This window comes from Dipodomys merriami, unplaced genomic scaffold (genome assembly GCF_024711535.1).
Source record: "Dipodomys merriami isolate MVZ:Mamm:240054 unplaced genomic scaffold, mDipMer1.0.p SCAF_90, whole genome shotgun sequence".
In the NCBI taxonomy this organism is placed as follows: domain Eukaryota; kingdom Metazoa; phylum Chordata; class Mammalia; order Rodentia; family Heteromyidae; genus Dipodomys; species Dipodomys merriami.
In genome coordinates, this window is record NW_027206513.1 from 73,872 (window position 1) to 325,483 (window position 251,612).

The 251,612-nt window shown below is 45.1% G+C and overlaps 6 protein-coding genes and 1 pseudogene across 19 annotated transcripts in view; 3 read left to right on the forward strand and 4 right to left on the reverse strand.

Annotated features, from left to right (window-relative positions):
* LOC138821225 (metal transporter CNNM4) overlaps nucleotides 1–4,612 on the reverse strand; it is a 47,057-nt gene extending 42,445 nt beyond the window's left edge. The window contains exon 1 of the mRNA XM_070013354.1: nucleotides 3,211–4,612. Coding sequence (XP_069869455.1) covers nucleotides 3,211–4,612 — 1,402 coding nt within the window. The remainder of the gene's footprint in view (nucleotides 1–3,210) is intronic.
* A 3,865-nt stretch (nucleotides 4,613–8,477) lies between these two features.
* LOC138821229 (small ribosomal subunit protein uS14) lies at nucleotides 8,478–8,766 on the forward strand. Its single transcript, XM_070013362.1, has one exon. It carries the CDS (start codon nucleotides 8,504–8,506, stop codon nucleotides 8,672–8,674), a length of 171 nt encoding a protein of 56 aa, XP_069869463.1. The 5' UTR covers nucleotides 8,478–8,503; the 3' UTR covers nucleotides 8,675–8,766.
* Nucleotides 8,767–41,381: 32,615 nt separating this feature from the next.
* On the forward strand, nucleotides 41,382–71,579 carry Lman2l (lectin, mannose binding 2 like). Of its 5 annotated transcripts, none has more exons than XM_070013349.1 (9): nucleotides 41,382–41,601; nucleotides 43,118–43,236; nucleotides 47,380–47,497; nucleotides 48,285–48,367; nucleotides 61,268–61,300; nucleotides 62,332–62,493; nucleotides 62,586–62,700; nucleotides 69,786–69,905; nucleotides 70,222–71,579. In XM_070013349.1, exons 1-9 carry the CDS (start codon nucleotides 41,418–41,420, stop codon nucleotides 70,362–70,364), a joined length of 1,077 nt encoding a protein of 358 aa, XP_069869450.1. In that variant the 5' UTR covers nucleotides 41,382–41,417; the 3' UTR covers nucleotides 70,365–71,579. The 5 variants fall into 5 exon arrangements, with proteins under 5 accessions (XP_069869450.1, XP_069869451.1, XP_069869454.1 ...); XM_070013351.1 differs by having other exon boundaries at nucleotides 41,436–41,510; XM_070013350.1 differs by lacking the exon at nucleotides 61,268–61,300.
* Nucleotides 71,580–73,558: 1,979 nt separating this feature from the next.
* Nucleotides 73,559–134,471, reverse strand: Fer1l5 (fer-1 like family member 5). The gene is made up of 53 exons (XM_070013260.1): nucleotides 134,334–134,471; nucleotides 129,776–129,828; nucleotides 129,130–129,221; nucleotides 128,555–128,663; nucleotides 127,035–127,089; nucleotides 126,269–126,378; nucleotides 124,726–124,854; nucleotides 122,647–122,709; nucleotides 121,870–121,920; nucleotides 118,619–118,649; nucleotides 117,072–117,187; nucleotides 116,725–116,845; nucleotides 116,260–116,312; nucleotides 114,678–114,746; nucleotides 111,783–111,826; nucleotides 111,609–111,691; nucleotides 111,435–111,529; nucleotides 108,999–109,127; nucleotides 107,409–107,586; nucleotides 93,824–93,948; nucleotides 92,745–92,845; nucleotides 91,368–91,545; nucleotides 91,133–91,288; nucleotides 89,944–90,075; nucleotides 88,759–88,922; nucleotides 88,392–88,506; nucleotides 87,548–87,650; nucleotides 86,493–86,656; nucleotides 86,226–86,396; nucleotides 85,914–86,031; nucleotides 85,719–85,796; nucleotides 84,716–84,897; nucleotides 84,363–84,524; nucleotides 83,995–84,099; nucleotides 82,395–82,541; nucleotides 82,153–82,315; nucleotides 81,993–82,018; nucleotides 80,622–80,672; nucleotides 80,429–80,533; nucleotides 79,807–79,926; nucleotides 79,204–79,365; nucleotides 78,905–78,996; nucleotides 77,984–78,154; nucleotides 77,637–77,785; nucleotides 77,253–77,392; nucleotides 75,846–75,934; nucleotides 75,523–75,618; nucleotides 75,249–75,390; nucleotides 74,931–75,030; nucleotides 74,665–74,855; nucleotides 74,418–74,527; nucleotides 74,007–74,154; nucleotides 73,559–73,923 (listed from the first exon to the last, which is right to left on the reverse strand). Exons 1-53 carry the CDS (start codon nucleotides 134,416–134,418, stop codon nucleotides 73,690–73,692), a joined length of 6,156 nt encoding a protein of 2,051 aa, XP_069869361.1. The 5' UTR covers nucleotides 134,419–134,471; the 3' UTR covers nucleotides 73,559–73,689.
* A 1,622-nt stretch (nucleotides 134,472–136,093) lies between these two features.
* Kansl3 (KAT8 regulatory NSL complex subunit 3) lies at nucleotides 136,094–181,211 on the forward strand. 8 transcript variants are annotated; one of them, XM_070013322.1, is made up of 22 exons: nucleotides 136,094–136,163; nucleotides 137,869–138,133; nucleotides 140,816–140,986; nucleotides 152,619–152,709; nucleotides 152,829–153,014; nucleotides 159,007–159,138; nucleotides 159,337–159,453; nucleotides 159,876–159,977; nucleotides 160,064–160,135; nucleotides 161,832–161,906; nucleotides 162,100–162,257; nucleotides 165,484–165,547; nucleotides 165,964–166,164; nucleotides 166,314–166,470; nucleotides 167,793–167,870; nucleotides 169,638–169,829; nucleotides 170,504–170,588; nucleotides 170,935–171,062; nucleotides 172,481–172,590; nucleotides 172,972–173,194; nucleotides 173,451–173,584; nucleotides 179,200–181,211. In XM_070013322.1, the coding sequence occupies exons 2-22, from the start codon at nucleotides 137,919–137,921 to the stop codon at nucleotides 179,218–179,220; spliced, it is 2,712 nt and encodes a 903-aa protein (XP_069869423.1). In that variant the 5' UTR covers nucleotides 136,094–136,163; nucleotides 137,869–137,918; the 3' UTR covers nucleotides 179,221–181,211. The 8 variants fall into 8 exon arrangements, with proteins under 8 accessions (XP_069869423.1, XP_069869425.1, XP_069869424.1 ...); XM_070013327.1 differs by lacking the exon at nucleotides 136,094–136,163 and adding an exon at nucleotides 139,825–139,913 and having other exon boundaries at nucleotides 138,055–138,133; XM_070013328.1 differs by lacking the exon at nucleotides 136,094–136,163 and adding an exon at nucleotides 139,825–139,913 and having other exon boundaries at nucleotides 138,055–138,133; nucleotides 140,824–140,986.
* Nucleotides 181,212–190,617: 9,406 nt separating this feature from the next.
* LOC138821187 (protein FAM136A pseudogene) lies at nucleotides 190,618–191,045 on the reverse strand (annotated as a pseudogene).
* Nucleotides 191,046–203,141: 12,096 nt separating this feature from the next.
* Nucleotides 203,142–217,360, reverse strand: Arid5a (AT-rich interaction domain 5A). 3 transcript variants are annotated; one of them, XM_070013373.1, is made up of 8 exons: nucleotides 217,270–217,356; nucleotides 211,518–211,635; nucleotides 208,766–208,881; nucleotides 207,757–207,877; nucleotides 207,405–207,457; nucleotides 206,913–207,010; nucleotides 206,497–206,656; nucleotides 203,142–206,171 (listed from the first exon to the last, which is right to left on the reverse strand). In XM_070013373.1, exons 2-8 carry the CDS (start codon nucleotides 211,537–211,539, stop codon nucleotides 204,966–204,968), a joined length of 1,776 nt encoding a protein of 591 aa, XP_069869474.1. In that variant the 5' UTR covers nucleotides 211,540–211,635; nucleotides 217,270–217,356; the 3' UTR covers nucleotides 203,142–204,965. The 3 variants fall into 3 exon arrangements, with proteins under 3 accessions (XP_069869474.1, XP_069869475.1, XP_069869476.1); XM_070013374.1 differs by lacking the exon at nucleotides 211,518–211,635 and having other exon boundaries at nucleotides 217,270–217,360; XM_070013375.1 differs by lacking the exons at nucleotides 207,757–207,877; nucleotides 211,518–211,635; nucleotides 217,270–217,356 and having other exon boundaries at nucleotides 208,766–208,796.
* Nucleotides 217,361–251,612: the final 34,252 nt, after the last annotated feature.

Genomic DNA, 251,612 nt, shown 5'->3' on the forward strand with positions numbered 1-251,612 from the left:
CTCCAGGAGGCAGCTGGAGAGGTCAAGCCCCTGATATAACATCACATCCATTTTACTATATCCTACATCAGCCCCTAGAAATCCCAACAATTCTGGGATGAGAGTCATTCTCTCCCAAACCTGACAGGTCATTGGTTCATTCATTTATTCACTCATTTATTCACTGAGGCCTTACATTCTAGGGACAAAAGATACATCAGTGACCTTTTGATGAGCTCTGCTCTTTCTTATATTGTAGTAGGAGGGGACAAACAATACAACAAGTCAATAAGCTACGCAGACGTTGGAGAATGAGATGTGCTATGAGAACAAGAAAAATTAGCCCAGGGTAGGGGAGATTGTAGGGCAGGAGAGATTGGGAAGGTCAAAAGGAATGGGAGAGGATTATAGGCTCCAACAGGTTGATGACCAAAAGGCTTCAATAAGGTGATGCTAGAGTGACTTGAAGGAGAGAAGAATAAGCCAGCATTACATCTGGGAAAGAACATTCTCATCTGAGAGAGCAGCCAAGGCAAAAGCCCTAATGTGGGAAAGACCTAATATGTTCAAGGAACAGAAACCAGTCTTCTCAGACAGTCACCCATTCATTTGTTCATTTGCTCACCTGTTCAACAAACATGCACTGAAGATCATGTCTTAGCTAAGAACTGAGTACTGAAAAAAGCAGCTTACCCACCACCAGGTACAGAAGGGTTCTGCACCCAAATTTTGGGTGTAGGGCAAAAACCCTCTGAATCATGCCAGCTCTAATTTTGGTGCTGCTACAGTATTGTGCTGAACTTGTTTACTTTTCTTCCCCCCAAAAAAAGCGTTCTTCAGGACTGGAAGTGTGGCTAAAGTAGCAGAGTGCTTGTCTAGCAAATGCAAGGCCAGGAGTTCAAATCCTAATACCACAGATACAGCCTTCAAACATTAAACTTATAAAGAAAACTTTTTAAGTTACAGCCATAAGCTAGGTGTTTTCTATGTCCTGGGTAGCTTCAGAATAAAGATGCCAGATGGAAAGATTTGGGAGAGGCCACACGGAAGGAAGCTGGTGTGATTATTTATGAGCACTAGCGCTATGTCTTCCAAAACCTCTGGAACCAGGAAGGGATAGCATAAGACTACCCCATTAAATTCACATCTCCAGGGCGACCTACTATACTTGGTAGATTGGGTTTACTTTTCCAGGAATTGCTAGTACTCCTGCAAGGCTCAGGCTACCGGCCTCTGTCAAAGAGAATTTGGTGAACCAAACTGGATCTGAAGAATTCAGCTTAGCAGAGTTCTAGCCTAAGAGATACCAGCTCCATTTCCCAGCTTAATAAAAAGACACTTCTTCACAAGATAGGGTCCAAAGATGGTCCTGCCAAGACCTGGAAGCTCCCACACATGAGAGTTCTGCCCTGCCTTCAAGGGCTGGAAGCCAAGCTAGGTCAATCAATACAGGCTGGATCCAGATCCTGCTGAACTGATGGGGAAGTCTTTAGGGTGTGTCACCAGTAACAATCATAAAGACCACAGAAGTAGGTGAGGAGGAGGCCATCCCATGAATTCTCCTCAGGTTCTTGACAAAGCCACAGGGGAGGAGGTCTTCAGGATCCTAGCTGCCTGGTGGAAGTGGGGCACACCAGTAGGCTTGCACCACAAAATCATCTCCCAGACTCTGTCATCACCACCAGGAATCTATGTCCCTCTAGTATGAGTGACACTGTCACCTGGGCTGTCTCCATTCTAGTTTAAATTCTCAAGTCATTCTCAGATATGATCCTGAGAGTTTATCTGGCAAAGTTAAAAGGGGATAGTCACAACTTGCCACCCTGACCTCAACAATGACCAGGGTATCTTTTCAGACAAAACCTGGCAAGGCCAGCTTCTCCTTCCCTATCCTGCGCCCAGGCTATCATCCACTCTCTGATCCAGAAATGACCGTAGGCTTGCTCGTAGCTAGAGTTCAGTAGTAGCCTCAGCCAGTAGTATCTCTGAAAAGAAGGTTAAGGTGGTGTCTAAGAAGCAATTGTCTTAAGTTTAGAAGAAGCTTGTCTCATCCCCAATTCCTTTTCAAAGAGCTTTCCTCTGCCTTCACATTTCCTTCTGCCTAGGAGGGTTTGGCTCCATAATTGACTTGTTTACTGACACTCTGAGGGCTTCTGGGTGGCAGAGGTGGGAGGCAAGTTTTGTTGGAAACAAGGACAGGGGTGTGTTCCCTGAGCTTTGAGGCTGGGGAGTCAACTCTTCAAGTGTCTAACTACCTGAGATCAGGCCAAAAAAAGCCCTGAAGATTGAAGATTCCCAACAGACCAGAGAAGACAAGCTTGTTCAGTGTGTGGGAAAGACAGAACAATAACTGAAACTTAATCTGCTTGCTTCTGCTGAATAGTAGAAAGTGTTAACGACATTGTCTTAAAGGAGAGCCAACTAGAGACCTCTCAATTCTGCTGTGAGTTTTGGAGTGCCAATGATGCCACTCTCAGCTCAAAAGCCTTCCAGGGTTCCAAACTCAGAATTGAACTTACTATATACTTCAGGCTCCAATTACTCTACTCTAGCCTTTTCTGTCATTGACCACTGATCTGCAAGGGCCATTATGTTAGCTAAACAGGAGTACCTGCTGAGTCACAAACACTTCTTTGGCTTCACCAAAGGGTTCTGGCCCTAGTACCAAGCCACTCCATTTTTTTATTTTTTTATTTTTTTTTGTGGGTCATGGGGCTTGAACTCTGGGCCTGGGCGCTGTCCCTCAGCTCTTCAGCTCAAGGCGAGCACTCTACCACTTGAGCTACAGCGCCACTTCCGGTTTTCTGGTGGTTTATTGGAGATAGGAGTCTCACAGTCTTTCCTGCCCGGGCTGGCTTTGAACCGTGATCCTCAGATCTCAGCCTCCTGAGTAGCTAGGATTACAGGCTTGAGCCACCAGCGCCCGGCTAGCCACTCCATTTTTTAAGGCTTTACTCTGTCCTGCCCCCAATGGTCTATTCCTACAGATTTGCAACTGTGCCTTTCCAGCTTTGATTCAGCTGAAGCACAAAGCACAGTACCTGGTGAATGATAAATGCTTAAGAACAGTTTCCACTATGCCCAACAGCACTGAGACATAGGAAGTGATAGGCAAAGGGACACAGAGTCACATGAGTAGAACGCTAAAATCAGCAGACCCAAAACACTCAAGAGGTTAGGAGGAGTTACAAAAATATATGTTTTTAACTGGGCTACTGCATCAGTCCTTACCCTTCTTGAACTCCTCCAGCATTGCATCCAATTTGGTGTCATGGAAAACAAAGTGCACAGGGTGGTTGTAGAAGCGGGTGATGGTCTTGAGGGGGGTGCAGTCATCTGGATCCACAAAAGCCAAGTCTTTGACATAAAGAATATCTACAATATTAGACTGCTCATCTTCAAACACAGGAATGCGAGTATAACCACTTTCCATAATCTCTGACATAGTGTTGAAGTCCAGAATAGCATCACTTCGAATCATGAAACAGTTCTGGAGCTGGGTCATGATATCCTCTACAGTTTTGGTCCTCAGCTCCAGGGCACCCTGGATCATATTTAACTCCTCTTTCACGAGGTCATTATAGGGTTCTGTCACCTTCAACATCTCCATCAGCTTCTCCCGATTGTAAACTGTGCGAATCTCCTGACCCAAAAAAAAGTCCAAGAGCTTGCTAATAGGGAAACTGAGGGGGAAGGTGAGCAGCATAAAGAATTTGGTAAGAACGATGGTGTTGGCACCCACTGCCAACCCATGTCGGGAGCACAGGGCCTGAGGTAAGATCTCGCCAAAGATGACAATGCCAATGGTGGAGGAGGCCACGGCCATAAGGCCAGACCCAATGAGGTTGTCCAGGAGGATGGTAAGGGAGGTGTTGACCAGCACATTCCCCAGGAGTAGAGAGCAGAGCAGGTAATTGCCCTTGCGTCTGATTGGCTCGATCTTGCGGGCATATCGCCTCTCTTTCTCAGTGCCACAGTTCTGCACGATGCGCAGCTCCATGGGATCCAGGGCCATCAGCCCCAGGTTGAGGCCAGAAAAGATGCCCGACAACACGAGAAGCACCAAAACCAGGAGAATGTGCATCCAAAGTGGCAAGATCCTCCCGGGTTCCTCCACCATGAAGAGCAGTGAGTCCTTGTCTGTCCATTTGAGCCAAGGCCCGTCAGCCTGTGCCCGGGTGCACAGAGCGTACAGCTTCATGTTCTCGCTCCTCCGGAGGAACTTGGTGAGCACCACCAGCATCCCGGACGTGTTCCCGCGGCTCACGTTGACCAGCTGCTGGACGACCAGGTCCTTGGTGAGCTCCAGGCAGTTGGTGGAGTTGTGGGCGGTCTCCGCGTTGTCCACCTCGGTGAAAGAGATCAGATTGCTGGAGACATCGCCCAGACTCTGGCCGTACAGCCTCAGGTTCACCGTGCTGCCCTCCGACACGAAGATGATGCCATCCGGGTTCATCCCACATGACTTGTTGCAGCTCGCCAGCCTCATGCCCACTATCGCACCCCGATGGGGGCTGCCCTCGCCCCCGGCCCCCCGCGCCCACAGCAGCACAAGCAGCACCAGCGCCGCCGGGAGGAGGCGCCCTCGGGCCGGCCCGCCGCCCGGGCGCCCGCCCCCGCCCACCGGCGCCATGTTGCTCCGGCTCGCCGCCGCTGCTCCCCGCGCCCCGCCGCGCGGCCCCACTCGGCGCCGACACTCCTACCCCTGCGCCGCCGCCGAGCCAACTGCCCGGGCCGCGGGCCTGACGTCAGATCAGCGCTCGGCCGCCCCGCCCCGAAGCCCCACGCCCCTTATTTGCATGCGAGGCCCCGCCCCGAGCGTGCCTCTCCCGCTCCCGCCCTTAAGGGGGTCCGGGAGCTTAAGGTGGAGCCGCGCAGGGGCGCTGGAGGACGAGGTCGAGCGCCCTGGCTTTCGCCTCCTGCCCCACCCGGCTTTCGCCTCCTTTCCCAGCGCTCGGCCCGCGCAGGGGCTCGCTGTGTTCCGCTGGAGTCGAGCCTTGCAGCCGGCCACGCGGTTCCTGTTCCTCTGCTCCTCGGCCTAAAGTGCTACTTTTCCCCCCCTAGCTCTCCAGCAGCTCTGCCCAGGGCTGTCTGCAGGCGCTGTAAGAAAAATGCATTTCCTGGTTTAGAAAAAGAAAAGGGGAACTAAAAGCTTTAGGTTTGGCATGGCAGCATGCCCCTTGGAGACTTCTCTAGCCTTCTCGCTCCTGGTTTTTATTTTTTTTTCTTTCTGTTTTTGTCCCAAGGCCAGAAATAGGTCGTCATATCTCCCAGCCGAATACGTTAAGCAGCATGGAAAGCAAATCTGGGAGACAAAGGTTATAGAAGAACCAGATGCTGTCTTAGGCTCAAGTCCTGTCATTTCCATGTAGGCACAAGTATTTGTTTATCGAACATCTCCTACATGCCAGACACTTCATGCTTCCACAATGTCACAGTCAACAAGCTAAAGTTTCCGCGTGCTTAGAGCAGAAAACGCTGTACGCCCGTAGACACCCATTTCACAAATGGAGAAACGGAACCTGATCGCAACTCATAGTGCTGCCAGATGGCTATCGCTAGCCCATTTGTTCCTCTGTAAATGAGAGCTAGAATGCTCATACACCATCACTTGGCTAAGCTTGTGGGAGCAGTTCACTTAGACATGACAGGACAGCTCTTTGTGAAGTCTTTGGCTATGTAGTAATAGTAGTTGCTGCTTCTGCCTGCCCTCCCAGAACCAAACCCCTAACCCCAAATTGTGGTGACTGGACAGCTGGGGCAGCTGCATGTGGAAATAAGCAGAGAGGTGCGGCTGTTGGTTTAGCCCTGACTTCCTGGACAGCTCTACCTCAATGTCATTCATGAGCTATGATGGAGAGCCAAGCACCAGGTTGTGTGGGGATGACCACAGATGCCAGCCCTGTGAGGGGAAGGAGACAGAGAGACAAACATCTTTATAATAATTGCAGAGGTGCACTGAGATGACCACAGTCTAGATTGGCCACTGAGTCTTGGAGCGAGTCTTTTACCAGCCCTGGATACAAAGAGCACTTTACTGACTCCTGGCACCAATACTTAGCTTATTTTTATTTTGGCATACAGTTTGCCAATAAAAGCAACAATCAATACCAGCTGCAAAAAAGCCTAAGCAGACACTGGCGCCTGTGGCTGACACCTATAATCCAAGCTACTCAGAAGGCTGAAATCTGAGGATCACAGTTTAAAGTCAGCCCAATCAGGAAAGTCTGTGAATTTTGTTTTTTGGTTGGTCTTTGTTGGTTATGGGCTTAAGCTCAGGGCCTGGGCACTGTACCTGAGCTTTTGTGCTCAAGGCTAGTGCTCTACCACTTTGAGCCACAGAGCCCACTTCTGGTTTTCTTGTGGTTAATTAGAGGTAAGTGTCTCAAGGACTGTCCTCCTCAAGCTGGCTTTGAACCATAGTCCTCAGATCTCAGCCTCCAGAGTAGGCAAGGTGACATGCCTGGTTTAAGTCTGTAAGATTTTATATATATATATATATATATATTTTTTTTTTTTTTTGCCAGCCCTGGGGCCTGAGCATTGTCCTTAAACTTCTTTTGCTCAAGGCTAGTACTCTACTATTTGAGTTACAACACCACTTCTGGCTTTTTCTGTTTATATGGTACTGAGGAATAGAATCCAGAGCTTCATGCATGCTAGGCAAGCACGCTACCACTAAGCCACATTCCCAGCCTGTGAGAGTCTTATCTCCAATTAATCCCTAAAAAACTGGACATAGTTGGGCTGAGATCTGAGTATTGTGGTTGGAAGCCAGCCTGGGCAGAAAAGTCCCCCTGAGACTCACTTCCAATTAACCACTCAAAACCAGAAGTGCACTTTGGCTTAAGTGGTAGCCTTGAGCACAAAGAGGCTCAGGGATAGTGAGTGCATAGGCCCTGAGTTCAAGCCCCACAACCAGAAAAAAGAAAAAAACCTGGAGGTAGAGATGTAGTTCAAGTGGCAGAGCACCCTCCTTAAACAAAAAAACTAAAGAGACAGGGTTCAGGCTCTGAGTTCAAGCCCCAATACTGGTATACATGAGCACACACATGTAGCCTAATCAGAGAGGAACAATAGAATTATACAGAGTTGTGGAGGAGGAAAAGGAGGCATAGTGGTAGAAGCCTGATTTAAGCAAGCTCTATTGGGGCAGATAATTCTGTAGACAGACAGCCTGAGGAAAATCCTGGCAAGTTGGTATCTTACTGCATATCCATACTGTATCCAGCAGGCCAGATTTTTAGAGAACAGGAGCCTCACAATGGGCACTGACCAAGACATGACAAAAGCTCACTGCCCTTTCCATATCTCCAGTAACCATTTGCATTGCCTCAAAGCAAGCCAAGCTTTCAGGAAGGTTTCTGCCCAGCCCTCCTCATCTCTTCCAGCTGGCCTCAGCCCGAATTATCCTCCCACTGTGTCCTCAGATATTCTCCCATTCTGTTATCGACCAATTGGCTATTTTTATTTTGCCCTTCTCAAACTGTCTACAGATGGAAGCTCTGTAAGTATACACTGAATCTAATGACAGAAACCAATGAAAGAAAGGAAAAATACATTTGGGGACTACTTGAGTTAAAAGTAGGAGCTGCCCGTCTCAGGTGGTTTGTACCTGTAATCCTAGCTACTCAGGAGGCTGAGATCTGAGGATCACAGTTTGAAGCCAGCGAGAGCAGGAAAGTTCATGAGATTCTTATTCCAATTAACCAGCAAAAAGCCAGAAGTAGAGCTGTGGCTCAAGTGATAGAACACTAGCCTTGCATACGGCATAGGCCTTGAGTTCAAGCTCCAGGGCTTGCAGGGAAGAAGGAGAGGTGGGAGCAAATAGAAGAAAAAGGTGGAATCAGTGGTCAGCTAGGGAGAAAATCAGACTGTTAAACTCCAGTTAATTATATGCCCTATGATTATATTCACATCATGATTAGAATAACAGAAGATTCAACAAAAATAGAAATGAAATTCAGGGGCTGGTAGTTCAGAATTAGAGACTTGCCTAGTATGCACAAGGCAATGGATTCCATCTCTAGCACTGCAAAGAAAGAAAGGAAGAGAATGGAAGGGAAGGAAAAGGAAGGGAAATTTCTCCTCACCCTCCTAGGACCTTTCTTTGAACTGTGGAGACAAGGCTTGCACTGTTTAAAATAAATATAAGAGGGCTGGGAAGGTGGCTCAGTGGTAGGGCGCTTGCCTTGCATGCATGAGGCCCTGGATTCGATTCCTCAGCACCACATAAGCAAAAAGAAAAAAGCCGGAAGTAGCGCTGTGGCTCAGGTGGTAGAGAGCTAGCCTTGAGCTGAAGATCTGAGTGACAGCACACAGACCCAGAGTTTAGGCTCCACAACTGGACCCTCCCTCCCCCCACAAAAAAAGAAGCCAAGCATGGTGACTCATGTCTATAATCCCAGCTACTTAGGAATTAGAGGCCAGAGGATCTCAAGTTGCCTGCCCTGGCAAAGGTAGCAGCAAAACTCTCAAAAAATAAAACAAAACCCTTTTTCCTCGTTGGACCTGTGGAAGCAAGATGGGTCACCAGCAGCTGTACTGGAGTCACCCCCGAAAATTCGGCCAGGGATCTCGCTCTTGCCGCGTGTGCTCTAATCGCCACGGTCTGATCCGGAAGTACGGGCTCAACATGTGCCGGCAGTGTTTCCGCCAGTATGCGAAGGACATCGGCTTCATTAAGTTGGACTAAGTGAATGGACTATCCAAGACTTCACGCCCAATGAAAGACCATATTTGTATATAAAATAAAAATTCAAGAAGCCTTCAAAAAAAAAAAATAAAACAAAAGGGCTGGCCTAGCCAGGTGGCAGTGACTCACGCCTGTAATCCTAAGTACTCAGGAGGCTGAGATCTAGGATCCCTGTTCAAAGCCAGCCAGGGCAGGAAAGTCCGTGAGACTCCTATCTCCAATAAACCACCAGAAAACTGGAAGTGGCGCTGTGGTTCAAGTGGTAGAGTGCTCGCCTTGAGCTGAAGAGCTGAGGGACAGCGCCCAGGCCAGAGTTCAAGCCCCACGACCCACAAAAAAAAAAAAAAAAAAAAGTCTGGCCTTCTAGCTCAAGTGTTAGTAAGCCCTGAGTTCAAGTTCAATCCCCAGCACTACAAAATAAATATAAGTGCATGTGTGTGCACGTGCGCATGTACACACACACACACACACACACACACACACACGAGAGGGAAGCCTATCATTTAACATCAGAATCTGGATCCCGATGGCTCATGCCTATAATCCTTGCTACTTAGGAGGCTGAGATCTGAGGATCATAGTTCAGAGCCAGCCCTGAAAGGAAAAGTCTGTGAGACACTGATCTCCAATAAACCACCAGAAAACTGGAAGTAGCACTGTGGCTCAAGGGGTAAGCGCTAGCCTTGAGCTGAATTGCTGAGGGACAGCGCCCAAGCACAGAGGCAAGCCCCATGACAAAAAACAAACACAAAAAACAGGGAAACTCAAAACCCCTCCACTATGATTTTCTTATGCCCATACCCTGTGTGGAGCCCAAACTTCTGGAGTAGTCTGGAGCGCAGTCCAATCCCTAGGACTCACTCTACTCTCCTTTGTGCTTTCCTCTATCTCCTGTGCATTCTAACAGCTTCTGTCCCCCAAATTTTATTTTCCTGGTCCTGGGCTTGAACTCAAGGCCTGGGTTCTGTCCCTGAGCTTTTTCAGCTCAAGGCTAGTGCTCTACCACTTGAGACACAGCTCTATTTCCAGCGCGCATGCGTGTGTGTGTGTGTGTGTGTGTGTGTGTGTGTGTGTGATTAATTAGAGATAAGGATCTCAAATACTTTCCTGCCTGGATTGGCTTTGAACCATGAACCTCAGATTTTAGCCTCCTAAGTAGCTAGGATTACAAGTGTGAACCACCAGCACCTAGCTCCCAGTAAGATTTTACTTATGCCTCTGAAAACAGGAAAAAGACATCTCCGTACTCCCTACCTACCCCTTCCCCACTTCCCCACACCCACCCCAGCAGTGCTGGGATCAAACCCAAGGCCTTTTACTTGATAAGCACACACTGCTAAGTCCCCAGCCTCTAGATCTTTTTACGGTTTAAGGTATTAACTATTAATCACTGCAGAAAACTAAGGAAGAACAAAATAACAAACACTGAGGCTTACGAACAAAGAGTTTGGATTCATTGCCCATGTCTGACCATTTTTTCTGACTTTGAACCTGATGAATGGGTAAGCTCACTCCTAGTGCTCTCAAGTCTGTTTTTCACTGTTTCTGTTTTACCTCATTTCCCTATGCCTCACTCCCCAAATACTTAACTAATTAAGTCACCCTTGCCTGAAATGAAGAATAAATAAAAGCAATTAAAAAGAACCCAGTCACATGACCTCCTAATCAGTGCTCTTTCTTTAGGTTTACAGGAACCAAGAATGTCTGAACCACCTGGTGACAGGTGATAGATCATAAACACATCAAAAGGCTGGCAGGAGTCTGGAACCAGTGACAGTGGTTCGTGCTTGGAATCCTAGCTACTCAGGAGGCTCAGATCCTGAGGATCACAGTTCAAGGCCAGCTGGGTAGACAGGTCTATAACACTCCAATATTTAAACTAGATAGCAAAAAAACCACCCTAGGTTGCAAGTGTGGCTCAAGTACTAGAACATTAGCTGAGCAAGCACAACCATGAATTCAAAACAAAACAAAAAGGAGGACTGGGGCTGTAACTGGGGTTGTGGGGCTTGAACTCTGGTCTTGGGCGCTGTTCCCTGCGCTCTTCAGCTCAAGGCAAGCGCTCTACCCCTGGAGCCACAGCCCCACTTCCAGTTTTCTAGTGCTTTATTGGAGATAAGAATCTCAAGGCCTTTCCTGCTCAGGCTGGCTTTGAACTGCAATCTTCAGATCTCAGCCTCCTGAGTAGCTAGGATTACAGGCATGAGCCACCGGCGCCAGGCTCATCACAAAAAAATTTTTTTTAATTTTAAGCCAAAGATCGGTGGGCACTAGTGGCTTACACCTATAATCCTAGCTACTCAGGAGGCTCAGATGTGAGAATCAAGGTTGGAAGTCAGTCCAGGCAGACAAATCTTCTAGAATCTTTTTTTTTGGGGTTCGGTCGTGGGGCCTGAACTCTGGGCTTGGGTGCTGTCCCTCAGCTCTTCAGCTCAAGGCCAGCGCTCTACCACTTGAGCCACAGTGCCACTTCCGGCTTTTTTCTTTTTGCTTATGTGGTGCTGAGGAATCGAACCCAGGGCCTCAGGCATGCAAGGCAAGCGCTCTACCACTGAGCCACCTTCCCTGCCCTCTTCTAGAATCTTATTTCCAATTAAACAGCAAAAAAAGACAAGTTAGAGTTCAAGGCCCACAGTTCAATCCCTAGTCCCAGTACAAAGCAAATAAACATAACTACAAGAATTAATGACTAGCCCGACACTGGTGGCTCACGCCTGTAATCCTAGCTACTCAGGAGGCTGAGATCTGAGGATCCCAGTTCAAAGCCAGCCTGGGCAGGAGAGACTGTGAGACTCCTATCTCCAATAAACCACCAGAAAACCGGAAGTGGCGCTGTAGCTCAAGTGGTAGAGCGCTAGCCTTGAGCTGAAGAGCTGAGGGATGGCGCCCAGGCCCAGAGTTCAAGCCCCACGACCGACCAAAAAAAAAAAAAAAAAAAAGAATTAATGACTAGGGCTGGGAAGGTGGCTCAGTGGTAGAGCGCTTGCCTTGCATGCATGAGGCCCTGGGTTCGATTCCTCAGCACCACATAAGCAAAAAGAAAAAAGCCAGAAGTGGCGCTGTGGCTCAAGTGGTAAAGTGCTAGCCTTGAGCTGAAGAGCTGAGGGACAGCGCCCAGGCCCAGAGTTCAGGCCCCACGACCGGACCCCCCCCCAAAAAAAAAAAAAAAAGAATTAATGACTAGTTCAGTGGCCACCTGTGGCTAATATTAGACTTCCCAGAAACTTGATAAAAGCTGTTGTATTTTGACTCTAGCAGGACATAATTTGGACAAAAACCTAGTACTACCATCTTCCAACTTCTGGTATATTGCCTATATTGCCAATAAACTCTAAATCTCAGCTGTTGGCTTAGTGACTCTTTGTGGTTATACTAGCAGTGGAAAAAGACTACAGCTGCAGGGTTTTGAGGTGTGGTTCAGTAGGTAGAGCACTAGCCAATGAGCTAAAGCATCAAGTACGAAGTTTGAGACCCAGTCTCAGAGCTAAAAAAAAAAAGACTAGCACCTTACTGGCTAGTGAACTCGTAGTCCTCTGATTCCTTCAGTGAGTTGTGATCAAAAGATCCTTCTGAATTCATGGAAAAGATTAAATGAAATCACTCCTCTGTAAATATTCATTTTTTCCCTTCCCTCAGGACAGGACTTTGACATTACATTTCATCTATTTACTCATATTTGTATTTTTTAATTGGGCTTCTAAAATTTCAAAAGTTATATTCAATAGCACAGAGGTTGAAAGAAAATGTACTCAGGTACTGGTGGCTCAAACCTGTAATCTAGCTATTTAGGAGACTGAGATCTGAGGATCAAGGTTTGAAGCCAGACCAGGAAATGAAAGCCCAGGAGGTTGATCTTCAATTAACCACCAAAGAGCCAGAAGTGGGGCTGTGGCTATGGCTCAAGTGGAAGAGTTGCTAACCTTGAGTAAAAAAGCTAAGGGACAGTGCCCAGGCCCTGAGTATAGCACAGGTCCAGTTCCAGCCCAAAGCTAGCTAGCTAGATAATTACAACTCCATTTCCTGAAACTATATTATTTCACCCATTGGCCTTTTTTTAATATTATTATTATTATTATTATTATTATTATTATTATTATTATTATTATTATTATTATTTTGCACTAGTTTCCCCCTCCCCTCAGTCATGGGGCTTGAACTCTGGGCCTGGGCACTGTCCCTGAGCCCTTTTACTCAAGGCTAATGTTCCACCATGTTGAGCCACAGCACCACTTCTGGTTTTCTGGTAGTTAGTTGGAGATAAGAGTCTCACGGACTTTTCTGCTAGAGCTGGCTTTGAACCGCAATCCACAGATAACAGCCTCTGGATTAGCTAGAATTAAAGGCATGAGCAGCCAGTGATTTATTTGTGATTTTTTGGTGCTGATACTGGGGCTTGAATTCAGAGATTCATGCTCCCACTTGGCTTTACCACTTGAGCCACAGTCTACTTCTGTTTTTTTGCTGGTTAATTGGAGGTAAGGGTCTCATGGATTTTCCTACCCTGGCTGGCTTCAAACCACCATCCTCAGATCTCAGCCTCCTGAGTAGCTAGAATTACAGGTATGAGCCATTGGTACCCAGGCCTACTAGTTGTTGTTGTTTTCTAATTGTGGAGTAGTCAAGTAAGCAATCTGGGACCTGAGGGCTGGTAGTCATTCTATTGGAATTTTGGAGGAATCACCTCTGACATAGTAATGAGACAACTTCTAATTCCCTAATCTAATTGTGGCACATCCCCATCCAGAAATCAAGACCCCCTTTGAGGTGTTCATTCTCAGGTATCCAAATTTCTTCCTTTTGTCCTAAGCAACTGCCAATGCAACAACCCCTTGTAGAGTCTTTTGCAACTGGCTCATCATGTAAAAGGCCCTGAGGGGGCTTTTACCTAAAGGGACTGAATTAGATACACCAGTTCTACCCCAATTTAAATTCTTTCTGTGTAATTCTTTCTGAGAGCTATGGTTTAGGTGTGTCCCTTGAATTTGTGTGTTGAAAATTTAATCTTAGAAGTCATATGTTTGATGATATTTGGAAGTGGAGCTTTTGGAAAGCAATTAAAAATAGGGCCATAAGAATGATGGTGAGGAAGTGGCACTGTGGCTCAAGTGGTAGAGCGCTTGCCTTGAGCTGAAGAGCTGAGGGACAACACCTAGGCCCAGAATTCAAGCCCACAATTGATAAAAAAAAAAAAGGGGGGGGGGGGAAGAATTATGGTGAGTTTACTGAGCAACAGGAACCAGGATATAAGGACACATGCACCTCCATGTTCAATGCTGCACTGTTCACAATAGCCAAGATATGGAAACAACCTAGATGCCCCACTACAGATGAATAGATCCAAAAATTGTGGTACCTATATTACAATGGAATATTATGTAGCCATTAGAAAGGACAAAATAGGCCTGGGAAGGTGGCTCAGTGGTAGAGCATTTGCCTTGCATGCATGAGGCCCTGGGTTCGATTCCTCAGCACCACATAAGCAAAAAAGAAAAAAGCCGGAAGTGGCACTGTAGCTCAAGAGTGGTAAAGTGCTAGCCTTGAGCTGAAGAGCTGAGGGACAGCGCCCAGGCCCAGAGTTCAGGCCCCATGACCAGACCCTCCCCCCCCCAAAAAAAAAAAAAAAAAGAAAAAAAAAGGACAAAATAATGGCATTCACAGGGAAATGGATGGAACTAGAACAAATCATTTGAGCAAGGTAGGCCAAGATCAAAGAGACAAATGGCAAAATGGCACATGGTCTTCCAGATATGTGGATGTTAAATCCAAAATGCAAGAAGATATGACAAAGTAAACAGGACTCAAGAAACAAAGGACATCTATTTATTATAACTTCTAAATGACTCCATGTTCTTGACCTCATATATAATATATATAGATGCACATCTGAGGGAAGCTAGGAGGAGGGCACAGAATCAGAGGGAAACAAGTGGAAAAATACAGAGGGGCCCATCAGCTACACTGGACACGGATGAAAATAAACTAAGCAACTCAAGGGCAGCAATGGGAGGGAGGGAATGAGAGGGAAAGAGGGAACAGCTTACACTAAGCAAAAGGAAAGAAATCTACATATCACCCAATGTGGAAGAAATAATTGTATTGTCAAAGCTTATAGGATTCACAAACTTTATAGACCATGATAATGACAATTTGACTTGTGAAGGTTGAAATGTGTATGTGATTTTATCACTACCCACAATACAGTGAAATCTGTGAAATTTATGTAATCACTTAATCTCAATAGAAGTTATTTTTTAAAAAGAATGATGATGAGTTTATAACAACAGGTAGATTTGAGCTTCCATACTTTCTCCGTCTTTCTGCCATACAAAATTGAAGATCATTACTGCCAGATGGTGAGCAGATACTGATACTGATACTAACACTACCCAGCCTCCAGAACTACCAGCTAAATAAATTCTATTCGTGTGTGTGTGTGTGTGTGTGTGTGTGTGTGTGTGTGTGTGTGTGTGTGTGAGCTTTTTTATTCAAGGTTAGCACTCTACCACTTGAGCCACATCTCCAACTTGTGGGATTTGTTGGTAATTAATTGGAGATAAGAGTCTCACAGTTTCCTGCCCTGGCTGGTTTTGAACTGCGATTCCAGATCTCAGCCTATTGAGTAGTTAGGATTACGGGTGCAAGCCCCCAGCACCTGACTGAGTAGTTAGGATTATGGGTGCAAGCCCCCAGCACCTGACTTTATAAATTACCTAGTATCAGGCATTTTGTAATAGCAACAAAGTGGATTAAGAACTTAATCAGCAAAAGAAAGAAGTACAACTAGCTATTCTAAGGAAAATGCAAGACCAGATACAGAGAGCATGGATTTTATTGTCTTGTCCAGCTTCTGCAAATGGAAAAAAGGGGGACAGAAGGAGGATAGGACAATCTCCCCTTCCTCCTCCATTTGCAATGGATTCTAGTGGACCATGACCAGGCAAGGACAATCAGTATACTCCTGGCCGGCCATAACAATTCAGCTAGGGTGAGCTGGAGTCCAAGAAAATCAGTGCAGAATCATAAACTGGGGTCTTAGGGAGGAGGATCCTTCAATGGGATTACAGAAACTGGGAACTGTCTGCCACTAAATTCCCTCTCTGATAAATACACATACTCAGCTTCGCCTTAGCCCATAAGGAATGGTGTGGGGATAGGGCTATAGTTCAGAAGGATCATATCTGGGTAGGTTGCCCCTCAATATGGCAGTGTTAAGAGATGCTGGAACCTTTAAAAGGTGGAGCCTAGCAGGAGGTCCACTAGGCTCACCCCTCTCTCTGGCTTCCCTTCAAGCTACCTGGTAGCTCTCCCAGGCTTGTATCCACCAGAGGCTGAACAGATGGGCTATCTAATCTTGGTTTCAGCCTCCAAAACAGTGAGCTAAGTAAAGCCTTTCTGCTTTATATATTAACCAGCTTCAGTTATATTTTTACGGCAGCGAGAAACTAAGTAAAACAATTGCTCTTATTAGTATGATTTTCCCATGGAGATTTGGAGAGCTTATGGGATCTGCTCAGGATTACATAGAAATGTTCAAATCTCTTAACTCCAAACATTCAAAACCCCTGCAGTGCACTGCCCTCTAAGAACTTGGGTTAAAAAATGGCAGCATGGGGGCTGGGAAGGTGGCTCAGTGGTAGAGCGCTTGCCTTGCATGCCTAAGGCCCTGAGTTCGATTCCTCAGCACCACATAAGCAAAAAGAAAAAAGCCGGAAGTGGCGCTGTGGCTCAAGAGAGGTAGAACACTAGCCTTGAGCTGAAGAGCTGAGGGACAGCGCCCAGGCCCAGAGTTCAGGCCCCAGGACCGGACCCAAAAAAATAATAAATAAAAAAATGGCAGCCTGAGGAATCTCAACTCAGTAAGACCTTGACACAACACCATTTCATTTCTCTCTCCTTCCTTCCTTCCCTCCTTCCTTCCTTCCTTTTTCTCTCTTTCTTTCTCTCTCTCTTTGTTTCCTTCTTTCTTTCTTCATTCTGGTACTGGGGCTTGAATTCAGTCCTGCACTTCTACTTGGCTTTTTTGCTCACAGTTGGTGCTTTACCACTTGAGTCATGCCTTCAGTTCCAGCTTTTTGCTGGTTAATTGGAGATAGATATCGCTCAGATTTTTGTCTGCCCAGATTTCCACTAACAAGATCCTCAGATCTCAGCCTCCTGAGTAGCTAGGATTATAGATATGAGCCACTAGCACACAGCTTGGGTTTTATTTTTTTCCCACACAAATGTTTAAGTGATTTATGTCAAATTTCCTATTCTCCTCTCTTCTTGTGATGTGAAAGAATCACATAGCTTTAGTATAACTTTCGGTTATTAAAGCTAGATGCCCGTGGCTCATCCTAGCTACTCAAGAGGCTAAGATCTAAGCATCATGGTTCAAAGCCAGCCTAGGCAGGTAAGTCTGTGAGACTGTTATCTCCAATGAACCACCAAAAAGCCAGAAATGGTTCAAGTGGTAGAATGCTAGCCTTGAGCAAAAAGCAAAACAAAAACAACCTATCCATGCCCTGGCTCTGAGTTCAAGCCCCAGTATGACACACGCATGCGCACGCGCACAGACACACATACACAGAAAAACCCATCACCTTATTTTTGTTTTTGTTTTTTTTTGGGTCCAGTCGTGGGGCCTGAACTCTGGGCTTGGGCGCTGTGCCTCAGCTCTTCAGCTCAAGGCTAGCGCTCTACCACTTTGAGCCACAGCGCCACTTCCAGCTTTTTTCTTTTTGCTTATGTGGTGCTGAGGAATCGAACCCAGGGCCTCAGGCATGCAAGGCAAGCGCTCTACCACTGAGCCACCTTCCCAGCCCTTATTTTTGTTTTTATATCATGTGTGTTCTCTTCCTATCAAGTAAGGTGCTAGGGGGCAAGGGGTGTTACTCCGTTGGTAAAGTGTCTGCCTGGCAGGTGCAAAGTCCCAAGTTTGAACCCCAGTCCTATCACCACCAAAAAAGGTGAAAAAAGGTGCAGGAGATGGAACCCATGGCTATGCTAGGCATATCCTCTGAGCTACACCTCTAGCCCTAGGGATCAGTATTTGCTGTAAGAGACTAGAAGGTACATAAAGGAGAGTCTTTCATTCCTCCAATTGTATCAGTTAATTTGAGGGAGAGGTGTATTTGAATGACTTCTATTTACTTTTTGGAGGTACTGAGTTTGAACTCAGGACTTGGAGGTTGCTAGATTAACACTTGATTCTTAGATTTTTATTTTATTTTATTTTATTTTTTTTTGCAGGTGGTGGTGGTGGTGGTAGTGAGGCTTGAATCCTGGGCCTGAGCGCTGTCCCACAGCTCTTCAGCTCAAGGCAAGCGCTCTTAAGCAACAGTGCCACTTCCAGTTTTCTGGTGGTTTATTGGAGGTAAGAGTCTCACGGACTCTTAAAGCCAGCTGGGCTGGCTTTAAACATGGATCCTCAGATCTCAGCCTCCTGAGTAGCTAGGATTACAGATGTGAGTCACAGGTGCCTAGCTTGATTCTTAGACCTTTAGTGATAAGATCCTTAGGTCTTAAGCCACACTTCCAGCCCAGCTTTAGGCTGGTTACTTTGTAGATAGAGTCTAGTTAACTTTTCTGCCCAGTCTAACCTAGAAACAGGTATGGGTCACCATTCTTTATTTTTGAAAGTGAATACATGTGTTTGGTGTTGTAAGTCATTGTTAGTTCTGCTATATTTCTCCTTTCCTTCATAGTATCGAATGTTCTCCAGTTTTGGAGCCTGGTATAGGTGAAAGGTGAAGACTTCTGCATTTTCTCTAAAGCTTCAATTGTTTAAACTCCCTTCCCTCTATAGCTTTATTACTTCATTGTGACTTGTGTTCAGATTTTGGTTTCTTTTTCTTTTTTTTTTTGTCGGTCGTGGGGCTTGAACTCTGGGCTTGGGTGCTGTCCCTGCGCTCTTCAGCTCAAGGCGAGAGCTCTACCGCTTGAGCCACAGCACCACTTCCGGTTTTCTAGTGGTTAATTGGAAATAAGAGTCTCACGGACTTTTCTGCCCAGGCTGGCTTTGAACCCTGATCCTCAGATCTCAGTCTCCTCAGTAGCTAGGATTACGGGTTTGAGCCACTGGCGCCCAGCTTTCAGATTTTGGTTTCTTGCAATGGAAAGTCTACCTTCGTTTCTGTTGTGATGCCCTGCTATAATTCTTCACTGTTCTATCACCCTTTGTCCCATTTTTTAAATGTCACAGCACCTCTTAACACTGCAGACAGCTGTCTTGATTGAGTACAACCATGGTCACAGTATAGACCACTCTTTGACTTTCTGCTTCAATCTCTCTCCTTTTCTTCTCCCTCTGATCTGGAAATCATAAGGACAGAATAGCAAGTCTGTTGCCTGGGCAGAAATTTGATTGGGACAGGAAGTAATAGTGTCTCTCTCTTTTTTTTGTCAGTTGTGGGGCTTGAACTCTGGGCCTAGGGCACTGTCCCTCAGCTCAAGGCAAGCACTCAGCCACAGTGCCACTTCCAGTTTTCGAGTGGTTTATTGGAGATCAGAGTCTCATGGATTTTCCTGCTGGGGCCGGCTTTGAAACACAATCCTCAGATCTCAGCCTCCTGAAGAGCTAGGATTATAGGCCTGAGCCACCAGCGCCCAGCGTCTCTTTTCTTTTCTTTCTTTCTTTTTCCCTTTTTCTTTTTTGTCGTCCTGGGGCTTTAACTCGGCCTGGGCACTGTCCCTGAGTTTCTTTTTGCTTAAGACTAGCAGTCTACCACTTGATACACAGCTCCACTTCCAGCTTTTTCTGTTTATGTAGTACTAAGAAATCTAACCCAGAGCTTCCTGAATGCTAGGCAAGTACTCAACCACTAAGCCACATTCCCAGCCTAGTCTCTTTTCTTTCCGGAGCTTCCCAAATTTTCTTAGGTCACCCCTTCAATTGACTTGAAAAGCTTTGTTATTTATTGCTGCAAAACAAATTACTCCCCAAACTCAGTAGCTCAAAATAGTAACCATTTATTACATCATAATTTCTGTGGCTGAGGACTTAGGAAGTAGTATATCTGGATGGTTATGGCTCAGAGTTTCTCTCAAGTTGCAGTCAATTTTATTTTCTGGGTTTTGTTTGTTTGTTTGTTTTTTGTTGGTCATGGGGCTTGAACTCTGGGCCTAAGTGCTGTCCCTCAGCTCTACCATTTGAACCACAATGCCACTTCTGGTTCTCTGGTGGTTAATTGGAGATAAGTCTCATGGAGCCAGGTGTCAGTGGCTCATGCCTGTAATCCTAGTTACTCAGGAGGCTGAAATGTGAGGACTGCAGTTCAAAGCCAGCCTAGGCAGAAAAGGCTGTGAAACTCTTATCTCCAATAAACCACCAGAAAACCGGAAGCGTTACTGTGGCTCAAGTGGTATAGTGCTCGCCTTGAGCTGAAGAGCTGAGGGATAGTGCCCAGGCCCAGAGTTCAAGTCCCACGACCAAAAAAAAAAAAAAAAAAAAAAAAGAAGAGTCTCATAGACTTTCCTGCCTGGGTTGGCTTTGAACCACAATGCTCAGATCTCAGCCTCCTGAGTAGCTAGGATTACAGGAGTGAGCCACCAGCACCCGGCTTGCAGTCAATGTTGACTGAGGCCCACAATCAACTGATTGTGTGTGTGTGTGTGTGTGTGTGTGTGTGTGTGTACGTGCACGTGCACGTGCACATGTGCGATGCATACAGTGTATTTGAACTCAGCTCAGCTCTCCCTTAGCTTTTTACCACCTGAGCCTCACCTCCTCTTCTGGCTTTGTGCTTGTTAATTGGAAATGAATCTCTCATATTTGTCTACCCCAGCTAGCTTTGAACCTCAATCCTCAGATTCCAACCTTCAGAGTAGCTGGGATTACAGGCTTGAGCTACTAGTATCTGGCCAACTGGTTGTTTCGATTTTTGTTGTTGTTGCTATTGTTTTTCTTTAAAATATCCTTCCCTGCCCTCATTTCTGACAGGACTAATGAGAATATTTCCCTTTCTGAAAGTTTGTTGGAATGAAATAACAATAAACAAGATTAGGAGAAAAATGAGAAACATTTATTAGCATGGAGGGGACAGGAGAACCACAGAGTGTAATTATCCATGAACCCAGTGAAGTTCAAATGCTTACTTAGTCTTTTTCATGGGGTTGAGGGTAATGAAATCCAGGTAGTTTTAAGGGTTATAAATGATGATTAGGAAGAATGGACCAAGAGGACAGACAATCATTTGTCAATGATTCTCTTTGGATGAACTTGAAAGTCAGAAAAGGGGTTAGAGGTGGTAGGATGCCTGCTAATGAGCATAAAGCATCAGATACCAAGTTTGAGTCTTGGTCTCCTCCAAAAAATAAAATAGGGTCAGAAGACATCTTGTGAAAGATATGTCCAGGTATTTTCTGTGATGGTTATGGTCTCTTTAGCAAGTCTAGTCTTCACACACACCACACACACACACACACACACACACACACACACACACACACACACACACACACACACACACACACACACACACACACACAACTGAGGTTTGAACTCAGGGCCTTATGCTTGTTAGATAGGATCTCTACTGCTGAGCCACACCTCCAGGCCCTGGCAGATCCAGTTTTGTTTTGTTATGTCCGTTGTGGGGCTTGAACTCTGGGCCTAGGCGCTGTCTCTGAGCACTTCAGCTCAAGGCAAATGCTCTACCACTTGAGCCAGAGCGCCACTTCAGGCTTTCTGGTGGTTAATTGGAGATAGGAGTTTCATGAGGGCTGGGAAGGTGGCTCAGTGGTAGAGTGCTTGTCTCTCATGCATGAGACCCTGGGTTTGATTCCTTAGTACCACATAAATAGAAAAAGCCAGCAGTGGCTCAATTGTTAGAGCTCTTGCCTTGAGAAGAAGAGCTCAGGGACAGTGCCCAGGCCCAAAGTTCAAGCCCCACAACCCACCAAAAAAAAAAAAAAAAGAGGTTCATAAACTTTCCTGCCCAGGCTGGCTTTGAACCACAATCCCCAGATCTCAATCTCCTGTGTAGCTAGGATTACTGGTGCATGAGCCACCGGCACCCAGTAAACTCTTGATTTTAAGACTGCTTTTGCAGCTCAGCATATCAAAGTGCCAAAATTGGGGGTATTGTTTCCCTTTTTTCTTTCCTTTTTTTCTTCTTGTTTTAATACTGGGGCTTGAACTCAGGGCCTTGAACTCTCACTTGGCTTTTCTTCTCAAGGCTGGTCTTTGCCACTTGAGCCACACTTCCACTTGTGGCTTTTTGTGGGTTAATTGGAGATAAGAATCTCATAGACTTTTCTGCCCCATCTGGCTTCAAACTGTAATCCTCAGAGCTCAGCCTTCTTAGTAGCTGAGGTATTGTTTTCTTAGTCTTATAACTGTTTACAGAAATTCCACAATCTTTTCAGGAATACCAGATCAAAGCAACTGTTCTGGGTTGAACTGTGCTCCTATAATTTCATATAATTTCGTATATCACTAGGTCCTTCAAATTCGATTATATTTGGAGATAGGACTTTTAGAAGTACTATTTTTTGAACACAGGGTTTGTGCCTCCTAGGCAAGCACTTTACAACCTTAGCTATGTATCCAGCTAGCTTGTTTTCTTTCTTTCTTTCTTTCTTTCTTTCTTTCTTTCTTTCTTTCTTTCTTTCTTTCTCTCTCTCTCTCTCTCTCTCTCTCTCTCTCTCTCTCTCTCTCTCTCTCTCTCTCTCTCTCTCTCTCTCTCTCTTTCTCTCTTTCTTTCTTTTTTGTTTGGTTATGGGACTTGAACTCTGGGCCTGGGTGCTGTCCCTCAGCTCTTCAGTCAAGGCTAGTGCTCTATCACTTGAGCCATAGCGCCACTTTCAGCTTTTTAGTGGTTTATTGGAGCTAAGAGTCTCATGGACTTTCCTACCCTGGTTGGCTTAGAACCAAGATCCTCAGAACTCAGCCTTCTGAGTAACTAGGATCACAGGTATGAGCCACCATACTTGGCCCTGCTCTGTTTTCTTTAGTTTATGTTTTTTGTTTTTGTTTTTTTGTTTTCTGGCCAGTTCTGAGGCTTAAACTCATGTCCTGGGTGCTCTCCCTAAGCTTTTTTGCTCAATACCAGTGCTTTACCACTTCCAGCTTTTTGGTGGTTAATTGGAGATAAGAGCATCATGGACTTTCCTGTGTGGTCTCGCTTCGAACTGTAGTCCTTAGATCTCGGTCTCCTGAGTAGCTAGGATTACAAGCATAAGCCCCTGGTGCCTGTCTCATTTTTTTTCTTTTTTCTTTTTTTCTTTTGTGGGTAATGGGGCTTGAACTCTGACCTGGGTGCTGTCCCTGAGCTCTTCAGCTCAAGGTGAGTATTCTACCATTTGAGCCACAGCACCACTTCTGGTTTTCTGGTAGTTAATTGGAGATCAGAGTCTCATGGACTTTCCTGCCTGAGCTGGTTTTGAACTGTGATTTTCAGATCTCAGTCTCTTGAATAGCTAAAAATTACAGGCGTGAAACACTGGCACCCAGCTTTTTAAATTTTTTTTAAGATTTTTTGGTATATATTAATTGTATAAGGGAGTTTTATTGTGACATTCACATACATACATATATACAGCCATACATACAGCCATACATACAATACACCCTAAACAAAGTGAATCTCTCATCTCCCTCCCTCCTTCTCTCCTCTCTCTCTCTCTCTTTCTCTCTCTCATCTCCTCACCCCTTTTCTTGAACCAATTTAAAGCTGAGCTAGGTGATAGATACTATATATAGTCATAGCTACTTAGGAGGTAGAAAGCTGGGGACTGCAATTGGAGAGACCATCCTGGGCATAAAAACATGAAGTCCAACTGAACCAATGGCTAGATGTTCTGGGGAATGTCTGTTATCTCAGATATAAGGAAAGTACAAAGGCTAGGCCCAGGGCTAAGCTCCTGTCAAGTCCACTAATATGGGGAAGCAAAAGTAGGATTGAAGCCCATACTGGCCTGAGCATAGAAAGGATATCATATTCCAAAATGATGGGCTGGCAGCATGGCTCAAGTGGTAGAGCACCTATCTAGCAGGTACAAGGCCCTGAGTTCAATCCCCAGTACTGCCAAAAACGGGTGAGGGAGAGATAATTTCAATAGATTTTTATCATTCTAGTTTCACATATGCATAGAAAGTTCTTCAATCATATTCTCCCTCATTTGCCCTCTTCATTGACCCTCCCTTCTCCTGCTGATACCCCTTCTCCATCCTAGCCTATTTTTTTTCCTATTTTTTTTTCTTTTCCAGTGGTACATTTTTTTTGGGGGGGGGTCCAGTTGTGGGGCCTGAACTCTGGGCCTGGGTGCTGTCCCTCAGCTCTTCAGTTCAAGGCTAGCGCTCTATCACTTGAGCCACAGCACCACTTCCAGCTTTTTTCTTTTTGCTTATGTGGTGCTGGGGAATGGAACCTAGGGCCTCAGGCATGCAAGGCAAGCACTCTACCACTGAGCCACCTTCCCAGCCTGCCATTAGTGCATTTTTATGTGCTAATTGTACAAGGGTTTTTGCCATGATAATTTACAGTGCACATATTATGATTTAGCTGAATTAACTTTATCTGTTGTTTTCTTTTTCCCTGTCCCTCCTACCCCCATCCCACCCCAGCTTTAGTGAATTTCTTTATGCTATCTTCATATATTGATCATCTGAATGTTTGGTTGGGCCTGGGACACCCACTTTCCAAGCTCATGTCCAGGACTGCTTACAATATGCCAAATTGGTTTTTCCCTAGAATATGTGATTGAAGAACAAGAAAAAAAAAAGATAGAAGATAGTGGCTTTTGTGATCTAGCCTCAGAAGAAGCATCACTACTTCTTTCTTACCTGTTTTTTTTTCCCCTGTGCTGGTCCTGGGGCTTAAACCCAGGGCCTGCATGCTGTCCCTTAACTTTTTCACTCATTTAAGCCATAACTCTATTTCCAGCTTTTTTTTTTTGGTGGTTAATTGGAAATAAAAGTCTCACATACTTTCCTGCTCTGGCTGGATTTGAACTTTTTTTTTTTTTGTCGGTCATGGGGCTTGAACTCTGGGCTCGGGCGCTGTCCCTGCACTCTTCAGCTCAAGGTGAGCTCTCTACCACTTGAGCCACACTGCCACTTTCAGTTTTCTAGTGGTTTATTGGAGATAAGAGTTTCATGGACTTTCCTGCCCAGGCTGGCTTTGAACTGTGATCCTCAGATCTCAGCCTCCTGAGTAGCTAGGATTAGGATTACAGGCGTGAGCCACTGGCACCCAGCTATGAACTTTTTTTTTTTTTTTTTTTTTTTTTGCCAGTCCTGGGGCCTGAACTCTGGGCCTGGGCGCTGTCCCTCAGCTCTTCAGCTCAAGGCTAGGGCTCTACCACTTGAGCCACAGTGCCACTTCTGGCTTTTTCTGCTTATGTGGTGCTGAGGAATCGAACACAGGGCCTCATGCATGCAAGGCAAGCACTCTACCACTGAGCTACCTTCCCAGCCCTCAGTTTTTAGTCTTTTGAGGAAATTCCACACTAATTTCCATAGTGCTTGCTCTAGTTTATTTTTATTATTTATTTATTTATTTATTTATTTATTTATTTGCCGGTCATGGGGCCTGAACTCTGGGCCTGGGTGCTGTCCCTCAGCTCTTCAGCTCAAGCCTAGAGCCCTACCACTTGAGCCACAGCACCACTTCTGGCTTTTTCTGCTTATGTGGTGCTGAGGAATCGAACCCAGGGCCTCATGTATGCAAGGCAAGCACTCTACCACTGAGCCACCTTCCCAGCCCTGCTTGCTCTAGTTTATATTTCCACCAACAATGTATTATTCACTTCTCTCTTTCTTATACCTCTATTTGTCCAAACAACATATCCTGTTGGTTGTACATGGAAAATACAGTAACACTGGTGTTCTGGAGTGAGGGGTTGGGTCTAGGATCACTGTACCATATCAAAATCTACATATGCTCGTCTCTTATACAAAATGATGTAATTTTAACATTTAAAGTAGGCATGTTCTCCTATACATTTTCATGGGCCTGACTTTTTTGGAATGCTGAGGATTAAACCCAGAGCCTCATGCATATTAGACACGTACTCTACCATTGAGCTATAGTTCCAACCGCTATCTCATATACTTACAGTCAACTCTGGATTGCTTGATATATAGCATAAGGTAATATAATAATATATATAACATAACTGTAATATATATAACTGTAATATAATAATATATGATATAAAGAGTTGTTATACTGTATCATTTAGGTTTTTGTTTTGTTTTGTTTTGTTTTGTTTTGTTTTGTGAGTCCTGGGGCTTGAAATCAGGGCCTGGGCTCTGTCCCTGAGCCTCTCTGTGCTCAAAATCAACACTCTACCACTTGAGCCATAGCACCACTTCTGGCTTTTTTTTTTTTTTTTTTTTTTTTTGCTGGTCGTGAGTGCTAAACTCTGGGCCTGGGCGCTGTCCCTCAGCTCTTCAACTCAAGGCTGGTGCTCTACTACTAGAGCCACAGTGCCACTTCCGGCTTTTTCTGCTTATGTGGTGCTGAGGAATTGAACACAGGGCTTCATGCATGCGAGGCAAGCACTCTACCACTGAGCCACCTTCCCAGCCCTTCTGGCTTTTTCTGTTTATGTGGTATTGAGGAATTGAACCTAGAACTTCATGCATGCTAGGCAAGAACTCTACCTCTAAGCCACATTCCCAGCCCAAACCTTTAACCCTTTTTTTTTTTTTTTTGCTTTTTTGTTTGTTTGTGGGGCTTGAACTAAGGGCCTAGGTGCTGTCTCAGAACTTTTTTTTTTTTGGTCCGGTTGTGGGGCCTGAACTCGGCCTGAGTGCTGTCCCTCAGCTCTTCAGCTCAAGGCTAGTACCCTACCACTTGAGCCACAGTGCCACTTCCAGCTTTTTTCTTTTTGCTTATGTGGTGCTGAGGAGTTGAACCAGGGCCTCAGGCATGCAAGGCAAGCGCTCTACCACTGAGCCAACTTCCCAGTCCCTTGTCTCAGAACTTTTGTACTCAAGGCTAGTGCTCTACCATTTTGAGCCACCTTGCCACTTCCTCATTTAGGTAATAGTGACAAAAGTCTGCACATTTTTAGTACAGATACAATTTGGGGAAGGGTTGTACTGAGTTTGAACTCTGGCTTTGCTAGCTAGGGCTCTACCATTTGAGCCACATTCTCAGTCCCAAGATATGTGTGTGTGTGTGTGTGTGTGTGAGAGAGAGAGAGAGAGAGAGAGAGAGAGAGAGAGAGAGAGAGAGAGAGAGAGACGTGCACACACGCCAGTCCTGGGGCTTGAACTCAGACCTCAGTGCTGCTGTCCCTGACATTATTATTATTTTTTTTGCTCAAGGCTAGCCCTCTACCACTTGAGCTGCAACTTCACTTCTAGCATTTTTTGGTGGTTAATCAGAGATGAGTTGCTTGGACTTTGCTGTCAGGGCTGGCTTTGAATTTCAATCCTCAGTTCTCAGCCTCTTGAGTAGCTAAGATTACAGCAGTGAGCTCCACTGGTAGCTAGCCTCCAAAATATAATTCAAAAATATTTTTTTTTTCCAGTCATGGAGCCTGAACTCTGGGCCTGGGCACTGTCCCTCAGCTCTTCAGCTCAAGGCTAGTGCTCTACCACTGGAGCCAAGCACCACTTCCAGCTTTTTCTGCTTATGTGGTGCTGAGGAATCGAACCCAGGGCCTCATGCATGCAAGGCAAGCACTCTACCACTGAGCCACCTTCCCAGCCCTTTTTTTTTGATGTGTTCTTTTTTTTTTTTTTTTTGGGTCCGGTTGTGGGGCCTGAACTCTGGGCCTGAGTGCTGTCCCTCAGCTCTTCAGCTCAAGGCTAACACTCTACCACTTGAGCCACAGCGCCACTTCCGGCTTTTTTCTTTTTGTTTATGTGGTGCTGAGGAATGGAACCCAGGGCCTCAGGCATGCAAGGCAAGCGCTCTACCACTGAGCCAACTTCCCAGCCCCTTCAAAAATATTTTTTAATCTGGCCTGGTAGTCCTGATACAGACAGCCATCCATGTTTCTTCCTGCATGCAGTCTACCGCTCCCAGCACTTTATTTATTTGTTTACTTATTTATTTATTTATTATTTGAAGCTGGAGATTGAACCCTGGGCTTCATCATTGCTAAGCAAGTACTTTGGCAATTGAGTCTAGCCCTTTGGTTTTGTTTTTGTTTTTGAGATAAGGTCTCATTGATTTTTTTCCCTTAGGTTTACCTCCAATACCCAATTCTCCTGCTTCTATCTTCCAACTAGCTAGAATTTCAAACATGGGCCCCCACAGCTTGTTTCTCTATTTCTTACTTTTTTTCTTTTTTTTTTTCTGTGCTGTCCTTCAGCTCTTCAGCTCTTCAGCTCAAGGTGAGCATTCTACCACTCGGTCAGCAGTACCACTTCCAGTTTTCTGATTAATTGGAGATAAGAGTCTCACAGACTTTCCTGTCCAGACTATCTTTGAAAAGCCCTCCTCAGATCTCAGCCTCTTTTGTGGCTATGAACTACCAGTGCCTGGCTCTATTTCTTTTAAAGTAAGAACCAGAGCACTGATATGGACATACAAAGGTTTGGTCTTAATCTATTTAGGAAGGAACATTGGTTCTTAATTAGAAGCAATTTGATGGAAACAAAAACTTGGGAAGGTTAATTGTCGTTATATTTTTAGATATATAGGGTAGGGGGAAGTCCAGCTAAGATGCTATCATTGGAGTCCAGTTGTGAAGACATAAATAATTACTAATAAAACCAGTAGTTCCCACTAATGACTGCTACATATTGGGAACTGCACTTTCCATTTCTTACCTCATTTTCATCTTCACAGAAATTCTGGGGTGTCTCCCCCACAGTATAACCCCTGCTTTCACTATATTTGATGTTGGTATAATTTGTGAAGGAGATGGGGGAAAAACAAGTCGTTTAAGGATACAGGTGGACCCGTTGCAACAATGAGAAGTACAAGTTGTCATTTCGAAAACTTACTTTACAACTTTGGTGGGAGGGGAGGTGGGGGGAGGCTGGGAAGGGATGTGAAGGGTAAACAAAGGAGGAGGCTGCAATGCTTGATAAGAAATGTACTCATTATCTTGCCCATGTAATTGTAACCCCTCTGTACAGTATGTTCACACACAAAAAAAATAAATTTATATAACTCAAAAAAAAATTCTGGGGTGTAGTTATTAGTATTATCCCATTTTACAGATAGAAAAACTGAGTCCTAAACAAAGAACTTTCTAAAAAAGGTATCATTTCATCCAGAAGTTTTGAAACAAAGAGACATTGTAAAAATGTCCATGTCAGAAGATAGAAATCTTTTTTTTTTCTTTCTTTTTTTCTTTTTTCTTTTTTGTTGGTTGTGGGTCTTGAACTCTGAGCCTAGGCACTATCCTGTACTCTTCAGCTCCAGGCTAGTGCTCTTCCACTTGAGCCACAGCATTACTTCCAAATCTGTTTTGTTGTTTTTTTTTAAATAAAAACAGCCAAAGGAGGAAGCAACAATGGTTGATAGGAAATGTACTCATTACCTTGCTCGCTCATGTAACTGTAACCCCTCTGTACAGTATTTTTACAATTAAAAAAAACATACAGGGGCTGGGAAGGTGGCTCAGTGGTAGAGCTTTTGCCTTGCATGCATGAGGCCCTGGGTTCAATTCCCCAGCACCACATAAGCAAAAAGAAAAAATGCCGGAAGTGGCGCTGTGGCTCAAGTGGTAGAGTGCTAGCCTTGAGCTTAAGATCTGAGGGACAGCGCCCAGGCCCAGAGTTCAGGCCCCACGACCAGACCCCCCCCCAAAAAAAAAAAAGTACAAAAAAACCCAAAATAAATAAAAACAGCCAGAGGCTGGAGGCATGACTCAGTGTTGGTCTTAGCACAAGTAATGAGAAGCCCATAACTATAACAACAAGATTGGCCAAGCATTGGTGGCTCACGCCTGTAATCCTAGCTACTCAGGAGGCTGAGATCTGAGAATCGTAGTTCAAAGCCAGCTGAGGCAATAAGGTCTGTGAGACTCTGATCTCCAATTAACCACTCAGAAAACAGGAAGTGGTGCTGTGGCTCAAGTGGTAGAGCACTAGCCTTGAGCTGAAGAGCTGAGGGATGGCATTCAGGCCCAGAGTTGAAACCCCACAACCAAAAACAAACGAAACAAAATAAAAACAAAAAAGCAACAAGATTGGCTGGGCACTGATGACTCACGCCTGTAATCATAGCTACTCAGGAGGCTGAGATCTGAGAATCATAGTTCAAAGGCAGCTAGTGCAATAAAGTCTTTGAGACTTTTATCTCCAATTAACTATCAGAAAACCAGAAGTGACATTGTGGCTCAAAGTGGTAGAGCACAGCCTTGAACTGAATCGCCAGGGACAACACCCATACCCAGAGTTTAAGACCCAAGACCGACAAAAAAAAAAAAGAAGATTGGAGGTGTGGTTCAAGTGACAGAGCACCTGCCAAGCAAGTATGAGATGCTGAATTCAGGCCCCAGTACACCAAAACACAACAGAAAAACAAAAACAAAAACAAAAACCCCACAAAAACAAAAAACCCAACCATGTGTGTATCTACTTGTTTAAAAGAAATGCTGAGAGGGGCTGGGAAGCGACTTAGTGGTAAAGTGCTTGCACAAAGTCCTAGTAGGTTTGACTCTTCAGTACCACATAAACAGAAGTAGCGCTGTGGCTCAAGTGGTAGAGAGCTAGCCTTGAGCAAAAGAAGCTCAGGAACAGTACTCAGACCCTGAGTTCAAGCCCCAGGACTGGCAAAAAAAAGAAAAGAAAAAAGAAAAAAAGAAAGAAAAAAGAGAAAAGAAAAAGAAATACTGAGTAAAATCCAACTTACTGATAGGCAACCATGCTAGATGCTGGTGGCTCACACCTATAATTCTAACTACAGATCTCAGGATTGTGATTTGAAGGCAGCCCTGTCAGGAAAGTCTACGTGACTCTTATCTCCAATGAGCCACCAAAAAGCTGGAAATGGACCCGTGGCTCAAGTGGTAGAGCACTAGCCTTGAGCAAAAAAAGCTCAGAGATAACTCTTGGGCCTAAGTTCATGCCCCAGGACTAGTGTGAGCATGCATGCATGCATGCGCGCATGCGCACACTCACACAAAGATATGCAACTATGTTTCTGCAATTGTGGTCCTTACACATTACTCTCATTTTCATCCATAAATTTACAAACTTTGACTTCCTGGCTTTCCCCTGGAGCCAATAACCCTTGATTGGACTTCTGGAAATAGCCATCATTCAACTGATTGGGACTTTGAGTCAGACTAATCTCAAAAGTCACAGGCTCAAGTTGGGCACTGGTGTCTCATACCTATAATCCTAGCTCCTGCAGAAACTAAGATCTAAGGATCATAGTTTGAAGTCAGCCCAGACAGGAGACTCATATCTCCAATTAACTACCAAAAATCAAGAAATGGAGCTATAGCACAAGTGGTAGAGTGCTAACCTTGAGCAAAAAGCTAAGGGACACCACCCAAGCCCTAGTAACAGCACACACATATACACACAAAGTTGCCAGCTGGGTGCTTATTGCTCACATCTTAGCTACTCAGGAGGTTGAGATCTGAGGATCAAAGTTTGAAGCTAGCATAGACAGACAAATCAGAGATTCTCATCTCCAATTGACCAGCAAAAAGCCAAGTGGAGGTGTGACTCAAGTAGCAGTGTACCAGCCATGAGTTGAAAATGCCATGTAAGAGCATAAGGGCTTGAGTTCAAACTCCAATATTTGCACAAGAAAGAAAGAAAAGAAAGAAAGAAAAGAAAGAAAGTTAGGAAGAGAGAAAAGAAAAGAACTCTCTCTCTTTCTTTCTCTCTTTGAGAGCACCCACACTCTAATTTTAGAGTATATTCCTGCCTTTCTGCATCTGATGTCTGCTTTTCATCTGCTTATCTGCTTGCCTGCTTGCTTACTTACTCAATAAAGTGCTTCCAAATTTGTTTTCCTTTTTGCCAATCCTGGGGCTTGAACTCAGGGCCTGGGCACTGTCCCTGAGCTTCTTTTGGTCAAGGCTAGCACTCTACCACTTGAGCCACAGCACCACCTCTGGCTTTTTCTGTTTATGTGGTACCGAGGGATTGAACCCAGGGCTTCATGCCTCCTAGGCAAGCACTCTACCACTAAGCCACATTTGATATGACATGACAGCCCCAGTGCTGTCAAGTTTCTTACCATAAAAAGAAAAGAAAAGAAAATAGAGAGGTGCTGGTAGTTCATACCTGTAATCCTAGGTACTCTGGAGGCTGAGATCTAAGGATTATAATTGAAGCCAACCCAGGCAGAAAAGTCTGTGAACCCTTATCTCCAATCAACCACCAAAAAGCCAGAAGTGGAGCTGTGGCTCAAATAGTAGAATGCCAGCCTTGAGTGAAAAAGCTAAGGGACACAGTCATGAGCCACTAGCTTTGATCCCTGGATCACATTTCAGAATGCAACTAGGGAAACTATAACCAAACTTTGTGATCAACAATAAGGTGAATGCTCTTTAGTGTGTGTTTATGTATCCTTTATATAATCTTTCATTCGATTTTTTTGTTGTTTGTTTTTTGGTCTGTCGTGGGGCTTGAACTCTGGGCCTGGGCGCGGCCCTAAGCTCTTCAGCTCAAGGCTACCACTTGAACCATAGTATCACTTCTGGCTTTTTCAGGTTATGTGGTGCTAAGGAATCGAACCCAGGGCCTCATGTATGTGAGGCAAGCACTCTATCACTGAGCCAATTTCTCAGCCCTAATCTTTCATTCTTTTTTTAAATATATATTTTTTATTGTAAAGATACTGTACAGAAGGGTTACAGTTACATGAGTAAGGTAATGAGTATATTTCCTATGGAGCATTGTTACCCCCTCTTTTGTTTTTCCCCTACCATCCCTTCCCTCCTCCCTCCCCCACCAATCTTTCATTCTTTAAGTAGTCCAGTATGATAGACTTCATAACATCTATTTTTTTTTTTCTTTTTTGGGGCCGGTCGTGGGGCCTGAACTCTGAGCCCGGGCACTGTCCCTCAGCTCTTTAGCTCAAGGATAGCACTCTACCACTTGAGCCACAGTGCCACTTCTGGCTTTTTTCTTTTTGCTTATGTGGTGCTGAGGAATCGAACCCAGGGCCTCATGCATGCAAGGCAAGCACTCTACCACTGAGCCACCTTCCCAGCCCCACATCTATTTTATAGACAAAGAATTTGACGTTCAGAGGGATTAAGCAATTTGCAGGGTAGAGCTAGCTCTCAAAAAGGCTCATGCTTCATTCCAACTTAAATATGTCAGAGTTCTCCTCCCTCCTGCAGCCCCATTCTGCAATGCTTGGTGACTCATAGGTCCTAACTCTGTGGCCAGCAGGCATCTCCATCCCTGGAGGCAGATCCTAATTCAGGCAAGCTCCCACTCTTTCTGAAGCCAACACAGATCTGAGATCTAATCTGTAGGACTTGGATCGTTATTATTATTTTTTATCAATCACAGTGGAGAAACAGATTAGGCAAGATAAGTAATCCAGACTAAACTAACAGGTACGTAAATGATAAACCCAAATACTAGTTTCTTTTTTTTAGTTCAGAGATGCAATTATATTTCACATTGTTGAACTTCAACCCCAATATTAACTCTTGTGTGTGTGTGTGTGTGTGTGTGTGTGTGTGTGTGTGTGTGTGTGTGTGTGTGGGTATGTGGGTATCTGTGTATGTGTATTTATGTTTACTCAGCTAATGTTCTACCACTTGAGCCATGCCTCCAGCCTGGCTTTTTGCTGGTTAATTTGGAGATGGAGACTAGCTGACTTTTCTGCCTTGAATCCTTCAGATTTCAGTCTCCTGAGTGGCTAGGATCTATAATTGTTTCTATAGCATGAGTCACCAGTGCCCAGCCTGACTTTTTTATTCATACTGAAAACCAAACTGCTAAAACGTCTAGAATATTAGAGAGCTTTACAAATGTGTTGGAAGAATAGGCTTCATTTGAGTAAAGTTAAAAAGGAAGCCCAAATAAGATACTTAGAAACATTTTCTCCATGGCTGGAATTGATCCAATGCTGACATACAATCAGCAACTTGACTGTTCTATTTCTAGATGGCAGACTCTTCCCCCTCTTTAGCTATGATATTACATTGGTCACAATAAACTTTACTACTAGACTGTAGTTAATTACAGTTTTCATCTCTGGAGGAAATTCAGAAAATACACAAATGCATGTTTCCTAATCATTTCCAGGGAAGATTTTAAAAAGCTTTCTTTTCTTTTCCTTTTCCTTTTTCCTCTCCTCACATTTTTTTTTAAGTGCTGGTAGTGGGGCTTGAACTCAAAGCCTTAAGTGCTATCCCTTAGCTTCTTTTTTTAAATTTTATTTTTATTTTTATTTTTTTGTCGGTTGTGGAGCCTGAACTCTGGGCCTGGGTGCTGTCCCTCAGCTCTTCAGCTCAAGGCTAGTGCTCTACCACTTGAGCCACAGTGCCACTTCTGGCTTTTTCTGCTTATGTGGTGCTGAGGAATCGAACCCAGGGCCTCATGCATGCAAGACAAGCACTCTAGCACTGAGCTACCTTCCCAGCCCCTTTATTTTATTTTATTTTATTTTTGTGCTCAAGGCCAGTGCACTGCCACTTGAGGCACATCTCTACTTTTTCTGGTTAATTGGAGATAAGAATCTCTTGGACTTTTCTGCCAGGGATAATTTTTCACCTTGATCCTCAGATCTCAGTCTTCTGAGTAGCTAGGGTTACAATAGCTAGCACCACCAGCATCTGACCATGCTTTTCAAGATGGCAGTACTCATATGCATAAAAATAGAAGGAAATCTTGGACTTACTCAGCTTTAACAGTTATCAGTATCTTGCTAGTTTTTTTTTGGGGGGGGGGGAGGGGGTCCGGTCATGGACCTGAACTCTGGGCCTGGGAGCTGTCCCTCAGCTCTTCAGCTCAAGGTAGCGCTCTACCACTTGAGCCACCAGCACCACTTCTGGCTTCTTTTTTTCTGTTTATGTGGTGCTGAGGAATCAAACCCAGGGCCTCACGCATGCAAGGAAAGCGCTCTACCACTGAGCCACCTTCCCAGCCCTCTTGCTAGTTTTTACTCTACCCTACCTTCTTCTTCATTTCCCCACTCCTCACAACTTCCCCCTAGTGTCTATATCTTATCACTAAGTCTAGGTGTTATCATCTGTTTGGAAGTACTTGATATACTAGACACAAATATACTAATCTTTAAGTTCAGGTACTCAGTCTTTGTAAGGCCAAAATGTGATACTGGATGTCAATGGGCTGTACTTCCAGAACGCGGGCTCTGTATTAAATTCTCCATGGGAAAATTTTCCAGACTAAATTTCTGAATCCTATCCCAGGTCTATTGACCCAAGAATCTCAGGGTGAGGCCCTTGGCATCCGTGTATTTCATTTATTTATTTTTTTTGGGGGGGGGTTCCGGTCATGGGGCCTGAACTCTGGGCCTGGGCGCTGTCCCTCAGCTCTTCAGCTCAAGGCTAGCACTCTACCACTTGAGCCACAGCGCCACTTCTGGCTTTTTTCTTTTTTTGCTTATGTGGTACTGAGGAATCGAACCCAGGGCCTCAGGCATGCAAGGCAAGCCACCTTCCCAGCCCGCATCCGTGTATTTCAAAGAAACGAGGATATTGGCTTGTTAGGAGACCAGTATTGAGAAGTTGCCACTGAGTAGTTAGCTACGTAGTGTTAGCACCGTTCTTTTCTAGGCAGTCTAGGATCTTCTCAGAGCAGTAGAGGTACAGGAGGTTAGGACCCAATTAGCTATGACAGGAGCCTAAAGATGGGCCTGATCCTTGGGCCCCAGTAATCTCCTGAGAAGTGACTTGAGGAAGGTTCATGCTAGCCCTCCTTAGAGTCCTGGATGTCTGCGTGTGGATCTGAATGGAATGGCAAAGCTTAGAAATGAAGGGAAGGAAGCCAGGTGCAAGAGGCTCACACTTGTAATCCTAACTACTTAAAAAGTCTGAGATCTAAATATTAAGGATAGAAATTATCCCTGGTAGAAAAGTCCAAGAGACTCTTATTTCCAACTAGTCAGCACAAATGCTGAATTGGAGCTGTGACTCAAGTGGTCGAGGGCCAGGCATGTAGAAGGAAGCTGAGTGAGAACACAAGGCAGCCCCCAGTACAAGCCCCCAATATGAGCCTCTCCTCAACAAACAAATAAACAAACAAATAAATGGAGGGAGGGAGGGGGAGAGAGAGGATGAGTCTTTTTTTTTTTTTTTTTTTTTTTGAGGATGAGTCTTTAAAAATGTTTTTATTGGGCTGGGAAGGTGGCTCAGTGGTAGAGTGCTTGCCTTGCATGCATGAGGCCCTGGGTTCGATTCCTCAGCACCACATAAGCAAAAAGAAAAAAGCCGGAAGTGGCGCTGTGGCTCAAGCGGTAGAGCGCTAGCCTTGAGCTGAAGAGCTGAGGGACAGCGCCCAGGCCCAGAGTTCAGGCCCCACGACCAGACCCAAAAAAAAAAATGTTTTTATTTTATTTTATTTTATTTTATGCCTGATGCCAATGGTTCACGCCTGTAATCCTAGCTACTCAGGAGGATTAGATCTGAGGAACGTGGTTCAAAGCCAGCCTGTGCAGGAAAAGTCCATAAGACTCTTATCTCCAATAAACCACCAGAAAATTAGGAAGTGGTACTGTAGCTCAAGTGATAGAGTACTTGCCTTGAGCTGAAGAGCTGAAGGACAGAGCCCAGGACCAAAGTTCAAGCCCAACAACTGACCCCCTGTAAGGTCTGTTCCTGGATGGCCAGCAGACTCCACCCTCCTCGCAGCAAAGTCTCCACCCAGTACCTGCGTTAACTAGGCAACTGGAACACCTGGAAAAGGTCACATCTGCATGCGCTGAGGTCACATCTGAATTTGCTGTGGCCACACTTTTCTCCGCCCATACCTTACATAAGGCCTAGCCCAGGCCCAGATGCTCCCTTTCTCAGCTCTTTCCCAGGTCTCTCTCTCTCTTTCCCAGCTCACTTTCCTTCCCAGCTCTCTTTCCCAGATCTTTCCCAGCTCTCTCCTTCAGCTCTCTTTTCCCAGCTCTTTCCCAGTCTCTTGGAGGGCCAATGTGGCCTGGTGCCAGCCAGAACGATGAATAAACCTCCCCCTTACCTGAATACCATGTGCATGGTGCTGTTCTTACTCAGCTACCTCTTTTTAAAACCCCAACACCCCCCAAAAATGTTTTTATGAGATGAGGAACATCAGATTTTAAGGCAAATTTGACTGAAGAAGCTTCTATTTGTCTTTGAAGATATCAAAATAAAGGTATGACTTCTACAATATAGAATTGACTTGGAGTTGGTGGACAATCCATAGAGGAAATAAAAGGAATATTTGGTAGCTGAAACAATGGTAGGCCAAAACCTGACCCAGCTTTCAGAAGATACTCTAAGTAGGGTGGTATTGAGACGAGTATGACTCCTTTTACTCTTTCCCTTCACAGCTACTCAATACTTCTATACATATCTGAGCCCCGTGCTTCTGGAAAACAGCTTTGTAAAGAAATCCCCCACTCCATCCTGCATCTGCTTCATTTTACTTTTTTTTTTTTTTTGTGCCAATACTGTGCTTGACTCAGGGCTTCATGCTCTCATTTGTCTTTTTCTACTCAAGTCTGGCTCTCTCTCACTTGAGCCACACTTCCACTTCCAGTTTTTTGCTTGATGAATTACAGACACCTCTACCCAAGCTTGCTTTTTTTGTTTTTGGTCATGGGGTTTGAACTCAGGTTTGAGCACTGTCCCTGAGCTTTTTCTCTCAAGGCTAGGGTTCTACTACTTTGAATCACAGATCCACTTTGAGTTTTCTGGTGGTTAATTGGAAATAAGAATCTTATAGACTTGCCTAGTCTGGCTTTGAACCATAATCCTCAGATCTCAGCTCCCTGAGTAGTTAGAATTATAGGCATGAGTCCAGCCCAGCCCAGCCCAGGCTTGCTTTGAATTATGATTCTCAGATCTCAGCCACTAATTTTAAATTACTGTTCTCCTTTAGAATATTTTAAGTAAATTGGACATGAGGTTTCACACCTGTAATCCTAACATTCTAGAAGCTAAGGCAGGAGGATCATCAATTCATGGCTAATGAATATACCAAGACTTCCTTCTCAAAACAACAACTGCTGAGCACAGGCTCACTCCAGTAATCCTAGCTATCCCTGAGGCTGAGATCTGAGGATTGTGCTTTGAAGCTAGTCTGGGTGGGAAAGTCTTTGAGACTCTTATCTCCAAATAAGCACCAAAAAAAAAAAAAAAGCTGGGAGTGGGGCTGTGGCTCAAGTGGTAGAGTATTAGCCTAGAGCACAAGAGCTCAGGGGCAATTTCGAGGACCTGAGTTCAAGCCTCAAGACCACAGCAAAACAACAACCCAATAAAGAATATTCCAAGATAAGATAGCATTTCTACTCTTCCCCCAGTAATTCAGATAAGACCAACTCTCTCCAGCCTCCATCCTTCCTCTTGATTGACTTATTTATCTGCCTTTCTAAAACCTCAGGCTTCATTCCTTTTCTTTGGTATGTTCTTTATTAATGAGTATTCTCACTATTTAAAGTCTGAGCTAAACTATCTGGTGTACCGTTTAGTCAGTACACTCATCATCCACACTCATTTGTTTTATTCTCCTTTTCTTTATCATAAGGATTTTTTGTTATTATAGAGGAGAAGTCATAAGGACTTTTTTTTTTTACAATGACAGATCTGCTGGTGACAATCTGTCAGAAATCCATATACAAGTGCCCAACATGCAAATGTACTTAACTCTGAGCGGTATATGTACTTATAAATGGGGTGCTGGGGCATAGCTCAGTGGTAGATGATTTGCCTAGTATGCATAAAGGTCTGGGTTTGGTTTCCAGCATTGAAAAAAATTAGTACATTTTTTTTTTTTTTTTTTTTTTTGCCGGTCATGGGGCCTGAACTCTGGGGCGCAGGCGCTGTTCCTCAGCTCTTCAGCTCAGGGCTAGCGCTCTACCACTGGAGCCACAGCGCCACTTCCGGCTTTTTCTGTTTATGTGGTGCTGAGGAATCGAACCAAGGGCCTCATGCTTGCAAGGCATTCACTCTACCGCTAAGCCACCTTCCCAGCCCCACATTTTATTTTTTTAAAGCACAATAAAAATGTTGTTGATAGAGACATACAGTGGCAATAATTTTTTTTTAAAACATAAGGAGCTGGAGGAGCTCAGTTGGTGCAGTACCATCCAATGAGTGAAAATGTCAGGTACTGAGTTCAATCAAGTCTTGTTCTTGGACCAAAAAAGAAAAGAAAACAGTTAGAACCCAGACAGTGCCATGATGATGGGTTGGGGTGAGAGTAGTAGGGAAATAGGTAGAGCCTATAAAAATGAGTAAAATCTGCTTCCTGCGGTCTAGAAGCTCCCAGCCTCCTGGGAAGACAGATGTATACACCTCTAATGGAGTAATGTAATTACAGTGTCACACATTATAATAAACATATGTACAGCCTGATCTGAGTCAGGTTTTGAGGGCATTCAATTGTACACTAAAGAGATTGTGGCAATTGGGGGTAATGAATAGTTTAAAAACCATGAATAGATTAACTGCAGTTTCTAATGTCTTATCACTATACAAGAATATGTGAAAAATCAATGACTTCAACTTTTTTATTTATTTTTATTTTTTTATTTTTTATTTTTGTCAGTCGTGGGGCTTGAACTCTGGGCCTGGGCACTGTCCCTCAGCTCTTCAGCTCAAGGCAAGCGCTCTACCACTTGAGCTACAGCGCCACTTCTGGTTTTCTGGTGGTTTATTGGAGATAGGAGTCTCACGGTCTCTCCTGCCTGGGCTGACTTTGAACCGATATCCTCAGATCTCAGCCTCCTGAGTAGCTAGGATTACAGGCGTGAGCCACCAGCGCCTGGCGACTTCGACTTTTTTAAAAAGTTGATTCCAAGCTGGGTTCTGGTAGCTCAAGCCACTAGGAGGCTGAGCTCTGAGGACCAGGTTCAAAACCAGCCTGGTCAGGCAAGTCCATGAGACTCATATCCCCAATTAACCAGCAAAAAACCCGAAGTAGAGCTGTGGCTCAAAGCTGGTAGAGTACTAGCCTTGAGGGAAAAAGCTAAAGAACAACAATCAGGCCCTGAGTTTAAGCCCCAGTACTGTAGTGCTTGCATTTGTACACGTGTGAGTGACACACACAGAGAAATTAACCTCCTCTAAAGCAGGTACCTATCATGTTTTTCCTAGTCAGTAGATGCTCAGGAAGAAGTTAGCTTTGATTAAGCAATAGTGCAGATGTAGGTTTAGGTGTGGCAAGTATTCTGTAGATGTGCTTGGAGAGAGAGGCTTGTGCTTTGGCCTCAGGGAATTGTGAAAGGCCTCCAGGAGGAAGTTGGTAGAGGGAAGAGGGTTACTGATAGGAGGGGGAAAGGGAGGAAGCTAGAAGGAGCAGTTGGAGAAATGGAGCTTTGGGCAATAATTGGGGGGGGGGGAGGGGCAGGAAGGGGATGGCAGAGAGCTTTGTGTGCCAAGTGGAGGGACTTAAATCTCCTCCCAAAAGATGACAGACTATCAAGAGCCCTATTAATAACAATGATGATGAAATAGTGCTTACTACATGCCATAGACTATACTAAGAGGTTTACCATACCATCTCATTTAACACTGACACTAATAATGGTTAGATGTTTAGGTCACTTTGATGGCTATGAGGAGTTTGGGGTTTCAGAAGACCAATGTGGGCACTGCTTGTTGTAGCTCAAGAAAAAGATGAAAAGAAATGATGGAGCTGGGTGCCAGTGGCTCATGCCTCTTAACTTCTTAGGAGGCTGAGATCTGAGTGAAGTTCAAAGCAAATTTAGGCAGAAAAGTCCAATCAACCAGCAAAGATTTGGAAGTGGAGCTGTAGCTCAAATGAAGCTGAGGAACAGTGCCCAAGTCCTGAGTTTAATCCTCCCACCCCCCAAAACACACACAAAGGAAGTGACGTATTAAGAATGAATTGATTTTTGCATTTCTTTCACATTCATGTTTCATGGGCCTAAAAAACTTGGCAAACTTTAGCAAAAGAAGAGGATGTGTGTTTTGCCGTTGTGGGGTATATACATAAATATTATCAGGTAAAGTTGATAGTGCTATTCAAGGCTTTTATAAGTTTGATGATTTTCTTTCTTTTCTTCTCCTCCTTCTCCTCCTCCTCTTCTTCCTCCTTCTCCCTTTTTTTTTTTGGCTGGTCGTGGGGCTTGAACTCTGGGCCTGGGCACTATCCCTCAGCTCTTCAGCTCAAGGCTAGCCCTCTACCACTTGAGCCACAGCTCTAATTTCGGGTTTCCGGTGGTTAATTGGAGATAAGAATCTCACGGACTTTCCTGCCCGGGCTGGCTTTGAACCGAGATCCTAGATCTCAGCCTCCTGAGTAGCTGGGATTACAGGCGTGAGCCATCGGCGCCCGGAGAAATTTGATAATTTTCTAGTTACTGTAGTGTTTTCCCTTCATTTCTGTGTAGCTCTGCACAGTCAAGTAAGTACTACAGCATAGACGATAGAACATTTGCTTGGGGGTCGGAAGAAAAGTTTTATCCCTTTAAATTTACTATAGAACGCCGAAACAAAACGGAAATTAACATGTAGCTCCGCAGGCCCACACAAGCGCAGGACAAATGCAAATAAAGGAGTCCGGACATTCGGCCCCACCCCTTGCCTTGGTTGGCAAGGCAACTGATTCCCAAAATAGCCAATCGGTAAGGGGCTCACCTGTGGGGGCGGGGATCTGACGAGAGCCAATCAAACGCGAGGCAGATGGTTCTACGGGCCAATGGGTTGGTCAACAGGGCGGGCTTCTGATGAAGGGACAGCTGTAGGAAAGATGGCGGCTATTCTGGGACTCTCTTGGTTGCAGCGGTGGCGGCGGCGTTTGTTGGCTCGAGACGTGTCCAAGATCTTGCTTCTTCTTCTTTTGGTGGGGTCTGGGCAGGGGCCACGACAAGTTGGGGCGGGTCAAACGTTCGAGTACTTGAAACGGGAGCACTCGCTGTCGAAGCCCTACCAGGGTGAGGCGCCCAGGGCGAGGTGGTCTTCCGTGAGGGCGCGGGAGGCTGAGGGACTGGAACTCGTCTGTAGAGATAGGGTCGGGGGGCAGAGGGCTTTGTGGCCTGGAATATACAGCCGACGGTGGGGGGCCCATGGGGACCCTGCCGCGTTCGAGATCCGTGGGTAGTCCGCCCCCCTCTCCCCTTGCATGGGCTGGAATCTCAGGTGCAATCAGTGCTAGGCCTGCAGGAAGGGAGGAAGGGAGAAAGGACGGGAGGGCGGGAGAAGGATCGAGGACAGGGTCGGGAATGGAGCTGTGGGTGTGCTAGAAATACAGCTGGAGGAAGGACTCGGGTAGAACTTGCTCAGAATGAGAAAGAAGATAAAAAGAACGCTGCTCCTTTTCGGGCCAGGATCCCTTAGGATAAAGAGGCTCTTTAGGTTTGTTTTAGTTAGGGTTCATAGGTTCACAGTGTTATAAGTTATTACAATAAGCCCCTAAGCACAGCTTATAGACCAGAAAATTGATACGGTTATTATTGATACGGTTGCAGATAGGTAAACACATGAGTTACCACAACGAGGAAGCAAAAATCCTTATGTGTAAAAGAGTACACACTACTACTAAGGTATCATTTATTCATTTGGATGCACTGAGTACCTCCTTTGCTAATGCTGTGGGTGATACAGCAGCAAATTTCACTCAAGGCATTTAGTGTGAGGGACTAGCTTCAAACCTAAGGATTATTATTATTTAAAAGAACATGTTTACGCCCACAGGCCTGAAGTTAAAGCTAAGGGCATTTTGTTTCATGGTGCTAAAGCTCACTCATGTATAAAATAGGAAGAATGGATCTAGGTTATAGTTAACTGTGGTGTGCATAAAGTGATAAATCTTGAGATCTCCATTTGAGAAGGGACTTACAAAAGGAAGCTTTAACTATGATATGGATTTAAGATTTATAAAGAGCCTGGTGGTAGTGGTAGTGGTAGTGGTAGTGGTCTATAAGCTGTGTCTCTAATGCCAGCTACTAAGAAGGCTGAGGCAAAGGATTGTTTAAGCTCAGGAGTTCTAGACCAGCTTTTCAATAAGAAGAAAGAAAAGGAAGAAGAAAAAGATGGACCAGGTGTGGTGATGCATTGCTATAATTACAGCTACTCAGGAGGCATAGATCAGGATGATATGGTTCCAGTCCAGTAGAGGCAAATAGTAATACCCCCATCTCAACAAGCTGGGTATAGTTGTGCACTTCTGTAATCGAAGCTGCAAGGGAGGCATACATAGGATGTTTGAGGTCCTAGGCCAGCTTTGGCAAAAATGCCAGAGACTATGTGAAAAATAAGCGAAAAAGGGCTACAACTCATAGTCCTGAATTCAGTCCCCAATACTCATACACACAAAAAGCAAAAGATTTATAACAGAGGGTGGACATTTGGGGGAAAAAAAGATCATCGTTCTACCTTTCAGAAGCTCTCTGGTGGACTTTTGAATAGGTTGGTGTTTAAAAGGATAACTGATGTATTTCCTTCTCATAGGTGTGGGCACAAGCAGTTCCTCACTGTGGAATCTCATGGGCAATGCCATGGTAATGACCCAGTATATACGTCTTACTCCAGATATGCAAAGTAAACAGGGTGCCTTGTGGAACCGAGTGGTAAGAATCTTTTCCTTCCTCTGTTAGTGACTCAGAATGTCCTAGAAAGTTCAGCAGGGACATATTGATTTTATTTCATTTAACTGCTATTCCCAGTGTTCTATTTTTCCATAGGTAGACAAAATCTTTATTTCAGAGATTATGGTAACTTTCATAATAAATTAGATATTAGGGATTTTTTTTGTTGCCCTAATTATAGCTAATAGTTAACTTTGAATCTATTTTCAGAAATGTCTTCATTGACCTAATACTAATTCTTGAGGTTTAATAACTTAAGTCTTATTTAATCACTTTGCTTTGTAAAGTAGAGGCTACTCTTGTAAATGTAGATCTGGATGTGGTGGAGTGTACCTGTAGTCCCCGCTGTTTGGGAGGTTAAGGCAAGAGATTTACTGAAACCCAGAAGTTCCAGGTTAGCCTAGACAACATAGTAAGATCCAGTCTCTAAATAACTAACTAAATAAATCCCAGTCTTCATCTTAATAGCCTTCCCTTGTTTTTTAAATTAATTAATTAATTAAATTAATTAATTAAGTGCTCTACCATCTGAGCCACAGCACCACTTCTGGTTTTCTGGTGATTTATTGGAGATAAGTCTCATAGACTTTCCTGCGGGGGCTGGCTTTGAACCATGATCCTCAGATCTCAGCCTCCTGAGTAGCTAGGATTATAGGCATGAGCCACCAGTGCCCAGCATCCCTTGTTACTTTAGTTTGAAGAGTTAAGTTTTTATTTTCATATTGAAGTCTTTCTGAGTCATTAGTTTTTTTGTTTGTTTGTCCTTCTCTGGACTTTTTCTAGCTACCTTGACTTCCTTGGGGTTTGGTGGCAAGAAGTGAATATATTCCTGGTGGCTGCACTGTGATTTTGTAGAACTGTAAGATGATATTTTATTCTTGCTTTCTCAGCCCTTTCTAAGTCTTCTATACCTGTAACTTTTGGGAAAGACTTTGGCATCCTTTGATATTTTCTCTAGGGCTCCCTTAAGTGAAGAAGAAAAAATAATCTTTCTTTTGCATATATATTTTTTTATGAGCTGTAGATTAGTGAGACCCAGATAAGAGAACTCTTTCTTTTCCCCATTCAGCTACATTTCCTGTAGTCTAAAGTTGCAAAGGATGGGGCTGGGAAGGTGGCTCAGTGGTAGAGCGCTTGCCTTGCATGCCTGAGGCCTTGGGTTCGATTCCTCAGCACCACATAAGCAAAAAGAAAAAAGCCGGAAGTGGCGCTGTGGCTCAGGTGGTAGGGCACTAGCCTTGAGCTGAAGAGCTGAGGGACAGTGCCCAGGCCCAGAGTTCAGACCCCACAACCGGACCAAAAAAAAAAAAAAATAAATAAAAATAAAGTTGCAAAGGAGTTATGGCATGAGAGAAGCTTATCCATGACCTAGCTATCTGTGTGAAGTTGGTATTCTAACCAAGATTGCTGGGCATATTTTTTGAACACTGTGCAGAGCACAGTAGAAGATACAAGAGCAGTTGAAAGGCAGATTCTAAATTCAATTCTGTCACACACCACAAACCCTCAGCAGCTTCTTTAACCTCTAGATTTTCAGTGTCTCCATCCTTCAGGTGAGCTTTATAATACCTATTTTACTGGCAGTCTTGGGTTGCAGGGAATAAAATAAGACAAGTAGACATGAAGAGACTGTGAAGTTAAAATGGCTACAGGTGCTGTTATTATATTTGCTGTATGTTCCATTAATGGGGTGTTATGGGTTAGTAAATGATTAGTTCAAGGCCGTCTTGAGCCATCTTGCTTAGCTCTCTGTCTCTACCTGACTTGTTTAGCAGCAGTTCTATTCTAGGAACTAGTTCTCCTGCTTTTGTTCAGATTCTCTGATACTATTCTCTGTTAACAGGCCATCAGAATGAATTGAAGAATTGTTTCTGAATTTAGTAAGATACATTTGCTTGAGGTGTGGTTCTCAAATTTAGCTGTCATTAAGTTAATGCCTGGCACCCACCTCCAAAGATTCTGAATTGAAATAGAGTACAGCTTAGGCACTGGGTTTTTTTTTTTTTTTTTTTTTAATTCCCTAATGTAAACTAGGAGAGTGTGACAGAAGGGGTTATTATATCATCTAACAAGAAATGTATTCTTTGCCTGACTTATGTAACTGTAACCTTTATAATACATTACCTTTATAATAACAATTTTTTTTAACTTCCTAGTGGAATCCAGTGTGCAACAAAATTTCAGAATTTTTTTTTTTTTTTTTGGTTGGTCATGGGGCGTGAATTCTGGGCCTGGGTGTTGTCCCTCAGCTCTTCAGCTCATGGCTAGCACTCTACCACTTGAGCCACCACACCACTTCCAGCTTTTTCTGTTTATGTGGTACTGAGGAATCGAACTTAGTGCCTCATGCATGCCAGGCAAGTACTCTAACACCGAGCCACCTTCCCAGCCCAAGTGCCAGAATTTCTGTAAGACCTAGCTCTGGATAAAACTATATAACATTGTACTTGTACAGGATGAGAATCAGTGGTAGACACCTTGACTCATTGTGAATTTCTGGGGTTGTGCATAGTACCTACCTATATCACCATTGCCCTGAATTCTAATTGAACCTTCAGAGAGATAATCCAAAATGACAAGACAGAGAGCTGGGCTCATCAGAGTAGGGCAGGCTATTGGGGATTTCAAGGTTCCTTGCTAATTGCAGAAGTACCCACCCCCTTTTCATTTTGACTTTGTACTCCTGATACTAGTGCTTTTGGAGACTATTTTAGAAATTGAAAATGATCAAGCAATATGTTTCTCAAGAGCCAGAACAATCAAATTTGGATAGTCTTTGGTTGAACTCTGTTAGTCTGCCTTTCTTCCCTTCTTTTCTTCACAGCAGACTTAAACCAGATGTTTCCCTAAATCAAATGCTGTCCCCACAGTTTCTTCTTGAAACTGTTCAGCTATTTAGAGCACTAAACCATTTACTTGTCATCTCTGTATTTACAAGATTTTTTTTATTTTGGATTTGAACTCACAGCCTCTCACTTGCTGGGCAGGCAATCTACCACTTGAGCTATGCCCTCAACTTTTTTTTTTCACAGCGCCACTTCCGGCTTTTTTTTTTTTTCTTACGTGGTGCTGAGGAATCGAACCCAGAGCCTCATGCATACAAGACAAGCGCTCTACCACTGAGCCATCTTCCCAGCCCCTCAACTTTTTTTTTTAAATAAGGTTTTGATACACAACTAAAAAAAAGAAAACTAGGAATCTGATTGAAAAGCATCTCCTTAATGTTTTCTCACCAGAGGCTGACCCATGATGGGGATGTCATTCAACTCTGGATATTTATACTGCTTGGCCATGGGCGTGAAGGTTTGGGGGACAGTAACTTGCCCTTCTCGTGGGAACTCAGGCTTGCCCCTCAGCTTGGCAGAAGGCCAAGACTAGCTAATTAGAGTTGTTTATAGTATCTGCTAATTATTCCTGGGAATCTTTGTGTAATGACTTAACTGTCATATTCTTTTTTGTTGTTGTTGGTTATGGGGTTTGCACTCTGGGCTTGGGTGCTATCCCTCAGCTCTTTAGCTCAAGGCGAGTGCTCTACCACTTGAGTATAGCACCACTTCTGGTTTTCTGGTGGTTTTTGGAGATGAGAGTCTCACAGACTTTCCCGTCCCAGCTGGCTTTGAACCTGGATCCTCAGATCTCAGCCTCCTGAGTAGCTAGGATTACAGGCGTGAGCCACCGGTGCCTGGCCTGTCATATTCTTTCATAATGAATGAGATTTTGACCTTTCTTTAAATCCCAGCTTTTTAGAGTCTCTGTCAGGAATGATCATAAGTTGCAATCATCTCAGCTTATTGAGTCATCTATACTCAACAGGCTAGGATACTTTGCTGGGCAAATACAGTATCATGGTAGCCTAACTTGCCTTTTCCAGCTTTTGAGTACTAGCCTGTGTCTATTGGGAGATATGGAAGATACTTGGGTTATTCATTCTCTTTACCTACTGGGATCTTAAACAACTGAATGACTCGATCTGCTCAATTTTATAATATGAACATTTCATAGATTTCAGTTGTAACCCTTAGCTTTTCTATCTACATTTATGTTTTCTATGTCTGTAGACTGCTGCTCTGGGCTTAAGAGTTCCCCATTTCTTGCTCATTGATCCCACTGTGTTTTTCTCTTTAGCCATGCTTTTTGAGAGACTGGGAGTTGCAGGTGCATTTCAAGATCCATGGACAAGGGAAGAAGAATCTTCATGGGGACGGCTTGGCAATATGGTACACAAAGGATCGAATGCAGCCAGGTATTGGGGTCCCTGGGTTGCTCTTGTGTTGGTGGGGCAGGCCTGCTTTTTTTTTTTCCCCCTCTTTTTGAGAAGGGTCCTTCCCTGCAGTTTTCCCTCTTCCTTGATGTCTCTGAATGAGCACTGATCTGTCCAGTCTTTAGAATGGGATCTGAATCCTAGTAAGCTTCTGAACTTGACTTAATCCTGAGGCGATTCCTTTCTTGTTAGTTCTTTCTGATTTCCCTGTGAAGCCTGGCCTTTTGGCTGTGTGAAAGCACTGCCTCTCGTGAAAACCGGTGAGCTGATTTCTTCTGGGCATGGGTAGTGAATGATCTCAGCACTTCTCTGTCACGAGAAGAGTTTACCTATTTCCCTTGCTGTGCTACAGCCATTGTTCCATGTAGATGGCAGGCACAACCTGATTTGACCTGATCTCTTTTGCAACAAGAAGTAGAACTTGGGAATTCAGTTCTCTCTTGGGGTATAATCTTCACCAAGTGTTTGTGAAGGACAAATCTGTAGGGGCACCTTAGCAACTAGTTTGAATCAGGAAGCTTCCATAGTGCTAAACAAGGTTACAGTGGCTTTCTCTCTTTTCCTGCCTTCAACACAAACAACTACAAATATTTACTGGGCCCTTCTTGCAGGCCATGCACTTTGCTGGGTGCTTTTATGTGTTTTCTCATCTGAAGAAAGGGCCCGGGAGGCATTGGAATTTCACCTTATCCTCCATCATAGTGCAATATTATTCCTTTATCAACTCTTGGGTTTATTTCATTGTTCATCATCTGTTCTCTCTCTCTAGGGCCTGTGTTTGGAAACATGGACAAATTTGTGGGGCTGGGAGTATTTATAGACACCTACCCCAATGAGGAGAAGCAGCAAGAGGTAATGGCAAGTGTCAGAGCTTAGGTCAGCCGCACTGATGTCACAGTTCTTTCCCTCAGGAGTGGTGTGCAGGAGGAAACAGAAGGGAGAGACAGTGAGGAACTCTTCATCTATTGGCCTTCAAAAGTTAATGTCCTTGTCATTATTTTTTCTAGGGAGAACTGTTTACGATTGCATAGTCCCTTGGGAACAGGTATTATAAATGGGTGCTTTTTCTGTAGTGTTGTATCCTCTCTTAGGTAGACACTGAATTTAAGCACAATTGGCTGGATGGTGATTTGGCTGCTAGACCAACATTAGAGCAAGCAGAGTTTATGTAATAGCTCCCCTAACCTAATCACCACTGCTGTGCTTTCTTCTGAACCTTATTCCTCTTTCTAGCATCTTTTCTTCCTCTTCTCAGACTTGAACAGCAAGTATCCTCATTTGTAGAAAAGAGTATAAGTAAAAGGAAACTGATGAATTCCAAGCATCTTTTTCTTTTTCTTTCTTTTGAAATTAGTCTGTCTAGGTAACTCAAGCTGGTCTTTAATTTATGATCATTCTGCCTCAGCCTCCTGAGTTCTGGGATTACAGGTATACATCACATTGTGCTGTTTGTTTTTGGTTTTACTTTTTTTTTTTTTGAGACAGAGTCTTATTGCATATTCCAGGCTTGCCTGGAACTCGGGCATGCGAAACCACACCTGGCTAACATCTTAGGATTTTGATGGAACATCCTTTCTGACCTTTGGCAGAACTTCTTGTTTTTTTACTAGCTGACCTGGATGGTTTGTTAGTCTCTTTCATATACTGGCAGTGTTCTCTCTGTCCTATGGCACTATCAACAGTGAGGAAATTATTAAGATAAATTGTCACTGGGTATCCTGTAGCTAAGTAATATTTTCTAGGAAAGCAGGCTTAGGAATAGTGGCAGAGTCAGATTATTTTCCTCCAACAGTTTATTATGAGAAATTAAAAACTTAAAGAACAATCATCATGTATCTCACACCCAGATTCAACAGTTAACATTTCCCGCAGTGCTGACTTAAGGGGAAGTAGAAAGTAAAACCTGAGTAAAGAAAACAACCTTTGTTGTGAGTCCATGTTCTTTATGGACCTCTTCATTCCATGTGCATCAAACCTGTGCTAGGGTGCCTGGCCCTGGGAATTAGTGAGCAAGCCCAGTGTAGCTCCTGCACTCTAGCATGGAATGGAATGGTGGGAACTTAAACTCCATGGGAGCATCCAGTAAGATCATCTAACCTTGAGTTGGGCAATGGGTGGTGGTAGCTGCAGGAGGTTTCCTCAAGGCAGTAACAATTACGTTGAGGTCTGTGCAGGATAGGGCTCAATATTACTTGCAGAAGGAAAAGCATGTGCAATGGGAAAGATGAGAGAGGATGAGTATGAGGAAGTAAAGAAGCATGGACTAGTGGTGAGTCCTGAATGAAAAGTAAGGTGAGCAATCTTGCTCTGCTGTACAGTGCCACTGGTCACATTGCATTCTTTGGTATTCATTCTCTTTCCTCTTGTGCACATTAGCCTGCCACTGAGCCTGAGGAGTATGAGCTTGAGTGGTTGGTGGTTTGACTGTTTAGACCAGCACTAGAGTAGTCTGAGTGTAACTCATCTTCACCAGGCAGGGACCAGTTTCTGAAGTGTGTGTATCTGTTGAGGGGTCTGAATGTGATTGTAAGAGTCTAAGTTTGAATGGACAGAGTCATTACTAGATTTTTAGTCATATGGAGGAGCTAGTAGTAGTCAGAGTGGTAGTCAGAAATGTGCTTCATTGTGAGTTGTAGGGTTTGGAGCTTGATGGAAGTTTTAAACCTGGTTTTATGTTTTTTTCTAGAAACAAGTTGTTCAATCTTATCTTGAGATAGTAATTCTGACTGGAGAGGCAAGAGTAAATGTCAGGCTGGGAATGTGGCTTAGTGGTAGAGTGCTTGTCTAGCATGCATGAAGCCTTGAGTTCGATTCCTCAGTACCACATAAACAGAGAAAGCTGGAAGTAGTACTGTGGCTCAAGTGGTAGAGTGCTGGCCTTGAGCAAAAAGAGTTCAGGGACAGGGCCAGTTCAAGCCACATTACTGGTTAAGAAAAAAAAAAAAAAAAAGATAGTAAGTGTTTATAAAAAAAGTTTCAGAAAGAAAAAATTTATGACTTCTTTCAAGCTGTTGTGATTCTTACCTCAACATCACAATTACCTGGAGAGTTGATTGTGTGTGTGTATGTGTGCGTGCACACACACACACATGTATGTTTGTGTATACTAATTAAGCATGTACTCTACCACTAAGATATAATCCTCAACCACCTGGAGAGCTTTTAAAATACTAGTGTTGGACTGGGAATATAGCTTAGAGGTTGAGTTCTTGCCTAGCATATATAAAGTCCTGGGTTCAACCCTTAGCATCCCTAGCATGATTGTTTTTTTATGTTTTGTTTTGTTCTGGTACTGGGGCTTGAACTCAGGGCCTGAGTACTGTCCCTTAGGTTTTTTCCCTCAGGAGTGGTGCTCTACCACTTGAACCACACCTCCATTTCTGGCTGTTTTGCTGGTTAATGGAGATAAAAACCTCACAGGTTTTTCAGAGTTGGCTTTGAATCATGATTCTCAGTTCAGCTTCCTGTAGTCCTGCCAGGACTCCTGGCCTGTTTTAGTTTATTTGGTTTGGTTTTACAAAATGAAACTAAAGTCTGTGGATGGACCTAGAATAAATCAAATGAGGTAAGCCAAGCTCAGAGACAAATGGCACATGTTTTTTCTCCCATGTGGAACCTAGATCTAAAATATAACTGGACATGATAACCCATAAGAGGACTCTAGACATTCATACACAGACCAAAGGAGAATGGATATGCTTAGGGGAGGAACCCAAAGGAACTCCTCTGAACATTAAAAATACTATTTATTGAAAAAAGCCTGAATTTTCAAAAATAATAAAGAACCTGGGGATATAGTTAGCTTTGTGGTAGAGTACTTACCTAGCATGCACAAGACCCTGAGTTCAATCCCTAGCACTGGGGGAAACACACACGCACGCACCTGCACACACACACACAAAACAGCAAAACAAAAGAAAACACAAAAACCCTCAAAAACTAATAAAAGCAGTTACTATGTATTATGTGGCTGATATGTGCCTAATACTTTGCAAATACTGCCTTTTTTTTCTTTTTTGGTTGTGGGGCTTGAACTCTGGGCCTGGGCGCTGTCCCTGAGCTCTTCAGCTTAAACTTGAGCCACAGCACCACTTCCAGTTTTCTAGTGATTTATTGGAAATAAGAGTCTCAGGGCCTTTCCTGCCCGCACTGGCTTTGAACCGTGATCCTCAGATCTCAGCCTCCTGAGTAGCTAGGATTACAGGCATGAGCCATTGGCTCCCAGTGCACATTAGGTATTTTCATATGACCTGTGCAATTTCAGTTCTTAGAGTTTATATTCAGACTAGTAAGTATAGAAAGTATCTTCCTTTTGCAGGGTGCTGGTGGCATACACTTCAAATAATATTACTCAGGAGGCTGAGATTTGAGAGACCATGGTCCAAAGCCAACCTTGCAGAAAACTTTGCTACAATAAAGAACTTTCAAAAATAACCAGCAAACAATAGAGTTCTGCTTAAGTGGTAGAGTGCTAGCAGTCTTTCTTTCTATATCCTAACAATTTGGTACTCACTTGGAGGATAAAGTCAAATGGTTTGTCAGTGTATGGTTTACTTTTATATCAAACATAAAGGTGCCATGCATTGTTCAAGCACTTCTACATATGTTATTTATTATTATTTTTTTGTCAGTTGTGGAGCATGAACTCTAGGACTGGGCATTGCTCTCAGCTCTTCAGCTCAAGGCCAGTGCTCTAATACTTGATCCACTTCTGATTTTCTGGTGGTTTATTGGAGTTAAGAGTCTCACAGACTTTCCTGCCCAGGCTGGCTTTGAACCAAATCCTCAGATATCATCCTTCTGAGTAGCTAGGCTTATGGGTGTGAGCCACTGGTGCCCAACTTTGTTATTTACTTTATAATAACCCTTTGGGAGTAAGTTTGAGCTCTATTTTATGGATAAGAAACAAGTACTTCAAGAAAGCTTGTAAAACTTATTGGTGTCCTGCAGACGGTGGATCTGACTCTTAAAAACTCCAGTTTTATTCATTATTGCAAGCACAGCAGAAGAGAGTGACTATTAGTGGGTCTTTTGTCACTGTAAAAAAAATTTAAGAAACCCAACTTAGAGCAAAGATTTATTTGGAAACTTCTCTGAGGTTTCAATCTATGGTTGAATGGCTGGCTCCATTGCTTTTAGGCTTGAGGCAGCTAGTGACAGAGGGAATCTGTTTAACTGATTACAGCAGGAAGTAAAGAGACAAAGAAGGGTCTAGAAGGCAAGATAGATGACCCAGCAATTCCATTTATGGACTTAAAGCCAAGAGTAATGAAAACAGACAGCTGGGTGCCAGTGGCTCACGCCTATAATCTTAGTTACTCAGGAGGCTGAGATCTGAGGATCAGGGTTCAAAGCCAGCCCAGGAAAGAAAATCTATGACACTCTTATCTCCAGTTAACCAACATACTCTGTGGCTCAAGTGATGGAGTGCTGTCCTTGAGCTGAATTGCTCAGGGACAGTGCCTAGGTTCAGAGTTCAAACCCCATGACCGACAGAAAAAAAAAAAGATAGCATACACAAAGGCTTTCATATAAATGTTCATAGTAGCCAGGTACTGGTGGCTCATTCCTGTAATCCTAGTTAACTCAGGCAGCTGAGATCTGAGGATTGTAGTTCAAAGCCAGCCCGAGAAGGAAAGTCTGTGAGTCTCTTATTTCCAATTAACTACCAGAAAACTGGAAGTGGTGCTATGACTCAAGTGGTAGAGTGCTTGCCTTGAGCTGAAGAGTTCAGGGACAGGGCTTGGGTCCAGAGTTCAAGCCCTACAACCAACAAAAAACAAAAAAATCATAACAGCTAGGTGCTGGTGATTTATAACTGTAACATCTTAGCTACTTGGGAAGCTAAGATCCAATGATTATGGTTGGAAGCCAGCCAAGGCAGAAAAGTCCTTGAAACTTTATCTCCAATTACCTAGCAAAATGCCATACTAGTTGTATGTCTCATGGTGGTAGAGTGCCAGCCATGAGTATAAGATGCTGAGCAAGAGCTCAAAGCCCTAAATTAAAACCCTGTACTACCACAAAAAGTAAAATTCATAGCAGCCAAAAGAATTAGAAAGACCTCAAGTGTCCACCAGTGGATAAACAGCATGATGTAGTCTTGTAATGGGGTATCATAAAACAATAAAAAGATACTGATAGATGCTTTTGTGTGGATGACCCTTAAATATAATTTGCTAAGTGAAAAGCCAGTCATAAAAGAGCTACTTAATTAATGCATGTTCCCATGCATATGAAAGGTCCATAATAGTAAGATCTCTATATAGAGAAAAGTGGGTTAGTGCTTGTGTAGGGCTGGGGCACTGTGGGGAAAGAAAGGGAAGATATTACTGGGCACAGAATATTTTTATGGAATGATAAAAACATTCTGGAATTTATTGTGATAATCATAATCTTAACTCTGTGTATGACAAAGCCATTGAATTATATACGCTAGATGAATTGTGGGTTATGTGAATTATATCTCATTATTACTGTTATTTTTACAATATTGATTAAAATATGACCAGCTCATCTTTTCTTGGCATCATGAATTCATCTGTATTGGAAATGGATCTTCCAGTTCTCAGCCTCCTGAGTAGCTAGGATTATAGATGGCAGCCACTGATGCCTACTTTCCTCATCCCTACTATCCCTTATGACTTAGCAGTTTCCAGCTACTACATTTTCTTAATCTTCATTCATAGATGCAATGTATTTTGATCATTCTTCTTTTACCCCCCATGTATTCTTAAATTCTCTTGTTACCATTTAATTGAAATGTGTGTTTGTTTTCAGCCTTAGATGGGTTCACATTTTCCAGAGGAGACTCTTGTCTAGTACTGTGGAGCGCATATATTCAGGCTTTCCTAAGAGTGAGACTAAGCTTGACTGAGAACTGGCTTTGGAAGGAAGTATGGAAGTATTATGGCTTTTTGCTAGTACATAGTAAAGACAACGAGATGTTTCTTGTCTGAGACATTGAAAGAAGAAAGAGAAAGCAAGAGCTAGCAGTCTTTATGAACTTCAGTGTATGAACCTTAAATTTAAAGTTTGTTGATTTGGGATATTTTATTAGGTCCTGTAGTTATTTGGTCTTGTGTCACAACTAAGATAAATGAGGCTAAAATCTTTTGATGAGTTTCTTAGATCATAATGATATTCAGTGTATGAATAGATGTGTCACTTTTCCATGTCTTCCGGTTGAGGAGTTAGGTGACCTGAGGTCAAGTATAGGTTAATGTTAGTTTGGAGGCTAATGGCAGGAGCCTTCTCATGCTGCTTAGTAATAATATGTGAGCATCACAGAGTCTTGTGGTTTTGCCTGGGGACAGCCTTAGACCATAATCTTCCTACCTCTACCTCCTGAGTAGCTGGGATTATAGGCCTGTGCCACCATACCCAGACTTAGTATATGGTTTTGAAAGTTGAAAAGAAGTGACAGGTCTGTCTGGAAATAGCATCAAAAGTTGTTCTAATGATCCGAGGGAAGGTGAAGTAAGTAGGCAGGTCCGGGAGATGTTTTGCATCTAGTCATATAACAGAAGAGACATTTGTTAGTGCTTTGCGGGGTGGAGGAGCCCTGGTACCAGGGCTTGAACTCAGGTCCTTGCCCTCTCACCTCAGCATATTTTTTTGCTCATGGCAAAATGTGTCAATGCCATTGCATATATGTCTATTTTTTTCTCAACCAGCTAAGAGTAAATAACCTCAATGATGCCTCCTTAATCTTAAATACTTAGTATATTTTACCTTAAAACAAGAAATTCTCCTACATAGTCCAGTGGTCAAAATTAGTAATAAAATGATAGCAAGGGGCTGGGAAGGTGGCTCAGTGGTAGAGCGCTTGCCTTGCATGACTGAGGCCCTGGGTTCAATTCCTCAGCACCACATAAGCAAAAAGAAAAAAGCCGGAAGTGGTGCTGTGGCTCAAGTGGTAGAGCGCTAGCCTTGAGCTGAAGAGCTGAGGGACAGTGCCCAGGCCCAGAGTTCAGGCCCCATGACTGGACCCTCCCCCCCAAAAAAATGATAGCAAGATTATTATCTATCTTCAGGCCTTACTCAGATTTTACCAATTGTTGTTTATAGCAAAAGGAAGTCCTAGGTCTTACATTACATTCTATTGTAACCCCTCATCTGTTTTTTAATTTGGAACCACTTTGCAGTATTTTTTTTGTGTGTGTTTTAAGGTACATACTGGAAGTTCCAACTTTTTTTTTTTTCCAGTCCTGGAGCTTGAACTCAGGACCTGGGCACTGTCCCTGAGCTTCTTTTGCTCAAGGCTAGTACTCTACCACTTGAACCACAGAGCCACTTCTGGCTTTTTCTGTTTATGTGGTACTGAGGAATGGGAGCCAGGGCTTCATACGTGCTGGGCAAGCACTCTACCACTAAGCCACATTCCCAGCCCCGACTTATTTTTTAAAAATAGTACACGTGAAACATTTTTGGTGTATGCATGTATATGCTTGTACTGGAGCTTGAACTCAGTACCTCATGTTGTCATTGAGCTTTTTTTATGGCTGGTGCTATGCCATTTAAGCTAAACTACTAGTTCTTGAAGCACTTTTTATATTGAGATTTTTTTTTTTTCGGTTGTGGGGCTTGAACTCTGGGCCTGGGCACTGTCCCTGAGCTCTTCAGCTCAAGGAGAGCGCTCTACTGCTTGAGCCAAAGTGTCACTTCCAGTTTTCTGGTGGTGAATTGGAGACAAGAGTCTCATGGACTGGGCTGGGAAGGTGGCTCATGGAAAGAGTCTCATGGACTTTCCTTGCTAGGGCTGACTTTGAATAGTAATCCTCAGATCTCAGCCTCCTGAGTAGCTAGGATTACAGGCATGAGCCACTGGTGCCCAGCTATTGAGAGATATTGAAAACAATGTTTTTTTTTTTTTTTTTTTTTGTCAGTCATGGGCCTGAACTCTGGGCCTGGGCGCTATCCCTCAGCTCTTCAGCTCAAGGCTAGTGCTCTACCACTTGAGCCACAGTGCCACTTCTGGCTTTTTCTGCTTATGTGGTACTGAGGAATTGGTTTGTTTTGGGGGTCCGGTCATGGGGCCTGAACTCTGGGCTTGGGCGCTGTCCCTCAGCTCTTCAGCTCAAGGCTACCGCTGTACCACTTGAGCCACAGCACCACTTCCGGCTTTTTTCTTTTTGCTTATGTGGTGCTGAGGAATCGAACCCAGGGCCTCAGTCATGCAAGGCAAGCGCTCTACCACTGAGCCACCTTCCCAGCCCCTTGAAAACAATGTAAATTCATCATTGAGTCAGGGCTTTGGAACCAGAGTGCTTGGTTTCAGACTTTGATTATTTTGCTAGTGAATACCTGGATTCTCTTGGACAAGCTTTCTTACCTGTGAGATGGAAACACTATTACTAACTATGGGGTTGTGAGAATTAAGGTTGAATGTATGTTCATTAGTACAGTGCCTGGCACAGAGGAAGCTCTCACTAATGGTAGCATTCTGTTCAAGGAGTAATTAAGAGTCATTTACAAGCATCTTGGCAGTATCTGTTGTATTGCCATTTTCTTTTCCTCTGCTCTTTCACATCTAGGTTCCAGAGAATGAGCCACAGCTTAGCAAAGAAGTATGGCTAGGGTTGGGAAATACTGACCTAAAACAAAAGTGTATGTAGGCTAGTTCATGAACTTGGCTTGTTGTGACAGTTTTCCCCCAGCCAAGAATCAGAACAGGCAAGGTGCCTGTGGCTCATGCTTATAATGCTAGCTACTTATGAGCCTGAGATCTGAGGATCGCCATTCAAAGCCAGCCCAGGCAGAACTTATGTGAGACACCAGAAAACTGGAAGTGGCGCTGTGTCCAAGTGGTAAAGCATTTGCTTTATGCTGAAGAGCTCAGGAACAGTGCCCAGGGCCAGAGTTCAAGACCCACAACCAAAAAAAAAAAAAAGGAATCAAAATAGTGAAGTGATTTTTTCATAAGTGCTAAATGTGTTCACTTCCTATTTTATGAAATGATGAGTTCATTCTTTTTTAGGAGAAGTTTAAATATGCTTTGTAAAATGATTGCTTTATTATAGATGATTGTTTTATCATTATTGTATTTTAACATACTTAATATGAATAATTTTAAAAAAGAAACTTAGGGCTGGGGATATAATAGCTCAGTGGTAGAACACTTGTTCAGTATGCATTAATTTAGCTTTTAGTTGAATATTTATTGATCTTTTTAATGTTAGACACCATACTAAAAGCTCTATACATGCCAGTTCATCCTCCTGATTAACCCTGGGGGCTCAGTGTATGACTTTCCTTGTTTCTAGTGAGGAAGTTGAATCTCAGAGAGGTGATACAGGCCACATAAAGACTGCAGTTCTGAATGGTGTGATGCAGTTAGAACCTAACTCTCCTTTTGGCCTTTTCTTATTAGGGGTTCACAGCTTGTGTGCTTTGGACCTATAAAGTTTTTAATACAGACTCCATAAGTCTACAAGCTTTGGATGGGTACATCTTCAATCAAGATGTGCTGGAAGTAAGATTAGTCTGTTAAGGGCTAGAGATAGAGCAAACACAGTGGCCGAACATACACAAGGCTCTGGGTACTATCCCTAGCAGCACCAAAATAACTTTAAAAAAAAAATTATATTTGGGGGCTGGGAATGTGGCTTTGTGGTAGAGTGCTTGCCTAGCATGCATAAAGCCCTGGAAGTAGAAGTAGAAGCCCTGGAAGCTGGAAGTGGCACTATGGCTCAAGTGCTAGCTTTGAGCAAAAGAAGCTCAGGGACAGCATCAGGACCCTGAGTTCAAGCCCCATAACTGGCAAGAAAGAAAGAAAGAGGGCTGGGAAGTTGGCTCAGTGGTAGAGCGCTTGCCTTGCATGCATGAGGCCCTGGGTTCGATTCCTCAGCACCACATAAGCAAAAAGGAAAAAAGCCGGAAGTGGCGCTGTGGCTCAAGTGGTAGAGCGCTAGCCTTGAGCTGAAGAGCTGAGAGACAGCGCCCAGGCCCAGAGTTCAGGCACCACGACCAGACCTAAAAAAACAAAATAAGAAAGACAGAAAGAAAGACAGAAAGAAAGACAGAAAGAAAGACAGAAAGAAAGAAAGAAAGAAGAAAGAAAGAAAGAAAGAAAGAAAGAAAGAAAGAAAAGAAAGAAAGAGAAAGAAGGAAATTTGGTGGTTCACACCTTTAATTTTATCTACTCAGAAAGCTGAAATCTGAGGATTGTGGTCCAAAGCCAGTCTGGACAGAAAAATCTGATATTCTCATCTTCAGTTAACCACCAAAAAGCCAGAAGTGGAGCTGTGGCTCAAGTGATAAAAGTGCCAGCCTTGCATGAAAATGCCAAGTAAGAACATGAAGCCCACAAAAAGAACTGATGTACAAAATGTTGGAAACATTTCTTGGTGCTACGAACAAAGGAGTTTCTTATTTCTGGTAATTCTTAAATTGGGAGTAAAATTGCCATGTTGCCAGAATCATTGTAATTCTTCAACTGTTGGTACCAGTCTATTTTTTTAGAGAGGGAGAAAATCTGACATGTGAAATTAGTGGCTACCCAAAAAGTGTTTGAAGAACTCCTGAGTAAGAATGGAATATAAGCTGGCATTTAACATCTTGTTACTAATGTGAGGTTAAAAGTTGAGGGCCAAGTCATGAGTTGCTGAAGCAGACAAATTGCAGTGGGCTGTCTAATGCAGCGTTGCACACATACGTACATATGTACATACACACACACACACACGCACACACACACACACACACACACCAGCAACAACTTTAAAAAATACATTCCTTTATAGATTTTGAGGCACCCACATGTATATGTAAATGAAAAGCTCACACATACATGTGCACACACTCACACACATACACCATCAACAACTACTTTAGAATATATATATAGAGAGAGTTTGGGGTACTCACATATATATGTAAATGAAAACTCCCCAGGGAGATTTTTTTGTGTGCATATGTGGACTAATACTGGGGCTTGAACTCACAACTTAGGTACTTATAGCTCTTTTGCTCAAGGCTAGTGCTCTACCACTTGAGCCACATCTCCACTTTCCACTTTTTGCTAGTTACTCAGAGATAAGAATCTCTGGAACTTTCCTGACTGGGATGACTTTAAACTTTGATCCTGAGGTCCCAGTCGCCTGATTAGCTAGGATTATTTATGTGGCCACTGGTGTCAGACCCCAGATCTTTCTGAGGCCCGGTTTCTATCTAGCTGTTGAGGCCCGGCTTATACCTAGCTGGATAGTTGGATGCCACTGTAGCCTTAGAAAGATTAAGGTACCCTTAGACTAAGGATTTCTGTCCTGGGTACTTTAGAAAGTTGCAGCTCACACTTTTTATCAAGGGTATTGTGTAACAAATGAAACAAGCCTTGGGGTCATCACAGCTCTTAGGTTTCCCTCCCTCCCTCCTCTTCTAGGGCTGAGGATTGAACCCAGGTCTTCCCATGTCCTAGATAAGCACTCTACCACTGACCAACATTTTCGCGCGCGCATGTGAGCACGCGCACGTGTGTGTGTGTGTGTATGTGTGTGTGTGTGTGTGTGTGTGTGTGTGTGTGTGTGTGTGTGTGTGTGTGTGTGTTGTGTACATATGTACTTGGGCTGGTGCTCTGCTCTTTTTTTGTTGTTGTTGATCTGAACTCTGGGCCTGGGCGTTATCCCTCAGCTCTTCAGCTCAAGGCTAGCGCTCTACCACTTGAGCCATAGCGCCACTTCCAGCTTTTTCTGCTTATGTGGTACTGAGGAATCGAACCCAGGACTTCATGCATGCTAGGCAAGCACTCTCCCACAAAGCCACCTACCTAGCCCCTTTGCCTGTTATTTTCATCATTGCCTTTATCACAATCAGAAATTATTTTATTTACCTATTTAGTTTGTGTCTTCCGCTTGAAAGCAGCTACCTGGCTCATTTCCCATTGTTCCCCCAGCATCTGGAACAGCTTGCAGTGGGTTCTCACTAAGGATTAGAAGAGTGAAGGCTTTGGGCTCCACGCCTCACCTGTCCATCCCATGGATAAGGCTTAGTTGAACTTGGGCAGCTTTCTCTTGATGCTGGTAGCTTAGAGCTGTGGTAGCTTTCTGGAGCACAGCTAAATGTCCTTGAGCCTGGTGATTTCTGTAAATCTTTTTATGCTTTGACGCTCCCATGGAGCTTCTCCCTTCCCCTTGTGTTGTATGTTAGAATGACAACAGTTATTTAGAAGTATATGTCCATAAAGCTCAATTAGAGGGTAAATGATCTCTGGATTAGGGTTAATTTCATAGTCTCTCAAAACAGTGGGATTTTTGTCTGCTGGGCAAGAGCTATATCCTGAGGCCCTGGGAAGTAAAAGACATTTCAAACTTAGAGAAATTTAGTCTCTCCCATCCTTCCACTTACTACAGAACTACAGTAACCTGAGTACAGATAGACTTGTTTGTGGCTCTTGATTTCCAGAAACACAAGTGGCCAGTGTTAATACTGTGTGTTCTAAAGCTTCTACTAACTTCAGGAACCCTCCATGGGGGAGAGAAGTCTTCCCAGGGAACTCCTTTGAGAATTGATGACAGTAGCAGACCTTCTCAAAAAGATGTACAAGCAATTGTGCATATTGTTTTGCATATGATTTTGAGGGGTTCTAGGACCTGCTGAATGCTCCTCATGGACCCTGAAATTCTGTGGGGATTTAGATGATTTGTTCATCTATCACAGCAGAGTCATAGCTCTTCTATGGCTATTTCTTTCTGACTTGGTCTCCTGTCTTCTGTGCCCTCTTGTTTTTTATAATAACCTGCTGGACCCTCTCAGGCCCAGAAGAGGCGATATTCTCCAGGAGTCCAGGTACTGGGTTCTTGACCCATCATGTCCATCCTTATTCTTATGTGTCCACAAAGCATTTGTTGCTGCTTAGAGTCCATGTGGCTGTTGTTTCTGGAGTCTACAGTCTCTGGTCTCCACTGCATCTCTACCTTGCATGTTGACCCTCTAGGACAAAGGGGAGCTCACCCATGGAGCAGCATGCCACGTGTCACTTTCCCCTTCCTTCAGCCTGCCTCTCAGGGCACTGGGCTCACTCTGGAATGGTTAGTTTATCAATTTTAAGGAAGAACGTTCTCCTACCACGCTGTTGGAGAAAGAGGACTTTAAAGTAGGAAACTGAGCAGGGTATAGGGAGGCTTTCCATTTTTTTCTGGAGGGGATTTGGAGTGAGGAAACTTGCCCTCTTATTATTACCATTATTAGAAGTTATCTGTGATGGGCTGGAAAGTTTTGACTTAAAATAGTCATTGTAGTTGGATAAGCCCATCTGGCAGCCCTTTGCAGAGGTGCCTTCTTAGTCCTAATCATTCAGCATCATATACAGGTAGGATTTTAGAGTCTGAAAGAGCTATCTTGAATGGAAAGATTTCCCTGCCTGGTCAGTTTCATGCTTTGCGTTGGCAAAAAGGATAAGGCTGAAATAGAGACCTAGAAGAAAGCATTATAAATAATTTATTTCTCCAAGAAGCAGTTGGGGTTGATAGTTGTATACTCATGAAAAGGAAACCCTTAGTATTGGGCAGTATATAATTAGCAAATGAGGGGAGGAGGACTCAATGTTGACTCCAGAGACTGCCAGGGGCCATTTCAGGCCTACTTCAGATCTGAAGCAAGGTGGGTAAAGATGAATATGGGGTTCATTGGGTTCCTGGGCCCATATCCCTGGAATGACCATCTGTATGTGGATGTTTGGGGGTTTGCTAATGAGGAGGCAGAGTGGTCCTCTGGTCTGCTGGAAAGCGCTCCGCTTATGATATGCAAAACCCTTGTTTGTGCAGACATTCCTAAAAGCTCTTCCTCACTGTCTTTGCACTTTCTTTTCTGTGTCCCAGCGGGTATTCCCTTACATCTCCACTATGGTGAATAACGGCTCCCTCAGCTATGATCATGAGCGGGATGGACGGCCCACAGAGCTGGGGGGCTGCACTGCCATTGTTCGCAATCTCCACTATGACACCTTCCTGGTGATTCGCTACGTCAAGAGGCATCTGACCGTGAGTTTCTCAATGAGGTCAGTTGGCAATGTGAGTTGTAACTCTTGTTCCTGTGGCCCACTCTTGATCTCTCTCTCTTTTTTTAATTCTAGGTAATGATGGATATTGATGGCAAGCATGAGTGGAGGGACTGCATTGAGGTGCCTGGGGTCCGTCTGCCCCGGGGATACTACTTTGGCACTTCCTCCATCACTGGGGATCTCTCAGGTACTGCTGTGTATACTGTTACTTGCCCTGACTGAGAAAGGCCCCCTCGAGGGGAGAACAAGATAAGCAGAGTTATGGGAAGTAAATGTCCTGAGAATGCTCTGTGTGTGTGTGTGTGTGTGTGTGTGTGTGTGTGTGTGTGTGTGTGTGTGTGTGTGTGTGTGTGTGTGTGTGTGTGTGTGTGTGTGTGTGTGTGTGTGTGTGTGTGTGTGTGTGTGTGTGTGTGTGTGTTGTCCTGAGAATGCTCTGTGTGTGTGTGTGTGTGGTGTGTCATGGGAATGTCCTGAGAATGCTGTGTTATGGGAAGTAAATGTCCTGAGAATGCTGTGTGTGTGTGTGTATGTGTGTGTGTGTGTGTGTGTGTTATGGGAAGTAAATGTCCTGATGAATGCTGTGTGTGTGTGTGTGTGTGTGTGTGTGTGTGTGTGTGTGTGTGTGTGTGTGTGGTGTGTTATGGGAATGTCCTGAGAATGCTGTGTGTGTGTGTGGTGTGTTATGGGAAGTAAATGTCCTGAGAATGCTGTGTGTGTGTGTGTGTGTGTTATGGGAAGTAAATGTCCTGATGAATGCTGTGTGTGTGTGTGTGTGTGTGTGTGTGTGTGGTGTGTGTGGTGTGTTATGGGAATGTCCTGAGAATGCTGTGTGTGTGTGTGGTGTGTTATGGGAAGTAAATGTCCTGAGAATGCTGTGTGTGTGTGTGTGTGTGTGTGTGTGTGTGTGTGTGTGTGTGTGTGTGTGTGTGTGTGTGTGTGTGTGTGTGTGTGTCCTGAGAATGCTGTGTGTGTGTGTGTGTGTGTGTGTGTGTGTGTGTGTGTTATGGGAAGTAAATGTCCTGATGAATGCTGTGTGTGTGTGTGTGTGTGTGTGTGTGTGTGTGTTTGTATGTTTTGGGGGAATACCATAAATGCCCTAAAGCCCAGTTGTGCTTGGAGCTAGCAAAACAGTTTGCTTCTTTATACAGGCAGCTCTTCCAGCCTGTGTTTTGAGTTCCTGACTTTCTTATCTCTGTTGTCCTTTTCTCTTATCAATCTTGTTTTTTTTCTATCTGCCAATATACCCAGCCTAGTCTCCTCCCCACCCCAACTTGGGGTGTTTGTGTGTGTCTATTTTTTTTTGACGATCATGGGGCTTGAACTCTGGGCCTGGGCGCTGTCCCTCAGCTCTTCAGCTCAAGGCTAGCACTCTACCACTTGAGCTACAGCACCACTTCCGGTTTTCTGGTGGTTTATTGGAAATAAGAGTCTCATGGACTTTCCTGCCTGGGTTGGCTTTGAACGGTGATCCTCAGATCTCAGCCTCCTGAGTAGCTAGGATTACGGGTGTGAGCCACTGGTGCCCAGCTCTGTGTCTATGTTTTACTAGGTTGTTAACTACCACTTGAGCCTTACCTACAGCCCTACTTTTTGCTGGTTATTATGGAGATGGAGTCTAGTGGACTTTTCTGCTTATATTGGTGTCTGTTATCATCTAGATCTCAACCTCCTGAATAGCTAGAATTACAGATGTGTGCTGTGCCTGGCTTCCCTCTCTCTTAATAAAGCTGCTTTTCAACTCTGCCATCTCTCTTCTAACTAATCCTCCTTTTTTGCATAGACTTGAATGTGTTATATATACAGTTGCTTTTGTTTCCTAGGCATTTTCCTTTTCACACATCATACTGGACCTATATCTTTACCTTGCTAGTAACACTGAAAAAACTAATTTCTGTTCTGTCACTGTGCACCATGCTCTGTTAATGGCCTCTCTCCTCCTCAGCTAATTTAATCAGTCACTGAAACTGTTGCCTTCCTTGACTTCTGTGTTATCACTACTTGGCTCTTCTACTTTTCTGTCTCTTCTGCTTTCTCTTTCTGCTTATGCCCAATTCATAGCTTCCTTGATATGTTCATTGGGTCCCTTAGCTTTAGCCCCAGTCATAATGCCTTTGGTAAAGAGATAAGGAATAAACTTAGTTCTCTTGATACTTAATTTACTTTGAATAAATCTTGGTTTTGGAATAGATCATTCTTGTGGCACAGTGGAAAAACAAGGACCCACCTGGAACTAGCAGTAGCTACTGAGCTCAGTCATCATTGCTAAGAGGAAATGTAGGTCCAATAATAACAGATTTTTCAGATAGTCTTGTTTTCAAGACAGACTGGAAATATGTATTTTTTTTTTTTTTCTGCTGGTCATGGGGCTTGAACTCCTGGGGGCTGGGCACCGTCCCTCAGCATTTCAGCTCAAGGTGAGTGCTCTACCACCACAGCGCCACTTCTGATTTTCTGGTGGTTAATTGGAGATAAGAGTCTCATGGGGACTTTCCTGCCAGGGCTGGCTTTGAACCACAATCCTCAGATCTTAGCCTCTTGAGTAGCTAGGATTATAGACATGAGCCACCTGCTCCTGGCTAAATTTTTTTTTTTTTGGGGGGGGGTCATTCTTGGGTCTTGAACTCTGGACTTCAGTGTTGTCCCTGTACTCTTCAGCTTAAGGTGAGCGCTCTATCACTTGAGCCACAGCACTACTTCTGGTTTTCTAGGGGTTTATTGGAGATAAAGAGTCTCATGGACTTTCCTGCCTGCACTGGCTTTGAACCCTGATCCTTAGGTCTCAGCCTCTTGAGTAGCTAGGATTAAAGGTGTGAGCCACTGGTGCCCAGCTTGGCTAGATTTTTAAAAATGAAATTTTATGGGCTTTTTTTTGGGTGTGGGGTGTGTATGTGTGTATGCACGTGCATGCATACATGTGCATGTGTGTGTGCATGCGTGAGTGCTGGTGCTTGAACTCAGGGCCTGGATGCTGTCCCCGAGCTTCTCTGCTCAAGCCTAGCTCTCAAGTAGTTGAACCACAGCTTCACTTTGGCATTTTTGGTATATAATTGGAGGCAAGAGTCTCATGGCCTTTCCTGCTCTGGCTGGTTTCAAATCAGGATCCTCACATCTCAGCCGCCTCAGTAGGAAGAGCACCTGGCTTATGTTTTTGTAATTTTTTTTCTTTTGAATCCTACTCCTTAACAGCTAAATTTTTAAAATCAAATTTATCATATATATATATATATTTTTTTTTTTGTCAGTTCTGGGACTTGACTCTGGGCCTGGGCACTCAGCTCTTCAGCTCAAGGCCTAATAGTGTTCTACCACTTAAGCCACAGCACCACTGCCAGTTTTCTAGTGGTTAATTGGTGATAAAAGTCTCCTGGACTTTCCTGCCTGGACTGACTTTGAACTAGGATCCTTAGATCTCAGCCTCCTGAGTAGCTAGGATTACAGGTGTGAGCCACTGGCCCCTGGCTTAAGATATTTTTTGAGAGGATCAGTGCTTGAACTCAGAGCCTTGAACTTACTTGGCTGGCATTCTACCACTTGAATCAAACTCTAGCCCAACATTGCTATGAGACTCCAGATCTCAGCCTTCTGATTAGCTAGGATTATATACTTAAGACATTGTCTTGTCAGTTTGAAGGGTTGGACAAATATTTACATCATTACAGTTTACATCTGTGTAAACCTCACACAAAAAATCCAGAATATTTTTATCACTTGCCGGAAGTTGCCCTGCCCTTTGCCAGATCCCTCCCTTGCCCTGGACCCAAGCAGCTATGCATTAGCCTTTTGATACTTACAGAGATTTGTTTTGGTATATAAGAGTCTGATTCCTGTGCAGATCTAGCTTTAGCATAGGGACACAAGACAAAAGCTTGAGATCTTTGCCTCATATTCTTGTTAGGTCACATATTTTCCTTTGAGCTTACAGATTTCTAGGTTAACCTCCTTATATAATTTCCTTCCCTCCCTCTCCAAGTTCCCTCCCTCCCTCTCTCCTTCTTTCCCTCCCTTTTTCCATGCTTTTTTTTGAGACAAGATCTCTTTATTAGCTGTTTTTAGAAACTTGCTGAATAGCCAAGGATGACCTTGAACTCATAATTCTTTTATCTTAGCCTCCCAAGGGCTGAGATTACAGGCATGTTACCATGTCTGGCTCTAATTTTCAATTGAAGTCGTTCTGAACTAAAAATGACAAGTGATGATTTTTTTTTGTTTGTTTAATCCCAAGGAGTCTTTTTAGTGATAGTGCCTAAGTCTATGCTCTCTGTCCATACAATACCTTAAATGCAAATTATGTTTTCCTGCGATTTTTGCCAGTCCTGGGGCTCGAACTCAGGACCTGGGCACTATCCCTGAGCTTCTTTTGCTCAAGGCTAGCACTCTGCCAGTTGAGCCACAGCACCACTTCTGGTTTTTTCTGTATATGGTGCTGAGGAATCGGACCCAGGGCTTCATGCATTCTAGGCAAGCACTCTACCACTAAGCCACATTCCCAGCCCCTCCTACCCTATTTGTGTGTGTGTGTGTGTGTGTGTGTGTGTGGTTTTAAGACAGGGTTTGACCTCATGATCCTCCTGCTTGGCCTTCTGAGTGCTGGGATTACAGGCATACACCACCAACCTCTTACTTTTTGTAGAATGACTTGTTGAAAACTGAGGCATTTAGAACATTTCCAGCTTGTCCCAAGCTTTGATTCTCCTACACTGTGAGGACTATTGCTCTAGCTTGTTATCCTGTCCCATGTTTAAATTCAGCTCTGACATCTACATTATTTTCCCAATTGAAGACAAGACCAGTCTGAGGATTTGCTAAAAATTCTAGCAATCAAAGCAGCTAGAAATGACTAGAAATCCAAGCCCCAATCAGTAACTAACCTTGCAATGAGCACCCCTTGTACTTATATTTGTGTCCTTTTACCAATTCCCACTGAAAGGAAGAGAGCTTTCTTAATAAATGTCTGTGGCAGTAAATGTACAAGCCTGGAATTTCCCAGAAAATCAAGGAAGATAGCAAAAACATATAAAAGGACTTAGTCACCAACTTGAATAGGCTCCCACTAACAAAGATGGGCTGAGTTAGTGCCAGTAGGAAGCTGAAAACAGGAGGATTGTAGTTTAAGACTAGCTTGGGCAGAAACGTTCTTAAGACTTCTTCTCAACTTGTAGCTGGTCACAGTGATTTACACCTGTCATCTGAGTTATGTGGGAAGCTGAAATTAGGAGGATTGTGGTTCCAGCTCAGCCTAAGCAGGAAAGTCTGAGAGATTCATTTCAATCAATGGAAAGAAGCTGGGCATGGTGATATATGCTGTCTTTCCAAGTATGACAGGAAGTCTAAAATAGGTAGATTGACATCTAAATGGGGAAGGGGAATGTTGGTGGCCAGGAAATCCAGACCCTACCTCAAAAACAGTATAAAAAAGGGCTGGAAGCATGGCTTAGTGGTAGAGTATTGGACAAGCAAGCACTGATTTTAAACTTGGTGCTGGCAAAAAAGAAAAAATATGGATTGAGTTAAATATAAAATAATATGGAGCTGGGGGGCTGGGAAGGTGGCTCAGTGGTAGAGTGCTTGCCTTGCATGCATGAGGCCCTGGGTTCGATTCCTCAGCACCACATAAGCAAAAAGAAAAAAGCCGGAAGTGGCACTAGGGCTCAAGTGGTAGAGCGCTAGCCTTGAGCTGAAGAGCTGAGGGACAGTGCCCAGGCCCAGAGTTCAGGCCCCACAACCGGACCCAAAAAAAAAGAAAAAAAAAAAAAAAAAATAATATGGAGCTGGGAAGGTGGCTCAATGGTAGAGTGCTTGCCTTGCATGCATGAGGCCCTGGGTTCAATTCCTCAGCACCACATAAGCAAAAAGAAAAAAGCTGGAAGTGGTGTTGTGGCTCAAGTGGTAGAGTGCTAGCCTTGAGCTGAAGAGCTGAGGGATAGCACCCAGGCCCAGAGTTCAGGCCCCACGACCGGACCCCCCCCCCCCCCCAAAAAAAAATATGACTGCACTGAAACACAGGAGATAAGCTTAAAGCTCTGAGTTTATAATGATTGGGATTTTTTGTTGTTGTTGTTGTTCTTTGTCGGTCGTGGGACCTGAACTCTGGGCTTGGGCGCTGTCCTTCAGCTCTTCAGCTCAAGGCTAGTGCTCTACCACTTGAGCCACAGAGGCACTTCTGGCTTTTTCTGCTTATGTGGTGTTGAGGAATGGAACCTAGGGCCTCAAGCATTCAAGACAAGCACTCTACCACTGAGCCACTTCCCAGCCCCTATAATGATTGTTTTAAGAGAGAAAAGTCAGCTGTGGTTGTATATACCTGTAAGCTTAGCACACTGAAGGCTGAAGCAGAAGGATCATAGGTTCAAGTCCAACCTAGGCTATGTAACAAGACCTTGTCTAACTAGATACATACATACATATACATGTATATATCTAATTTGTGTGTGTGTGTGTGCGTGCTGGTCCTGGAGTTTGAACTCAAGGCCTGGGCACTGTCCCTGAGCTTCTTTTGGTCAAGGCTAGCATTCTATTGATTAAGCCACAGCTCTACTTTCAGCTTTTTGGTGGTTAATTGGTGATAAGAATCTTATAGACTTTCCTGCCTAGGCTGGCTTTGAACCATATTCCTCAGATTTCAGCTTCCTGAGTAGCTAGGATTACAGCCATGAGCCAACAGCACCCAGCTTGTTTGATCTTTTATCTGGCAATATTAGGAAGATTCAGTATCACAGTTCCAGATGCCACAAAGAAATAGCCAGTATCCAGAAGGTGATTATCTCCCAAGGCAGTAACAGTTCCCTACCTATGACTCAAACAGATTCAAGAGATCTTTTCCTATCTGTGCACGTGTGTGTGTGTGTGTGTGTGTGTGTGTGTGATCTTCATGAGGGAAAAAGAAGCTGTATGTGTCTTCTATGTGTCTACTATGTGTCTTCTCACTCCTAGAAGGGTTTATATATCCTCTTCACTATTGTCCCTACAGCTTTTTAAATTAGATAATGCATTGTTTGTCAGTAAAAACTTAAGTGAAGAATATAGAATATGATCCCATTCTTTATTTTTAGATGAGAAAATGGCTTTATCTCCAATTAACCACTAGAAAACCGGAAGTGGTGCTATGGCTCAAGTGGTAGAGTGCTAGTCTTGAGCTGAAGAGCTGAGAGACAGCACCCAAGCCCAGAGTTCTAGTCCCATGACCAACAACAACAACAAAAACTTGAACAAAATACTAACCCCAAAACTTTTTGAGGTGACTGGAGTAATTATTCTTCTTGCTTTCGTCTCTAGATAATCATGATGTCATTTCCCTGAAGTTATTTGAGCTGACAGTGGAGAGAACTCCAGAAGAAGAGAAACTGCATCGAGATGTGTTCCTACCCTCAGTGGACAATATGAAGCTGCCTGAGAGTGAGTATGGGATCCTGGGAAATGCTCCCATGGTTACAATATTGATGAAATCTAGGTGACTTGCACTCGCAGCTTTCAGGGTGGATTCCTTTCTCTGTGGAATATTTGTATCACTTCCCACTTGTCCTTCCATTACAGATATTTAGCAGGTGGGCTGATTCACTTTTAGATGGAACTACCTGGAAAGGGGAAGTCTAAGCTCTTATTCCAGAAGGGGTCATCAAAAACTGGGGTCTAGGCAGCTTAAGATCCTTCCCTTCTTGGTGGGCTTCATGTTTCTGATTTGTTTTTGTTTTTGTTTTCTTTGCTTCCTTAGTGACAGCTCCACTGCCTCCCTTGAGTGGCCTGGCTCTCTTTCTCATCGTTTTTTTCTCCTTGGTGTTTTCTGTATTTGCCATTGTTATTGGCATCATACTCTACAACAAATGGCAAGAACAGAGCCGAAAGCGGTTTTACTGAACTCTGCTGTTGGTACCCTGTCTGTGACTATCACCCATGAAGTGTGGGAATAGCAGGTACTGGCCTGAGCACACAGCCTGGCAGATCTACTTCAGACCGCAGCAACTTGTCAGGAACTGTGTCCATCACTGGAGTTTGAATGCAAGCATCCTTTATCCCCAGGGACATCTAACTGGTCCAGGAAGTCACCCATCTAGGGCAGTGCTGCTGTGATGTGCCTTTCCCTGAAGTCCTCTTCCACTTGGAAATTTAGAGTTGTGAAGAGAATACATACATATTCTGATGCCAAAATCGCAGAACAGAATTGGATAGTCTGGGCATGGACTAGACTCAGCAGGCCTTTCTACTCTTTTTAAGTCAACAAATAGAAAACCAGAACTCATACTTCTGGATATCCATTTATTGGTTTTTGCTTTTTGCACATGCTTCTTTTTGAGATTTCCTTGGAGATCTGAATGGAAACATCTTCTTGCCTCCCTTTCTGCCTCCATTCATTGTCTTCTCAATGTGCATCCTGAGACAAATACCCAAAATACATTTGGGTATTTTTTTTGTTGGGTTCTGGAGCTCTAGAACAAACTTAGGTTTCACCGATCCTCATTAGGTGGACCTAGGGCTCTTCGCTTTTTAGCCTGTTGCTCCAGCCTCTCTTTTCTAGCCAGGTTCTTGAGTCTTGTTGTGTCTGCGGCCTTCCTATCCGATCCCTCAGGCCCTTGGTGAAGACTGAAGTCCTTGTGCAAGTTAAGAGAAGCTTGGGAGACTTCATAGGTGCCATGAGATTAACTGTGAAACTGATGAGTTCTAGGTTTGACTCAGAGTGAACATTTGTCATTTGCTCTAATCAGGTGGAGGTATTTCTGGACTTAGTGTATCCACTTAAACTGCATGTTTTTTGTTTATCATGGTTTTTGGAATCTCACTTTGAACATTGGAAGTATAAAGAAGCTCTTATTATTACTTGATTTTGGACACTCCCCCAAGAAGAAATTTGGCTCCTTTGTCCTAATGGAGAAGAAACAGCTGCTGTTTTATGTTGCAAGAATGGGAGCAAATGGCCTTTATCCTGTGCCTGGAAGAGTTTGTGGTAATTGAGCAGAACAGCCTGAGTACTGTTTTTGTGTCAGCCCTTATTTCAATGCCTTATCTGAAAGGAGTCACACGCTGCTCACCTGTCTGCCCTGTGATTAAATGGTTAGAAGCTAGTGTTTCCCTAGAGGACATGAAACTGAACTTTCTTCTGGGCCTGTGTAGCCTAAGAAAATTCTTAAAGTGGCTGATATAACCAATCATGAGCCTTTGACTCAGTGTCTTCCTTTCTAGGGTGTATTTTAGGGGAGGTCTAAGCTTTTTTTTTTTTTGTCGGTCATGGGGCTTGAACTCTGGGCTTGGGCGCTGTCCCTTAGCTCTTCAGCTCAAGGCAAGAGCTCTACTTGAGCCATAGCACCACTTCCGGTTTTCTGGTGGTTTATTGGAGATAAGAGTCTCTGGGACTTTCCTGCCCGGGTTGGCTTTGAACTTCAATCCTCAGATCTCAGCCTCCTGAGTAGCTAGGATTACAGGTGTAAGCCACCAGTGCCCGGCCTAAGCCTTTTCTTGAGTTTCAAGTACATCAACTCTTTGGGATTGACCAAGCCCTCAGTTTATACCAGAAGGAAGGGGTCACCTTGGCTGTGGATAGGTATTCCTTTTCTTCAGCCCTCTTTCTTTGTGCTTGATTAATATAGCACAAATGTAACTAAACTTTAAGTGCAGCACAGAATATCTTGCCCTCCTTCAGGTGAGATAAAAGTAGGTGCAGATGGATGGTCTCCTAATATCTTTCCCACAAAGCAGAATATCAAGGGAGCCAGATGACAAATTGTGACCTAGAACTTGGTCTTAGGACCAGGAAAACTGAAAAAGCAAATGACTGTTTTGCCTATTTTTGACTTGACGGGCAAGCTGAATTGGCCTGTGTGGCTGGATTGGCTTGTGTGAAGAGATTGAATTGGCTGGAGACTAGGTGGAGCTCTTGAAGTGCCAGGGTAGTTGTATAGAAGGGAGGGTCTAGTCATAGGAAGGAGATTGCGGGGGAGGGGAGAAGAGAGAGAGAACCAGTGGGTTTGTATAACTTCAGCTCATGAGCACTTTGAAACTTTTTTTTTTTTTGGGGTCCGGTCATTGGGCCTGGGTGCGGTCCCTCAGCTCTTCAGCTCAAGGCTAGCACTCTACCACTTGAGCCTCAGCGCCACTTCTGGCTTTTTTCTTTTTGCTTATGTGGTGCTGAGGAATCGAACCCAGGGCCTCAGGCATGCAAGGCAAGCGCTCTACCACTGAGCCACCTTCCCAGCCCCTGAAACTTTTTTTTTTTTTGGCTAGTACAGGGACTTGAATTCTGAGCCTCATGCCCTTGGCTTTCTTGCTCACAACTGGCACTCTGCCACGTGAGCCACACCTCCACTTCTTGCTTTTTGCTGGATAATTGGAATTAAGAGTCTCAAAGATATGTCTGCTGAGCTGTGTCAGAACTGCAATCCTCAGATTTCAGCCTCCTGGGTATATGGGATTACAGATAATAAGCCACTGGTGCCTGCACCTTGAGGCTTTTTAAGGAGGGCCAGGAAGATGTGACATATAGTCCCCACCCAACCTAGGGATTAGGCTTCTGTCCTTTGAGAAACACGTTGCACAAGAAAACCATTCAACCTAGGGCTGGGGATGTAGTTGAGGTAGTACAAGGTTCTGGGTTCAATCCCTAATCCTAAAAGAAAACAAAACCCACCCATCCTAGCCTTGTATGTCCTGCTCTGGCTCCTGCTTTTTGTTATAGACACAAATTTTTCCATGGTGAGTGAGACCAGATATTTTTCTAGGTATTATAACCCTAATGTGCTATAACCTGGTTAGTGGCATAGTGCTTGTGCTCATGTGCCTAGTGTAAGAGCAGTGGCCTTAGTATGCTGCTCACTCATTAGCATCACTTTCCTACAGTCATTCTTTCCTTCCTTTCCTCTGATGTCAGAGGCTTTTAGTGATAAGAGGGCTAGAAGTGCACAAAGGTGACTGATGGTGTTCCTTGACTGAAGAGCTGATGATTTCAGCCTTACCTATTGTCTTCAACCTTTCCAACCCCAAGTTACAAGGTGACTTTATTTATAAAACTTGTGTATTTCAGTGGCTGGAAAAAATTACAGGTTGCTCTTTTTATTGTAAATTCTTTCCAAAAAATAGAATATGTACAAGCCCCTTGTATATGTCTTAGAAGACAGAAACAGGAAACTGGTAGGAAGGCCAGAGGGCTGGTGGTAAGCAGGAGATAAGCCAGCCCAACATGGACAAATTAGTCTTATGGAGCTACAAGTTCTAGGAAGTCTGGGAAGATAAGACTTTGGTAATTCTTGGAATTACCTCCTTCCTGGAGGAGTGTTGTTGTTGTTTGGTCTCCTGTAGTCTGTAAGTTTGGATGTTGGAGGTCAGAGAAGTTGTCCCTGGTGGTGTTTTGGGAATTGATGAGGTTGATTATTTTAATGGGAGGATACATCCGAAGTTCAGGTTTGATTAAGCTCATGGCCAAATAGTTCTAGAAGAGACCACAGAGTTAACCCAAAATCATCATCCCCAAAGCCACCAGTACCTTTGTCTGTCCCCAGGATTCTCACTCACCGGAGTTGCGTAGATAAAGTTGAACAGTACAAACACTCCAACCAATATGATGAAGGCCACTAGGATTTTGAAGCGGTAGCGTTTGCAGGAAGCGAGGCACACATTTTTAATAGGTGACCGCAACCACATGAAAGCGGTGTCACTGCGTCTGTCCATGGTAGGAGATGCCAGAGAATGAAGGGCAGAAAGAACCTTCGGATCTATGATCCAAAGCAGAAGAGCTTTCTTTCTTTTGGGGTGGGGAAGGGTCACTTGCTCCCCCCCTAACTTCTCAAGTCTGCTGTCTTCTATTATAACTGAGCTATCTGGCAGGAAGTAATTACCCATATCCACTTGGCCCACTGATCACCATCCCATACAAATTGAAACAAAAAAAAGGTATTTTATGCCTCTGACTAATAGAGCCCTTACAAGGGAGGATGAAGAGTAGGGTATTGGTTGGGTTCCGATTGACCTCGTCCAGCTGGCCTGATTAAGGCATCTTTCTCTGTCAGGATCTCCAGAGACATCTTCACTTTACCCTAGAGATAGCACAGGTGGTAGGCTAGGTCAGACGTAAGGGCATGCTGGACTACTCCCTAGCATCCAGAAAGGAAAAGGACCCCAGCAGTTACGTTGACAGCCGTTCTAGTCAGTAGACATCCTCCCCAGTTCCTACCGACAAGCGCCATTTGTTCCCATCTTGGACCTGGCAAGGCCACCATCCAGTTACAGTCATCTTCTTAAAGAGAGAGAAGCGCTTGTGTTGGCGGTAGGGCCACTTGGGATTAGTATCCATCATCCTGAGGGAACATTGCTTGGAGGTACGGGCCGGAAAGGGCATATCTGATAAATCCAGCTCCAGGACCCCTGAGCCCAGAAAAATGCCATTAGTAAGAAGCAGCTCCCTGTCCTGTGGTCACAAGCCCTATGCTAGTATCTTACCTATGAAGTCATCACTGGAGAAGAAGTCATTGTCCCAGATCTGAATGATGAGCCGGGCTGGAAACTTCATTGATGTGGGGTCCAGGCTCCATATATAATCCTGGAGGACAGCAGAAGGGCATGTCACTGGTCTGTTTCCTTGACATTTCCCTTGGACACCTACCCAGCAGTGATGGACTTATCACCATCAAAGAAGAGTACTTCTGCCTAAGGACACATTCCTAATGTTCTGTTACAACTTGTATTCTCTGGAAGGAGCTGGGAAGGAGGAAATTCAAGACCCTAGGCTCCGCCCCTTCACCCCACCACACCTATTACCTTCTGGCTCTGGACACACATGCACTCTGCCGCCAGGTAGTCCATGGTGAAGATGAACCTCCAGTTGAAGTTGCCTTCCCCAGTCATGGAGTGGTAGTGGACATCTGTCTTCTGCATGTCCTTCTCTATCCCAAATAACCACCTAGGGACAGAGTCCTTTCACCTGGCATTCATGAGTATGCCCTCCCCCCTGCTTCCTGCCAGCCACAGGTAGTAGTGGAGAGAAATCTTCCCCTTGGGATTAGGAGGATGGCTGAAGTAGGGCTCTTCTCACCCTTTGACGTAGATGTCGCTCATCTTGTCTCTACTTAAAGTCTCATGCACCAGGTCCACGTGGTTAGTTTGCCAGATAATGCAGCGCAGCTCATACCTGCAGCCACTGTGCTCTGAGGCTTTGCTGAGGGTTATCTCCCCAGCTGCAGCCTTAGTGAAGGAGGCTAAGGCCTGAAAGCTGCCTTCTGTGCTTTTGCTGAATTTGGGAAACTTAGAAAGCTCTTAGTAGAGCTTCATAAACTGTTTCCAGGAATAAATTATGGCCACTCAAGGGTGTGAGGGCTGAACTGAGATGCAGCCAATGAGAATAGGGTCATTACTTACCGTTTAGGTTTTCTGGGGCTGATGTTGACTGGGGGGCCAGGAGGCCCCAGCTTCTTGGGAAAAATGTCCACCCACAGTTGTACCTTTCCCTAGAGTAGAGAAATATTCACTAGTCTGGGGGTTGCTGGGATCCCTGTTCTCAGCAGGATGGTCTGGGAGTTTGTTTTTCCAGTTTCTGAGGCCTCATGAGGCTGTAAACTCACACTACCCAGGAATGGGGCATAGAGGTTTCTGAGAGGCAGCAGGTAATCAATCACCTGCTAGCTTCCTCTTCGTTTTTGACTGGAATAGTAGTAAAATGTGGGTGGTGTATGATGGCTCCAAAGCCAATGGTTTGGTACTGAGATTTCACTTATAACTGGTCAGGGGAGTGGCTGATGCCACTTATTGAGTAGGTCATGCTTAGATGGCCTCTAATGGGGATCCCAAGTAGGGTTGGGCTTTTCTTTATTAAGCAGTGTGAAAGCCTTGAGTAAGAGGAACTTGGGTAGCCAGTCAGATGATCCAATCAGGTACTGGACCTTGAACTTGGGGTCTTATTCCCAAGCACTCCACCACTGAGCTACATCCTGAGCCCTTAGCTCATTTTGTATACTATAAGAATAGTAAACTAGCCGTAAAGTACAGAGGCCTGAGAAAGAACATAAAAGCTGAAAGCAGTAAAGAAAGGAGGAAGTAAAAGGGCAGCACTACCAACCTTGGAAAATAAATATGTTGTCTTTCAAATTACCAGACCTACTTTCATTCTTCTGAAGTTGACCCATTTGAGAAAACAGGTTTTATGAGAATAGCTAGCTAGATAGATGGATAGATAGATAGATAGATAGATAGATAGATAGATAGATAGATAGATAGATTTAGATATCTATATATGGAGAGAGAGAATGAATGAATAATGCTCAGCAGAGGACTTTAAAATGTGGCATGAGCTTAAGAGATTTGGAGAATGAAAATGAGTGATTTTAGTAGCTGGAGGGAAAAGGATAATTAGGGTGCTCTTGGCTATATCTTTGTTCCTTTGTTTAAGGCTCCTTGCCATGGGGAAAGCAGCCTGCAATTAACAGCCAGAACCAGGGTTGTAATGTCTGCACTGTCTGAGCTGCGGTGCCACCTCCCCGCCACTCCTGAGAGATGAAGGCAGTGCAGGTATTGGCTGGTAGGGCTCACTTGTGCTTCCTGCACCTGGCGCACAGCCTCCATTTCCTGTCCAGCTCTGAAGTTCTGTATTCTAAGCGACATGGCTGGAATTTCTTGCTTATTAACATGCAAAATATGCTTGTCTTCTGGTGTACATATTATCAGAGTGATTGGCCTTGTCTTCCCTCTCATTCTGGGCTATGGCCTGAACCCTGTTTCCTGGTCCAGCCTGTTTCATACGAGACAGGAACAGCCCCACCAGTCCTATACCTGGTCGATGCCTGGTTGGCTGTCACTGTATAGTGTGCGGGTCTCCACATGCTCAGGTACAAGCCCCTGGGTGTGCAGGATATACAGTGCTAGGCGTTCTTTCTTGGGTCCCAAACCATAAACATCAGGAGGTTTGGGCTCTGGATTGGAAGGAGGGAATCATGAGGTTATTAACTTTCCCATCTCCTAGACACTTTCCCAGCCTCAAGTGGGTGGTGGCCAAGGTTGCCTTCTGTGAGAAGAAAGGGGAAAGGAGTGGGGGTGGGGGTGCCTACTGGCCCAGAAGCAATTTCTCCCTGTCCTCTCTCCCCCCTCCATTTGTATGCAGCTCTTCCATTCTGGAGCCACCTCAGCTGCATTTTCTGTACCTGCGCTGGGGCTTACCGAAGTTTTTCAAGTTGAATATCTTCCCATTATAAAAAACAGAGTCATCCTTAGGGTCGAACATGGGTGGGGGCAACCCTTTCCGTTTGGCATAGCGTTCCAGAAGGTAACTTGGGAGCATCTGATCCCTCCATCTAAAGGGTCCTGAGCTGTGGGGTAGGGAAGAGGGGAAAGAGGTTCTGGAGAATGTGCTGCTCTGAGCAGGATACTAGGAAGTGGGGACTGGATAAATGGAACTCTGGTTCCCAGCCCAGATATTCTTAGCCTCTCCCTAAGGGAGCAATGAGATCTCATCCTCCCTTCTCCCCTCCCCATCAGCCTCAATTGCCAGACAGGTCCAGTCTCACTGGCAGTAGGATTTGGAAAGCCCACATCGGGCTCCGAAGCCAGACAGGAGTCGGTTTTCAAGGTCAATGACTGTGGTTCCGATCTTATCATCAGGGGAAAATAGGTCAAAGTCATAGAGCTGGATCTGTAGGTCCTTCTCAAGAGGAATGTTACAGGTGAGTTCAAACATCCTAGAAGTCAAGTGTTGGAAATGGCAGAGGCTGTGAGCCAGCCTCTCCATGTTAGCATCTTCCCCAAAAGCCCCCTTTCTTCACTTATGGCAGACATGGAGAATAAAAACTTGGGGTAGTTTGCTGTCCACCAATAGCCATTCCTTGTATGTGGCTGAAAAAACCTTTATTGTTTGCTTGCTTGCTTGCTTGTTTGCAAGGGATCAAACCCAGAGCTTTGTGCATGCTAGGCAAGCACTCTACCACTGAACTACATCCCCAGCTCCAAAAATAACTTCTGATGGCCTGGTCAGTGAAGTGTGAGCTCCATTTCCAGACAGAGTGTGTATGAGAGAAATAAATCCACTTATCTTCCACCTGTTGGGCATCGAGGGCGTGTGAGACACTTTTCAGAAGGAACTCAGGGTCTGGGAGAGAATCTAACGCACTGCTGGGGCTGACTCCCAGCTGAGTAGGAAGGGGATAGAAAAGCAGGATAGGGGCTGGGCACCAGTGGCTCATGCCTGTAATCCTAGCTACTCAGGAGCCTGAGATCTGAGGATCATGGTTCAAAGCCAGCCTGGGCAGGAATGTCCATGAGACTCTTATCTCCAGTTAACCACCAGAAAACTGGAAATGGTGCTGTGGCTCAAGGGGTAGAGTGCTCGCCTTGAGCTGAAGAGCTGAGGGACAGCGCCTAGGCCCAGAGTTCAAGTCCCACAACCGACAAAAGAAGAAAAAAGTAGGACAGGGTGAATGAGGGCCACTTACATGCCAAAGATGGGGTCCAGAGTGTTGGGCTGGTATGAGTCCCGGTTGCCAAGCTTCGTCTGTCCCAGTTGCAGGGTCACATAAGGGTCACACTGGGGGTTATATATAAGCCAGGTAAGTGGGGAGTCAGTCCAGGTTGCTCAGGGAGGGAGGGAGTAGGGCAGAAATGAGCCGTGTGAACCCTGTGAACCCTGTAAGGAGTTAGTGGTCAGATTGTCAGAGCCTGAGGATCTCTGGGAGGTTAAGGTTTGGGCAGGGGGCAGAAGTAGCTGTGCTAATGGTTTCTGGGGGCTGTTTACCAGACCATTGAAGTCCTGTGGCTGCAGATTGATGCCTCGAATCACATACACCCTCACCAAGCACAATTGAGGGAAGTCTTCTGTGTCAGACCAAGTCATGAACTGGCGAGGGGGCTTGGGTTCTGCAGGGTTCTCAGGAAAGGGGTAGATGCAAAAGAGACCCTGGGGGTGGAGGAGGTGTTGGTAGCCCAGCCTGGCAGTACTGTACCAGCTCTACAAGGCTCTCCTATGGGGTACTTCTAGCTCCACTGCATCAGGAGACGGTGGGGTTGACGTGGCAGTGACAAGGCCGGGGGATAGTAGAGACAGTGACCTCTATTGAGGAGGTATCAAGCAGAGCACCTGAGGTCAGTGAGTGACCCCATTCTGCAGTTGTGAATTCTAACTACATCCATCCCTGCAGGTCTGAACTTGTTCTGAGACTAGCACAGGCCAGATCTGGGAATGAGAAGACCCTCCTCAGCTTTCCTGGTCCCAGCTCCTCCACTTCCCAAATTATTTTCAAGCCTTCACTGCCTCATTCTCCCAATGAACATGTAGAGCCAGGGCTTTCATTAGTCTCTGAAGTGATGGGTGATGAAACTGGGGTGGATAGACATATACCTTGAACTCCCCTACTACAGGACTGTCTGCCTTGGGCTGCTCCTGGTAGAGTCTGAAGGTCTGGCAGAAGTCCTGCAGGCCTTGGAAGGCTGGCACAGCTTCCAGCTCACAGTCATACACCTGTAGGGCAGGGAATCTGTGAGGTCCAGGTTGCAGGGGAGACTGTGTGCCTGGTATTAGGAGATGAAGGGCCTTTTACAAAGCATCTGTTCAGTCACAGCCCTCCTGCCTGCTTCAGACTGGCGGACTGATAGAGGAGACTGAGTCTTGAGGGACAATGCAGAAACTCTCCCACTTGCTGGTTCCTGGAGGAATCAAGGCTAGATCTGTGGCCCCTCCCCATATATTTTGTTTTGTTTTGTTTTTGGTTGTGAGGCTTGAACTCAGGGCCTGAGGCTGTCCCTGATCTCCTTTTGCTCAAGGCTAGCACTCTTATCACTTTGAGCCTCACGACCATGTCTGGTTTATTGGAGATAGTCTCACAGACCTTCTTGCCCAGGCTTGGCTTTGAACCCTGACCCTCAGATATCAATCTCCTGAATATCTAGGATTACAGGCATGGGCCACCAGTGCTCAACTCCTGTGGGGTTTTGTTCTACCTTCGCTCCCAGGATCCCCAAACCTTTAGGGTGTGGTAATCTTTGTGCTTATACGTCAGTGACTTGTGGTCATCTTCTGTGGCCCAAAATAGCTTGCTCCACCAGTCCACCTCATGTTCATATTCATCCTGGCAGGGAAGAGGGTCAGGCTGGAACCCCTACCTCCCTGAACTGTCTAGGTTTGTTCCTAATTCCCCTAGACTGGGCTTACTTTACCTCAGCCTTGCTGGACTTGAACCAGAACTTCCCATAGAGGTTCCCAAAGAACTGAAAAGTGAAATGGTAAGAGAAAGAGAAGATGTAAAGGCTGGGGCTAACTTCTCTGCTTTTTTTTCCCTATAGGCCTTTGAGTTCAGACAGGATTGGGGGACATGAAGGAAGGGAAGCATATTTCTTAGTATGTATTGCCCACATTATACTCCAATGGGCTCAGAAATGCAGAATCTCACACCCTACCCCAGCCTTCCGAGTCAGAATCTTTTCCCTCCCTCCCTCCCTCCCTCCCTCCCTTCCTTCCTTCCTTCCTTCCTTTCTTCCTCCCCCCCTCCTCCCCTCTCTCCTCCCTCCCTTCCTTCCTTCCTTTCTTTTTTCTTTTTTTGGTCATCATGAGGCGTGAACTCTGGACCTGGGCACTGTTCCTCAGCTCTTCAGCTCAAGGCAAGCACTCTACCACTTGAGCCACAGCACCACTTCCGGTTTTCTGATAGTTTATTGGAGATAAGAGTTTCCTGGACTTTCCTGCCCAGGCTGGCTTTGAACCTCAATCCTCAGATCACAGCCTCCTGAGTAGCTAGGATTACAGGTGTGAGCCACTAGCGCCCCGCTTGTTTTGTTTTTATTTTGATGCCACTACTGGGGCTTAAACTCAGGGCCTAGACACCCTCCCGAGCTTTGGTGCTCAAAGCCAGTGCTCTACCTCTTGAGTCATAGCTCCACTTTCAGCTTTTTCATGGTTAATTACAGATTGCAGCATGACAGGCTGGCCTCAAACCCTAATCCACAGATCTTAGCCTCCTGAGTAGCTAGGATTACAGGCATAAGCCACTGGCACCCAACCTTTTTTTATTTTCCCCTTCTTTTCTTCCTCCCTCCTTCCCTCCTTCTCTTCCCCAGGGTCTCACTTTGTAGCTTAGGCTAGCATGGAACTCACAATCTTCCTGCCTCAGCCTCCTGAGTGCTGGAATTACAGGCATACACTACCATGCCCAGCAAATCTGCTTTTGATGAAGATGTCTAGGACTCTTGTGCATTCAAGTATGATAATGCAGTAGCTCTGGACCTTGAATACAGAGTGGTATCATCTGGTGGGGCGCAAGAGGACTTGGAACAGAATTCTGATGCATAGGCCTATCTCCCAGCAACTTTGGTGGGATCTCTCTGTGGCCCAAGTTTAAGGAGTTCACAAGCTCTCAGGTACAGTCTTGAGTTGAAGACCCTTTAAAATTAAAGACCCTTAAAGACCTTCATGTACAGTTAGGCCTGCTCACACTGGGGCACAGACCCTAGGGCTATTTAACTGACATTCTTCCTCTGGGTTGGGGTTATTCCCATAAATAATGGAGAAGGTGGCCTCAGGCCATTACTCACAGGATGATGTTTCTTCAGAGAGAGCACTGTGTGGAGAGAGTACAGTCCTGAGCTTCAGGCCAGGAGGGACACCAACCCAGGGGAAGCCAGGGCCCTGCTTCTACTTCCAGCAGGGATTTGTAGGTAAGGCCTAGGAAAGGGTCAGCAGATAGAGACATACCTGGAAGCTTTGGAGGTATGTAATTCAGATTCCAGGGATCACAGAAATAGGGTTGGAGGAAGTCAACGCTGGCTTGACCCACTGTGATTTGCTGGCCATACTGCTGTGTGTCCACCACCTTCACCACAAGGGGCAGCGCATAGGTCTCCTCTGTAGGCATGAACTGCAGTCCAAGAAATGGTAGACAGTGTGAGGCCTCTCAAAAGGAGAGGGCTGCTCAGCCCTGCCTCAAGCCCTCTTACCACTGTGAGGAAAAGGACGGAATCAGGAAAGTTGGGGTTGGTCTCAAAGTCCTGGATGGCTTTAGTTCCCACAGACTGTTCCCCAAATTCCACCAGGAGCTGGGGGTAGCGCACTTCCTTCATGTTCCGAAGGCCCAAAGCCAGGACCTGCCAGAACAAGAGCGGGGAGATGGGGGAAATGGCCTTTGAAATGGGTCTAGGTCAGAGGGGGCTTGGCTTTCTTTGGGAACAACAGTGCATTGGAGAGTGTGTAGGGCTAAGGAATGAGTCAGAGTAGGAAGGAAGAGTCTGAAGGCTCCCTTGAGGTCTCCCTGTGAAAGATCTTGCTAGTCCTTTCAAGACAAGGCTACATGGGAGATACCATGTAGTTGCTAATTACTTCCTCATTGCTACTTTTCTGGGCTCAGACCAGAGGCTGGTTGCTGTAGAGTTCACAGAAGTAAGTGGGACCTAGATTTCTGGGCCATCTAGCTTATTGCTGACCTGTGTCTCAGAGAACTTCATAACTAGGCCATCTCAGGAGACATCCACAACCTTCTTCATGGGGGCTTCCTTAAGCCCAGAGCAGGCACCAGCCAGGTTGCTTGATCTTAGGGAAGCCCCTAGTCACTAGAAGACTTGATCCTACTTTTATAATAGGTTTCAATATGGGGAATCTCCATTTAGAGTCAGGTAGGTCTGAGCACAATATTGTCTCTTCTGCACAGGGTCAGTTCAGGGCTCAAATGCTACAACAGCTATAGTCCTAGGTCTAATGCCCACTATAAATACTTATAACAAAATTATTTATAATGTTTGGGGGCATAGGAATGGAGGGAAGATGGATGAACAAATGCACTCATAGTATTCAATATAAGCTATTTAAAAAATGAACTAAGCAACTTATGGATGGGGACTGGAAGGTCGGGGCGTGGGAAATGGGGGAAAGCAAAGGTTAACATTGTCCAAGAAGGATTGTACTCATTACAGTTATGGAATTGTAACTCTTATACAGCTCCTTAATATTATTTAGTTAGTAAGTTATTTGCCAGTCCTGGAGCTTGAACTCAGTGCCTGAGTGCTGTCACTGAGCTTTTTGCTCAAGGCTAACACTCTACCACTTGAGCCACAGCACCACTTCATGAATGCTATGCAATCACTATACTGTTCAGCTGCATTCTCAACCCCTTGATAGTTTTTTTTTTTTTTTTTGGTCCGGTCATGGGGCCTGAACTCTGGGCCTGGGCGCTGTCCCTCAGCTCTTCAGCTCAAGGCTAGCACTCTACCACTTGAGCCACAGCGCCACTTCCGGCTTTTTTCTTTTTGCTTATGTGGTGCTGAGGAATCGAACCCAGAGCCTCTGGCATGCAAGGCATGCGCTCTACCACTGAGCCACCTTCCCAGTCCCTGATAGTATTTTTTTTTAAAGGCTGGGCCAAAAAAATAGTTATAATGCTCTATTTGAGCCTTTGCTCTGTTTCTCTGTCTCTCTCCATTCTCCAGATTGTTGCTTTAGGGTCTAAACTTTGGGTCAGTTAATAAGGCCAACCAGAAAGTTCTAGGACATTCCAGGCTGTTCTGGGTGGTGCTTGGCCTCTGCCTGCCCCTCCCCACTATGCACCTCAATGGCCATCTTCTTCAGTGTAGGCTGAATGTTCTTGGGCAGTGTGTAGATCTTATCCTTCCAAGGTATACTTAAGATTGGCATATGCTTCTGTTTCAGCTTCTGGAGGAGAGGAGAGAGACCAGAGAACATGAAGGCTCTGTGGGTTGGACTCTGGGTTGCCCCAGCCCCAAACCAGGCAGGTCACTTTGAGAGCTCAAAGGAGGCCTCAGAAGTAGAGGGGATTAGGGACAATGTCCTGGTTCTTAGGCCTCAGGCCTTTCATGAGGGGATGAGAAGGGTCCTTCTGGCTGTGAAAACTTGTGGCTGGGCCAGGGTAGAGCACTGAGCACAGGCCCTCCCAACCAGCTGCTGTCTTCCAATACCTCAGTCTCAAGGATCATCTCACAAGAGCACAAGATCTCATACTCTTCCTCTTCAAACCCTTTTAGAACAGGGTGCCACCTTAGAGGGGGTAGTGTACGGTCTTCAATGTCCAGCCATACCACTGGGGGCCACATACTCCATCCACATAAGATTTCCTTTCCCTGGAAGGGAAGAGAAGATCACAGAACCTGCACAGAATAGCTTCTGACCTGGGTTTCTGATTAGGATCAGGGAACCACTAACTTTTATGTTTATGTGGCCTCTTCCTCATTGGACCATTTCCCTGACACTTTCCTCTAAAGACCAGGCTGCCTGTAAGGTGGGCCTGTTCATTCTTCCCAGCCTGCTATACCTTGGAGTCATGCTGCCAGAGTTCCAGCACCACAAGTGGGGGGCTCTCTTTAGTATCCTTAGGATTCTCATACAGCAGGAGGTGCTGGAAGATGATCGTCTGGGCCCATGTGGGGGCTACAGAGCTCTTCAAGGTCTGGGTGCAGAGGCTGTGGTTCAAGAAGCTTACCCGGATGTAGGTCCCTGGAGGGGAGAAGGAAGACAAGGAGTCCTGTGTCTCCAAGCTACTGAAAGAGGCTTTCCTCTCCTTTGCGGGGGCAGCCATCAAACTGGGTGTCCAGGGAGACCCTGCAGATGTGGCTGCAGCCACTGCCATGGCCATGCCTGCTGCGCAGAAGCCTGCCTCAGCACAGCCTGCACATCAACTCAAGAGGCTTTGGTTCCATTCACATATTCTCCATGCCCACCATTGTTGAGGCCTGGCCTTTACAGAGATGCAAGTTGAAGGCTCCTCAGTAGGGTTCTGGAGACAAAGCTCCACAAGGCTGAGCCTTCCTAGCACCAGTAGGGGTGGCCCTACCATGGGGGTGGTCATGTTCTGTACACACGTCTTGGCGGATATTCCTGAAGCCCTGCTACCCACTGCCCCAGCTCCTGTATCAGTGGCACTAAAGAGACAAGGTGGGAACACTTGTATTATCTCTCACGCCTTTCATTAGATCAAGGATGAGCTCCTCCCACACAGGGCTTCCTCTCGCCCCTCTTCTGTCCAGCCACATGCTGCTGGACAGAGCTACCCTCTCACATGCCTTCATGTCAAGTCCTATTGATCTAAGCCTCCTTAAGTCCCACTTTTAATTTCACAGCATTGGAATCATACCTCAAGAGAAGGCCTACCTTGTACTTGGGTCTTTTCTCAAAATTACAGCCACGAGCTGTTTGGGGGATGGAGATGGGATGTCTAGATCTTTGTTACCTCCCGATTTATTATGCAACTGGATGGCCCTGTTGCCAGACCCTGGGGAGCTGGGGGATAAAAACTGTATGACAAGGGACATTCCTACCCTGGAAAGTCAGGATGTGGTTGGACCTCAAGTTCCGGGCCTGGTAGATGTAGCAGAAGAGCTGGTAGTAGTGGGGCTCTGGGGAAAGAGAAACCACGTCTTTCACCTGTCACTTGGGCCCTCATTGGCTGCCCCTTGGGTCCCCCATCCCGTCCCTCAGGAAGTAGCCTCTGGGCCCACTCAAGCGGTGCTCACTGTTAAGAGTGTGGTAAATGAAAGGCAAGGAAGAGAGATAGCTGTCCTCTTGGATAGGCTTCTGGGACTCTGTCACCTTGTATTGTTCGTGCATCCTGCGCTCTCTCAAGTCCGTTGCCTGTGTCCAGAACAACACCTCCTGAAGTTCTCTGATGTGTTCCTGTCTCTTCTTGCCACACACCAGCCTACCCTCTTCCCCTTCCAGATGCCAACTCCCAAGCCTGAAGAGCAAGAGACCCAACCAGGCAGGGCCCTTCTCCTCTGCTAGATGGGGCTTTCAGGTAGATATCACCCAGCCCACAGTGGTTTTACCAAGGTTCCTTCTAGGAGGAATATGGAAGCAATGTCTCTGTCCGTGTTGGGTGCCAGCCTGCGGTGCCAGCAGCGGCGGCGGAATCGACTATGAGGCTGAGGGTCTAGGTGGAACTTGGAGCCGAAGGTACCATACTCCCAGCCCTCCTCTCCCTCTTTGGCCAAGTCCTGCTGCAGGGAAGAAAGCAAAGTCATGGTCCTGTCATTGCATTCTCACATGGTCCCTGCCTGGGGTCCCACCCAGGACCCCTCCCTTGGCTGCCTCACCAGCTGCAGGAAGGAAAGGGTCTGCTGCTCATTGCCTTGCTCTTCATGGTTCCGGAAACGCAGTCGTACCCAGCGCCGGCGGCGGCAGGTGTAGTAGGTCTTTTCCACTGAATTCCAGACCTGGGGCAGGCCTGAGGGTGGGATGCCCACTCCGTATTCCCAACCTGTGGAGGCAGCACCATGGCCTCTGAACCAGCAGGTACCTTCAGGCTGGGTGGCTTCCGCAGGCCTGAGAGAAGGGCCCTAGAAGAATAAGCTTAGAGGAATGGGGGCTTTTCCTCGTTTGCAAGAATGTGTGGTCACAGTGTCACCAGTATGGCCTGAGCCCCACTGCCTATCTTACAAACAAAGGTGACAAACAAAGCCACATGAGCAGCAACGCGTGTGTCTGGAGCCAGACCTTAAGGTTATCCATTCTGTGGGGACATTAAGGCTATCTGTTCTAGCCTATTGCTCCTTTCCAGGAACTGCCTGGGTGAATTCAGGTTCCACAACCAAATCGATGCTCACAGGCATCCTCCAAGCCTCACTCTGGGCCAGACCTCAGGAGGTACCTGGTTCAGTCTAACACTAACATTCATGTCTACAGAGTGAGTGGTGGAGACTCCATTCCCTAGAGGCTGGAGTCCTTCAAAAATTTAGACCCATCTCACCTGATAGCTTGGCTGATTACAAGCTGCCAAAGATTCACACCCTCACACCCAGCCTACCCAGAACAATTGCCAGTGGCCTTGGTGTTTTGGTGTCCACCAGGACCTTCTGCCCTCAGCCTCGATCAGAGAACTGACCTTCAACTAGCCGGGCGCTGGTGGCTCACGCCTGTAATCCTAGCTACTCAGGAGGCTGAGATCTGAGGATCGCGGTTCAAAGCCAGCCCGGGCAGGAGAGACCGTGAGACTCCTATCTCCAATAAAACCACCAGAAAACCGGAAGTGGCGCTGTAGCTCAAGTGGTAGAGTGCTCGCCTTGAGCTGAAGAGCTGAGGGACAGTGCCCAGGCCCAGAGTTCAAGCCCCACGACCGACAAAAAAAAAAAAAGTTAAAAAAAGAACTGACCTTCATTGTCTACTGCGAGGTTGTGCTCCACAGCCCAGTTCTTCTCAAAGTGCCAGCCTTGGGGACACTCTATATCCACCAGGGCCTTCACAGGCTGTCCATTCTGTGGGGGACATTAGGGTTGTCCATCCTGTGGGAATCTAAGCTGGATAAAGCCTGCCTCCACTCACTCTACATACACTCTTGTCTGAGAACCTCCCTCCTGCCAGGGTGCAATAGTTACTACATATTTCTTGAAAAGGGAAAACTAGCATACATTTGAAATAGGCTAGAATTTTATCGTCCTATAGCATGCTCACATGTGTTTTCTGCTTCAGCCTGCCAAATAGCCGGGGCTACAAGTACCTACCACTATATCTGGCTGTTTCAGACTTATTTTTGTCTGTGTGTTCAAGCCAGTACTGGGGCTTGAACTCAGGGATTAGGCACTATCTGTTAACTTTCTCACTCAAGGCTGGCTCTCTACCACTTGGGCCTACAGCTCTACTTTTAGCTTTCTGGTAGACAACTGGAGAAAAGAGTCTTACAGAGTTCCCTGACTGGTCTAGCTTCTTTGATCCTTAGAACTTAGCCTCCTAAGTAGCTAGAATTACAGGTGTGAGCCACTGGCACCCTGGCCTTGTTCCTGACATCTTATTTAAGGAATCTCTAGCATGCCATCTTGGAATACAACTCTCTCAGTCCAAGAGAGGGTGCCTAAGGGCTGGAGGGCTCACTTTATCCCATAGTGCATAGGGGGCAGGGGTTAGATGTAGTTCTTTCTGCTGGGTCACCCCAGCTTCCCAGGTTCCCTACTTGGTTGCCTTGCTGCCCCCATCCCCTGAAAAAGGTTGGCCCAGCTCACCAGGTCAGTGTTCGGGATGGCTGCAGGTATCCAGGTACCTGTGGCATCACGGATCTGGTTCTCATACACCTCCTCCAGCACTTGGCTCTTGTTGATGTCTATGTCTAGGAGGAGTCTGCCAGCAGTGAGACCCCCAAATCCTCCCTGAACCAGCAGGCCTTGGGGCCATCTGTATTGGCCAAGCATTCCCCAACTGCATCCCCATCTGCTCTGGGCAAGGCAGGGCTGGCAAGGCTTGGCTTGCCATGTGCTATGTGTACCTCACCCACATGGACTGGACCTCTTTGGGTTACCACTGACTTGCTGTCCCAGGTGACAAGAAGCCCACTTTAGTGAAGCTTTCTAGAGCTTGTACCCCTGGGCTTACCTCCTCTGAGGCTCTACTATCCAGTTGCCCTGCCAATGCCATCCTGTGGGCTCAATGAAATTCGTCTTGGCGAGGGCCTTGTGTCCCATGACATCTGAGAAGCCAGGACAGCGATCCAATCCCTTCTGTCCCCACTGGTCTTTATACTTGGCCTGATTTTCATACTGGGGAAGGAGAGACCCACTTAGTGCCTGTACTTCTCCAGCACATAGTCTTGGGGAAGTTAGATACCCTGTCCCTCATGCCTTAGAAATGTGGTAGCCAGACAAGGAAAAGGTCCATGTTCTTTTCTTGTGAGAGCAGGAAGGAGACAGAGATTCAGGGGTCAACACTGCCCCAGATTGCTCAGCTAGCAAAGTAGGGTGGATACTAGGACTAGTATCTTCTACTCAATTTTCCCTTCTCTAGTCACTGCAGACCTGGAGAAACACAGTTCCCTGTGCAACTGTCCCCTGTGCTGCCCTACTTGGTTGAATCTGCCAATGGGAAAATCTAAGATGTGGAGGGCCTTCTGTATTATGATGTGTTTATTGACACCTTCAATTTAAAAGCATAAAAATACTTTCATCCAGCAAATTTGGAAGCCCCAAACTCAAACCTTTCTTTATCTCTACTGTCAGCACTGCTCCTCGGTCATGTCCTTCCCAGGGAGCAAAGATCCTGGCCTGTCTTTTGATTCCAGAACAATCTTCGGCTCTTTCTTCATTTACACTTTAAGTTGATGGTTCTATAGGTAGACCCCTCATGTCCTGCTTCTCTCACCAGCCCAAGCCCACTCCGTCCCAGGACCACCAAATCTAAGTTGGGGTCCTCAGGGGTCCCAGGCTGCCCTGGTAGTGACAAAAAAAAAAGCAGCCCGGATTCATTCCCAAATAGTGAGCGACCTAGGAGAAAGCTCTCACTAAATCTCTATCAGGAAGACTGTGACCAGGCCCCTGAGTGGGCAGTCTTCATTTTTGTCATCTTAAATCTATTGCTTGTGAACAAGCAGCAATTTGAGATTTCTTTAGTCTCAGATGCCCTCTGACATAATTTTCAGATTGTGTTGATAAAATGTTCAGGTTGTGGTGCTAGGCTAGTGGGGCATCACTGTCTTTATACTGTATAACTTGTCAAGGCTGGTTCTTCCCTAACGTGACCCAACCTCCTTTCTCTCCCTCCCCTGTGCCCTGGGCTGTCACTCACCGTCTCTGCATACACCACCAAGTTCCCCTGATGGAGCAGCTTCAGGTCCTTGCTGTCTGTGACGTTGCCCAGCCACATACAGACCCGGAGATGGGCTGGGAGTGCATTCTGTTGTTCTTCACCCTCTGGGTACTAAGCAAGAGTCAGGTCAATCCCACGGGGTGCCAATCCCATGGGAGCCAAGGTGTGGATGAGGGAGGGGACACACCCCTGGAATGAGTCATACCACCCCTTCCCCTCCGAGCCCCAACAGCAGGGGCTCTCACATTGAGTTGAGTGCTAGATCTCAAAAAGGGAATAATGGGATTGGATGCCTAGCACCATAAGAGAAAAGTGAATGACAGAGTTATGTCTTTCAGAGAGAGAGGGAGAGAGAGAGAGGTCACTTGTGAATGGTTATACCCTGTTACCTAGCACAGAGCAGGAGAGAAATAGGGGAGATGGGTGATGTGCCTAGGGAGCCAGGAAAAGTTCCACAGAAGAGCTGTGATAATGGCATTGATGATAATAGCTATCATTTAGTGCCTGCTTGCTCTGGGCATAGCACTATGAAGCTCTTATGAGAATGACTCTTGTGGGCAAGAGAAGGAGTATCCTTGCACTATTGATAGAAAGAGAAAAGGACAGGCATGTTTGAGGCTGGAGTGGGGAGGTGAGTGAGCAGAATGGCCTGGGTTTATGTAGTGTGAGGTGGCTAGGCAGACCAGAACAGCTGTCTGTACTTTCTTCAAGAGGCAATAGCAACCAGGGATGGGTTATGAGGCTCTACTGTCTCTTAAAAGACTTGTCAAGGTTGGGTGGTGGCCAGGATGTCAGTCAGTTTTATTTATAGCTCGGCTTTGATATGAAGGGCTGGTGTCCAAATCTTACAGGCAGTGGATATTTAGGAGGTCACTCAATCATGGTCAAGGAGATATGACAAGGGACTAGATTAAGTGGTGACTGTGAGGGTATGGATGACATGGGTTTGAAGAACAACTATGAGGGGGCATTCTTGGCACCAGACCACAGGCCCCTGCCCTCCTCTTGGGATTATTTCATTCTACCTATTAAAGAGACAGGGAAAGAGAAAATGGCCCATGCCCTCAGGCAGGGCCATAGAGTTGACCTATAAATCCAGGAATTCTCCCTGGGAAACTGGGGGCTTTTCCTTCCCCCCGAGGACTCCTGGAGGAGATGTGTTTCCCACCTGGAGGAGAAGGTTCTGAATTTTCCCACAGAACCTGCCAGAGCACAAGGGCCCTGCTCGCGAGAACAGGATGGTGTGGGCAGGCACTTGAGCAAAAGCCACCCGCTGCTCATTAGCCATCAGCCATATTGTCACATCTGGAAGGCTCATCTGAGGCTGCCAGGGTAGAGGAAGTGTCAAGACCTATATGGCCAGCCCCTAGCCTTGCTCCCTGCCCAGCGTGTCCAACACCCACCTCGGGAAGTACAGCATTGAGGCGGTACAGCCAGTCCTCCACAGTGGCCACCATGTTCCTGGGCTTAGCTTCCTTGGCCTTTTGCTCCAGTTCCTTCAGGAGGAGGCTTCGGACCTTCCACTTATTCTTGTCTAGGATGGTGGCTTTGGGGTGATCAATCATGCTGGGCAGAGGGTACCTGTGGCCAGGATAGGGTAACAGGAAGCTGGACCATTCTCTTCCCTCCCATGACTCTACCTCTGGGCATATGGTGTGGCTACCTGTCCTTCCTAGCCTTGAGAGCCTATGCATCCATGGCTGCTCTGGCCTGGAGATCCCGCCCACTGTCCCTAGGAAGCCAGCTTACTGAACTGGCCCCAGGCTCCTATCAGCTCTCCCACCCTCCCAACCTTGCAAAGTGACCTGTGTCCAAGGATCTCCTGTGGAAGGATATGTGCTAGGGACAGATCAACCAAACCCTGATTGGTGGGGCAGGAAAGGCTTTCTGATGAATGGCCCAGGACAGACTCCTGAGGAGGAAACTTTGGACAGGAGCTATGGAGACAGAGTTGGGATGGTATGGGTTTGTCTGGGTGGAAAGGAATGCTCATGCGGTAGTACCATCAGGCATAAGTATGAGATGTCTCAACAGGGAGTTTGGGGCCATTTTCTTTCTTTCTTTTTTGGGGGGGAATCCCGTCGTAGGGCCTGAACTCTGGGCCTGGGCACTGTCCCTCAGCTCTTCAGCTCAAGGCTAGCACTCTACCACTTGAGCCACAGTGCCACTTCTGGCTTTTTTTTTTCTGCTTATGTGGTGCCAAGGAATCGAACCCAGGGCCTTAAGCATGCAAGGCAAGCACTTTACCACTGAGCCACCTTCCCAGCCCCTGGTCATTTTCTTGACAAGCCTTCATGGGAAGGGAGAACTGGTTCTGTCTAGGTTTAAGCTGGGGAGGGATTTGAGCAAAGCTCACACGTCCTGAGGTGATATGTGTGGGGAAGAGTTCTGTAGCCTCCAGCTTCTGTGTGTGTGTGTGTGTGTGTGTGTGTGTGTGTGTGTGTGTGTGTGTGTGTGTGTGTGTGTGTGTGTCTCCTAGGGCTTAAACTTGAGCCTAGGCATGATCCTTAAGCTTTTTTTCTCAAAGCTATCACTCTACCAGTAGAGCTATAGGTCTACTTCTAACTTTTTGGTGGTTAATTGGGATAAGAGTTTCATGGGGGGAGTGGAAGGGGAGGGAAGAGTCTTGTGGACTTTCCTGCCAGGGTTGGCTTTGAATCTCCAGATCTCAGCCTTCTGAGTAGTTAGGATTACAGATATGAACCATGGGCCTCTGGCCTTCAGCCTCCTTTTTGAACCTGAGCTAGTTCAGCCCCAGGCCCAGTACCCTGCAGTCCTACCTGCAGTCCTCCACCAACTCCTTCCGCAGCTTCTCCCACTGGCGGAGCAGAGCTGGGTCCTTTGGATTCCGTATGGATTTCAGGATGGCCAGATTGGCCTTCTGCCCATGGGAGGGAAAGGGAGAGAGCAGGCTTCAAGATGGGTCAAGCTGCAGGGCTGCTTTGTGGAGATAATCCAATGATGTCAGTTTAAGGCAGTCATATGCCATAGTAAGGCTTGTTTCCAACAATAACAAAACTGATAGGCAGGGGGAACCCAGGATGGGGTAGAATTGGGAAGCAGTATAGAGTCTGGACCCCTGAGCTGCCTATATTTTTTGTTGTTGTTTTGTTTTGTTTTTGTTTTTGTTGGTAGTGTGTCTTGAACTCTGAGCTTGGGTCCTCTTCCCTCAGCTCTTCAGCTCAAGGCTAGTGCTCTACCACTTGAGTCACAGCGCCCACTTCCCGCTGTTTCTGTTTATGTGGTGCTGAGGAATCGAACCCAGGGCCTCATGCATGCAAAGGCAAGTGCTCTACCACTGAGCCACCTTCCCAGCCCACTGAGCTGCCTATGTAAACATAAGGAAGTCATGTGTAAGGTGGAAGTACCAGGTGAAGGTCTCCTGAGACCTACTCTGCTTGACAAGTACCAAGACCCTTTGTAGTGACTATTCCCTGATTTTTCTGGCTTTCTTGTTCCCTAGAAACTTCAAAAACTGGGAAAACACTGTGAATTTGCATGTTATTCCCATTTCCCAACCCCCCCACAAACTCCTTCAAAAGCCTACTAAAATGTCACTTTTGTGTATACCTCCTGACTCCTCTGTTCATTTCTTCCCTCTTCATCTCTCTGATCCTGAGTCTCGGGGTCCTGTATCGCCATTACTGCCCTATTTCATAATGTATTCGCTGTGTACATAGCTGACTTGTCACCCAGGACAAGATAGGATAAGGGCTGTGACTATTCATCTTGGTGTCTTCAGTACCAAGAACTGTACCTGTAAAGAGCACCTCAATGCTGTGGAATGTGTGCATGTGCAGTATAGATTCCCAAGCCTCCCAATCACCGCTCCTGCCCTGCTGTGGCCCTGCACACTCACCAGGCGGTCCCGAGTGACATGGAGGCAGTTGATGTAGTTCATGCGGAAGGTGACATCCTCCCAGAAGGAGGTCACAGCCACAACAGGCTTGGTGTTGTACCAGGGCACATAGTGGTATTTGTTTCCTGAGACACAGGCACAAGGGTAGAAGGGAGCATTGCATGCCTGAAGGATCCTGGAAAGTCCTCCTTACTGCTTCTTCTTTTGAGGATTCTCTCCTCTAAATTCCCTCCCCCCCACCAACCTATTAATTCCTCAAAGATGTAATCTGCTGACTATGCTAACTGGATGACCTCCACAGTAGACAGCTTAGGCTGGCCCAAAGTGTGCACTTGGATGAACTCAACAGGCCCCTGTTGAACATTCATTGTGCCCAGTGTGTCACATGGCCTTTGAAAGTTCCTGGTTTACAAGTGGGAAAATCAACACTAGGCATGGAAAACAGTTTGCCTGAGATGGGGCAACCAGGAAGTACTATCACAGGCATCTGGCTTCAGAGGCTCAGACAAGATGCCAAGGCAAAGGGATGTACCTAGATCTAGGGTGTCTTTTCTGGTGGGCTGACCGGCTAGGGAGGAGTGGGTCTTGGTCCAGGGAGGAGGACCTGCCACTACATAGGATGTGTGTATATAAGCCATGGGTATGGCTGACTGGGCCCTTGGTGATATTCCATATTGAAATGGGAGGTGGGGGAGAGCTAGATGATACCCAAAGGGTTCTTCTTCTGAAATGCATTGTGTGGACCTCAACAGAAAAATCCAAAGCATTTTAAAAAGCAACAAGCCCATGAGGCAAGCAAAACCAAAGCTGACTGCACAGCAAACCTTGGAGACTTGTGTTTCCTGGCAACTGCAGGGACACAGGGGGCAGGAGGGAAAGCTAGGGGACCACTGATAGTGGTCAGGATGCCCCATGTGTGACAGGCCAAATTGTGTCCCTCTTAAAGATAAAATAAAGTTGGATGCTGGTGGCTCATGCCTGTAATCCTATAATCTCAGAAAGCTGAGATCTGAGGATCATGGTTCACAGTCTGGGCAGGAAAATCTTTGACTTTTATCTAATCATAATGGCCAAAAATCAGAAATAGACAAAATATATTTTACTAGTAGAAGAAATACTATAACCCCCCCCCAAATAAAGTATCTAGGAATTAACCTAACCAAACATGTAAAGGGTCTATTTCATGAAAACTATAAAAGCCTTAAAAAAAAGGAATCATAGAGGACACCAGGAAATGGAAAGATTTCCCATGTTCCTGGATAGGCAGAATTAATATAGTGAAAATGGCTATACTGCCAAAATTGATACACACATTCAATGCAATGACATACTTTACTGAAATAGAGAAAAAAAACAGTCCAAAAATTCATATAGAACAACAAAAGACCTAGAATAGCCAAAGCAATTCTAGGCAAAAGAAACAACATGGGAGGGATCATGATACCGGATTTCAAGCTCTACTGTAGAGCTATAATAACAAAGACAGCTTGGTACTGGCACAAAAAGAGACTCAAAGACCAATGGAACAGACTAGTGGACCCAGAAATAAAGCCGCATATGTAGTCAGTTGATATTTGACAAAGGAGCCAAAGACATACAGTGGAAAAATTATAACCTCTTCAACTATTGGTGCTAGGAAAAATGGGTGGCCACATGCAGAAAAATGAAAGTGGACCCTAGCCTATCACCATGCACTAACATCAACTGAAAATGGATTAAAGACCTTAACATCAAATCTGATACTCTGAAACTACTGCAGGACAGAGTAGGAGAGACACTTGAACTTAGAGGCACAGGCAGGAACTTCCTGAACAGTCCCAGGGTCACAACAAATTGGAGAGAGACTCGACTTAAAATAAAAAGTTTCTGCACAGACAAAGAAATAGCAACCAAACTAAAAAGAAAGCCAACTAATTGGGAAAAAATATTTACCAGCAATATATCAGACAAGGGGCTAATATCCAATATATACAGGGAACTCAAGAAACTAACCCCTCACAAATCTAACAAACCAATCATGAAATGTGCAAGAGAACTAAAGAGAGACTTCTCAGAAGAAAAGATAAAGATAGCAAAGAAACACATGAGGAAATGTCCATCCCTGGCTGTAAAGGAAATGCAAACAAAAACAACACTGAGATACCACCTTATCCCAGTCAGAATGGCTCACATCCTAAAGTCAGCCAACAACAAATGCTGGTGGGAATGTATACTAATACAACCACTTTGGAAAACAGTCTGGAGATACCTCAGAAAGCTAAATATAGACCTCTCCTATGACCCAGCCATACCACTCCTAGGCATCTACCCTGAGCAACAGGAACCAGTATACAAAAAACACATGCACCTCCATGTTTATTGCAGCACTGTTCACGATTGCCAAAATTTGGAAACAACCCAGATGCCCCACTACTGATGAGTGGATCCAAAAATTTTGGTACCTATGTACAATGGAATATTATGCAGCCATTAGAAAGGACAAAATAATGGCATTTGCAGGGAGATGGATGGAACTAAAGCAGATTTTTTTGAGCAAAGTAAGCCAAGAACAAAGAGACAAATGGCACATGGTCTCCCTGATATGTAGATGCTAAAGCCAAAATACAAGAAGATATGGCAAACAGGACTCAAGAAACAAAGGACAGCCACCCATTTTGTCCTATCATTGCTAAATAACCCCATGTTCTTGACCACATATATGGTAGATATATGCACGCAACAGAGGAAAACCAAGAGGAGGAACAGAATGAGTGGGAACAGCCCACACTAAGCAAAAGGAAAGAAATGTAAACATCACCTGATGTGGAAAAAACTTGTATTGTCAAAGCTCATAGAATTCACAAACTGTATAGACCATGGTAATGACAATTTGCCTTGTGAAGGTTAAAATGTGTTTGTGACTTTAACTATCACTATTCCACAATACTGTGAAATATGTGGAATTTATGTAATCACCTAATCTCAATGAAAGAAAAAAAGTGAGAGAAGGGATGGGTAAGGAGAGATGGGTGACAATGTTGTCAGACACTTTGTCCTCATATAAAGTTTTGTAGAATGGGAACTTCTTTGTACAACTACTTAAAGATAATCTTAAAAAAAGCCAAAATGACAGCTCAAAAAATAGTAGAAGACATAAACTATGACACACAATTGTCTCTCAATATCCTCAGGGAATTGATTCCAGAACACCCTGCAGGTACCAAAATATATGGATGTTCATGTCCCTTATATAGAATGGTATAAGCTAGGCATGTGGTACATACCTATCAAATCCCAGTACTCAAGAGATTGACGCAGTAGGATCATGAATTTGAGACCAGCCTGGGCTACATAGTAAGTTCTTATCTCAAAAAAACAAAAACAAAAACAAGAAAAAAGTAGAGCATTTGCTACATTGTTCCATTTTAGGAATAATAACAAGAAAAAAAAGTTATACATGGTAAGCATAGATGCATTTTTTTTTTCTTTTGGAGGGTACACTGGAGATTTAGCTCAGGGACTAAAACTTGCTAGACAAGTGCGTTACTGCTTGAATCACACCTTCAGCCCCCTTTTTTTTCAGTGTGGACAAACAAAATTTTAATATTGATTATTTACTATAGTGTTTCAAATTCAGCTCCTTTTTGTATTATTTTCAAGATATGGTCTTGAATTTATGCCCAGGCCAGCCTGGGCTTTGATTCCTGTGTCACTGGGAATGACAAGGATATACCACATTGTGCCCAACCATTGATTGAGATGGAGCTTCACAAACTTTTGTGCCTGAGCAAACCTCAAACTTTGGTCCTCCTTTTCCCAAGTAGCTAGCTTAAGCCACCATGCTCATCTATGATTTTTTAAATTTGTAATTAAAAAAATTTTTTTACTAATTTTGATCCCTGGTTAGTTGATGAATAACCACAGGGTCGACTATACTCATATAATGGAATAGTATACCATAGTGAGCATAAGCCTCAACTATACCCAATGTTATCTAGACTCGTGAGTACATTTCACAAGGAAACTTATGAACAAAGAAGCCAGATACAAAGGATTACATACTATCTTAATTTCTTGCATAGCAAATTAGCATAAGAGAAGATGAGATGGATACAGTGGTTCACATCTTCATCTTAGCTACTCAGGAGACTGAAGTTGTGAGGTTCATGGTTCAAGTGCAGCCTGGGCAAAATGTGTAGGGGATCCTGTCTCAACCAATGAAAACAAGTTGGGTGGTAGTATATATGTCACTCCAGTTACATGGAAGTTAAACAGGAAGACTGAAACCCCATAAGCCTTGGGCAAAAAGGGAGATCCTATCTGAAAAGTAAGTAAAGAGAGCTAAAGCATCACTCAAGTGGTAGAATTCCTGCTTAACAAGTGAAAGGCCCTGAGTTCAAATCCCATTTCTGCCCTCCGCCCAAAACAAACAGCTGAGGGAAAGTAAAAGAAGGAATGATATTGTCCCAAAAAGAATTGTACTCATTACCTGACTTAGGAAATGGTAACCCCTCTGTACAACACCTTAATAATAACAATAAAATTATATTACGAAAACAAGCAAGCAAAGATATTGTTTAGGAGAGCATTTGCCTTGGTGGGAGTAGTGGATGAGGGTTCCTTGGTTTAGCATCCTACTTTACAGGTATGTTTTCTTTATGATTATTCGCAGAACTCAACATGTGGTTTATGTATGCATGTTATCTTTGAATCAAACATTTACTTAAGAAACAAAATTTTAGGGGCTGGGAAGGTGGCTCAGTGGTAGAGCCCTTGCCTTGCATGCCTGAGGCCCTAGATTCGATTCCTCAGCACCACATAAGCTAAAAGAAAAAAGCCAGAAGTGGTGTTGTGGCTCAAGTGGTAGAGCGCTAGCCTTGAGCTGAAGAGCTGAGGGACAGCGCCCAGGCCCAGAGTTCAGGCCCCATGACCGGACACCCCCCCACCCCCCCAAAAAAAAAGAAACAAAAATTTAAAAACATTGAGGGCACAAAGGACAAAATCCATATGTACAATACAGTGTATGGAATGCTGTGGGAAGAATAAGAGGGGAAGGGGAAGGTGAACTAAGGCCTTTCTGAGAGGATCTAGAAGTATCCACATATGTAGTCTAGAAAGACCACAAGACGAAAACTATAACACAGAGATTTTAAAACATGAAGGAGCCAGTGGCTCATGCCTGTAATCCTAGCTACTCAGGAGGCTGAGATTTGAGGATCACAGTTCAAAGCCAGCCTGGGCAGGAAAGTCAGTGAGACTCTTATCTCCAATAAACTACCAGAAAACTGGAAGTGACACTGTGGTTCAAGTGGTAGAGCGCTAGGCTTGAGCTGAAGAGCTCAGGAACAGTGCCCAGGCCCAGAGTTCAAGCCCCACTACTGACAAAAACAAAAGCAAAAACAATAACAATAACAAGAAAAAGCCAGGAAGGCTAGACATCAGTGGCTCATGCTTGTAATCCTAGCTACTTATGAGACTGAGATATGGACGGTTGAGACGGTTCAAAGCCAGTCCAGGTAAGAAACTCTGCAAGACTCCATCTATACTTATCAGCAAAAAAAAAACTGGGTCAGAGGTATTGTTCAAGTGGTAGAGTATCAGCTGTAACCCAAGTGAAAGCATGGGGCCCTGAGTTCAAGTTCCCATACTGGCATAAAATAAAATAACTTGGTACCTGTGGCTCACACTTGTAATCCTAGCTACGCAGGAGATCTGAGGATCTTGGTTCAAAAGCCAGATCAGGCAAACAATTCCTACAGACTCTTATCTCCAATTCACCACAAGAAGCCAGGGGTGGTGCCAAGTGGTAGAGTAAAAAAGCCATAAGCAAAAAAGATGAGCAAATGAGCAAAGCCCTAGTACTAGTAGCACATTACACACACACACACACACACACACACACACACACACACACACACACACACACACACACACACACACACAGAGAGAAATTATTAAAATAATGTAATAAAATATGGAGAACAGAATGAAAAAGTTCATAAAGTGTAGAGTGGGTTCTAGAAAGGAAACACAAGAGAGGAAGAGGTAATTTATAAAGACAAAGTATCTTAGAATTTTCCAGAATATTGGAAGACACCAGTTTCAGATTCTGATAATGATTTGTCAGAATGATAAATCAGTAGACCCCTGGCTGGGTTCTCAGTAGGGACGTGGGATACGAGACAGCAATTTTTCTCTTTTATTCTTGGATAGCCTACAAAAACAACAAGGAGAAGGAAAATAACTCCATTTCCAGCAAATGAGGAGCCAGAGATAATCTGCACATTCAAAATATACACATGGACTGCCAAAAGAAACCACAGCGTCCACAGAAGCTCAGAGGGTGAAGCGGCAGAAGGCACCTGCAGGGAAATGGATAGGAAGACTATCGGCCGACAGCATAGCTTGCTGGGAGCAGATCACAGAAAGTGCCAGAAAAAATATACCCCCCGAAGGACCTCAGGACACAATGGAGGAGAAGTGAGCCTGCAGAACTGGGAAAACAAGTAGAAGGAAAAACAAAAACATCAAAAAAATCCAAATAAGAAGCCCAAGGAAGATTCAACTTGTAGACAATGCAGTGAGAGGCATTACAATGAGGACAGAAATAAGTAGCCATAACAAAATGGACAAGAAACAGAAAAGGGTCAGGGAGAAAATGACAGACATAGAAGAAAATGAAGGAGAACTATTTCATCTATAAGTGGATTCCCTGAAATAAGAAAATAAACAATGGAATGGAATAAGTATTATAACATATAATTTAAGAAACTTCACATGGGGAAAAGAACTTTTTAAAACACAGACGATGTTTGAACAGTTATCCAAATACAAATCAATCCAAAAGAAATTACAGAGCTGAATGTAAAAATTAAAATTTTAGAAGAAAAAAAAGAGAAAATCTTAAACATGACACCTTAAAAGAAAAAGTAAATTGGACTTGATCCAAATTTAAAATGTTTAGCTGGGCACAGGTGGCTCATGCCTGTAATCTTAGCTACTCAGGAGGCTGAAATCTGAGGATCATGGTTCAAAGCCAGCCTGGGCAGGAAAGTCATGAAGACTCTGATCTCCAGTAAACCACTAGAAACCTGGAAGTGGCTCTGTGGCTCAAGCGGTAGAGTGCTTGCCTCGAGCTGAAGAGCTGAGGGACAGAGCCCAGGCCCAGAGTTCAGGCCCCACGTCAGACCAAAAAAAAAAGTCAGTAATTAATACAATAATTGGAAAAAGGATAAAAAACAGATCAAAGGAACAGAATAGATATTCCAGAAATAAGCCACAATATATGTTAGTTGATTTTTAACAAAGGTTCCAAACTAATTTAGTGTAGAAATGAATAGGTTTTTTTTTTTTTTTTGGTTGTGGGGCCTGCACTCTGGGCCTGGGCACTGTCCTTTAGCTCTTCAGCTCAAGGCTAGTGCTCTACCCTTTGAGCCACAGCGCCACTTCCAGTGTTTTCAGCTTATGTGGTGCTGAGGAATCAAACTCAGAGTCTCATGCATGCAAGGCAAGCACAGTATCACTGAGTCACCTTCTCAGCCCAGGATACTTTTTTTAAAAGCAATTAATGCTACTGGGAAACTATGGGAAAAAAATTACACCAAATACAAAAATTAAGTCAATCATAAATTTAAACAAAGAAGCTAAAACTATAAAGCTTGTAGAAGGAAACAATATCTTCAGGATCTTGAGTCATGATCTAAGGTAAATATTTCTTAGACTACATAATCTACTAGCTATAAAAGGAAAGATAATCAACAAATTGAACTACGTCAAAATTAGAAACTTCTGCTGAAGGAGGTGGCACACCAGCATTCAGGAGGCTGAACAGCCTGGGCTACGTAGTGAAACTCTATTTGGTTTGCATCTAAAATATAAAAGAACACCTGCAATTCAACATAAAGAAGACCAACAGCGAAAAGCGAATCCTACTGCATTGTTGGTGGGAGTGTAAACTTCTTCAAGCATCATGGAGGTTCCTCAAAAGACTATACATAGAGCTCCCCTATGACCCAGAAATCCTACTTCTGGGCATTTACCCAAATGATTACAAACAAGGCCACACTAAAGCTACCAGCACAACTATGTTTATCCCAGCATTGTTTACCATAGCTAAGATATGGAACCAATCCAGATGCCCCTCAGTACAATGGAATTCTATGCCTCCATCAGAAAGAATGACATTGCCCCATTTGTTAGGAAATGAAAGACTTGGGAAAAAAATCATATTAAGTGGTTACCCAGTCCCAAAGAAATTTAGGTCCCATGGTTTCCCTTATTTGCAACAATTAGCATAGATAGATAGATAGATAGATAGATAGATAGATAGATAGATAGATAGGATTATCATTTATATGATAATCTTATCAGATGAGCTGAAAAGCTCAAAAACCATGTACAAATGACCATATATGATGATGCTCACGTCTGTAATCCTAGCTACTCAGGAGGCTGAGATCTGAAGATCACAGTTCAAAGCCCGCCAGGGCAGGAAAGGCCGTGAGACTCTTATCTCCAATAAACCACTAGAAAACCAGGAGTGGTGCTATGGCTCAAGTGGTAGAGTGCTGGCCTTGAGCTGAAGAGGGCAGGGACAGCGCCCAAGCCCAGAGTTCAAGCCCCAGGACTGACAAAAAACATAAATAAAAGATGATGTTAAGTGAAATGAACCCCACGATATGGACACAAGAAGTCTGTCTTTATTGTTATTGTTTTAAATGTACCATATGATTTTATTATTTGTTGTTTCCTTTGTATGTTCTTTTTCTGCTCCATTCTTTTTTTTTTTTTTTTTTTTTTTTTGGTCGGCCGTGGGGCTTGAACTGTGCCTTTGTATTTTCTTACCCCTATGGTATATCCATGTACTTGATTTTTATACCTGGCATCTTGTATATACATATGTCTAATCTGGGGAGAGGAAGGGGAATAACAAAATGCGAAAACAAGGACACAGGATGACCCATTGCAACAAGGATACCCACAGGACAATATATTGGAAACGAACTTTACAACTTCGGGCAACCAGGTGGGGACAGTGGGGGGGGGGTAGGTAGGAGTGTGGGAGGTGGGGAAGGGAAAGGGGGACCATAAGGAAGGGAAGGGGTAACAATGATCAACAAGTAATGTACTCATTGCCTTCCTCATGCAACTGTAACCCCTCTGTACAACATCTTAACAACAACAACAACAACAAAAATCACCAAAAAAAAAAAAAAAAAGACCAACAGCTGGGTGTTAATGGCTCATTCCTGTAATCCTAGCTACTCAGGAGGCTGAGATCCAAGGACGATGGTTCAAAGCCAGCTCAAGCAGAAAAGCCCATGAGACTCTCATCTCCAATTAACTACCAAAAAAACAGAAGTGGAGTTGTCACTCAAAGTGTTAGAGCACTAGCCTTGGGCACAAAAGCTCAGGGACAGTGCCCAGGCCCTGGGTTCAAGCTTCACCACTGACAAAAAAAAAAAAAAAAGATCAACAACTTATGGCAGTGGCTCTTATCTGTAATCCTAGCTACTGAGGAGGCTGAGATCTGAGGATCGCCTTTCAAAGCCAGCCCAGGCAGTAAAGTCCTTGAGACTCTTTTTTTTTTTTTTTTTGTCAGTCGTGGGGCTTGAACTCTGGGTCTGGGCACTGTCCCTCAGTTCTTCAGCAAAAGGTGAATGCTCAATCACTTGAGTCACAGCACCACTTCTGGTTTTCTTTGTTTTGTGTTTGGTTTTTTTTTTTGGGGGGGGGTCCTGTCATGGGGCCTGAACTCTGGGCCTGGGCACTGTCCCTCAGCTCTTCAGCTCAAGGCTAGCACTCTACCATTTGAGCCACAGCGCCACTTCCAGCTTTTTTCTTTTTTGTTTATGTGGCGCTGAGGAATCGAACCCAGGGCCTCAGGCATGCAAGGCAAGTGCTCTACTACTGAGCCATCTTCCCAGCCCCACACTTCTGGTTTTCTGAGTGGCTTATTGGAGATGAGAGTCTCACAGACTTTCCTGCCTAGGCTGGCTTTTTATTTTATTTTATTTTATTTTATTTGTGAACATACTGTACAGAGGGGTTACAATTACATGGGCAGGATAATGTGTACATTGGCTTTGAACGGTGATCCTCAGATATCAGCCTCCTTAGTAGCTAGGATTACAGGTGTGAGCCACTGTCACCCAGCCCTTGAGACTCTTATCTCCAATAAACTACCATAAAACAGGAAGTGGCTCTGTGGCTCAAGTGGTAGAGTTCTTGCCTTGAGCTGAAGAGCTCAGGGACAGTGCCGAGGCCCAGAGTTCAAGCCCCATGACTGACAGAAGAGGAAGAAGAGGAGGATAACAAGAAGGAACAGGAGGAAGAGGAGGTATAGGAGAAGAAAGAGAAGGAAGAAGAGGAAGAGGAAAAGACAGACATAGTTCCCCTTCCAGATCAGTCCCTTCACTAAGGAAAGATATGTGAATGGCCCATTTCCGGTATTTCCAGATGGGTGTTAAGTTCATGGGTAAATGATGTAGCAAACTATTTAATGCCCAAATTAGTAAGAAAGATATAGTCAAATGGAATAATGGACAGAAGAGGCAAATAGTGTTTTTTACAGATAAGGACAAAATGCTCTACTTTACTGATAATGAGGAAAAAGCAAAGGCCACGTAGAATGCTATTCACATCTACTAGATTGACAGCAATGAAAAGGCTGGGCCACATTATATACTGGTGAGAACATAGGGTACTAGGAATTCTCATGCCATCTGATGAGAGTGCAGTTTGCTCTAATCGCTTTTGCTTTGAGATTCTCTTCTACTTCTCAGCATGTAATTTAGAGGAATCCTTGTGCTTGTGACTAGGAGCCATGTGGCAGAATGTTTCTAACAAAATCATTATACTAGCAAAAAAAAAAAACCTAAATGTGCCTACTTATGGCATATAATCTGTGGTAGAATCATACAGTGGAACACAAACAGAATGAACTGTGACTACACACACCCACAGCAAAGATGTAATGTTGAGGCACAGATGTGAGACAAATGAATACAGGTTGAAAATGCTCACTTATATAAAAGAGAAAATAGTATGCTATTTATCACCCATCCATAGTGGGTGATAATAAAAAGAAAAGAATGAATGACACAAGAGACAAGATCATGGTTATTTCTTCAATGAATAGATCTGCGAAAAGAAAACAGGAAGGCCAGGTGCTGGTAGCTAACACCTGTAATCCTAGCTACTAAGGAGGCTGAGATCTGAGGATCAACAATTCAAAGCCATCCCAGGAAGGAAAGTCCTGGAGACTCTTATCTCCAATAAAACTACCAGAAATGCCAGGCACCGGTGGCTCACACCTGTAATCCTAGCTACTCAGGAGGCTGAGATCTGAGGATCACGGTTCAAAGCCAGCCCAGGCAGAAAAGTCCATGAGACTCTGCTCTCCAATAAAAACCACTAGAAAACTGGAAGTGGTGCTGTGGCTCAAGAGGTAGAGTGCACACCTTGAGCTGAAGAGTGCAGGGAGAGCGCCCAGGCCCAGAGTTCAGGCCCCAGGACCGACAAAAACAAACAAACAAAAAACTACCAGGAAACTGGAAGTGGTGCTGTGGCTCAAGTGGTAGAGTGTTCACGTTGAGCTGAAGAGCTGAGGGACAGTGCCCAGGCCCATAACTCAAGCCCCACGACTGACAAAAAAGAAAAAAAAACAACAAAACAAAACAAAACAGGAACTTTTTTAGCTGTTGATAATTTTCTATATATTAAACTAGATGATAAATTCATGGGAATTTAATTCTTTTTGTAAAAAATTATTGTTAGTATAAAGGTGATGTTCAGGGGGTTACAGTTACATAAAGTACATCTCTTTTTGGACACTTTTTGGACTCTTTTTTTTCCCCTCACTTTCTCCCAGTTTTTTTCCTCCCATCCCTTCCCACAGGTTGTATAGTTCATTTTTGACATAGTGTCCAGTGAGTACCATTGCTACATTTGTTCACCCTTTATCCCTCCATTTCTGTTTTGGAATTTAATTCTTTAAACAGTGCATGTACATTATTTACATATATATTTCATACACAAACTTTATAATATAAAAAAGTAAGTAGAAGATTACATTAAATAAAAGGAGCAGGTCACAAAGAACCACATATTGTAGGATTCAACAGATATAAAATGTCTAGACTAGGAAAATCTATAGAAACAGAAAGTAGATTAGTGATTGCTTGGGCTGGAGAGATGAAAAAGAAATGCTAATGGACTCGGAGTTTCTCTTTGGGGTAAGACTATTCTAAAATTGATGTGGTGATGGTTGAGCAACTCTGTGAAAATCCTAAAATCCATGGGATTGTATGCTTCAAATGGGAAAATTGTATGTTATGTGAGTTACATCACAACAAAGCTTTGATTAAAAAAAAACAAAACAGGTAGAGAAGTAGAGTACCTAGGAAGCTTTTTAATGAATGATTGGACAGCAAAGCTAACAAAGAGGAGAGGCAATACCTGCTCTCATTTTAGCATATGCCCAGAATACCTAGAGGGTTTGATCAAACACAACTAGTGGACTCCACCCCCAGGTAAAGCTTTGCTTTCCTTTTCTTTTTTCTTTCTTTTCTTTTCTTTTTTTTTTTTTTGTGCCAGTCTTGGGGCTTGAACTCAGGGACTGGGTGCTAATCCTGAGCTTTTTTGCTCAAGGCTAGGGCTCTATCATTTGAGCCATAGCTCCCATTACTTCTGGCTTTTTGGTAGTTAATTGGAGGTAAGAGTCTCACACTTGGGGCTGGGAAGGTGGCTCAGTGGTAGAGTGCTTGCCTTGGATGCATGAGGGCCTGGGTTTGATTCCTCAGTACCACATAAGCAAAAAGAAAAAAGCTGGAAGTGGCGCTGTGGCTCAAGTGGTAGAGCACTCGCCTTGAGCTGAAGAGCTGAGGGACAGCGTCCAGGTCCAGAGTTCAGGCCCCATGACCAGCCCCCCCCCCCAAAAAAAAAGAGTCTCACACTTTCCTGTCTGGACTGGCTTTGAACAGCAATCCTCAAATCTCAGACTGAGTAGCTAGGGTTACAGGCATGATCCAGTAGCACCTGGTTCATCAGATTTTCTGATTCTGAAGGCCTGGGGTGGGGGTATGGCCAAGAATCTCCCTTTCATTACTAGTATCCAGATGGAGCTGATGCTGGCTCACATTGATAACCTATATGTATGTCTAGTTGGATAAGCGGATGAGTGGATGAATGGGTGCAATGGATGGTTGGTTGGTTGTCTGGGAGAGTAGAGGGGCTGATGTTGAATGGTTGACTGGATGGATAAATGGACCAATAAATAGATGGATAACGAGTGGATGCATGGTGGATGATAATTGGTTGGATGGATAGGGGAGGTGGTTCTGAGTGAAGGGGAGATGATGGGGTTGAAAAAGCTGTAATAAAGAGAAGGACTTGAAGTCAAGACCTAGTTTCAACTCTTGAGTTCACCACCTACCAGCTATGCAATATTTGGCAAGTGACATCTCCCTGAACTTTATTTTTCCTCATGTACGAAATGTGAGTAAATAATGTTCACAGATGTTCCCTAAACTAATATCCTTGGAAGAGCTAAAACAGTCTGGCATGCAGTGACGGCTTTCTCTTCTTTTTTGAATCTGATTCTTACCATCATATATCACTGGGCTGTACTGTGTAGTTGAGACTAGAGGCTTGTAATTCAGGTCCATCTTGTTTCCATAGTGGCCCATGCTGACCTCGAATTGGATCAGACTCTTAAAGTTGGGCATCGTGGTACAGGAGAGGAAGACAACGCACAGCCCATACTTTTGGCGGCTCTGCTGTTTCTACAATAATAACCCCCACACATACATTGCCAAGTACATAAGCCAAGAAATGAACATGGTTATATTGACAGGCAGGGAGAGGAGTTACTTTCAAAATACATCTGTGTTTCTCTTCAAGATGAGCTGAACCATCACTAAAACCCTCTCACCTAGCAGGCCAGGTGCAGCTCCTCCCAGGACCTCCATTGTCTGGCCTACCTCACCCAGCCAGCTCTGGTTCATTCCTTTCCTGAAACTGAGCATGAGGGTTTTCTCTTCTTGGCAAGGCTAGGCTCTGAGTTGGGCCCCTCTCTCCCCATTCTGAGTAGATGTATCTCCTCCTCTTTGTTTAAAGCCTCTCCTTAGAAGAGGCATATGGACAGGGTGTGTAGCTGAGGTCATCCCCTACCCCTCACCCAAACCCACATACACGACCACACACATATATCAGTTCTTCATGGCTTTTCTCTTCAAACTCATCTTTCCAGTAAGGCTGCAGCTGCTCACTGCCCCAGGTTAAGATTATTCCCACCATACCTGCCACTTTCCTAGGCCCTCTGTCCACAATATCAGTCCCTCTCTCATTTCTGTTGTCAACTCTGCTCTGTTTTTGGCATTCTTTATCTGTTTACTAATTCAAGTCTCACTTATCTTTAAAAAATAACCCTCTTACTGGATTGTGTAGCTAATGCCTATAATCTCAGCTTCACTAAACACAAAAATTTGGAAAATTAAGTAATTATCCAAGGCTAACCTTTGGCAAAAGCTATGTGAGAACCCATTTCATCAAATAAGCCTGATATGGTAGTATGTGCTTATAATTCCAGCTTCACAGGAGACCATAGGTGGAGGATCAGGGACCAGGTAAGACCTTACATAAAAAAATAAACTAAAAGGAGCTGTGGTTCAAATGGTAGAGGGTCAGCCTTGAGTGAAAAAAAATCAAGTGGGAATGCAAAGCCCTGAGTTTAATTTTAAAATGGAAAAAGCTAGAAATGCGGCTCAAATGGCAGAGCACTGTCTAGCAAATATTAAGGCTCTGAGTTCAAACTCTAGTACCAAATAAATAAATAAATACTTTTCTCTCCCACATGAGATCCTATTTAGCTACCACCCAGCCTCATTTCCTGTCACTTTTTTTTCTTTCTTTTTTTTGTCTGTCAGTCGTGGGGCTTGAACTCTGGGCCTGGGCACTGTCCCTGAGCTCTTCAGCTCAGGGCAAGCACTCTACCATTTGAGCCACAGCACCATGACAGCAGGGGTTGGAATAACATGAAGGCCTCAGGAAGACCTTAATAAACACACAGGCATTGATGAAGCATCCTACACACCCAACAGCTTATTGCACCAAGATCTGCCTCTTGTAGAGTCAGATGTAAGGCAAGCAGAAGGACTCTATCCCTGCCACCCCATTACCTGTTTTCTGTGGTTACCTCTATCCTGACCACTTCCTGGGAGAGATCTTTTATTGTAGTATCTTGATGGGACGTGACTTGGGTGGTTAACTCCAGGAAGACTCGGCCTCGATAAGCTAAACCATCTTTAACAGTGTCAGGAATGCACTAGGACAACAGAGAGGAATATGGAGAGAAAGGAGAGTAGGCAAATATCCCAAAATTCCTCAACTGCAGCAAAGACAAGGTCATCCAGTGCCTGTCTGCTGGGGATTGCTCCAACCACAATCCCAGGGGAAAATTCCAGAGACCCCAGACTCCTCTATACTAGAAGTCCTTTAGCCCCTGACCCTTAGTACCCACTACTGATGATGCATTCTACCTGCTGACAACATGAAGGACTATTGTTTGCTGGTCCTGAGGTTTGAGCTCTGGGCCTGGGCACTGTCCCTAAGCTCCTTTTTGCTCAGGCTAGTGCTCTACCACTTTGAGCCACAGCACCCCTTCTGTCTTTTTCTGTGACTAATTGGAGATGTGTCTCAGACTTTCCTGCCCAGGCTGGCTTTGAACAGTCATCCTCAGATCTCAGCCTTTTGAGTAGCTAGGACTACAGGTGTGAGCCACTGGCACCCAGTTCAATAAAGGACCTTTTCAATAGGGGATTGTGATATCTAGTGAGAGCCCTGGAGCCTGCGGACCATCTCCCCTCCTTGTCATCAGTGATTGGCTCAAGGAGAATACACATGATCAAAAGAGACCAATTACAGTGCTTCATTGGCTTGGTGGCCACATTCCTAGTCCTGAACCTCACTAACCAAGTAGAGGAGGATGTGAAGAGCCCAGAACAGGAGATGGATCAGATTGAGAAAGCTTTCTACTTGTGATCCTCCAGGGCTTTATACCTGTAGCTCCTCTTTCTTACTCAGAATCCCTCCCTGCCTCATTCTTTAGATATTTAAGACTAGAAGCATAGTTTCACTGGGCTCTATGTAGTATCGTTTGTTTCTGAACTAAATGGTTCCAAGATACTTTTCTCTGTGGGGTTCAGTAGTCTGATCTCTGTAACCTTTCAGACCTTCTCAATCACCTACCAGCTGCTATGGATTATAGTTCTCAAATCCCTGATGCAGCTTTAATGAACTTTTGATTTGATGCCAGGCTTCTGAGAGCTATGTGTAAAATAAAAATGATTCTGACAGACAATTGGAGCTTGCCCATAAGTGCAAGAACATACAACTTTATGTAACATTTGTCTACCTAGAGTGTTTTAATTTTTTGTTGAATTGAGACAAGGTCTTGCCTCATAGCTCAAACTGGCCTCAAACTCATAATCCTTCTGCCTCAGCCTCCTGAATACATAGAATTACATATCTTTGTCACCACATCTGACTTGCTAAGATTTCTTTATACCTTAGTTTATATAATATAAAATAAATTTTCCTCCTCTGAGCTCCCTTCTTGATTCTAGAAGCTTCCAAAAGCAGCCTCCTGATAAATTATTTTGCAACTATTCCTCATAATATTTATTTCTTTAGCTGGTTTTTATAGATTCTTTTTCTTTTTTTGTAGTGCTGGAGTTTGAACTTAAGGCCTTGAGATTCCTAAGCAGGTATTCTACCATTTGAGCCACTCTGACAACCTCTTTTTGCATTGGTTTATTTCGAGATATCTGGCATAAGCTGTGGAACCAGGAAAGAATAAATGGAGCACTGTAGATAGTCACTAAAGTAGTAGTATTGAGATAAAAGGATTGTGTGTGTGTGTGTGTGTGTGTGTGTGTGTGTGTGTGTGTGTGTGTGTGTACACACCAGTACTTGAACTTGAACTCAGGGCCCAAGTGCTGTCCTGTAGTTTTTTTGTTTTTGTTTTTTTTCTGGGGGGTCTGATCATGGGGCCTGAACTCTGGGCCTGGGCGCTGTCCCTCAGCTCTTCAGCTCAAGGCTAGCGCTCTATCACTTGAGCCACAGCACCACTTCCAGCTTTTTTCTTTTTGCTTATGTGGTGCTGAGGAATCGAACCCAGGGCCTCATGCATGCAAGGCAAGCGCTCTACCACTGAGCCACCGTCCCAGCCCTGTCCTGTAGTTTTCTCTCTGAAAGCTATCACTTTGCCACTTGAACCATAGCTCCACTTAACAGCTTTTGGTAGCGAGCCAGAGGTAAGCGTCTCACGGACTTTCCTTCCAGGGCTGGCTTTGAACCTCTATCTTCAGATTTCAGCCACTTCAGATTATAGGCCACTGGTGCCTGGCTGAAGTAAGGTTTTTCACAGATGGAAAAGACATGGCCCAGGTACATGTAGCAAAGTGTGGGCTGCTTATTCACAGGTCTCCCATTCTCTACTGAATGTAATGGACAGAAACAAGGGCTGAGTCCTTCAGCAGCACTTCTCAGGAGCTACTGCTTTACAGAGGCTGTTTTGTTTGTTTGTTTTCTTTTTATCTCCACTGTCCCCTAGATGACATGAGAAGCTTACATTGCCTTCTTCCTGGATCCTGAAGGGAGCCTTTTTACCCCCACGGAAGACCAGAAAGCTGGGGCCAAAGCAGGGCAGGAAACCAGAGTACAATCCTGGAAGGAGAAGGTTGAGAGCTTGCTGTGGGATCCAGACAGGGAAGATGTGGGGGGAGAGGTCCCGGGCTTTGCTTGCCTTCGATCTCCTCGCCAGTGGATGAGATTTGGTTGAGGAACAAGCTGGCAGTCCCAATTTCTTCCTGGCAGTCCTTTCTGGAGCTGGAGAGACACACACTCTGCAGACTGAGCCCCTGCCCTGGCCTATCTCCTCCTCTCTGATGCATGCTGTGGCTTCCAGCCCATTGCTTACCAGTCTAAGAGTCTGAACTTGATGTAGCTGGAGAGGCAGGGCAGCTGTATGGGAAGGCAAGAAGAGCCATGAGTACATACTGGGGTGGCTTACATCTGTGGACACTTAACATATTGTTTGTTTGTGCAAAGGGGTTACAGTTATATAAGTCAGGTAATAAGTACATTTCTTTTTTTTTTTTTTTTGGTCCGGTCGTGGGGCCTGAACTCGGCCTGAGCGCTGTCCCTCAGCTCTTCAGCTCAAGGCTAGTGCTCTACCACTTGAGCCACAGTGCCACTTCCAGCTTTTTTCTTTTTGCTTATGTGGTGCTGAGGAATCGAACCCAGGGCCTCAGGCATGCGAGGCAAGCGCTCTACCACTGGGCCACCTTCCCAGCCCTTACATTTCTTTTTGAACAGTGTCATTTCTTCCTTTGTTTTCTCCCAATTTTTCTTCCCAACCCTCTTCCCCTGTGGACACTTTGAAAGCAGCTAGGAGGTCCTGGGGCCAAGGCTTGCCTGTTACTATTTCATTTTATTTGTGCTAGTACTGGAGCTTGAATTCAGGGTTTAGATACTGTTCCCTGCTTTTTCTCATATACTTTAACATCTCTGCTTCCCTTTATTTTTCATATAGTGCTCAGGTCCTGAGTTCAAGCCTCAGGACTAGGGGATCGAGAGAGAGAGAGAGAGAGAGAGAGAGAGAGAGAGAGAGAGAGAGAGAGAGAGAGAGAGAGAGAGAGAGAGAGAGAGAGAGAGAGAGAGAGGAGAGAACGAACGGTCATTCTGTAATACTAACTACTCTGGGAGGTGGGGATCTGAAGAATGGCAGTTTGAGGTCAATCTGAGAAAAAAACTTCCATCTCAATAAAACAGGCATGTTGATGCCTGCCTGTTATCCCAGCTACAAGGGAAGCATAAACTAGAAGCCAACCCAGGGGCTGGGAAGGTGGCTCAGTGGTAGAGTGCTTGCCTTGCATGCCCGAGGCCCTGGGTTCGATTCCTCAGCACCACATAAGCAAAAAGAAAAAAGCCGGAAGTGGCGCTGTGGCTCAAGTGGTAGAATGATAGCCTTGAGCTGAAGAGCTGAGGGACAGCGCCCAGGCCCAGAGTTCATGCCCCAAAACTGACCCCCCCCAAAAAAAGACACCTATCTCCTCAAATAGGGTTTCTATTGTCCACAGCCTGTGCTGCACAAGCTCTACAGACTAGATGAAAGCCCCAGCAATTCCATAAGGTAAGTATTAGTATTATCATTATTTTCATTTTCATATGGGAAATCTGAGGCACAGAGAAGTTGCGTTTCTTAAGTTCTCATGCACAAGGGCTCAAGTTGTCTTTCAGAAGTTGTTTTTACTTCACACCTCATACTTAGAAACCTGGCATCAGATGAAAAGTTCATTAGGGCTTCACCAGGGCTTTGAGAACTATAATCCAGAGCAGCTGGTGGATGACTGAGAAGGACTGAAAGGTTATAGAGATCAGACCACAGAAACCCCACAGAGAGCACCTTGCAGCCATTTAGTTCAGCACAAACAGACCAGGCTACACAGAGCCCAGTGTGATAGTTATGCTCCCATAATGCATCTTGGCCACCAACTACCAAACACGTGCTGCAATTATATTTAGGGCACTGCTTAGAGCTAAGAAAATATGCAATACAAATTAAAGTGTGTCTTTTAAGGTGATTTAAAATTTTTTTTTTGTTTTTGTTTTGCTGGTAGTACTGGACCTCTAGCTTTCTAGGCAGGCAGGCTCTCTATTACTGAGTTATACCTCCTGGATTTTTTTGTTGTTACAGGTTATTTTTTTTTGGTGGGGGGGGTCCAGTCGTGGGGCCTGAACTCTGGGCCTGAGCGCTGTCCCTCAGCTCTTCAGCTCAAGGCTGGTGCTCTACCACTTGAGCCACAGCGCCACTTCTGGCTTTTTTCTTTTTGCTTATGTGGTGCTGAGGAATCGAACCCAGGGCCTCAAGCACGCAAGGCAAGCACTCTACCACTGAGCCAACTTCCCAGCCCATGTTACAGGTTATTTTTGAGATAAGATCTTTCTTCCTGCCTTGGCACCTGCCTGAACTTTGATATACTTATTTTAGGCTTCTTGTTGAAGCTAGGATAACATATGTACCATTACACCCAGCTATTGGTTGGGAAAGGAGTCTCATATATTTAAAAAATAATTTTATTATTATTATTAGGGTCTTGTACAGAAGGGCTACCATTCCATAAGTCAGGTAGTGAGTATGTTTCTTTTTTTGGACAATGTCATCCCCTTCTTTACTTTCCCCCAGTTTTCCCCTTCTCATATATTTTTGTCCCTGAGTTGGCTGGAAACCATGATCCTCCCAATCTCAGCCTCTCAAATAACTAGGATTATAGTGTGGGCCACCAGCACTCAGCAGTTTTCTTTTCTGATGGGTCTGATGAAAGAACACATTTACATCCTCTAGAAAGTTCAGTTATATGGATCACTCATCACTTAATACTGGATAAAGTGGAGTTTGATCTTAACATGTTTTTGTGTGTGTGTGTGTGTGTGTGTGTGTGTGTGTGTATGTGTGTGTGTGTGTGTGTGTGAGTGTGTGTGAGTGTGTGTATGCTGGTTCTGGGGCTTGAACTCAGGGTCTAGGTGCTGTCTAGTGTTCTACCACTTGAGCCACAGTTCTACTTCCAGCTTTTTGGTGGTTAGCTGGAGATAAGAGTCTCACAGTTTTTCCTTCTTGGGCTGGCTTTGAACATAATCCTCAGATTTCAGCCTCTTGCGTAGCTAGGACTGCAGGTATGAGCCACTGGTGCTCTGTGTGTTCTTATGTTTAACGCTCCATCTCCCACCTATATTGCCCTCCTTCACAAACACCAGACTTTGCTTCCATTTAAGTAAGAGTGGGGGAAGGGCGGGCATGATAGAACAGTCCTACCTGAATCTGGAAGGTCAGGATCTGGTTCCATATGGGTTTGTCACTTTTTGCCCACGTACGTGTTCTGAGCTGAAAATATCCCAATGTAGAGTCAGTGCCCGTCTGTCTCTTCCTCCTGCCACCAGCTTGGTTTTCCCGTCCTCCCTCCCTGTCCAGCCCACAAGGTGGATAATCTCTGTAGTATTCAATTGTCCTTAGACAACTCACCACATCTCCACTCTTTAATTTTTAAATAGATATGACTACGGCTACTAATTTTATTATATAAATGCTTACACATAGATTTTGTTAGATAAGGTCTAAAATCCTATTAAATAATGGTCAAGGCTGGGCACCCGTGGCTCACACCTGTAATCCTAGCTACTCAGGAGGCTGAGATCTAAGGATCACAGTTCAAAGCAGCCTGGGCAGGAAAATCTGTGAGACTCTTATCTCCACCAGAAAACCAGAAGTGGTGCTGTGGCTCAAGGGTTACAGAGCTAGCCTCGAGCTGAAGAGCCAAGGCCCAGAGTTCAAGCCCCACGATTAAAAAAAAAAAAAGGTCAAGAACATAATCAATTGCAATAGTATACCCCTTTTAAAACCCACCAACTGACTTAATCTTTAAAACTAGCCTTATTCTAAGCGATGATATCTATGACAACCAGTGTTGTTTGAACTCATTAGGACTTTTTTTTTTTTGGCTTGAACTCAGGGCCTGGACACTGTCCCAGGCTTAAGGCTAGCACTCTACCACTTGAGCCACAGCACCACTCTGGCTTTTTCTGTTTATGTGATACTAAGGAATCAAACCCGAGGCTTCATGCATGCTAGGCAAGCACTCTACAACTGAGCTACTTTCCCAGCCCAGGATTTTTTTTTTTGAAGCAGGTACTCAAGTTTTGAACTCAAGACCTGGCACTCACTAAGTAAGTACTTTTACTGTTGAACCATGCCTCCAATCCTGATTTTTCTTGTTATTTTTGAGATAGGGTCTTACTTTCTGCCTGAGATGTGCTTGGGCATGAGCCATCTATGTTAGGCTTCTTGATAGTTAAGACAACAGGTGAGTGACACCTACTTAGTCCAGGTTTCATTGAGAAAAGGTCTCACAAATTTTTTCAGCCTGGGCTGGCCTTGATCCCAACAATCAGAGCCTCTCAAGTAGCTAAGATTATGGGCATAAACTAATGGCTCCTGGCAGTTAAGACTTTTTCAGGCACTAAAAGAAACACGAGAACATTTGTGTGTGTGTGTGTGTGTGTGTGTGTGTGTGTGTCTGTGTGTGTGTCTGTGTGTCTGTGTGTCTGTGTGTGTGTGTCTGTGTCTGTGTGTCTGTGTGTGCATGTGTGTCTGTGTGGTGGGGTGCTGGTACTAAGAACTAACTCAGGAATATACACTCTCAGCTTTATCACTCATGGCTGACCCTCTACCACTTGAGCCACGCAGCATTTTGCTAGCTAATTGGAAGTCCCATAAAATTTTCTGCCTAAACTGGCTGCAAAACACTATTCTCCAGGCCAGAATTACAGACATGCGTAGCTAGAATTATAGACATGAGCCACTGGTGCCATATTCTGTTGGTCTTACTTTTTATACTTACCTTTTCCCCAATTAGTTCCACCTCCAGCACAGGATTCGCTGACTGGTATTTCTCTAAGAAAATAAAAGACTTCTGAGACATCAACATTTCTGTTCCCACCCAGCGGAATGAAGCAATGGCACAACAACTTTAAGCCCCTCTTCTGATTTAGTTTGGCCTCCCCCTCTGGGCAAACTTGTCTTCAGTTAACCCTTTGTCCCTTCTGTGGTCTTGGGACTCTTGCGTCTAAATCTGGGCCTCCAAACCAGGTCAAGGGCATGGGGATTTATTTGAAAGGGTGCTCATGGGAACTTCTTAATACAACTCTTAGAGAATTTCATTCTCACTCTGAGTCCCATCCTGAATCTTCAGGTAATCTCAGAAAGAATGAGGAAAGTCGTCAGCAATCCCCCACCTCCCGCCAAACCTACGGCACCCCTGTGTTGGGAACTTTAGAGTTGTGCCCTCCCTGGTCCCCTGACTGACTGAGATGAAGGTCCTCTGCACAGTAGATGAAGAACTGTAAGTAGGCCAAGTTGATAGGGACTGCAGTTGACTTGAAGATCTCCACTTCTGTAGCAGCCATATATGGCAGCTTTTGGTCTACCTGGAGATACCAGAGAGCTGGGTAGGGTTGAGTCAGGGAGAGGTCATGGCCAACGCTACTCACTTTGGCTTCCCCATCTTCCCACTTGGTACAGGGAGGGTAGACAATCCCACCATGATACAGTGGACAAAGGGAAAAGTGGCCAGACCAATGGCCACTTTGAGAGTCCAGGAAGAACCCCAGGGAAGCAGCCAAGATAGGAAATGTAACTAGGGAATAGGCTCACCAGGGCCTGGTCTCCCACACCGAGGGCACAGATGGTGACTTTCAGGTAGCCTTGTACACCGCTGCCAGGCTTATTTGGCTGGCAGAGGCCCAGCCATTTCCTTAAAAGTGTGTGTCCTGGATAGACAGAGTGGGAGATCAGCTGCTAGTCTCCATCATTTCCCCTGAAACCAGTCTTTACTTCTGCAGAGATGGAAACATTTCCTATATATTCTGGTTCCCAGCCAATGACAGAGAAAAACAAGAGTTACTTCTGCCATTAGGCAACAATACTGTACTCACCAGACTGCCAGTTATTCCTTCTGGCACCTGCAACCCTTCTTTTTACCTTGCTATCTACTGTTGTAACTGGCCTGATGTGGAGACACACATTATAGGGGCAAGCATTTCCCCACCCCCAAATCCAGATCTCAACTTGGTTGTATGTTATGGCCAGGTTATTGTGGAACCCTCCACTCAAATATCGGTCTTCCTTAGAAGAGTGATTACTAGAGGCTGGGATGTATGGGGAAAAAGTCATAGAAGGGAATAAATCCCTACTGTTCTATAACATAGTAAAGTAATTATGGTTAACAATAATGGTCGATATCAAACTAGCTAGCAGAGAGGATTTTGAATAAAGAAATGATAAATGTTTGAGGTGATGGTATGCCAAATACTCCTAATATATATGTATGTATATATTAGGAGTATATGTATACATATATATTCCATAAATATATAAAATTATGAGCTACCAATTAAAAACTTTTTTTTGATACTAGTCCTGGGGCTTGGGCACTATCCCTGGTCTGTTTTGCTCAGGGCTCATGCTTTACCCACTTGAGCCACACTTGCATTTCTGTTTTTTTGGTGGTCACATTGGAGATAAGAGTCTCATGGATTGGTAGAGCACTCGCCTTGAGCTGAAGAGCTGAGGGACAGCGCCCAAGCCCAGAGTTCAAGCCCCACGACCGACCAAAAAAAAAAAAGAAAAAACAAACAAACAAAAAAAAGAGTCTCATGGATTTTCCCACCCAGGCTGGCTTCAAGCCATGATTCTCAGATCTCAGTCACCTGAGTAGCTAGGATTACAGGTGTGAGCTACTGGTGCAGGGATAATAGTTTTTACTTCGTAATAGTGGCCTCAAAGGGGGAATGTGGCCTAGTGGTAGAATACTTGTCCCTATCATGTATGAAGCCCTGGGTTTGATTCCTCTAGTATCACATAAGCAGAAAAAGCCGGAAGTGGTGCTGTGGCTCAAGTGGTAGAGTGCTAGCCTTGAGCAAATGAAGCTCAGGGACAATGCCCAGGCCCTGAGTTCAAGCTCTAGCAATGGCAAAAAAGAAAAAGAAATCTAATGTAGGGTTTCAAGAAAACTAGATCCCTAGTTTTTCAGAGAAAGACGCTATTATTACAAACTAAGATACCAAGTACAGAAAAAAAAAAAAAAAACAACAAAACTCAACCTCTGTAATGCTTTCCCCTTTTTGCTGGGGATTCTGAGTTATTTTGATCCCCAATATGATTTTTCTTAGAAGATATACATATTTACAGCTGTTACCTACCTGGAGAATGGTAGATAAACCCAATATCTGTCTGAAAAGGCAAAAGAGGAATGAGGATTCGTTATTTCATAGATCTTCAATTTCCCCTAAAGGCCCATGTGTTTAAAGGCTTGGCCCTCAGCTTGGCACTATTTGGAGGTACTGGAATCTTGAGGAGGTGGGGCATAGTGGGAGGTTTTATGTCACTGGGAGTATGCCCTCAAAGTGGATTATGGTACCACATCCTTCCTCTTTCTCTCCTTCTCTTCTTGGCCATGGACCAGCTATTCTGCTTCACCAAACATTTCTACCATGACGTGCTTCCCCAGGCCCAAAGCAAAGGGTCAATCAATCAGAAGCTGAAACCTCTAAAACTGTGAGCCAAAATAAAGCATTTCTCTTTCACCGTTGATTACCTCAGGTTTTTATTTTTCAGTAGTGCAAGTTGGTAAACACAGACCTACAGCTAAGATCTGCTATAACAACCACCTCAACTTCAGTGACAATATTTGCTACTAGTGTTTGAGAACTTTTTTCCCCCCCCATTCCTGGAGCTTGAACTCAGGGCCTGGGCACTGTTCCTGAATTTCTTTTGTTCAAGGGTACACTCTATCACTTGAGCCACAGAGCCACTTCTGGCTTTTCCTGAGTAGTTTACTGGAGATAAGAGTCTCATGGACTGTCCTGTCCCGGCTGATTTCACACTGCGTGCCTCAGATCTCAGCCTCCTGAGTAACTAGGATTACAGGTGTAAGCTACCAGGGCCTAGCTTGAGGATGTGCAAGTAGAATTGGTTACCAGATGCTTGAGAGTTTAAGGGAAAAGGAAGAGTAGAGAAAGACTGGTCAATGAGCATCTAGTTAGTATCAAAAATGAGCAAGAATTTTTGATGTGATATTGCATCACAGAGTAAATACAGATGACTTATACTATATATTTATTTATATATAGCTTTTGTTGTTGTTTTATACTGTATATGCATAAAAACTAGCAGAAAATATTTCCAATATCCTCGTTGTTAAGAAATCATAAATGGCCGGGCACCGATGGCTCATGCAAGCTGAAGAGCTAAAGGATAGCGCTCAGGCCCAAAGTTCAGGCCCCACAACCGACAAAAATAAAAATATTAAAAATGAATTTTTTTTCTCCCTTACAAGAAAAGAAACTTTGCAAAGACAAATTTCTATTCTTTGCTTCTGCTTTTTTAAAAATTGTTATTATAAAGGTAATGTACATAGGAGTTACAATTACATAAGTCAGGTCATGAGTACATTTCTTTTTTGTTTTTTGTTTTTTGGTTCAGTCGTGGGGCCTGAACTCTGGGCCTGGGCGTTGTCCCTCAGCTCTTCAGCTCAAGGCTAGCGCTCTACCACTTGAGCCACAGCACCACTTCCGGCTTTTTACTTTTTGCTTATGTGGTGCTGAGGAATTGAACTCAGGGCCTCAGGCATGCAAGGCAAGCGCTCTACCACTGAGCCACCTTCCCAGCCCATGAGTACATTTCTTTTTGAACAGTGTAATCCCTTCCCTTGCTTTCTCACCGTTTTTCCTTCCCATCCCCTCCCCCACAAATCTATAGTTCATTTTCAACACAGTGTCTAGCAAGTATCACTGCTGCATTTGTTCACCCTTTGTCCCATCGTTTCTGTGTTCCCTCCTTACACTCTCCAAAACAGATAAACTTACAAACAAAAGGTACAGACAAAAGGTACAGAAAACAAAAAGCAACAAAGGAAAAGAAACCCTCTTGTTTCCATTTCTTGGAGTTCATTTCAATAAATATCATTTCGTATGATCATATGTACATAATTATAGTGAATGAATGGCTAAAGAAAATGTGGTATATATACACAATGGAATTCTACTCTTCCATCAGAAAAAAGTGATATTGTACCATTTGTAAGGAAATGGAAAGATTTTGAAAAAAATTATATTGAGTGAAGGAAGCCAGGCCCAAAGAAACACAGGCTGTATGGTTTCTGATAAAAGATAAAAATTACACTTGGACATGATAAATTATACAAGTCTCTAGATATTCATACAGTGAGACCAAAGGAGGATATTCTTCGGAGAGGCTCATAAGAGCTCAATAGCTTATGTGCATAATCATATAAAATGATAGTTATCAAAATGCTTCTGCTTTTTAAAAAAAGTTCTTATAAAATCAACTTCAAGGGCTGGGAAGGTGGCTCAGTGGTAGAGTGCTTGCCTTGCATGCATGAAGCCCTGGGTTCGATTCCTCAGTACCACATAAGCAGAAAAAGTTGGAAATGGCACTGTGGTTCAAGTAGTAGAGTAATAGCCTTGAGCTGAAGAGCTGAGGGATAGTGCCCAGGCCCAGAGTTCAGGCCCCATGACTGGCAAAAAAAAAAAAAAAAAAAAAATCAACCTCTACTGCTCAGCCCATAGGATCATTTATTCTATTTTATGGAATGCAATGCTGCCTGTTTTAGAATCCCAAAATAAAGCCAATTAAAATATTTATATTGTTATAGTTATATGCTTTGACAGATTAAAAAAAAGTCTGTTGATTAAAATTTAAAAGTAACTAGGCATCCTGGATTTAATCTAGCAACTTACCTTCTCCTGTGTTTCTGATATATGGAGAATATTGTTATAACTCTGCATGACTGGTTGAATTTTCACCATCTCTCAGCTTCTACCACTTTAGGGGATGCTGTGGCATAAGCTAAGGGTCTCATGCATACTAGGCAAGTATTCTACCCCTTGAGTCACTACCCTAGCCTTTTTCTTCTACCATCTTGTTTTCAAATAGAGCTAACTTTGCCTAGGCTTGCCTCCAATCATAATTCTTATACTTATGTCTTTCCAATAGCTTGAATTACAGGCATGCACAGGTATGCCCAGTTTCAGTCTATGTTTTCCCAAGTTACTTTCTTTTATTCCCATTCTGTCCTCTTTGAGTTTCTCTAACATTTTGGTTGGCCTTTTGGGATCCTCTCTGTTTCCATCTTCTGAAAACAGATTTGAACTGTGTTCATAATATAATGAGTTTGGATAACATGACGCCCACTCTAAACACTTTAATCCTCACAATGACCATGCAGGTTGGGTATATTCCTACTCCCATTTTACAGATGAGGAAATAGGGGCTCAGAATAACTTGTCTAAGTCATCCAACTGTGAGGTAGATCCAAATTTGGTTCTTTCTGTGGGAAAATCCAAGTCCTTTCCCCACTCAGGCATGAAGCCCACCACCCTGGGTGCCTACAACTAGTTTACTCAGGCTTCTTCTTTTATATGGGGCTTACTTGAAATCTCCCAATCTCTGCTTCGTATCTCTTTGCTGAGGAGTTCAACACCTGCAAGGGAATTCCCAGAAAGATCTTAATTATAATTATTACCCTGGTTCCCCATCCTCTGGTGAGAGCAATAGTACAGCCCTCTGTGATTTACTAAATGCTTCCTAGTAACCCTGACTCACACATATTCTCATACTTTTTCTCATTTACTACTCAGAAGAACCCTGCAAGGCTTGGATTTTTAGTTCCATTTCACTGATGAGGAAATTGGTCAAACTGGCCAGTTCACTTGCCCCAGATCAACACAACTCACGGTTTTGGAACCAACTTTCTCCATTACACACTGTCCTAGTTGTCTCCTCTATGTGCAGGACTCAAGAACATCTAAACACTTCCAGGGTGAGAAGTCTCTTTGTTCTCCTTAGCCCTATGCTGGTACATAGCAGGACGTGCTGACCATTGTGACTAGCACCCTCTAGTTGGGAACTGGAATGTTCCACTCCAAAGGGCCAGTGGTGACATAAGAATCCTGGAATACAGGAAGGGACTGCTTTGTTCACAACAGCACTGAGCTCTGCCAGTTGGCAAATTCTAACATTTGTTGAGTGAAAAAATGAGTGAATGAATGTGCTATCTGGACTACCAGGGGGTGGAGAAGATGGTCAAAATGATGCCTTCTAAAATGCTCCTTACTCCAAGTGTTGGAGTTGGAGCTGACGTTCTCTTTAACATTGTGGTAGGACAAGAAAGTAGAGCCATTTTGCTGAGGACCATTGGGCTCCTTACCTGGATTGAGATGATTTCATCAAAGACCTTTGCAGGAACCTCATAGAAATTCTGGAAGAAGATCTGGGGCAGAGAGAATTGAGTATATTTTTCTTCCATTTCATCCGAGGGCCCGGTAAATCTGATGCTTCAGAACTATGTGCTCCATCACCAGCTGTGCCCATTTCAACGACTTTCAGCTTCTACCACCCTCCTCCTCCCCCACAGCTGACAATTCCTGGACTCCTGGAGGGTTTTTGGTCTATTTATAAGAAAGCTAAAGGGGCTGGGAAGGTGGCTCAGTGGTAGAGCGCTTGCCTTGCATGCCTGAGGCCCTGGGTTCGATTCCTCAGCACCACATAAGCAAAAAGAAAAAAGCCGGAAGTGGCGCTATGGCTCAAGTGGTAGAGCGCTAGCCTTGAGCAGAAGAGCTGAGGGACAGCGCCCAGGCCCAGAGTTCAGGCCCCACGACCGGACCCAAAAAAAAAAAAAAAAAAAAAAAAGAAAGCTAAAGCCAGGCCACGCCTGTAATCCTAGCTGCTAAGGAGGCTGAGATCTGAGGATCATGCTTCAAAGCCAGCCTGAACAGGAAAGTCGGTAAGACACTTATCTCCAATAAACCACTAGAAAACCAGAAGTGGCGCTGTGGCTCAAGTGGTAGAGCGCTCACCTTGAGCTGAAGACCTGAGGGACAGTGCCCAGGCCCAGAGTTCAAGCCTCACGAACAACAACAACAACAACAAAGGAATGGTAGGAGATTCCTGGAAAACAGTGGCTCAAGGCCCAGCTAGCTGTCCTCAGGATGGCTATTTGGAGCCTTTGCATCCTTCTAGATTGCTTTGCTAGTCCACTCTACCTCTTCTACCTGCTGCAACCAGACCTCCTTTCTCCTCTCACTCTCCTGATTAAATCCTCCTTCCTGGTACTACCCATGATAACATTCTATCCAGACACACTTCTAGATACTGTTCTGCCACCAAATCAAGATATTTCTCGCTTCCTGGTCTTTGAAAACAGTTCTTCCTGAATAATCTTTCTCTATCCTATCTTTTCCTATAGAATCTTTCAAAGTATATGGATCCTTTTCTGAGTCCCCTGCACTACCTTCTACTACATTACTCAGTTACTGCTCCTCACTTACCTCTTTAATAGACTATTCACTGGTTAAAAAAGTAATTTAACAGGTATCTGCACCTTTATGTGTGTGTGTGTGTGTGTGTGTGTGTGTGTGTGTGTGTGTGTGTGTGTGTGTGTGTGTGTGTGTGTATGCATGTGCATGCACCAATATTGGAGGTTGAACTCAGGATCTTTTCTGTTCAAGGCTAGCACTCTACCAACTCTCCCACACAAAACACACATCCATTTCCAGTTCTTTGGTGGTGAACTGGAGATCAGAGTCTCTCAGATTTTTCTGCCTGAGGTTCAAACTATGATCCTCAGATCTCAGCCTCCTGGGTAGCTACGATTACAGACATAAGCCACTGGCACTCAGCTATCCTGTACCTCTTATGTAGCAAACAAAATGCTACAACTTGGAATTCCAGCAGTGATGTACATGCTGTAGGCCTACATTTCAAACTTCATTGGCAATGCTCCCAGGCTTCTATCAGACCCAGTATGCCTTGTTACTCATGAGTACGTGTGTTGTGCCCTCATCAGTCCATTAGCTCCTCAAAGACAAGCTCTGAATTACCGTGCTCTGTATGCCCAGTGTCAAGCACCATGTTTGGTCCTCAGTTAAGTATTCAATAAATGCTTGTGCACTAGCAGATACCCTAGTCAAAAAGCAAACTTGTTAGCTGGGCACCAGTGGCTCATGCCTGTAATCCTAGCTACTCAGGAGGCTGAGATCTGAGGATGGTGGTTTAAAGCCAGCCAGGGCAGCAAAAAGTCTATGAGACTCATCTTCAATTACTCACAGGGGGAAAAATACTGGATTTAGCACTGTAGCTCAAGTGGTAGAGTGTTAGCCTTGAGCAAAAGGAGCTCAGAGACAGCACCCAGGCCCAGAGTTCAAGCACAAGCATGTTGTCTGTAGGATCTGTAGGAAATGCCCAACCCCTGGCTAGCCCACATTTCCAATGCATCCATTCAGCATACCTCATTGAAGAAAGGGTTGTTACCCATCTTGATCCGAGTGTTGAACTGGTGGCCTGCAATGGTAACCTTCACTACTGGCTTGATATTGTTGCCCATGAGCTGTCGGGCTTCAAACACCTTTACCCGAACCTACCGTAAGAAACACACAGGAGACACCACATTGACAGAGGGACCCAGGTCTCCCTCCAAAGGGACTCTTCTCTCAAGATCAAAATTGTCCTGATAAGAAACATTCTAGGTGCTGCAGATAAGAGTGAGAACTTATGGAAAGAAGCCAGGGCAAGTTAATAGGACTTGGACATTGGCTGGGTGTAGGAAAAGAAGGCAGTCAAGGTTGACTCCTACCTCCTAGACAAATAGAAGGCTGGAAAATAAACAAAACTAAGGCAGAAAAGCTGCATGCTGGTGGCTCACATCTGTAATCCTAGCTACTCAGGAGGCTGAGATTTAAAGATTAAGTTTCAAGGCCAGCATAGGCAGTCAAATCTGAAAGATTCTTGTCTTTAGGTAACCAGCAAAAACCTGTAAGTGGAGGAATGACTCAACTGGTAAAGTGCCAGCCATGAGCAAAAAGTTGAGAGAGAACATGAGGTCTTGAGTTCAAGTTCCAGTACTCTCAAAAGAAAAAAAAAAAGGAAGAAAGGAAAAGAAAACTTTAGAGTGGTGGATGCCGGTGGCTTATACCTGTAATCCGAGCTACTCAGCAAGCTGAGATTTTAGGATTATGGTTTGAAGGCAGCCTAGCAGGAAAGTCCATAAGATTCTGGTCTCAACTACCAAAAGGCCAAAAGTGGAGCTGTAACTCAAGTGATAGAGTGTCAGCCTTAGGGGTCAAGCTAAGGGACAACACCTAATCCCTGCATTCAAGCCTCAGTATCAGTAGGAAGGAAGGAAGGAAGGAAGGAAGGAAGGAAGGAAGGAAGGAAGGAAGGAAGGAAGGAAGGAAGGAAGGAAGGAAGGAAAGAAGATAGGTTTTAGTTTGATTTGAAAAAATTGTTATTATGAATGTGATGCACACAGAGGTTACTGTTTTATACGTCAGGTTATGAGTAGATTTCTTTTCGGACAATGTCACCCCTTGCCTCATTCTCAGTGTTTTTAGTCTGAATTTTGTCAACATTTTTGTTAGAAATTTTGCAGGCTAGGGGTTAAAGGGAAATTGGTAAGGCACAGGCTTTCTGAATTCACATGGAGACCATAGACCTTCCCATGGTTCCTCTAGGCTTCTCCTTTACAGTTATTTTGACCTTATATGTGCTCCTTTGTACTGCCAACAATCCAAGGATTCTGGAAAAGCAAGGTCCATGCCTTCTGCTCTGAAGACTTAGCATCCAGCAGGCCTGCTAGCATGCAGCCAGATCCTCCTACCCTCACTGGAGCCATCTCTAGCTTTATTTATGTCTCCTAGAGGTGCAGGAGACACAGTTAAGAGCTGAAGCTAAGACTGAAATGCCAAACTTCTACCATGACTTTCTGGAGGGGAGGAGATGGCACAGGAACCACAGAAAAGGGGTCCGCAGGTCACAGGCTGGAGATTTCTCACCTGAAAGTGCTGAGGCCTAGAGGACAGAGCCCTGTGCATGACGGTGCCAGGGACCATCCATTTCTGCTGGCTGGCCTTTTTTGCAGTCGTGCCTAAGGGGTCTTTGTTACCTGGGGAAACATAGTTCAAAGTGGTTGCAGAGGATGGAGCTTGAAGTTTAAGGTATTTTTCTCCTTTTATTTTGTTTTTGTTTTTTGCCAGTCCTGGGGCTTGAACTCAGGGCCTGGGTATTGTCCCTGAGCTTCTTTTGCTCAAGGCTAGCACTCTATCACTTGAGTCACAGCACTACTTCTGGCTTTTTCTGTTTATGTGGTACTGAGGAATCAAACCCAGGGCTTTGTGCATGCTGGGCAGGCATTTTACCGGTAATCCACATTCCCAGCCCTTTTTTCCTTTCATTGTTTTGTCCCCAATGACCAGCTCCTCACTAAAACCATGGTCAAGAGGACCCATAGGGATATATGTCCTCCACTGAACATCCCATGGCACCTCCCACGCTTAATACCTATGAATTCTGGGTCTATTCTTCACACACTGGGGTTTATTAAATGGTTCTCCTGTCTCCCTCTGCATATTGAATACTGGGCCATATATCTACTGATGGTGAGAGGACACACTGGGGAGATGCATGGATCTCCAGCTGTGTGGAGATCTAGTCACTAGACAAACCCTAGCCTGACCATCAGTTATAGGCCTCAAAGATGGGTCTCACAGATCCTAAAGAGTCTATTCAGTTGTATTGGAGAAGCTCCAAAGAAGCACATACCTGTTTTCTCAATATGCTGGGGGGATATATAGGCCACCTTCAGGTTGAGAGTACACTGAAAAACCAAAGCAGAGGAGTTTTAAGCCAGACTTGCAATCCTCATTCAAGTCCTAGTACCTTCCAGCCTGGCTGAGTTCATGCTTGGTGCTTTTAGGGAAGGATATGATGGCTATGATCCAGGGCCATATCATGGACACCTATGCAGTCTGGGCAGCAGAAAGTTATAAATTGGTGAGGATAGAGAAATGGCTACTGAGAGAAGGATCTGGAGAATGGAGAAGTCCCATAGTGATGGCAATGGCAGAAGAAGATGCAAGAGAGTGGTGAGGAGAGGAAGAGGTAACTTGGGACCTATCCAGATCCATGGTGTTAATATCTCTTCTCCAAACTTCCTGTAGGAATTGCTAATACCTGCTAACTGACCCCTTTCTCCAGACCACCATTACCACTGCCCCTGAATCCCCTCTTTGTGCCCTCTGTAAATGATCAGAATGAAGTCACAGCTCAGCAGCATAGATAAACCTTCATTTCTGACCCCTGGTTACCCATCTAGCTTCAGCTCTCCCATCTTTGTCTTTAACCTCCCCTCCTAGAGAAAATATACAGGCAGCTTGCCCTCCCTGAACCTGCCTCCTCTCCATATAGTTCATGTCCCTGCTTGGCATTGCCTTCTTCTCCTGCCAAGTGGGTAAACCCATGTCCTTCTGAGAGGTTGAATATACAAATGGATGATGGCCAGATTACATATAAAAATAGAACTCTGAGCACAATCTGTGGTAACCAGTCAAAGAAACTAGTCCATTATCTACAGCAAGCAGCCTAGGTAGACAACCATTGCTAAGTCAGACTGGTAAGACAAACTGTAAAGTTGAAGCAGAGGAGTTGAAAGCTAGACCTGAAACCCTTGGCTATGTCATAGCACCAGAGCCCCTTCCAGCCTGCTTAGGTTTATGCCTGGTTCTCATAGGGGAAATAATGTAGCCAGTACACCATGGGCTATGTCTAACAATAATCCAGGAAGCCAAATCATAAGAAGCAGCCCTCAATTTGTGGCAGCTGTCAGCTCTCCTGATTTTTTCCCCACTTCCAATTTAGGATCATTCAGAGAAAGCTAAGTATTCATCCTGAATCAATGATATAAGATGCTGGGCTTCTACTTAAGCTGTCTTTATTTTCTCCCATGTCAACAGGCTCCAATCATGGCACATTTCACATTGTCTTTTTCCCACTGCCAAGCTTTCCTGCTCCTTTGCCTGACTTTGAGTCTCTGTTAATACTGGATCTTATATCCCAGGGCCAAGGTGACAGCAGCTGACTCCAGAGGAAAGCCAATTCAACCTTCTCAATAAATGGATGGAAGAGTGGATGGGAAATGAACAAAATGGAAGAATCATAGAATAATGGCGAAGGATGGCAGGAAGCACTCATTTAGAATGGGGCATTGTCCCACCCCCTCTACTGGTAAAGCTCAACTACAGTAGCCACCTGCATTCCTCCAGCCTTGCCTGGCCCTGACTCACATTTGTTGGCTCCATAGAATGATTGAGCAGGACCAGGTTCTTCAGAAAAAGGATCCTATTTGGTTGTTTCATCAATGGCTTAAGCAGTACTGTAGCCAGGCCGATGAACCTGAGGGGATGAAGAGCAGCTGTGAGATCCTAGTGAAGGTAATGGGGGACCTTCTTTATCCCAGGCATGCTAAAGAACCCGGTGAGGCAAAGCACCCACTAGAAGGCTCAGGGATCTCCACTCCATGCGAAATTGCCTGAGAGAATCCCAATAGCTGATTGGACCAAGTGAGGTCACCTGACCCAGACTGGGCCAATCAAATTCTCCATCCTGGAAATGTCGACCTGGTTGGCTATATCTTCAGTCTCAACAAGATGTTAATCTTGGCTCTGTACTAGAATGGAGTCTAGTGATAGGGAGCTAGGATTCAGTCAGTACAGAGGAACAGAGATTTGAGATGGATAGAAATGCTGCTAGCTTCAAACCTCCATCCTCAGATCTCAGCCTCCTAAGTAGCTAGATTACAACATGAGTCACTGGCGCCCAGTCTGCTGGAGTTAGACTCTTCTATATCTCTCTGCCTCACCTTTCTTTCTTCATTGAGCCCATGTCCTGAAGAATGACTTGTAGAAAGGAGTCATTTTCCAACGGGCGATTCCAGAGGTGCCAGATTAGGGTCTGTGTGGAAGTATGGAAAAATTAGCATTTTCTTCTTCTTTTTTCATCCTATCATTCTGGGAAATGAATTAAAGTCTAGAGAGTGGGCTGGCATTGTGTTTATTCAAAACTCAGAACCTAAACTCGTGTCTAATTTCCCCAGGAATGGTATTAACTACCTTGCCTGAGGTGTTGGTGTCCCACCTGGGTTGAACTGTGTGGGTGTGTTAGGAGTTAAGGGAGCAGGATAGTAAGTATGTGCAAAAGATAAAAGGGAATCCTGCACAGGGGACTATGTGTCTTCTTCTTTCAGGCTTCATCAGGATGGCCAGGTTGGATTAGTTGGGCTATACTGTAGTCTATTCCCAGAGGTGAGGGAGCAGGTCTAAGAATAGCTGTGGAAAGGTGTGGCTTATGCAACTTTTTCAGATTAGGAACAACTCTTAGGCCAAGGTTCCCCAGCCTTGAGAAACACTGGTGAAGCTCCCATATGCTCCTAGACCTCAGAGCATCTGCCTGATCCCTTGCTGTTGTGGTCATCCCTTCGTCTTCTAGGCCTGTGCTGGTTTGTCTACCTCATTCCAAATGGGGTTATTCCCTTCCGCCATTTGAGTTCTCTTCTTGACATCTGCAAAGACAGCAAAAGCCTGGCATTGGTGCTAGGAAGTATTTAAACATCTGAGTTGGAATGGGGGTCAAGAAAGGCAAAAGACTTAGATATTAAGTCCAGATTGGCAGGTGTTATTTTGCATTGACTGTGTCTTTCTCTGGGAACTTCAGTTTTTCTCACTTTTTATCACCCTCTGTGGAAGATAATACTCTGTGTTCCTCTCTCTCTCTCTCTCTCTCTCTCTCTCTCTCTCTCTCTCTCTCTCTCTCTCTCTCTCTCTCTCTCTCTCTCTCTCTGTCAGTTGTGGGGCTTGAACTCTGGGCCTGGGTACTGTCCTTGAGCTCTTCAGCTCAAGGCTAGCACTCTATCACTTGAGCCACAGTGCCACTTCCATTTTTCTGAGTGGTTGATTGGAAAGTCTCACAGACTTTTCCTGCCCAGGATGACTTTGAACCTTGATCCTCAGATCTCAGCTTCCTGGGTAGCTAGCATTACAGGCGTGAGCCACAGGCTCCCTGCTTTCATTTTCTTCCTCAATACTCACAACATCTTGAAGCCAAGTCAGACTGTGTGATCCATTCTGGCCAATGGTGTATAGAAATCATAGTTGCCACTGCTAAATTCCTCATAAGTCTCCATTCTCTTCCTCTCCTCTCCTCATACCCATACACTCATGACCTGCTCACAGGATGACACCAGGTGACTTCTCAGCCACAAACAAAAAAGCAACGGATCCCTAAGCTATTTGGAGGAGCCACACAGATCTTTCAGACCAGAGCAATCCATGCAAAGCTGTATGAGCAAAAGGTCAACTTTTACTGTTAAACTTCTAAGACTTAAGGTGTATTTATAACCAGGGCTAAGCCTTTTATACCTTAAGACACCTTGAAACATCTCTCATCGGTTGAAAGTTCTTCACTCTCTAAAAATCCCCCTACCCAGAAACATATTTAACAGATGAGTGTTTCACCCTGAAAAATATTTTCTTTAAAGATTATTCTGTGTGTAGTCTGGGGGTTTGAACTCAGGATCTTGTGTTTGCTGAGCAGGTACTCTACAACTTGAGCTACGCCATCAAAATTGTGTGTGTGTGTGTGTGCGTGTGTGTGTGTGTGTGTGTGTGTGTGTGTGTGTGTGTGTGTGTGTGTGTGCTGGTACTGGAACTTGAACTCAGGGCTTGGGCACTGTCCCTTAGCTTTATTTCATTCAAGGTTGGCACTTGACCCACTTGAGCCACTGTTTCATTTCCAGAGATAAGAGTCTCATGGACTTTCCTGCATGGGCTGACTATGAATCAAGATCCTCAGGTTTCAGCCTTGTGAGGAATTAGGATTATAGGATTATAAACCACTTAGAGCCTGGCTAAGCAAAATAATTTTTAAGTTGCTCATTTGCTTTGAGCTTTTCCAAAGGGAAAGAAAGTGTGTGTGTGTCTGTGTGTGTGTGTGTATACACACGCGCACGCACGTACCAGTGGATGCTGGGAATGGGTACAGAGTAGTTTATGGTATATAAAGAAGATGGGACATATAGGGACAAAAGAAATAAAAAATATATTAAACAGGGGCTCAGTGGTAGAGGGCTTGCCTTGCATGTATGAGGCCCTGGGTTCGTTCCTCAGCACCACATAAGCAAAAAAAGTGAAGTGGTGCTGTGGCTCAAGTGGTAGAGCACTAGCCTTGAGATGAAGAGCTGAGGGACAGTGCCCAGGCCCAGAGTTCAGGCCCCACAACTGACCAAAAAATATATATATATGTATATAAATTAAAAATATATATATATAATATAAAATAGGAAATCAGGGTTGGTATTTATATCTGTGAATAAGCCTAAGATTTTGAGTATTAGGTATTGTTTGTTGTTATTGTTTTGGTGCCAGTTCTGGGGCTTGAACTCAGGGCTTGGGCACTGTCTCTTAGCTTTATTTCATTCAAGATTGGCACTTGACCACTTGAGCCATAGCTCCACTTCAAGCTTTTTGGTGGTTAATAGGAGATAAGAGTCTCATGGACTTTCCTGCCCAGGCTGACTTTGAATCATGATTTTCAGATCTCTGCCTCCTGAATAGCTAGGATTGCAGGCGTGAGCCACTAGTGCCCAGCTAGGCATTTGTATAAGAAGCATTTTAGAAGAAAGTTGGCACTTATGATGTGATAGCAATGACGACTTGGACCAGAAGGGAGCTGCAAGTCTCTTGCCTGGCTAATCCTAAGACTGGGCAACTGAATACTGAACTCCAATCACACCTACAAAAATCTGCCACCTGAGACATAACTATAGATCACCGTGTGAACTCCATGTCCCATATGTTCAGCCTCAGTGTTGTTCAACAAGCATAGTTTTATAGATCGGGGGAAAAAATTAAAGGAATTGTTTTGTTTTGTTTCTATACTGGTTTGGGGGCTTGAATTAAGGGCTTGTCTTTTTCACTCACTCATGGCTGGTGCTCTACCACTTGATTCACACATCCAGTTCCAGGAATTGTTTTATTTTTTATTTTTGTGTGTGTGTGTGTGTACCAGTACTGGGGCTTGAAGTTGGGGCCTGAGCACCATTCCTGAATTCTTTTGATTAAAGCTACTGCCCTATCACTTGAGCCACAGCTCCACTTTGGCTTTTTGTGGTTAATTGGAGATTAGTGTCTCTCAGACTTTTACTGCTCAGGCCGGTTTTGAAATTCAATCTTCAGATCTCAGCCTCCTGAGTAACTAATATTACAGACATGAGCCACCAGCACCCCACTTAGGAATTGCCTTCTTTACTCAGACCTCTGTAGGCCTGCTTAGAGTAGGATGCCTAGAGTCATCCTGCTCTGTAGGATGCTTAGAGATGACTCTTAGAGTCATAGCAATTACTTTTGAATGAGCTTTATAAGCAACAAAAGTCTTTTTATAAATATAACTATATTTGTCCCTCACAGACATTCCATAAGGTTAATGAGGCAAAGGTTATTACTGTGGTTTAAGTGGTAGACCACCAGCTGTGAGCCAAACCCTAAGTTCAAATACACACACACACACACACACACACACACACACACACACACACACACACACACACACACAGAGTAATTAACATTAGCTGAACATAGACACAGGAGGATTGATGAATTCCAAACTAGCCTTAGCTACATAATGAGACCTGTCTCAAGAAAAAAAAAATATTTTGGAGCAGTAACTAGTAGAAGTTGTATTCAAGATTGTCTGTATATTAAGTCCTTCTATCAATTTTAGGAAGAAGAAGCCTTACTTTCTTGAACCCTCAGTTTATCACATAGCCCTAGTTCATGGAAGGTCTTTACCCATAATCATTTCCTGGGGTAAAAAATGGAAGGCAGAGAAATCATAAGAACTGACAGTGGGCCAGGTGCTGGTGGCTCACGCCTGTAATCCTAGCTATTCAGAAGGCTGAGATCTAAGGATCACCTTTCAAAGCCAGCAGGAAAGTTCATGAGACTCATCTTCAATAAACCACCAGAAAACTGAAAGTGGTGCTGTGGCTCAAGTGGTGAAGCACTAGCCTTGAGCTGAAGAGCTGAGGGATAGCACTCAGGTCTAAAGTTCAAGCCCCATGACGGACAAAAAATAAACAACAAACAAAACAGTGAAAAAGACGTTAGATTTCTTTTTGGTTGGCTTGTTTTTACTGAGCTGGATTGGAACTCAGGGCCTCATACCTTCTAGGACAAGTACTCTACTATTGAACTTTAGTCCTTTATAATTATTATTATTTTTTTTATTCCAGTACTGGGGCTTGAACTCCGGACCTTGCAGTCAATATTGCTTGGCTTTTGTGTTCAAGGCTGGTGTCGTACCACTTTAGCCACACCTGCACTTCCAGCTTTTTTTTTTTTGGAGTCCTGGGGCTTGAACTCTGGGTGTGGGCACTGTCCCTCAGTGTTTCGATTCAAGGTGAGCACTCTACTACTTAAGCCACAATGCTACTTCTGGGATTTGGTTTTTGGGTTTTTTTGCTGGTTAATTAGAGATAAGAGTCTCACAGACTTATCTGCTCGGGCTGGCTTTGAACTGCAATCCTCAAATCTCAGCCTCCTGAGTTGTTAGGATTACAGGCGTGAGCCACCAGTGGTGATAGGTTTTTTGTTGTTGTGGTTTTATTTTTGGCCGGTCACGGGGCTTGAACTCTGGGCCTGAGCGCTGTCCCTCAGTTCTTCAGCTCAAGGCTAGTGCTCTACCACTTGGGCTACAGCACCACTTCCAGTTTTCTGAGTGGTTTATTGGAGATAAGAGTTTCTCGGACTTTCCTGCCCAGGCTGGCCTGGAACTGCGATCCTCAGATCTCAGCCTCCTGAGTAGCTAGGATTACAGGCGTGAACTACCAGCACCCGGTTTGGTGTTAGGTTTTAAAAACAACTTGACACTGTCTAGTTTACCATTTTGTTGTACAAGTAATCTCTGTCAGATTAGGATGCCAATAAATCTAGTGGGTTTTTTTTTTTTTTTTTTACTGCATGCAAGTCACCTCTTGGGGCTCTTCTCTGTCATTGTGCCCCTGGCTCTCACCTCTGAAGGAGACAATCACACAAGGTTTGGGTGTAGGGCTTATGGATGGGACAATCTGGGCTGACTCCACTACAAGTTGAAGCATCTTCCACTTATTTCTTCCTCCTTTCCCTGCAGAGCTACAGATTCCTTCTGAAAGCTTTGATCCAAGCCTTCTCCCAGGATTCACCAGGTGAGGAGAGCTTAGCAACAGGAAGGGATGTCACAGAGGTGTATGGTTCTTGGTTCTGGAGAGGAACTCTGGGAGAGGAAGGTGGATAAGAGCACATGTAAAGCCAGTGGCTGGAGGTGACTAGGCCTGCACAAACAAAAAGACCTGGCTGCTTTGACATTTTCTCTTTCTCTTCTCTTTTTCTTTTATTCTTGGTATCCTTTTGATTTCACAATCAGGCATGAGTTATGTTTTCTCCATTTGCACACAGTGAGACCAAAGGAGGATACTCTTAGGGGAGGTACCCAAAGGCACCATGTGCCTCTGATCATATAAAATAATATTTATTGAAATGAATTCCATGAAATGAGAACAAAGGGTTTTTTTTTCTTTTCCTGTCTTGATTGTTCATTTCTCTTTGTGGGAGGGTATATAGAGAGCACAGAAATTGAGGGACAAAGGGTGAACAAATGCAACAGTAGACACTATGTTGAAAATAAACTGTACAACTTGTGGGCAGATAAGAGGGAAAACCTGGGAGAGAGCAAGGGAAGGGGTGACATTATCCAAAAAGAAATGTACTCATGACTTATGAAACAAGAACCCCTCTGTACATCACCTTTATAAGAACAATAAAAAGTTATGTTTTCTCTTTATTCAAGCAAGGTATCTGGAATGAGTCCTTGCCAGAGTCATACAATTTAGATAAGAAAATAAAGCAAAGCCATTGGAGGGAAGATATAGAGAAATCAGGACTTTTTTCCCCTGGCACTGGGGCTTGAACTCAAGGCCTGGAACTCTCACTTGACTCTTTTACTCAAGATGCTTGGCCACTGGAGACACAGCTCCATTTCTGGTTATTTTGTTGATTAATTGGAGATAAGAGCCTCATGAACTTTTCTGCCAGGGGCTGGCTTTCTGAGATCCTCAGATCTCAGCCTCCTGAGTAGCTTGGTTGATGGGCATGAGCCACCAAGTGCCTGGCTTAAAAAGTAAATTCTTGGGGCTGGGAAGGTGGCTTTGCGGGAGAGCATTTTTGCCTAGCATGCATGAAGCCCCAGGTTCGATTCCTCAGTACTAAATACACAGAGAAAGCCAGAAGTGACGCTGTGGCTCAAGTGATAGAGACAGCCTTGAGCAAAAGAAGCTCAGGGACAGTGCCCAGGCCCTGAGTTCAAGCCCCAGGACTGGCAAAAAAAAAAAAAAAAAAATACATGCATTCACATGAATGAGTGCATTCACTAAAACGGGCGGCTTGAATGCAGGTGGTTCTGGACCCTGCTTTCATCACTCTGTCTCTGGGGTAGTGGGGCACAGGATGGAAAGCAACTGGGAGGGGTAAGGGAATGGCAAAAAAAAAAAAAAAGCAACTGGAATGAGGGCGGCGATGATTGCACGGGGGCTGTCAGAGCCACGCGGCCCAGGCTCCCTCCCCGCCCCACCACCCCCACAACCAATACAGAGGCCGGAAATGACTCCCTGGGCGACCCAGGCGTCCTTCCCGTTCCTCTCTCCCCAGGGCGAAATCCACCCCTGGCTTTGCCGCTTGCTGCCTTCGCTTCCCAGGCTGTAATCTGTTTCCGCATTTTACTCGGTACTCGGGGCCCTAGACGCAGAGGCGGTAGCGCGCACGCGCGCTGGGGTCCGGCCCGGGCGAGCGCGCGGCGGGCCGACTGCGGGTGAGGCCTGGGTCGGCCTCGGCGGGAGCGGTCGGTGGCGGGTGGCGGCCTCGGCGAGGGCTTCAGCGTTCTCCCGGCATGCGGAGACCGCAGGCCGCGGCCGAGGGCCGGGGTCGGCCGCGCGTGTGGGGCCGGGGGGTGCGCGGGGACCGCGTCTGGGCCGCCGGGACTCGGGGCGCGGAGCGGGCCCGGGGCAGCGGGAGGCGGGCGCCGGGCGGCTCGTCCCCGCCGAGAACTCGCGGTGACCGGGGCCGAGTCGTTCCCGGAGCCACCGCCGGGGTCGGCAGACGGCGCGTTAAGCCTGGCGGTTCTGAGGTTTTTGAGGTGCCCTGGCAGCATCGCCCCTCCTGGGCGGTGGGAGCGGGGCCTTCCCGGGCGTCCTCCGAGCAGGCCTGGCGGGGACGGCTCTCCTTTTCGTGGTTCCAAAATGAAGGAGTTGCAAAACTTTTGTTGAACGTGAATAACCGTGGGGGGAGACGTGGAGGGGAGCACGGGCGTCCCTGCTGTGAGGCGCACCCCCGCGACACACGGTGCCCTGTTGTTTTGGGGGCGCCCAGGAGCGCCTGTTTCTCGTCGTGTGTGTGTGTGTTGGTGTGTGTGTGCGTGTGTGTGTGTGTGTTGGTGTGTGTGTGTGTTTCTGGTACCAGTCCCAGTGTTGTTGTTTGTTGGTCTTGGGACTTGAACTCAGGGCCTGGGGGGCTGTCCCGCGCAGCTTCTTTTGCTCAAGGCTAGAGGTGATTAACCGGAGATGAGTCTCAATGAACTGGGCCGGTTTCCAATGACCATTTTCCCATCTCAGCCTCCTGAGTCGCTAGAGTTATAAGATGAAACCACCAGCGTCCCGGCTTGGTCACGTTCTTTTCACAGAATGGAAATAAGAGACTTGATTTTTTTTTTTTTTTTGAAGAATTCACATCTAAGATTACTGTTGTTCGCCCAGATCCTCTCTACTCAAATGTAGGAAATTGTGGTGCCTACCACAAGTTTATTGTCCGTATAGATAGGTCTTTGTGAACTGTGGTGTCTGTTCAGCTTCCAGCTACCTGGGTGTGTAGCTTTTTTATTTTATTTTATTATTTTTTTGGGGGGGGGTCCGGTCGTGGGGCCTGAACTCTGGGCCTGGGCGCTGCCCCTCAGCTCTTCAGCTCAAGGCCAACGCTCTACCACGAGCCACAGTGCCACTTCCAGCTTTTTTCTTTTTGATTAAGTGGTGCTGAGGAATCGAACCCAGGGCCTCAGGCATGCAAGGCTAGCGCTCTACCACTGAGCCACCTTCTCAGCCCCTGCTTTTTTTATTTTTTGATCGTGGGACTTGAACTCTGGGCCTGGGCGCTGTCCCTCAGCTCTTCAGCTTTTGAGCTACAGTGCCACTTCCGGTTTCCTGGTGGTTTATTGGAGATGAGTCTCACGGACTTAGCTGCCTACTCTGGCTTTGAACCGGGATTCTCAGAGCTCAGCCTCCAAAATAGCTAGGATTACAGGGGTGAGCCACCGGCGCCCGGCGGTTTGTAGCTTTTGAGTAAGGAAGAATTCATGGTCTCATCCTCTTCAGGGTTGTGGTGTGGGATCTTAGGCACAAGTGCTCTCTCTCTATATAGCAGGTACTCATCTATGACAATGGGTCACCAAAGTAAGCAGATTAAGAGATTCTAAGTTGGGTGACATTTAGAATATTCAAATTGACACACTTAACTTTTCACTGCAGGTGACTAGCATGCAGATACTCATGCTCTGACCAGCTGCCCCTCTTCTGAAATGGCCCACAGGGGCAGTGAGAGGGACTTCCAGACTTCTGCTCGGCGCATGGGCACCTCACTGCTCTTCCAGCTTTCAGTGCACGAGCGGGAGCTGGACCTCGTTTTTCTGGATCATAGCTATGCCAAGCCATGGAGTGCCCACCCAGATGCCAGTAGTGCCCGCCCCACGCGCATGCTCTTTGTTACACCAAGGCGGCAACATGAGAATACCATGTGAGTTTGGGCTTCCTGCCTAAGGGCTGCCTGCTGCTTCAATTGGTCAATAATCAGATGGTAGGGACTGGAGAGGATTTTCTTTTAGATGATTGGGGGATATCGTATAAGAAGCTTGGCTGTTTAGTTCAGGCATTTCTCTTAAGCAACATAAGCATATCAGACCAAAATGTAGACCTGTACAAGAGATATCTAACAAGAGTTAGAAAAATAAGGTGTGCAAAGGAAAGCAAACAACCCATTCCACTTAAGTTATAGGGCTTGTGTGGAAAGAGGAAAGTAAAGAGAAAGTCTGAAAAGTTGAGTTGTGAAAAATTGCCAGGACCCCTGTCAACTTCATTGTTGCATTTGGTTTGCTTTGACAGCAGCAAAACAGGCAGAAACAGCTTTCTTAGAGTACTTTACATTTTGCTTTTCCTAAGGTTAGGAGGGAATTCTCCAAACATTGTTTTCCCTCATTCCTTACCTTATTACAGAATAGCTACCATGAATTATTCTGATTTTTTTTTTTTTTTTTGTCGGATGTGGGGCTTGAACTCTGGGCGCTGTCCATTAGCTCTTCACCTCAAGGCTAGTGCTCTACCACTTTAGCCACAGCGCCACTTCCAGTTTTCTGTGTAGTTTATTTGAGATAAGAGTTTCAAGGACTTTCCTGCCCAGGCTGGCTTTGAACCGCAATCCTCAGATCTCAGTCTCCTGAGTAGCCAGGATTACAGGTGTGAGCCACTGGTGCCTGGTGATATTTTCTATTCTTACGATCAATTTGTGTCCTTAATTATAAACTTTTGGAGAAGGATTTTGTTTTCAATCTCATCTAATGTTTAATCTTTTATTTTTATTTTTGTTGGTCATGGGGCTTGCTTGGGCACTGTCTCTGAGCTCTACCACTGTGAGTCACAGTGCCACTTCTGGTTTTTTGGTGGTTAACTGGAGATAAGAGTCTCATGAGGACTTTTCTGCCTGGGCTAGCTTTGAACTTTGATCCTCAGATGTTAGCCTCCTCAGTAGCTAGTATTACAGGTGTGAGCCACTGATGCCTGCCTATATTTTATCTTTTCTCAAGCACAGGTTTGTTTTTTTGTTTTTTGGGTTTTTTGGCCGGTTGTGGGGCCTGAACTCTTGGCCTGGGCACTGCCCCTCAGCTCTTCAGCTCTAGGCTAGCACTCTATCACTTGAGCCACAGCGCCACTTCCGGCTTTTTCTGCTTATGTGGTGCTGAGGAATTGAACCCAAGGCCTCATGCATGCAAGGCAAGCACTCTACCACTGAGTCACCTTCCCAACCCCACAGGTTTGTTTTGTTAGGGACTAGAAGTCTGGTATTTTGCTTCTTTAGATGCTTCCCCATTCCCATTAGTCTCCAGGGGTTAGCTAGAAGAACTATGCTGTAATTTTAGCATGTGTAAAACAGTGGTTTTTATTTCATTTCCGTAAGCTTTTTAGATTTTTGGTGTTGTGACTTTAGCATCATTCTGATGCCTCTGGCCTGGAATAAACTCAAAAGTTCCTTAGAGTAGAATTCAAAAATACTTTTTTCTTGTAATGAAAAGCTTCTTGCTGACATTGAAATTTGTATGTCCATTTTCAGTAGAGTTGGTCTGATACTTAGAAAAGTTTTTCTCAGATAAGCCTTTGTCTTCGTATATTAGCCTTGCACGTAGAAATTTGGCATATTGTAGTAACTCTTTTTAGGTCATTGTGGCGGAATCTGGTGGAAGGCTATAAGTGGGAGATAGAAGTTGGCAGAGGCTACCTCATGTAGCTATTTGATTCTAAGAATGGTAAGAAGTCATTGAAATGAATTATATATTTTTGAAAGATCACTTTGAATTTTCAAAATAGATTATAATAGTATTGTCTAAATGCTAGCCCAATGTCTGGCCCAGAGAAAATAAAAGATAATGCCCACCACCAGATCTTATGTACATATTTCTTTGCTTAATTTCATATTGATGTAATTGTTCTAATCACTGAGAATGTGTGCAATAAAAACATTGAGTCCCAGAAGTTAGTACGTTTAATAGACTACCACAGACCAGTGTGACTGACATAGTATGTCAAGTGAAGGCATTGGTGAAATGATATGTGAGTGAGGAAGAAACCTCAGGCTCCTTGAATTTCATTAATGTCAATTTTTAGATTCACTTTTCCATTTATATTCGTTTGTTTTAGTATCTGTACAAAATGAGTTAGTTAAGGTGTCTGCATTCCAAGTGTACTGTCTTAGACAACTACAGACTTTACAAGCATAGAATTAACTACCAGTTCATTTGCTAGCAGAAAAGGAAAGTTTTATGAATAATTTAAAACTCTAGACAGTATTGTCCAGCAGAAATCTTTGCAGTAGTAAGAAATGTTCTAATCCTGTGATATCCCTTTTGTAGGCAGATGCTACATATATCTGCTGAGTACTTGAAATGTGATCAGTGTGATGAACAACTAATTTTTCATTCTGGTTGATTTTGTTAATTTAAAGCCAGTCATTAACATATAGCTTACATTTGTCTTTTTAAATAGCTGCTTTGTCACTTTTTGTATGGTCTTAAAATGACTCTGTGTTCCTATAGCACATACCAAAAAGTGCAGAGGTCTAGGCAAGTTTGGGAAAGATGAAAATGGTTGTTAGACAGTTGTATTGTGTGAAGTATGGGTGGCCTGGTCCTATTTCCTCACCTGTTTACAGTGAATCAGACATCCCAATAGATGTGGAGACCGTCACGTCAACTCCTATGCCACTCTATGACAATCAGAAGGCACGCAGTGTGATGAACGAGTGTGAAAGGCATGTCATCTTTGCCAGGACGGATGCAGATGCCCCTCCCCCACCAGAAGACTGGGAGGAGCATGTTAACAGGTAGGCGTGTGGGTCTCTGTAGGGTTAATGGTCACCCTTGTCATTATTTTGTATCATCATCTTCATTGAAACACATTAGTTAGGAGTTTATTTGATTTTTGGCACCTAAGTCAGAATGTTCTCACTCTGCATTTTAACTCTTCCGCTCATTCTGCCATGAGCTTCTTGAAAGTAGGGCTTGCATTTCAGCTGTCTCACTGTCACTGCTATTAGAATACTGTCTGCCACACAGAAGGCATATAATGTTGATTGAGAGCAGATGCATTCTTGATATCTATAGTCCCAGCTACATGGAAGATTGAGGCAAGAGCATCACTTGAGCTCAGAAATTAGGAACCAGCGTAGGTAATATAGTGAGACTTCATCTCAGAAAAAAAGGAAATAAGGGTAGGCCAGAGGATGCAGTAGTAGTTCAGTGAATGTTAGAGTGTTTGCCTGGATACATGATGCCCTGGGTTGTATTCCCAGCATCACAAGATAAACTAAAAAGCCCCACACAGTTTACTTTCTGAGATTAATAGCACATGTTTGTAATCCCAGCTCTTGGGAAGATGGAGCAGGAGAATTGCCAAGTTCTAGGTCAGCCTAGGATATATAAGATCCTATTTCCCATCCCCCCCCCAAATGTTTATGGAATAAATAAATGAGTTAAATGTGATAGATATGACTAGTTTTGATCTTTGCACAATATAGGAGTCATCCTTACTACAAAAAGAATGAAAAGTATGTTTGTAAAAATTGCATTATTCTGGTTTGTGACCAGGATAATGAAAATGTTTTGGAATCACATAAAAAGTCAACATTTTAATAGCTTTAAAAAATATTTTTTCCCATGTAATTGTAACCCCTCTGTATGGTATTTTCACAATAAAAAAAGAAAAAAAAAGAAGAAAAAAATAGATTTTTGCCGGGTGCTGGTGGCTCACATCTGTAATCCTAGCTACTCAGGAGACAGATCTTAGGATCACAGTTCAAAGCCAGCCCAGGCAGGAAAGTCCATGAAACTTATCTCCAATTAACCACCCAAAAACCAGATGTGGCACTGTGGCTCAAAGTGATAGAGCACTAGCCTTAAGCAGAAAAGCTCAGGGACCGCACTCAGGCCTGAATTTAAGCCCCATGATCTACCCCAAAAAAAAGAAGAAGAAAAAAAGATTTTTTCCGGTCACCAGTGTTTGATGCTTGTAATCTTAGCTACACAGGAAGCTGAGATCTGAGGGATTGTAGTTCAGAGCCAACCCAAACAGGAAAGTCCATGAGACTTTATCTCCAGTTAACCACCAAAGAGCCAGAAGAAGAGCTATGGCAAAAAAAGCTCAGGGACAATGCCCCAGGCCCTGAATTCAAGCCCCAGGACCAACACACACAGACACACACACATACACACATTTTCAAGCCAACCATTGGTGGCTCTTGCCTATGACCCTAGCTACTCTGGAGAGTCCTTGTGATTCTTATCTCTAACCACCAAAAAGCTGGAAGTGGAGTTGTGGTTTAAGTGGTTTAAGTAGAGCACTAGCCTTGAGTGATTAGCTAATGAATAGCACCTAGGCCCCGAGTTCAAGCTCTAGTATTAGTGTACCTGTGTGGACATGCAGCTTCTCCCCCCCCACTTGTCAAGAAGTTGGTTGGAGTGTTTAATTGAAATTAAAGTAATATCTTAAGAGGAATGCTTCTGATAGAGGAAAATTGTTGTGAATGAAAGTCTGGAATATTGTCAGGATCAAGGAGTTCAGAAAAAGTGTTTATCCCCATTGTTATAGTCAACAATAATAAACTATACAAAGATAGTAATAACAAAGAGCTACTACTTACTGAGTGCCAGACATTCCTCCAAGTGCTTCATATGCATTCTCTTTTTTAAATCTTCCCAGGGACTCTTGGAGATCTATCCCTTTTTAATCTGTTTCACAAGATGAAGCAGCTCAGAGATAGGAAACCTTAAAAAAACTGTGGGGCAGGGATTTGTCCATCTGGCTCCAGAGTAGAGTGTCCTTGACTGCCAAACCCTCTGCAGTAAAGAGTTAGGCACAGCTCACATCTTTAATCCTGGTTATCAGGAAGCTGAGCTCTGCGGATCACAGTTCAAAGCCAGCCTGGGTAGAAAAGTCTGTGAGACTTTTCTCTAGCAGAAAGCTAGAAGTGGAATTGTGGCTCAAGTAGTAGAGCATTAGCCTTGAGCAAAAAATCTAAAGAGACAGCACCCTGGTCCTGAGCTCAAGCCCCAGCTTCCCCTCACCCCCTCAAAAAGAGACCCAAGGGTAGCCCAGGTTCCTTCTGTCTCTGTCTCCCAAGTGCTGAGGGAAATGGCATGTACTACCTTCATACTTGGCTCACAGTTTCTTAATTTATTTTATCTTTTTTTGGGGGGGAAGGGGGGGTCCGGTTGTGGGGCCTGCACTCGGCCTGGGCACTGTCCCTCAGCTCTTCAGCTCAAGGCTAGTGCTCTACCACTTGAGCCACAGTGCCACTTCCAGCTTTTTTTTCTTTTTGCTTATGTGGGGCTGAGGAATCGAACCCAGGGCCTCAGGCATGCAAGGCAAGGGCTCTACCACTGAGCCACCTTCCCAGCCCAATTTATTTTATCTTTTAAGGCTGACCTTAAGTTTGCTCTGTTGAACAGGCGATCCTTCAGCTTGTGATCCTTCTACCATAGCCTCCCAAGTGCTGGGATTATAAATGCATACTACCATGCCTTCAGCAAGGCAGAAGTGACACTGGGATATCCTGCCCAGAGTGTTCATTTCCAGTAGGAACATCTTGAGCAGCCATTCTATTCCAGAAGTGATTGGTTAGAGTCCAAGGAGACAAGATTTTTTTTTTTCTTTTTGGTCCGGTCATGGGGCCTGAACTCTGGGCTTGGGTGCTGTCCCTCAGCTCTTCAGCTCAAGGCTAGTGCTCTACCACTTGAGCTACAGCACCACTTCCGGCTTTTTTCTTTTTGTTTATGTGGTGCTGAGGAATCGAACCCAGGGCCTCAGGCATGCAAGGCAAGTGCTCTACCACTGAGCCACCTTCCCAGCTTATTTTAGACAAGATAGGCACACTAAATAGGCCAGGGTACCACTTCACCTGACCTGTAGAGAGAAACATTGTAAAAATCTTTGGCTTGTTTTTCTTCATTCTCTGTGTGGACCTCCATGATGTTATGACATTACCACAGAGGGATATGATTTTTTTTTCTAAAATAAAATTTATTTCAGAATTTGTGTGTGTGATGAGATTTAGAGGTTAATAAACTACTTTATTTAGGTCACTTGCGCATAACAGCTGTCATCAGTTGATTTCATCTTCAGAGGTCACCATTTATAACCTGTCTCTGAATTTGTAGCCTGTTTGGAGTTTGCAGATCTGCTTCTCTGATTATTGCCCTTCTTACCCTTGACTTGATTGTTAAGTTGTTGTTTCCTTTGTTTTTGTATAAAGCCATGAAAGAATTACAGTTTTCTACATTGAGAACTCCATGAACTATAGGACAGCTCCCTACAAACTAGATTTTTGTTCCTAGAAAGCATACTGATTGCCTTTTATCTATAGAGTCAGAAACTTTTTTTTTAAATTAGAGCTCCTCTTGTCCAGTTTTAAAAAAAAGCCTATAATTTTAGCTACTCAGGAGGCTGAGATCTCAGGATTATGGTTCGAAGCTATCCTGGCAGAAAAGTTCCTGAGACTTTTTTTGGGGGGTCCGGTCGTGGGGCCTGAACTCTGGGCCTGGGCACTGTCCTTCAGCTCTTCAGCTCAAGGCTAGCACTCTACCACTTGAGCCACAGCGCCACTTCCAGCTTTTTTCTTTTTCTTGCTTATGTGGTGCTGAGGAATTGAACTCAGGGCCTCAGGCATGCAAGGCAAGTGTTCTACCACTGAGCCACCTTCCTAGCCCCCTGAGACTCTTATCTCTAATTAACCAGCAAAAACTGAAGAGAGGATGTGGTTCAAGTAGAAAAGTGTCAACCTTGAGCAGAAAAGCTAAGTGACAGCACAAAGCCCTGAGTTCAAGTCTCAGTACTGGCACAAAAAGAAAAAATCCTCACCATTACCAGTTTTCTGTAGCTGATACTTTATTAAATTAGTTTAAATTTCTCTGCTTGATTTACTTTAGGTTGGGGGTTCTCAAACTGATCCATGGGCCTAATGTGGCCCATTGCTTGTGTGTGTGTGTGTGTGTGTGTGTGTGTGTGTGTGTGTGTGTGTGTGTGTGTGTGTGTGTGTGTGTGTGTGTGTGTGTGTGTGTGTGTGTGTGTGTGTGTGTGTGTGTGTGTATGTGTGTGTGTGTGTGTTGCTGGTCATGGGACTTGAACTCTGGGCCTGGGGTGTGTGTGTGTGTGTGTGTTGCTGGTCATGGGACTTGAACGTGTGTGTGTGTGTGTGTGTGTGTTGCTGGTCATGGGACTTGAACTCTGGGCCTGGGTGCTGTCCCTCAGCTCTTCAGCTCAAGGCTAGCACTCTATCACTTAAGCACAGTGCCACTTCCAGCATTTTCTGCATATATGGTGCTGAGGAATCGAACCCAAGGCCTCATGCATGCAAGGCAAACACTCTACCACTTAGCCACCTTCCCAGCCTTGTTTTTTGTTTTTTAAATAGCTCATAAACCAATAATGTTTTTTGTTTTTAAATGGTTAGACACAGATGAAGAGAAGAATAGTATTCTGATAATACATGAAATTCACACGTCAGGATTTATATTAAATAATTCATTGGAATACAGCCAAATTCATCCAATAAGTATTACCTGTGGCACTTTTCCACTAAAATCCCAGTTAAATAGTTGTGTCAGGGAATATATGTCCAAAAAAGCCTTAATGTATTTACTGTCCAGTCTCTTATGGAAGAACTTAGCTGGCTGCATCTGAGTCATGTTCTTAGTCTGTGTGCCATAATCATATGACTTGGAGATCTTTTAAATTATATTTTTTTGACATAGTAATATGCTCCTGAAGATGTTGGTCCAGCTTTTTTCTCTTTAGATGTTTGGCCCATGGCAAGTTTCACCAGATGCTCAGCTTTTGAAAGATTTTTAACACATGATACTTTTCAGCACTTGCTTAGATGGATTTTGAGACATTTCTCACATTTTTTTTTTTTTTTTTTTTGACATTTCTCACATTTTAATGAAAGAATCTAGTGTTGAAAAGTAGGCTGACTTAGAAATCAGAACTTCTGGATTCTAGAAAAAAAATACCCATTCTCCTTTTTAAATTTTCCCTAATTATTTCAGAAATGGTACTACATATCTGTGGAGAAATCTTAGGTTGGAGTTTGAAATTTTGAGTTTAAGATCTTTGAGATGCTTTTTCTCCCTTCCCTATTCTTTTTCCTTTTCCCGTTCCTTTTTTTTTTTTTTTTTTTTAAAGAAAACTTAGGGGGCTGGGAAGGTGGCCCAGTGGTAGAGCACTTGCCTTGCATGCTCGAGGCCCTGGGTTCGATTCCTCAGCACCACATAAGAAAAAAGCCAGAAGTGGCGCTGTGATTCAAGTGGTAGAGCACTAGCCTTGAGCTGAAGAGCTGAGGGACAGTGCCCAGGCCCAGAGTTCAGGCCCCATGACCGGACCCCTCAAAAAAAAAATTAGAAAACTTAGCAGTGCTTTATTGAGTAAGCAGGCAAGCAGAATCCCATAGACAGAGTTGGGTGATCAAAAGGAGAGACACCTTTCCTTCCTTTTTGAAACTTAATTTTTGTCAAGTTTCTCTAATGTTCAGTTTAAAAATAATTCTATAGACATTTTACTGTTGACTTAGTCTCACTTGAAACAGGGAAATAATGATTTTTTTTTTAAACTATCAAGTTTGTCTAGCATGGTGGTACATTTCTGTAATCCAAGCACCTGGGAGCTGGCAGGACAATAGAGTTTGACATTACCAGGACTCTTTCACCAAAAAAGGGGAAGGCAGGAAGGAAGAACAGACCGTGTTTTTCTACCACAATGTAGAATGTTTTGCCTACTTTGAATAGGATGAGCCACAGGTTACTATATCATTTGGAGTTGGTCAGAGCATGGGAGACAATAGATTTCTGATCTCATCTTAGAAATGAAAGGAATTTTTGTCACTCAGGAAAATTGAATAGGTTTACGTGGAATGAGGAAGAGCCAGTTGACTCACCAGTTCCCATCAGCTATTTAACTGTTTAGACTTGTATTTAAAATTCTGTCTCCTGTTTTTAAATTTTGCCTTAATTATATCTTTCCCATGCTCTTTATCTTAATCTTGGGTTAGATCACTTTTTCTGCCCACTTAATTTTATAGCCTCCCACGAAGTTGACAAAATAAAGAGAACATGTTTCAATTCTTAGGATCACTTTGTTATATATCAGTAACAATCCTAAGAACTTTTTCTAGGATTTTAGACTGAGCATTGTGGTTTTAAAATTTAATTTCTGCTCTCATTAGTGTATGGTAGTAATTTCTAAATGTCTTTTAGCTTAAATCACTTTTAGCTTCCCCTGTGTTCACATCATTTTTCTTGTTCTCATCATTTTGTGTTTCAGTAAATATAGAGCAAGAAAAACAAATAGAGAAAACATACCCTTGGTGCTTCATAAATTGTACCTTTTCTTCTGTTTTTCTTTCCTTGGCATTTCTGAACTATGAACTCAGGGCCTTGTACTCATTCAACTTGATTTCTTGGTGGGCACTCTGCCACCTTAGCAATGCCTCTAGCCCAGCCTTTTCTGTTTTTTTTTGGGGGGGGGAGGAAGGAGGACTCTAGCAGACTTTTCTACCCTGGCTGGCCTTTAGCTGTGATCCTAAGGATCCTGGCCTCCTGAGCAGTTAGGATTGCAAGTGTGAACCACCAGTGTCCAGCTTCATTTTCTGTTCTGGAAGCTGAAATTTTCAATGTAAGTAAGTTTTGAGAAGGCTCTAGAAATTGTTGGACAAAACAAAATTCCTTACTGAAACCAGTTGATGATAAATTATTACCGGAAAGTAAGGTAGAGGGAAGAGAGGAAAAACAGCTCAAAGATGTTGCAGTAAAGATTACAGTATAGTACCATTTTAATGATGCTGTGGATTCTTTGATAGATTATTTTCACAGAACTTGAAATTCTGAAATTTTAATCATATAATCTTTACTCTTTCTATTTGACTTTGAGAAAGACTACAATATAGTACCATTTTAATGATGCTATGGTTCCTTTGATACATTATTTTCACAGAACTGGAAATTCTGAAATTTTAATCAGATAGTCTTTACTTTTTTTATTTTACTTTGAGATATTTGTTCTGCAGAGGTACTTGCACAAACTTATAAATGTATATATGTGAATGGAGGGAGAATGGAAAGGTGATCACTACAATTCAATTAAGACTCAACCGCCAGGCACTGGTGGCTCATGCCTGTCTTACAGCTCTGGAGGCTGAGTTCTAAGGAACTCATGATTCAAAGCCAGCCCAGGCAGGAAAGTCTGTGAGATTATTATTTTCAATTAACCATCCTCCCCTCCCCCCCCCCCAAAAAAAACAACAGAAGTGAACTATGGCTCAAGTGGTAAAACACTAGCCTTGAGTGAAAAAGATAAGGGACAGTATCAAGTCCCTTGTAGTTCAAGTGCCAGTACTGGCACAAAAACAGAACAAGAAAAAGGGAGGGAGAGAGAAGAAGGAAGAGGAGGAGTGGGCGAGAGGGACAGTGGAAGAGAGACTTAACCTAAATAGGATAGGACATTAGAGGTCTATTAATGTGGAGGTAGATACTTGTGTCTCCAGAGAGGTTTTCCTATACTATTTGTGAGCATTCTCTCTCTCCTGTTATCCCATCCAATCCTCAATCTTACCCAAGAAGCAGTATACATAAAAAGCATGCTATTCATGTTAGTATGCAATAATATGAAGGAAAATGGGATTGTAAACCAGTGGTCTGGAGCTTCTGGTCTCACAAGCCTCTGAAGTAGTCTGAATCCAATGTGAAGTTGAAGCTTTCACTTTCCACTTTCCAAATCGAGTCTTTTGAATTTTGATTTTTATTTGTACTGGTTCTTGAGGGCTTGGATTGAGTGCCTGGGCACTGTCTTTGAACTGCTTTGCTCAAGGCTAGCTCTACCACTTGAGCCATAGATCTATGTCCAGCTTTTTTGGGTAGTTAATTGGAGATAACAGTCTTCTTACAGGCTTTTCCTGCCCAGACTGACTTCAAGATGCGGTCCTCAGATCTCAGTCTCCTGAATTGCTAGGATTACAGGCATGTGCCAGTGGTGCCTGGCTAAACCAGTCTTTTAATATTAAACCACAACAAAAATGGACTGGATCCTGATGAAGTAATGGGAATTAAACCAGGAAAACTAAAGCACAAGAAGAGAAAGGACAATCCCCAGAAGCCTAGGATTGCTTCTAGCATCCACAAGTGATTATAAAAGGCAAAGTAGCTTTGGAGGTTCAGGAAGGATTTAGCTATAGCAAGCTCTGATGATGCATGGGAAGGCACTGCCAAAGAGGTTACCTGGTTCTATCTCTGCAGTCATGGATTTTAGTTGTTATCCTTACCAGTGGTCATGCTGACCCGTATATTTGATAATGTCAGGGTTATCTGGTCCATATCTATTTTATATACAGGAGACTCAGGTCACACAACCAGCCCTTTATAGATCTGGGTAAAGTCCTGGTTCCTAGTTTAGGATTCTCTTAAGACTGTGTAACTGGAAAGTTGTAAAATGAGAGATGTCTTAGGTAGAGATTCTATTTTAGGGAGAAAATGAGCCCACTGTCTGGTCATGGAGGTACATGCCTGTAATCTCAGCTACTCTGAAAGCAGAAGGAGGATTGTATTCCATGACTAGCTCAGGCAAAAGTACAAAGTGCTTATTTCAAAACCAAACTTAAAAAGTAAAAAACTGAGACATTGTTCAAGTAGAAGAGTGCTTGCCTCGCTAGCATTAGACCTGGATGAGATAAACAGAAAGAATATGGAGGATCTATTAATTTATTATATCCTCATAGCACAGTGGTATTAAACTTTTAAGTTTTTACTTACTTGGTAGGTAATTGTGTGTGTGTGGGGGGGGGTACTACAGAGTTTGAACTCAAGGCCTTGGACTTGTTAAGGTAGGCACTTTACCTTTTTGCTTTAGTTGCTTTTTGAATAGGATCTTGAATTTATGCCTGGGCCTACCTAGACAGACCTCCGTCCTCCTAGCTATACTTGCAATACAGCTGGAATGACAGGTGTGTATCATTAGGTCCAAGTTTTACTGATGAATATGGGGGTCTTGAGAACTTTTGCACTGGCTGGCCTTGAACCCAAATCCTGAGGAGCTAGGATTACAGGTGTGAGGTGAGATGCTATACCTACCTTTTTTTTTCCTTTAATACAGTCTCATTAAATAGCCAGGTTAGCTTCAAATTCAGGATCCTCCTGCTTTAGCCTTCCAAGTGATGCAGTGACCAAGCAGGCATCTGGCTGTGATCTACCTTTGTATGTTGTTTGTCTGTTGAGTATTTTTTTTATTGTTATTACTGAGGAGTTGTACAAAGGGGTCAGGTTATAAGCACAGTGGTTCTTGGTCAGTGTCATCCCTTTTTTCTCCCCCATTTTTCCTATCTCTACCCACAAGTTACATAGTTTAATTTTTATATAGTATCTATTGAATATAATGGACTACATTTGCTTACTCCTTCTCCATTCCTATGCCATCCTTTACCCCCTCAAAAAACATGTTTCTATTTCCTAGTATTCATTTTGATAAACAGTACCTTATAGTTTTTCAGAAGATGTATGCCTTTGAATTCTTCCCCTAAGTATACCCTCCCTTAGTTTGTTTGTGTATAAATGTATTGAGCCTTGTATATGTTATCATACATAAGTTGTATTTTAGATCTAGCTTCCACATTTGTTTCATTTTTTTTTGATAATTTTTCTAGCATTTAAAAGCACTGTCAATTATTTTTCCACTGTTTTGACTTTGTTTATGATACTTCTTTAATAGAGGTTTGAAAAAAAATTTTTTTTTGGGTCCGGTCATGGGGCTTGAACTCTGGGCCTGGGCGCTGTCCTTCAGCTCTTCAGCTCAAGACTAGCGCTCTACCACTTGAGCCACAGCGCCACTTCCAGCTTTTTTTCTTTTTGCTTATGTGGTGCTGAGGAATCGAACCCAGGGCCTCAGGCATGCAAGGCAAGCGTTCTACCACTGAGCCACCTTGGGTTTGAAATTTTATGCAGTTATATTTTTCTCTTTTTACTTCTAAGTTTGGGGTAATCCTTAGTCTTATTCAAAGACAGACAGGTAGAAGTAGGTAGGTAGGTAAGTAAATAATCACTGTTTTTCCCCTAGAACTTTGATAGCTTTATTTTTTAATGTTTAGCTTTTTGCTAAACATTTGAAATTTATTTTGATGTAAAAAGAGGCGTATAGGAATTTGAATTTATTTATTTGTTTTTGTCGGTCATGGGGCTTGAACTCTGGGTCTGGATACTGTCTCTCAGCTCTTCAGAGTGCTCTACCACTTGAGCCACAGCACCACTTACAGTTTTCTGGTGGTTATTGGAGATAAGAGCCTCACACAGTCCTCGGATTTCAGCCTCCTAAGTAGCTAGGATTATAGGCATGAGCTACTGGTACCCGGGCAGAATTTAGATTTTCTACTGGTTGTCTCTACTTAATAACTTTAATATGAAATGCTACCTTGATCTATCTCACTTGTGTCCACTCTCCACTTCAATTTTCAAAAGTTATTACCAGTTTCTTTTTATTTATTTTTTAATGGCAGAGAACGTTGGTAAACAAATACTGAGTTTCTTATTTTGTTATCTTGTCTCAAAAAAAAAAAATGTAGATGAAACTGTATATAATGACACATGCCTGTAATCCCAGCTACTCAGGAGGCAAAGGCAGGAGGATTTAAGCCTACACACAGTTAACAAGACCCTGTCTCAAAAACACAATACAAGCAGAAGGGTAGAAGGTCTGGCTAAGTGACAGAGTAAGTGCTTGCTTAGTATGTGCAAGACCCTGGATTCAATCTTCAGTACTATAGGAAAAGTAAAGATATTTCCTGATCCTTTCTGCCTTGGTGTGAAATATAAAACTTAAGAATTTCAACCTCAGCATGGTGGTGTATGGTGTAGTCACAGAATTCAGGAGTCTGAGAAGCAGCACAAATTTAAGGCTGGCCTGAGCTACATAGCAAGATCTTGTCTCAAAAAATAAAATATAAATATAAAAAAAGTGAAGAAATTAAAAATGTCTGCAGTGGAGCCATTTCTTTATTATTGTGATTATTTTAGTTGTTAATAATTAGGTTTATTAGTATTGAAAGACTTGTAGTGATTTTGATTTTTAGTGTGTTGTTAATATAGAGGTGTTCTGATTGGGACAGAAGAAGAGAGAATGATGGAAATGGTAATATTGATCAAAACACACTACTTACAAACTGACATATTGAAACCTCTTTGTACAACTATTTAAAGATAGGTAGGTAGATAGATGGATGGATAGATAGATAGATAAAAAGGTGTGTTGATGTGAGTCATTGGCAAGATTGGGACCAGAATCTGGGTCTCATGTTTTAGTGATTTTAAGCTATCTCAAGTTACACGTTTTCATAATGAGAGCAAAAATGTGGCAAAATCTTCTTTAGGTAAACATACATGGGAACAACTCTAGGGTTTGATTTTAATTCCTCAGAGTTTCCATTATAGGACGGGCTGGACAATGGCCCAGAACAAGCTATTCAACAAGATCCTCAAAGCCCTGCAATCTGATCGGCTTGCCCGCTTGGCCAATGAAGGGGTAAGCCAGAAATCTGCCCACAGTGGGCCTTCCTAGTTCAGGCTTCACTGGCTGACTGACTTGTCTTCCCCATTTTCTAACCAAGTAGAACTCTTGTTCCTTCTGCTTACATCTTTCAGGCTTGTAATGAGCCCGTGCTGCGCCGTGTTGCTGTGGACAAGTGTGCAAGGAGGGTGCGTCAGGCTCTGGCAAGTGTGAGCTGGGACACCAAACTGATCCAGTGGCTGCACACTACCCTCGTGGAGACCCTGAGTCTGCCCATGCTGGCTGCCTACCTGGATTCATTGCAGACACTGAAAGGGAAGGTAAGCTGAGGCTTAGGATGTGGGGTGGGACAGGGTTCCCCATGGATAGCTTGGAAGGCATGGTTGAAGTTGACAGATTTACTATTAAAAGCAGAAGACAGAATCATTTTACATTTGCATCTGGTATAACTGTCTTCAGCCCTGCTTATCTCCAGGATGAGGTTTGAGGCCTGAAAACCAGAATACGCCTTGCAGGTGGTGCTTGAGCATTTGCTAAATTGAGTAGTCCTGGAGGTTTACCTAGGAGTAGTGTTGATACAGGTGTGAGAAGCAGATCTGTGGCACTCCAGGCCAGGGGATTATACTGTGAGGTGGTACCTGACACTTAATCCTCTCCTTGGCACCAACCTTTAGGAGCAATGCTTAGACTGCAGTAATTTATTATGAATGTCTCATTAAATGTCCCTGCTTTCATGCACTCAGTATTGTACATAAACTATTTTCCTTGAGATTCTGCTTGATTGTGATGTTAAGGCAGCACTGGACTAGTGTGGTAGAAAGCAGGTTCTGGAGGCAAGGGCTGCTGTGTATGTTTCTTCATCTCCAAAATGTGTCTGGTAACAGTTCCTACTAATTATTTCTTTACGAACTAAGTCAGTTAATCGAGGTAGCTTATAGGAAGGCAACAGCAACTGTTCAGAATTATTTGAGGTATTCTTATAGGACATTAAAATTGTGCTTTGCTCCAATAAATGACGTTAGAGAACTTGGATTCATTCTATTATTCACTTCCTCTTCCCTCCCTATGCTTCCTTTCCTCTCCCCTTCTTACTGGGGCTTGAACTCAGGGTCTTTTAATTTTTTCACTCAAGGCTAGTGCTCTAACACTTGAGCCATAGCTCCACTTAGGGCTTTTTGATGGTTAGTTGGATGTAAGAGTGTCATGGACTGTTCTGCCTGGGCTGGCTTTGAACCATGATCCACACATCTCAGCCTCCTGAGAAGCTAGAATTACAAGCATGAGACACAATTACCCTGATAGCAAAAGCTTTTTAAGTCAACTCTGATTAGATCCATTGTCTCAAAGTCATCATTAGCTCACAATTAAATAGGGAATTGTGAACCTACTGGGCACCAATGGCAATTATTTACCCCATAAGCTGGATTGGAACTGTGGCTCAAGTGGTAGAACTCTAGCCTTGAGGTTAAAAAAAAAAATGCAGGAAAAAAAATGCAGGGTACAATTTATACCTGCAATCCTAGCTACTCTGGAAACTGAGATCCTCAGATCATGTTTCAAAGCCAGCCCAGGCAGGAAAGTCCATGAGACTCTTTTTTTTGGTTGGTCGTGGGGCTTGAACTCTGGGCCTGGGTGCTGTCCCTCAGCTCTTCAGCTCAAGGTGAGCGCTCTACCACTTGAGCTACAGCGCCACTTCCAGTTTTCTGGTGGTTTATTGGAGATAGGAGTCTCACGGTCTCTCCTGCCCTGGCTGGCTTTGAACTGCGATCCTCAGATCTCAGCCTCCTGAGTAGATAGGATTACAGGCGTGAGCCACCAGCGCCCCGCTTCCGTCCATGAGATTCTTATCTCCAATTAACTACCAGAAAACTGGAAGTGAAGCTGTGATTCAAAATAGTACAGCATTAGCCTTGAGCAAAAGAGCTCAGGGTCAGTGCTCAGGCCCTAAGTTCAAGCCCCATCACCAAAGAAATTATGATTTTGTTTTATTTTTTTGTCTGTCATGGGGCTTGAACTCTGAGCCTGGGCACTGTCCCTCAGCTCTTCACTTCAAGGCAAGTGCTGTCTACAACTTGAGCGCCACTTCTGGTTTCTGGTGGTTAATTGGAGATAAGAGTCTCAAGGATTTTCCTGCCCGGGGTGGCTTTGAACCATGATCCTCAGATCTCAGCCTCCTGAGAAACTAGGATTATAGGCATGAGCCACCCGGTGCCTGGCTACCAAAGAAAATATAAACACACAAACACACACGCACACATGCACGCACGCACGGTAAAAACACCAGCCAAAAGCAAGAAAGTGTGAAATCTAGAGTTCAAGCCCTGGAGTTCAAGCCCTGGTATGGGCACACAAACACATGATGGAAATTTGGGAATAAAGCTGATTGGAGATGGAAGCAGGGAGTAATTTGGACTGGAGTAATTTGGTCAGAAGCCAAGGGATACCTGGTGCCCCCAGAAGCTGGGAGAGGTAGGAAGGACCTTCCAGAGGCAGGAAGGATCCAGGTGCTCCAAATACTGAAAGACGTGGGAACCACCCTTACAGAGACTCTAGATGGAAGACTGTGGCCCTACTATTAGACTTCTGGCCTCAGCACTATGAAAGCAGATGTTTTTACTCTTGTATCAATCCAATTTGTGATGCTTTGTTGAGGATGCTCCAGAAACTCAGGGATCTACAATGGCTGGCTGGGTAAAGGGAGCTCCAAGCTGAGAAAATAGCGGTGCAAAGGCCCTTAAGTAGAGTGAGCTGTGGATGAAGATGAAGGTGGAGTATTTGGTATAAGGGTCCTGGAGGCAGAAAGCATGAGGCTGCAGTAGCTAGAAGGCTCAGCTGTCAACATCATACACACACACACGGACAGCACACACACACACCCAACACACCCCCAACACACATACCCCCAACACACACACACACACACCCCCAACACACACACACCCCCAACACACACACACACCCAACACACACACACACCCAACACACACACACACCCAACACACACCCAACACACACACACACACACACACACACACAACTCAGGGACAGCACCCAAGCTCTTAAAAGGGGGAGGGGAGTTACAAAGAATATCCTATTGTGGTAGAGAGCTTTTACAGTTGGGCTTTAACCTTCTTTATTAGTTTACATCCGCCTTCCTGAAGTCCTTGACTTCAGTCCACCTGCCTGGGTAAGCCCCACACATTCTTGCCTGTTACTAGTATCTCTTCTCTCATCATCTTTTGGAATCCTGCCGGTTCTAATAGTCTATTTTAGTGCTTCTTTAGATGAGAAATACCTGTTAACCTCCCCCCTCCATTGAGTGATTCAAATCAACAGTATGGAACTTCTGTTTTTCTCATGGCAGTTATCCAAGCCCCAGTGTTATTTGTGAGTGTGTCTTTCTTTCCCCGTGTAGATTAAATTCCTCTGCAAGGGGAATTTAGCTGGGTGTAACAGCAGCTGCCACACATTTAGTGACTTGAGAGTTAACTGGGACAGGCTCATGGTGATAATTCCCTAATTTCTTGTCCAGAAATCTTTTTTTTCTGTCTGTGTATTCCCCCACCCCTATGATATCCTTGTGTAACCCAGGCTCTCATGAACTACCCTAGCCTTTCAGGCCCTGGGATTACATGCACCTACCAGCATGCCTAGTTTTCAAGCCTTACTAAATTTATTTATTTGAAACATACATGTGTATAGGGGACAAACAGATACAAGATTCTGAGTAAATTATACTATAGTGCATTGTCCACTTTTGTTGTTTTTTAATTTCTTTTTTATATTTTTCAATGCTGGAGATCAAACCCAGGGTTTTACAAATGCTAGGCAAGTACTCTACCACTGCACCACATTCCTAGCCTCTAGTGTATTTCTTTTTAAATTAAGAGCAGTTTATCTTCTACCTTTCAAATTTTGCAACATGAATCAAACTATAGTGCTTTTTATTCTGCAGTCTCTAGCCCACTTCCCAATCCCTTTTTTTGGTAAAATTCTGAATGTGTCCTCTAATATTCAAAAACCTTTCCTTGCCCTGAGACTGTTTTGAGCTTTCTGTGGGTAGTGTGGCGTTCACACAGACACTTTTTAAGGTATAAGCACCAGCATATCTGAAACCTATATTTATACACTTGTGAGGTAACATTTTGTGTGGATACTAAAAACACAGGATATAGTATAAATCACAATATCTATAATATAGTAGGATTTGGGGAGGTGGATACAATAATAGGTTTAATTAACATGCTATAGCTTGAAGGCTGTACTCTAGAAGAAATTGTGGATTTTAAAAAAATTGGAAAAATGAACTGTTACTTACTGAAGAAATCTAGAACACACATAAATCTATAAAGGAAAAAGATCAACCATAATTCCATAGAAATAATTACATTAATATTTTGGCAAATTTTCTTACAGCTTTTTTTATTTTGTTTTTGTTTTTGTTGGTCAGGGGCTTGAACTCTGGGCCTGGGTGTTGTCCCTCAGCTATTCAACTCAAGGCTAGTGCTCTACCACTTGAGCCACAGTGCCACTTCCGGTTTTCTGGTGGTTTATTGGAGATAAGAGTCTCATGGAGTTTCCTGCCTGGGCTGGCTTTGAACTGCAATCCCCAGATCTCAGCCTCCTAAGTAGCTAGGATTACAGGCCTGAGCCACCAGTACCCGGCCTTTTAATATATTTTAATTCATCCAGCTCTTACGGCTTTTTTTAAGTAAAGGTAACTTTTATATCTTTTCTATTCTTTCTTGGCAGTACTAGATTTGAGCTCAGGGTTTGAGTCTACTAGGAAAATCCTCTACCACTCAAGCCACTCCTAACCCTTTTTGCTTTAGGTATTTTTCAGACAGAGCCTTGTGCTTTCTGACCACCTAGCTTCTGATTGTGACCTTGCTACCCATGCCTCTCACATAGTGAGAGGAATGCTCCAAGCTAGGAGTGGTAGAGCTAGAGTGGATTTGTCTGCCTGGACTGACTCCCAAAACCTCTATTTTCAGATCTCAGCCTCTTGAATATCTAGGATTTTATGCATAAGTCACTGATGCCTGGCTCCTAGTTTATTTGTTAAATTGCAAGTCTCTAACTTTTTTGTGTTGGCTAACCTCAAACTTGGTTCTCCATATCCTGAGTGGCTATGATTACAGGTATAAGCTACCATACCCAGCCTATATTTTGTTTTACTTATAACATATTAACAAAATTATTTTTGTGTTCCATAAATTTTTATAAATATTTGAAAGTAATTCTTAATACCTAAACATAGACATTTAGATTTTTTTTTTTTTTTTTTTTTTGGGTCCAGTCGTGGGGCCTGAACTCTGGGCCGGGGCGCTGTCCCTCAGCTCTTCAGCTCAAGGCTAGCACTCTACCACTTGAGCCACAGCGCCACTTCTGGCTTTTTTCTTTTTGCTTATGTGGTGCTGAGGAATCGAACCCAGGGCCTTGAGCATGCAAGGCAAGCGCTCTACCACTGAGCCACCTTCCCAGCCCGACATTTAGATTATTTTTATATTACTATTTACTATTGACAGTGAATTGGTCTCTATATAACTGTCCTTACCCTTCCTTCTGTGTGGGTATATTTCTGTGTATGTATGTGTATGTGGTGGTACTAGGATTTGAACTCAGGGATTCATGCTTGCCTAGGTAGTTATTCTAATACTGAGGCACAAACCTTCAACCCATATTTGTACTGCTGGTTATTTTGAGATGTGGTCTTGCTTTTGGCTCAGGAACTTGCCTGGACTACATCTTCCTGTTTTACGCTTCCCTCTATAGGTGGGATGACAGACATGCTTGTTATTCCCAGCTTCTGTTGAGGTAGTCTCCCAAACTTTTTTCCTACAAGTTGGCATGGAACTATGATCCTTTGGATCTTACCTTCATAACAAGGATGACAAGAACATAATCATTTAGAAAAGGAATGGGAATAAACTTAAGTCCCAAGATGCTTTTTAATGGACAAACCCACTTTCATAGCAGGAGCACTGTTTGTTGGCCACTCCCTTATTTGTATGTTTGCTCCCAAGAAAAGTTTGACAGGCCTCTTGCTGACTCACTTTAATAAGAAAGGTTTAGCCAGATGTGGTAGGTCAATCCTGTAATCCCAGCTGCTCAGGAAGTGGAGATTGGAAGGTGGCAGTTTAAGTCCAGTCTGAGCAAAAAAGAAGTTTGAGTGACTCCCTCTCAACTACTGGCTGAGCATGATGGTATGTGGCCGTTGTTTCAGCCACAAGGGAAGCACAGTGACTTGGCATAGCGTTGTGCACCTGCCATCCTGCTTCACACTGGAATCTTCTTTGCTCATCTTTCTAGATCCCAACCTTGATTGACCGGATGCTTGTGTCATCCAACACAAAGACTGGGGCTGCAGGAGCTGAAGCCTTGTCCCTCCTCCTCAAAAGGCCTTGGGACCCTGCTGTGGGGGTGCTTTCTCATAACAAACCAGTAAGTTGGATACTCAGACTTCACTGTGACACATGAAATATTTAGGTCATCTAGAACCGTGGCTAGAAGATGATAAATAGCTTACTTGTTTCATTAGTAAAAAGGTGAGGATGAGAAATGTATTGGGATAGATTCATTGGTATTTTTGTGGATGAATACTTCTCATTCATTTGTTTTTGGTTGGGATTCTCTCCTCAGAGCAAACTTCCTGGCTCGCCTCTGATTCTCATTGCCTCCTCTGGCCCCTCCAGCTCTGTGTTCCCCACTTCACGCCGCCACCGCTTCTGGCAGTCTCAGCTCTCCTGCTTAGGCAAGGTATGTGTTAGGCAAAAGAACTCGGCTAGGTGGGAATGTGATCATGAAGGATTAAAAGAAAGGAGCTTGCTAAGGGTGGGAGTATCAAAATGGATAAATCTAAGGGTGAACAAATGTAGCAATGCTACTCTGTAAACACTGTGTTGAAAATGAACTATGCAACTTGTGGGCAGGGATAGGAGAGAAAAACTTGGAGGGAGCAAAGAAAGGAATGACATTGTTCAAAAAGGAATATACTCATTACCTGACTTAGGAAACAGTAACCCATAAAATTTAAAAACATTTTTTTTTTAATGATGAATTCAATTGTGGAATCGCCCAAATTAATCTTTTATTTGGCATTTGAATGGTGATTGTTCAAGATCGAAGGGATTCAAGGTAAGTTAAGCAGAATAGAAAGTTTTGAAACTTATTTCTTTTAGGTCATCCCTGTGGCCACACATTTGCTGAACAATGGCATTGGGGTTGGAGTTCTGCAGTGTCTGGAGCACATGATTGGTGCAGTGAGAAGCAAAGTATTAGAGGTGAGAATGTGCCATGCCCAGCCTTCTAGGTAGTATACCACTGTTCTGTGGCTTCCTGTTTTACCAGCTGCTTTCCCTTCCCACAGATTCATAGCCATTTTCCACATAAACCTATTATATTGATTGGATGGAACACGGGAGCTTTGGTAGCCTGTCACGTAAGTGATTTCCATCTTATTTAGAGGTCACTGAGAACTGCTGTTACTACTCGTGGCTATACTGAGTCCTTTACTGGTTTCTGTTTATATGGTGCTGAGGAATCGAACCCAGGACCTCATGCATGCGGGGCGAGCACTCTTATCACTGAGCCACCTTCCCAGTCCCATTTACTGTGTTTCAATCCCTATGTTTAATGCTTTGCTAGTATAATTGCATTACAAACTGGAAGATAACCTTTATTCTTTTAACTTTATTTTGGAAAAGCTTAGGCAAGAACAAAGGCAAGGAGACTAGACTAATAAGCCTCATGGGTCTCACACCCAGCTTTACCAGCAGTCATCTCACCAAAAGGCTAGTTTCTTCTTAGCCTGCCTAATTACTTGCTTATTCCTCCTCCCCCAATCCCCATTCCGCCCCCCTTTCCCCACCTCACCTCACCACACACACACACACACACACACACACACACGTTATTTTGAAGACAGTATCAAGTATATTTCATTTATATATGTTTCAGTATGTAAGATTTCTTTAAACAAGTACCATATGATTTCCCCACCTAAAAAATGAATAATTCTATTAGGCCCAAATTATTAGCTCTCAAATTTCACATGCTCATGTATGATCCCTTTATTAGATACCAAAGAACCTTTTATTTTATTATCTTACATGTATTCATATACCTGCTGCTAGTTTGTGTGTTTCTGAAATGTCCAAGCCTCCATCCTTCTCAGTCTAGTTTAGTATGAGCCCTAGAACGACAAGAGAAAGACAGCACCTACCCATACTCCTTCCCCCCAAGGACAGCAACAGAACTCCATCCTTAGTAGCTGACTGCTTTGAGAAATCTGGGATGTGTGAGAGCTAGCTCCTAAGCCCAATGGAAGAGACTTTTCTTTTTTTCTTTTTTTTTTTTTTTTTTGTCGACCGTGGGGCTGAACTCTGGGCCTGGGCGCTGTCCCTCAGCTCTTCAGCTCAAGGCTAGCACTCTACCACTTGAGCTGTAGCGCCACTTCCGTTTTTCTGGTGGTTTAATGGAGATAGGAGTCTCACGGTCTCTCCTGCCCGGGCTGGCTTTGAACCGCGATCCTCAGATCTCAGCCTCCTGAGTAGCTAGGATTACAGGCGTGAGCCACCAGCACCCCGCTTTGGAAGAGACTTTTCTTACAAGAGAAGAGCACTATTAGTGTTCTTTCTTCCTCTCTCCCTCCTTTCCCTCCCTTCCTCCTTTCTTTCCTCTCTCCCTCTTTCCTTCCCTTCTCCTCCTCTCTACTGATGGAACCCAGGGCCTTATGCATGTTAGTCAAGTGTCATTTAGCTGTCACTGAGCCCACAACCCAAGCCCAACATTTGTAGTCTTTTTATTGTATGCGCACCTAGTGGAGAAAAATAAAGCAAGAAGGCTCTGGTCTTGGGGATTGACAGAGTTGAAGTATTATACTTCCCATCCTTTGGTACAGATGTGACCTGGGTCCTTTCAGAACCCTAGTTCTCTTAAGTAGTAGCTGCTTGTGGGATAGCACACCTTATATTCTGTATTTTTACTGCTGTCACCATGGCTTATGCAGCTGGGGGTTAGAACAAGGGAGGAAAAGATGGGACTGCATGATGGGTCTGGGCTACTCTTTGATCCTGGGTAGGGGGAGGTGCAATGAAATCACTTGCCCTTCAAACATATGGTGTCCTTATTTACAGGTGTCAGTAATGGAGTATGTCACTGCAGTCATCTGCCTTGGGTTTCCTCTGCTTACCGTGGATGGTCCCCGGGGGGTAAGAGTGAGGTGAAGTTGGTTGCTGGGTCATCAGCAGTGGGATTGGGGGATAATAGGAGTGCATGTCTCATCCAAGTTGGGGTGAGGAACCCAGCTGGTACATAACCTACTCCTTGAAACATCCCCAAACTTTCAAGGTCAGTGCTTCCTGAGTATGAACTGGCCAAATCTAAAACCTGTACTTGTTTTAGGATGTAGATGATCCCCTCTTGGATATGAAGACTCCAGTCCTCTTTGTGATTGGTCAGAATTCCCTACAGTGTCACCCTGAAGCCATGGAGGACTTCCGGGAGAAGATCCGAGCTGAAAACAGCTTGGTGGTAGTTGGAGGAGCTGATGATAATCTCAGGTAAGTAGGCTTCCCCAGAGCTGCAGGGAGCAAGTTACAATGTAGAAGAATGCCCGTTAGGTAGCAGTGGAACTATAGACTAATCTGGCTCAGTTAGCAAAATCTGAAAATTAACATTAGTATGATAGCATTATCTAATTTGCTGTTGTCTTCTGATTGTTATTTTTCTGGTATAGGTCTAGTTCAAGAACACATTAGTTGCATTTTTAATTGTCGAGCCTCAGTCTGTGAATTTGATGTAGTTCCTCAGTCTTTGTCTTTCATGACTTTGATATTTTTGAAGATTACTAGCCAAGTATTTTGTAGATTGCCCCTCAGTTTACGTTTTTTTACATTTTCTTTTGATTATGTTGAAGATACACATTTTTGGCAACAATGTCCATAAATGATTACCCATTTCAGTGCATCCCTTCAGGGGATATATAATACTGATTCATCTTAAAACTACTGATAATAACCTTAGTCACATGATTAAGGTAGCTTCTGCCAGGTTCTCCAGTATGAAATTTCTGTTTTTTCCATTGCAATTAGTTAACTTGTGGGAAGAAGAAACTTGAGGCTCTATAAATACTTTATTTGCTATAGACTTTGACTAGAGTAGGCATTTAAAAATATTTATGCCTTAACTGAGGTGGAATGTGAACATAGATGTTACTTGTTTTAAGTCATATTTGAGAAACTTCGGAGTATAAATACAGGCAAAGTTTGAGAGAGGTTTTAGGAAGATGACTGGTCATTGAGACAGACTTTCCTTGTAGTGATGAAGCATGTAAGATTGTAGTTACATGTTTTGGGGACAGTAATCATGTTCAAACTTGGACTTTCCCCCCAGCCTTTTTGGCTTTAGTTATTCAAATGGAGTCTCACATTTATGCCTGAACTGTCATAGACCTATGGCCTCTGTATACCTAGGGGGACTGGCATGTGTTACTATGCCCAGCTGCTGACTGAAGTGATGATCTTGTTAATTTTTGCTCAGGCTGACTTGAAACTGCAAGCTTTCTGATCTCTAATTCCTGAGTAGCTAAGAGTTTAGGTGTGGGCCTCTACAACTGGTCTATAGTTACATTCTCATCTAATGTACTGAAAAAGAGGTTGTAGGGGCTGGGAAGGTGGCTCAGTGGTAGAGTGCTTGCCTTGCATGCATGAGGCCCTGGGTTTGATTCCTCAGCACCACATAAGCAAAAAGAAAAAAGCCAGAAGTGGTGCTGTGGCTCAAGTGGTAGAGCACTAGCCTTGAGCTGAAGAGCTGAGGGACAGTGCCCAAGCCCAGAGTTCAGGCCCCATGACCGGACCCAAAAAAAAAAAAAAGAGGTTGTATTATCTATTTGGCTTCCTTTTTCTATATATTCAGCCTTAGAGATTAATTTTCAGTTACACACTAGAAAACTAAGTACTTGCTCCGAAGCTGTTTTTTTTTTTTTTTTTTTGGTCCTTCTGGCCTTGTCATTTGCCAGCCTGCCTTTCGATGCACTGAACAATGTTTTTTATGTAAATACATTGCTTTTCTTGGTAGTTCAGAAAATCTTTTCTTTTTTTTTGGGGGGGGGGGGTCCGGTCATGAAGTCTGAACTCAGAGCCTGGGTGCTGTCCCTCAGCTCTTCAGCTCAAGGCTAGCGCTCTACCCATTTCTGGCTTTTTTCTTTTTGCTTATGTGGTGCTGAGGAATTGAACCCAGGGCCTCATGCATGCAAGGCAAGCGCTCTACCACTGAGCCACCTTCCCAGCCCCAGAAAATCTTTTCTACAGGGGAATAGAGTTTGTTTTGACTTGCTGTGAGGGAGTAAGGAGAACTAGGAATGCTGTTTTCAAGAGTTATGAGGTAGGGCTGGGAAGGTGGCTCAGTGGTAGAGCATTTGCCTTGTGTGCCTGAGGCCCTGGGTTCGATTCCTCAGCACCACATAAGCAAAAAGAAAAAAGCCGGAAGAACTGTGAGGTAGCTTATGAAACATTTCTGCATGATGCCAAGGTCATTGGACTGAGAAGTGAGAGACCTTTTAGGACTTGACCTCTTTGCTTAGAAGTTTGTGTAACTCGAGAAGTTTGTGCAACTCAAGAAGTTTGTGCAACTCCCAGTCTTCTAAAAAATGAAAGTGTTGGGCTGAGAATGTGGCTTAGTGGTAGAGGGCTTGCCTAGCATGCATGAAGCCCTGGGTTCGATTCCTAAGTACCACATAAACAGAAAAAGCCAGAAGTGGCACTGTGGCTCAAGTGGTAGAGTACTAGCCTTGAGCAAAAGAAGCTCAGGGACAGTGCCTAGATCCTGAGTTCAAGCCCCAGAACTGGAAAAATATATATATACAAAATCAGAGCCAACAGCCAGTCAATTGGCTTATCAGAATTTAAAGGTTCAATAATGTTCTCCATCTTGTAACTTGGGGATCTTGTTCTCTTTGCTAGGAGTCTCAGTTTAAAAGTCAGTGATATATATTTTTTTGAGACAGGGTCTCACTATGTAGCCTAAGCTTGCCTTGAACTCATTATATAGCCCAGACTGGCCTAAAACCCCAGATTTTCTTTTCTTAGCCTCCCAGGTGCTAGATTATAGGTATGTATCACCACATCTGTTTTGAAACCAGGGGATTTTTTTTTTTTTTTTTTGGTTATGGGGCTTGAACTCTGGGCCTAGGCACTGTCCCTCAGCTCTTCAGCTCAAGGCTAGCACTCTACCACTTGAGCCACAGCACCACTTCTGGCTTTTTCTGCTTATGTGGTGCTGAGGAATCGAACCCAGGGCCTCAGGCATGCAAGGCAAGCACTCTACCACGGAGCAGTCTTCCCAGCCCAAAACCAGGGAATTTTAAGGCTTGCTTTTCAAAGAAGAATGCCACTAAGTGAGGTCCTTCCTTCCCTCCCCCCCCTTTAGAACTAACAAAGGGCCCCCTTGAATCTTCTTCCACTAATCTAGTAATCTCGGAGTTGGGAGACTAGGGAGGTAGAAGGTATGGAATCCCTCTATGTGGCCCTGGCAATCCAAGTCAGCTTTACTTGTTAAGTTAGAAGTGTAGGCCTTCTGAAGTGGATAGTCCTGGGCATCATCCTTGGTTCTTTATATAGGTCATTTTGTTTAATCCCCATATCTCCCTGAATGGGGTGTTACGATGCAGATATGAAAACAGGCTCATAAAGGTCACATCACCTGCTTTAGGACTCATGTAGTCTTTCCAGGCCTACAAAGTAACACAGAGAAGAAAAGTAAACATTTTTCTCCTTTTTTATTTCTTAGAATAAGCAAAGCGAAGAAGAAATCAGAAGGGTTGACTCAGAGCATGGTGGACAGGTGTATTCAGGTAAACAGGTGTCCTGTACGTGTTTGCCTTTTGGGTTTCATGCTGTTGGCAACAGGCTCATTGGCTTTGGAGTATGAAGGAATATCCACTGAGCCCTCTGTGGGGCTAAATTATAATCAGAAAAAAGAGAAAAAGAGCAAAGGGGAGGTAACCTGAGACATAAGCAAGGCATCTGGGAGAAAGGGTTTGCTGGAGGGGGGGTAGAATGTACCTGCTTCCTCACAGAGCAGAGGTACATGCTAGTCTTTTTCAACCACAGTCATTCAGAAGCATGGGATTTGTATATGCTTTGTGAGTGAGAAAGGACCAGCACATCTAGGAGCCAATGCCCAGGAAGAATCTCGCTTAGTTGCAAACCATCTGGGAAATTCCTGCTCCCCAGAAGACTCATAGACCTGGATTCTTTTTTACATTAGGATGAGATTGTGGACTTTCTGACTGGAGTGCTCACTCGAACTGAAGGTCACATGGGCTCTGAGCCTCGGGATCAGGATGCTGAGAAGAAGAAGAAACCTCGTGATATAGCCCGAAGAGACTTGGCCTTTGAAGTGTCTGAACGGGGCAGTCGGCCTACTTCTCCAGCTGCCAAGCTCCCTGCCTCACCCTCAGGCTCAGAGGTAGTTCAGGCAGGGTAGTTCAGTTCCTGGGTACTGAAGACTACATAGTTGACTTCCTAGGGATACTTGGGAGTTCCAGGGGAACATGCTGACCAATGTCTAAATTCAAACAACATTGGCTCATCTCTTGGCCTTCGTATTCTACCCAGGATCTCTCTAGTGTGTCCAGCAGCCCCACATCCAGTCCCAAGACCAAAGTGACCACAGTGACCTCTGCCCAGAAATCTAGTCAGATTGGGAGCTCCCAGCTGCTGAAGAGACATGTACAGCGGACAGAAGCTGTGATGACCCACAAACAAGCCCAAGGTATAAGCTTCTGGCCTAGCAGTCCCACTGGGGTTCTACGGTTCCATCTTCTGAAGCTGATGTAATGTGGTAGCTGGAAAGTATTAGATCTGCAGCTTTTTTCTGGTGGATATGAGAGACACCCTTTCCCACATTCCTGTCTAGACAAAATTAGACTGAAATGAATGTACGTTAGTGGGGCTTTGTGGTCACTAGTTACAGCTTTGTGTTGGTATATTAGAGAGGTTGGGTTTATAAGCTGACTGTGTGTGTATTGACCCAGCTTTTTTCTAGGGAAGCTATGTCTTTTGCTCCAGGCACTCCTAGCCACTCATGCAGTCAGGGAGCTTTCTAAGTCATGCAGACAGCATGACTAATTTTATTCATCAGATTCTGAGACAGCTCACCTGGCATCATGCCCTTTCTTTGTTTTGCCCTTGAATAGTTAGGATTTCCACACTGAGACCTTTCACAAAGTTGATCAAGGTTTTATATAGGTTTTAGGGAGGCATGTATGATAGATATTCGGGGCACTAATAGTGCAATATGGAAATCTATAGAGAAGGGATCAAGAAAGAAGTGCACTTGAAATGTACACACACACAGAGTAACTGAGGTGGGTAGCCTTGAGCTAGGACCTCTTGCACAGTGATATTGATGATATGTCTATGACCATGTATCATCTAAAGTTCTTAGGAATTCCAGTGCCTAGGAAGAGGCACAGCCCTTGCTGACTGTGAAATAGAGGATGTTAAGGGTTGAGAAAGATGATCTACTCACCTCTGCTGTGACTTTTAGTGGAGCCAGAATATTAGAACTTAATATTAGAACTTAAACCTAGGCCTCTTAAGAGTTTTCTCATAAGAGTGGTACTAACAAGAAGCAAAGAAGCCTGGCTCTTCAGGCTTCCATGGATGATTCTGGGTGAATGGTGTCCCCTTAGATGATTGAAGATAGCTAGTGATTAATGGAGAATCTCTTGAGCTCTGGAAGGCTGTGACAAACTGGGTCAAAATGGTTCCCAGAGTGTCATGGGGTCAGCAGCAGCTATATCACATGTCTTTAGCAGATATGGGCAAGCAGGAAGTGATAGTTAACATAAACAGAGCCCTTATCAAGTGCCATGCCCTCTTGCACTTAACTTGCCCTCAATGGTTGAATCATGACAATGACCTTTAGTTTGTAGATGATTCCGTGGAACTGCTACATGGCAGAGTCAGGTTTCAAGCTCAGTGACCTCAGAAGGAGCTCCTTTAAGAGACTATTTTCTTCTTTTTCTTTTTCCCACTCTTCTCCTTTTTCTGGCTGGCCATGATTCTGTAATTCTTTCTGATTCATTCCAGCACAGTTTGCTGCTTTTCTGAAACAAAACATGCTGGTGAGGAAAGCTCTTCCTCCCGGCGCCCCCTCCTGTCTCTTTGGTGAGTATCACTCCTTTTCTCACCTACTTGTCTTGGGCTTACTGCTTTTTACCCCCTCCGCTTTATTTCCCCCTCATCATTCTTCAGTGTCTACTTTCTTCCTATTTTTTTCTCTTCTTCTGTTCCCTGTTTCTTTTTTTTTTTTAATTTCCTTTGCTTATTTATTCATTTTTTTCAATTTCTCATGGTGTTTTTCTTTTTTTTTTCTTTCTTATTGTGGTTCTTTTACTATGCTTCTTGATTTCACTTTTCCTTTGTATGCCCATTGCCTGTGAATGAGCCTGAGTTTCCTTGTCTGTTTCTCTACTCCGAGTTCTTGTTTCCATCCTGGCTGCTGCAAGCATACCAGCTACTTAGCAGCCATATGCCTTCCTCTTTTGATTTATTTCCTAAGCAGTGATTTCCTAGCTAGTGATGCCTTGATTGTGGCTCCATGTCAGAATTCTGCCCCTCCCTCCTTCCTCATTGGATTGCTGCCTTCCTCCCTGCCCCAGAACTACTTTGTGATAAGAGTACTAAAGATGACTTCTAGGTTGAAAAAGGAGGAAACCTGGCCAGCCATGGTAACACCAGCCAGTAATTCCAATTACTTGAGAGCAGAGGCATGAAAATCATGAGTTAGAGACTAGCCCCAGCAAAGTTACTGAAACCCTATCTCAAAAACAAAATATAGCTGGGCACTGGTGGTTCACACTTGTAATCCTATCTACTCAGGAGGCTGAAATCTGAGGATTATGGTTCAAAGCTAGCCCAGGCAGAAAGTCCATGAGACTCTTATTTCCAATTAACCACCAGAAAACCAGAAGTGGAGCTGTGGCTCTAAGTGGTAGAGAACTAGCCTTGAGCAAAAAAAAGCTCAGGGACAAGACCAAAGCCCTAAGTTCAAGCCCCATGACTGATTTAAAAAAAAAAAAAAAAAAAGGCTGGGTATGTGACTCAGCCTGTAAGAGTCTAGCATATGCAAAGCCCTGGGTTCACTCCTCAATGCCAATAGCAACAAAAAAACAAAGAAGGAACCTGTGAGGAAGTCTAAAGGCTTTATTCTGTGCACAGTGAGTCTGTTTGAGTCAATGGAAATGGAGGCTCCTATGTGATAAATGACCTTTCTCTGTCATGGGTACTAAGATGACATGGGTACTAAGTTGTAATATAGCCTGCTGCTCCCCTGTTACCTTTGAGCAGGAGTTGTGAGCTGCCTGTGCTTCAGTGGTCCCTCACCTAATCGCTACCCAGAGTCAGCTTAAAGTTCTGGTAATAGTCTTTCTCTTTGCCTTCATTTGGCAAGCCGACCCTCAACCTTGGGCTCTTAAGAATGGAAGCGCTCCGAGGAGTCCTGTGGAAACTCCTGTTTGCAGAGGACTAGGTAGCCTGCTGCTCCCTGAGTTCCTGGAAAAATTTCCTACCTCCCGCCTGTGGAGTGATAGTAAGGAGAGCCAGCAACAGTAATATGATCACATTCCTTGAGTTTGGGAAGGGCTGTTTATAGCCACTGTGGTGAGTCCTCTGTTTGGTGGTACTGGCAGGCCCAGAGTGTCTTCTGTCCTCCAAAGCCCCTTCCCATCTACCACTAGGGAAGGGTTCTAGATGGAGAAGGAGATATCCTCTGAGAAGAGCCTGGTAGAGTCTGAGGTAGAATTGTGAAACAGGGTCCTACTTGTGGGGTGGCTCTCCTGTTCCCAAATGGCTGGTCTTTGCTGGTATTGGCTGGCAGAATCCACCGGGCCCTGTTTTGGCTTGTGGAGATTTCACCTCAGCTCCATCTCTTAGTTCCCATTTCATCAGAACCAGTGGAAGAGACAGAGAAAGAAGAGCTTAGGGTCCAGCTGAAACGACACCATCCCTCCAGTCCTCTTCCTAGCAGTAAGACTTCCAAGAGACCGAAGATCAAGGTGTCCCTTATCTCCCAAGGGGACTCGACTGGGGGACCTTGTGCTCCTTCCCAAGGAGGAGTTTCAGAAGGTGAGTTGCTCAGGGTCTGTTTAATAAGAGTTGCCCAGTTCTTGTAGGAACATACAGATCCCCTTGGAGGCTACTTACCAAGTGGGCAGCTCAGCCCCTGCTTCAGAATGAGAAGCCTGGAGCAGAAAAGGCATGAGGTTACACCTGCTGAGTAAGTGGGCGGTGACCTTGCTTAAATAAGGACTGGGGAGGTAGAGTCTGGTGGGAACTGTAGGGCCATTCAGAGTACCATACATTTTCTTCCTTTTTAATTTTATGAAAGATAATCTTGATTAGAAAATGAAAGAAAAAATGATCCAACACTTTCCCTTTTCTAACAAAGCTTCCTTTTTTCATTGTCCAATCTTTGCCTATAATATCTTTTTTTTTTGGGGGGGGGGGGTCCACTCATGGGGCCTTCACTCTGGGCCTGGGCACTGTCCGTCAGCTCTTCAGCTCAAGGCTAGTGCTCTACCACTTGAGCCACAGCGCCACTTCCGGCTTTTTTCTTTTTGCTTATGTGGTGCTGAGGAATCGAACCCAGGGCCTCAGGCATGCAAGGCAAGCGCTCTACCACTGAGCCACCTTCCCAGCCCCTTTGCCTATAATATCTTATATTTAGCTTGAGTTGTGGAACTCAAAATGGTATGGGCCAAGTAGGACTGACCAGTGGCCTTGGGATTTTTCTTTTGCAGCTACAGGAGGAAAGCCCATCACCATGACACTGGGGCAAGCCTCAGCAGGGGCTAAGGAGCTCACTGGGCTTCTCACCACTGCCAAGTAAGTGCTCCTTTGTCTGTCTCTAGTTCCTTTTTTCCTTTATCCCTTTTCATTTAGTGCTTCAGGAAGACGGTAGATTCTGGAGTCTTATCAATTATGGGGTATGACTTCTTTCTGACTGGGATCTTTGTCCATTATTTGGGTTAGTTCAGAGGTCATTACAGAACATCCCTGACGTTGCTGTAAGTCCTTTTAGGAGAACAGAAGTAGAGTTCAGAAAAGCGAACTTAAGAAATTGCAGGTTCTTGTGTGTGTCCAGCCTTGCTGTCCCTACTCTGGCCATTCCCTGTGTTACTGGGGTCTGCTGCCTCCTGACCTTGGGATAACAGAGTTCCTTTGTTTCCAGGTCAACTTCTGAAGGTGGAGTTTCAGCCAGCCCAGCCCCCTCAGTGGCCTCCAGCAGCACCACACCCAGTGCCCTGCATACTCTCCAAAGCCGCTTGGTGGCCACATCTCCTAGCAGCAACCTGCCAGGTATCTTAGAGTCTATTGTTCCCCCTACTGGCAAACTCTTTTTGGTCTACTGCCAGAGAGTGGTCTTTGGTGAGCATTCTTGGAGGTTGTGCCTCTGGGCCTCACTGTGGTCCTAGAGGATGCCAGAAAGCTGGAATTCGCTTGAGTGAGGGGAATTCCATAGACTTAACACCCATAATATATAAATGTCCAAATGTGCAAGAGCTGTATACTCTGCTGTAAAAGTGGGAAATACTAACGAGTAAAGTACATGTTTCTTTATTTCCTTTTCAAAAGATGTTTACATTGTTATTACAAAGGTATTAAGCCGGGCGCTGGTGGCTCACACCTGTAATCCTAGCTACTCAGTAGGCTGAGATCTGAGGATCGAGGTTCAAAGCCAGCCCGGGCAGAAATATCCATGAGACTCTTATCTCCAATAAACCACTAGAAAACCAGAAGTGGTGCTGTGGCTCAAGCAGTAGAGCGCTCGCCTTGAGCTGAAGAGCTCAGGGACAGTGCCCAGGCCCAGAGTTCAAGCCCCGTGACCAACCAAAAAAAAAAAAAAAAGTGATATACAAAGGGGTTACAGTTCATACTGCAGGTAATGAGTACATTCCTTTTTGGACAATGTTATTCTGTGTTTCATTTTGATGCTTTTGTCTTTTTGTTTCCAGTATTGGGGCTTGAACTCAGGGCCAGTGTGCTATCCCTTAGTTTTTTTTCCTCAAGGTTGGTACTCTATCACTTGAGCCATCTCTTCACTTCTGGCTTTTTACTTTTGGTTAATTGGAGATAAGAGTCTCATGTCCATTCCTACCCTGGCTAGCTTTGAACCGCTATCCTCAGAGTTCAGCATCCTGAGTAGCTAGGATTACAGGTGTGAGCCACTGGTTCTTGGATTATTTTGATGTTTTAAACATGTCTGATTGAATAAAATTGAAAGCAGGGCTAATTAGCACACCAAGATGTTTTTCTGACTATTCTTGTCCCTTACTTTCTCTAACCCCACTCTGCACAGAAAAGCTAATTGCCTGAGCCCAGTGGGCTGGAATGTAGCAGCTGCCCCTCTCCTTTCTCTTTGCCTTGAGGATTGGTGCTGTGTGTGAGGAAATCCATTTGTCTTAAACAGTTCCTCCTTTTCCCTGGAATTAAAGGACTATGGGGAAATTTTAAGTTTCTAAAAAGTTGGGTTTTTTTCTGATATTGTCCAAAATGCAGGTCTGGTAGTTTGCAACAGGTTGGGTATACAGGGAAAATCCAAGGCAGAATCTGGCACTACTGTGCATGCTGGGGGAGATACTCTTGGTGTCTTTTTGAAGGTAGAGAAGGTGAGGGCCTTGGATTGAGTTCAGTATTGGTGATGGTGGGCAGTGTGGATGCTTATGAGTATTTGCAAATGATTGACTAGTGCTGATAACTGCTATGTTCTGTCTTAGGGGCCACATCAGCCAGTAGCCTCCTCCAGGGCCTCAGCTTCAGCTTGCAGGATATTAGCAGCAAGACCTCTGGCCTCCCAGCAAATCCCTCCCCGGGGCCAGCCCCACAGGTACACATCTCCCTTTCACTGGGCAGGCAGGTACAGGGAATAGGTCTCCTCAGCCTAATTGCTTTTGGCAGGGAGACTGGATCAAGAGATAGTGGGTCAAGGACAAACAGCCTTTCCAGCTCCCTAGCTGATGAGCTAACAATAGTTATGGCCCATCACTTACTGTGTGACATTAGGCAAGCTTCTTGACCTTTCTGTCTTGTTGCCTTGTCTGTGAAATGAGAGTTAAAGAAAATGTTTGCAAAATGCCTGGAAGGGTTACCTTGCATGTAATAGACACTTAGTATGTGTTAGCCTTTAATAATATGCTGTGGGCTCTCCAGGCTTGAATTCTGCTGTTGGGTGCTAGCTTCTGATCACCTGGGCTTGTGTGTCCAACAGGCCACCAGTGTGAAGTTGCCCACCCCGATGCAGAGCTTGAGTGCCATCACCACGGGCACCAATACCATTGTTCGTACCATTCCTGTGGCCACCACTCTCTCCTCGTTGGGTGCCGCTCCTGGTGGGAAGCCTACAGCCATCCACCAGTTGCTGACCAATGGGGGCCTTGCTAAGTTGGCAAGCAGCCTCCCTGGCCTGGCTCAAATCTCTAACCAGGCATCAGGTGAGTCTCATGAGAATTGTGGGGATTCCAAGATTGGGTCTTCCCTAGTACCTTCCAGTATCATGAAGTCAAGGTCTGAACCCAGCCCACAGGGTCTTCATTGCCCAGAAAGGTCAAAAGACCACAAACTGTTTCCTGTTGCCTTTCAAAAACAAACAAAAACAAAGTCAGGAAAGGAAAACCTTAGCAGAAACCGAAGGCTATGACCAAGAACCCCCGCTCTCCCACCTCTACCCCCCCTCTCTTTCTCTCTCAGGCTTGAAGGTCCCCACCACCATTACTCTGACCCTCCGTGGCCAGCCAAGCAGAATCACAACACTGAGCCCCATGGCCTCAGGAGCAGCCCTGTCTGAGGAGCCCACCTCCCAGGTGTTACCCTCTAGCTCACAGGTGAGTCTGTTTGGAGAAACACAGCATGGGCTCCAATACTAGGAAAGTTGGAGCTGGCCAACCAGTTGACCAGAATAGGTACCATTGCACTAGGCCATATTCAAACCCAGACTTTTGGATTTATCACTTTGTCACTTTGAGCAAGTCATGGACCTCTTTGAGTCTCCTTTTTTTGTGACATTCCCTGACTGTTGTGAGGATTAGAAGTAAATACTTTAGAGTAGCTGTGGCTAATATGTAATGTTTCTGTGTACTTTCACTCTTGTTCTCTTTCTCTCACTTCTTGTTTTTAATCATTCACAAGTTGTAAGCTACTTGGCTAGTATTTTGCTTCACTAATCATTTTTCAATGCTACACCTTCCTAGATGTACCATTTATTGCTGTCATTTTAGTGCACAGCTAGGTTTTCATAGCTCTTACTCAGGAAGTCAGTTCTTCTTAGATAACCTAATTACCATTGTGACCTATTCAAGTAAAAAATTTCTGATCTTAAAATGGTAGTCTGAGGAGCAACCCAAAGATTGGAGGTTAAATTTAAAAAACAACAACACAAAGATGGTTCTAGTCCAATACTGAATGTGCTTTTCTCCAGTATGCACTGTTAAGCCAGGTCTTCCTTTGTGTGTGTGGACAAGGTGCAATGCACGGGTCATGTAGCAGCAGGCTCCAGTTCCTGAGCCTTTGTTGTTGTTGTTGTTGTTGTTGGTCATGGGGCCTGAACTCTGACCTGGGCACTCTCCCTCAGCTCTTCAGCTCAAGGCTAGCGCTCTACCACTTGAGCCACAGTGCCACTTCCGGCTTTTTCTGCTTATGTGGTGCTGAGGAAGCGAACCCAGGGCCTCATGCATGCAAGGCAAACACTCTACCACTGAGCCACCTTCCCAGCCCTCCTGAGCCTTTTTGCCAGTCCTTCTGGGTCTAAGAAGAGAGATCAGTGCCTGACATTCTTGGAATCATAGTACCTTTGTTTGCACAGATGTAGAAGTGCTTTTATTTATCTTACTCCTTTTTTTTCAATTTCACACAAAGTTGTGTCTATTCAAACACTACAGATAATAGCATTATTTAGGAAGTGACCATAGTGCTATCCTACAGATTATAATTATACTGTAATTGCTTAATATGACTGCCAGCCTTTTTCTTTCTTTCTTTTCTTTTTTTTTTTTTTTTTTGGTTGGTTGTGGGGCTTGAACTCTGGGTTGGGCACTGTCCCTCAGCATTTCAGCTCAAGGCTAATGCTCTACCACTTGAGCTACAGCGCCACTTCCAGTTTTCTGGTGGTTTATTGGAGATCGGAGTCTCACGGTCTTTCCTGCCTGGCTGGCTTTGAATCGTGATCCTCAGATCTCAGCCTCCTGAGTAGCTAGGATTACAGGTGTGAGCCACCGGCGCCTGGCCAGCCTTTTTCTTATATAATTTTATTTATTTTGAACAAAAAGAGAATCATAGAGTATGGATTATTTTGTATATAGACTTTGTTTTTTTTGGGGGGGGGGAGTAGGAAGAGTACATTTTTTTTTTTGGTAAAGATACTATACAGAGGGTTACAGTTACATGAGTGAGGTAATGAGTACACTTCCTCTTGAACATTGTTACCCCCTCCATTGTTTTATAGACTTTGTTTTATAGGTCATTTGTAATGTGTTCCTATTGGTTGCTTAGAGACCTTTCCACATCATTCCAGAGATTGACTGGTATTTCACTGTGTGGGTGTGTGAAACATATATCTCACTGCCTCCTGCTACATAGAATGTTGGAGTATATCTTGTTTTGTTTTGTATTTGTAAATACCTTTGCTCATGGTTCTTCTGGGAGTATTTCTCAAAGTTGGAAACCAGTCAGTAGAGATGTAGAATACATCTCACATCTAGTCATATGCTGACTAATTACCCTTCAAAATGTTTTGCTTGCTGGGCACCAGCGGCTCGTACCTATAATCCTAGTTCTTGAGAGGCTGAGATCTGAGGATATGGTTCAAAGCCAGCTGGGGCAGGAAAGACTCATCTCCAATTAGCCATTGGAAAACTGGAAGTGGTGCTGTGGCTCAAAGTGGTAGAGTGCTAGCCTTGAGTGAAAAGGCTCATGGACAGCACCCAAGCCTGCCCTGAGTTCAAGCCCAGGACCAAAAAAAAAGAAAAGTTTTGCTTATTTCCAGTTGTAGCCACATTGATGAGATTATGTGTTTTCCTATACCTTTGTCAATTGTGGAGATGGGGGTGGGGGGGTGCTGGGCTTGGGGGGAGGGTTGTTTTGTCTTGTTTTTGTGATTCTGGGGATTGAACCCAGGGCCTCACACTTGCCAAGCAAGAGTTCTACCACTTGGGCTACATTCCCAACCTTTTTTCTGTTTTGTTTTTGTTTCTCAGATAGGATCTTACCAACTTTACCCAGGCTATCCTCTCAGCATGATCCTTCTGCTTTAGCCTACTGGAGCTATAATTATAGGTGTCCTCGTGGAGCTGCTTTCTATTCTTTTCCTTTTGTATATCCTCTCATTAATGTTATTGTGCATTACAGAAAAAAATAAGACTATCTAAAACAACACAAAAGGCAGGCACTGGTGGCTCACACTTGTAATACTAGCTCCTTAGGAGGTTGGGAGCAACAGAGCTCAGGGACAACACCCAGGCCCCAAGTTCAAGCCCCATGACTGACCCAAAAAAAAAAAATCACAAAATGAAAAAAAAAAAAATAAGCCGCATGTATTTAGAAAGAAAAACATTTTCCTATTCTTTTGGTTGGATTTTATTCTATGTGAGATTTTGGCTTCTATCAGTGAGTGATTAGTGATTTTGACCTGAAATTTATAATTATTTAGATTTGTTATTACTTATTATCACCTACCACTTTTGTATGTATGTGCTATCCTTTGTCTAAAAGAGGTGAGTCTGCCCTTGTAGAATGATATGAGAAGTATTTGTTTCTTTTCAGCCTCTTAAAACACTTGAGCAAAGCTGGGTGCTAGTGGCTCACACCTGTAATCCTAGCTACTCAGGAGACAGATCTAAGGATCACAGCCCAGGCAGAAAAGTCCATGAGACTCTTATCTCCAAATTAATCACTAGAAAACTGGAACTAGAGCTGTGGCTCAAAGTTGTAGACCGCTAACCTTGAGTGAAAAAGCTCAGGGATAGTGCCCACGCCCTGAGTTCAAGCCCCATGACCAACACAAAACAAACAGAAAAACACTAGAAATGGCCCCTTCCTTAAGTGCTTTAAGAAAGTGACCTGCAAAATCATTTGGGCCTGTTCGTAGACCATCTTCACCTTTACTGATTCCATCTTTGTACATAACTAGAATATAGATCCTTGCTACATGGTACTTCCCTCTGTAGGGTACTCAGCAGGCTGTGACCTGGGGGAGCTGGTTAGCTTTGGAATGAGTAGAGGTCATTGAGGTCCCTCATTTCCCATACTAAATTGAAGTACAGGACAAAAGCTGCATTCTGACCTTCTACCTAATGGTGTTAAAGCTATATTATTTCTTATGTGTATATAATGGGTATTGATGAATCTCTGAGGGAGATTCAAAGCATTCAATAATCACTTTCATATTCACATTGCCAGAGAGTGTGACACTGAGGAAAGCGCACTGGCTTGTAAGTCAGGCCATCTGTTTTCAGTAGGCTCTGTGATCTGGGAAGATCATCTGACCTCTGTGGGCTTTCGTTTTCTCATCTAGTTTAGTGAGAAACTTGGTCAAATGGTTGTGGTAGTGGAATTAATAGGGCTAAAAAAATCTCAGGCTTTGGGAACATTTATGAGGCAAATGGAAAATGTGAACACTCTCTGTAGTTGTTGATAATTGAAGAACTGTTTAACTTTTTTCTCTCCTGAGACAGTCTTGCAGTCCCTGGAGGACTGGGGTTATAGGAGAGAGAGAGAGAGAGAGAGAGAGAGAGAGAGAGAGAGAGAGAGAGAGAGTGTACACATGCACCCATTTGTTCGTGTGTGTGTGTGTGTGTGTGTGTGTGTGTGTGTGTGTGTACATGTACACATGCACCCATTTGTTAATGCGTGCCAGTCCTGGCTGGGGTTATAGGGGTGAGTGTGAGTGAGTGAGTGTGTGTGTGTGTGTGTGTGTGTGTGTGTGTGTGTGTGTGTGTGTGTGTGTGTGTGTGTGTGTGTGTGTGTGTGTGTGTGTGTGTGTGTGTGTGTGTGTGTGTACATAAGCTTGAACCCATTTGTTCATGCATGCCAGTCCTGGAGTTTGAACTCAGAACCTGGGCACTGTCCCTGAGCTTTAATGCTCCAGAGTAGTGCTCTAGTGCACTTGAGCCACAGATCACTTTTATCTTTTTGGTAATTCATTGGAAATAAAAAGTCTCGTGGACTTTCCTGTCAGGGCTGGCTTTCAACCATGATCTTCAGATCTCAGCCTCTTGAGCAGCTAGGATTATAGGCGTGAGCCACTGGTACCCAGCTTATGCTTAGCTTTTTAAAAAACAATCTTTTTAAGTATTTTAAGGTTAGTTAATATTTGTGGGTAGAATGAATTTTAAATTAAGGGTTATAAATACTAGTGAAATTACTGTTAGGTCTGTGAAAGCAGATTGTGCACTAATTAGTGTTCACTACCTGTGTCCTTGATGGACATGGACAACCATTGTGCTTTCTGACAGCTGAAACACCATAGGGGAAAGGGAGGACCGAGTTATGACTTGCAGTAGAGTCCTAAGCATGGACTCCTTGCTCATCATCAAAGCTGTCTCTCCTCTCTGTCTCCTGACTACAGTGGGACACTTGGCAGGCAGGAAAGTGGCCAATCTAGCTGTCGCCATAGCAGTGAACCTCAGTGCAGCCTTGCAGCAAGCCCTAGCAAGTAGGCTCATTGTTGAAGGAGCTCCTAATCAGGACAGTGGTCACCTACATTCTGCCCTGCCTTGGGGCTCTGAAAGCTGGGGTGCAGGGAGCTTTTGCATTTTTTTTTTACTGTTAACCCCTTCATCTTCCTCCCTTCCTATGTCCTCCAGCTTCTTCCCTTTACTGAATTTTCAGTTTCCCAAATGTCAGATTGAGAATGATGATAGACTTGGTAAACAATGCCAACTGTCTACCTTGCTTCCTTTTTCCTAAGCTGCAGAATTCAATTGTCTGTGGTATCTTCCACACATGTACAAAATATCCAAGATCTAAAATGATATTGTCAGAATAGTCATGGAAGTCTTCCCTTCAATTCTGATACCCTAATGATTTACCTGTTCCTTCTCTCTGCATTCCCTTTCTGTTTCCATGTATGATAAATGCTAAGAGCCAAACTATGTGATTGAGCACGTATTATGTCTTAGGTGATTTATGCAGATTATCTTACTTATCCTTACAATGGCCTACTGAAGTAGGTGCTGTCATTGATGACTTAGAGGTAAGGGAAAGGAGACTCACAGAGCCTGCCAGCCAGAGCCATTCACTGAGTGGCCAGATAAACCTCATTTTAGAGTCAGTATTCTGTTAACCATGTAGCTTCCAAAGCACATGTTCTGGTATATGCACTTTTTTACCCTGATGAGAGTTACTTTGAAATCAGTTCTCAGGAATAAGTTGATTTAGTCGGTGGGTCTGGTTGTGATGGTTACCAGACAAAGCTTTGACCCTTGCTCACTGTCTTCTGTCACAGCGCCTGCCTCCAGCACCCTGAAGATGCTGCTTTAAGGTGAACCTTGTGTGGACCTGCTGAACTATTCCAGTGCTGAAGACCTGTGCAAGACCGTTACTTTTATCTCTTCACCAACTGTCCAGGGTTGAGCCTCTGAGCCTTGAGAAACTATTAGGCCAGTGGTACCAACAAGGGCGAGGCACTTTCCTCCAAGATCTGCACGTCTGATGCCGGAATCAGCCTCCTCAACAGAACTGGTCTACGTGGGTCAGAGGCACTTGTATCCTGCATTGGGGTGATACTCATCCCAAGTCACTTTGGAACTGCTCACTGCATTTAACTGCCAATGGGAGAACTTCCAGTGTTCACTGGAAGGCAGAGAGAACTGGGCTATCATTTTTTTTAGCCCATTTAGCCTCTAGGATACAGAGAGCAACAGGTGCCAAGAAATGAAAACTGGTTCCTTTTTTTTTTTTTCTACCATGTTTTTTGCTATTTTGGCTTCCTGAGAGCATACAGGTCCAGAAAGGCTGAAAATGAGGGGTAGAGCAAGAAAGGAAGTAGCTGACATGTACAGTGAACGTTGTGGTGTAGTTAGTTTAGTTTCGGGGTTGAGTCTGACCCCTGAAGACCTAGCAGATTAACTGTTAATGAAACATGGAATTTGCCTTGTCCTGAATCCAGTACATCTGGGTATAACCAGCCAAAGTGAGTCTTTGACTATCCCAGGAACTTTGATCCTTCTGGGTGGTAAAGCCTGTACTTGAGTTTCTATTTTATATACCTTTTTGTCTTCCTGCCTAGAGATTGTTGACAGTGAATCTGCTGTACACCCTGAGCCTTGCAGGTCATGATCCCTGGTGAAGTAGACACTGAAGACAGACCACTGGGCCCCTCCATACCCTTCAGAACACTTAGGTGCAAAAGTAGTTTTGAGTTTGGCTTTGGACCTGTGTCTATAATAAGCAGGCTGCTTTCCTTTCTGTGCTTAGAACATTTCTAGTCAGGTGAGGAATAAGGCAACCCAAGTGCTCAGTTTAGAGCGGTGGAGCCAAGTGGAGCACATGGTGTTCAGGGGTCAGAGCAAGCAGGGCAGAGGTGTATGTATAGAAGTGGAGAGGGTTCTCTAAGCACCAGGCCTTCCCTCCCTCCATCCTGTGGCGCTGCTGTCAGTAATTAATACAGTACGAGGCTGCATTTTGTATTAACTGGTAGGTAACTGCATTCTGAAATTCAGAAGGCTAATATTTAGTGAATGTAAGAAATTTTAAAATCTGAAAAGAGGCATCCAGGGATCAGAGGTTTGAAAGTTTTATAGGTAGAATTGTAACATATCAAAAGAGCAGAGCAGAGAGAAGTAAGGTTGTGAGGCTCTGTGAAGCTTGAAGAACATTTAGAACTAGCAGATAGCCCTGAACAACCCTTCAAACAGCCTAAACTACAATGGGGTGGGTGAGCTGGTCCTGGAGGATGCCACCCCAGGTGTTGGGAACCAAGGACAAAGCAAAGAATACTATTTTTGTGGCAAATGCCATATGCGTCCATGAATAATAACATGCATCCATGAGGCTGACACATTGAAGAACTCCAAAACTGGGGCAGGGGAGCTGCGAGAATACTGACCTTCACCTTTGAGGGACTGGCCAGCAGAAGAAGGGGATTCTGGACTTACATTCCTTAGATCCCGTTACAAGTCACAGTTCGTGCAATGTGGAAGGAAGTTTTGCCCTTTACCTATCTCTAGCACACCTAGAGTCCATAACCTCAGAACATGATACTCTTGGACAGTGTTGAAGGCTCAAGAAGGCTTTAAATTCTTGCACAACAGATACATGTATGTTGGTGTCCTGTAGATGATGTCCGTGGGCTTGATGTGACTGAGGGGCAAAGACCTTTTGTCCACATTTAGTCCCATCACTACAGCCACCTTTATATGGGTTATAGGGCTTAGCCACTCTGTTGGATCCATTCTTACATTAGCAAAACAGTTAAAATTTTGCTACTTAGCAAAAAATTAAAAACATTCAACCTTTGGATTGCTTCAGCTTGTTTTCATTTGACTTCACATACTTATTCTTGGAATCACCCAGTGAAATGAGATGGGAACAGAAAACATAGCTAATCCATAGTGGTTATGTTAGAGCCAATGCACTATAATTCCAGCTATTAAGGAGGCAGAGGTTTGGTTATAGGCTGTACCCAAGATCAGCTGGGTGCCAGTGGTTTGCCCCTGTAATCCTAACTACTTAAGGAGGCTGACATCTGTGGATCACAGTTCAAAGCCAGCCTGGGCAGGAAAGTTTGAGACTCTTACCTCCAATTAGCCACCAGAAAACTGGAAGTGGTGCTGTGGCTTAAAGTAATAGAGCACTAACTTGGAGCAAAAGAGTTCAGGGACTGCACCCAGGCCCTGAGTTCAAGCCCCATGGCTGACAAAAAAACACCAATGCTAGTGATCCTGTCAGCAATATCTGGTTCTGTGAGATGGGTATTGTTCCCTTTTTGTTGTTGTTAGTTGTGGGGCTTGAACTCTGGGCCTGGACATTGTCCTCAGCTCTTCAGCTTGAGGTGAGCACTGTACCACTTGAACCACAGCACCACTTCAGGCTCTGGCTTTATGGTGGTTTCTTGGAGGTAAGAGTCTCAAGGACTTCCCTGCCCAGGCTGGCTTTGAGCTATGATCCTCAGATCTCAGCCTCCTGAGTAGCTAGGATTACAGGCGTGATCCATCGATGCCAGCTTGTAGTTCCCTTTTGTCAGATGAAATGCACAGTCACACAACAGGAGTGGCAAGTCAAGTCTCATGTCCTGTGCACTTGTACTGTTATGGGGTTCTAGGAAACTCAGGAGTGGATTAGCCTGGGATGGAAGGCAATTGGCTGATCTCCAGGTAACCTGTTAGATGGTCTAAAGAGATCAGTGTTCCTTTGCTTTTTTTTTTTTTTTTGGTCTGTCGTGGAGCTTGAACTCTGGGCCTGAGTGCTGTCCCTTAGCTCTTCAACTCAAGGCAAGCACTCTACCACTTGAGCCACAGTGCCACTCCCAGTTTTCTGGTGGTTTACTGGAGATAAGAATCTCAAGGACGGGGCTGGGAAGGTGGCTCAGTGGTAGAGCGCTTGCCTTGCATGCCTGAGGCCCTGGGTTCGATTCCTCAGCACCACATAAGCAAAAAGAAAAAAGCCGGAAGTGGCGCTGTGGCTCAAGTGGTAGAGCGCTAGCCTTGAGCTGAAGAGCTGAGGGACAGAGCCCAGGCCCAGAGTTCAGGCCCCATGACCGGACCCAAAAAAAAAAAAAAAATCTCAAGGACTTCCCTGCCCAGGCTGGCTTTGAACCATGATCCTCAGATCTCAGCCTCCTGAGTAGGATTACAGAGGTGAGCCATTGCCCAGCCCTTTGCATATTCTATACCTGCTTCCAAATAAAATATTAAAAACTTAAGAGAAGGATGTGGTAGATTCAAGAGTTATCCCTTGAACCTACCATATTTCAGTTAATACATTTGTAAATACTGCATACCACCCAACATATTTACTGAATTCCAACCTTCAGCTTACCTGTGAACTTGAATCCAAGAGGACCTTAGATCCCTAGTTGGTACTTGACGTGAGCAAGTCTGGTGGAGCCGTAGTTGTGAGACTGGTTGGAACATTCAGCACACCTATGCATGTAACAGCCATCCTTAGGAGATCCCCAGTGCATTCCTTCTCCAGCCTTCTAGTCTCACTGACTCAGTCAAACAAATAGAGCATTAGGTTTAAAAGACAGCAGTCTCACACTGCAAGAACACAGGGATGGGTCCACAGCAGCTTTTTCAACTCCATATGTTTGTATAGAGAGGGAGAGAAATTGATCAAGATTCATTTGTTAAAATAGCAACTCCTAAGTCTTCCTCATTTCTTTACACATGATAGAATATCATTCTTTGTAATGGATAAGTAAAATTCCATTGTGTATGCATACCACATTTTCTTGATTCATTCCTTTATTGAGTGGCATCCGGGCTGATTCCATACCTTAGCTATGGTGAATACTGCTTCAGTAAACATGGTTGTGCTGGTGGCTTTACTGTCTCTTGGTTTGTAATCTTTTGGATGAATGTATTAAGCATGCATTTAGTGCAGACTGATAAGTTAAGCAGAAGCCCATTCACTGTGAAGACAGCTGTAAATAGGAATAGTCTCCCAATTAGGCTGCCTTGTAAGACATGAGTTCAGTGTTTGCTGCTTTCCTGTGGCTTTCACTGACAGACGGTAGGGACAGTTTTGATCCTGTTAGAGGATTCTCAATGCAGAATCTGCGATGCTGGGTCTTTCTCAATTCAACTTCTGAACACAAGAAACTTGATTGGCCTAGGCCCACTTAAGGGCTGGTCCTAGTCCTGTCTTATCTCATCCAGTGATAATAGCTATAGAATAAAGTCCCATGCAAACAAGGGCTGAAGGCATGACTTTGCAGTAAATCACTCAGCTTGTAAGATCCTTAGTTCAAGTCCTAATTCTAACAACAACAAAAGAAACTGCTGTTGGTGTAACGTGTGTGCAATTCTGTCACTGCATCTCTGCAACCACAATCAAAACACAACATCCATCGGCCTAGGGATCTTCCTTGTGCTGCTTTTTGTTACTCCCAACTCAATCCCTCGTTTGTCACTGTTAGCAACCACTATTGGCTTCTATCTACATCTCTAGAAATATGATATATAAATAGAATCCTATGGTATGTATTCTTTTGAGATTATCTTTTGCTCACTCAGTATAATTCTTGCTAAGTCCATGCAAGTCTGGGTTCCTTTTATTACTGAGTAGTATTCACGATATGGATATACCACACTTCTTGTACTCACCACCTGGTAAGGAACACCTTGATGGTTTCCAACTGCTGTGAATGAAATGTATTTGTGTTAATCTTAGGGGTTCCCTCCCTACCCCCGCTTGGGGATGAATGCCCAGCATGTGATTGATTATTGGGTTCTATGATAAGTTTTTAGTTTTGTTTTTTTTGGGGTCGTGGGGCCTGAACTCTGGGCCTGGGTGCTGTCCCTCAGCTCTACAGCTCAAGGCTAGCGCTCTACCACTTGAGCCACAGCACCATTTCCGGCTTTTTTCTTTTTGCTTATGTGGTGCTGAGGAATTGAACCCAGGGCCTCATGCATGCAAGGCAAGCACTCTACCACTGAGCCACCTTCCCAGCCCAAGTTTTTAGTTTTTTAAGGAATTCCAACTTTTCCAGAATAGCTCTACCATTTTACATTCTTTTTTTTTTTTTGTCGGTCGTGGGCCTTGAACTCTGGGCCTGGGCGCTGTCCCTCAGCTCTTCAGTTCAAGGATAGCGCTCTACCACTTGAGCTACAGCGCCACTCCAGTTTTCTGGTGGTTTATTGGAGGTAAGAGTTTCACGGAGTTTCCTGCCTGGGGTGGCTTTGAACTGCGATCCTCAGATCTCAGCCTCCTGAGTAGCTAAGATTACAGGCGTGAGCCACCAGCACCCGGCCCATTTTACATTCTTATGATCAATGTAGGAGAGATCTAGTTTCTCTGCAGACTACCCAGCATTTGCTATTGTGTCTTTTTTTTTTTTTTTTGGCATGGGGCTCGAACTCTGGGCCTGGGCGTTGTCCCTCAGCTCTTCACCTCAAGGCTAGCACTCTACCACTTGAGACACAGTGCCACTTCCTGTTTTCTGAGTGTTTTATTGGAAATAAGAGCCTCATGGACTTTCCTGCCTGGACTGGCTTTGAACTGGGATCCTTAGATCTCAGCTTCCTGAGTAGCTAGGATTACAGGCGTGTGCCACCAGCACCCGGCTCAAAATAAAACATTTTAAGAGGGTGGTGCTAAAGCTGTAACTTCAGGAGGCTGAAGCAAGGGATTTTAAGTTTGAGACTTGCCTGGTTTACATTGCCACTTCTAGGCCAGCATGGGCTGGGCTACATTAGGAGACCTATCTCAAACCTGTGCACACACACCCCTGCCACCCCGCCCCCCCAAAAAAGCAGAGTAGCTGCCTATCATGTACAAGGACCCTGGAGTCAATCTGTAGCACCACCCAGAGATGGGGATGGGGTACAATTGCAAAGTTAACCATCTAAAACCTGATAACGCTATGCCACTTCAGTATTAGGCAAAGCAGCACCATGTCTCTGCTAGCAAGAGTAATATAGGCTGCCAGGGTACTTTGCCAGAGATTCCCTTAGAGCACACAGTTTCTGAAAAGTTTCTCAGTAACACTTGGATCAAATAAAACGGTCACTTCTGGGTGCAGGTCTGCAATCCAACCTGCTCAAGAGGTTGAGCAGGATAGTGGCTTGAGACTGATAAGACCGAGACACTAGCTAAAAAACCAACTAAAAGCAAAGGACTGAGAGAGAGTGTGGCTCAAGTAGCACTTGCTAGCACTTAAGAGGTCCTGAGTTAAATGCCCATACCACACACATACAAAAAAAAATCTCTTCTGATGCACCACACCTTCATCTCCTATTTCTCCTATAAGCTGAAATTTTGGACAAGTCCTGTGATTTTCCTTTCTATGGGAAGGCTCTGGTATAGGCATGAAAGATCCATGTAGGACTTGATTTAGGGAAGGTAAAATATTAAAAGCTGTGAGGAAACTGAGTTCTGCTCAGGAGGCCGAGATCTGAGGATCATATATGGTACAAAGCCAGCCTAGGCAGAAAAGATGGTGAGACTAACTTCCAATTAACCATCAAAAAACCAGAAGTGGAGCTGTGACTCAAGTGGTAGAGTGCCAACCTTCAGCAAAAAAAAAAAAAATGCTTAGGGACAGAGCTCAAGCACACACACACACACACACACACACACACACACACACACACACACACACACACACACACACACACACACACACACACACACACACACACACACACACACACACACACACACACACACTGTGACAAAGTAAAAAGTGGAATCATGAATCCCTGCAAAGCAATATTTAGCTATCCTATTTAACTAAGGAGACAATAAATGATTTCATTTTGTGGTTCTGAGGATTGAGTTCAGGATTTCTTGCATACTAGGCAAGCACTCAACTGAGCAATATCCCAACATTTGAATTTTTTTCTAATTTTGTTTTTTGAGACAGGGTCTTGCTATTAATTGAAGTTGGTCTTGAATTCGAGATCCTCCTGCGTCAGCCTGTAATTGGAATTATAGGTGTGAACCACCATTCCTGACTGAAAACAATTTTAAATTTTATTTTATTATTTTATTTATTTATTTATTTTTGGTCCGGTCATGGGGCCTGAACTCTGGGCCTGGGCGTTGTCCTTCAGCTCTTCAGCTCAAGGCTGGCGCTCTACCACTTGAGCCACAGCACCACTTCTGGCCTTTTCTGCTTATGTGGTGCTGAGGAATCGAACCCAGGGCCTCAGACATGCAAGGCAAGTGCTCTACCACTGAGCCACCTTCCAATAAATAAACCTAAGAGGCAGAATGATTGACAAGAACCTTAACTCTTTCATATTCCAAGAAAAATATTGTCATTTTAGCATAGAAAAGGACAAATTCTAGTTTTGTGTCAGTATAATGTTTAATACCAAAGTTCTATTTGAAAAGATTATAAAAATGAATTTATCAAATATTAGCTAACATTAACACATGAATAAAATTACTTTTGTAAAACCACAACTTTGTATATCCATATTCTTTTTTTTTTTTTTGGTCAGTCCTAGGGCTTGAACTCAGAGCCTGGGCACTGCACTGTCCCTGAACATCTTTTGCTCAAGGTTAGTGTTCTATCACTTGAGCCACAGCACCACTTTTGGCTTTTTCTGTTTATGTGGTACTGAGGAATCAAAACCAGGGTTTCATATATGCTAGGCAAGCACTCTACCACTAAGCCACACTCTCAGAACCCCCATATTCTTTTTTTTTTGTCAGTCATGGGGCTTGAACTTTGGGCCTGCGCACTGTGCCTGAGCTCTTCAGCTCAAGGTTAGTGTTCTATTTGAGCTACAGTGCCACTTTCAGTTTTCTGGTGGTTAATTGGAGGTAAGACTTTCCTGCCCAGGCTGGCTTTGAACCAGGATCCTTAGATCTCATCCTCCTGAATAGGTAGGATTACAGGTGTGAGCTATGGGAGCCCAGGCCCATATACTTTCTTTCTTTCATTTTTTTTTTTTTTTGTTCTGGTCGTGGGGCCTGAACTCTGGGCCTGGGAGCCCAGCCCCCCATATACTTTCTTTTTTCTTTCTTTTTTTTTTTTTTGGTCCGGTAGTGGGGCCTGAACTCTGGGCCTGGGCACTGTCCCTCAGCTCTTCAGCTCAAGGCTAGCGCTCTACCACTTGAGCCACAACGCCACTTTCGGCTTTTTCCTTTTGCTTATGTGGTGCTTAGGAATCGAACCCAGGGCCTCGGGCATGCAAGGCAAGCGCTCTACCACTGAGCCACCTTCCCAGCCCCTTCCCTCCCTCCCTCCCTCCCTCCTTCCCTCCTTCCTTCCTTCCTTCCTTCCTTCCTTCCTTCCTTCCTTCCTTCCTTCCTTCCTTCCTTCCTTTCTCTTTCTTTCTTTCTTTCTTTCTTTCTTTTTTTCTTTCTTTCTTTCTTTCTTTCTTTCTTTCTTTCTTTCTTTCTTTCTTTCTTTCTTTCATTCCTTCTTTCTTTCTTTCTTTCCTTCTTTCCTTCTTTCCTTCTTTCTTTTTTTTTTTGTCAGTATGGAGCTTGAACTCTGGGCCTGGGCACTGTCCCTGAGCTCTTCAGCTCAATGCAAGCACTCTACCACTGAGCTACCTTCCCAGCCCCCCCCCCGCCCCCATATACTTTCTTAATAGTTAACCTCTTGAGGTGGCAAAAATGTTTGTTAATAATTATATATACATATGTATATGTATATGTATGTACATATACGTATATGTTGTTATGTATGTTTATATATATTAAATTTGGCAACTTAATTTCTCAAACTAACTGAAGACCACTTGAGCACTGTCATGACAACAAGCTGGGTCTCGGCCCCAGCTGAGCTGTCATCTCTCACAGTCAGCTAGCTGATACAAATAAGGCCAAACAACTAGCCATAATCAACCACGTCCTTGACCTCTCTCCTGTTTCCTGTCCATAAAATACTTTCAGCATTTCAGGCTGAAGTTCTTACAATGTCTTCTGGCTCTGAAGAACCTGATTCTAGAATTATTCTTTGCTCAAACTCTGCCAAATTGGACTTTACTAAGATTGTTTTCATTTAAGAATTTAGTATCAAGGGGCTGGGAATATGGCTCAGTGGTAGAGTGCTTGTCTAGCATGCATGAAGCACTGGGTTCAATTCCTCATACCACATAAACAGAAAAAGCTGGAAGTGGCATTGTTGCTCAAGTGGTAGAGTACAAACCTTGAGCTGAAGAACTCAGGATAGCACCTGAGCCCAGAGATCAAGCCCCACAACCGGAAAACAAAAACAAAACAAAACAAAAGAATAATTTAGTGGGGCTGGAAAGGTAGCTCAGTGGTAGAGCGCTTGCCTTGCATGCATGAGGCCCTGGGTTCGATTCCTCAGCACCACATAAGCAGAAAAGGCCAGAAGTGGTGCTGTAGCTCAAGTGATAGAGCACTAGCCTTGAGCTGAAGAACTGAGGGACAACGCCCAGGCCCAGAGTTCAGGCCCCATGACCAACAAAAAAAAAAAAAAAAAAAAGCAAGAAAAGAAAAAGGAAAAAAGGAAAAAAAAGAATTTAGTATCAAGCACAGTACTCGTGGCTCATACCTGTAATCCTAGCTACTCAGGAGATTGGGATCTGTGGATCTCAGTTCAAAGCCAATCTGGGCAGGAAAGTCTGTGAGACTTTTATGTCCAATTAACCAACAAAACTGGAAGTGGTGCTATGGCTCAGAGTGGTAAGAACACTAGTCTTGTGCAAAAGAGCTCAAGGACAGTGCCTAGGCCCTGAGTTAAAGCCCCACAACTGACAAAAAAAGAAAAAGAAAAAAAAAGTATTTAGTATCATTATCATTATAAAGAGACAAAAATCCATAAACTCAAAACTGTTCTCAGCTGCAGGTATGGCTTAAGTGCTAGAGTGCCAACATAGTAAGCACATGGTCTTCAGTTCAAACCCGAATATCACCAAACAAAATATATGAAATATTATTTTTTCCATTTCTTTGGATATCATAAGAAATTTATTTCACGTATAACAAGAAGCATATTGGGAAAGTTAAATAGTCATCATCTAGATAGTGGGAAAGCAATATAAGGTCATTTAAAAATCATACCACTAGGAAAATATCAGCCTTGTCACAGCAAACAGGCTATATTAAAATTTCAAGTAATAAGTTGGTTAAAAATAAAAAAAACATGGTCTCCATGCTATGCTTTGCTAGGGCAGGAACACCACATGTAGTAAAGACTCCAGGCAAACTGGTATTTGGTAATGAGTCTGTGTCTATGTTCTTTGCTATAAGGTTGTTGCAGCTTTTCTTAGCTCAAGTTGCTTAATTTTTGACCTCCCTGTACCCATGGGATGATATCAATTAGGCTCTTCATTCAGGGGCTAAATAAATAATGTTAGGTTTAGGCTTGTATTCCATTCTATTCTACAAAATCGAGGGCTTTTGGATTCCAGTAGGTTACAATTCTCTCAACTAGACAATAGTTCCTATTTTAGTGTTTATTATAAAATGCTATATTTATGTATCCCTTTTCCTTGCAATGGGAAGTATTACTGTCAAAACCATCCATCAGTCTGCCACAAAAAGCCTCAGGGCTTATTAGCTAGTGGAGGAAGCTCTGCTTTCCACCCTCAAGTGTGACACTGATGTTTATGATTTTGCAACGGTCTCCAGGCTGAAAAATGCAATGTCAGAATTTCAAATTTATATCTTAATGGCCAAAGGAACCATTCAAGTTCCCATTCAAATTATTGTTTCTTCCAAGTCTGTATCTTAAAACTATCTCATGCTCTTGTATATAAAACAAAACCAAGCAAAACTGAAGATCCAGAAGCATTTTTCCCCTTCTAAATTATTGATCTACTGGAATTTGCTTTATAATTCATGGAAATTGGTGTCGTGATACTTATAGTAAACAGGAGTTGGCAACAGACACACCCTCCTCAAACTTCACCAGATTAGAGTTGGGTTATAGGAACGGGCCAACCTGTTGCATCTTGTGTAGTAAGAAGAATCTGGTACTTGGAGGATCTCTAGCTTGGTACATGGAAGATATCTACTGCCAAGAAAAGCACTTGCCACATAAAATTTAGGCTCTAGAACATTCTCCCATGCTATCATGACTGAAATTTTAGCACCAGTTTTTTCCATTTCACTTTCTATAATTAAAACATAAAAGAACCAGGGTCCCCAGGGAAGTGAAATATGCCTTAAAATTGTTGCCATAGTTTCTTCATTTTAAACTTTGATTAAAAGACTAAAATTCCCATTTTTCTTATTAAATATATCCTCTACCCCAAGCCATATGATCACTAGCAAAGACTTTTATTTTCCAGTGGATGAGAGAGACTCCTTCATCTTCTTGGTCATAGTTGGGATGAGGTGCATGTGGTCATCCACACACTTGGTCACACAACTGTCCAGCTGCCGTTTCACCTGAAGCTCCTTATTCCCTGCATCTATTGAATCTTTGGCTTTGTCATTACAATGCATGGTGCATGGGGCCAAGCGGTCCTGGAACTTTTCCAACTCACTGGTCACCAAGGCCTGTGCTTGAGCCAGAGGTGCACGGCAGCGCTCGATGCACTGGTGCACCTGTTGCATGGACACCTGGTTATCTTCACAGCAGGTGGCACTGCACTGGAACATGAGGCCCTGCATCTTGCAGATATTGTCTCTCTCCACACTCTTCAGCATGGAATCCACCGCCTCCAGCACCCGGAGCTGCTGCACCTCCGCCATGGCAATATTTTTAATATTATTTTTATTTTATTATTTTTAATATTATTTTAAATATTGTTTTTAATAAATTAAGAAAATAAACTGTGCTTAATATTTCTGTGTTTTGACTTAGAGCTGAGTTGAGAATTGAATGGCTATCCTATCCACGATTGACTCAATTTAGAATTCATCCAAAATTTATTTTTGTTTGTTTTATTTTGGTGCTGAGAGTCTAGGGTCTAAATAAATGCTCCATCACTAAGCTCCACCCCCTGCCAGTTCAAGGTGTAAGGATTTTGAAACTCTTCCATTGATATACTGCAAAACATAATTACTGTTTCTTTTTCCTTATTGTAAATTAATTGTATAAAGGAGTTTCATTGTGCTATTTCCATATCTGGATATAATATACTTTGGCACCATTTGTCTTTCTTTCTTTTCTTTCTTTCTTTCTTCCTTCCTTCCTCTCTCTCTCTCTCTCTCTCTCTCTCTCTCTCTCTCTCTCTCTCTCTCTCTCTCTCTCTCTCTCTCTCTCTCTCTCTCTCTCTCTCTCTCCTCTCTCTCTCTCTCTCCTTTCTTTTGCCGGTCCTGGGGCTTGAACTCTAGGCCTGAGCGTTTTCCCTAAGCTCCTTTTGCTCAAGGCTAGCACTCTACCACTTGAGCCACAGTGTCACTTTTGGCATTTTCTGTGATTAATTGGAGATAAGAATGTCACAGATTTCCTTGCCTGGGTTGGCTTTGAACCGTGATCCTCAGATCTCAGCCTCCTGAGTAGCTAGGATTATAGGCGTGAGCTACCAGCCCCTGGCATATGTTAATCTTTCTTTTTTTTATTATTATTAATCTTTCTTAATCCTTCTCTTTCTGAACAATTTATAATATATGTCAGTATGTTATTTTCACATACACACATAATGAACTTCAGTCATATTTACCCTCTCATTACTTGCTCCTTTCCCCCTCTCCCTCTCCATATAATCAGTTAAAATAAAGTTTGTCAGAGTAACTATTTGTTTACACAAATTTACATTTTTTTACTACCTTAACAAGGAGTAGAAATTATGCTAGCCAGAAGACAGTTTGGAAGTGCATACCCAAGGAAGAAAATGATTATACTTAATACTAAAAGCACAGAGAGTAAAATGTTACTAAATTAGTCTTTTTTTAATTTTGTAAGTTTTTTTTGTTTTGTTTTGTTTTTTGGGGTCCGGTCATGGGGCCTGAACTCTGGGCCTGGACGCTGTCCCTCAGCTCTTCAGCTCAAGGCTAGCGCTCTACCACTTGAGCCACAGCGCCACTTCTGGCTTTTTTTCTTTTTGCTTATGTGGTGCTGAGGAATCGAACCCAGGGCCTCAGGCATGCAAGGCAAGCGCTCTGCCACTGAGCCACCTTCCCAGCCCCAGTTTTGCAAGTTTTTTTAATCTTCATTTTTGGAATGTACTTTTTGAGATTAGCATTTTTAAAAATTATTTTTAATTATCTTTAAGTAGTTATATAAGAGAGTTCCAATTCAACGTGTCAGTTTGTGAAATCTTGGCCAATATTACCCCTTCCATCATTTTTCCCTCATCGCCCCCTACCCCACCCATCCCTTCATGTTAGCTGGCATAAATTAGTCTTTACAAAAGATTTCTATAAATTGTGTGTGTTTGAACTCTTAAAGCACTTTTTCATATTGAAATTAGTAAATTCCTAACTTGGAAGACTTTGGCCAAGATTAGAGGTATTCATTATATGCCAGAGAATTAAATTAGCTCTTACTTATCTCTAAAATAAATCTGACCAAGAATAGCGCTCCTTTCAGAGATACAATCTAACCTATTAATAAAACCATCGTAAAGTAGAAAATATTACAACTCAGAGTAGCAAACAGGCAAATATCTTAATATTTCAATTCTAAAACTTCAGCACAGGTAGAGAATAAACACAAACAAAACTCAGAGTCTGAACATTTCATGTCAGTGAGCTTTTCTGTTTGTTTGGTTTTTTTTTTTTTTGGGGGGGGGGTCCGGTCATGGGGCCTGAACTCTGGGCCTGGGCGCTGTCCCTCAGCTCTTTAGCTCAAGGCTAGCGGTCTACCGCTTGAGCCAGAGCGCCACTTCCGGCTTCTTTCTTTTTGCTTATGTGGTACTGAGGAATCGAACCCAGAACCTCAGGCATGCAAGGCAAGCGCTCTACCACTGAGCCACCTTCTTAGCCCTGTCAGTTCGCTTTTCTCTTCCCAGCAGGTACAAATGCCTATGTAATTTGAGCTCAAAATAGACAAACACAGAGTAGCAAGCTGCCTACCTGGTTGTCTCCCTTTACCCCCAGGGCACAACTTCCATAAACCATTGGGTCCACTGGACTTCCTGCCTCCTCCAGTGGCTTGTATGTGAATCTGTGTCATGTCTGGTGACAGTTGGATCTCATACCTGCTTAGTGACAACAGAGAGCTGGGGATGTACTTGATTGATACTTGGATTAGTGCGAGTACTTGGCCTTGAACTCAGGGCCTTATGCTCTCACTTGGCTTTTATGCTCAAGGCTGGTGCTCTATCACTTGAGCCACATCTTCATTTCTGGTTTTTTGATGGTTAATTGGAGATAAGAGTCTCTAGGTTGTTTTCTTTCCTGAGCTGGCTTCAAATCCTAATTCTCAGAACCAGATCTTCTGAGTAGGTAGAATTACAGGCATGAGCCACCTGTACCCAGCTATTCTATTAGAGCGTATCCTTTGAGATGGTACTCATAATGCAGGAGAGGGCCAAACTGGAGAGACCCAAATGTTAGCCATCAGTCGTAGACTCCCTGAGCACTGTCAGCTGCCTTCCTTCTCCTGCCCTTCTATGGTTGCTGCTCTCCTTAGGAGGTCCCAGCTCAGTTCTGCCTCTCCCTCTCTCTCTCTCTCTCTCCCTCCCTCCCTTCCTCCCTCCTTCTCTCTCTCTCTCTCTCTCTCTCTCTCTCTCTCTCTCTCTCTCTCTCTCTCTCTCTCTCTCTCTCTCTCTCTCCTTCTTTTTCCAACTCCACATTCTACATTTGGCTTTCCTTCGCCTTCTGTACATGCATAGATCCACAAAATCCCATCAACGGGGCAAAGGAGCCTGCAGGAGCTTCCTTGTGCATTCTTAGGCATTGTCTGCAAACACGTGAGAGCCAGGTGTTCGCTAGGGAAGAGCAGTCAGCTCTGGTTTTTAGTCTCAGTTCTTGACTGTAGCTGGACTTGCATAATCTTGATGCATAATCCAAATTCTCCACTACCTGGCAAGGCTTCCTTCTCTGTTAAAAACCAGGGAGGGCTAGGAAGGAGAATTAGTGGTAGAGTGCTTGCTTGGCATGCATGAAGCCCTGGGTTTGATTCCTCAGTACCACATACACAGAAAAAGCCAAAAGTGGCAGTGTGGCTCAAGTGGTAGAGTGTTGGCCTTCAACAAAAGAAGCTCAGGGACAGTGCCCAGGCCCTGAGTTCAAGCCCCACAACTAACAAAAACAAACAAACAAACAAACAAAACCAGGGAAGCTAGTCTTACCGTTTGGACCATGTTCTTCCCATACTTGTGAGCTGGAAGCCCAGAGTGCCATGCCTCCTTGACTTCAAGAATGTTCTCTGATTCTGGGCTAGGAATGTGGCTTCATGGTAGAATGCTTGCCTAGCATGAGGCCCTGGGTTCAATCCCTTGGTGCCACATAAACAGATTTAAAAAAAAAAAAAGAAAGAAAGAAAAGAATGGAAGGAAAAAGGAAAGAAGGAAGGAAGAAAGGAAGGAAGGAAGGAAGGGAAAAAAAGAAAGAAAGAAAGAAAGAAAGAAAGAAAGAAAGAAAGAAAGAAAGAAAGAAAGAAAGAAAGAAAGAAAGAAAGGAAGGAAGGAAGGAAGGAAGGAAGAGAGAGAGAGAAAGAAAGAAGGAAAGAAAGAAAGAAGGAAAGAAAGAAAGAAAGAAGGAAAGAAAGAAAGAAAGAGAGAGAAGAAAGAAAAGAATGTTCTTGGGACTGGGAAAGTGGCTCAGTGGTAGAGTACTTGCCTTGCATGCATGAGGCCCTGGGTTCGATTCCTCAGCATCACATAAGCAGAAAAATCCAGAAGTGGTAGAGCGCTAGCCTTCAGTTGAAGAGCTGAGGGACAGCACCCAGGCCCAGTGTTCAGGCCCCACAACTGCCAACAAAAGAAAACAACAAAAGAAACAACAAAAGAAAAAAGAAAGAAAAAGAAAAGGGAGGGGAGGGGAGGAGAGGGGAGTCCACATCTTTGTGTTGGCCACAAGGACTTACTACGTAATCCTATCAGACAGCCTAGCTCAGGCCTAAATCTTATGAATCATCCTGGTCATCACTGACTTGGTAGGAGGACAAGTCTATCTCTATAGACGTATACCTTTGCCACCTGGGACTGTTGCAGGGCCCCCCTGAATATTCCTGTTCAGGGACCCCTATATGGCTGATGGTGTTTGACATCGCAGAAATTGCATCTGATTGGCCAATACCCAAAGAAGGATGCCTGCAGAGGATTCTGGGAGCTCTCTCTAACCTTAGGAAGGATTTGAGATATTCTAGAACATGCAGGGCTTCTCTAGAGCATAGTCAAAATGTAGATTAATCTTCATTCCTCTGGTTAGGTGGTACTGGGCCTTAGCAAGAGGGCAGGTAATACTGGATCATCATCAGATGGCTTTTTATTACCACAAAGATGTCAGTGGACTGAAGCATTTAGTCACCATGACTACGGCTTAGGCATCTGCAATAAATTTGGTGCAGATCTTTACCTAATCAGGTATCAAACCTGATACTTCCTTCAGGACTTCTGCACTTGAAAACATACCAAGGCTCACCATTCCTGAATGGAATCAGACAGGCCCAAATGTCTATGGTGGGCACTGTGGCACAGGCCAGCCCTGTTCAGTGGCATGGGGAGTCCATTCCTCAGTCCCATTTGTCAACAAAAGCCTCAAGTTGCTTGGAAGCCTGTTCTCAGGGCTCCCCTTTTTCCTCAGAGTCCCCCCCCTTCTCCCTGCAAAGGTCCATGTGAGCTTATGGACAAGCATAAGGTGCAGACATGTTTACTTCTCAGGGTAAATATGGTGGATGCCCCCAGCCTTCTGTGCAGCAATAACAGTGCCCAAGGCCAGGAAGGAAATTCAGCAGTTATTCACTCAGTGAGGGAAGCTGCAAACACAATCCATTATCCAAACACTGAAATCAGTAAGAAAGAATAAGAAAAAAGAAGTCACTTTAATTACTTCCAAATCACTTATAGGTGACACCTTTGTTGACTTAATTGTCCTTAATCACCCTCTGAGCTAACATCCACTCCTCCAAGGACGGCTCTATTAAGTTGCTCCTTACTTCTGTGTGTGTGTGTGTGTGTGTGTGTGTGTGTGTGTGTGTGTGTGTGTGTGTGTGTGTGTGTGTGTGTGTGTGTGTCTGTGTCTGTGTCTGTGTATCTGTGTATCTGTGTGTCTGTGTGTCTGTGTCTGATGGTACTGGGTTTTGAACTCTGGCTCTGTACTTCTAAGATAAATGCTCTACCACTTGAGCTATATACCCAGCCCAAGTTACTCTTGTTGTGACCTATTATAGAAGTCCTACACTGACATTTTGACTTTATTATTTTCTTAGATGAGTCATTAGTTCTAGCTCACACTCAAGAGGAGGGGAATTGGGGCTGGGAAGGTGGCTCAGTGGTAGAGTGCTTGCCTTGCATGCATGAGGCCCTGGGTTCAATTCCTCAGTACCACATACACAGAAAAAGCTGGAAGTGGGTGCTATGGTTCAAGTGGTAAAGTGCTAGCCTTGAGCTGAAGAGCTGAGAACAGTGCCCAGGCCCAGAGTTCAAGCTCCATGACCAGCAAAAAAAAAAAAAAAAAAAAAAAGAGGAGGGGAATTAAGCTCCACTTTGAAAGGAATATGAGCATCTGTGGGCATATTTTAAACTACCACAGTATGTCCTCTGGCCATTATTTACATTCCTCTCAATATTAGTGTTCTGTTGTTGCTATTTTAAATTACCACAAACTCTGAGGCTTAAAATAACACTAACTGGGTGCACATCTATAATCCCAGCTCTTGGGAGGCTAGGATTTGAGGCCAGCTAAGGCTACATGAGACCCTGTCTCAAAAAGCAATCCTCCAAAAAACAAAAACCAAAATGCTGGACACCAGTGGCCCATGCCTATAATCCTAGCTGCTCAGGAGACTGAAACCTATAGGATTGAGATTTGAAGCCAGCCCAGGCAGAAAAGTTCATAAGACTGCCCCTTTCTCTGTCTTGAACTAACTAGCAAAAAAGCTGGGCTGGAAGTATGGCTCAAGTGATAGAGTACCAGCCTGAAGTAGGCAAGCTGAGTGAATGCCAGCCCCTGAGTTCAATTCTTGGTACTGGCAAAAAAAAAAAAAACCAAAAATCCACAGGTACATATTACAGCTCTGGAAGTCAGAAGCCCATGATGGGCCTCACCGAGCTAAAATCCAGGAATCAGCAGGGCTGTGTTCTTTCTGGAGGCTCTGTGAGAATAGTTTTCTTATCTTTTTCCAGCTTTAAGAGACTGCCTACCTTCCTTGGCTTGTGGCCTCTTCCTCTGTCTTTTGACCCAGATGATCAGGGTTAGTCTTCATCTCAAGATCAGTTGATTAGCACACTACTTCATCTGCCATCTTATTCCCTTGTGTCATGTTACTTAATACAGTCATGGGCTTTGGGATTCGAATGTGGACCTCTTTATTCTACCACAGTCCCACATATAGAATATGCTTACTCCACTTAAAGAGTCTCTCAAAGTCTCAGCTGCTAACATCTTCAGTTTGAGATCTAGATGTCCTTCCTCATTTAAAGCCGGTATCACCAGGTATAGATAAGGCTCCTTCAGTATAATTTTTCAAGTACAGTCTCTCTGGATCTGAGGACTTGTGAAGTAAAAATAAATGACAACACCCCCCCCCCCCAGCATATACCTGACCTATGATGGTGGGACAGGCATAAGACAACTGAAGAAGACCTTGTAAATGAGGAAACAGATGTGGCTGTGTGAATTTGGGAAGTCCTTGATGGGGATCACTTCAGAAGTCCTCCCAGCAGATTCCCCTTAGATCTTGTTCTGTTCAGCCCAAGCAGACATAACATACCACAGGCAAGGGGCTGAAACAGTGGGCACTTGTTTTCGCAGTCTGGAAATCCAGCCTGCAGGGCAGGTTTCTAGTGAAGTCTTTCTTCCCAGCTTGCAGATGGTACCTTCCTACTGTGTCCTCTTGTGGTCTTTCCTCTGTGCATGCTGGGACTTGGGGGGAAAACAGAGACAGAGATAGCGACAGAGACTGGCTTATACTAGCTCTGTCCTTTGATCCCCAGGGGCAGATCTGCCTGATGCTTCCCAATGCTTGGCTGTTCCCTCATCCTTCACATCTGTGAAGGATGTATAAGGATAGAGCATGTATAAGGATCTAGGTGAATCCCCAGCCCTCCCTGCCAAAGAATACTACTAGATATCGTATTAAAAATAATAGTTGAGGAAGTGGTGCTGTGGCTCAAATGGTAGAGTGGTAGCCTTGAGCTGAAGAGCTGAGGGACAACGCCCAGGCCCAGAGTTCAAGACCCATGACTGCCAAAAAAAAAAAAAAAAAAAAATACTTGGAGCTAGGCCCTGGTGGCTTACAGCTGTAATCCTAGCTACTTAGGAGATGAGATCTGAGGATCACAGTTCAAAGCCAGCCAGGATAATAAAGTCCAGGAGCCTCTTATCTCCAATTAATCATCAGAAAACCAGAAGTGGAGCTGTGGTAGAACACAAGCTTGAGCAAAATAGCTCAGAGACAGTGTCCAGGCTGTCAGCTCAACTTGGAAAAATAACGTAATACTTGGTCAGCCCACGCAGACTTATATTCAATTAACCAGCCAAAAGCTGAAGTGAAGATGTGGCTCAAGTGGTAGAGCACCAGCCTTGAGCAAAAACTGCCAAGTAAGAGTGAAAGGCCCTGAGTTCAAGCCCCAGTACTAACAAAGATTAATTAATTGATTAACTATTTTTATTTACTTCTAGGAAAAGTCTCTTCCATAGGACTCTGTGAATAAGAACAGAGGGGAAAAAAAGGAGAAATTATATTCCAGAAAAAGAGAGAGAGAGGGGGACAGAGAGAGACAGAGAGACAGAGAGAGAGACAGAGGGGGGAGGGAGGGAGGAGGCAGAGATGTGGTGAAGGTCATTGACCATAGATCCATTTTTTTCAAGGGCTTCCAGTTTTAAGTAAGTACATTGCCTGTAAGTTTGATATTCTTTCTAACAAAACACACCAGAAATGCTCTACTCTCCTTCTGAGATAAGACAATAAGGAGGATTAGAATCCAGGTACCAGTGACTCATGCCTGTAAACATAGCTACTCAGGAGGATGAGATCGGAGGATTGTGGGTCAGAGCTAGCCTAGGCAGGGAAGACTGTGAGACTCTTATCTTCAATTAACTACCAGAAAACTGGAAGTGGCGCTGTGGCTCAAGGCCTTGAGCAGAAGAGCTCAGGGCTCAGGGACAGGGCCCAGGTTCAAGCTTCATGACTAAAACAAACAAACAAACAACAATAACAACAAATCAATGTGATCACACTGAGGGCTAATGTCTTAAAAGTTCTTACAGAGTCAATATTCTTTTTTATTTAATTTTTAATTGTTATTATAACGGTTATATACAAAGGGGTAAAGAATACACTTTTTTTGGGGGGGGGTCCAGTCATGGGGCCTGAACTCTGAGCCTGGGCACTGTCCCTCAGCTCTTCAGCTCAAGGCTTTTGCTCTACCACTTGAGCCACAGCGCCACTTCCAGCTTTTTTCCTTTTTGCTTATGTGGTGCTGGGGAATCGAACCCAGGGCCTCAGGCATGCAAGGCAAGTGCTCTACCACTGAGCCACCTTCCCAGCCAAGAATACATTTCTTTTTAGACAATGTTACCCTTTCCCTTGCTCTCTCCCAGTTTTTTCCTCTCATCCTCATCTACAAGTCAGAGTCAATATTCTATAGGAAGTAGAAACAAAAACAAAAGATTGTGGATTTCCATGGTGACATTCAAGGTCATCCTGGTCTGTCCATAGTCTAGTTAGTCATTAATTCAGTTGATTATCTCAGGATCAGTCATAGGGACATATTGGTGGCAAGAATGTTAACCAGGTGCTGCTGGCTCATGCTTGTCATCCTAGCTACTGAGGAGGCAAAGTTTCAGTAAATTATAGTTCCAAGCCACCCAGGCAGAAAAGTCTTTGTGACTCCATATCCAAAATAACCAGCAAAAATCCAGGTCAAAGGTTTGGTTCATGTGGTAGAGTACCAACCAAGTAAGCAAGCAAGTGGAGCAAGAGTGAGGCTCTGAGTTCACATTTCAAAAACAAAAAGAAGTCACAGACTTTGCTGCCTGGGCTGGCTTTGAATCACAATCCTCAGATCTCAGCCTTGAGTAGCTAGGACTTTAGGCAAGAGTCACCAGTGCCCAGCTTCTTCCTCTTTCTTTTTTGGAATAGCTAACCTGGACTTCTCCCAAGAGGCTGCCTCCCTGATTACTATCTATCATCAAAGTCTGCAGCTCAAGCGCAAGTGATGTCAAGCCACTTCCCCACAACCCTTGCACATGTAGGAGGAAAAGCAGCAGCACCCCACTGGGGCTGTGGTTGAGATGTGGCAGTGAAATCAGGAACCTGTGTTAAACGGTCCATCATCAGGTACCACTTAAATCATTGTACACACAAACAGAGATGACACCTATGTGGCATATGAGCTTATACTCCCCTTCCCAGGGCTGTGGCAGACATTACTAATCAATTGCATCAGACTGAGTCAACCCAAAGCTTCAGACAACTATGATCAACTAGTCCCGAGTTGGTACCCAGGGGGAAACTGACTTGCCATTTTGACCCAAACATAGACAAGACCCCAAGGTCAGAATGACTGTGACTCAGAAGCCAAGCTGGAAGATAGTGGTCAAACCACAGACAGGAATTTCAAAAGCTGTAAGGTAAAGGGCAGGGCAAAGGGTGGCCAAGCAGAACCTTGGGCAGGGAAAGGAGGTGACTCATGTTCATCCCAACTTGAGTTTACACAGCACTTTTACTAAATACCCACAGCTCTGAGGTTAAATGACTCACTTCCATATGAAAGATGAGGAGACAGAGATGGTGGTGCACCTGGTGATACTCAGTGATCTGGTCCACCTGGCAGACACGCTTTGATGCAACAGGCCTTGTCTGCCCTCAGGAGCACAGGCAGGCAGGGAACTCAAGGTCAGCTTCTCTCCTGACAGTTCATCCCAGAACTGAGATTCATTGCTTGAGCCAGCCATGACTCCAACCCTTCTGTACTTTTTATTAAAAAAAAAAAAAGTTTCAGCAAAGATGTATGCTTGTATAATAAGATAGGGAAACCAAGCACCAGTGGCTCATGCCTGTGATCCTAGCTACTCAGGAGGCTGAGACCTAAAGAGTGTGGTTTGAAGCCAGCCTAGTCAGAAAAGTATCTGAGATTCTTATCTCCAATTAACCAGCACAAAGCTGGAAGTAGAGGTGTGGCTCAAGTGATAGAGTTCCAGTCTTGAGCAGAAACTCCAAGTGAGATTGTGAAGCTCTGAGTTCAAGCCCCAGTACCAGCTCACACAAAAATAAACAAATAAAAAGGATAAAGTAGGTGGGGAGAAGTAGGAAACAAAAACATTTCCTGTCCCCCATGTAGGAAATAGAAGTTAAAGACTCCCCTTCTGTGTCAATACCAGGGTTTGAACTCAGGGACTTGTGTTATTGCTAGGCTTTTTTGCTCACCATTGATGTTCTATCAAGTGAGCCACACCCCTAGTCCTGCACTTTGCTGGTTAATTGGAGATGGAGTCTGGTAGATTTTCCTGCCCAGGCTGGTTTTGAACTTCAATTCTCTAGGTATCAGCCTCCTGAGTAAGCAGGATTATAAAGAGCTACTAGTACTTGATCTCTTTTGCTTTTTAACTAGTTTTTCAGATTGGGTCTTGCTCTTTCATTTGCACTGGCCTCAGACCTTGATCCTCCTACCTCAGCCTCCTGAGTAGCCAGGATTACAGGCATGCACCAACATCCCTGACATTTTTTTTCAGGTGTGTATCAGACTCTCACCTCTGCCTAGTTGAGGCTACTAACACAGTGTGATGGAGTACCAACAGAGAAGAGATGCCCATGGTGCTCTCTACACCAGGAAGAGCCAACTCCAGCTCACCAACGGCAGCATCTGAGAGGGACCCAGTACAGACACTCCTACCTCTGCCATGCCTGATGCTCCACTCACTCTACATGCATGAGCCACTCAGGCTCTTTCCTGTCTACATTGGTCTGTCTTTGTTTCTACTGCTTGCAACTAACAGACTGAAGAACTGTCACTGATATACTAAACCTTGGGAAAGCCCAGTCTCTTGGCTACCTGGGCCCTGGCATGAAGCCAGGAATCTCAAGTTGGGCAAGGGAGGCATGAGTCCTTTCTCTCTGTTCTCCTTCTAGCACCCCCGTCCCTTTCTCCCCATGGGAGCCCCACAGAAAGGGCCAAGTGGCTGCAGAGACCCTTGCTGGGGCAGGTGATGCTGGCTTTCCCGTAGTGGTTGGGGTCCCCTGAGAAATTGGGGAGACAGAACTTCCCCTGGAGGCGGCAGAGCATATGCACACCATCATCTGCCTTTGCCAATCTCCAGAACTGAACTCTACCACATTCCAGGACAGGGAGCATTCAAATTATCTTGGTCATTGTGCTGCTGTGCACATACACCTAGAGCAGATGCTGCTCAAACCTCAGGAGTGGGGAGGACAGGGGCCTGAGCTGAGCTGTGCATGGGGAACCCGTGACTCCTCTGAGCTCCTGCTCTGAAGGCCTCTGTACTGCTGATCAGTGCCATTCTCCACATTCTTGCAGTTATTTGCTTAGGAAATTGCCCTGGTCTATCTCAGGACTCAATAGCACAGAAGCAGCCACCTAGTGACTGGACAGCATCAGCATTCCAGCATGAAGAGTGGGACCCAGGGTTCGTGGTATGGGGCTGTTCCTTCAGTTTTGAGCTTGAAAGGGGCTGTCCAAGCAGCAGTCACCACTACTTACCTTAGGAAATGGTTCCATGTAGGATAGAATTCTGGTTATCCAAGAGAAACCCAATAGCCATTTTTCCTTGAAATTATTATTTATTATTATTTGCTAGAGTCCGATGCTCATGAGAGGTGTATTTCCTAGGCCTGCCTCCAGAGGGTGCCACTGTCACAGCACAGAGCAATCTGCAAGCCTTGCTGCCCTACCACCTGCCCCCATTTGTGCGAGTGAGGCCAATGGCACTTTGTAGATGGAGACTCCAGTGACCCTGCCACATAGCAGGCAGGACCTCATGCATAACAGCCTTCACCTGTCCATTATCTGACTCCAGGATCTGCAGCCCAGTTACCAGGACATTTGTCAGGAACCTGGGAAAACTCAAGCGCTCCCCTTCTTTGCCAATCACTGGGCTCCATAGGTTGGGACAGGTTGGAGCAGTGGGCCAGTGCATGAGTCAGGAGCTCAAGGCTGGTCAAGCAGATACTGGCCTCTGGGGAGCATGAGAAAGACCATGCTTGAAGGGTGCCTGTGACTGAGCTCCCATCATAGACAGCTGCCACTGGTACATATTGTGTGGCTTAGCTTGAATTCTGTCATCCTCAGTGCCCCTTCTCATCCTGGCCAGCCTCTCTAGTTGTGAACTAAGGGGGGGAGGATATCACACAAGACTTCCCTGCCCACAGTCCGAGTTTGGAAGCCTGGTGAGTTCCCATGATAGTCAGAGCGGTCTGCTGACCTACATTGGCACAATGCCATCACTTGGGCCATAGTGGTACTGCCTTTCTAGGTACAGGTTTAAAGCTGTTCTGAGGACAGACTTCCTGGAGAACACCTCTGAAAGGGACCCCTTGTCTCTACTGCAGGAAGGAGGGCCCAAGGCTTCAGGGTCTCACATGCCCCTAGAGCCATTTCAGAAACCCCGACACCAAGATGCTTGGGCACAGGACTGATTTTTCGTTTCCCTGTCCATGACCTTTTTCAGTGAATTCAGTGAGTCTTTTGTGTGGGGCAGACAAGGGGCGGGGGGCAAGGGATTGCTGAAGAGCATTCAGCAGCAGGGCTCCCAAATCTGTATCTGCCTCCAGAGCACCTTCATGCTTACACCCTTAAAAGTCCCCTCTTTTTGTGTGTAGTGGCACGTGCTAATAGTCCCAGCTCTGGGGAGATTAAGGCAGGCAGATCTCTTGGACCCAGGAGCTCAAGACCAACATGGGTAACACAGTAAGACTCTTGTCTCGAAACAAGCAACTCCCCTCCCAGTGCTGGCTAGCAGATGCAGGGCACATGTGGTAGAGAATCTGGAGTCTTGCTGTTTAGCCAAGTACTGGAGTCACTCAAGCCTATGCTGGAGCACACCTGCCTGAGGCTTAGCAATCTGGGAGTGGACTGAAGACCCAGGATGCACTGCAAGGCCTACTGAACCACACCCAGGCTGAGATTTGCTGTGGGTCCACTCCTCAGAGGGGTGGTGGCAATGAGGCCCCTAGATGTCATTTGCTTGTCCCCTTTGCTCAGACTGATAACCCCACCCACGAGCCTGGTCCCAGCTCACCTGCACTCACGAGAGTCCTTGTGCATGGCAAGGCTGGGTGCAATCCCACTTTTTATTGGACTTTCTGTGGGCAACTTGGGTTCTTTGAGCTGCCATCTGACTCCCAAGACCCTCACCCAGATCCTGGCCTCTGTTTGGGGGGGGGGGGCGGCATTATCCTCTTCTCAGGTCTTGTCACAACTCAAGCCTCTGGGGCTATTTTCTTGAAACAAATCCAGTTTTCCCATTGCCTCTCCTTGTGCCAGCCTGCCCAGCCCAGGTGTCCTGGACAATGGGCTCCGGCCCAGGGTCTGGGCAGTGGCTGCCCATTTTGGGCCATATCAGACCCTCCACAGCAAAGTACATGCCATAGGTTAGAGCCTATAGCCTGGTGTTGAGGTGGAAGAAGGGGGGTGCTGTGTAGGTAGTGACAGGCGGTATGTGGCAGGCAGATGGAGCAGCACCAAGTCTGTGGCGGAGGGCACTGTCGAAGTAGGTAGGGGGGAAGTGCATCAAGCCAGTGGCCACAGGTGAGTGGCTTGTGGCCAGGAAGTGGGCTGGGAAGGCTGGGATGACCAGGGGGCTGAAGGGGAGTGTGGCCTGGCCTTTCAAATGCTCTGGGGTGCCAGCAAAGTTGAGCGGGCAATGCAACATGGTACCCCTGTAGGCCTCTGGGGCAGCAGGCCCCAGGCCTGGGCCCAGCAGGCAGGAGACAGCCAGGCCAGGTGCTGTAGGCTTAACCCCACATTCCTTGGTATCCACTTCCTTCAGAAATGGAGTCACTGCCCTCAGTTTTTTACCACCATGGGTAAAACCATCTTCTTCCAGGCTGCGCTTGTGGCCAAGGCCTGAGATGTTGTGGTGGGTAGACAGGGGCAAGAGGCTTTCAGCGGTGCCCTTGGCCATGGGGGACACCCAGCAGGCTTTGGGCTTAGGGTAGAAGCTGCTCTTCCTGGAACTGCTTTTCTGGAATGCAGAGGGGCGGCTGGCATCCCCACCCCACCCCAGCTGGGGCTCTTGGGTTGGTAGCCCCTCCTCTTTGCTAGAAGGCCCCAGGAGTACTCTGTCTTTCAGGCTGGAGAAGTCCCAGGGGTGCTGGCTGACAGGCTTCAGAACTCCGGTAGGGTAGGCGTGGAAACAGCCTGTGAAGATGGGGGCGGTGGGGCAGGGCCCTGCCTGAACCTCAGCCTTGACGCTGCTCCCAGGGGCCTGCAGTCTCTCCTGAGGGGTCAGCTGGTGCTCTGAGTGCTCAGCTAGCCCTCTGAGGGTCTGAGGACTCTCTGGGGCCTCCCTTTCAGAGCCATCTGCCCCATGGCGACAGCCCTCCTCGTGGCACTGCAAGGCCTCGACTTTGCTGACCTGGGCCAGGAGCTTCTTTTTGGCCAGTGGTGACATGATGCCATGTGTCCCTTTGTAGTAGAAGTCGGACAGGAATCGCTTGTAGGCTTCAGGACAGCTGCTGGTACCTACGAAAGGCAGGGAGGGCCCAGAGGCTGGATCTGGCTGCTTCATGCTGTCTTTAGAGGGCCCCTGGCTAGGAAGCTGTGCCAGGTCAGTAGCATCTGTGTTGGTCTTTTCTGGAATCATCTAGAATGAGAAAAATCCTTGCCTTAGGGATGGGCCTTGCATCCTACCCTAGGAACCTGGATGCAGCAGAGTTTTCGGGGTGCCCAGGACCCTTGTTAGTCTTTACAGCAAAAGTTTCACAAAGTGCCCTGTCCTATGGGTGGATACAGCCTAGAATCCAGACATAGCGCTTGATGACTGAATGTGAGCTGGGCTTTAAAGGACCTAGGGCAAGGACAGGCCCTAGCAGCGGGCACTGAATGTTTCAAGCAGGGAGCCTGGCAGAGACAGCCAGGCAGGTAGGAGAGCTGCAAGAAGTCAAGAGGGGCAGCGGGTCAACACTCACCAGGCCCACCTGCCTCTCCTCCTTGGCCTTCTTCAGTCTCTCTGTGGCCCCATCATCCCCCCGGTGCTCCTTGGCCATCTTGTATTGTTTCCTGGGCTTGGAGGGGGGCAGTGGCTTGTCATCCTCGCCTTTCAGGTGCCGCACATATGGGAGGACCAGCCTGAGGAGAAGTCAGTGTGACCACAGGAAGCTGGTGGTCATCCCACACGGCTTGACCTCTGGCTCTATCCATGCCCTTCTGGTTCCCCATCACTACTACCATCAGGAATGTCCCCTACGGTGTCCCCAGGCCCCACCCTGACAGTACACACAGCTGACCACCGCTCCTCCTCCCGTGGCTACACAATTCCTGGCCCAGCTGAGGACTCAATGCACTGAGCCTTCTACCCAGGGAGATTGTGGTACATCCTGCATACCTCTCGTAGTGGCGACGTGTGCAGGTGGCTGCACTTGTGCTGCCAGGGCTGCCTCCCAGCTCGTCATACACGTTCTTCCAGAGGCGGCGACCCGTCACCTGCAAAGGTCATCATGTGAGACAGTGCCACCTAGTGGCAGGGTCCTTGAAACCCCAGATTCCCCCCTGCAGGGATGGGGGCGGCTAAGTGGGATGCTAAAGGGGACCACGCAGCACCCACCAATCTTTTCTCCCAAGGACCGCTTGACTACTAGCCCAGGCAAGTTTTGAGGAAAGGAAGGCACCACAGATGGGGAAGAAAAGAAAAACTCTGCTTGGAGCAGCGAGGCACCGGCAGGCAGGTTAGGTCCCTGCTCCCTGCAGCATGCAAGGGCTGGGATTGGGGACTCCGGCTCTTCCTTTCTCGTGGACAGCTAACGTTCCCCTTCCCCAGCTCGCCCTGGGGTGCAGCTGGAGATGTGGCATAGTGAGAGCCAGAATGAGCCTTCCTTACCAGCTCGTAGGCCCCCAGCTTCTCCACTGCCTTGTAGATCTTCCACAGGTTAACTAGAGGAAAGAAGGACCAGGCCAGCTTTCAGCCTCTGCAGAAGGTGGGGGCAGCCTGCAGCCCCTTACACACCCAGACAGGCCAATAACACAGCGGGCAGACTGGTCCAGTGAGTACCTCACTGGCCCAGTGGCCAAGAGGCTGTTCCAGTGGCTCCACCCATTGCCAGCCCTAAGCCTACAGGGAGGCACCTTTCTGTTTGCAGCCCCTGTATGTCAGCATCCAGAGTTCCCCATTGCCCTGGCTAGGTGAGGATCCCTGCCGGGCCCCCCTCCCTGCCTGCACCCCAGGGACGCACTCTGCTTGAAGCCGAGATGGGGCACCCTCTCGATGGGCGTGTGTCGCTCCTTCATGAACTTGTAGAGGCTGACCAGGAAGGCCTGCTCCTCCTCCCGCTCCCCGCCTGCCTCGGGGGAGTCCTGGGGAGAGAACAGGAGGAGTGGGGATGGACCCCAGTTGGTAGGTAGCTGGACATGTGGGCACCATTGGCTGTGAGGAGAGGTGCCTGGCCCCAACCCCAGGCTCCCTGAGAGCACCTAGCCTCCTGTCCTGGACTGCGGTCATCTTTCTTTGGTCACACAAACACAGGCATCAGCTTAGTGACCAGGACTCAGGACAGGGCTGGAGTCCAGAGCTCCATGGGAGTCTAACAGCCAAGGAGGGCTGAAAGCAGCCACAAGGGCAGCCTTGCCTTCTCTAAGCTGTTTCTTTATCTTGTTTTTGATTTTACATCTCCATCTTGGCTTCTCCAGCAGCCTGAGTTCCTGGAACACAGGCTTAGTGTCCTGTCGCCCTGGGGTACAAGTTAAAGGAACAAGGGTATTGGATTCTTCTGGGGCTGTGGGCCTACTCCATGAGGCCTGCATCCCCCAGAGGGGATGCTTCCATGCTATCAGCTTGGATGGATAGATGGAAATGTAGTTCTACATCTTAGAGTGAATAGTGCATATTCTGTTTTCCCTTCTCCTTCCTTCCTTCCTTCCTTCCTTCCTTCCTTCCTTCCTTCCTTCCTTTCTTCCTTTTTCTTCCTTTCTTGCTTTCTTTCCTATCTTTCTTTTCTTTTTTATTTCTTTCGGTACTGAAGTATTTGAAAAGCAAGTTCCAAGGCCGAAACTCATTGCCACAGGGGACATGTGAGTCCTCTGCCCGTCCAGCATCCAGCTCCTGTACCTTTTGAATGGGCCCTAGCTGTCTGCAGAATGTGTGGTAGGAGCACATTTCCCTCCCCAGAGCTCAAGATGTCTCCAGATTCCACTTGCAGGCCAGGCTGAAAATGTAGAAGAGGCCCGAGGAGTCTCCTAACTCACCTCCTGCTGGACGGGGCTCTGGCTCCTGCTCTGCTCACCATCGGGTTTAGGGGACACAGGGAGTTCCAAGGAGTCACTCTCCTCTGATTGTTTCCTTTTCCCTTTGGCAGAGGGTGCTGTCAGGAGAGAGGAAAGAAAGAGAGGAAAGGACACATGGGATGCATGTAGCATGCATGTAGCTGCAATGGGCTAGAGGAGGGGAAAGTCTTTAGCTCTTCCATCCAGTGTCACTTGCCCGTCATTCCTGAATGCAGTTGGACTCTTCCTTTACACAACACACAGACACACACCCCATCACCACCATCATCCAGCAACAGCTTGTCCTGGCCTAGTGGATCTTCTCCCCTGTCATTGCCCACATCTGAGGGAAACCCTTTAAGTTTCATCAGGGTCAATCTGAGGAGGCCAGGTGGAGCATAATGATCAGCCCGTGTTCAGGCAGAAAGTTTCACAGCAGCTCAACAGCATTGGGGAGACTGCCAATGCCCTCATGTCTGTGGACTTCCATAGCACCACACAATTGTCCCTCCAAGAATAATCCAGATGAAAACAAGTAATAAATTGTGAGCTACTAGACATTTCCTTGAGTAGGCAGAGTGCTTCTGCTCCTACTTGGGCCTCCTGCTGTCCTCTCTGTGACTCTTCAGTCCCCTCCTAACAAGTCCCTTCCTCCTCCAGGTGGCTTTGGCCAGCCTACTCCTCGTCTTAGCCTTGGCTACTCACAGCCATCCTGATGGACTACCTGTCATTTGTCTAGCTCCTCAATATCCACCCCCACCATCCAAGTAGGCACCAGATAAGCCTACTTGCAAGGTTCAACCATGCAAAAGGGGCCATGCATTCCACTCTACTTAGGGAAACCAATGGGTTGCAAAAATGCAATTCCTTTGCCATTCCAAAAATCACAACCATTGGAAACTGCCTCAAGCCATGAAGCAGGCTGGCAGAGCAAATCTGGCATCAGGAACTCACATCATTTTTTTCTCTTTTTTTGAGACGATTTCACTAAGTATGTAACTGGCCTCAAACCCTCAATCTTCCTGCCTTGACCTCCCAAGTGCTGGGATTATAGGCACGTACAACATCTATTTTTCTGTACTAGGGATCAAACCCTGGGACTTGTGCATATTCTATTCAATTCCCACTCTACTATTCTACCACTGAGCTCCACTATGCAGTCCACTTTGGCCTCAAACTCTCAATCCTGCCTCTGAGTGCTGGGATTACAGGCATGGACCACTATGTCTAGCCTAGACAACTTTTTCTTTTGTTTTTTCCTCTTCCTTTTTTTTTTCTTTTGCTTCTTGTTTATCTGTTATGGACAGGTCCTTACTCCTGATCCACAAGAAATCCCTATTGATAGAAACTGTAGGATTTCCTCCTCCATCCCAGATAAATGAATGTTTTTAGATCAGGGTGTTTTAGTCAATCCTGGGCAGACAAGTTTGTGAGACTCCATCTCAAAAATAAGCCTGGTGCCGGTGGCTTATGCCTGTAATCCTAGCTACTCAAGAGGCTGAGATCTGAGGACCGTGGTTCAAAGCCAGCCCAAGCAAGAAAGTCTGTGAGACTCTTTTTTTGTCGGTTGTGGGGCCTGAACTCTGGGCCTGGGGGTTGTCCCTAAGCTCTTCAGCTCAAGGCTAGCACTCTACCACTTGAGCAACAGCGCCACTTCCAGCTTTTTCTGCTTATGTGGTGCTAAGGAATTGAACCCAGGGTCTCATGCATGCAAGGCAAGCACTCTACCACTGAGCAACCTTCCCGGCTCCCACGAGACTCTTAGCTCCAATAAACCACCAGAAAACTGGAAGTAGTGCTGTGGCTCAAGTGGTAGAGCACTTGCCTTGAGCTGAAGAGCTGAGGGACAGCACCCAGACCCAGAGTTCAAGCCCCACAACCACCACCAACAACAAAATAATAATCAGCAAAAAGCTTGGCTGAAGGTATGACTCAAGTGGTAGAGCCATGAGCAAAGGAATTAAGCAAGAGCACAAGGACCTGATTTCAAACCTCAGTACTAGAAAAATAAAATAAGGCTGGAAATGTGGCTTAGTGGTAGAGTGCTTTCCTAGCATGCAGGAAGCTCTGGTTTCGATTCCTCAATATCACATCAACAGAAAAAGCCAAAAGTGGTACTATGGCTCAAATGGTAGAGTGCTAGCTTTTAGCAAAAGAAGCTCAAGGACAGTGCCCAGGCCCTGAGCTCAAGTCCCAGGACTGGCAAAAAAAAAAAATTTTAAATAAAATAAAATGTCTTTAGGAACATAAACACACACTAACACCATCCAGAGGGCTGGAGGCATAAAGATCTTCAGGATCTTTGTTTTCTGTGATAGCTCCATCTGCTACTGCTTACTCACTTTGTCTAGGTCCTTGGCTCAATGTCCTTGGCTCTCTCATGCACATTCTGTCACTTAGTCCCAGGAGAGTTCCCGTTGAAAGAGGGGGAAACAATCAAGAGAGGTCAAGTGGCTTGTCTCCCTGAGGAACCAGGACTCAAAATGAAGTCTGTCTGACTACAGGTCCATTAGCAAAACCCTGATAAGGAGTCCATTTATACCAGGAGAGACATCCGTCCTGAGGCCCATCAAAGACAGAGACTCAGTCACCCTCTTTGCTGGTTTCAGTCATTCAGTTCACACCAGTCTCCAGAAATGCTGGGTTAACAACTGGCGTTAAGCCTGATGCCTTTCCAACCAAGTTCTCAGTCCTTTCCTCCAATATAGAAGAGAGGCAATGAGCTCTTTGTTACCTTGCTTGCCTGTCCACTCCATATGTCCTGTCTTCTCTCCCTTACTTCTTGCTGCCTCACATCCTAGCCATGGTCAAGGAAGGATTTCCACCTGAGTGTTCCTGAGCATGATGGGTTCCTTGCAAATTAGATACAAACAGAATGGCATGTTGGTGTCCATCGGGCTTCAGATCAATAGGTGGTTGGACTATCACTCATCTAGGAATGTATTTTAATAAATTTATTTATTTATTTATTTATTAACTTATTTATTTTGTCAGTTGTTTGGCTTGAACTCTGGGCCTGGGCACTGTCCCTGAGCTCTTCATCTCAAGGTAAGCATTCTATCACTTGAGCTACAGCACCACTTCCCTGGGAATGTGTTTTAAAGACTGACCTTTCAGGTCCTATAAGGGGTATCGTGAGAGTCTACCCCACAGGGATCCCAGTGGGTTATCAGATTTGAGTTCTGGAGTTTGTGAACTCTGCCTAGGCTGTGCTCAGGAAAAATATCCTGGAGTTGGGCACTCAGGTTACCTGGAAAGGAGGTCACCAATCCAAGCTGTTTTAACCCTAGATGGGAAAGCGATCAGAGCTCCTGCCTCCTGCCTCCCAGGGAAACACACTCTCTCTGTTCTGAGTCCCCAAATGAACTTGGTCTCCATTCTCTTCCAGTCGGGGCTAGCGCTCTTTCTGTCCTGGCAGTGCCTTCTGGGTGCCCACTTCTGCAGAAGAGGAGGCAGAGAGACACGTCTCCCTCTTCCAGGTGTCTTCTGTCTAGTGCTGACCTGCCCTAACCCCACCTTTACCCAACTCATTCATAAATCTCATTGCCATGTAAATCTTCATTTGTAAAAAGGGTTCTGATGAAAATTAAGTTTGATATCCACTGTTAAAGACATGGAAGGGGGGGCATTTTCTGGCCTGCCCAGCTCATAGCTCATGAGGAGCCCAAGCATGTAATGGTGAGCTAGGCCCCACTTCTGGTTCTAAAAGGGAGGGAAGGGAATTATGAAGCTGGTGATCCCACAGTCCAGCCTCTCCCTACCTGCAGAGGCTGGAGAAATCCACCTGTCCCTGGGTGCCATGAGTCATGTTACTCAGTGTCTTGCTCCCAGCTTGTATGGAAGGTTCCTTCCAAGACAAGACCTCAGTGTCCCAGGGTTGGATCAAGATTAAAAAATAAAAGAAGCCTCTTCTCACAAGAATGTCCTTCAGGCCTGACTTTTTCAGTCCACAAAACAGTAATGATAATGGGGATTGGTGTTCCAATATTTACTTGTAACACACCTAGAATCTACATCTGGTGGCGGTGGGATGTGAGACATGGAGATTTACCCATATCCCCCCACCCCCACATATACACTAGTTAGGGTGTCAGTACTCTCTGAGTGACCCCTCTCTCCCAGTAACATTCCTGAAATGTTACTTCCCCACAATCCCACTGCAAATAAGGAGCCCCTTTGGAACTATTTCTACACTTTCTGTTCTGTTTCCATTCACTGTGGAATGCTGGTAGCTTTATGAAACAATTTGTTATTCAGAGGGCAAGTCTCTCATTATTGCTCTCTTTTTAAAATATTCCACCTGGAGCTGGGATGTAGCTCAGTAGCAAAGTGCTTGCCTAGCAAATGCAACATCCTAGATTTAATACTCAGTACTAAAACAAAAAACAAACAAATAGTTAAAAAAAAACCATCAAAAAATTCATCTGAACTTTAGGATAATGTGGCCATATTTTCTACAAAATGAATAAATGAGTAAATTAATAAATAAATATACCAGTGGGGTTTTGATGGAATGGCATTTGCAGTTAGAAGCTACTTTGAGGAAAAATGATAGTTTTGTCAATGTACCCTTCTTTTTAAGACCACATGTCTCCACTAGTTCAGGGAGCCCTCTGAGGTTGGCAGAAGTTCCTTCCTGGGCCCTGTGTCCTTCCCACCTAATTTATTCCTACTTTGATCCTAGAATTTTGTGCAGTTAGACAATAGTACTAGAAAAGCCGTGATACTCAACATAGGACTGTACTCCACAAGCCCCTTCCACTTCTCATCCACTGCAGTCAGGAAGACCAAGGGAGATGGGATACTGGGCCAGAAGATGAGCCTGTACCCAGCCCAACCTAGGCATCATGTGGGTGGGGCAGGGAGAATTGCCCAAGCCCCTCATGGGTTATGACTTTGATGTCTGCCCAGCTCCATGGCTTGTGAATGAGGCAGCTCAACCTTCACATCCTAAACTACAGCAAAGGGCTTCCATTCAGTCACTCACTGTAAGTAGAGCATGCTCCTAAAAGTAAGTTCCTTCCCTTTATAAACCACAGGTCTACCATCACTCAAAGAAATGTTCTGGCCAGCCTTGGACAAGGCATCTTATAAGTGCTTTCCTGAATCACCCCAGCCCAGGGATGATTAACAGACTTCATACCTGAGGCTCAGACAGGTTCAACAGTTTGCCTCAGGCTACACAGCTGTCCAGTGGCAGAGCTATGATTCTGAATCAGAGAAATTGGACTGTTCCAAGATACCAAATCCCAACATTTAGAGCTTTCTGAATGTAGGCTAAGGGTACAAAGTTTCCCACTTTTCCTGTGTGGATCTGTATCCGTCTGTCACTCTGCTAACATGAGCAGGTTTGTATAAAAGCTCAATTGGCCAGACCCAAGGTGGGAAGGAGCAAACCTCTACCACTGTAAATCCACATCCCTGGCCTCATAGACCCCCAGGGCCCTGGGGTCTCTCACTAATCTTCCTTCATAGGAGAAGAATGATGGATAGTTACTGAGAATCCCTTAAGGAATTCCCACCTGATACAAGGGCTGCTTCTGGCCGGGGCTCAGCCTACCTGGGACAAGCGACAGGGGATCTATGCAAAGGGAAGAAAGTGAAGACAGTGGGGGCTCCCAGTGGTAGAGTCACTGAACATAACTCAAGATGTCTCCCCTGGGCTTATCCATGGCAGAAGTTGGATAGGAACAGCATGGAGGCCATGGGGAAATCACACCCCCTGTGTGTCTGTCCTCTAGCCCTTTCAGACAAGAGCTGAAATCAGATGAGACTGGGCAGGAGGAGGAGAGTGCTGGGAACCACACAGGCGCATCATTTACCAAGTCTGCCACTGGAAGATGTGTGTGCTGGCCTAATGGCCAGTATTCTAAGCAGAAGAAAGCATGAAATGACGCTCCCCCACAAACTACAATGGAGCCTGTGTGTGCACACCTCCTCAATGAGATCTGAACCAGCAGGTCCTGTCCAGCCCCCCCCGCCCCCCCCCCCCCCCCCCCCGTAGCTTACTACACCAAAGAACTCTCTAAACATCAGCTTGGGTATTTGGGATGAGCCTATTTGATCTCAAATACTCTTGACGTCCAGAGAGGACCAGAGCCTAGCCCAAGACCACATAGCTTTGAGCTGACCTACAGGCTGAGTGTGGGTACCCCTTACCCTCCCTCTCTTTTTCTTGCCTGTCCCACTCCCTCTCGGTATGATAGGAAGGAAGTGACACTTCCTTTCATGAAAAGTCACTGACTAGGAAGATTGCGTAGATTACAACAATAATTGCAACAACTGTCTCAATAACAACCAGCAGACATGGACCCACCCCCTTGCCTGAGGTTGTTGGCTTAAGTTTCTCTTAGCTCCAGCTGGAATGGAAACAAAGACAGCCTTTGAAGCAGCCAGTCCACTCTGTGGCCCAGGAGCAGTCTGCCTGGCAGTCTGCTGCTGGGGCTTGCTCCAGTGGGTGGGTTAGGAAAGGGAGCTGCTAAAAGCCAGCACTGAGGACAGACAAGCTGGACATACCCTGCGGACCTAGCATATAACACCAGCCACAGCCCAGCCTCCACACCTCGGCTCGGGGTGGGGGAGAGGGACGTGAAGGATCTGTAAGCAGCTTGGGCCAAGGCAACAGCTCAGAGAGGTGACAAAAGCACAGGGCATGGTAGCACCAAATGTGAGAGTACTCATTTCCAGGCCCCACGGCCACTCAGCTCTGGGATGTCCTAAAAGATCCTATTCCAGGATAGGTTGAACCCCTACCATCTCTCCCCACCCAGTGTGGGTGATGTTTGATGGTAATAGTAACAATTCCATCTATGGATAAACCCCCTACCACCAAGGGGAAACAAGACTCAGAGGTGCTAAGTGTCCCAACCACACAGCCAGAACCCCTGCAAGGGGCACCCTAACCCCTCAGCTTTTCCACTTCCCTTGTACAACCCCACCACACTGTGGCCCTCCAAGTCCCTTGCACCAGCCTAAGAGGGACTGTGGGCCACTCCAGGGCAGTTTTCCACCCAGGAAACAGAAGACCATAGGGAAAGAGGGGCAAGGAGCCTTGGCGGCTTGTCCCTCACTGCTAGACTTGGTTTCCCTGCCTCAGATTCTCTGACTGTAAATCAAAACTAGAGGGGCTTGATTCTAAAGCCCTTTCTTCCTCTGTCATGTCAAGTTCTAGTTCCTAGGTAGTCAGACTGGACTCTACAACTCAGCTCTGTAGGGAACGGACCATCTCTCCCACTTTTCCCTCCCCTGGCACAATTAGTACAGAGACCCTCACATGTTCATCCGTTCCCCACAGTGGGATCGGGCAGGGGGCAAGAAGCACCTGTTTCCTTTGTGAGATTCTTTGTCCTGTGGATCTTTCCACGCAGGCCCAAGGCCCCAAAGCTTGCCTTTGTACAAAGGTAAGGTGAATAGGCCATTATAAGGACACTGGGACCTCCCTAAGCCCTTGGGTTTCCTGAATCCAGGTCGCCAGCATGGGTAGGAGTGGAGGGCGGTGAGACCCCCCCACCTGGATAACTCTTAGTGTGGAATATTGGGGATGTGTGGCCTGGGTTGCGCCCCCAGGCAAGGCCGACTGCAAGGCGGGTCGTGTTCCTAGCATGCCAGCAGCCTGCGCTTCAGCCCTCTGCCTCCTCCCCGCATCACCATCAATGCCACAGCCTGTCCCTTCCGAAGACACGGTAGAAAAGAAGGGGGAAGTCAGGGAAAAAAAGAGGAGCGCAAAGGAAAACGTCCTGCCTCCAGCTGGGATGGGGGGGGGGGCGTGAAGAGGAGATCAGAAAGGCGAGGAGAACGAAGAAAAGCACTAGAAACCCGACCAACCAGCAGCGCCGAAAGAGGAACCGTGCATTCTTCAAAGCGCATCGAGCAAGTTCTTCAAATACCCGCGAAGTCACTTTCAGGAAACGGCGGCCGGCGTGGAAAGCGCCCCGCGCCCAGCGGCCCCTGCGGGCCCCGGACGCCTGCGGGCCCCGGACGCCCGCAGGCCGCGTCGGCGGGTTCTGAGAAGCCCGGGGATGTCACGGGGGAGGGGACAGAGCGGCCGGAGGCAGAGGAACTGCTGCTGACAGCTGTCACAACAAATTAGCTGAGCCCAGCTCGAGACTGAAACCGCGGCAGGAAGTGGGAAGACAGAACCGTCCGGGGCTCGGTGAAATTTCAGTCCGGAGACGCCGACGAGAGTTTCGAGATAAACGCCCGGGAAGCCCCTGACCGCCCCAACTTTTTCTTTTCTGTCTTTCCTTTTCTCGGAGAGCGCGCGCGAAGACACCCAAGCCTCCCGCCCCGCGCCGGGCGGGCTGCCAGCGCCCCGACCCGCGCTCCCTCCGCGGACCCCGGCCCCGCGAGCCCACCTCCCGTCCCCTCAGCCCCCCAAGGGCGGTCCCACCTCCTTGAGGGCCAAAAGAGACCCGCCGCCGCGAGCTTCGCCTCACCCCCCCACCGACCCCCCGCTTCCCCCCCGCCCCGGCCTCGGTGCTGCTTACCCATGGCCGGGCGAGGTCCTGCGCCGCCCGTCCGGAGACCCTGGACCCGGGACAGCACTCTCGACCCCGCGCTCCCGGTGCTGACTGACTCCGGGCGTCACACTCCAGCCGCTCTTCGAAGCCCCGCCCCCTCAGGGCACCGCCCCCATCCGCTCCAGGTTTCTATTGGTGAGTCCTATTTTTTCAGGCGGGACAGGTGTCCGCCCCCTGAGCCCGGTCACGCCTGGGAGTTGTAGTGTGCGCGAAAGTGAAGACGAGCTAGAATTACTAGCTCTCTCTCTCTCTCTCTCTCTCTCTCTCTCTCTCTCTCTCTCTCTCTCTCTCTCTCTCTCTCTCTCTCTCTCTCTCTCTCTCTCTCTCTCTCTCTCTCTTTCTCCCTCCCTTTCTTTCCTCCCTGTCTTTCCTCCCTGTCTTTCTTTCTTTTGTTCTCCCTTCCTCCCTTTCTTTCTTACCTTTTTTTCTTTTTTTCCGGTCGTGGGGCCTGAACTCCTGGCCTGGACGCTGTCCCTCAGCTCTTCAGATCAAGGCTAGCACTCTACCACTTGAGCCACCACTTCGGTTTTCTGGTGGTTCATTGACGATTAGAGTCTCACAAACTTTCCTGCCCGGGTTGGCTTTGAACCCCGATCCTCAGATCTCAGCCTCCTGAGTAGCTAGGATTACAGGTGTGAGCCACGGCACCTGGCTGGCTGGCTTGTTTCTTTCTTTCTTTCTTTCCTTCCTTCCTTCCTTCCTTCCTTCCTTCCTTCCTTCCTTCCTTCCTTCCTTCCTTCCTTCCTTCCTTCCTTCCTCTTGTTGTGCTGGTAGCAGAGCTTGAACTCAGGGCCTAGGCACTGTCCCTTAGCTTTTTCACTCCAGGTTAGTGCTTTACCACTTTGTCTTTTTGGTGGTTAATTTGGAGATAACATTCTCAGAGTTTCCTGCCTGGGCTAGCTTTGAATCTTAATCCTCAGATCTCAGCCTCCTGAGTAGCTAGGAGTACAGACATGAGCTACTGGTACACAATTAGCTGTTCTAGTTATTTTTTAGATAAGGTATCACTCTTTGCCCAGGTCAGCCTGGACAGATATCCTCACTTCCTGCTCTAGCTAGGATAACAAGTATTACCATACCATGCCCAGATTTTTCTGTTGAGAGAGGGAGTTCTTGAATTTTTTTTTTCTTTTTGGTCAGGGCTGATGTTGAATTGATATCCTCTTGATATGAGTTTCCCAAGTAGCTAGGGTTACAAGTAAGCCACCATTCCAGGTACTATGAGTTGATTTGTAAGGCCAGCACTTGCAGATTTGGTAACAGAAATCTTATTGCCAGTATTTAGCAGCTGCCCAAGCAATGACTACAGTGTTGATTGTGCCCTTCACTTCCACAATGAGAAGCTACTCCTACTTCCAGGACAGCTGAAGTTGTGGTAGAGCCACTGATAGGATGTCATCAGGATGCTTCATAGGCTTTTGAGTCTCACTTTTGTCTATTCTGTAAGGATCACTGGATTATGCATGAGACCAGGTTCGGTGTGGAGACCTGAATGCTGCCCTTGGGGTCACGTCTGGGCAATTCCTCCCTCCTGGGTTTGATAGCTGGATTCAGAACTTACTACCTTATCATCCAGGCAGCCAAGCACAGTCGTATAGACAAGGGGCTGTTGTGCAAAGCCCCAGCAAGTCAACACCTGCCTGGCCCAACCTGGAAACAATATGATCTACATTTAATTGCCTCCTGAGGCAACTATTTGCAAGAGAAAGTAATTTGCAGTGGTCAATAAATCCTGCTGAGGAATGATATCTCCATTTGACTCTGTAAAACATAACATTCTCATTGCTCCGCTTCTGGCTCACACACCTCCATCTCCAGCCCACAGCCACTCTCTCCTCCTTCACCCTCCAACCACAGGATTCCAGCCCAGGTAGCCTCAGGGGGCTACCCAGTCCCTTAATGTCTTCATGTCTCTATGTGTCTCCAGAAGAAAAACAAACCACTACTCATACATAAACACATTCTTCCTGTGGAAGCACTGCAAATATAACAGTCCTCTCTGGCACTACCCCAAACCTAGGTCTCTCCTTTTCTATTATCAGATGGATAATGTCTTCTAGAATGTTCTCAATGTATTTTCACAAATACAGGTATCCACGATGTGGTGCAAGATGCAGCTGTACTGTATTTTAAAATAAATGATACAGTGCTAATTGTTGCTTTCCATAACAGATCTTGGGGAGGGGGGTCTGTCCAATTAGAGTACAAATTAGTTTCTCTCTCCTGCCTGCTCAGCTGTGTGCCTTTCTGGGGAACTGTTATCATGGTTCTGATCTCTTAACGTCCTTCTTTTGTCTTTTAAAGAACACTTTCACGGAGGATTTAGCTAAGGCTACCTTTGTTGTTGTTACTGCTGCTATGTGGGTACTAGGGATTTAACTCAAGGTGCAGGCACTGTCCCTAAGCCACAGCTCCATTTCTGGCTTTTCAGTAGTTGATTGCAGATAACAGTATCACGGAGTTTCCAACCTCAGCTGGATTCAAATCTCCATCCTCAAATCTCAGCCTCCTGAGTAGCTAGGATTATTTATGTGAGCCTCTGGCACTCAGCTTTAAGGCTGCCTTCTAATTCCTCTCATTAGCCCATTTCCAGGAAGAAAACTTGACTTTGGGAGGGTTTTCAGATATTTAAGATCATCAGGCCACCTGGCTAATGAGCTTCCCAAGGTCACACAGCAATGTTAAAGCCATTGCTTCCTCGGAGACCAGCAAAACCATTTAGTGCCCAGAAAATTAAATACACAGCCAGCTTTCTGCCCAGAGAAGCTATGTTCCCAGGCTCAGCAGTTGCAAAATGCCCCCAGGGCTTTTTTTCAAAGGACTTGAAGTGGGAAGTATTTTTAATGCTGGCCCTGCCTCTTCCTCCCACCCCACCCCCCATCCCTTGCTAGCTGTCCAGGAAAGGCTTGCTTCACAGTGGCATCGGCAGGCAACTCATGGAAAACAACAACCGCTCGAAATAGATGATACCCAAGCTCAGGAATGGAAAAAATTGGCTCATGGTTTCAAATGCCTCTTTTAGAAAAAGACAAGAATAGCTGTGGCCTTTGGGGAACTGCTGGGGATAAAGGAGTGGAAAGGTGGTAGTGCTGGGGTAAGGTTCAGTCTCAGATCACCAAAGGCCAACTTCCTGCTGGGCAGAACTATGAACACTCTTCTCAGAGCGTATGAAAGCCAGCCCTCCCACCGCCCCTGGCCCAGACTTGCAGCTGGATCTGGAATAGCTTCTTTAGTTGGGTTAGGACTAGGCTGAGGGGTGTGTGTTCTCCCAACACCCCCACTTCACACAAAAGAAACCCAAGATTCTGGACTTTGTAAGCTCGGGAAGGGAAAAGGTGAATTTTCCTGGTAAGAGGAGAGAAAATTTGGGGGCTTGTCTGCACTCAAACCCAGCCCAGCTATGTGGCCTTAGACAAATCATTCAACATCTCAGAGCCTTAAGCACTTCTTCTGGAAAGCAGGGGTAATGCTTCATTTATTCATTTGGCCATCCATTCAACATTTGTTGTGTGGGCCTACTATGTGCTGGCACTGAACTAGACATCGAGACAAGCCCACCAAGCCAGAACCAAGTTCCTAGCTTGGTGGAGGGGAAGCCACCACCCTTGCCAACCTCATAGGCTTCCCAGAATCTGTCACTAACCCCTTCAATTCCAGAGCGCGGACATTCAGTGGGAGGGGCACTGGAGATTAGACATGGCATTAGATTCTTGCCTGGGTCATTTCATCTCATGTCATCCCAACCTGTGAAGGGAGCATGTTTGTCTCCAAAATACCCTAGAGGACACTGTGGAACAGAGAGTAAGTACCTATACAAACATTCATGGGTTCAGCCAAACCGGAAGAAGGGAGGGCTGGGGGTGAGTCAGGTAAGAGGATCAGGATAACTACAGCCTGGTTCTTTGTGTTACTTAGTGTTACAAAGTAGTGACGCTCCAGTGGAGATCAGTAAAAAATGCACAGGAGAAGAAAATTTTAACAAATTTGGGTCCTACCATTTTTACTTAAGCAACATCTCAGTGGGCCTCCCCACCCAGTTGTGCAGTTGCTCCTCCCATTTGACAAATGCGTAAACTGAGGCATGTGGCGATCAAGTGGTGTCTCCCAGGCCGGACCCTGACCAGTGTGCTCAGACTGGCAGTAATAATGGAGGAGGAGGGGGGGCCAGGAGAGAACTACATCTCCCAGGCTGCCTTGCAAGCAGGGCGCGAAGGGGCGTGGCCGCTGTTTAGCTAGTGTCAAGGGGGGTGGGGGGGCGGAAATGCAGAAAGAGGGTGAGATGGGGGTAGCAAAAGTAAGGAGAGAAAGAATCAAAGCCTCAAGCGTCACGTCTAGGAATAGCCTCGGAGTCGGGCCAAGTCATTATAGACGATGAGTAATCCGGTTAAGTCATTTCTCTAAACACCATTCCTTGTAAGAGAATTAAAATATCAGTTTACATCAGAGCGAGCGAGGCGAGCTCCAGGGGCCGGGGCTGAGCGCGGCCCGGAGCTGGGCGCGGCTGGCGCGCTCGGCCGCTCGGCCTGCCCGGGAGCCGGGAGCGGGGGCCGCCGGCCAGGGCGCCGCCAGCCGACCTTGGCTCGGCCTGGGGCTGGCAACCAGCTAGATTGCGGGGGCCGGGGAGCAGCCGGCCAGGCCTCGCATCACCTTGTGGTCAGGGTCCCGAGGAGGGGGATTCTTCGGAGAATCGGTGATTCTCCTGGAGGGAAGTGGCAGAGGTGGCCAAGAAGGCATCCGAGGGAAGAAGGGACTGGATGGGACGCGGAGCCCTTTTCTTCAGTGCTCTCAACGACCCCGGCATGACAGCGCGGGTGTCTGGATAGTTTCAGAACCGCGCTTAGAGAGAAGGGCTGGGAAACCCGGAGAGGGGGGAAGGAAGGTCCCCCATCGTCTGCAGACGTTCTGACTTCCCTCTAGACTTCACTTCCAAAAGAGGGGAGGGGCTTCATTTTCTTGTTTTCCTTTTCTCTTCAGTTGTCCTGTCTTGGGAGGACAGAATGTGGGGCTAAGGCAAACCCCAGGGCTGTGGGGCAGGGCTGTAGGTGAGGACCAAGACAGGACGTTGGGCTTTTACAGAAGTTCTCCTTAGCTTCTAACCACCCATCCCTTCAGCCTCCCTACAGAGCCAACATGAATTGTGCCCCCCTCCAAGAAGAGAACACAGGTATTATCTACCGCTCTTGATTCCAACTCAGACCTTTGGCAGAGATGGTCAAAGAGGCCTTCCCACTGGCTTCCCACACAAGGAAGGATGATCCCAAACAGCCCAGTGGATGCTTGTGACAGGCCCAGCCCCAAGCTTCTTGAAGAGAGTTAAGGCCAAAAAAAGGTGCAAAACTCTCAGGTTCTTGAGCTAGGGAGACACCCTCAAGTCCTGGTGGCCTTCTTGCAGGTTGGGTGACCTGTGATGAGTTAGTCACCAACTCTAACCCTGTTTTTCCTTGGGCAAAGTGGTGTTAGCAGTAGCCAGCTTGCAGGTTTACTATGAGGGTGAGAAAAAGGACTTCAACAAGTGGTCATAATGCTGTGGTGACAGTCGTACAAGGAAGTGACACCTCACATGGTAGATTCTGTGTACATCAGTCTGATATCTCTAATCTCAACAATACAGTACCACAGATTGGGTGAGATATAAAGAGAATAGGTGAGATTAAAGAGAATAGCTCACAGTTCTGGAGAGCCAAGGCTGAGGCACCATATCTAGTGATAGCCCAAGAGGGCACAGAGCATCACATGGCAAGAGACTAGAATCATATGCAGGTATGTATATATGTCTGGCTTCTGGTTTCCCTCTCTTTTTCTTGTCAGTACTTAATATTGAATGCAGGGTCTCATATTTTTTTAGGTGGATGCCCAATCACCTGAGACACTTCTAGCTCCTTTTTGTGTTGGCTGTGTTTGAGGTAGTCTCACATTTTATGCCTCAGCTAGCCTGGACTGTGATCATCGACTTAAACTTTTCCATATTGCTAGGGACAACAGTCATAGGTCACTACACCTAGTCATTGTATTTCCCCATAGCTAGAATAACAGACATGTGCCACCATGTCCAGCCATTGGGTGAGATGGAGTCTGGTTAGCTTATATGCCTGAACTAACCCTGAACTGAGATTTCCCAGATCACTGTGGCCAAACTGTACTGGGATTTGAACTCAGAATCTTGTATTCTCATTTGGCTTTTTTTTTGCTCAAGGATGGTACTCTACCTTGAGCCACAGCTCTACTTCTGGCTTTTTGCTGGTTAATTGGATATAAAAAAATCTCATGGATTTTTCTTCCTGAGCTGGCTTCAAGTCAGTCCTCATCTCAACCTCCTGAATACTAGGATTACAAACATGAGCCCCAGTGCCTGCTACAAAGAAATTAATTAAATAGGGCTGGGAAGGTGGCTCAGTGGTAGAGTGCTTGCCTTGTGTGCATGAGGCCCTGGGTTCGATTCCTCAGTACCACATACACAGAAAAAGCCAGAAGTGGTACTGTGGCTCAAGTGGTAGAGCTAAGAGACAGCACCCACATCCAGAGTGTAAGCCCCACAACTGACAAAAAAATTTATTAAATAAAAAATTTCAAAAACTTGAACATTTAAATCCCTGCATGCATCAGCTCAGATGATGTAAGACATTCTCACTCAGTCCTGAGTTATTGTCAGTTGAGTTGAAATTGATATATGAAGTAATGAATGTTTCTCTGCTGTTAATTTTTGTGATAAATCTCCTTTCCACTAAAGTAAATGGCACCCCTCAAGCAAGGTAAAAGTGATCAAGGCAAAATTTGAGGTTTGTTGAAAGGCAGAATATCTTTAGTAGAAGTCAAATGATGTTATGGGAAAAGTGAATTAAATATCCACAGTACAGTGCAGAATTCTATACATCCTGAGCTGAGCATTTGAATGATTCCAATGGTTCCTGTGGATACCAAGGGTCCACAGTACCTCATAATGGGACTAAATGTCAGCACAAGAATGCTTTGGAGGAGCCGGGAAGGTGGTTCAGTGGTAGAGTGCTTACCTTGAATGCATGAGGCCCTGGGTTCGATTCCTCAGCACCACATAAGCAAAAAGAAAAAAGCTGGAAAGTGGCGCTATGGCTCAACTGGAAGAGCACTAACCTTGAGCTGAAGAGCTGAGGGACAGCGCCCAGGCCCAGAGTTCAGGCCCCACGACTGGACCCCCCCCCCCAAAAAAAAAGAATGCTTTGGAGATATATGCTAAATAAATCCTAACTATAGCAGTGTGTTTCTGAGCCTGTGCAGGAAATCAGGAAATAATATTTAAATATATGCCCCCCCAACACACAAACATAGACCCAGCCAGCTCTTAGTATAATTGGCCTCTTCTCTACACCAAGGACCACACCCTGGCCACATACTGTCCTTCTGCTCAGTGCTGTCCTCTGCTCATCCTCAGTGGGGTAAACCCTCAACCCAAGCCTTGGGGATCTGGAGCCGGAACCTGAGTCTCCACACCTAATCAGTTTTCCAGGCTCCACCAGTAGGGCTCCAGGGTCTGGCCATGATGTCCAAATACAGAGAATTTTGATGATTCCTCCCAACCTGAGAGATTCCCATTCACCCTTCAATATTAGAAGCCAGGCTTTGAGAAAGAGGGGTTATTCCAATCCTTGCTGACCAAATGAACTCATAGAACATGATTGCTTAGAGGCTGGCTTTGAATTCATGACATGACTCTCCTCTCTGTCTTCCAACAGTTGGGATTGCAGGTGGGCATTAACATAGCTGGGGTTTACAGATATGAAAATGAAATCCTTTGAACTTGGAGGGATTCTGGCTCCATTGGTTCCAAGAACTCAGGATCCCTTGAAGTTCCTACTCTCCACGGTTCCCCACAGCCCATCCTAGACCTAAAGTCCAGGCTTCCCTTTTCATCATCTAGGTATTATCCTCTTGGTGACTGCCACAGGGGGATTTGGTCTGTTCTTGCTGACATTGGGACAACATTTAAAACAGCACTGGGCAGGGAGAATCCACTATGGACTTGAGTCTAAGTTGTCCTGGGATGCCAGGTCATTTTGCCAACCAATAGCTCTCCATGCCAACATCTGTCATCTGCTATACATCCAGAATCAAGGATGCCGATCTACTTGCACATCTGTTCATATGAATGGGTACATGTGCATGCAGGGATCGTAAAGGCTCACATGCACACACACACACTCACAGCAACTCACTAACAAGTCTACAAGCCCCTGAGGCTTCTGTCCCCACATTAGGGTACCACCTGAATGGTGATGATGTTCAGCCCTTTTCCCCCTCCCAACTGCCTACCTGTATCACCTTCTCTCCTGGCCTTGGCTTCAGGTCTTCCAGATCTGCCTGGGTAGTACTGGCCACACTGGAGGTAGAGGACTGCATGAAAGGGTCTTCTCTGGGTTTGCAGCTTCAGGTGAGGATAGCTCCAGACCTGGAGGTGATGGTATCCATACCTCCCTGTCATATTCAGTTATACAGTCCCATGGGGAGGCTGCACCCAATACCCATCACACTGATCTTACACCAAGCGTCTTCACATGCTTTTCCCTCTGTGCTGCCATGCCCTTTCTGACTTCCTGCCAGATCTCCTCTGAGTGTTCTTCTACTCAACCTTCAAGTCTCCATGTGAAGTCGGTATCCAGTCCCTCTGTATTCCAGTGCTCCCAGTATCCTCTGCTGCCGCATGTCCCACCATGCTCCTGTGGTCAGACCAATTCCCTACATGACAAGCCAGCAGCTACTACGCATCTCTCCCATTATAAACATCCCTTCCTAGCTGACTGAACCATGCAGCCTGTGGAGCCGGAACTCCCACACCAAAAGAGGACACTGAATTTCTGAATGGCAAAGAAGTTGTCTGAGGTTTTACGGTGGGCTCAGGAGAGCTCAGGGTTGGTAGATCAAGGATTCGGGAAGAAGGACGAGGAAGTAAGAACAGGTACTCACCAAGGATCCTTAGAAGGGGAACAAAGGGTTGGAAAAAAGAGGAAGGGAAGGGAAGCAGGATCCCCACTTCCAGCCCACCTGCCACCTTCCTTCCAACAGCACACACATGCAGCCCTTCCCTCAGGCAGCACCTCCTGATTGTCAAGGGCAGGAGTTTATGGTCCTTGAGTCCTGAGCTCCCATGTGCTTCCGGATGGGTGACTCTTGCAGGCCTGTGGTCACCCCATCCCTTTGGCTCTGAGGCAATGGTAGTTGCTGCCGCTGGGCAGAAGGGGGATGAACATGATCTAGACCTTGAGTCCCATTCAAGGCTGCCAGGCCTTGGCTTCCTGGAGCAAGGGGGAAAGATCGGAGGGGCTGGGAATGTGGCTTAGTGGTAGAGTGCTCACCTAGCATGCATGAAGCCCTGGGTTTGATTCTTCAGGACCACATCAATAGAAAAAGGCAGAAGTGGTGCTGTGGTAGAGCAAAGGAAGCTCAGGGAGAGAAGAGGGGGGAAGGAGAGAGGAGAGACATCCAGTAGCTTCTCTCTAGTAGGTATAAGGCCAAACTCTGTGGCTGGGCAGGATTTATTTGCCTTAGCACAGTGGGGAAGCAATGCTTATCTTTCCCTCTAAGAAATCTGGTACCCTAAATCCATGCTCAGAGTGTCCTTGTCTACAGATGATAGCCTACCTCTAATGCAGTGATATGTGCTAGGTGGGCTTTTTCTTACACAGGCATTAGAAATGTGCCTGGCGAGAGAGAGCACTCCATAAATACTAGCTCTTACTCACAGCCCAGGGCCAAGCACAAGACATGGGATAGGCCAAGGCTAAGGGAGTGGGGTGCCAAGAAGCCTGGCTTCCAGCTCCCAGGCTCCATTAAGGCTTGAAAGGCCTCTTCCTCCTTCCCCCTCTCCTTCTGCACTGATGTGTTATATTTTGTTGGCTTTTGGGGCTTTTTTTTTTTAAATAAACAAGGGCTGCATGAAACCCCTAATATTCTGGGTAAGTTTTGAAACAGCTCAGAAATCCCCACCTCCCCATGTGAGTCAGTTGGGGGAGCAATAAGCAGAACTGTGAGCTGCCAAGAGAAAAATTCAGAAAAATAACAGCTGGGCAGCTTTGTGTCCCCGGGGATTTGAAATAGGGGCTCAGAAATCGATGGTGTCCTGGTGGGGAGCGGAGGCCTCCGAGTCCCCCCTACATATGTTGGAGGGGGCCTTGAACTCTATATAAAAAAGGCCCCTGGTGCCCACTTTCTTTGCATAACTGGAAAGAAAACGCCCCCCGGGCCAGTGGAGGCAGAAGGAGGAAGTCCCGCCAGACTTGGACTTTTCTCTTCAGGGCGATTCTATGCTCGCTGGGAAAGAGCAAATTCTTTCCAAGCGTTTTGCTTTTTTTTTTTTTTTCTATTCTGGTGACTCCAGCACGTGCTCAGCCGACCAAGTGTCAGCCTGGCCCCCCACGACTCCGGGCACTTCTGGCTCTGGGAGCAGGGGCTTCTGGGGTGCGGGCTGGGGAGGCAGGGAGGGTGAGCCCCGGGTGGCTGGCGGGGGGGCGGGGGGCACTGCCTCCCGGGCCCCTCTCCCACCCACACCCCCCCCCTCAAAGGACCAGCAGGGGGGTTTCGGAAATCGCTTTCCTTACCCAACCGGATCTGAGTCAAAATGGGGAGCTGGCTCAAACCGAAAGAATAATTCGGTTAGCCAAGGCCGCCAATATTTCTCTGGGGCCCAAAGACTGCCAGGCAGGGAGCCCCAGGGCGGCAGCCTCGCGGGCCCCGCCGAAAGCCCCAGGCCCCTCCTAGTTCTGCTTTCCACCCTGAAAAGGAACCTGGAAGGCTGAAGGACAGACAGGGAAGGGCAGGAGGGGCTGCCCTTCCTCAGGCTCTGTCCTGCCCCAGACTCTGTCAGGCTGCCCTGGGATCTCCTTATTTTTGTTTTGTTTTTGTTTGTGGGTCCTAGGGCTTGAACTCAGGGCCCAGGCTCTGTCCCTCAGCTTTTGTGCTCAAGACTAGCGTTCTACCACTTGGGCCACAACTCCACCTCCAGCTTTTGGTAGTTGTTTGAAGAATCTCATGGATTTTCCTGTCCGGGCTGGCTTTGAACCTGGATTCTCAGATCGAAACCTTCTGAGTAGCTAGGATTACAGATGTGAGCCACCAGCACCCAACCCTGATCCTATCTTTGTCCTCTCTACTGTTTCTTGCCCTCAGGCTTGTGACATGGAGCACACCCCCGGAAAAATGTCTGGAAATCTAATACTGATGTTCCACTCTCAGAACCTGTCCACCTTGCCCTGCACTGGTGGCTTGCTCCTGTAATCCTAGCTACTCAGGAGACTAAGATCTGAGGATCACTGGAGTCAGCAAGGACAGAAAACCAAAAGACTTTTATTTCCAACTAACTAGCAAAAGGCTGGAAGTAGAACTGTGGCTAAAGTGGTACAACACTAGCCTTAAGGAAAAAAAGGTAAGAAAAAGTACAAGGCTCTGAGTTCAAGATGCAAAGCTGGCAAACAAGCCAAGAAACCGTGCATGCCCTGTTCCAGACACTAGCTTGAAGCCAACTTGAAAAGAAGTCAAATAGGTACCTGCACTGTGCCTGCTCCTGCATCTTCCCCCTCCCCTGATCTAGCATTCAGACCTTCTCACTTGGTAGCTCTTGTCCTCAGCTAGCATGTGAGTGGTCAAGCAGAGATCCAAATTAATGAGAGAATATTGAGCTATCGTAGTTTTACCCCTGTGTGTGTGTGTGTGTGTGTGTGTGTGTGTGTGTGTGTGTGTGTGTGTGTGTGTGTGTGTGTGTGTGTGTTGGCCAGTCCTGGGGCTTGAACTCAAGGCCTGGGCACTGTGCCTTTTCTTTTTCTTTTTGCAATTGTTATTATGTATCTGTGATGTACAGAGGGGTTACAGTTGCATAATTCAGGTAAAGAGTACATTTCTCTTTGGACAATGTCACCCTTTCCCTCTCTTTCATCCCTTTGCTTTTTTTTTTTTTTTTTACCCCTCAGTCCTGGGACTTGAACTCAGGGCCTGTACACTGTCCTGAGCTTCTTTTGCTCAAGACTAGCACTCTACCACTTGAGCCACCACACCACTTCTGGCTTTTTCTGTTTATGTGGTACTGAGGTATCGAACCCAGGACTTCATGCATGCTAGGCAAGCACACTAATACTAAGCCACAATCCCAGCACCATCCCTTTGCTATTTTGCTCAGGGCTGGCACTCTACCACTCGAGCCACACAGCTCCACGTTCAGTTTTTTGCTAGTTAACTGGAAATAAGAGTCTCACCGACTTTCCTGCTCCAACTGGCTTCAAACTCAATCTCAGCCTCCTGAAAAGCTAGGCTTACATTCATGAGCCACCAATAGCCAGCATCCTAATTGTTTTTGTTTTTATTTTCAAGCTGAATTGGCAGGATGGAGTAGGTCAAGCAGGGACCTCAGGACTCTCCTCACTCACTTTACTCACTCTGAAGGTTACCTGTGTGGACTCTTGTCCATCCAGAGCCAGACTCAGCTGCAGGTTGCTCCTCAGTCAGGGGTGGTGATCTGCAGACTCAGGAAATCTCTAGCTTTGTTTGTCTTGACCTTAGGACAGGTGTGAGAAGGAGATGCTGCTGGCTCATCTCCCTGGCTGCCCAGAACACCTGGTCTAGCTAGGCCTCTTGTACCTGGCTGCTAGCTCAACACAAAATTCTCCCTGTAAGCGGGACCATCTTACACTGCCAGGAAGCTTGGCCCACAGCTGCTCTTGCATGGAAGAGTCCTACAGACAGCAAGATGGCTGACTGTATGCCACACACAAGGACAAACACCCAAAATGGCCAAGGTCAAGAGCATGCACGGTCAGCTTAGCCTATGCAGAGGAATACATCTGCCTGCCACCTGTTATTGCCATCCTGGGCTCCAGGACAGCACTATAGGGTGGGGCTGACATAGCACAACCTAGCACAGAACTAACAGTTGGGATATTCTGGAGCAATCTCCTGAAGAGGGGCAAAGATGGGCTTGTGCTGAGTCCGGCCTCTCTGGGAGCTTGGAGCAGCCTCTAATTTTGACCCTGAAGATATTCAATATTGTGACAAGTGATCTGGTGGTAGTTCTTCCCAAGGGATAAAGGGAGCTCTTTTCTTCCAGAAAATAGTTGAGAACATTTTCCTTTAAAAAGTATGTGTTACAAGTCCTTATGTCGAAAACGAACTTTACAACTTTGGTGCGGGGGGAGGGGGAAGGTGGGGGGAGTGGGGAGGATGGGGGGGAAGGATGGGAAGGGATGGGAAGGAGAAACAAAGGAGGAGGCTACAATGCTTGATAAGAAATGTACTCATTATCTTGCCCATGGAATTGTAACCCCTCTGTACAGTATTTTCACAATAAAAAAAAGTTATGGCATGTGAAAAAATAAAAAAATGTGTATGTGTGTGTGTGTATGTGTGTGTCTGTGTGTGTGTCTGTGTTTGTGTGTACCAGGACTTGAACTCAGGATCTCATGATCTTGGAGAGGGGGCCCCAGTGGCTCTTGAGCCCCTAATGGTGGTGAATACAACATCCTGTCCCTAGTCAGTAGTTACTTTTTTGGCCTGGGGAATCTCCAAGCCCACAATGAATTCAGAGAACACTGTTGCTGATTTCTGTACATTTTTCTTCCTGTGGTCGGCCTGTTTATCAAGTGCTCTGTTAATCAGAATATCAAGTGCGTGCATACACTCAGTCTCACGGGCTCCAGGGTGTTCTGGGGAATTCACTGTTCTGGGCAACAGAGGGTTAACTGGAAACCAAAGTTCTTAGGCTTTATTGAAAACATTTCTACAAATGATGAGCATTTCCCCAGTTTAGTATTTTGAAAAGTTCCACCACTTTCTAAATATGTGACCTCGGTCAAATTACCTAACCCCAGGAACCTCAGTTTCCTATCTGTCAAATGTGCTCAGCGGTAGCTCTCTAGGTCATGAGAGGCACTAGAAATAAGAAGCAATGCTCAGTGCACAGTGCTAACTTCAGAGACAGAGCAGTTACCACCTCGCCAGTACTGCTGTCAGCCAGGAGATTCGTGGGGATTTCAGATTAGGACTTAGATCACACAATTGTTCAATCTGAACATATGCACATGGAGGTTGAGCAGAAGTGACCTCCATCTGTAGTTTCTGCCTGAGTTCCAAAGAGATCACTGTTTATGGTTTGCTGCTATCTCATAAAAGCCAGTGATGTCTTTGCACGCAATGAACTTAGGACCTTGGGTCTGGAGCTCATGCATTCTCTGAGTTTGCCACCTCCTTTTAAGAAGCATCAGCTATTAGCGAAATGAGCTCCCTTCCCATAGCTTAGCATGCTCCTTCCCCTCTCCACAGCTTAGCGTGCTCCCTTCCTAGGTAACACTAGGCCCATTTTGTAAAGACAGTAAATAATCAGCCTTCACCCTGCTTTTGTTGGGATGGCACTTCTCTGGGGCAGCTACCACCATACAAGGCAACAAGAGCCACTTAGATTGACCTTCAGGTCTGAGCAGCTGCAGGACACCTTATCTATTATTAGGCCAGCAGCCACAAATCCTAGCGTGCCATGATGAAGCCCGTAGCCCTCATGTCCACACCATGGTCTTTGTCTCCTAGCCTCTCCTAGCTCCTTCTGAACCTCCTAGGTTCTATAGGTCACCTCAGACAATAGCCAGTGCTGCTTCTCACTTCTCCCTTGTGAGAAGGAGTCTTGCCAGCCCCCTTTCCCAGCAATAAATCTTTCACTGTTCTCTGTACCTGGATGTCTGCGTGGTTCTCTGGCAAAATCGAATAATCTAGCATCAGCTCACAGAAGGCAGGGCTTGGTTCCTGATTCTCTAGCATTCCTTTCCATTCCAGCCATCTATTGCCTTCCCTCTGCACGCAGCCCAAGACCCTCTCTTACCATGAAAGTGATGACTGCCACTGGAAAAGCAAGAAGGCCAACTGATCCAGGCAGAAAGCCAGCAATGATAGGGGGACTTTAAGGGCTAGGAGGAGTCTAAATCTGGATCTTAGCAAGTTATATTCCAGGATGCATTCTCCTCTTCCCTCTTTCACTGCTTCTCTTCCTCCTTCTCTCCCTTTCTTCCTAGAGTCTCAAATTCCTAGATTCTAATGATCTTCCTTCCTCAGCATCCTAAGTAACTGGGATTACAGGTCAGTACCGCTGCACCCCATCCCTAATTCCCTCACTGGTCAAGAAGGTGTTTGTTTGTTTGTTTGTTTTTCCCCACCTAGCTCCTGGATTAGCTGACACAATAAAGGGCTGCTCTGAAGTGAGGAGCCCATGGGTCTTTAAATTACATGAAACTGTTCTTGCTTGCTATGGAAATGAGGGAGGCAGTCACAGATGGGGAAGATGGCAATCAGATATCCACCCTGCTGGGCGAGGTGCCTTCTGGTCTGAACCCCATTTGGCAGCGTAACTCCCATGGATGAGGTCAGATACCTGCTAGGCCCTGAGTCAAAGGCCCAGTTTCCTCTGCAGTGCAAAGGCACTGGGGTCAGAGTTAGATCAACTGTCAGCCATGTAGAGTTGGACTTGCCACCTAACTCTCCAGACTTCACTCTTCTTATCTGTAAAGTGAGAATATATTTATTTGCTAGTTGGTATCTATAAAGGATTGATTCCCGGACTCCCACAGATACCAAAACCTGTGAATATTCAAATCTCTTGCTTCAAATGGTATGGCACTTAAGGAGAACCAGGCATATCCTGTCTACTTTAAATAATCTCCAGATGACTTAGAATACCTCATATGATGTAAAGCTCCAGAAATGGCTGTGCATTGTTCAGGGATTGGCAATAAGGAAAAAGTCTGTATGTGATATAGAGATGAAGTTTTAATTATTTAGAATATTCTGGACTTGTAGTTGGCTGAATCGGCAGATGTGGAAATGTGGATACCTCTTAGGGTTGATGTGAAGTTGCAATGACATTAGTGAATGAAATCAGCCTTGTTGGGGATTAGGCTTATAACCTGCCTGCTTTCCCCAGGACTGTTGATTCTTTTAGTGTTAATTTAGATTTTTATCATGTATTTCAGACTTATGGGGATAAAATTAATGTCCTTTATGCCCTTCCTAAACAATATCAAGGGTCTTCAAAGCTTCAACTACAATTACCCACCTCACTTATAAACATTACCATCTATACTTCTGTTCCCATTTGATTTGCGTGTGTGTGTGTGTGTGTGTGTGTGTGTGTGTGTGTGTGTGTGTGTGTGTGTGTGTGTGCTAGTCCTGAGACTTGAATTCATAGCTTGGGCACTGTCCATGAGCTTTTGTGCTCAAGGCTGGCACTCTACCACTTGAGTTGCAACTCCACCTCTGACTCTTTGGAAGTTTATTAGAGATAAGAGTCTCATCGACTTTCCTGCCTAGTCTGGCTTCTAACTGAGATCCTCAGATCTCAGCCTCCTGAGTAGCTAGGATTACAGACATGAGTCACCAGAACTTGGCCTGATTTTAAATATTATAAGTTATCTATCATTGGCAGTTATAAAACTCAGCTGGGAATGTGGCTTAGTGTTAGATTGCTTGCCTTGCCTGCATGAAGCCCTGGGTTCAATTCCTCAGTACAACATAAACAGAAAAAGTTGGAAATGGCCCTGTGGCTCAACTGGTAGCATGTTAACCTTGAGTAAAAGAAGCTCAGGGACAGTGCTCAGTCCCTGAGTTCAAGCCCCAGGACTGGCCAAAAAATCCCCAAAACTTAATGACTGTTTAGGTTTATACATGGATGGTTATTTTTGTCCTCTATGACCACTGTATCTCCTACTCTAGGTGCTCTTCTGCAGTATCACCTTGACATTCTCCCATCTTGGACACTCTATTTGTATTATCCATGTCTTTTAACCTGTCTTTAAAATATTCTGTTTGATCATCATTTTCTGATGAATTTCTGCAGACCTGTCTTCCAGTCCATACATTCTCAATTCAATGGTATCTAATATGCTGCTTGCCTGTTTATTTATTTATATTTTTGTCAGTCATGGGGCTTGAACCCTGGGTCTTGGTGCTGTCCCTCAGCTCTTCAGCTCAAGGCTAGTGCTCTACCACGTGAGCCACAGCATCACTCCTGGCTTTTTCTGTTTATGTGGTGCTGGGGAATTGAACCCAGGGCCTCATGCATGCAAGGCAAGCGCTCTACCACTGAGCCACCTTCCCAGCCCCATGATTAATTTTTTTTTAATGTTGTTCCTTCTTTTAAAAAAAGGAAAAGTAAGGGCTAGGAATGTGGCTGAATGTGGTAAAGTGCTTACCTTGCACGCATGAAGCCCTGGGTTCAATTCCTCAGTACTACATAAACAGAAAAAAGCCAGAAGTGATGCTGTAGCTCAAGTGGTAGAGTGCTAGCCTTGAACAAAAGAAGCTCGCCAACAGTGCCAAGACCCTGAATTCAAGCCCCAGGACTGACAAAAACAGGAAAAAGAAAAGGAAAACAATGGTTTTCAATGGGAACCGGAAGTATGTTGTCAATGACACAATCTGACAAAAATAATCCCTGTCTGATCATTTCACAAGCAGCCAGCTGACATGGTACTTTTATACTATTCTGATGGAAATTCACAGATAGGCTAAGACTGGCTTCCTCAGTGTGAGCTGTTCTGAGTGTCAAGGACCTGAAGACCAGGCAAACAATTTCTGAGGCTTATGGTTTTTGGCCCCAAAGACTAGAGACTTATGGTTCCCAGCTCTTGAGATCAGAGACTCATATAGTCCCAGGGACTCAAAACAGTTTTAATGGCTAGGATCCCAGCACTTAGAGGCTTATAAAGTTCTTGACACCCAGCTGAGCGCACAGTGGCAGCAGCATCTGGTGACTAACCATAGGGCTCCTGAACTTATAGTAGCTAATGGTGGGAACAGCTGACCATGGCAAGGGCTGCACCTCTTGAACCTTGGCAACAGGAGAACCTGAGTTCTAAATGCTTGACAGTTCTCTGGAAATGTTCTAGCTATTAGCAGCCATAGTCTCCAGAGCTTGATTTCTCTTCCTTTACAACTGAGCTCAGTCATTTCTTCACCTTCTCAGTACTGACACTGACTCTTTTGTGTACCACACCTAGGGCCCCCAGCTGCCCTTCTGGCTTCTTTAGCTCTTCTGTCTCTGTAATGGCCCCTCTGCTACAGTCTCTGTTGTCTTACTAGTGCATCGCCTCTTTTGCAGCTGCTACTTCTTTGTGTCACTAGCTCTGCCAATGATAAAGACAGTTGGAGACACATAGAAGAAAGTCTTTTTCAGGACCTAATGCTGAAATACCAGGGAGGTCATGCAGAAGAGGATCTCCTGGTAAAAACTCAAAAAGTGTGGAAAGTGGCCTGGTTCCATAGCCAAAAGGAGGTGTGGAATGCAAATGAGGTGCTTGTAGTACACACCAATCATAAGCTTTGAGGAGGGGCCAGTCACAAGCCTCACATAAGAACCAATTATAGCTCTTAATGTAAATGAAGGATTGTAATCTGTACCAGTCACAAGCCTTTTGCTGAGCCACTGGGGAAAATGTGCTCTTTTATGCTTGGGTGAATATAGCACTAGGTCTTTAAAGCTTTCTTGCTTAGAATGCTACTTTGTAAGGCTGATGCAGGATGTAGAAGTGGTCGTGACACAAGTATGCCATTAGTTATGGTTGTAATGGTCCTGTACACTTTCTTTTTTGCCAGTCCTTGGGCTTGAACTAAGGGCCTGGTCACTGTCCCTGAGCTTCTTTTACTCAAGGCTAGCACTCTACTACTTGAGCCACAGCATCACTCCTGGCTTTTTCTGTTTATGTGATATAGAGGAATCAAACTCAAGGCTTCATGCATGCTAGACAAGCACTCTACCACTAAGCTACATTCCCAGCCCTGGTCCTCCACAATTTCTGCTGTGTCCTCAGAGTAACTGTAAAGTGTCCAAAACAGCTAGTCTATCATGAGGGAAGTCTAGTTTGTTGCCAGTAAATGGGCTGTTTGACTGACAGCTCTCTACTCAAATAATCCAGTTTAGCAATTTTAATCCTTCATCGAAATCATTAAAAGGTCTGGACACCATGACTCATGCATGTAAGCCTGGTTACTCAAAAGGCAGAGATCAGGATCAGGAAAGATTGAGGTTTAAGGCCAGACAGCCCTCTCCAAAAAAAGTTAATGAAACCCTCAGCTCAACAAATGAGCTGGGGGCTGGGAAGGTGGCTCAGTGGTAGAGCGCTTGCCTTGCATGTATGAGGCCCTGGGTTTGATTCCTCAGCACCACATAAGAAAAAAGAAAAAAGCCGGAAGTGGTACTGTGGCTCAAGTGGTAGAGTGCTAGCCTTGAGCTGAAGAGCTGAGGGACAGCGCCCAGGCCCAGAGTTCAGGCCCCACGACCGGACCCAAAAAAAAAAAAAACCCAAAAAAACAACAAATGAGCTGGACATGACATATATAATCGTAGCTACATATGAGGCATAGGTAGAAGGAACATTATCTGAGGCCTATCAGGATCTCAGAAATGCTTGTTTGAAATAGCATCGTGAAACCCCTCAGAGTCATTAACACATACTTTAAAAAATTAACAGAGAAAACTGGGTGCCAGTGGTTCATACCTGCAATCCTAGCTACTCAGGAGGTTGAGATCTGAAGATCATAGTTCAAAGCCAGCCGAGGCAGGAAAGTCTATGAGACTCTTATCTCCAGATAAGAAAAGCTAGATGTAGAGCTGTGGCTCAAAGGATAGAGTGCTAACCTTGAGCAAGAAAGCCTAAGCCTTGAGTTTATGCCCCAGGACCACGGCCAGCACCAAAAATGAAAAAAGAAAAACAAAGAAAATAAAAAAGACAGGGAAGTAAAACATTTTTTGATTAGAGTGATATGGGCAAGCAGAGAGGGCTAACAAAGAGAGCGCATGAGAATGAATATGATTGAAGGAGCTTAACATATATTTTAACCACAATAACCCTCTCTATTGTTTTCTCTTCCCCTGCCCACTACTGGCCAAAAGCTTTCATGTATGTTCCTTATGCCAGCTTCGTACACAGTTGCAATGTATTTCAAAATTATTCACCGCCTTCTTTCATCCTTTCTCTCTCCTTCTCTTCATCCTCATACGTAGTGTCATAGAATCATTAACATAATTTTCTAACTCTGTTGGCTCTATTGTCCAAGTTAGTGGATATGATGGCTTTTCTGTCATTAAATCCTCCTTCACAGTACCTGGTTTTTTCTGTGCTTTGTAGCTGCTGCATGAGAGTTCACCCTTAGGGGGCACTCTTATTCTGTAGAAGTCCTAGGCATCCTGGGCTGTGAAAATGGCTTCAGGGTGAGCCATGCTCTCAGGGTTCACTGTGGAAATGTTTCTGTGTCAGTTTTTTGTTTTGTTTTGTTTTTGTTTTGGTAGGTCATGGGGCTTGAATTCTGGGCTTGGGCGCTGTCCCTGAGCTCTTCAGCTTAAGGCAAGCACTCTACCACTTGAGCCACAGTCCCACTTCCAGTTTTCTGGTGGTTAATTGGAAGTAAGAGTCTCATGAACTTTTCTGCCCAGGCTGGCTTTGAACTGCGATCCACAGATCTCAGCCTCCTGAGTAGCTAGGATTACAGGCGTGAGCTACTGGCTTGTGTCAGTGCCGTATGGATAGCATAAATTTGGATGCTATTTCCATAAATGGTTTTGATTTTCTGTTTTCGATATTTTTCCCCCCACAGGAAACTTTTTTCATATGGTAAGACAAGAATCAGGCACAGGGCTAGGAAGGTGGTTCAGTGGTAGAATGCTTGCCTCGCATGCATGAGGCCCTAGGTTTGATTCCTCAGCACCACGTAAGCAGAAAAAGTCAGAAGTGGTACTGTGGCTCAAGTGGTAGAGTGCTAGCCTTGAGCTGAAGAGCTGAGGGACAGCGCCCAGACCCAGAATTCAGGCCCCATGACTGACAAAAAAAAAAAAAAAAAAAAAAAAAATCAGGCACATCCCAGCTTTGACGGGTAGATTCTTTCTAGAGTGAAGAGCCTTCAAAGATACTAGCTTTATAAAAGGGTATCAGTGGGGCTGGGCAGGTGGTTCAGTGGTAGAGTGCTTGCCTTGCATGCATGAGGCCCTGGGTTCAATTCCTCAGCACCACATAAGCAAAAAAGAAAAAAAAAAGGTCTCAGTTTCATTTCACCTTAAGGCTGTGCCTCTTATTCCTGGGTGGATGTTGAATCTCTAGTTCCTATTGTCAATCCCCTATTCAGGCCCAAGTCCTCCCTGGGCCATCTATGAGTGTAGCTCCATGCTCTCTCTGCACCATGTTTCTCTACCCTTTGCCTACTTCCCTGATGGTTCTATTTTGTTCTGAGTTTCTTACTGTCTGCAGAAAAGGGGCATCAGCTGTCCAAAACCAGAAAACATAGCCCCAGATATTGAGCAGAGCTCCTCAGGGAATTATGGGACATGCAAAGTTAGGCCTGAGGATAATATTGGATTATAGGAAGAGCTGAATGGTTTGCAAGAGGAACAAGTAGGACTGTAGGGTGAGAATAAGGAGCCTTGTGGAGTGGGGATGGGAGGGATGAAGGAAGATTAGGTGTCATAAAGAATGAACAAAGAGCTGGGTGCAGGTGCTCACGCCTATAATCCAAGCTACTTCGGGAGACTGAGAGCTGAGGATAATAGTTCAAAGCAGGTCAGGGCAGGAAAGTCCATGAGATTCTGATCTTCAATAAAACACTAAAACCCACAGGTGGAGCTGTGGCTTAAGTGGTAAAGTGCTAATCTTGAACAAAAAAAGCTCAGGGACAGCTCACAGCCCCTGAATTCAAGCCTCAGGAGCAGCACATAAAAAAATATAAGAATACATTTAGAAGGGAAAGGGGCATGCCACACCCTACATGGCATAACCTCTTCCTGTCTTGGACTGCTCACGCCAGGAAGGTGTGACAAGGTAGGGGCAGCCGTGGCCATGCTGGTTCAAAAATCAACAGGGCCTTGAAGATGCAGAGTGCTCTGATTTATCCCTAGTGAGCCCAGGCAGAACTCTAGGTCCCCATCTTCTCCAGCTGGGGCTGCAAAAAACATCAAGGGCCCAAGAAAGGCACCTTAAGCAGTTGTTAGGGGAAGGCAGCCCTTGCCTGGGGAGAGCTGGTGTTTAATGCTGAGCGCAGTATGGGGGAGTGTGCTGAGGATGCCTTGCTCATTCTGTCCTCCTGTCCACTGGCCATGGGCCTTCTTTATTAATACTCAAAGATGAGAAAGCTAGGATGTGAAAAGAGAGATCACTAGGTGATGATGTCAAAAGCTACTCGGTAGTGCGGTCAAAAGTCAAATTCAGCTTTGCCATCTACAACACATCACTCCGTGGACCCCTCCCCTCATAACCCTAGAAAGTCCATCCAACTCCTCTGGCTAAACAAGCCTGGCCCATCTCATGCACCAATGTGTGGTAGTTACTCAGGATCTATGTCCCAGCCCTGTGTGGTCATTGAGTTCCACTTGGATTATCAGATGTCTTTGAGCCCTCTGACTGAGTGGCTTGCAGCTGCATCAATACACAAATGCTTGCAGATCACTGTATTCTACCCATATCCATGCTTGAAGGTCTGTGTTCCTCCTCTGGTACCTGATGTCACTTCTCACTATCACCAGGGCTTGGCTCTGATACTGTGACCTCATATTCATGTGCTCATTCCCTCCTAGCAGTTCTCCTTACCTCCACTGGTCCTTCTGTTGTCCTGCCTTGACTTTAGTTTGGACCTAAATGGACCTGTGTTGAAGGCTTGGTTGTTAGCTGTTAGGAGGTAAGGCAAGCTTTAGGAGGTGGGGCTTAGTGGAAGGAAGTTAGGTCATTGGAGCTGTGGCCTGGAAGAAAATGGAGAAAGCCCAGCCTCTTCAGCACCTGGCAGATATGCAGTGAATAGTCCTTCTCTGTCACTTGTCCAAAACCTTCAAAATTGTACACCAAAACAAACTCTTACTCTGTTTTTTTCTTGGTCTGTCCTGGGGCTTGGATTCAGGGCCTGGGCTTTCCCTGAGCCTCCCTGTGCTCAAGGCTAGTGCTCTACCACTTGAGCCACAGTGCCACTTCCAGCTTTGTCTCTTTATGTGGTTCTGATGAATCAAATCCAGGACTTCATGCCTGCTAGGCAAGTACTCTACCACTAAGCCACATTCCTAGCCCCCCCCCCCCAGCTCTTTTTGCTCAAGGCTAGCACTCTACCACTTGGAGCCACAGCACCACTTTCAGTTTTTGAGTGGTTAATTGGTGATATGAGTCTCACGGGGCCGGGCACCAGTGGCTCACACCTGCAATCCTAACTACTCAGGAGGCTGAGATCTGAGGATCATGGTTCAAAGCCCTGGCAGGAAAGTCTGTGAGACTCATCTCCAATTAACCACCAGAAAACTGGAAATGGCACTGTGGCTCAAGTGGCAGAGCACTCTCCTTGAGCTGAAGAACTCAGGGACAACCCAGGCCCAGAGTTCAAGCCCCACAACTGATCTCAGCCTCCTGAGTAGCTAAGACTATAGGCATGAGCCACTGTCACCTGGCTACCCTTATTCTTTGTTTTTAAATTAAGTTGTCTGAAGTATTTGTTATGGTAAGAGAAATCTGACAAACACAACAATTCTGACAAGCGGATTGCTTTCAGGTCATATTATCCTTGGCTTCTGCTCAGAATCATTCAGCAATTCCTGTCTCCTACACAAGAATCCAAACCCAGCCAAGTTTGGACTGAGATCTGAGGATCTGAGGCCGAGATCAGAGACCCATGGTTCAAAGCCAGCCTGGAACTGGGTGCCAGTGGCTCACAATTGTAATCCTAGCTACTAAGGAAGCTGAGATCTGAGGATAGCAGTTCAAAGCCAGCCCAGGCAGAAAAGTCTGTGAGACTCTCTTCCTTCTTTCCTTCCTTCCTTCTTTCCTTCCCTCCTTCCTTCCTTCCTTCTTTCCTTCCTTCCTTTCTTTCTTTTTTTTTTTTTTGGTCAGTTGTGGGGCCTGAACTCTGGACCTGGGCACTGTCCCTCAGCTCTTCAGCTCAAGGCTAGAGCTCTACCATTTGAGCCACAGCGCTACCTTGAGCTGAAGAGCTGAGGGACAGTGCCCAGGCCCAGGGCTCAAGACTCATGACCAAAAAAGAAAAAGCCAGCCTGAGCAAGTCCATGAGACACTTATCTCCAATTGACAGCAAAAAGCCAGAAGTGGAAGTGTGGCTCAAGTGATGGAGTGTTAGTCTTGAGTGAAGAAGCTAAGGGACAATGCTCAGTCCCAGAGTTCAAACCCCAGTACTGTCACAAAAAGAAAAAAAAGAGTCCAAACCCTCCTTATCATGATGACCATGATATACTGTCCTGTATCCCCTCTCCTCACATACTAAAGAACACTACTCCACTCTACCACTGTGTTGTACAGTGCCAACTATCTACCTGACATTAATTTTTTTCTCCTTCCCTAATAATATAGATGACAATCAGGTGCCAGTAGTTCATACTTTTAATACTAACTACTCAGGGGGCTGAGATCTGAGGATTACAGTTCAAAGCCAGCCTGGGAAGGAAAGTCTGTAAAATTCAAATTGCCGATAAACTTTCAAAAAAACTGAAAGTGGAGCTGTGGCTGAAGTGGTAGAGCACCAGTCTTGAACAAAAAAGCTCAGGGAAGCTGGGCACTGGTGGCTCATACCTATAATCCTAGCTACTGTAGAGATTGAAATCTGAGGATTGTGGTTCAAAGCCAGTCCAGGCAGGAAAGTCTGTGAGACTCTTACCTCCAATAAATTACTCAGAAAAAGCTGGAAGTGGTGCTGTGGCTCAAGTGATAGAGCACTAGCCTTGAACACAAAGAGGCTTAGGGACAGTGCCCAGGCCCAGAGTTCAAGCCCTAAGACCAGCTAAAAAAAAAAAAAAAAAAAAGCTCAGGGACTGTGCCCAAGTTCAAGCTCCAGGACTGGCACATGCACACACACACACACACACACACACACACACACACACACACACGTAATAATAATAATAATAACAACAACAACATTTTTCAGATTCTCTTTGAGCTACTTGTGCCCAAGGGACAAAGTTCTGTGCAATCAGACAAGAAGTGTTACCTAAGCTTGGCAGTAAATTAGTTTAACAGAGAACAGGTATAGCTGAACAGAATGCCTTTTGGGGTTTTCTCTTCCTGTTGCCTGGAGCTTAGATGTAGTCACTGGAGCTCCAACAGCTGTTCTGGTCAACAAAGTGACCAAAGTATGGGTTCCAGTGTTAGAGTAGTGGATCAGGAAACAAGAAAGCTGGCAGTGGGGAGGATTGAGCCCATAGAGCTGATTGCCTCCTTGAACTGCTTACTTTCTCTTTATTTTATGTGAAAAGAAAGTGCCTTGTATAAGCCACTGTGTGTGTGTGTGTGTGTGTGTGTGTGTGTGTGTGTGTGTGTGTGTGTGTGTGTGTGTGTGTGTGTGTGTGTGTGTGTGTGTGTGTGTGTGTACTGGGGCTTGAACTCAGGACCTGAGCACTGTCCCTGAGCTTTTGTGTTCAAGGCTAGTGCTCTACCACTTGAGTCACAACTCTACTTCCAGCTTTTGAGGGTTAATTATTTATCATGGTTTCACAGACTTTCCTGCTTGGGCTGGCTTCTAACTGTGATCCTCAGATCTCAGTCTCTTGAGTAGCTAGGATTACAGGCATGAGCTATTGCAGCCTTTTTTCAGGGCTCAGTCTTAATTCTTTTCCTTCACAAAACCTTCACTCAGCTGGCTGGTGGTTCCCACTTATAGTCTAAATTACTCAGAAGTCTGAGAGTAGAAGGATGGAGGTTGGAGGCCAATCCTGCTAGAAAAGTTCATGAGACCTTATCTTGAAAATAACACCTGCTACCCAGGAGGCTGAGATCAGAGTTCGAGGCCAAACCAGGCAAGAAAGTCTGTGAGACTCTTATCTCCAATAAACTACTCAGAAAAAGCTGGTAGTGGTGCTGTGGCTCAAGTGGTAGAGCACTAGCCTTGAGCACAAACAGGCTCAGGAATAGTGCCCATGCCCTGAGTTCAAGTCCCAGTATGCCGGAAAAAAAAAAAAGGACCAGCAAAGCTGGGAGGCAGTGGTTCACACTTGTAATCCTAGCTACTTAGAAATCTGAGACCTGAGTTTCAAAGCCAGCCTTGGCAGAAAAGTTCATGAGACTATGTCCAACTCACCAACAAAAATCTGGGCTGGAGGCATGGCTTAAGTAGTAGAGCACTTCTGGAATGAGCAAAGCTGAGTAGAAGTGACAGACACCGAGTTCAAGCCAAGGTAGTAGATCATCAGCCTAGCAAGCAAGCCAAGAGAGTGCAAGGCTCTGAATTCAAACCTCAATACTACAACAAAACAAAAATCCTTCACCCATTCCCTGCACAAACCTCCATAGACTTCAGTTTGGTCCTGTTGCAGCACTCCCCTAAATGCCTGGCCATGCATGCAGTGGCTCTACTTCAGTCTCTGATTCCCCAGCCTTTGGACAGCAGTTGGCACATAGTAAGCACTCAGTAAATTTCTGTTGAGCATAACATATATACAGAGAGAAAAAGGGGGCGGGGAGGACACTGTCATCTCCCAGACAGAAGGAAAACAGGGAACCAAATGAGAGGGTGTGCTTTACCCCTTCCTCCCTACCCTCAGCAATTCTCTCTCTGGCAGGCTCCCGCTCATGACTTTCTGGGTACTGGAGCACTGCACTGGCAGGCAGGAGCCCGGAGGGCCCTGACAACAGAGGCGCACAGCCATCAGCAAGATATGGGCAGTGCAGGCAGGAGGAAGTACCTGCACGACATCACTGGGGGCTGGCCATGTTGGTAGCACACACTGGCCTCCATCTCCTCTGTTCTAAGCTGAACCCTGAAGATGGGGCCCAGCTATCGATCCATAGGATTCAGTGGATCCTCACAGTTGACTGAGAACTTGTGTGGTCAGACCCATAGTCAGTTTCTGTCCTTACCACCAGGTGGCAGTGTCAGCCAAGCCCTCTGGATTCTCCATCTGTGGCTCACTCAGAATGGAGTTTGAAGGCTAGAAGGGAACTTAGCCAACTAGATGCAATTAATTGTGCTGGGTGCTGGGTGGATTTGCCTATCTATACACACCTGTGTAACAACCACTGAATTGAGATGGAGGATTTTTTGAGCACCCCAGAGGCCTTTCTTGTGCCCCTGCCAGTTGTTCACTCCAGAGAAGCCCTGCCCTGACTATACCACATCCCTGGACTTCATGCAAAGGGAAATGCCCAGTGGATTCTCTTTAGGTTTCTTACAGCAACATCACAGCCATGAGGTATGCATGTCGTCATGGTAACAGTATAGTGTCTCTAGTACCTATTGGGGGAGGAAGGGGTTCAGGACCTCTGAAACGGAAATATATGGATGCTCAAGCGCCTTACGTAAGAAGATCTATTACTATTTTTGTACTAGTCCTGGGACTTGAACTCAGAGCCTGGGCTCTCTCCCTAAGCTTTTTTTTGGGGGGGGTCCAGTCGTGGTGCCTGAACTCCGGGCCTGGGCACTGTCCCTCCGCTCTTCAGCTCAAGGCTAGCGCTCTACCACTTGAGCCACAGCACCACTTCCGGCTTTTTTCTTTTTGCTTATGTGGTGCTGAGGAATCGAACCCAGGGCCTCATGCATGCAAGGCAAGTGCTCTACCACTGAGCCACCTTCCCAGCCCCATCTCTCTAAGCTTTTTCAGCCCAAAGCTATCACTCTACTACTAGAGCCATAGCTCCACTTCTGGCTTTTTTAGTGATTAATTGGAGATAGGAATCTCACAAACTACCCATGTTGACTCCAAGCCATGATCCTCAGATCTCAGCCTCCTGAGTTGCTAGAATTACAGGTGTGAGTCACTAGTGCCTGACCAAAAGGACTATTATTTATGTTTTATTTATACATAATATCCTTTCATAAACATTAAATCACCTTGTGCTATGTAAATAATTGTTAAACTATATTGTTTCAGTAGTAATGACAAGACATATGTTTGTGTTTAATACAGATGTGATTTTTCCAAAAATATTAATTAATTAATTCCCTTGGTAGGATCCTTCTATCTAGATCAAGGTAGCCTCAAACTTATGCTCTTTCTTCTCTCCTTCATGAGTGCTGAGATTACAGGCATACACCGCCAACCTCTTGCTTCACATCTGACTTTTTAATTTTGTTGGTGATACTCAAGTTTGGACTCAGGACTTTGTGTTAGCTAAACAAGTGTTCTACTACTTGAGCCATGATATTATTTTTCAAATAGGGTCCCAAGGTTTTGTTTGGGGACATTCTAGAGAATATTCTTTCTATTCATGTACCTGTACCTGGGATGACAGACATGCCCTACTGCATAGAGTTCCCTTGTAATCTCTTGATCACTTTTTGTCCAAGATAGCCTCAAAATGTGATCTTTCTGGGCTGGGAAGGTGGCTCAGTGGTAGAGAGCTTGCCTTGCATGAATGAGGCCCTGGGTTCGATTCCTCAGCATCACATAAGCAGGAAAAAAAAGCTGGAAGTGGCGCTGTGACTCAAGTGGTAGAGCGCTAGCCTTGAGGTGAAGAGCTGAGGGACAGCGCACAAGCCCAGAGTTCAGGCCCACGACCGGACCCCCCCCCCCCAAATTTTTTTAAATCTTTCTGCTATCTCCTGACTAGCTAGAATTAAAGGGATGAATCACCATGCTTGGGCCTGGATAGTCAAATTTGAAACAGCCATTATACCATCTTATTTAGTCCTGACAAACACTTGCTATAGTCCTGGTTGATCAAAGGGTTGGGTTTTCTGGCATAATCCTCCCATCTTTCACTCCCTGATTTCAGCCCTGGGAGAAGAGGCAGGCAAAAACAGATGAATTCAGGCAAGCAAAGTACAGTAGTTGGCCCCAGCTCATCCACAAGCCAGCATGGGCAAGGAGCCTACAGCTTCCCCCCCCCCCCCCCCCCCCCCGTCCAGCTTCTTATTAGATCCTGGAGGCATCTAAGCGATGGCCACACAGAAACACTTTGTAATGACAGGGCCTGGGCCTGATTTAGTCAGGAACCCTTGCTTCTGAGGGTTCCCAAGAGGCAGGAAGCCCATCCCGAGGAGGTGGCTTAGGGAGCTGCAGGTAAGGGGTTGTAGAGTACTTAGAAGCCTCAGCTTCTCTCTCTCTCTCTCTCTCTCTCTCTCTCTCTCTCTCTCTCTCTCTCTCTCTCTCTCTCTCTCTCTCTCTCTCTCTCTCTCTCTCTCTCATCAGTCATGGGGCTTGAGCACAAGGCCTGGGTGCTGTCCCTAAGCTTTTCTGCTCAAGGCCAGGGTGCTAACCACTTTGAGCCACGGCTCCACTTTTGGTTTTTCTGGTGGTTTATTGGAGATCGGAGTCTCATAGACTTTCCTGCCTGGCCTGGCTTTGAACTGCCATCCTCAGATCTCAGCCTTCTAAGTAGTTAGGGTTACAGATGAGAGCCACCACGCCAAGCTTCACCACCCTTTTTGGTTTTGAAAGCTCCCAGAGGCCCAGCACATCCTGCAGTACCAACCACAGCCAGCAGAGGCCACCTGGTGACTGTTCCAGTCCCAAGCCTGTCGTATCTCACAGAGCCAAGTGCCATGCCACTCATTTGGGAACAAAACTTCAACCCCAATTTGCCAGGCACCACCTTTGCTGGAGAGGAGAGGAACCCTCTGGGATGACTTCCAGTCCATACTCAAGCACCAGTCAGCCGTTACCTGCAGAGCTCCTACCATGCATGAGCCCAGTCCAGTGGGGGAGACCTTAAGGAATAACAAACAGATGGTGATAAGGTGCCAGGTGCCCTGACTGAGTTGCTACAGAGAGGCACAGCATGGCAGTGACTTCATGAGCTCTTGAACCACAGGCTTGGGCTGGATGCTGGTTCTATGACTACCTACCTTGTGATCATGAGAGAGCTGCTTTGCTTCCTGTGCGTCACTTTTCCCCACTGTGAAGTAGGAATGATGACAAGAAATAGAAACTTTTCAGAAGAGTTGCCATGAGGATCCTCAAGTTCATATACTACTGGTCTTTCAACAGAGGTGTCTTGCAAGGAAGAAAAGTATAGTAACTCCTCACTCAGCACCAGGTTCATAACTGGAACTTCCACTACTTAGGTAACCTTAAGAAGAGAAAATAAACATGCATTTGATTAAGGTGTGTGTGTGTATGTGTGCCAATCCATGAGCACTCGTGTGTGTATGTGTGCCAATCCTGGAGCTCAAACTCAGGGCCTGGCATTGTCACTGAGCTTTTTTATTATTCAAGGCTAGCACTCTACCATTGGAGCCACAGCTCTACTTCTGGCTTTTTGGTGGTTAACTGGAGATTAGAACTTAAGACTTTCCTGCTCAGGCTAGCTTCAAGCCACAATCCTACCTCTCAGGTTCCCGAGTAGGTGTGAATCATTAGTATGCAGCTCAAGTTTTATGAAATCTGAGAGCCTTACAAAATGAAGATCTAAAGAAAGTGGGAAATACAAGCAGACCCACTGTGATATCAAGTGTGCTTGGGCCGGGTGCCAGTGGGTAACTCCTATAATCCTAGTTATGCAGGAGGTTGAGAGCTGAGGATCATGGTTTGAAGCCAGCCCAACTCTTATCTCCAATAAACTACCAAAAAAAGCTGAAAGTGGAGCTACGGCTTAAGTGGTAGAGCACTAGCCTTGAGCAAAAGAAGTCAGGGATAGCACCCAGGTCCTTAGTTTGAGCCCCAGAACTACCACACACACACACACACACACACACACACACACACACACACACACACACACACACACACACACGAAGAAGTGTGCTTGGATAAAGGGGTATAAGAACTAATAGCTGGTGGTAGGTGGGGAGCAGAGCCAGGCCTGTTTGTTTAGTCTTCCCCATTCCTGCCTTCAGAGGTGTGGATGTTGGTAGAGATTTTGATTGCATTCAGGGAAGAAGGTTGAAAGAAGGAGAAAGATGACTTTCTGGTTCTGCTGTTTCATAAATGCTTAGGTGTCATAGGTGGCTGTCAGTTCCTTAAATAAGTTCACATGGGCAGTAAGTTTACATGTTCACACCTGTAGTCCTAACTACTCAAGAGGCTAAGAACTAAGGATTCTGGTTTGAAGCCAACCCAAGCAGGAAAAGTCCATGAGATTCTAATCTCCAATTAACCAGCAAACACACACACACACACACACCAAAAAACAGAAGTGGATTGGTGGCTCAAGTGATAGATTGCCAACCTGTAGCCAAAACAACAAAGCAAAGAGACAGCACCCAAGCCCTAGTGTGCTGAAGCCCTAGTACTGCCACATCCACACAAAATTCACATGGGTGAGAATGCTGTGGTCAGCTTGGCATTCCGGTCTGATGGATGTTGACATGAACAGGCAGCAGTGCCCGCCCCCCACCGAGGTCCTGCAGATTAGCTTTGGGCCACCTGACAGCCACAACTTGCCCAGTAACTTTCCAGATAGGCTGAAACCACAAACCCGATTCCTGATAAGATGCCATGCATATCTCTTCCTTGGGAATGTGGTTTATCAACGGCTACTCTTGGCTCCAGCTCTTGGGAACCACTCAAAGCAGCCAATGCTATAGGTAGAGCCAGGCAGGGGAGGAACGGGGAGGGATCAGCACTGCCCAAATGTGGGTAAGGCTTCCATGGTATATGGGGGAGGTATGGACGTATGGGGGAGGGGTACCATGGCCCTCAGACTGGGACAGCCAGGTCCATGAATGGAGATAAGGACATTTGGCCTGTTGGAACCATAAAGAACCATCAGCCAGTGGGTTCTGCTGGCTGATACCTTTAATCCTAGCTACTGAGGAGACTGAGCTCTAATGACCATGGTTTGAAGCTAGCCTAGGCAGGAAAGTCTGTGAGATTTATCTCCATATAACCAGCCAGAAGTCAAAAGTGGAGCTGTGGCTCAAGTGATAGAGAACTAGCCTTGAGTAAAAAAGCTAAAAGGTAGGATGCAGGCCCTGAGTTCAAGCCCCAGTATTAGCATGCGTGTATGCATGCACATGCGTGCACGCGTGTGCACACACACACACACCATCAGCCTTCGGTTCCTATGATTGACATTGACTCTATCATTTGCTCTGGCATTTGGCAGACTGCTACCGTGTTGTAAAAACCCAGTGTTATTGGAAGGCATGGCATGGGAGATAAGGTGCAGGGTTGCAGCAATGTTTTGGGAGGAAACCAGGACCAGGATGTTGTCACCCGCTTCCCTCTCACCAAGACCACAGCCATACCATGTGGAATAGAAGGGATGGGCTCATCCTGGCTCCCTGTTGTAAACCTGGGGACACTAGAGTCCAGGCAGTGGAAGAGAACTGCCCAGTCTACGCAACAGCAGAAATGGAGTCAACAAATTCCCATACTCTTTCACTCTAGTTAACCTCCCAGCCCAACCTGGGATACCACCATTGCCAGTTACCCACAAGCACCAGACCTAGGGTTATTTATCCTTTTGTGTCTTTAGTGGCAGATGTATCTAGGTGGCAGAGTACTTGCATGACATGTATTTAGCACCTTAGCACCATAAGGAAAAACAAACAAACAAACAAGTTTGGTGCTGGTGGCTATAGTCCCTAGCTACTTCGAAAGCTGAGAACTGGAGGATCAAGGATCCATGCCAGACTTCCAGGGAAGTCCCTCTCCACAGCAGGAAGCTGGATGCAGTGGTGTTTGCCGGGGATCCAAGTGATGAAAGGAAACTAAAAGTAGGTAATTGCATTCAGCCATGCCCAGGCTAGAAGCAAATCCTGGGGCTTGAACTCAGGGCCTGGGTACTATTCCTGAGCCTCTTTGTGCTCAAGGCTAGCACTCTACCACTTGAGCCACAGTGCCACTTCCAGCTTTTTTTTTTTTTTGAGTAGTTTATTGGAGATAAGAATCTCATGGATTTTCTTTCCTAGTCCGGCTTTGAACTGCAATCCTCAGATCTCAGCCTTCTGAGTAGCTAGGATTATAGGCATGAGTCACTGGCACCCAACTGTCTTTTTTCTTTAATTTTTATTATTATCATAAAGGTGATGTACAGAGGAGTTACATTGCCTAAGTCAAGTAATGAGTACATTTCTTCCCTCACTGTCTCCCAATTTTCCCCTCCTGTCCCTGTCCACAAGTAGTATAGTTCATTATTAATATCATGTATAGGGAGTACAACTGTTGCACTTGTTCAGTCTTTGTCCCTCATAAGACCTTATTCTAAAAAAAAAACAAAACAAAACAAAACTAGTGAAAATCAGACCTAAAGATTTGGCTCAGGGGTATGACATCTGCCTAGGAAATACAAGGCCCTGAGTTCAAAATGTGAGTGCTGCAAACAAACAAAAAAGCAACCAAACCCATCCCTTAGTAAGTTCAGAGCAGTTACTGATCGTGGCCTTGATTTGGGGTCTCCAGAACATCTTAGCCTGGGCTGGGATCTTCACAAGCTCCAAACTAATTTCAGCCTTGCTATCTACAGTGGGGTTCCCAGAGCCCCCAGTTAGAAACACAGACTCTTCCCAGCTGTCAGTGGCTCATGCTTGAAGGCTGAGACCTGGAGGATCATGGCTGAAAGCCAAATTAAACAGAAAAAGTCCAAGAGACTCCATCTCCAATTAGCTAGCAAAATATCAGACAGAATGGCTCAAGTGGTAGAGCCCCAGCCATGAGTGGAAAAAATAAACTCGGTGAGTATCCAAGGCCTCAGCAGGATCTCAGACCTTCTGAGTTTATCTGCTTTTAGTATGACCCCAGGAGATTCAAATGTATCTTAGAATCCCTTTATCCCAATGAGCCTCAGTTTTCCTTTGGAAAGGGGGTAGAGATCTTATTTCTAGAGAGAACACCTAGAAACCTAGGCCTCTGATATGACCTACTGTCTTATAGGATGGATTCTGAACAATGGAATCCCAATCCAGCCTGTGGGTAGAAGAGTCACCCTTTTTCCCTTTTGTCAGCCGAGAGACCCAGAACAAACATAACCGCAGCTCATTCAGTTCAATCCACTTCACTTAGCACCTTCAGTATGCTAAGATCTGAAGCAGGAATTCTGGAGCCACCCTGAAGTCACCAAAATGCTGTTATTCTTCTTTATGGTATTGGAATTTGAACTCAGGGCTTCACACTTACTATACAGGCTTTCTACCACTTGAGCCACACCTCCAGCCCTTTTTTTACTTTATTTTCAGGTGGGGTCTAGTATTTTCCCCAGGGCCAACCAAACCTTAGACTACCATCCTCCTACTTCTACCTCCCACATAGCTGGGATCGTAGGTACTATGCCCAAACGTATTGAATTGGGAAGTGGTCTGGCTAGCCTTGAACCACAATACTCCCCAAATCTGCCTCCCCCGCTAGCTGGGATTATAAATATGAGCCACCACGCCCTGATATCAGGATTCCTTTATAAACCTCTAATATCTGAGCCCCACCCCAGGCCAGTGGAACCAGCGTTTTCTGGGGCAGGTGTGAGTACAAGTCATTA

Coding starts and splice junctions, on each gene's coding strand:
- LOC138821229 (XM_070013362.1), top strand. CDS start 8,504: ATGGGTCACCAGCAGCTGTACTGGAGTCACCCCCGAAAATTCGGCCAG.
- Lman2l (XM_070013349.1), top strand. CDS start 41,418: ATGGCGGCTATTCTGGGACTCTCTTGGTTGCAGCGGTGGCGGCGGCGT. Junction 47,498..48,284: donor AAAGGATCGAATGCAGCCAG/GTATTGGGGTCC, acceptor CTCTCTCTCTAG/GGCCTGTGTTTGGAAACATG. Junction 61,301..62,331: donor GATATTCTCCAGGAGTCCAG/GTACTGGGTTCT, acceptor TCTGTGTCCCAG/CGGGTATTCCCTTACATCTC.
- Fer1l5 (XM_070013260.1), bottom strand. CDS start 134,418: ATGCTTCAACTTGTAGTGGAGTCAGCCCAGATTGTCCCATCCATAAGC. Junction 82,316..82,394: donor CCGTCCTTTTCCTCACAGTG/GTAAGAGGGCTT, acceptor CTTGGACTGCAG/TTCATGCCTACAGAGGAGAC. Junction 75,935..77,252: donor GCCAACCAGGCATCGACCAG/GTATAGGACTGG, acceptor TCTCTACTCTAG/GGAAAGGTACAACTGTGGGT.
- Kansl3 (XM_070013322.1), top strand. CDS start 137,919: ATGGCCCACAGGGGCAGTGAGAGGGACTTCCAGACTTCTGCTCGGCGC. Junction 159,139..159,336: donor TGCTTTCTCATAACAAACCA/GTAAGTTGGATA, acceptor TTCTCTCCTCAG/AGCAAACTTCCTGGCTCGCC. Junction 172,591..172,971: donor CCCCGGGGCCAGCCCCACAG/GTACACATCTCC, acceptor TGTGTCCAACAG/GCCACCAGTGTGAAGTTGCC.
- Arid5a (XM_070013373.1), bottom strand. CDS start 211,539: ATGGAGTGGACAGGCAAGCAAG. Junction 207,878..208,765: donor AGAGCCCCGTCCAGCAGGAG/GTGAGTTAGGAG, acceptor TTCTCTCCCCAG/GACTCCCCCGAGGCAGGCGG. Junction 207,458..207,756: donor CCATCTCGGCTTCAAGCAGA/GTGCGTCCCTGG, acceptor TCTTTCCTCTAG/TTAACCTGTGGAAGATCTAC.